The sequence below is a fragment of the Puma concolor genome, chromosome C2 (genome assembly GCF_028749965.1).
Source record: "Puma concolor isolate L17-30 chromosome C2, mPumCon1.1.hap2, whole genome shotgun sequence".
NCBI classification, from domain to species: domain Eukaryota; kingdom Metazoa; phylum Chordata; class Mammalia; order Carnivora; family Felidae; genus Puma; species Puma concolor.
In genome coordinates this window covers 15,870,697-16,159,054 of record NC_141675.1, presented here as the reverse complement: position 1 = coordinate 16,159,054, position 288,358 = coordinate 15,870,697, and the positions used below count along the sequence as shown (strand labels likewise).

General features: G+C 42.1%; 1 protein-coding gene, 1 long non-coding RNA gene and 1 pseudogene across 6 annotated transcripts; 2 read left to right on the top strand and 1 right to left on the bottom strand.

The window, feature by feature from the left end:
* Positions 1-40,664: 40,664 nt before the first annotated feature.
* On the bottom strand, positions 40,665-47,484 carry LOC112850047 (inosine-5'-monophosphate dehydrogenase 2-like; annotated as a pseudogene).
* A 46,037-nt stretch (positions 47,485-93,521) lies between these two features.
* On the top strand, positions 93,522-156,469 carry LOC147577113 (uncharacterized). The gene is made up of 5 exons (XR_015255748.1): positions 93,522-93,586; positions 141,012-141,211; positions 143,504-143,647; positions 143,818-143,970; positions 156,090-156,469. It is a non-coding gene; the product is annotated as an uncharacterized LOC147577113 (long non-coding RNA).
* A 1,386-nt stretch (positions 156,470-157,855) lies between these two features.
* Positions 157,856-250,588, top strand: LRRC3B (leucine rich repeat containing 3B). 5 transcript variants are annotated; one of them, XM_086674179.1, is made up of 3 exons: positions 158,914-159,494; positions 192,073-192,112; positions 249,333-250,588. In XM_086674179.1, the coding sequence occupies exon 3, from the start codon at positions 249,497-249,499 to the stop codon at positions 250,274-250,276; it is 780 nt and encodes a 259-aa protein (XP_086530305.1). In that variant the 5' UTR covers positions 158,914-159,494; positions 192,073-192,112; positions 249,333-249,496; the 3' UTR covers positions 250,277-250,588. The 5 variants fall into 5 exon arrangements, with proteins under 5 accessions (XP_086530307.1, XP_086530305.1, XP_086530304.1 ...); XM_086674181.1 differs by lacking the exons at positions 158,914-159,494; positions 192,073-192,112 and adding an exon at positions 157,856-157,971; XM_086674178.1 differs by lacking the exon at positions 192,073-192,112.
* The last annotated feature ends 37,770 nt before the right edge of the window (positions 250,589-288,358 follow it).

The following is a 288,358-nucleotide window of genomic DNA, read 5'->3' as shown; positions in this document are numbered from 1 at the left end:
CACTTTTATAATGAACGTTATTAAAATGATGATGTAGACATGTATTCAATTATATGGAAACGTGATACATCAATCTTCAAAAGAATATTACAAGTGTTTCATGTAAAACTCAGTTGTTATTCATATATATGTCATGTCCTAAGAAAAAATCAGGAAATATTTATATGAAGATATTAACGTGGGGTATTTGAGAGTAGTAGGATTTGTGTGTATATGTATAAATTATGCTTTGTTCATCAGTATTTTCTAATTTGTCTGCAACAAGTACGTATTGCTTGTATGATCAATATAATAATAAAGAGAAGATAGATAGAATAATTATGGGTAACTCACCATAGCATTGAGTCCTCTTAGAAAACCCATTTCAGGAAGAACAGAAGTTTATTTATAGTGGATGAATTAGATCAGCTGTTTTTCTGTTCCTGTTTTCTCATAATCCTATCCTGTGAAACTGCCCCACCAGCCTCAGGGTGGTTGGCTTTGTGGAATAGAGCATTCCCTGGTGACCATGTTCTTACCGGGCTCTGTAAAACGCACTGGACTACAATACCTACTAAACTTTGAAGGTCATGGATTGCTTCCTGTTACCTAGCGCAAACTGGCTTTGTGTTCACGTGTTACCTTTTTGCTTTGCTTCTGATTTGAGTCTTGAGGGAAAGTCTTCAAACCAGCTTTAGAAAGAGAAGCTTGCTGTCATTTGTGAATGCAGTTAATTAGAATAACATTTGCTTTTAAGTATTCAATATTTGGCACGGTTATCAGACCTAAAGGTTATGTTGTTCTATCAGATAAGCTGGGCTCCCAGGGATGTCTGTTGTCTCCCCAGACTGGTGCTGGCTACATATAGGAATCCGAGGTGGATAGGAATAATTGCCTTAGATATTAAATCTGCACGTTATAACGAAGAAGCTTATTTAAGCCTTTCAATGGCATTATTGGCAGATGGATTTTCTCTGTATGGACAACTTGCTCATTGCTCGATAAATTTCTTCGAAAGTGGAAGAGAGAAAGGTTGATTCCCTGGAGCACACTGGGAGCTTTAACAGGTCGAGGTAGCTGTTTCAGAGGGGAAGCCGGTTTGGGCAAAGGCCACTTGATTACTGACAGGGCCTAACATGCATTCATTCCTAAGTGGCTGGCAATTAAACTGCCCAATTAAGAGAAACATCTTTGTGGAGAGCATTAAACACCAGCCCTATCCCACTTTCAACAATCAGCTGAATCTATCTAACTGAACCACTCAAAGCATCATATATGTCTATGCTGGGAAATAGCTTTCCTCCTCACTTCAAGGATTTGCTGATGAAAATGCCTGATGTAACAATGACCAAAGTTCTGGCCCACTCTGTGCCATGCGTCATGTGGAAATGGGGTGGGAAGCTATGATTTTAATCTGTAATCATCTGCTTTGGAGGGGGAAAAAGGATGCAAAAAGTATATGTTTGGTAGGAGCTTGGGAGAAAGGGGAGAGGAAGCCAATGTGGGAACAGTGCGTTCTGCCTCAGGCTGCATTTCTAAGTTGTTTCTCCCCCGAGGAACTAGCATGTATTGACAATTTCACTCAGAAACTGTAGTTCATTGTAAGAGATGAATGATGCATGAATAACATCAGCAATAATGCTCAGTGGGGCCCAGGTTCACGAATAGTTTTGAAAGAAAACGCTGGTTGCTTTGAAAGTTTCATTCGTCACGTTCTGGAAGAAGAATCTTGGTGTCCTGGGTACATTTCTGCTTCAAATCTTTGGCTGAAATATATAAAAAATTACAAATTTTAAAAATAAAATCGATCAGGGGCGTCTGGGTGGCTTAGTCGGTTGAGAGCGTCCGACCTCGGCTCAGGATATGATCTCACGGTTCGTGAGTTCGAGCCCCTCATTGGGCTTGCTGCTGTCAGCGCAGAGCCTGCTTTGGATCTTCTGTCCCTCTCTGTCTCTGCTCCTCCCCCGCTGGCGCTCTCTCTCTCAAAAATAAATAAACATTTAAAAATAATTAATTAATTAATTAATTCCATTAATAAACAAATTAAAACAAGTCGATAAACTATTTCCCATTTTCTCATGAATTCAATTAAAAATGAACTACTAGTGGGGCACCTGGGTGGCTCAGTCGGTTAAGCGTCAGACTTCAGCTCAGGTCATGATCTCGCAGTTTGTGGGTTCGAGGCCCGCGGTGGACTGTGTGCTGACAGCTGGGAGCCCGGAGCCTGCTTTGGATTCTGTGTCTCCTTCTCTCTGTCCCTGCCTTGTCTCTGTCTCTCTATTTATCTCTCTCTCTCAAAAACAAATAAACATTAAAAAAATGTTTTAAAAAGTGAACTACTAGCTTGAGAATTTGCTTCCAGCCCCTTTGACAGATGTCAGGTTTCTCTGAGGCCGAAGGTGCCAGATTTGGATGCTCTTCTACTTGGTCAGTCACACACTAGTTACACTGGGCTTCTACTCTTTATTGTGGGCCCCTCCAGGTTGGAAGTTTGAAAGCTTGATATCTGCTTCTGTTCAGCCAAATGTGTATTGAAGCTGCTATGTTCTGTAGATCGTAGAAAATGATCCAAACCTTAGTCTCCCTGCTCAAGGCAGTTACAGGCAGATTGGAATCTGTTTCCATCCACAGATGCATACATAAAAATAGAAGTAATAGTTTAGGAGAAAAAAAAAAAAACAGCAGGTCATTTAAGAGAAAATCCCAGAGAGCGTATAGTTAGTGGTAAATAAGTGATGCCATTAATTTGTGCTTGAAGTTCTGAGGAAAGAGAAAACACTGGTCAGAGCAGTTTCCTGAAGGATTTGAGAATGGAAATAGAAATATTAACAATTCATCCTCACCCTCAGTCTTTACCTTCCTGGGGGTTGAATGGCACCTGCCCCAGGCACTTCTGAGGTTGGAAGGAGCTCATCCATTTCAGTGGTTGATATCAGAATGCAAGAATGCAAGAAACAGAGAGAACTCAGGTAACCTCATGACATATTTCAGCTGCTGGTCAGTGGAGGAGTGGAATGTTCCTGGGGACCAAGGAGCAGTCTCATGGCTCAGGGCACTCTGGTGCTCCCTGCTTAGCATGATTTAGCTTCCCACTGAGTGTTTTTGTTTTAAAGTTTCTTTATTGATTTTGAGAGAGAGAGAAGGTGGGGGGGGGTGGAATGCAAGCTGGGGATGGGCAGAGAAAGAATCCAAAGCAGGCTCTGCACTGCCAGTGTGGAGCCAGATGCGGGACTCGAACCCACGAGCCCTGCAATCATGACCTGAGCTGGAATCAGGAGTCAGATACTTAACTGACTGAGCCACCCAGGTGCCTCTGGTTTTTTGTTTGTTTGTTTGGTTGGTTGGTTGTTTTTTTTTTAATCTATTTACTTTGCTGCTACTTGAAGTCTTTTCTCTTCTCTCCTCTTCACCCATTATTTCAGTTATTGACTCGTGGAATTTTTCCGACTACTTCTCTCCTCTCCAGGAGAGAAGAGTTGATTGGTTACTACTTGGTTATCTATTGCTGTGTATCAAACTATCTTTAAAACCAGAACTATGTTATTCACTTGTGGTTGTGTGGGTCAGGACTTCACACGGGGTCTGTAGAGATGGCCCTTGTGTTCTCCCTGATGTCCATGGGAATGGGGAGGTGCTTCTTCAATGCAAGTGATGTCTGAGATAGGACAGTTCCCTAGGTTGGGGCTGGCGGGGGACAGCCTGGGGTCCTAGTCCTGTCTGTAGGGACCCATTTCTCCCCTGTTGGCTGAGTTCTTCATTTCTCCTCAAGCAGCCTCAGGATCTCTCTCTTCCTGTGGGTTCTCTCTCCTTGTCCAGTAGGGCATCTGGACTTATGTGGTGCTTCAGTGGCACAGAGAGCAAAGGCTGATGCTGCTGTCCGAGATAAACAAAGCTGGACATTAAAGTGGTGAGGACAGATTTATTCAGTCGTCACTGCTGCAGAAGCGAAGAGAGTCCGGCATGGACTGAACTCAACCTCACCAGAGCAAAGGCAGGAGACTTTGGAGGCTGGGGTGTGCTAGAGGAAAGGCGCTGAAGGGTGAACGCCGGTTAGTCTGTGTGACTGAGTTCATGTGTGTTCTAACTGGCACTTATCCAGAGGAGAAGCAGAATTTTTGTATCTTTGCAACCAGAGGCGGTGCTGGAAGTTGAAGCAAGGGATCGACTGAAATTAGGCCCTTATCGTTCCCCAGAAACTAGGAGCAAGAACAACAGTAATCTCCCTGAATGTTGGCTCTCAGGTTCTTGAGGAAATATTCTGGACAGTAGATTTACATCTCAAAAGGCAGAGAAAGGATTTATACTAAGACAAGGTTCCCAGGCCTACCTGTCTATCACCAGGTTTTGGCTGGAACAGACAGTAAACTCTCCTGACAGTGTTGAACTTTCTGGCGTGTTTTTTTTTTTTTTTTAAAGTTTATCTATTTCGAGAAAGTATGCAAGCAGGGGAGGGGCGGATGGAGAGGGGGGAAAGAGGATCCCAAGCAGCCTCTGTGCTATCAGCACGGAGCCCGATGCAGAGCTCAAACCCACGAAGAGTGAGGTCATGACTTGAGCTGGAATCATGAGTTGCTGCTTAACCTATCAAGCCACCCAGGCACCCCTCAGGTTGGCATTCTATGACTTTATGCTGCGAGAAGCCATGTTATCATTTGGGCACGTCTTACAGTGCAGGGGTCTGGATGGGCCCGCTAAGTGCTCAGAAGTTTGTAGTTCTCGCTGCCCGGCATTCTTAAGCCCTAGACCCAGAATTCCAAAGCTTCATTTCTACTGCCTTCTGTTGATTAAAGCAAGTCAACGGGCCCAGCCCAGATTCAAAGGGAGGGTATTGCGCAAGAGCGAAGGCTGAGAGGCATTGTTTATTGGGTCCACAATTGTGACTGGCACACTGTGACAGTTACATTTGTCACTACCAAGTGGGGGCCACTCTTGAGGGGCAGAGTACCCATTCTAGGCCACCAGCCAACTCATAGGCAACTGCCTCTCTCTTAGGCAGAAATCTGGTTCTGACTCCACTCAACTATGGCAAAGGTGGCTGGAATTGCCACCAGGAAATCCACATTAACATGAAAATCTACACCGAAAGCAATCCTCCTGGCAGCTTTTTTCAGATAGGTGTTCTTTGCAGAGCAGGTGTTCAGGATTTCCTGAGACTCCTTGGTATGACAATGAGTCATTGCCTGGCAGTCAGCTCTGATTTGGGTTTCAGAGGATACTTAGGTGTTACGCCCCAGAGTTTCAGAGGAAATGGACTACTGCAAATTATTATTATTTTTTAGTATGGCCAGGTTTTTTGTTGTGGTTGTGCTTATTGCTGCTGGATTTCACAGCTTCGGGGAGACAGCAGAAAAGAAATACTGGCAGGGCCTCAGAATCCCACTCCTATGACTCCTTCCAACTCGGGTCCATTTTATTGGCATATAATGGAAGTGATGCATATTGATAAGCCTATTCGTGTTAATCCAATGTAACGTGGAGGCCACTTGAGGTCAGATATACAGTATATATATTCTAGGGCTACATTCTCAGTGCTTTTTCCACGGTAGCTCACCTGAAGGCTGACGTCTATACTCACACTCTACACAATTCCAGTATGCTGATTGTAACCACAACCTTTTCCCCCAACAAAAGGTATTTTAGAATGCCAATGTGAGAGATTATGATTATCAGAGGAATAACCCTAATTCTGCTCTAATTTATGGATTCTACAAATTCAAAAAATCATTTGTTACCCGAGGCACTGCAACGCTGGAGACACAGACTGTAGAACAGTTAAAAGGGCAGACTCCAGGGTCAGTTCTGTGCTTGATTGCCTGTTTCTGTCATGTAAGACAGTCTTTCCAACTTTGGTGTGCAGAGACATGCCCTGGGAATGCTGTTCTGCGGCAGAGTCATATTCAGTAGAGGTAGGGCGGGGCCTGAGAGTCTGTCCGGAGGATGCTGGTCCAGAGATCTGGCGGCTCCCTCCTAATGAATTAGAATGCAGCCAGAGCGAAGGGATGTCACTATAGAGCTTAGGTTATAAAAGACTGTGACCTCTGTCTTGCCCACAGTCTCTTGTTTTCTTTCTTTCTATGAGCCTTCATCCTAGGGAAAGCAAAGTGCTGTGTTATGAGGAGCTCTCAGGAGAGGCCTAAATCCTGCTGACAGTGACATGAACATACTTGGAAGGTTCTCCTCCCTGAGCAGAACCTTGACCGACTGTGGTCTCTGCTGACATGTTGATTAGAGATTTGTAGGAGATCCAAGCCAGAGGACCCGGTTAGGATGTACCCAGATTCCTGATCCTCCAGTAACTGTGAGATAATGTATGCTTGTTTTTTGAAACCATTAAATTTTGGAGTCATTTGTGTTGCAGAAATACATAACTAATGCACATGCTATCATACATATGCTGTCTCTTCCACTCATTCAGCAAACACTTATTGACTGTCTAGGAATTTGCTAGGTGCTGGGAAACAGTGGAGATAAAACAGATGTGACTCCAGCCTAATGTCCTGGTGGAAGAGGCCAACTTAAACAGGAACTTACTCATAATTTATAATTTAATGGAAAAAATATTTAAAAATTAGACAAGCTGCATTAAGTGCTTGGGAAAACACTGAAGGGAAAGGCTGAGATGTGAAAATTATAGTGATGACAGTGGAGGCGAAGGAAATGGGAAGTCAGCTGCCGAGCCAGAGCCAGAGGGGGCCTCTCGAGGAGAAGATTCTGAGGCAAAGACGGGAGGGATGGGCAGCAGATGACCACGAGGAGACCGCACTGGAAAAGGAGGCAAGACTGGGGCACACGAGGTGTTACAGGCCGTGTGGAAGGGCTCTGATGTTACTCTAACTACAGTGAAAATGCCTTTGAAGAGTTTGAAGCAGGGGGGCAACGTAGCAAAATGTGTGCTTTGACGAGATGACCCCTACTGCTGCATGCAGGACTGATCAGATGGGGCAAGAGGGCAGGTGGGGAGACCATCAGGGGGCTGTTTGAGTTTTCCAGGCCAAAGGTGTCAGTGACATGCACTAGGCTACTGAAAGTGAGATGAAATGCTGTGAGTGAGTTTAATATATACAACCCCCTCCCCACCCTGCTCTCACACCCACCCATCCAGACCTGCAGCTGCCCACAAATTATATTAGAGATTTTCTCTTCCAGAAAACCATCCCAGATACGCCAGACTGGCTAAGCCACTATGCAGAGCTGCCTCAGCATTTAATAAAAACTTAATAATAAAAATATCTAAAATATGCTTAGAGAGTTTTTTATAGTAGATACTTCTTTGTTAGATTGTCAACTCTTTTCAGGGGCAGAAAGAGAATTCAGTTTTCATTTTTATCATTGTAGCCCTATGCTAGGCACATAGTATTCAACAGATATTTAACAGACTAATTCGAGACATTCTCTATCCCTCATTGTTTTGAGACCAGGGATGGCTTCACCCTTCACATGGAAACGTGCTTCTTTCTATCAGAAGATAATTTAAATATTTGTCCACTGCTGAATCTTGGAGGCTCTGTGTTGATATTTTTCTTTGGTTGTCTTTATTTCCCAGTTTCTCTTTATTGAAACATACATAGAATCACAACCATGAGAATTAACAATTTTATTGATATTCTCTGTAACTATTCATAAGCAAGCAGGACAGGATTAAACAGCTTGAAGGCAAAACTTAATTTTGCTCAAGAACACTATGTATCTGTTTATTGGACCCCATGCAGAGGGTTGTGATAGGAAAAACATGTGAGAGAAAAAAATATTCTCTATCTCTCTTTCTCCCCTCCTCTGAACACTTCTTTTAGATTTTCCCTTCTCTCTTTACAGGCCCCTCTATGGAAATGCCTGTGTCATTTATGTCCCTGACAAAGCAACGCTTTTACTTGATTAAGTGCACCACCCAGAGTAGGGCTATCAAGACACCAAACATGTTAGAAAATTGGCAAAACCCTGGCATCACGTTTCTGGATGATTGCTAACTCTTAATTTAGACCCCAGAGAATACCGACTGGGTTATTATACCTGTGAATTTGTTGTGTACCTAATGTCAGCGAGAGTTGAGTATTCTCACCTCAGTTACTTAGATTTCTCATGTGAAAGTATAATGTTGCTTACAAACTTCCATTGTGATAAAAGAGTTATTAACGTAAGAATTTACCAAGAGTTGGAGAAAGTTGAAATGGACTGTCCGTCAACAGTTCCTAATGTGGTAGCAGAAAAAAAAAAAAAGGTGTCTTAAATGCTTAGCGTTGGATATCATTAACACTTTCACAAAATTCTATGGTATAGAAAGTTTTGATACTAAACTGTGCCTCGTACAGAGTTCTAATGCATTGTATTGACCACGAGTACTTCTTTTTTTTAAGTTCATTTATTTTGAGAGAGAGAGACAGAGAGGGAGCATAAGTGGGGTAGAAGCAGAGAGAGAGAAAGAGAGGGAAAGAAAGAATCCCAAGCAGGCTCCCGCACTATCAGTGTGGAGCCAGATGCAGGGCTTGATCTCACAAATAGTGAGATCATGATCTCAGTCGAAATCAAGAATCTGACACTTAACCGACTAACCCTCCCAGGCTCCCTGGCCACCAGTACTTTTATGACAGTAGATTGTGCATTCAGACGTCTCACTGTTAAACATAAGTAATTTCTAGTATGCTTATTTCCAGTTGTTTTGCTGGCTTTAGCTTATCTTTTCACAATGCCACTCCGATATGTTAAAAATCACTAGTTTCATTTGAAAGAATAAATAGTCAACTTGTTTGGCCATGTCAACAGTAAGAACAGAAAGGTGAAAAGACTCCAGAAAATTTCGACATTTCCATCTTTCCATTTATATTCCATTTTGAATAGCCAAAGGGTTCTAACTTGCAACTTTCAAAACAAAAATCTGGACAGAGGCTTACTATATAATGCATTTCACTGGTCAGGTAATTTTTTTGTTCTTCATTATTAATCCATGAAAAGAAAAATGTGAAACAACTGAAAATATATCACAATGAATTTTGCTCTTATCAGTTATTCATAGCAGAGTGGCAGAGTGGGGGAGGAGACATAAAGTGTGACTAGAGGCATGGATATATTTTCAAGATATTTTTTAAGGCTAATGCAAAAAGATGTAGGACAGGGGGACCTGGGTGGTTCAGTCAGTTAAGTGTCCGACTTCAGCTCAGGTCATGATCTCATGGTTCATGAGTTCAAGCCCCACACTGGGCAGGCTCTCTACTGTTAGCATAGAGCTCGCTTCAGATCTTCTGTCTCCCTCTCTCTCTGCCCTTTCCCCACTCTAGCATGCAACTCGATCATTCTCTCAAAAATAAATAAATGTTAAAAAAAAAGATATAAGACATATTTTGGTCATTTGCTATCAAGGAATCTTAAAGACTGATAAGCCCTTCAACGAGGATTATTTGATCATGGTCTGCAGGGAGGGAACCTATAACATGTCTCTACCTGTTCTACACCCCTGAAGACGTCAGGGGCAAGGCCATCTCCCAAATTTGACATAGAGACCAAGAAATTCTCCTGTAATTGCTGGGTGTCGAGGCAATTTCTCAACATCTGGAAGTATAATCATTTTACTCTAGCTGTTGCTCTGCTCTCAAGTTAACTGTATTTCATTCACCATTAAACTTTCTCTCAAATCCTTAGAGGAAAGCAGTTTAATAAACTCTCCACAGGAAGTTGCTTATGAGTGAAACAAGAAGAACAGTAAATATCATTTGCTGAATCTGAACAATGGTCCATAAGGTATCACTGATTATCAGAGTTTTATTTTTAAGCTTCAGCTAAAGAAATAAAGCTTAAAGGGCCTTTATAGCATGTTCAAAGTTATAGTTAGTAAATGAGAACATTAGGATGTGAAACCAAATCATGTGACTCAGAAGGCCATGTTTACATGACCACCATTCTAAGGTATTTTCAGGATAAAAAAAATACTTGAGGTATGGACAGTTCAATGAACAGAGATGATCTCTAATAAAAAAAAAATTCCAGACATTGTGGTAGATGGATGTGGAGAGATTGTTGCGAACTGATAGCTTGAGAGTATTTAAAATCACAGTATAAAGATAATTGCTGCCTGTTTAAATGTAATTTTAGAAACATACAATGGAATGGAAGAGCCAAGTTCAGCAACTTTGGCCTCTTTTTCTCACATCATTCTTCCCTTATCACCATTGCCCAACCTCTGCAGTGGAATCTGGACCAGTGATCAGTTTTCTTTTGCTCAAACAATTATATATATATTTTAAATTGAACTAGATGCCAAGATTTTAAAATGTGTTCATTATGTATACAAATGATGATTTCCAATTTATTAAAAAAATTGGGAAACCTGGCAATGTTGGGCTTGCATTTCCTCATGTCAACAAGGAGTCAGAGCTGAGTAATGGCTAGGTCCTATGGATGGGGCCTATGTTCTTTTCATTTTCTCACCATCCTTGCTCAGCCTGCTACCCTCATTTATGCTACATGTCTTCCAGGGCCTCTGAGTGTAACCTGCACAGGTCTCCGCAGCTCCTTAGCTGCTGTAGGCATTTGAGACCCCCGATCTTTCCACCCCTGATATATATCTAATGTGAGTTCGGTCTGTAGGCAGGCAGGGACTTGTCTCAGGTGACAGTTCTGCATTTCAGTGGTCATTTACTGAATGCTTAGAGCGTTGGTTCTCAGACTTTACTGTGCATCAAAATCACCTGGAGGGCTTGTTAAAACACAGATTTCTGGGCCCCAGCTCCAGAACTTCTGATTCAGTAGGTCTGGGAAGAGCGCAGGAGTTTGTGTGTTCAATGCAGTCCCAGCTGATGCTGATACTGCTGATCCTGGGACAATAGTTTGTGAACAGTGCTGTAGGGAAAATATTTTTACGGTTGTGGACTGGATCATGATAAAATAAATACTCTGTCTTCTACCACCTTTTTTTTTATAATTTTTTTTTAACATTTATTTATTTTTGAGACAGAGAGCGAGCATGAACGGGGGAGGGGCAGAGAGAGAGGGAGACACAGAATCGGAAGCAGGCTCCAGGCTCTGAGCCATCAACCCAGAGCCCAACGCGGGGCTCGAACTCATGGACCGCGAGATCGTGACCTGAGCTGAAGTCGGACGCTTAACCGACTGAGCCACCCAGGCGCCCCTCCCACCTTTTGTTCTTTCCTATGTAACTTGCTTCCTGATCTTTCTTAAAATGGTATGTCTTATTTTCACCAAAATAAAATATTTCTTCTTCTTTTATTTTCCTGGAATTTCCCCCGCCCTTCAAGATTCTTCCAGCTGGATTGAGAATTAAATGGGCATGAGACAGGGTTAATAGTCATCCACCTGGAATGACTTAAAGACAGGAGGATGATCTTGATGACACAAGACATCCTTCCTACCTTACTTTTATGATGTATTTATTTCTTCTTTTATGATATCTTTCCATGTCCCAGATCATGGTGACCATAAACTTGTGGCTGCAGTCCAGATGCCCCCTGAACTGCTTCCAATCCCAGTCAGATTTAAAAACTAGGGGCTTTTCCATTTCCAACAGATCACATTCCAAGTCCATATCTTCTACTAATCTATTTATACTACACAGATGGCTGGAATCATCCAGAAGAATCACACTTTGAAATCTGGAGAAAGTGAATGTACAGCAAGAAAAATAATTTGGCTTTTTTTTCTCCCCCTGGCCATTTTCCACTGTGTGTATATTTTCCCATATCTCCTTTCATATTCTTTAAGCTACTTTAGGGGCCAAAGATGGGCCATACCCCAAAATTGCCACTTTGGTTGGCACATTTATTATTTTGAATAAAAATTACTTAAAAACAGCCAGTGCAAAAAGACTCCTCTGACCCCCTGCCCTTTGTCTCCAGAAAGCAGGAAATCAATCTCCCATGTGAATGGTACCCTCCCTGTACTAGGAGGTAAAAAGACACTCTTATCACTAGAGATAGGAAATTGAGAGCCGAGAAGGATATATAAACAACCCTTGTTACTTTTATGAATTTACTGTCCCAGCCCAAGTTCTCTTTAGAATTCCTTCCTAATTGAAGTTTCTGAACATAAGTTTTCTTTGTCCTGTCAATTCTTCAACAAGTTTATTATCTCTCTATAAAAAAAACTGCCTGCCTTGGCCATTTCTTTAGGTCTCAATTTCATTATTGGACCTCCATGCATGCATAATTAAACTTTGTTTTATTTTTCTCCCTATTGATCTCTTTCATGCCAATGTAATTCTTAAACCAGATGGAAGAATCTTGAGAGGTAGAGAAAAACTTCTCCTCCCCAACTCGACTTTTTCTCAATATGTAACTAATTCCCCAAACTCTCTTTCAGTAAATTACAGTATATGCCATATGCCTTCAAATCTTTCTCAGTTCATCTCAAATAAAGGGTGGAAAGATAACAGTACTGAGAGTCATTGAGGAAAAGTAAGCCTGGTGTGGAATGGCGTCCACAATAAGCAGTGGACAGAATTCTGTGTAGCCAGAATCATGAATGTTGATTTCCTGTTTTCCACCTTGCACAAAGGCTGTAAATACTTTCCTCCCGCAATGACCTTTCAAGCCTTTATTACATTTAATAGGTGATAGAGGAGGAGGAGGAGGAAGAATAAGAAGGACAAGGAGAAAAAGAAGAAGAAGAGGTGGTGGTGGAGGAGGAGGAGGAAGAGGAAGAAGGGGAACAAAAGGAGGAGGAGGAGGAGGAGGAGGAGGAGGAGGAAAGGAGAACCATGGAGTCATAGCTGTTAAGGGCTTCATTTCACAGGAATACTTAATGAGATGAAGTCAATGACCAATATAAGGAAAGTGTGCCAACACTAGGATTTTCTGAGGTAGCAGATATTTTTGACAAACAATATGCCTTTAGTTGTAGTGTATAAGACACAGCAGGGGTTCTTGGTCTAGAAAAGATGGGAAACGAAGTGTAAGTATGTGTTAAATAAACAGAAACATAGAACAAAGGAGATGTTATTTATTAGGCACCAACCTTGTACCAGGTTCCATATAAATCATAGAATTATAGTCCATCAAAGTAACTTCAATTTCTATTTAATTGTACAGGTGTACATTCTTGGAAGAAAACCCATTATGTAAACATGAAATTTTATGAAGCAGAGAATTTGGGTTTTGATTGTTCATTTTGAAAAATGATTCTGAGTACAAAAATATTCCTATAAATAGAGGGTTAAGTGTATTGCATTTCAATTTTTATTTATAGATCATTAGTTATTTGACTAAGAGGTGGAACACGACAGAGACTTGAAGCTAAAATCACTAATATTTCAAAATGAAGATAAAGAATATTGGGAATCACGGAGTAAGTTTCTGATGACTCATGATTTAGGTTTTAATGGTTGATTAATGCACAGCTTTTCAGATATACCTTACCATGGGGTAAGGCAAAGTATACCTAGAATTTGAGAATAATGAGCCATTTAATGTTTTATTTTCCAGTGGACAATAGAGGAATAAAGCTTTTCTTATTTATTTATTTATTTATTTATTTATTTATTTATTTATTTATAATTTATATCCAAGTTAGTTAGCATATAATGCAACAATGATTTCAGGAGTAGATTCCTTAGTGCCCCTTACCCAGTTAGCCCATTCTCCCTCCCACAGCCCCTCCAGTAACCTTCTGTTTCTTCTCCATAGTTAAGAGTCTCTTCTGTTTTGTCCCCCTCCCTGTTTTTATATTATTTTTGTTTCCCTAAGGAATAAAGTTTTTCTGTAAGTTTTTTTCCTAAGTGCTGTTCCATCACTTACTAAACATAGGATCTACTTTTAGTAATATGTACTTACATATTGGGACATCATTAGCTTCATTTTACTTATGTTAGAAAAAGGATCAGAATGTCTGCTCTTCCTTTCTCACTGCCTTTGTTTGAAAAAAGAACAAGATATATCAAGGATTTGGAGTCAAGATAGGAAAAGTCTTCTAATAAGACCTGAATGGTCTTGGTAATGGTTTTCTCGTAACAAGGTTCCAATAATAAGAATTTAGGGTTGGGAGGAGGGTGACTGGATAAATGATTTCTGCTTAAAGGCTTCTTTCTTGCCTTTCATACAGTGAAGCAATTACCCAAGAAAATGCTGGGATGATTTTAAGGATCATCCAGATACTCAGTCTTCTTTTAGGTCATCACCTGGTTATAATGGTTCTCCCAAGATAGAAACATGGGCATATGAAGATGGAAAGGAACAAAATGAATTGGTGACCCATACACCTCTGGGTATGAGTTTGCAAAACTACTTCAAAGTCACTTCTTACTGGGAGATGTTTCTTACTTTTCCTTCCTCCTCCTTGTCCTCCTTGTCCTCCTCATCCTCCTTTTCCTTCTTCTCTCCCCCTGTCTCTCTCTCTCTCTCATCTCTTTAGACAAAACTCTGTGAGGAAATGCAATGATTCCTTAAGAACCCATTCGTATCTCTAAACTTTTGGTCATTAATACAGTTAGTACTGTGATGAGCCCAAAGGCACAAAGCGCAAAAGTGTTTCACAAGATGTAACAAATGAATCTTCTTTCAAGGTACCAGGAATGTGTGTGCGCGCGCGCGCGCGCAACATTATCAACTTGAATTACTTAACAAAAATTTCTGAAAAAAGGCATCATACTCTTCTAAAATTTATTACTTTATTTTTTTAAAGTTTATTTTGAGAGAGAGAGAGCACACAGTGGAGGGACAGAGAGAGGAAAGGACAGAAGATCCTGCTATCAGCACAGAGCCCAATGTGAGGCTCAAACTCACAAAGTGTAAGATCATGACCTGAGTTGAAATCAAGGGTTGGACTCTTAACCAACGGAGCCACTCAGGTGTGTCCCAAAATTTATTACTTTAAAAAATATGTGGCAACATAAAATGAACTATGTTTTCAAAAAGGCAATGACTGAAAAAGTCCTATTTCTCCAATAATTAGTACAGATCAATGAACTATGGTTCACATGATAGTCTTCTGGAAAGAACAGCTGGATTTTTGGGTCTTTGTCTAAAAATCACTGGCCAATAACCTTGAATTTATTCTCATTTGATAGTGCCCAAGGATGGTAATAATGCTCCCTTTGTTTGTTCAGTAAATGCTTTACCTTAGGAGGGCTTAAACTTAAGTAGGGCAATGATTGAGAGATGAATATAATATCAATACTTAAAACAATTCTATTTACACAGTAGGTTTGCTTAAAAGCTTTATAATTATTGTCCTGCTTTGGGTATGTTTTGTCTATGTAGAAGATTCTTTTACACTTAAGATAATAACTTATTATACTACATTTATAAATTTGATATATTACATTTATTCAAATTTCTTAACTGCTTATGTTTTGCTTATTAAAGTCATAGGTTTTTTCTTTCAGAAATTTGAAGTGTTTGAGAAAATAGGATATAGTAAGCTATAAACATAGTTTGAGATATATAAGGAAATCTGTTCAGCTACGTGAGTAAATGGGATTAATTGTTCCTAAACAAGACTTCTTAAGATCTTAATTCTTTAAGAATTAAGAAATAATTTGATCATTAATAAAACACAAGTGGAAGTGTAATTACTCTCACATAAAATTGCTAGATTTTTAAATGAAATCAGATTTTTAAGCTGACACTGAAGACCAAAGGAAGATTGTTTTGAAATGTATTATTATATTGTTTGATTCTACATTAAAGAGAACTGACCGCAAATAGATATTTGTGCTCTTACCCACTCCTCCCAGTGATTAAAGACCTTCGCTGACAATTCATAGGGGAGATGCAAAGGGAGAAAGGTATTTTGATGAATTTCAAATATTCAAGGTTTATTCAGCACATTTATTGAAGGCTTATGTGTTAGGCACTGTGCTAGGTGCTAGTATAAAGAGCTTAGAACAGTACTTGACATGAGGACATGCCCAGTAACTACTGGTTATTATTATGCATAGAAGCCATCTTTGTGTCCCCAGTCCCTAGCATACTAGTATTATGTATATATTTAGACGTGTGTATGTCTCTCTATGTTTATGTCTATCTCTTTCTATCATCAAGAAGAGAAAGAAAAGGGAATATGAAAACTAGTAGAGATTTAAGGTGCTCCTTTGTTAATTTGCAATAGACACACACATGTGTACACATACACGCACACACAAACACACGTGCAAATCTGGTGTGAACCTCAAAATACTCAGATAGTGACCAGTTCTTTGGAGTGAAATCTGAAAACAAATCTCTTCTGAAATTAGAGTGTAAAAATTGGAAAGGCCAGCTACTTTGCCTTACTCTGACGAACTTTTTGACAGATAAGAAAACGGAGCTCCTGGGAGATGATGTGACTTGCTCAACATCCATATCAACGACAAACAAAACCATCCACTAGATAATTGGGGACGGACGGATTTTAATTAGTAATAACTGTTGCAGTAGGGAGGGAATCCACCATGAACCGAACTCAGTCTCTATTTATTTGGCTGTGACTGGGCATTTTATAGGAAGAATGAGAAGGTGGGAGGGGGCAAGCTGGGGGACACAGCAGAGTCAGGGAAGTGAGGTAATGTACACAGGGGGTTAATCAGTGTAAATGTGATTAGGTCAGCTGCCTGCTAGTCATCAATAATCCATAATAGGATTCCGTCCTCCCACAGAGGCTGGGACACAGAGGCGCCATCCTCAGGTATTGGCTGAAACAAACAATACATTTGTTTTGGTGGCCTTGAGTTTTTCTCAGTAAGCGCTCTAAGGTGGGGTGGGGGGTGGTATGGATAGGGATACCTTAGGGATGTAGTCTTGAACTGTTAGAAACTAGGTTGGTGTTTTGTTCAAGTCTTTACAGGCCAAGGTGGAGGCCTAGTTGAGAAGAGGGCTCAGAGAAAATTGGCTAAGGGTTTGGTTCATGAAAGGATCTTTGTCACCCCTCAGTGAATTTTCTAGTTGTTAGATTTCTGCTGTATTGTAGCCACATTCTGGTAACGATGACTGTACAAGAGACCACTGAAAAGATTTTACCTCAAAAACAAAAACAGACAACAGAGGCTTCTTTCATCTTTGTTCAATCGTAGGACCCAGCTTCACAGCTGTGGAGCTCCAGTCCAGCTGGCAAGTTGAAGGGTGTGTCTTGTGTTCAGGAGAGCTGGCCGCTTGCATTCCAGCCAAGTCCTCTGAATTTAGTATGAAGCCCATCATGTCTATAAATAATGTCCCCACACTCAATAGGTACATTCCATTCCTGCTATTGTTTCTACTCCAACCCATATTGCCCATGTCCTGTTGAAGTGTACTGTGTTCTCTTTTGAAACAATGAGAACATCAACCTCTAATAAATGCCACGCTCTCTTGTTATTACCGCACTGTCACATTCAGCATCTGAAATAGAACCAAGAAGCATACACTGAAATATCAGGCTTGTTCACTATTGTATTTGTCAGTCCCTAAGTTATTGGAGCTTAAAGCATCCTAATTTTCTTCGTAACCTAGTCTAGGTCTACTTTTTGAAGGCATTAACATTTTTTGGAATATATTTTAATATTCAGTCATCATTAACTGTTGCATATGATGACTCCGCAAGTTCATCATCCATTAAATGAAACAAGGCTTCTATTTATTGCCCCCAATGCAACTTCATCAGATTCAGAGTGGTGACCCTTTTAATGCACAGATAGTTTCCTCATCCTTTTTCCAAAAGATGGTCTATCTTTAGATCTGTTTCAAATTGCTTCCTTTGCCTGTAGTGAATCCCCGTCCACATTCGCCTGAGTCTAATTGGCGTTACAAAATAGCAGGCAGCATTCTTACAGAGTTTAGATCACTCTCTTAGATGTGCCTCTATTATTTCTATTTAAGCTGCATTGTTTTCCTTCTTGGGAGATGCTTTGAAAAGTTTAAAACTCTTCCCCCCCTGTAATTTCGGCTCAATTTGTCAGAATACTGAATAAGATGCATGAAGGTGAATGCGCTTTTTTCTTTGTTTCTTTTCTTTTTAAAAACATATGTTCTGCTTCTCCTCTCATTTGTACAGCGTTTCTGCCCTGAGTGAGATGAGTGGTGGGCATAAGCCTTTGTGTTCATCTATCCCTGCATTTTGTTATTCTCTTCTAGTTCAGTTACGACTCGTTTACTTTCCGTTTTCTTTTCCTTGACTCCAGTAAAATGTAAATGTCACTACCTTGTTCTTGTATTTTTCTCAGCGTGGCCCTTCCACGTCGGTTGGTGGCTTTCTAATCCGCAAATGGGCTGTTGGGTGAACATCTGGAGAGAGGAATAAAGGGTTAGCTGATTACAGTTATAAATAGCCTCTTTGTGTTCAGAGTTCCATAAAATCTGGTTTAAAACTTTATCAGTTGTTTTAGTCCTAAAACCGCAACTCTTGTGTTTAACTCAGAGGTAATGTTGTCATCCCTAATTTTATTTATAAGACAACAATTTGATGAATCTGATGTGTTTGTAGTAGGGATGTGGACTCTGGACTATAGTAGCAGAGTACCCATGAAAAATAGGACGGGCTCGTGGCTCTGTCTGTCTAAGGAAAAACCCATAATGGCCATTTTAGGATCTGAACTTGAGAGCCATTAATATTACTGTAAAAACCTCTGGACCCCGTTGTGGAATGGGGACGTAAAAATGAGATGAGAGACATTAGAGTCTTCTTTAGAGAATCCAATGCGGAAATAATAATGAGGATAGAGAGGTCAGCCTATCAAGTACATGTGATTTATGTAACTTTGTTTCAAAATATGTGTTCTAGAAAAGTGCCTTATGACTACCTATGAATCAGAGCTGCTAAAGGAAATGGGTGATGGGTAAATCTACACATTCTGTGCAAATTAGATTTGTAAAAGATTAGCTTTGAAAAAAAGAGTTGAAATTCAGTGAACTGGCCAAGTGGGAAAAAAATCTTTCCTGGTGAAGAATAGTCAGAGGGAATTGATGCTAGCCAAACCTGGAGCACTTGTTGCCATAACATATGTCTCATTCCTGTTCTGGACCATGAGAGGGAATTGATATAAGGCACTGAGTATGGAAGAATATTCCCAAGGTCTTATGAGGTATTAGCATTAAGCTGTCGTAAGGAACATCTCTTCTTTAAAGTAATGCTGGGGCGCCTGGGTGGCTCAGTCAGTTAAGTGTCTGACTATTGATTTTGGCTCTGGTCATGTTCTCATCAGCATGAGATCAAACGCCACGTAGTAGGACTCCTCGCTTTCAGCTTGGGGTTCTCTCTCTCCTCTCTCTCTCTGCCCCTCCCCCTGCTCATGTATGCACGTGCTGTCTCTCTCTCAAAATAAATATTTAAAAAATAAAAATAAAAAATAAAGTAATGCTACCTAATGGCTTGTTATTGGCACCAACCATGTTAAAGCATTTCTGTTACACGTTGATACTAGCTTGGGCTTACTTAATACTTTATGGTTTATAGTGCACCTTCACATACTTCATCTCCTTGGTGTCTTACACAGTGGTCGACAGGAAAGGCCGTTGCCATGTGACAGATAAAAAATCTGAAGCTTGTATAGGTTATGTGAGTTCCCATGGTCATATGGTGGATATGGGCCAGTGCTTTATTAAAATCTTCGGCTCTGATTCCTCATTCAGCTGGCTTTCCACCAGCATCCCTTTCTTAAAATAGTAGTTACTGTGGAAAGACTTAAACTCAAGGACCAAAATATGGAGAAAGAACCACATTTCATAATTATGAGGTTCCTAAATAAATGCTTTATTTCTTTAAATCAGAATTTGGCAAACTGTGGTTTTATGGACCAAATGTAGCCCTCTCCCTATTTTTAAAATGCAGTTTTATTGGAACACAGCTACACCCATTCATTTATGAAGTGTCAATGGCTGTTTTTGAGCTATGATAGCAGAGGTAAGTAGTTGCAATAGAGACCATATGGCCTGCAAAGACGAAAATATCTACAATCTGACTCTACAGAAGAAATTTCTCAGCCCCTGCTCTAAATCACTATCTAAATAGTGTATCATCCCTTCAGGCACATGATATCCATTAATATTTACATTTAAGGAAGAGTTCTTCAAACTTTTACACTAGAGTTTATAGGAAAATCATTTTCTCACTTAATTACTGAATCTTTGTGGCTTCAGTTCCAGAAAATGTTGTGTGACTTACGGTTACACTGATACCAAGTAACTTCTAGCAACCAGCCTTCAAAACTCACACTGATAAAATAATGTCAAAGATCACAAGAGTACGATTAATAGAATTGGAATCAAACATGAGGAACCTATCATTTACTGAATAACTAGAAATTATAGGATGATTTTTCCTTATGCATTTTCATACCAGATATGTAAGGGAATAGAGGCAGCTACCCCTGGCCTGCCATCATGTGGAGCCCCTGATCAGTAGGCTGCTTCTGTGGGATTCTGTCTTCCTGCTCTGTCTAAATTGGACAGTCTTTTGGAGATCAGAGACCAAGGGAAATTTTTATGATCATATCTGATTATTGTGAAAATTTTGTCATAAAGTGCTCATGCCTCAGTGCATTGACTCTTTTAATGTGCATATTGACAGTTTTTAGCTCCTTGAGGACAATGACTATTTCATATTTTTATGTTCTGTGGTGACATCTGCTTAGAGACCAATAGTCTAGACAGTTTTCTGTGAACAGGCTTAGGGAGCCACATTAACTTAGAATGTTCTGATGAAAACATTCTGTTCTTTGCTTGGTCTGTCAATTTGCATTGGCAGCCAAGAATTTCCCACTTTAAAACAAGAGTTCATTTTTTTTTTCAACTTAAAAAAAAAGGCAAAACAGATAAACAAACAAACAAACAAAAACAGTGCCCAAGCACTTTGGTATGTTGCTTAATTCAGAACTGTGAAAATGCTAGTGTATTCAGATCAGTCTCTGCATTTTTATGTTAGAAGATAGACCTTCTGCCCCAAAGGCAGTCTGCGGAGCTTTAACAGATAGGATCCTGATATATGAATTGGATCCAGGGAGGCAACGTGATGAGGAGGCCAAGTTGGCCTCCTGTGTTCTTTGCCTCCTCTTTCTGTATCTGTTTGCTCTCTTTCAATAGCTTTCCCTGCCAGTGCCATCCCCAGCTGCACAGAGCTTTTGTGCTGTGCACATTCTTTCTTCGCCAGTGCAGACCTGATCTGGAAATCTTAATAAAAACACAATGTTAGTTTAATATAAATTAATTTTCTAAGAAATGTCTAAACAAAATAATAATTAACACATCTTTTGTAAAATAAAACAAATGGACATAACACAAAACTGAATACTAAGTTGTGAATTATTAAGGATGTATTTTTAGCAACTGTTCATTAGCCAATGGGGGAAATAGTTAGGGGATGAGCATTTCTGGTCTCTTAAATCACATGACCATAGTGACTTCTTATGCACGAATGTAATCTTGAGAATCATTGGACTGGGGCAATGGATGGGAAGATATAAGGAGCCAAATAGAGTTGACTGAAATGCACCAGAGCCTTGAGTCTAGGTTATAACAATGGGTGTGATTGGTAAAAACTCCTTCGCAGCAAAGTTCGATTTACCTGCACCTTAAAACTAGAGGACAGCGCTGAGTCTTAACACCAGGGGAGCCGACAGACAAGGCATTTTCCAAGTATGCTGCGCCATTTCCAGTTACCAGGTGGATTGTAAATTCTAAGTAGGTAGGCTATGTCTTAGCATCTCAAGTTCTATTCAGATAAGAGGAGATGGACATACAGCAAGTCAGAAAATAAGAGGTTCACAGGTGTGAGCTAGAGTTGAGTCTGGCTAACTCAGATGGATCTACCACAAGGGTATGATATAGCCATGATCGCAGATCCTAGAGTGATGCTCTAATTTAATTCATTCAGTTTAGGGTAGATAGATGAGGGTTGGCAGGTGCTGACTGGCAACGAGGAAAACAACAGGGGGTGGTGGTGAAGGACAAGAGTGTGTCCATATTACTTTAAATGAGTTAAAGAGATGGTTCTTCAAAAACGTGTAATGGTAATGCATGCACCTTGGTAGATTTTTTTAAAATACAAATGAGTATGAAAGCATTAACTATAGCCCGTAACTTCACCATCCTGGGGGAATGGCTGTTTATAGTGTAATGCCTAGCTGCCTATTACTTTCTACTTTCCACGTACTTCAGTAAATCTGTGTGAATTTGTGGGTCGGTGTTGTGCATTTTTTCGTTTGTTTTTCTGATCTCTTAAAAAGGACATTATTATCTCCCATCAATTAACACAATGTGTCTGTCTGACTTAGTAAGGGTGATCCTGCTGCTTATGTTAGTCTGATATAATGTTCTTCTGATGCTATTTCAACTGGCTTTGGACTTTCTCATTGGCAGCCGCTATTCATTATACAATGGGGACTGCTTGATGCAGGAGGGCCTCATCATAGGCATAAAAAGGAAGATATGGAAGATACGATCCAGTTACTTTTGCTGCACAATAAATCATCCAAAACCTTAATAACGTAAAAGACCCCTTTATTATGCTCATGGATTCTATAGGTCAGGAATTTGGACAAGGCCCAGGAGAGAGGATGTGCCTTCGCTCCGGGACACCCGGGGCTTCAAATGGGGAAGCGAACATTTGGGGTGACTCGACAGCTGGGCCTAGGATCTGCTATAGGCATCTTGACTCACCAGTCTGGCGCTTGTGCTCTGATGACTTGGAAATGCTTGACTCAGTAGAGGCTGCTAACCAGAGCACATGCACAGGGTTTTCTCATGTGACATGGGCATCTCCGCAGCCTGGCAGCCTCAGGGTAGTTGGACTTCAAAACAGAGGCTCGGGGTTCCAAAGTTCATGTCCCTGCAAACAAAGCACAAGCTGCATTGCCTTATTTGACCCAGCCTCAGAAGTCACATAGCATCACTTTTGCTATACTTGACTGGTGGAGAGAATCACAAGGCGGCCCAGATTGAAGGGGGAAAGGACAGAGCCTCTATTTTTTTCATGGAAGCAGTATCTAAGATTTTGTCCCTGAACCCACAGTCTCCAGCTCCTCCAATCTTAGTTGGGACAATGGAAAAGCAAATCGAGTCTCCCAGATGAACTACAAGTTAAGGAAACTCCCCAGGATGTTTTTGTCCATTTTGTGTGATTTTTTTTTGTTACTAAGCTAAAATTGTCTTAAATAATTCAGATATTATAATATGGAGTAAAAGAGACAGAATATTTTCCCTAATGCCGTGGCCAAGAGGAACCTAAGACTCTAGAGATTAGATTATGACCTAGAATGGGTAAGAACAGAAACCTTTCTTGCTAACTCACTTTCTGCCCAGAAAAACGCTGCTTACAAAGAGGCTGAGGTGTGCCAGAAGGAGAATCAGGGCTGTAGAAAGAGGTTGGCATGTGGGCAAGTTAAGGGGACTGCAAGAGTATGAAGTCGAGGGGTACCTGGAGCAGCTCAGTCAATTAAGCGTCTGGCTCTTGATTTTGGCTCAGGTCATGATCTCATGGTCGTGAGATGGAGCCCTGTGTCCGTGCCCAGTGCAGAGTCTGCTTAAGAGTCTCTCTCCCTCTGCCCCTGCCTCCCCCCAAAAAGAGTATGACGTAGAGTAATCCACTGGGAGCAATACACACATTTGCTCATATCACTGGGGCAACTAACTCATCCCTACCTGAAATGGCCCCAAAGAAAACTGCAACTTGCCTTCTTGTCAGTTATTATGTTAATGAGAAATTCAGACTGCTGGGCCTTGACTCTTGCAGTTTCTGGTAGCCACGGTAACATTTTTTGTGTGTTTGTTTGCCAGAATAGCATACCGCTCTGAAGCATAAATCTGCAATTAATCCTCCAAAACAACTCGTGATGATGTACTGTTTGGCATTATAAACTTCTGTTTTTTTCCAGGTGCCAAATATATAGAGCTCTTAAAATGCCCCAGGCATTCAAAATGCCACTTTGGAATATTTCCTTTCCAGTTGGGTTTTTGTTTTTTCCATCATCTTTCTAAAATGGAGAAAAGGAGATGAAGAAAGGTAAAGGAAATAATTCTGACAGCTAGAATAGAAACCCACTTAATTTTTAAAATATCTTGTAGTGCTCTTGTTAGTGATTTTTTTTTTTTTTTTACATAAAGTTTCCATGGCAGTTTTTACTCTGCTGTCAGGTAATTGAGGACTGTAAGAATACTTGGTATGCCACTGGAAATTGATGACCAAACTTCCCCAGAGGAAGCCCCCTTGTTGAGTTCCAACATGTGGGTTCCACGTTGGCAAAGAACCGTCCATAACTGGCCAACATCAGTGTTTGGAAAGAAAACCAGTTGGCTCCGATTATACCTTTGCTTGAGATTGAAGTCAATGAATGCTTACTGAGCACTTATGGAAGGTACAGGGCTGAGGCCATTTCACATCGGGAATTATTTGGGCTTCTGACTTAGCAGAAGCAGAGGTTCGTTTTGGATATAAACATTCTTAAGACACTTGAGAGTCATCTTTACTGGGGACAATTAAAAGAGCAAATAAAAATTAATTACAGGTGAACAAATAGCACACTCTACATCAAGGGTGGAGGAGAAGGAAGGACATGGCTGATTAATCACCATTCAGGTGGATGCTCCTGTTGTATCAGGGGAAATGTTCAGAATTATAAGACCACCAGCAAGGTTACTCTTTAAGTAGTTGAGTATGCAGCGCCAAAGAAAATAGATATTAAGTATACTTGTCTGTATCACACACACACACACAATCATAATCATTTGGCCTGGTCTAGTTTGTCAATAGCCAACATTTATCTCCCTGGATCAGGTTACCACAGCCTTGTTTGGAGGCCTCTCTGGCCTTGTTGCAAGAGCATGCTGGGAACACAAGTATGAGGCCCAGGAAATACCTGCCATCTTGATTTCCAAAGGCCATCAATTTCATGATGGTTGTTTGGGAATGAAGACTGGGAAGAAGAGGGGCACCTGGGTAGCTCACTTGGTTAAGTGTCCAACTCTTAATTTCAGCTCAGGTCATGATCTCATGGTTCCTGGGATGGAGCCCCACATAGAGCTCTGTACTGACAGCACAGAGTCTGCTTGGGATTCTCTGTCTCTGCCCCTCCCCTGCTCATGCTCTCTCTCTCAAAATAAATAAATAAACTTTTAAAAAAACAGATTGGGAAGAAGTGATTGTTTCTTTAGGTTTTCTTTACCTCCTCCCATGATAAGCAACTGCCATGTGCCAAAGAATGTGGTAGGTGATCTAACATGCATTTATCATTTAGTCTATCCCATACACAGGTATGGAGAAAACCGAGGCTCAGATACATGCACAAATCCTTAAGGTCACACAGCCAGTGTAGCAAAGCTGATTTTGGGGTCAAGGAATTCTAACTCCAAGTCCCATGCTCGTCAAAGCAGTGTGTCTGCCCAGAATCACCTTCTTGATTTCCATTAGTCTGTTGGAATCCTACACACCAGCTTAAATGTCATCTCCTCTCAGAGGCCTTTTTGTTCTCATCTAGCCTATGTTGATTTTGCCTCCTACATTCATATAGATTTGGGTCTATCCATCTTATTCATTGCATTTTAACCCTACATGTGTTGCCTGCTTTCTTTTTTTAAATTTGTGTTTTTTGGGAAAAAAAAAACCCTAAAATATTCAGGTAAGTTTAGAGAATAATGTAAAACATACCAGTGTACCAAACACTCAGAGTTGACTATGATTTACTTTCTATAGTACTCTTAAAAAAATAAATAAAGGACCAGCCATAATAAAGTCGAAGACCCTCTGTGCCCAAACTCTGGTCCTACTCCACTCTGCCCATTCTCAGAAACATTCATTACCATGAACTTGATATATGTTTTTCTAGCTCATGCTTTTATACTTTTACTTCATATATATTTCTTCATAAATAATACATGGCAGAGTGTGTGTTTTTTAAGTTTACATAAATGTCCTCTCATTATGTATTTTCTGTAATTTGCTTTCTTTTAACTTAACATTATCTTCTTGAGATATAACTACATAGTTGATTTCTCTTAACTGATAGTATCCTATCTTATGAATGTAAAATACTTCATTTATCTAATTCCCTGGTGATACTCATTGAGATGGTTTTGAATATTTGGTTGCATAGAGCATTCTTGCACATGTTCTCTTATTCTAATGTGTGAACATTTCTTTAGAGTATATGCCTAAAAATGGAATTACTGGGATGTGGGGTATGGCGTTTTCCATATTACTAGATCCTGCCAAGTTGCCCTTTAAAGTAGTTGTACCCATTTTTACTTCCTCCAGCAGTACAATGTGAGAGTGTTCATTTCCCCACATTCTAGCCAGTACTTGGTATTGCCTAATGTCAGCTATATTTTAATGGGATACTTATTTCCACAGTCAGTTGACAGTCTTTTTTTTTTTTTTTTCAACGTTTATTTATTTTTGGGACAGAGAGAGACAGAGCATGAACGGGTGAGGGGCAGAGAGAGAGGGAGACACAGAATTGGAAACAGGCTCCAGGCTCTGAGCCATCAGCCCAGAGCCCGACGTGGGGCTCGAACTCACGGACCGCGAGATCGTGACCTGGCTGAAGTCGGACGCTTAACCGACTGCGCCACCCAGGCGCCCCCAGTTGCCAGTCTTTTAAGGGAAGCATGCTTAATTTATGTTTTTTGGTGTCCTTAGGGTCCTACAGGTGGCTAATCTATATTGCTCTTAACACTTATAGATTAACCAAACAGCCTACTGTGTTCATTGCCAAAAGGCTCCCTGTGGTCTTTTGACGTATGTAGGCAACATCCATCTCTCTTTGAGTAGAATTGTTCATACTGTTTCAGAGTACCTTAAAGGAGACAATATAAAAAACCCACAGAATAACATGTGAATTCTTTCCTTTTGAGACAGAAATGAGATAACCCATATGCTATTATAATGAAATTAAGAACATTTAATCATCAGAACTAATTAGTTAAAAGTTGAGCTGATGTATACAAGGAACTTGTTAGGGACGCCTCTTCATTTAGAACAGCTGTAGCTGATGATATTAACCTAGAGGCAGTTTCCCTGCTTCTATCCCATCTCACCCAATAGGGAATTATCCATTTTTAATTGTTACGTCTCTTGTATATCCAGGTTCCCCTTCTGAACTGAATCTTCCCCATCGGTATGTAACAATACTCATGCCTTAGCCATATTCTAAAAAATTTTCCTTCAAATTTCCACCCAGCTTCCACACGTCTTTCCCTTATGCTCATTATCAAACTTCTCTAAGTCAAATCTGACTTCTCAGTGTGCTCCATTCTGGCTGGGATTCCCATTGGTCTTAAACTACCTCTTACTAGTGACTTAGTACTGCTCAATCCAATGGACATCTTTGCAGTCAACATCTTACCTGATCTCTACAACATCCTACTTGTTGACTATGGAAACCTTGGCTTCAATTGGCTCCTGGCCACCCCCTCAGTCTCATCTTCTAGTCAGCCAAATGTTGGAGTTTCATAAGACTGCCTAGACTCTCTTTTCATTTCACTTTATAGCATTGTTCCTAGATTAACTTGTCCAAGTTCACAATTTCAAACAACAAAATGCAGATCTCCAGCCAAGATTTCTCAGAACACTGTAGAGTGATCTACTGAAACTACTTGTATATCTTAAAGACGCCTCTAATACAACATGCTTTAAATGAAACTCCTTCTCCTCCATACCTGTTCTGCCTCTTTGTTTCTTCTATGAGTGATGGTGTCACCATCCATTTGGGATTGCAAGCCAGTAAGCTATAAGTTGGACTTGCCTCCTCTTTCTTCCCAGACCCTTACCATATCCATTCTACCCTGTTGATGTTACCTCCTTTGTATTGTTTGCATCTTCCACCTCTCTCCAGGTCCCCAACCCTGACCTTTGTGAATCTTTCACCAACCATCACAAAGCCTTCCAATTTTTAGAACATGCTATTTTCCTCTACTTGAGTTGAATTAATTTCCTATTGTTGCCATAAAAAATATGACAAACTTAATAGCCTAAAAGAACACAAATTTATTATCTTACTGTCTGGGCTTCATTAGTCCTAAAATCAGTGTTGGCAAGGCTGCATTCCTTCTGGAGGCTATGGGGGAGAATTTATTTCCTGGCCTTTTCTAACTTCTAGAGACCATTTGCCTTCCTTAGCCTATTCCTTGCCAGTTCTTGCTTGCCTCATCACATCTCTTTCATAAACTCTGCCCATTCTACCTCCCTCTTATAAAGAGGCTTGATGATGATATTGGGTCCACCTGAATGATACAGGATATACACCGATCTCAAGATCCTTGACATAATTACATCTGCAAAGTCCCATTGCCCTATATGGCAACATATTGACAGTTTCCAAGGATTAAGATATAGACATATTTTGGGGCAATTGTTCTGTCGCCCACAGCAATCTTCTTCCTCTCCCCTTCCCTCTTCCTCAATTTAACTCCCATTGAGCCTTCAGATAGTAGCACAGATGTCTCACTCTAAACCCTTCTTTCTGAGAGTCAAGTTTATCTGTTAGAACTGTGAACACTCTATGATCAAAGTCTATTCACTCCACTAATCAGTAGGTTCTATTAAAGCAGGAACAGTGTTGGTTTTGCTCGCTGATTTGTCTCCACACCCAGTGGAGTGCTTAGCACAAATATGTCTTGAGTGATTGAATGGAAAGATAAGTAACAATGAGTCTTAGGTCAGGTTCCCTGGAAAATAGACCATAAGATGGAGAGATCAGCATGCAAGTTAATTGATATGTTCCCTTCGACTAGTACCTATGAGAGAGTGAAGGTTCAACACTGGCTGTTATGTGGTAGCAATAAAGGCTCTCCTAATCCCATGGACCACTGCAGCAGGGATGGCCTTTGAGAGCTGTCTTGATTCAAAGGACCGGGGCTGGGCCTTGGTACCCGCTGAATAAACTAGTCATTTGATGTGAGCTGCCTCTCTGAAAGGAAGGCAACTTTGAGTGAGGCTGGGGAAGACATGGGTGAGGCAATTCTCTTTGGCCAAGGGCAACTTGTGGAGAGGAACTCCATTGTACCATCAGCAACCCAGACTCACAGCAGCTGGGGAATTAGTGCCTCAGTCCTGCCTGGAGGGCCATGTGACATACAAGTGTCCACTCAGCAAACAGCCCTTTTTCTTTGGGTTGACAAGGAGTTCCATACATGGGCTGCGAGTAAGGGACAGATTTTCGGTTTCCTTATCTTCTGGAGATGTGCTGTGGTTTCAGAATTTATAATTGATTCTGCAGTTTGCATTTGATTTGTTATAAGACACAAACTTTTTTCTTTTGACTTGAGATAAATAATTAGGTATTTCAAAAAATATCCTTTTTTAAAAATTAAAATAATTGAATTATATTTGGAAAAAAAGTATTTTATTTGCTCAGAAAGTAATGCAGAAATGACAGAACATTTCTTCTATGTTAAGATCTCCAGATTTTCACTTTTTTCCCCCTCAAGTACACTTAGAACCCTCTTATCAGGATAAATAATAAATGACATTATTTCAACTAGGGCAGTACTGACAGTTACTAAGTAGAGAGTTACTTATTTCTGAAACTTTAGCTCATCATAAATTGGAATTTTATTGTACTTCCTACAGTTTATTTTTAATAATTGACTCTAGGAAATGTTATTCCTTCAGTAAAATTATTTCAGAGTCAAATTAAAACACTCAATGACATTAAAATATCTGGTGAAAATGATAAAAAGTGAAACTTAAAAAAAGAGGAGCCTTTCCCTTAAGAATAATTAATTCAACACATAAGTTAGACAACAGATTTAGGAATGAAATGTCTCTTTTTTCCCAAGGGAGAGAGAAGGGATGGGGAAAATAATAAGATGTATTATTGCTTGATCAAAAATTAGGATCTATAAAAAGACATAAAACCAAAGTAGATAAAAGGTATCCTGAGACCATAGAATAGAAAGAAATATGGAATGCCTTTGCAGATATAAGCATTAAAACTATTTCTTGGGATATGGTAGATTTAGAAGTAAAGGTGCATATTGAATAAAAGGTTATTATACCAACCGGTGAACTGATAACTAAGAACATGTGGAAGTTTAGGATCTAATTTAGGATAATTAGCATACTATAAAAAAGCTCTTGTATGTAGACATGTGTCAAATGAGAGAGAAATGGTAATTGTGTAGAGGCAGAAAAATGTGATGTTGATTCAAAATCAATTAATCTCAAATGTGAAAGTCACCCATCTCAAGAAACTCACTTTGGTTAAACATTTATTGAGTGAGTATTACAGTGTTTTGGTCATTCTGCTAGGCAGATGGAGACGTGACCCAGCAAAGCCAATCAGAGTCCATTACATTCCATTCTAGTACTTTTGTTGCAACAAAAGATGAAAGATAAGCATTTCCATACTTATGAGACTCCAGTCTTTTAATTCGAATATCATATGACACAGGACCACATTTTGTATTGTAAACTTGGGAAACTGAAAATGTTAACTTACATGTGAGTACATGACCACGTTTGTAAATAAAACACAAGATTTAAATTTGTCTTTGCTTCCTAAACAATGACTGAAATATATAAATGATCACAGTCACTAAGTAGTAGATAAAATTGGCCATTTCAATTAACTTGAAACTTTGTGCTTTTTTTTCTGTTGTATCTGAATAAACGTTCTAGACACACCTAGAGTTTTTCCCTAATTATGATATTTTCTTGGGATATATTTTAACAAATATAACTAGTGGATCAAACAATAGGGCATGTGAAGGCATTTAATAAATACTTAATAAATACTAACTTACTAACTTGCTTTCCAAAAGACTCTGTTAATACCATATATAGCTACTAGGAAAATATAAGAGTCTCATATTGTCTTTCTGGCCATAAAGTGGGTATGGTGTGTGTATGTGTGTGAGTGTGTGTGTGTGTCTGTGTGTATCTGTAAATCTAGTTAATCTGAGAGACAAAAATGGTATGTCATTTAAAATTGCATTCCTTAGACTATTAACGAGTTGAAAATGTCTACAATAAAAGGTCTACAATGGTTCTCAGCGAATCCTCTTAAGTCACAGACATCACATAGTGATCTCACCTTAGCCACCATCTTCCTCACTTAACCAATGGCCATTTTATTTACCTTGGAGGCCAGGTCATTGAAAAAGGAGGATGTGATCATATCTCTTCTTCACCTCCTCCACTCATTTCTTTTTGTGGTTTAAATCTGGATCTGTATAGTTATATCTCTACTTCTTTGGGCTGCCCCATACCTATTTCTTTCTATTCTTTTTTTTTTAATGTTTACTTATTTTTGAGAGAGAAAGAGAACGCATGAGAATGAGAATGAGCACGAGTGGGGGAGGCACAGAGAGAGAGGGAGACACAGAATCCGAAGCAGGCTCCAGGCTTTGAGCTGTCAGCACAGAGCCCGACATGGGATGCAAACTCGTGAACCACGAGATCATGACCTGAGCTGAAGATGGACCCTCAACTGACTGAGCCACCCAGGTGCCCCTCCTTTCTATTCTTCAAATCAAAGTTTTGTTAGATAGATTTCAGGACTATAACATTTACTTTCACAAAGATGTTTGTTTTTCTTGAGGCACATGAAAGCTTGTGTCAGTTTTTGGCATTGTACTTCTTTGTGATTCAAACTTCACTCTAATTGGGGTGTACTCTATAAATATGATTTGAGTTTATGACAGTTACTTTTTATCATTTAATTAATCCAGAAATTTCTTTTCTACTTTTTTCTGTCCTTTCAGTTTTTAGAGACATAGAATAAAACTATCATTGATCAAAACTCCATCAGCTTTAACTAGAAATTTTCAAGTATTTTCTTAACTAACCTAATATGGCTATCTTATTTTTATAACTTAAAAATGATAAAAATGATTTTAAAATTTAAAAAGTCATATTCTAATCACTACTTATGACTTGAGGCTTATTTATGGGATAAATCATTGTTCCAGTTTATTGAAATTTAGATAAAACTTAATTTATGATTACAGCTTGAAATCTGGGAAATAAACAGAATTAAATTCCCAAGGTTTACTGAACTTTGTGAAAAGTTTCCAAAGCTCATTAGAAATGTTACAGAGAATTATTTTTGAATAAAGACTGAAAAGGCATTCTATAAATGTCTGCGTAAAAGGGTAGGAAGGGTAATTAATTAAGATTTTTCTTCATTAAAAATAGAATAAAATCGCAATGGAAAGTTATGACAAGAATAACTAAAATATTTTCACCTAGTAGATCATTGTTTGGGAAATTATTTTCCACTGAAAAGGTGGTTAGAAATAGAATAAAGAACTGCCATAAAAACACGTCTCTTTCACTTGGTTGTAGTGGTATTAAATCATTTCTATTCCAATGCAAATTACGTCTTGCAAAACTTGAATGGATGTATCCTTCCTTCATGCAGTTCTTAACATAGTAGCTATTTTTATTTTATTATTATTTTTTACAATCCCAATCTAGGCAGAGAATAACACAAAGAGCTTCTTTTGATCTCAATATTTAGGAGTAAATTTGGAAGCCAAATTAGTTATACATTTTTCGGTGATTTTCTCTCCAAAAAGCAGTTTATTCACACACATGCTCTGAAAAACAGTGACCTGTCGAGTAATGCCATTTCTCTATACTCCAGTCCATTAAGATGAGAGTTTTCTCAGGAGAGAACATCGTTGCTAGTAGACTTAATATTGGCAGAAAGAGCATGAGAGACACATGTTTGGGGGTCATCGGAAGAAAGTATTTTCCTGTCTCTGCTGGGAGAACAGAAAGTATGAGCCTCAGAAAGTGAGCACGTCTTCTTTTCTTTTGCTGCTGCCTGAATATTTGCCGTTGTGAGATTGTAAAGGTTTGGAGAGGCGGTGTATGCTCTATCCTTCTTGGGCTCTTTTTCTTCTCTTTTCTTTTTTTAAGGAAACTAGTAAGTCAACTCAGGAAGGAATCTGTCAAGATATGAAAAAAGGATGAAATTGATTGATTCTGAGGAAAACGAATTAGATGCATTATTTGCACTTCAACATATTCCATGAAATGCGACTACATCTGTTTCTAAACACCCCTTAAACTGCAAAGCATTTGAAGGTCGGAAGAATGAAAATAGTAACCGAATAGGTGATAGACACATCTAGAAATTGGCCTTTCAGAGGGCTCTACACAAAGCCAAAGGGTGGCTACTTAGAAGAATTTCATACTGTTTTTATAAACTTCATTGTGTGCTATTCTGAAATGAAAAACATTTTTTATCAACTAAAAATCACTGAGTATCACATAAGTGACATCATATATGGATGACAGGTTCTCATCAATACAATAAAATATGATCAACACAAGCAGTGAAATACATATACGTTCTTTCATTTTTAATTCTGAACATACTTTAAAACCTTGTATTGCCTCTAAATTATACTAATATTTTACTATATTGATAAGGTTAAATCAGGATTCCTATCTTCCAGAATGTTAGTTAAATGAAACATTTAATGTGTAAGCATACAGAATTAAATGTTGACTCTAGTCTTAACAAACATTGATTTAATAGCCTTATTTTAGAGATGTGGAAACTGAAACCCAGATATGATACTTTCTCATTCTCCTATCAACCAGACTTCTGTGTTACTCACTATGTTGTATTGTCTTTCGTGACAATCCATCGATGTGGGAATGGTATTGGAGATAATTGGTTAAAATGATGAAGGAAAACAAGACTTTACTGAATTAGTTAATGGACATGAAAACATTTTTTTAAATGTTTATTTATTTATTTTGAAAGAGAGACCAAAAGCTCGAGCAATGGGGGAGGGGGGGTGGGAGGGGCAGAGAGAGAGGGAAAGAAAATCCCAAGCAGACTCTGCACAATCAGCATGGAGCCCAGCTTGGGGCTCAAACTCACAAACTGTGAGAAATTAACCTGAGCCAAAATCAAGAGTCAGACGCTTATCCAACTGAGCCACCCAGGTGCCCCTAAATATTGGGAATCTTAATCTTTATCACCCTATCTGTTGATTAAAGGAAGTTTTCGGGGAGGGGATAGGGAAGAGTTCTGTGTGCTTCAGATCTCACCCCTAAGTGACTACTTATTAAAAAATTAAAATAAAAGTATAATCAATATTTCCCAATCAATATTTCAGGTAGAGTATTTTCTTACTCAGTGACATGTGAGAAAAGGTAATAGATTATTGTACTAATTCAGAAAAACAAACTGAAAAGACAGATTTGAAGACAGGGGAGCAAAGATGAGAAAATGAACTTTTTTTTTTTGGAGCTTTCTAGATGCAAGTAATGTGGGCAAATAAGTTCAAGCTGTATCTCTTTAAGGCACAACGTTTTTGGTACAACATCCTCAGGGCCCAAGGTCCCAAAGATCACTAGGTTATTGAAAACTCCTCTGACTCAGGATCTGTTATCACAAACCCAGTGGAACAAGAAGAGAAACCTATGTGTACTAAGCATGTGCTTCATGACCAATCACTATAGACTTTCACATCTATTACCTCTTTTAATGCTTAAATGGCCCTGTGTAGGGATATTTCCAATCCCTTTTAGAAGCACACAAATTGTTTTTCAGAGAGGTTAAGTAGCTTGTCCAAGGTCACACAACTAGTAAGTACTGAGGTCAGGGTTTGAACATACATCTGTCTGACTCAGACTCTCTTACATCCTCTGTCTTACTGCAAGATCTTTCTGCCTCCTTTGATCTCCTTAGGCTGCTTTCACACATTCAGGCACGTGTACAGGAGAGCAAACCAGGGGTTCCTCTGTCCAGTAAGGTTTGGGGTCTGTTTGGGGTCATGGGACCAGAGGAGAAAGAGTGTCTCAGGGCACATACTTTTCTATCTCAAACCCTCTGGTGTCTAAGGAAGTTGCTTTTCAGAATCATCCCATAGCTTCAAGGAATTCCAAAGAACTTGAGGACAGATGGTGTGAAATAGATAATGGGCTACCAAGTATGTGGTGTTTGGGTTCTCCCCTATCATAAGCTACACCTTATTGAAGACAGATTGTGAATGTATATAAATAATATATTCATAAGAGTATGTAGTTGAATTGTACGCCCCTCACAATTCCTGTGTTTCAGTCCTAACCCCCAATACCTCAGAATGTGCCTTTATTTGAAAAAGGGTCATTGCAGATGTAATGAATTAAATTAATATGAGGTCATTAGGGTCAACCCTAATCCAGTATAACTGGGGTCCTTATAAAAAGGGGAAACTTGGCCATAGAGACAAACACACAGAGAGAATGTCATATGAAGACAAAGGTAAGGATGCTTCGCTACGCCAAGGAATGCTAAAGATTGCCAGAAAACCTGTGTGTGTGTGTGTGTGTGTGTGTGTGTGTGTGTGTGTGTGTGTGTGTGTGATTTACATCTTTTTTCTGATCAGTTTTAGTTTCAACTGGAAAGTTTCAGATCGTCTGGGACACCACCTCATCCCACAGCCTGATTACTATAATGCTTTTTACAATTCTCATGATAAGTGTTTCTTAACATTTTATCATCTTTCCTGGATCCCAGTGAAATAGTCAGCAAATACAATATGAATTAAGGCACCTTTTATAGTTTGGGCTATCATCAGGGTGTATACTGTATATTATAGTTGAGTGCTAAGAACTTGAGCAAGAGTGAAAGTGAGCAAGTGGGCAGGGTGGGGGGGGGTACTCTATGTGATCCAGAAAGAGGACACATCAGTTTTGTCACTGACCAGGTCAATGCTTCATGAAGAATAATGTGCTCTGTGTGAGCAGACACTTATTGCTTTCATCAGGAGAAAGACTGGCTTCCCTCTGGGTGCTGGAAATGATAAATAATCTTAGACAGGGTAGGCTGTTTATTACACACTGTTACATTCACAAAGCACTTGGTCAACTCTTCTGGAACAACATCATTGGACCAGCTGTCCATTCTGGTCTTCAAAAGTTTTTTGACACAGGAGGGCATTCTGTTGGCAAAGTCATGAGTGACGCAGTTCATATAGCAGCCTAACATTCAGAATCGGACAGGGGGTCTCCTAGAGAATGTGGTCCTTTCTTACCTCAGTTTCTCAGATCCTCAAGTAGGAATTAGCAATCATATCATTGTGGAGTAGAAAGTTCTGACCCCTTTACAGACCCACAGGTGGGCATCAGATGGAAGTCTGTGCTTCCTCATATTATGTCCAAAATATTTTCTTTATGTGTATGTGTACATTTTAATAGTGAGACTCCATAGCTTTCAATGGAATCTCCAAAGGTTCTATGCCCTTTTTGCCCCCACAAAAAATAACACATAGGCAAGTAAAATTGAATTCTCCAAACATGTGAACCATTGGCCTTATTTTTCTTTTTGCTAATGGGCATCACAGACAAGGTGCAAAAGATACATTTTTGTGAACACCATTTTAAAAAATGTTTATTTATTTATTTTGAGAGAGAGAGAGAGAGAGAGAGAGAGAGAGAGAGAGAGAGAGTAGCATGAGTGGGGTGAGGGGCAGAGAGAGAGGAGAAAGAGAATCTCAAGTAGGCTCCATACTGACAATGGGGCTGGATCTCATGAGCTGTGAGATCATGACCTGAGCCAAAATCAAGGTTGGACGTTTAACTGACTGCGACAGCCAGGCACCCCGTGAACACCATTTTGAAAAGCACTAGAGATCCCAGGTGTTGTGTGTACAATGTGCTATCCTAGGAGAGAAAACTGTTCCTTGTTACAGAAATAGGATAGCATCCATAAGTGGCAGGACCATGCAGTGAGTGTGCTACTATTCTGGCCAAACGACGTTAATCACTAAGTTCATCAAGAATCCAAATCTGTTACAAGTTGTCATGTGTCAATTCAACTTTGTTCATGCCTATATTCCAGAACTTCCGTATCTAACAGAAAGTAGACGTGATTCTCAGCCATTGTCATTAGGTACCTACAAATCAGTGTCTTGTTGGAATCCATCTAGGTTTTACACTGGGAGCTGGAGTTGCAATTGTTAATATAACTACCCACAGTTGACTAGAGTCATCAAAACTGTGAGTATTCTTTTTCTTTTTCTTTCTTTTTTGCCCATTCTGCATTGACTTGTTTTATTATTGATTGTTGAGGTTCTTTACATATTCTGAATATAAGCCTCTTATCAGATATGAATTTCAAAATATGTATTGCAGTCTGTGCTTCGTCCTTTTTTTAAATTTAATTTATTTTTTTAATTTATGTCCAAGTCAGTTAGCATATAGTGCAACAATGATTTCAGGAGTAGATTCCTTAATGCCCTTTACCCATTTAGCCCATCCCCCCTCCCACACCCCCTCCAGTAACCCTCTGTTTGTTCTCCATATTGAAGAGTCTCTTATGTTTTGTTCCCCTCCCTGTTTTAAATGATTTTTGCTTCACTTCCCATATGTTCATCTGTTTTGCATCTTAAATCCTCATATGAGTGAAGTTATATGATATTTGCCTTTCTCTGATTGACCGATTTTACTTAGCATAATACCCTCTAGTTCCATCCACGTAGTTGCAAATGGCAAGATTTCATTCTTTTTGATTGATGAGTAATATTCCATTGTATATATATACCACATCTTCTTTATCCATTCATCCATCGATGGGCATTTGGGCTCTTTCCATACTTTACCTATTGTTGATAGTGCTGCTAGAAACATTGGGGTGCATGTGTCCCTTCAAAACAGCACACCTGTATCCCTGGATAAATACCTAGTAGTGCAGTTGCTGGGTCGTAGGATAGTTCTATTTTTAATTTTTTGAGGAACCTCCATACTGTTTTCCAGAGTGGCTGCACAAGTTTGCATTGCAATCAGCAGTGCAAAAGAGATCCTCTTTCTCCACATCCTCGCCAACATCTGTTGTTGCCTGAGTTGTTAATGTTAGCCATTCTGACAGGTGTAGGGTGGTATCTCATTGTGGTTTTGATTTGTATTTCCCTGATGATGAGAGTGATGTTGAGCATTTTTTCATGTGTCGGTTGGCCGTCTGGATGTCTTCCTTGGAGAAGTGTCTATTCATGTCTTTTGCCCATTTCTTCACTGGATTATTTGTTTTTTAGGTGTTGAGTTTGATATTATTTGTTTTTTAGGTGTTGAGTTTGATAAGTTCTTTATAGATTTTGGATGCTAAACCTTTATCTGGTATGTCACTTGCATATATCTTCTCCCATTCTGTCAGTTGCCTTTTAGTTTTGCTGATTGTTTCCCTTAAAACTGTGAGTATTCTTTGAAGAAATATGAGACAAAAACATTTTGGGGTAACTATCTTATCTTATTGATAACAGACCCTGAGATACAGGGTCAAAATTGTTTACTAAAGTTTTTGTTTGTTTGTTTTGTTTGTTTTTTTGAAGTTGCTAAGGAAAGGACCAAATATAACTCCTTCAGGGTGGAGTTAGATTTTGTCCAGCTTGGGGGAAAAGGGTCAAGTTAGACTTTGGTATGATCCAGCCTAACACTTCTATGAATAATTTTATGTTGATACCTCTTTTGAGTTAGTTTGGGTGTTTTAAGAATTTAAAAAAAGACGTATTTAAAAACATGAATAAAATTCAACACAAATGAAAACTGGAGAAAGTCTTATTTTCAGAGATGGCAAAGAAAGGGATTAATATCCTAAATATATAATTAACTCAAGAGTAAATATGAAAAATTTTACCACACTTAAGTGTGCAATAAGACAGTTCACAAAAGAATAAATACAGTTGAATAATAAATATATGAAAAAATTAATTTTACTAAAAATTAAAGAAATTCAAAATAGTTACTTCAATGCCATGATATTTAAAAGTTAAAGGTAGTAATACTAAGTATTACAAAAGATTTGGAGAAATGGTGCTCTCATAAGTGGCATCAATGGGTAATCTGTCAATAAATCATAAAAGCTTTAAAATGTATGTACCTTTTGAGGAAGAAATTACATTCACAAAAATGTAACCTAAGGAACTGATTAGGAATTTAGTGAAAAAGATATTCTTTACAATAATATTTATAATAACAAATAGTTACAAATCTCTTCAATCTCGAAATATGAGGATTGTTTAGTTGTGATACTATCAAATAATAGAATATTATTATTTTAGAGATTTTTAAAATAAAGATTATTATTTAAAAGACTTTAAAGATTTAAATGTGGGATTACATTTATAGCATACGCAGATGTTTTTGCTATTTCAAGAAATAGAAAACAGATATAAATATAAAATATGATCCTGTTTTTCCACAAATACGTCTCTCTTTGTATCTATCTACAAAATGGGGAAAAATCTAAAAGGGTATATACCAAATGTTAACAGTGGCTATTTCAAAATAACAGAAATATGAGTTATATCTATATTCAGTTTTTCTTCTGTGTGTTCAATTTTTTCTATAATGAGCATCCATTGTTTGTAAAACAGAAGTAAAAATGAATTTTAGGAATGTTGTGTGTATTTTCTTTCATTCTTTTAATGTTGACAAACTATTTAGAGAAGTACTGGGTACGACCATTTAAGTATATTTATGTTGAAGAGAAGAAATACTGAGGTGTTTTCTGATCCTCAACACCATGGAAAGAGAGTTTGATCATTTATAATCAAGCAGAATATATAAGTCAAATTGCAGGAATTTTGTTGAGTAATATGAACATTAAATAAAACTTACTCAGCAAATTGGGAATAACAAAGGAGCCAAACTGAGAAAGTCAGATTTTCCAAGTGCTTCTGGAAGGTGATTTAATGTATATCAGGCTAGTTTCATCAAATAGAAAAGTGTTTTATGGCATATTGTTCCCCCTTTCAGATTAGATTTCTCCCTTACTCGTCATCTTATCCATTGTTATGTGACCAGTTGAACCCTTATATGAAGTAACTAGGCACAGAATTACTACTGTAGCCAAAAAGCAGACAGGACAAAAGTTTTACTTAACCATAGCAACAAGATAAAAACCTCTTCTAATTGTCATAGATTTAAAACCTGCTGCAGAATTTGCTGGGTTGGTATTAGCTGACCTTTAAATAGTTCCATGTAGACTTACCTGAAGTCTGTTGGAAGTATTTTCTTCATAGCAGCCACGTAGCTTTGAAGGGGAAGAAAGGCTTTGATCAATAAGAAGCTTGACAAGTATGGTTTTAAAGGATCCTGACTACTCCAAGTTGTTCAAAGAAAGGTTATTTAGAGTAATCCCAATCCTGCCAAAATTTCAGAGGGTCTCAGGAAAGAATAGCCGTCCAAAAAAGCTTCTTTTCTTGTTTGCCCCTCACCTGATATATCGAAGCAAGATTCTATATGCAGACTGCCGGAGAGTTCTAGGGTTTCCACATCTTACTCTTGGAAACAAATAATAAATTAAGCCTGCGTGGAAGACAGAAATAAGAAAAGGCCTGATAATACCTTACTCAGCTTTTAATCAGTAAAACTAGGATTTTTTCAATAGACAGATAAAATCCTCCCTTAGAAATTTCTATGAAACACTTACTGGATGTCAGGTGTTTGGTTTTTTTTTTTTTTCTGTTTATTCTCCATGCCATTAAAATTCAGCAAAAGTTATTTGACAAAACCATAATTATATTAAAATAAGTTAATATTTAAAACCAACATTTACTATGGTCTTATAACAACTTTGTTTTAGAAAATAGGAAGGCAATAAAGATTATCCATCGTCTTCCTGTCCAGAGGTGATAACTTTCAATTTTGTATATATTCTAATCTATATGCCCTTATATACATAACAACAGTTTTGAAAATTTGTATACTTCCTTGTAACTATATTTTCTAACTTTTAAATCAAAGCTATGAATATTTAAACATATGCTGAAATATTCTTTGAGAGAAAAAGAAAGCTACATAGTATTTCTTTTTTTTTTTTTTTCAAACTTGTATTGAAAAACCAAGAGGATATGCTATGTCCTTTTTCAGAAGAGTCTCTTATACAAGTGGAGGCTATGGACACCACCTTCTCCCTAAGCTGAGGACATTCTGTTCTCAAACTTGAGTTGCCCAGGATACATCATGGCTCAGACTCGGGTCAAACTGTTGGCACCAGTGTCCTCTCAGGAGTGCTGGATGCCAATGATAAGGTAGGGGAGAAATTTTGTGGTGGACCCTTTGTCCTGAACAGCCTCAGACACCCCTTGGGCACCTTGATTTTGTCAGCTTCATTGAAATATCGCTTATGGCTGCTGAGATGCTCATCCATGGCATCAAGAGAACCCATACCACAATATTTCTTTAGCCGGAATCCATCGGAGAAGAAGTACTCAGCAGGGGCCTCGGTGGTGGCAGCCAGGAGAGAGCCCATCATGACTGTGGAAGCCCCAAGGGCCAAGGCTTTGGCAATATGGCCCACACTTTAGATTCTTCTATCAGCAATGACAGGAACACCAACACACCATGCATATTCTGACACCTTGTACATCGTCTTTGCTTGGGACCACCCACAGCCCAGAACTTCCTGTGTGATGCATATGGAGCCACTGCCCATGCCCATCCACAGGGCATCTATGCCAGCATCAATGAGGTTCTTGGCCTGCATAGCCATGACCACATTGCCTCCAATAACTTGGAGACTGGCGTATTTCCTTTCATGTACTCGATCATGTTGATCTGGAAGATGGAGTTTTCCTGAGAAGAGTCCAAATCCACTAAGTCCACAGCATCCTGGTTTAGCAAGCTCAGCTTATACTTGTCATCTTCGTGAATGCCAGTGGCTGCTCCACATAGCAGCTACTTTTTGGCATCTTTGGAGGCCAGTAGGTGATCCCAGTTCTTCTTCAGGTCTGTCTGGGCAATGATAGCTACTAGTTCACCATCTTCATTTACAATAGGTAACTTTCTCTTCTTACTGTGCTGCAGAATTTTATTTGCTTCCTTCAGTGTGATGCCTGCAGGAGCTACCACCAAGTATTCCTTCTTCATCATGATCTCTTCCCAAAGCCAGTCATGTTCTTCCTCCTTGAGAAGATCACTGCCCACCAAGCAACTCCCCATCCAGCCCATGTGTTGGTGGTTGGGATACCAGAGAAGCCATGCTGGGCTTTGGCTTCAAACACATCCCACATTCTGTCCTCAGGGCTGAGGTCACAGGGTCCATGATGAATCCCTGCTCGTCTTTCTTCACTTTCTGAAGTTTGTTGACTTGGAAATCAAGTGTACAATTGTGGTGGATGAAGCCAATACCACCTGTAAGTCCTATTGTTATGGCCGTGCTAGCCTCTGTGAGTGTGTTCATGGGTAAGGAAACCAGTAGGGTCTTCAGAGTGATTTTTTTTTTTATTTTAAAGATTTTTTTTAAATTTAATTTTATTTTTAAGTAAACTTTACACCCAATGTGGGGCTCAAACTCACAACCCCAAGATCAAGAGTTGTACACTCTACTGACAGAGCCAGCCATCCAGGTGCTCCCAGAATGAGGTTTTTGATCAGAGCAGAAGTCCTGCCTACCTGGTCTGCAGTGAAGTCAGTGTGCCCAGCAAGAAGGAGAAAGTCCTTGTGGGTGAGGCCATCCCCACAGTTGAACAGCTGCTCTTCCGTGAGCCTACTGTCTGGGACGTAAGATGCGCCCTGCTAATCAGGCAGTGGGCCACGGCCAGTGTGCAGCAAAGCCATGTGTGTCTGAGGACCTGGCTGCAGGGCGGTGTTTCTTAATTTATGCAAATTCTCAGTTCTACAAATATGTGAAGGAGAAATCAGTGACATAGACAGTATGAGATACAGTGGTTAGTAAGATAGAGTCTCTGATCTCAGTCAGCTTGTATTCTAGTAGTGAAAGGGCCAGAGAGGAGTAAACGGAAATGAAGATGCCTACCATGAGGCACTGTAAGAAGAGAGAAAATCCATGTTCACGGAGTGTCAAGGGATGAGAAAGCGCCTCTGATTTGGAGGGTGCTAAGGGGGTGATGTAATGGTCAGTATGATGACAGAATGCTTCTTACACATGTTGTTATGGTCAAGTTCAAATGAGTTAACACCTATTAACTGCCTGGAATAGTGCCTATCATGTACTAAGTGCTCCTAAGGCTCCAATATTATTAGTTCTGTTGTTATTGTCAATCCTGTAATTATGTGACAACTGAAAGAAACCACTGGCTACAATGCCATTTCTTTGAACTCTTCCAACTTCAACCCCAAATTCAACAGGCCATGCTTTTCTGTAGCAAATGGGCCTCAAGAAACTCAGCTACTGTGTCCATTGACATCAAGAAGTCAAGTTGGCTGTCATCCATTAGGCACCGGTTAACATTTCGCCTCCAATTTTCATTTGCCTAAAATGATCCAAGGAGCCATAAACTTGAAGAGAGTATTTAATTACTTCAATAAAATAGGCCCATGGTCCTCCATGCTGGTTTAATAACTGCATTTTCATGCTTTTAGAATCACTTACAATATGCATTTTAAACCAGTGACACTTATTTCCTTTTATTATTGTTCCCACTCTGTTAATATGTGTTTATCTTATTTCAGTCTCTGTAGCCTTGAAACAAGTGCTTATTAATCAGAAGCCATTTAAATGCTGATATGCCATGTTCTACATTAAGGAAACTAAAAGAGCACCAAGCAGGAAAGTACACATAGGTGCTTCCCCTCTTAATTAAAAGCTGCTTTGTACATATAACTCCTTTCCTGGCATTTTATGTGGAGGTATTCAAATTAGATTCAATGAGGATAGGGTAATTATAAACATAACTAAAGCTTCATAAGGGTCCTATTTTAGGGACTTGACTCAGTGATAGACGACAAGTGAATATATCATGGCTGGGTGACCACAAATGGACTCCTGCAAATTTGTAGGACGAAATCTCTGTGTTTCTCAGGATTTGGAGTGCTAAGGACCCCAAGCACGATCACAACCTTGGAAAACGTCTCCAGGCCATTGTCTCGATTGGCTTTCAGACTTCCTGCAGGCTTTGATGTGCATCTTGGAGATGCACTGTTCATGATCCAACATAAATTCTAAAAACTGCAGTAGATCATGAAGTTAGTGGTAGGGGAAAGGAGCTTCCTGAAGGGGCTGAAACCATCCCCTACCAAGACAAAAATGCGGGAAACAGACCGACAAGAGCTTTTAAATAGTAATGTAAGTTGCCCTGATCTCTAGATAACACATTTGTTTGACAATAAAAATCCTGGCTACAAGACAAGGAGTCTAGTCATTCTACCATAAGACCCCCCTGGGCCAAATACTTCCATTTCCTTAGCTAGTCTTTTTCATGGCGTACCCCAAAAGGTGTGCTTCTAGAGAACACCCTAGGAGGCAGACCCTGCATAAGTCTTAGAAGTAGCTTCAGGTAGGGACGCTTGGGTGGCTCAGTTGGTTGGGCATCCGACTTCGACTCAGGTCATGATCTCGTGGTTCGTGGGTTCAAGCCCCACATTGGGCTCTGTGCTGACAGCTCAGAGCCTGGAACCTGCTTCAGATTCTGTGTCTCCTCTCTCTCTCTGCACCTCCTCTGCTTGTCCTCTGTCTCTCTCTCAAGAATAAATAAACATGAAAAAAAAAAAGTAGCTTCAGTAAATCCACCCCTTACACACACACACACACACACACACACACACACACACACACACACACAGAACATGAGCACAAGCTGTGAGCATCTTGCTAGGTTCTTTGCCGGGCTGAAGCAAATTGGGATGGTAGTGGGCAGCTTAGAGGGAGTGTGAGCATGCCAAGAATTCCTACAGCATCCTAACACAAATCTTCATATTGTTAAAACAGTAGGAGAAGGAAGAATAGACATCTTCTGGTAGAGCTTTCTATTTTAAAAAGCAATTCAGACAGGAAAGGTCACCTGTTCTAAGATGCACAATATTAGTGCCTGAAATGGAAGTTGAACTCAGTTTTCCTCATTTTTTGGTCCTGTATATTTCCCTCATATTAGGCTGATTAAAAAACAAATATTACTCAAAGTAGATTCCCCTGAAAATAGCATTCTTCACTTCTCAATAACTGTCCTCACAGTAAATACCCTCCCTAATGAGAAAGGAACTATAGAAACTTGCAATAAAAACGGACTAGACGGGGCACCTGGGTGGCTCAGTCGGTTAAGCGTCCGACTTCGGCTCAGGTCATGATCTAGCGGTCCGTGAATTCAAGCCCCGCGTCGGGCTCTGTGCAGACAGCTCAGAGCCTGGAGCCTGTTTCAGATTCTGTGTCTCCCTCTCTCTCTGCCCCTTCCCTGCTCATGCTCTGTCTCTCTCTCTGTCTCAGAAATAAATAAACGTTAAAAAAAAATTTAAAAAAAAAACGGACTAGATAAAATGGGAGTACCAGGATCTACTTTAGGAAAATCAGATGCCCATTCTTTATGAGGTCTATGAAGAAGGTACATTTCACTGAACAGAGATGGTGTTCACGGTCAGACCCTTAATGGGGGATCAATAAACAATGCACAACAATGCTGCCTTTGCCTCTTTCTTACTGTAAAAATTTCCTTTGTGCCCATACTAATAGAAATTAAATGTTATATGACCAAATCCAAAAGTAAACAAGGGCTTAGAAAGAATTTTCTTCTATCAGTAAGGGGTCAATGATTGTACTCCATTTCTGGCTGATATACTCAGCAAATACTCCAACCATCATACCTTTGGTATGGTTTAAACATTGATTGTTTTTAAAGATAGTTCAAGAGGGGCACCTGGGTGGCTGAATTGGTTAAGTATCCGACTTCAGCTCAGGTCATGATCTCACGGTCTATGAGCTTAAGCCCCGCGTCAGGCTCTGAGCTGTCAGCACAGCTTCGATTCTGCTTCGATTTCTGTGTCTGCTTCGGATTCTGTGTCTCCCTCTCTGCCTGCCCCTCCCCTGCCCGCACTTTCTCTCAAAATAAATAAGCCTTAAAAAAAAGATAATTCAAGAAATTCAACAAAATTCAATGCCAAGACATCCAGTAAATCAGTTGCTAGTGAGCCCCATAAATAAGGAATACTCAAAAGAGTTTAGGCAGTTTGCTACTCTGGAGTCTGGTTTGTTTTCTAGACCTTACACCTGTTTAAATATCATGTTTGTTCCCCAGATTTAGAGAGTGTATTATGGTGCTAGGCCCACCAAGATAGCTTAACTACCTAAAAAAATTCAGCAGCATGGATTTGAGGTCATGAACATTAAAATAGCAGGAAGTAGCTTTCTATAAAGTTCAGAATCATAGCAACAAATTTTTCTCTCACATCTTATCAAGTCCCAGGCACCTGCCCATGAAATTGGCAGCAGAAAGATTTTCTGTGCTGCAAATTACAGGTTTCTCGTCATCTTGCCAACTTGCTTTGTCTCCACAACCTGGCAAAATGTGGCTATTGGCAGGAAAATGAATATTTGAAAATGATTACAGCATATAGAGATTTTTGGTTCTATAATGTCTAATTGAGTAATATAAATAACTGTTTTAGCACTAGGGGTATATTTGCTTTCTACTTTATAATAGATGACATGCTCTGTAATTTGAGCCCTTGGGCACTAGTCCCTCAAAGAAAGCATTAGAACAAGGTCCTCAATGAACATTATCTGTAACAAGGATAATTTATCAAAATATTAATGACATCTGTACTTTGGAATTCCATGGTCATAGCCTTCCCTCCAGCTAACCTGAGACCTCCCACTGCCTGCTGCTATAGAGGAATTGGACAGAAAACCAGAATTTTCTAAATATCTTGACCATTTATAAAACCAGATTTTCCATCAAGTGTAAAGAAAGTACCCAGCCATCTATGGCAGCTGTGCCATTGGCTTGTTGCCTACGGTAAGAGAATACGGCAAATAGGAAATCAGAAAGCCAAGTCCAGTTATTCTGGTTTGAAAGGTTTGTTAAAGAATGAAAGGCTGTAGGGAAGCAAGATAGGGAGTGGGAAATATAAGCAGCCCAAAGAGACACCAGGGTGTTAGATGAAGGAAACATCCGAAACGGGGCTGTTTTTTAAAATTCACGTTAGGGATTCCAGAAGATAACAGTCTCATAAGCGGTCATCAAGCCACATCAAGATGAAGTTAAAAACAGTGAAACCGGGGCGCCTGGGTGGCGCAGTCGGTTAAGCGTCCGACTTCAGCCAGGTCACGATCTCGCAGTCCGTGAGTTCGAGCCCCGCGTCAGGCTCTGGGCTGATGGCTCGGAGCCTGGAGCCTGTTTCCGATTCTGTGTCTCCCTCTCTCTCTGCCCCTCCCCCGTTCATGCTCTGTCTCTCTCTGTCCCAAAAATATAAATAAATGTTGAAAAAAAAAAATTTAAAAAAAAAAAAAAAACAAAAAAACAGTGAAACCGAAGCTTTCCTGAGCTTGGCTTAGCTCTCCTGTGGCCAGTGCTTCTCAAAGGATGACAGCAGCAGCAGCATCACCTGGGAACGCGTTAGAGATGCAAATTCTTGGACCTCACCCTAGACCTGCTGCGTCAGGAACTCTGAGGGTGGGGCCCAGAAGCCTGTGTTCTGACAAGTCCTCCAGAAATTTCTTGAGGACCACCATCCTATGGCCTGATTGGAGCGTCAGGATTTCCACAGGTCCCCCAAGGCAGACAGTGAAGCTGAAGTCAAGTGTCTCTGCCTTAGGGCCTCCCCAGCTGAGAGTCAAGGGACCTGTAGTGTAGCGCACGTAGGCCAAGGGCTGGATGGAGAATGCGCAGGTGTTCAGAGACCTTTGTGACACCAATTAGAACAGAACCTAGACCCAGCTGAGAGAGATCAACGCACCTACTTTAGGTGCAAATAGCAATAGCTCGGACATCACACAAGCTACCAGACAAAGGGCATCTCCTCAGAAAGATACCTGAACTACAATGCGAGAGCTGCTCCACTCTCCAACTGTAAAGTCCCACTGGAGACACCTCTCCCATGTCACTCCCCAGATACACAATAGACCATCTTGGAAAAAGGCAATGGAATGGTGAGGAAAGACAAAAGTATATGGCCATCTTGTCTGAAAGACAGTCTTTCCAAAAAGACCGTTTAGAATGTTCAGAGACCTGATTAAGTGTCCAACTTAGAAGGACCGAATGTTTATACTGCAAGGAAACTGTTGAATCGTAAAAATCTGTGACTTCATTAATTGGCAGGTCTGAGTTGTTCCCATTTCTCTGGGGAATAATAGGGCTTATAAGGAAGCTTGGGCCAGTGTTAGAGAATAAGTAAACTGTATGCCTGAAAGCAAGATGCATAAATTTGTAACTATGCTATGCACTTTTGCAGCTTTGTAGTACAATGCTTGCTTTTTGGTACTCAGAATGCTTTCTGGAAATCAAAATATTTCAGTATAGAAAGGACAGAATGAAATAATTTTAAAAAGGGATCTTAAAATTGTGAGGACTGCTCGTGACATTTTTATAGTTTGCCCTTGGCAAATTCTCCTCCATCCTCCCTCTCTTATAGATAAACCATCAGCAGCTTTGCCAACAGAAGCCTGACTCAGAGCCCTCAGGTGGAGGGAGTTTGGCAACATTAGAATGGTGGGCAGATTGGGAAGGGTCAGGTAGGAATTCCCTATTTGGAGACTCAATTAAGCAGAATGAATATGATGGGCCTAAAATAAATGAATATACAATAAAACAATGGGCAAGAAAACAATAGATTTCTTTGTTACTGGGATTAGTTAGAATGCACTGGGTTTTTCAATTACTTCAATGTCAAGAACGTGATCTTGGAAAATCACACCAATGTACCTTAACTGAAAAGTATTAAAAGCTCTTTAGAAATGTTTCCAGGCAGTATGTTTAAATATTTATGAACAATTTCTATAAATGACTGCTGGCCAGTTATAATAATTAGGTGTATTCAGATGATACAATAATCTTCCCTACTCTTGAAAATGTGCTGACTTTGTAATACTTACCCTGAAATGGCCTCTGCTCAGTGTGCTGACCTGTTTGGTTTTTTTTTTTTTTTCTTCTTCTTCTTGCTGGAAAGATTGGGTTTTGTTTTTAGTTAAATTAAAAAAAATTTTTTTAGTTGAAGTATAACTCGTACATAAATTAAATTCACAAATTTAAATGCGTAGCTCAGTAAATGTTTACATATGTGCACGCCCATCTGAACTCCACCCAGGTTGAGATATTTCTAGGCCTCCAGGAGGTCCTTTGTCCTCTTCTAAGGGAATAACTCCACCCTATGCCACCTATTGTTCTGATTTCTATTACAGTTGATGACTTTTTTCTTTTTCTGAACTGAGGTAAATGGAATCAAATAGTAGTGATGTTTTCATGACTGGGTTCCTTCACTCAAAATCATGTCTTGATGATTCATCTACATTGTTGCATTTGACACCAGCCTATCTTTTTTCCTTGCCGTGTGGTATCCCACTGTAGAAGTATACCATAATTTTCTTTTGATGGACATTGGGTCATTCCTAGTTAACTCTTATTAATGAAACTTCCATGAGCATTCTTGTATAGTTCTTTCAATGAACATAAGCATATGTTTCTCTTGGGAATAGACCCAGGAGTGAAGCTACTGGGTCAAAGGATATAGGTTTATTTAGCTTTAGTGGCCACTGCCAGATATTAAAAATGATCGTACTGATTTATGTTCTTATACAAAAGGCTGGCTTTAAAAAAATTTTTTTTAACATTTATTTGTTTTTGAGAGGCACAGAGAGATAGAACACAGCAGGGGAGGAGCAGAGAGAGGGAGACACAGGCTCCAGGCTCTGAGTCTCCAAAGCAGGCTCCAGGCTCTGAGCTGTCAGCACAGAACCTGACACAGGGCTCGAACTCACGGACCATGAGATCATGACCTGAGCTGAAGTCAGCCACTCAGCTGACTGAGCCACCCAGGCACCCCTAAAAGGCTGGCTTTTTAAATGAGAGAACATGCATTGTATTTCAAGAGGCCTTTCTCAACACTGGCTTCCATGAGATGGTCTGTCTATAGTTACTTAGGCAGGGCATAAATGCTCTAGAGAGGAAAGAGCACTTCTCACTTGTCTGATTCATTTTCAAATTCAATTTTATACATATATATATATACACACATACACATACACACACACACACACACACACACACACACACACATCACGGAAAGGTCGCGGCTCATACAGGAAGCAATTTAGTATATAAGGCAAGCTTACTTCTCAGAGCTCCCTTAACCCTATATAATACTTTTCTCTTTGAACCTTTATTTTTTTCATTTTGAAAAGTATATATGGAAAATGGGGGAGGCTATGCATGTGTTGGGGTGAGAGGTATATGGGAAATCCCTATACCTTCCCCTCAATTTAGCTGTGAACGTAAAAAAAAAATAAATAAACTAAAAAAAGAAAACCCATATGGACTCACTGCAGAAAATTCAGAAAACACGGGAAAATGCACACGAGAGGATAAAGACCCATACTCTGACGGGCTTTTCTCATTATATGCTTCCAGAACCTATTTACGCATGGGAGAGTTCTAGCTGTATGAAAATCATTTCTTTACAAAGGTTTTGCAACTTGTGTTTCTGTTTTTTGTTTGCTTATTTTGGATTATTTAACTGTATTCATAGACACCTTCACGCATCAATAATTATAAATATGCATCATGCTTAATGGCAGCAGGGGATTTTATTGTACATAAATGCCCTAGTTGATTTAACCAGTCCCCTATTGGTGGGTGTTTATATTCACGCTTTCTCTTTTAAAAACAATGATGCAGTAAGCATCTTTATGTACATATCTTGTGCACATGTTAAATTATTTTCCTTAGGATAAATTCCCAGAGTTTAATTCATAAGTTAAAAGTGATTCATATCTTCAATTTTGATATAGATTAACAAAATGCCTTCCCAAATGCTGTGTCAAGATACTTCTCTAGCAGCATATGAGTGCAATTCCCAAACTCCCAAATAGCAGGCTGCAGCATTCTTTTTTTTTTTTTAAGTTTATTTATTTTTGAGAGAGAGAGGAGGGAGGGGCAGAGAGGCAGAGGAAGAGAGAGAATCCCAAGTAGGCTCTGTGCTGTCAGCACAGAGCCCCATATGGCCTCGAACCCACAAATGATAAGATCATGACCTGATCCAAAATCAAGAATCATATGCTTAACCAACTGAGCCACATAGGTGCCCCTGCAGCATTCTTTTTAATCACAATTTTATTGGCCTTAAATAATGCCCATTTTTATTAATATTTACTTAACTACAAACAAAATTTAACATAGTTCCATAATTCTTTTTTTAAAGAATTTTTTTAAGTTTATTTATTTTGAGAGAGAGACAGAGAGCGTGAGCAGGACATGGGGATAGAGAGAGGGAGAGAGAGAGAATTCCAAGCAGGTTCTGTGCTGTCAGCATGGAGCCTGATGCGCGTCTCAAACCCACCAACTGTGAGATCATGGCCTGAGCCAAAACCAACAGTCGGATGCTTAATGGACTGAGCCACCCAGGTGCCCCACAATAGTTACATAATTCTGTTCACCACTTGAAGCTGTCCCTTTGTAAATTACTTGTTTGTTTCATTAGTCCATATTAATTTTGCTATGTAAAAATTTTTGTATGTAGAAAATCGATTAACATGTCTGTCACCTTTGTTTTAAATACTTTCCTTTTTATTTTTAGCAAGTTGGTATTTTCATTATTCAGGTCTTTATATTCTTTCTTCAAATGTTGGATTTTTTTCACATATTCTTCACAATTCTTATTATACTCAATCCTAATATATTTTGCATCATTGCTGCTAATTTGAATTGAATTATTTTGTTGATCGTTATTACTTTATTCATTATGGTATACATTAATTATTTATTAAAATATTGATTATTAATATATATAAAAGTGATTGATATTAATATTTCTGTTGTTAGCACTCTCCCTAATAGTTATTTTTAATTCACATACATATTCCAGTTGATTCTCTTGGTTTTTTCAGCCAGATAATCAAGTTGTATGCAAATTACGATAATTTTCTTAGTTTTGATATTTATAGCTTTTGTTTCTTCTAATGGAACAATGGGACACCTCTACAGTGTTAGAAAATCATAGTGAAAAAGGAAATCTCTGCCTTTTTAACTGAATTTATTTCACTAATCTTAATGCTGGCATTAGATTTATGATGTTTTTCTAAAAAAATCATATTAGGAGTATCTTATTTCTTCTGATTTTATAAAAAAACTTTTTGTCAGAAATAGGCAATAACTTTTATCAAAAACATATAAACATGTCTTGAGATGGTCATATCAGTCTTCAAGTAAGTGGTAAGGTGATTTGTATTAATAAGACTGAATTGCACTTGCATTCAAAGTATAAACTCTACTTTCTCATGGAGCATTTTTCTTTTTATATACACTGGGATTGATTTGCTACTGTTTGGTTGAATATTTTAGACTTTATATTTATAAGAAAGATTATAGGTCTATATAGTTTGGGGTTTTTTTTGTTTTGTTTTGTTTTTTTGCTTGGTAATCCTCTTAGGTTTTTCAATTGGAGTTATGCTAGCTTGGTAAAATAAATATGGTAGCATCCATTCTTTTCTTTATTCTGTGAAGTATTTTCAATGGCAAATGCCATTTCGATTTTCTCCCCAAATACCTATATTATAGATTTTTATATGCCAGGTACTGTGCTGGATATTGGAGATATATGCATAAGTAATAAAAAATACGATGGCTTTTTGAGAACACATTATAGTGGAATATGTTCCTTGAAAGTTTGAAAGAATTAGCCTGACTGCATTTTGGGGGAGTGGAGGAGAGCACATGCAGCTTTTGGCCAATTTTCTTATTTCTTCCATTTTGTTGGATATATTCCAGTTTTCCTTTGGCATCCATATTTCCTTGGAAAATTATTCCTCTCAAGGAGAGTTTGGTGTTTTCCTTTACTAGATTAGTCTTCTCCATCTATGGTTATATCTCAGCTCCTAATTTGTATGTTTTCAGCTTTCTCTCTTTTTCTTACCTTTGAATTCAAGTGATGTTAGTGTATGTGTGGGTGTATAATATAATATAAAGCAAGGAACAAATTATCCTCCTATCACCACATAGTCTGTTTTGTCACATTATCAAGAATTTGCCAACTCTGCAAGGGAATACATTGAAGATAATGTGTTTTCTAAAGATCCCTGTGCTGAGGGACCTTGAGCAAAGAACTCAGTTCTTGAGAAGAATGCGAATTTCTTAAGACCAAGAGCCACATTTCTGGAATCTGCCCCAGGACCTGGGACAGTGACTCTTATGTGGCAGGCTTTCAATAACAATTTGTTGAATTGAGTTCTTTGCTGAAGGGCAAAGAGCTTGTTGAGATGATTTCTTGAGGTACATTACAGGTTTAGAAGCTATAATATTAGAACAATTACAGTGATGAGAAAGAAAGTACTGTTAAAGAGTTAAAGACATCATGGAAATATATAGACCAGGTGGGTTTTCCTTCTTATGAATCATCCAGCAACATTATCACTCACTCTTAAATTGATCACTTACTAACTACATCGTTGGAAAAATATTGAATTCTTTTATTCTGAACGTTATAAAGCCAGTTCTTTTAGCCCTCACTTTATAAGGGAAAAATGAAAGAGTTTAACCATGTGACCACAAATAAATAAGTTGTTTCATGCTCACTTTTAAATTAATGAATTTTGTGGTGTACTTTTTTGTTAGCTGGTTTTTCTAAAACCCGGCCTACAGTGGGTATACAGGAGGTAATTCACATGATTTTGAAAAAGAGATAAAGGAAAAAAGATCTTACACTTCAATACAGTCACAGTTCCCTATTAAGTATTAACTTGAGAGTGAACTTGACAAGTTATGAAAGTAAAACATATCTCTGTATTATTTTCTCTTACCAACACACTGATCCGTGACTGTCTTAGTGTTTTTGTTTTCCCTTGTGGAACATTTTCTTCCACAAGAAGGTTTTATTTCCAAGAGGAATGCTTAGTGGCTTTATTTTAGAATTTTCATTTACTTTAGCCACAAATGGTAAATATTTTCTTCCACAATCACCCACAGTGATAACTGTGTATCATCAACACTAGATTTGGGGCAAGCTGGGCCACATCTAATTCTCAGGTAAACAGTCTCTCACTGAAAATTCTGTGGAGATATAATTATATTGAAAAACTACTATTATATTCTTGTAAGGAGTACTGGTCATATTAGGTAATATTTCTTTTTTTTAATGTTTATTTCTTTTTTTAGTGTTTATTTACTTTTGAAGGAGAGAGAGAGAGACAGAGTGTGAGTGGGGGAGGTGCAGAGAAAGAGGGAGACACAGAATCCGAAGCAGGCTCCAGGCTCCGGGCTGTCAGAACAGAGCCCAATGCGGGGCTCGAATCCACAAACCACAAGATCATGACCTGAGCTGAAGTCAGACGCTCAACCGACTGAGCCACCCAGGCATCCGTTAATGTTTATTTTGGACAGAGAGAGAGAGAGAGAGAGAGAGAGCAGGGGAAGGGCAGAGAGAGAGAGGGAGACAAATAATCTGAAGCAGGCTCCAGGCTCTGAGCTGTCAGCACAGAGCCCGACGCAGGGCTTGAACCCACGAGTTAGGTAATATTCCCTAAGCCTATAGATTTTTGAAGGATCTTACTGGTTTGCTATATAGGCAAGTTTGAAAAACAATATCATCCAATTTAAACTTACTGAACTCTCATATTTAATTTTTAAAATTATTGTTCTTTTGATGAATTCTGTTAATAGAGACTGTCACAGTGAAAGGACTTCTGCTTTAGACCCAAGCCCACTTTACCTTTTAAGATGGCAGGGTGATTGGTGAGCAACCTACTATTGTTTTCATCTAGATATTTCTCTCTCTGAAACGAAGTCAGTTTTCCCTTTGAAATAAAATAAATGCCTATGATTATCTACATGTCTTAATTTGATTAAACACAATAAAGTCATTCCGCAGAACCTTTTCTAAAGTCCCTTCTGGCAAACGGGGATAAAGAAGAGCATACACTGACTGAGCTCCAGGCAAAAGTGATCATAATGTTACAGGGGAAAGGAGATCATGACTTGAGGTAAGGAACTCATTTGTGATAGCCAACCCATTACCTCACTTCTAATAGGATGGATTCCCAAATGGATTTTTTTTTTTACAGTGAAAACCCACTTCAGTTCTCAGTATCCCATCCTGAAAAGAAAGGGAGAGGAATGTAATACCTAAGGTTTCTTCCAATTCAGACAGACAGTCGGTGATGCATTAATTTGTTGTTGTTGTTGTTGTTGTTGTTTGAATGCTCATAACTGGTGTTCTTAGTTGGAGTTATTGGGGAAAGAAAGGTAAACTGTAGCCTGAATGACAAGGATATTTGAGGCAAAGAGCACGAGGTTGATGGTGCAGTAGATATGTATCATCCTTCAGCGAGGTTTTGGGCTCTTGCCTTGGTTCAGAATTGATGGGAAGAAATATTTATGGATGGCAGTAAACTGAAGAAGCATAAATCAGAAAAAGCTAGTGGACTCCTGATTGTCATTATGTGGAGAAGCATGAAAGGCACTTTAAGTCTGAGGTCTTCCACTCGCTTTCTTTAAATGACAATGCTCTCTGATAGACTTCAGTGATTTTCCTGAATACTGGGGCAAGCAGAATTGTTCATGTGGAATATTATCGCAGAAACCTCCGTCTGAAGCCCCGAGGCTTCCCCCTTTTCCAACTAATCCCCGTTATGACAGCACTTTGGCATGAAAGTGAGTTTTCCATTTCGCTGCTTGCTAAATTGAAGCTATTTGATAAATGGCATGCGTGCCACACAATGGTGTATACCAACGCTGTGATGTTTGACAGAGAGCAATTTCAAAGCTTTTGCTTTTGCATTTCATACACTTACAATCCAAGTTACCTTGGGAAGTGGCTGGGGTGTCATGGCATATGCACGCCAACACAAGCTTGAGTGTACATGTCAGATGGGAAAGACGCCTAAGTTCGTATTCTAGTTGCAGACAAAATGAGACAAAGAGGACCCCAATTGTGGATTCATCCGCCACGTGATATCAAACTTCACCATGCACTTCGAATTTGGAAATTTTATCAGAAATTAATCTTGCATGCTTTTCAAAAATAGGACGGGTTTTAAGCATCACCCTGACACCTTTTGTAAAATAACGACGGTGTGTATGATAGACAGTTTATACTTTGATCTTGCTTGACTGTTATCTTTCAAAAAATGTAGCTGTTGAAGATCATCAGCTTTGAAAAACGCTGTCAAATTATGTGAGTTTCCACGTTGTGCAATCACATCGTTTTCTTACATTTTTGGTGTATCACTTGTCAAATTTAACCTTCCCTAGTACCTTAGTAAGAGAAAAATACCTAGTTAACTCTTGAAAAAAATTATATTAGGTAAAAGATGATGGAAACCCATAAGTAACGGCTAATTGTCAGTCTCGGTCGCCAAGTCCGTAACGTTGTGTTCATGGGATTTTGCTCGCAAATTGAAAGCGACTGTATCATGTTTTCTTTTCTGTGACTCTTTCCCAATTCAAACAATAAAGAGAACACCAAAAAAGAAAAAAAAATGTGGTGAGGTTAACAGGAAATGCACACACACACACACACACACACACACACACACACACCCCAATTCAGGAATTTGTGGGAACTCCATGTTAAAGTAAAGAATCATTCTTTGTGTTCCAGACACAAAATAAGGTAATTTCTTCTGCTGTGTGAATTCTGAGAACACTATTGAATTGGTGGGAAACAGGAAAGCTACTGACCATGATGGAGAACATTAGGAAGGCCTCTACACCTCTGACATTTTTCTCATCCAATGTGGAAGGGATCTCATGTTGTGAAAAGGAAAGTGCGTGGACCCTGATGCAAAATGCATCTGTGCCCAAAACTACCTCTGCCACTCGAGGGCTGTGTCCTCCCGACTAAACTGCTTTGAGTTTCCTGAACTTCCATTTCCTCCTGTGTAAAATTGCCAAGCGTCTACCCAGTAGATGGAGTTGTTAAGATTAAAACTGATAAGATGTAAATGTTGTGCCAGATTTAGCGAGTCCTCAGTAAATATGATTCCTTTTCTGTATTTTCCAACTACTACTTATAGAAATTCTGCCGACAGAAGTTTTGAAGCCCTGAAAGGTACCTGAAGTCTTCCACTATCAAAAGCTCCTGAAAGGGACAAGGAGTTAACCGTGAAGAAACTTATTCTTCCTTTTTGGCAGCGTGATAGATGATACTTAAATGGGTGGTTTCATGGCAGGAATGAAACCAAGATAACCCTAGCAGCATCTATGGGCCATTTGTTAATAATTTTTCATTATTAAAAAGATACATGTTGGGGTACCTGGGTGGCTCTGTTGGTTAAGCGTCTGACTCTGGCCTAGGCCATGATCTTGCTGTTCCTGAGTTTGAGCCCCGCATCGGGCTCTGTGCTGACAGCTCAGAGCCTGGAGCCTGCTTTGGATTCTGTGTCTCCCCCTGTCTCTGCCCCTCCCCCACTCACCCTCTGTCCCTCTCTCTCCAAAATAAATAAACACTAAAAAAAGATACGTGTTAATTTTAGGAAAAGATATCAAAGTAGAAAGAATTTTGTTTTTCCCTTCAGTTTCATGGTCCAAAGACCCACTTCGGCACTTTCTTTATCATGCCATTGGTTTGGTATCTCTTCATTTACATTTTTTCCTGGGAATTATTTATCATTTTTGGAAGTGAGCTCCAAATATAAATAAGATTATTCCCCCTTGGCATACAAGACTTGGGCTCGAATATAAATGTTGTGTGAATAATAGAATGTTAAACCATTGCTCTCCTGAGCTTTGTTTATACTTTGGTTTTCATGCTTATAAAAGATATGAAACTATTGAACAGTTAGACATATTTATCATTAACCTAAGTGTTGGTCCTGCCAGTCACCGAGTATTATCAATAATCAGACTGCAGTATTGCAGAAAGCCAGCATTGCTACCATTAAAGGACCTGTAACTCTTTACAAAGTGGCCTTTAAGGGGCACCTGGGTGGCTCAGTTGGTTAAGCATCCATCTTTGACTGAGGTCATGATCTCACGGCTCGTGAGTTCAAGCCCCTCATCAGGCTCTGTGCTGACAGCTCAGAGCCTGGAGCCTGCTTCGGATTCTGTGTCTTTGTCTCTCTCTCTGTCCCTCCCCAGCTCGGGCTCTGTCTCTCTCTCTTTCTCAAAAATAAATAAACATTAAATTTTTTTTAAAAGTGGCCTTTAAGTACAGTTTATAGAGAGTTTACAAGGTGGTTATAGTGTTCCATCAAACCTCAAGTTAAATTTTGGAAAGAAGTTCTAAAATTGTTAATGTCATCCAGGATTGAGTTATTTTCAGTTTGAATCTTAATTGTTGACTTAGCCTAACCAGCATAAACAATACCATAATTAAACAATAACTCTTTGCATAGTGATTTTGGGGAAATCTATGGATTGCAGATAAATTCCTTCCTGGTCCCTCCCTATGGAACCAAAACGAAAGAGGGAGCAACATGAGTTATATCTTCAGTGGGTTTTTGTTCCTTTTACAGAACAGCCGCACCTGTGTGATTTTGAAAAACTGTCCATTCTCATATGGACCATAGCATTTCTTACTCGTCTCTTCACATTTTTATTAATAACATTTGGTTTTTACATATACGTGCAATTTTTATAGCTCGTTTACTTTCTCTGATGGAAAAGCAGTGTGAGCTTATTGTAGATTATGTGGAAAATACAGATTATGCAGATTTTAAGGAGGTAATCTCAGCACCAGATGTAACAGCTATCATTATGTTAAAATGTTTCCTTTCCTACATTTTTTGCTTTTAGCTTTTGTTCCCATTTGTTTTTACATAGTTGAGTTTATATTAATATACAGCCGTATAATAAGGTATTGTCACTTTGTCCTTGAACACCGATATTTCTCCATCTATTGAAAATGCCTTGAAAACATTATTTTCATTGATGCATATCATAGTATATACATGTATTTAAACATGCTTTTTAAAAAAAAATTAGACTATTTATTCCATTCCTTATCGTCCTATTTTTTTTAACATTGTAAGTAGTATGGCAATAAGCATATGTGCATAAACCTTTTTCCTGAGTTTCAAATTTCTCCCATTTTAATATATTTCTCACAATTACTCAGCTAATGAGCATAGGTATTTTAAGATACATTGGATTATACTTGGTCACTCTCCTGTGAGCATTTTGCAGCCATCTTTTTTTTTTATTGCCTGGCTGTTTTTGAGACCGGTGGTGTTCCTCTACCCCTTCCTCCGGTAAAGCATCCTTGAATGGATTCAGTGACTTCACCATCAGTTTTCTTGGTTTTTCAATAAAGGGCTAGTGAAGTTCGGAAAGAGCAGGAGGCACATTTGGACATGATATACCCAGAATAGAGAGATAAAAATTAAACATTTAAAAAAAAGGTAAATGAAGTTGTTGATTTCTCACTTAAAAACAGCACCTCATTTGAATCATAAAATAGAATTTTCTAATACTCCAAGGGAATTCTGGTAGTAGGAAAAAACACGTTTAGCTTTTTTTTTTTTTTAAAGTTTATGTATTTATTTGGAAAGAAAGCAGGGGAGGGCAGAGAGAGAGGGAGAAAGAATCTCAAGCAGGTTCCTCACTGTCAATGCAGAGCCTGATGTGGGGCCAGAACTCACAAACCATGAGATGATGGTTTCGACCTGAGCCGAAGTCAACACTTAACCAACTGAGACACCCAGGCACCCCACCCCCCCACACACAAAAAAACCACCACGCTTCAAAGGTCCTTTTAGAACTCTTTTTCATTCCCTCCCCCAAAATCAGATGTGTTTTTGCTTTCATGTTTCTACTTGTGGCCCGAGTTTGTTCATTTTCGTTGCTGTATAGTATTCTATTCTATGAATATACCACAGCTTATTTATCCATTCTATTATTGGTGGACTTTGGAGTTATTAGGAATTGTGCTGCTGTGAACATTTTTGTATATGTCTTTTGGTGAATATATATATATATATATATATATATATATATATATATATATACACATATATATATATGTATATGTATATGTATGTATATGGGGGGAAGCGTATATATTGAAGTCTAACTATTGGATCTTAAGAGATGCATAAATTTGGCTTGAGTAGCTACTTCCAAACACTTGGCAAAGAAGTTGTACCAGTTCTACACACTTCTGCCAACAATGTGTGAAAGTTTCAGTTGTTCTGCATATTCACCAGCCTCTGCTGTTTACCTGTCTTGTAATTTTACCCATCCTGTTGGGTATGTTATGATATTGTACTGTGATTTTATTTTATTTTTTAATTTTTAAATGTTTGTTTGTTTTTGAGAAGAGAGAGAGAGACAGATATGAGCAGGGGGAGGGCAGAGAGACAGGGAGACACAGAATCCGAAGCAGGCTCCAGGCTCTGACCTGTGAGCACAGAGCCCTACACGGGGCTTGAACTCACGAAACATAGATCATGACCTGAGCAGAAGTTGGATGCTGAACCAACTGAGCCACCCAGGCACCCCAATATTGTACCGCGATTTTAACTTGTACTTTCTTAGTGATCAACGAAATGTTTCACCATTACATATATTTACTGGATGCTTGGAAATCTTTTGTAATACGGCTATTGACATCTTTTGATTTTTTTTTTTTTTAGGTATTTAACATTTTCTTACAGATTTGTTGAGGCTTTTTATATACTCCAGAAACAAGTCTTCTTTTGGATATATGTATTGCAGGTATCTTACCTCATGCTGTGTATTGTTCTTCTATATTCATCATGGTGTCTTTTGATAAATAGAAGTTCATCATTTTAATATTGCAACAATTATCAATTTTCCTTCATAGTTAATACTTTTTGTGTCTTAAGAGACCTTTGCTCACCCCAAGTGCATAAAAACATTCTTCTGTGTTTCCTTTTAACAGTTTGTTGTCTCACTTTTTATTTTAAGATCTTCAGTACATGTGGATTTTTAAAGTGATGTGAAGTAGGGGTCCAATTTATGTGTTGCCTGTGATATCTGATTGACCCAGTGATACTCACTGCACTTCACTATCACCTTTTTCATTTACCAACTGACCATATATATGGCAGACCTGAGGTGTAGATGAGCACTCTGGCCACAAGGTAGAAGATAGAGTGGGAGAGGGAACAAGAATGGAAATTGGGAGACCAGCGAGGTGGTTTCTTTAATAGTATAGGGAAAGGGGCGCCTGGGTGGCTTAGTCTGTTGAGTGTCTGACTCTTGATATTAGCTCAAGTCATGATCTCACAGTTCATGAGTTCAAGCCCCGTGCGGGGCTCTGTGCTAACAGTGTGGCGTCTGCTTGGGATTCTCTCTCTCCCTCTCTTCTGCCCCTCCCCCCAACTCTCTCTCTCTCTCTCTCTCTCTCTCTCTCTCTCTCAGAATAAATAAGTAAACTTTAAAAACAATAGTACAGGTAAAAAATGGTGGCGGCTTGAGTGAGGAAGGTAGCAACAGGGATGCCAAGGAATAGGTTAATTTGACATATGTTTTCAAAGTTGATACATAAGTATCAAATGTAGAGTGACACAGAGGGAGGAGTGTGAAAAGGATGGCGATAAAAAATGACTTTCATGTTTCTGGCTGAAACTTCAAGCTAATGATAATGCCATTCATTGAAATGAAAGAAAAGTTTGATTTGCGAGATTTTACAGTGATTTTTCAAGAAATGATATCTTCCAGACTAGAGGGTTCTTGCACCGCACCAGTAATTGATAAAATTATGACCCTTTCATAGTAACCTAAATAAACTCAAGAGAGCATTGAAATGGTTAAATCAAGAACTATTAAACTTATCATTTGTTTTCAAGGATGGTAAAAAAAAAAGAAAGACAAAAATTATTATTATTTGGAAGTAGAAGCCACTTTGTGTACTAGATAGGGATACAATGAGCAAAGACTTCAGACCAAGGACAAACATCAGCTACAGCACAGCTCCGACTCACAAATTCTTTGTGTGTTCGGAAAGCACAGTTCGAAGTCTCTTGGAGTGATGTAATTACAAACTGAAGCATATCCTTCTTCTTCTATGTCAACTGAACCCTGGAGAACTACTCTCCCAAAGTACCCTGCTGCATGTCTCAAGGTCTGCGGAGGCTTTTACATCCATGCTTGAACCAGGGATTATTATACCAATTCGTTTCCCAGGGGTGTTCTGTGAGGTGAAAAGAACACTTAGAAATGGTAGGCTGAGAGTAATAATAATATTAATAATTGATGCGTCTGCCGTTCATTTAATCTTTGAATCCCACAGCTGAGTTGTCATATCGTATTATCTAAATTTCAAACAGACAACCTTCACACTGATTAGCACATCAAGGTAAAGATGGAACTTGGAAAAAGCTGAGGGGGTTTATTATTCAGTGCCGTGTTCTACAGCAGAACTTCACAGGCCGGCTGAGATTGGGTTCCAGGTGTTCAGATTGGGTTTCCAGCAGCTTTGGGACAGCCAGGTATGGCTTTTCAGGCCGATTATCTCACATCCCGAGATGTGGGGTGGAGCAGTGTCTAATGGCAGACCCCACGGTTCTGCAGCACTGAACGTCAGTGACCTTCTGGCACCTGCTGCTTTGCCTTCACGTACAGACGCCCTCGAGGAGATGACCCGCCAATAGCAAGGCACGCTGCTCTCCAGGGACAAGAGGTCTGTCGTGTGGTTGAATGAGTTCTTCTTTCAGGCCTTCAGGGAGAGCAGGAGGCATTCCAATACCAGGGGGTCTGGAGCAAGTGGGGGGGATGAGCAGAAAAACCTGGATGAGGGATTCTGATGGGCTCCCTGGATCTCTGTCGTTGATTCTTCTATCAGTTTGTTTTGATGAATGTGCTTAGTGCAGTCCAAGCTAGCTGCCAAGTGACTGCCTTAATAATGTGTGCATTTAGAAGGTCATCATCTTCATATACTTGATAAAAGAGTTTTGATCAGAGGCTAAAACCATTTGCATCATCACAACAAAATGACATTACATTTTGTAATGAAAGAAAATGGGGTGTTTGAGTGTTTCAATATACCGTCAACTGTTGTCAACTTTGGATGGTTGAAAATGTTTTAATTTTCCTATCATTTATGCAAACAGATTTTGTCTTCAATGTAAACTCAAGAGTTTAAGGAGATTATCAATAGGAAATATTGATAAAAATTGCATATTATTCATTTTTGTCGTAAAATTTGATGGGAAAACTATGTTCATATATGCTGTTATGAGTGAGTTATGTCCCTTAAGAATATATGTTGAAGAGTGGACCCAAGGAACTGGGGCAGTCGCTGTGGCCACCAACCGTGGCTACCAGCTCAAGTGACTATCCTTGCCTTCACAGAGTAAGCCACAGCTCCCAGAGTGCTACCGGGGTGCATCTCCAGCCTATGAGCCTTTAGTCATCCCAGTATCAGTCCTTGTCATGATTAAAATGTGAGCAAAGATAAGGTTTGGCTGTCTGTTCCAAGGATTTTTGAGAATTGATAAATACTCATTTGTCTAGGCTTCGGGCAATCATAATAAATGTCCACCTAAACACCCCCCTTCTGGGAAAAAGAGCCACACATGGAACATTGAATCTATGCAACAGGGAGGTGATTCAACATGGAGAAAGATCTTAGCCTGCTTTTGATTTGACATGAAAAGTAAATGGTCAGTGTCCTGGGAACTGGAGTTAGGTGGGGGAATTCTTTTCACTTTGTCCCTTCACTTTTTCTTCAGTTATAATATTCAAGGGCTTATTCACTCATTAATCGAGCAATTAACAGTTATTTTATATTATCACCTACTTCCAAGGTTTTCTTCTATTTCCTGATCTCAGAGGGAGTCTTCTTTTCAGTCACTTGGACATTCTTCCGATGAGTCAGTTCATGGCTCACCTTCTCTATCAGGTTTTCTTGTTCCTGTTCCCAACCCACAGAAGGCCCGTGGAACAAAACCAAATGGAAGCTACTTGCAATTCCATTACTGAGCAGACAGGTCCTACTGCATAACAATATTGTCCAAATGGCCCTGCTCTCCACCATCTTTGCTTCCGGCTCTCTCATTGGCCCCCTCCCACCAAAGCTGCTCTGGACTGTCCTGATGCCCAAGCCACTAGATACTTTTTCCTCAGCCTTTAAATATTAGGCGGATATTCCAATAGAAGGCTTTTAATGTTACTTTTGAAGTTCTGAGTTTCTGAGAAAACTTACAGTTAGTGGCCCTATTTCACGTAGAAGACAAAACCCAGCCAGCATAATTTGCTCCATCTTTCCTTTTCGTTAGCCCATCCTAGATTCACCTATCTCTGCATCCCTCCTTTTAGCTCACCCAGACACTGGGAAGAGGAAGATTAGCTCTTTCACTTTTGTAAAACGAATCCTTCTGGTGATCTGAATTGCACCCCATCCCACCTCCTCAAGGATCAGGCCTTGACTCAACTCATTCTTTTCTAGCACCTTCTCTCTGTGTGGCCCCTGCCCGTTTGCCTGCAGTCACCTACAGTTCTCCCCCACATAAGAAACACACATTCCTTGTCTTGGAATGCAAACTCTGAACATATCTACCCTGTTTGCTTGTTGCTTTCCCACTTGGCTCACCCACCCACGACCATCATTGCAGAAACTACTTGTTAGAAGAACACCAGAATCACCTTCTAGTCAAATCCAATAATGTCTTGTTTCTTCTTGTTCCTCATTTTCCATGATCTATTGGATTTGACAGACTTTTGTTGATATCGTAGTAAGTAAAGCAGATGTTAACAGTCCTTGGATAATTTGAACAGGGAAAAAAAATAACAGATGAAACATGAGAAGTATCCTCCCATGGACTTTAGTAGGTTAATTAACTACCCTGACTACTCTTGGCATATATGAAAGGCCAGGTAGGCAATCAGTGTTCTACTATTTGCAGCAATGTGGGATTATGCTCTTGTTTTTGGAAGAGGGAGCCAATATTTGTATTGTTGTATCAAATTGGGTACCCTACCACAGCACCCTAATGTCATAGAGGGTGACGTCAACGTTGTTCATTTCCTTCTTAAAACCTCTGCTCCCTAGTTACTGAGACTCTAGGTCTCAACCACCTCTCTGGCAGTTTCTCTTGTGTGTGGTCATGTCTCTGACCCTTTTAGTTTGCCATTGAGTTTGGCTTCATGCTTGAAGGCCTTCCAGCTCTCATGTGCAGAAAGAATTGACCAGCAGTTTAGGTCACCATAAAGTCTGGAATTCCAAGAAAATAAATCGTTGGCATTGGGAGTGTCCAAGGAAGAGACACTGGCACTATATTTTCTTTAGCTAGATGCCTGCTGCGTTGCAGGACCTGTAGGCCCACATCGGTGTTGCTATCAAACCGAGAGCTGGGAAACATGAAGAACCTTATAGAACAAAATGACAAAATACATGTTTTCTATCACTCATCCTCCCGAAAGTCCCGCTGAAATAATAAAAGAAATATAAAACTATAAATCAGTCATTAGTAGCACTAAAAAATAAGAAAGAGACTCTCAACAGATTCAAACCCTCAGAGTATTTTTTCTTCAGCTCAAAGCCATAATATAGATTCTCCATGTAAAAAGAGAGATCTACCTGGGGAGAGAGCCAGGGAAATTTGAAAAAGCAAAGCCCGAGCTTTGCCCCCAGGTAACTTCTAGCTCTATGACAAAATAGAACCTTCTCACCCTGAAGGAAGACTGGCTTCTTCTCACTTTCTCCACCGCTACCACCCTGGTCAAAGTCAACTTCCTCCCTGGTCTGAATTTGCAGTTACCTCCTAATCAGTGTCCCCACTTCAATTCATGTTCTTCTAAATTCTGTTCTCCACAGAGCAGCCAGTGAGTCTATTAAACCATGAATCGAGTCACGTCACTCATTTGCTCAAAACCTCACACAGAGTAGATTCCAAAGGTGTGAATCCACAGTGACCCCCAAGTGACCTTCCACAGTGACCCCCAAGACCATGTGCAATCTCATGCCGAACCAGCCGATGGACCGTGTGGTTTTTCACAGAGGGAAAATAGCCGTCCCCTCCGAGCGTTGGTGGAGGTGAAGAGAAGGCAGAGATTGGAGGACTGACAAGAGCAGGATTAAAATAATCGAGTCTAGACTATAAATTGAATTGGGAGAAAGCACACAGGGGTAGTGAGCTGAAGGGATATGGAGTTGCTGGAAATGATGACATGAGTCGGGATGATACCGTGCAGCCCTGATGAAGTGAGGAGTGGTGAGCGGTGGGGAAATGGTAGCTCTGAGCAGAGGTGGCTGGAGTCACGGCAGGAGGAAGTCAGAGTGGGAGGGGCTCAGGCTTGTCCAAGGGCATGGAGGAGTAAGTGTCTGGAAGCATCACCTTGGAAGAGGAGGGGAGGGCCCCGACTCCAGTATGACTGACACATGAATTTGGAAAGGGGATTCAAAGGAGAAGCATCAAAAGGAAGCCGTGTCTTCAGGGGTTATCCTACTTCCTTGAAAGTAAGGCATTGGAGGGGCTGTTTGAGAAGTGATTGAAGAAACAGAGGATGTTTTTGTGGAACATTAACTATAGCACATGAGATAAAGGACTCTGGAAAGACAGATATATTAAGTGAAAAAACAAGTTTTAGAAAAGTGTATATGATGCCACACTATTTTATGTAAATATAAATATATGCCAAACCCTGTATCAAAATGTGGAAGGATGCCAACACCAAAGCCTTTCGATGGATTTCAGGAAGTTTTCATGGTCAACAGTATGTATTTCTGTATTGGTTTTACTCGTAGCAGCTATCATGTATTAAACTTTATGATCAGAGTAAACAAAACAGAATTAACAACAATAACAACAAAACTTGCCTGAGCAAATCAGTTAAATATGATCGTGCCTCTAACAAGGGCAGGAATGTCATAGAATTGTCACAGAGTTTTACGGAGCAGGTGCTAAGAGAGTTATATTTCTAGGGGCACGCTTGTGTTGTGACTTAAATGTTTGTGATCAAGTTATTCCGTGGGAGTAGGTAAAGTTCAAAGCAGTGATTTTTTTTTTTTATTTTGAGAGAGAGAGAGAGAGAGAGAGAGAGAGAGAGAGAGAGAATGAGAATGAGTGGGGGAGAGGCAGAGAGAGAGAGAGGGAGAGAGAGAGAGAATTCCAAGCAGGCTCTGAGCTGTTAGCACAGAGCCCAATGCTGGGCTCAATCCTATGAGCTGTGAGATCATGACTGGAGCTGAAATTAAGAAGGGTGATGACATCAGTGAACTTTCTGGAATGTCAATTTATCAGTTAAATGACAGTGTTCTGTAATTAGAGAGTTCTGGACTCAAATCTTGGCTCCCTCTCTTACTAGCTTTGTGACTATGGATGTCACTTAACTTTTCTGAGCTACAATTTCCTCATCTGTAAGATGGAGTTAGTAACACACATCTATAAATTTGTCTTAAAAATTGAATAAGGGTGTAAGTTCCCAGTACAATGCCTGGTTTAGAGCTAGTCCCCAACAAATTGAGCCTGTTATTAGCTCTTCGTACATGAATTAAATCTGAAAATATCTTCTATATGTCAATTCTTTGTAAATTGTGTTACATATGCAAAAATTTGACAAAAGTAGAAAAATAAAGCCACAATATGCAAAAAGTTTGTCAAAAAAAATCATCGATCCACCTCATTGATCTCTATTCCCTGAAATTAAAGAGATCTGAAGCTTTACCAAAACATTATGAAATTTGATAAATGTTATTGCAAATACTAATGTTGGTGTTTACTAAAAGAAACTTTACCTCTTTATAACTTTTCTTGAACACATACTCTGTGTCATAAAATTTCTTTCTCAAGAATTTCAAAATGAAACAACACGCGTTTTCAAACGTCTCATTTCTACTCAAGAGATTTTTCCTCAAAACTAGAGGTCATAATTTATTGTTTATGATCCGAGAGAAATTAGGAATATTTCAGAACTTTCAGGGCTAGAAGAATTAAATTATGCCCTGAAATCTTCAAATATTTCAAAGGTGGAAACTCGCTCTGCAGATGAGGAAACAAATTCTGAAGAAAATATATCATGACGATTTAGGCAGACCATTTTTCTACTTCCCCATAAGAATGCACACAGTTCTTTATTACTGAACAGTACTGAATATCACTGCATTTAAATTTATGCTTTCAAAAGAATGGTCATAGCAAAATTCAGTTTTGGAATTACTGCTGCAATGGAAGAAGCTATTACACAAAGGAAATATTTTACAGACAGACAACCCAAATATAAACCCCAAACTGCAATTTTACATAGATGATGTAAAACTCTTATTTTTTTAAAAAGCCACTTTTATTTTTCATCCTTTAAAACTTTTTAAAAATGTTTATTTATCTATTTTTGAGAGAGAGAGAGGAAGATAGAGAATCCCAAGCAGGCTCCACACCATCAGCACAGAGCCTGACATGGAGCTTGAACTCATGAACGCTGAGATCATGACCTGAGCCAAAATCAAGAGTCAGATGCTTAATGACTCAGCCACCCAGGCCCACCCCTCTGCCTTTTTTTTTTTTTTTTTTTTTTGGTGATCATCTCTAGTATTTACTGATTCTTATTCAATACGGTTTTGGGCAAAAACAAACAACTTATAGCTGTCTGTTGATATTACTTTGACTTGGCCAATCACTACATCAAGCATAAAGTGCTAATTTCTTTTTATATGCCACCTGTTTCTTAAACAATGCCATAGGGAAGGACAGACATAGATTTTATGCGCTTATCTGTTGAGCAGAAATTTGCCGAAAATATTCATGGAAACTGGACATTTTGTCACATTAGTTAAAAAAAATAAAGGGGGAGATAAATATGAGGCAAAAACAAGATAAACGTTAATAGTCTATTATAGAAGCTACTTGCATTCTAGAGTTATCTTACATAGCAAAAAGGTTTTCTCTTGATTTTTCAGTTAAAATCAGTTGATATTGCCTGAACGCTCTACTGGCTCCAAGGCTCAGCAAGAAAAAGTCCAGTGATTAATTAGTAATGTCTGTCACTGGTACAGATGACAAAGTGGAAACACGTGTGTGGAGACAGATTCGCCCAGAGATTCTCAAAGCGTGATCTCTGGTGAAGCAACAGCACCTGGATATTTGCTAGAAATATAAATTATCAAGTCCTGCCCACTCATACTGAACCAGCAACTGTGGGGGGTGGGGCCCAGCAATCTTTTTATAAGCCCTCCAGGCAACTTAAATTTATAAGCTAGGGTTGAAAACCTCTGGGTTGGAATAATGCCAGTCATCAAACTACCTAAATTTATAGAACAATCCTAAACAGCAATTGCTTGTGTGTTTCTTAGCAGACATTCCTCATTTTATTTGCCATTAAAAAAATTTCATTTCAGGGGCGCCTGGGTGGTTTAGTCGGTTGTGCCTTCAACTCTTGATTATGGCTCAGGCCATGATCCTAGGGTCATGGGATCGAGCCCTGCATTGGTCTCTGTAGAGTGTGGAGCCTACTTGGGATTCTCTCTCTCTCTCTCTCTCTCTCTCTCTCTCTCTCTCTCTCTCTGTCTCTCTCTCTGTTCCTCCCCAGCTCACATGCATGCTCTCTCTCTCACTCTTTCTCTAAAATTAAAAAACAATTCATTTTATTGCCTTTCACTTTCCCCATGCCATCTTATTACTTAAATTCTAGTTTTTTTAAGTATTTTTTTAGTTTATTTATTTATTTTGAGAGAGACAGAGACAGTGTGAGTGGGGTGGGGGGCAGAGAGAGAATCCCAAGGAGGCTCTGTGCACAGAGCCTGACTCCGGGCTTGAACTCACAAAACCGTGAGACCATGACCTGAGCCAAAGCCAAGAGTCAGATGCTTAATGGACTGAGCCACCCATGCACCCCGCTTAAATTTTGATCTAAGGCAATTTTAGAATAGAATATATTATGCTAGAATTTGACAACAGTGCCCTGGAGAAGTGTGCTATTTTAGGCTGATAGATGTACTTTATAATAAATTCCAAACAAAGGATAGTTTGCAAAAAAGAAATGTTATTGGAAACTACAGAAACTACCAGGAGTCAGGGGATTATAAAAACAAAGGAAGATCCTGAGATTAGAAGTGAATCAGTAGGAAAGGGTTTCAAAGCAAACCCAGAAAGCAGTTCTGGGTTTTCTGGGTTACATCATAACGCAGTCCCCCAAACTTAAGTACCTTAAGCAGCAACTGTTTTGCATGCTCATGATTCTATGGGCAGAAATTGGGACAGAGCACAGCAGGAACGGTTTATCCTTGTTCTGCGTGATATATGCTGGGGTTGGAATATCGAGTATTGTTCCCTGATACATATAACTGGACCCCCAGCCAAGACAGCTTGGCAAGCTGGGACCTCTTCAAGTATCATGATCTCTAGCAGGGGTGAGGGCCACCAAGCGGGAGAAGACAAAACTGCTACTTACAGAACAGGACCCAAAGTGGGTCCAGTAGCAATCTCCCTATATTCTATTCCAGTTCAAGGGGTGAAAGAAATGAACTTCATATTCGGATGAGGGAAGTGAAAAAGAACGTACTGCCATCTTTAATTCAGTACGCCAACAGTTAAATTCTGTCTTCTGAAAGATCTTAGTATTTTGAAAAAAGAAAGTAGAACTTATTTTACAGAAATTGTTTTATTGCCATATTTCAGGCAATCTATACAGTGAAACTTCAAGGATAATATAATTGGGTCTTTCTCATCTTCAAAGTCCCATGACCTAGTCCTGTGTCTGGCCCAATGTCAGAATTTAATAAATGGATGTTGAGAGAATGAATACATTTTGTAAATAAGGTGTAACAGTGTAGGCTAGGTTATATTGTTGTAACAACCCTAAATCTTACATCCCAGTCTGTCTTGGGTGTGTTAAAGCTCTGCTCTACGTTGTCAACCATTCTGGAACCCAGACTGAAGAGACATATACTCTTTGGACATGGTGGGTTGTGTGGAAGAGGGAAAAGAGAATATGGTAGAAACTCTGTGGCTCCTCACACTTCAACTGGAAATGGCATGCGTCTCTACTGCTCACGTTTCTTTGGCCAAGGCAATTCAGTGACTATGCTTGGCATCAATAAAGCATCTTCCACAGGGAGAAACCATGAATATTTCGAGTAATAACATAAGCCCTCATGAAAAAGGTGTCTGTGGTAATAGTACATTATTACTGATTTTGTCTTTTCATTTTTTTTTATAAAACTTTTCAATGTCCATTTATTTTTGAGAGACAGAGACATGGCACGAGTTGGGGAGGGGCAGAGAGAGAGGGAGACGTAGAATCCGAAACAGGCTCCAGGCTCTGAGCTGTCAGCACGGAGCCCAACGCGGGGCTCAGACTCATGAGTTGCAAGATCATGACCTGAGCCGAAGTCCGACGCTCAGCCGACTGGGCCACCCGGTCACCCCTCTTTTTATTTCCTGAACAATCACAAGATTGCAGAAGTGGTGTCTTTGATGAGGGTTATTCGCATATAGTTTTCATATGGTATTATTCCAGATGCTCTTTCAAAAGAATTAATTAAGCGTGGTTCCTTCCTTGAGAAAGGAACACGTAACCCCCGCAGAACGAGTCTGTTGAGCGAGGTGTCTGGAACAGAGCACCAAGTTGCTAAATTCTTCCTGAAGGAACTCTTCAATCTTTTTGTTGAAGTGCATAGAAAATAGAAAATATGTATTACGTCCAATTCAATAATATGGCTGGCATTGACAGCTGCTTCCCGAAACTCAACTGGTTTGAGGGGACGGACAGGTCTGCAACCGGACTATAAACAAGTTGATTTTATTTTCCAGTCGGCTTTGTGCAGTTCTGGCTTCTAGGATTTCCAGCTTAGCTGTGAATGAAGCCCACGGAAGCCCTGAAGAAATATCCCCCATGCCAGTCAGTGGCTTCGGAAGGAGTGGGGACTGCTGAGGCACGTCGCACGCAATTACCTGAACTTTGCTGAGGCATACCGTGCTCCGTTTTTAAATCCGTGAAGTAAGCCACTATTTGGGGATTTATCTACATGCAGTATTTCTCACCTACACGTTTGAAAAAGAATCGGACTGGCTTCAAAAAATATTTTCAAAGGATTAGATAGCAATGCTTCGGGTAACCCGGAAACGGGGGATATCATTAGTAAATTCCATTCCTTGCAAGAGCGATTTACATTCTTTTTCATTTTCTGCCTTTGGCCCAAAAGGCCACAACGCCCAGAAAGGAAATAGTCTCTCTAATTGCAGATGCCTGTGCCCATCACTTGGCTGCCTGTGTTGCTCTCAAAGGGGGGGGGAAGCAGTTCTGCCAGCCAGGGAAGCGATTACGGCTCTGAAGTTGGTTGGCAGGTTAGTTTACAGATTAACATTTTGTGGATGCATATTTATGGTCTAGAATCCCAAGTACTTACTTTATAATAGGATGTGTGAGAGAGAGATGATAAAGTGGCATGACCCGGCACATCATCCCCATGGCAACTGTATCACAAAGAAAAGTTACCGCCGGTGCAAAGGCAAGATGCTTTTCTCCTTGATGCAAAATATTGCCTTCGAAATCTGTAAACTGGGAAGGGGCTCAGAAGAGCTATTTCTCCCTCCAGCTCTTTGTCTTGGTAGCTTTCTTTTCTCTTTTCTTCTTACCTTCTCACCCTCTCTCCGCTTAGCCAAGGAAAAGGGGCGTCTCTTTATCTAAGTTTTCTCATCATTCCTGAACGTAAACCAGCATGAACACACAATTTTTCAACGTTTATTTATTTTTTGGGGGACAGAGAGAGACAGAGCATGAACGGGGGAGGGGCAGAGAGAGAGGGAGACACAGAATCGGAAACAGGCTCCAGGCTCTGAGCCATCAGCCCAGAGCCCGACGCGGGGCTCGAACTCACGGACCGCAAGATCGTGACCTGGCTGAAGTCGGACGCTCAACCGACTGCGCCACCCAGGCGCCCCATGAACACACAATTTTTGATGAAGCAGTTTGTCAGAGAGCAAGAAGGCCACCCCAGAACCCTGCGGATATCCTAAATGTTTTGGGTTTTTGTTTCCTCCTTGGTGTCCTGCTCCTCCAAATAATGTGCTCTGACTAAACACACAGAGGTGTTTACCTAACAGTTCACATTCGTCATTTGTCCAGGCAAATTGTTTGGAGTCCTAGAGGGGGAAGCTACCATTCATATTGATGAACACATATGATGTGGTCCATCGCATGTACCCAGAATGTGGATGGACGAGCCTGATGTTATGATTAGCAGGTGTTGTTTCCCCTCCCCAGTACAAAAGACAAATTTCTTGTCCCCTGGATAACATTGCAAATGATTTCTATGTGGAGAGAGTGCCAGTTTCCCTAAATCAAAGGCCAGGTGTTTCCCCTAAACTTGACCTAACTCTTCCATTAAGTACTAAATGGTTATTTCACTTCTACGTGCTTGAAAGTACCCCCTAATTTCAGATGATGCTTTAAATCTGTGACCTTTGTCTGTATTGGAGGAGGGGAGAAGGCAAAGTTCCTTTGCTATTGTAACTGTATAAATGCAATTATATATGTGACTGTATGCATATATAGGCACTTATGTCAGTATTTGTTGATGATGACCACCAGAAATCTGCTCTTTTCTCTTTGATAAATGCACACTAACAATCAGACAATAATAATGAATTTGCAACATCGCCAAGCACTAAATATTAGGCCAGAAATGGCAGATCGGTGGTACGTCTGTTTGCACATCTCTGAATTCATCATGGACATTGCTAGCCAGTTTATCGTTTTCTCTTACTGAGCACAGACATAGCCTCAGAGTTCTTAATTCAGCTCCCCAACCAGCCACTGCCAATTGATTAGAGCTGACCTGAAGCACGTAGCATTGACTTGTAAAATCTATTTCCTATTCCTAAATAAGGGAATGCATTAACTTAAAAAGGCAGCATAGCATTAAATCAAATGCCTGTCAAAAATGGAACCCAGCTGACACAAATTCAGTTGCATAAACGAAGTCCAAGCCTTTATTACTAGATACAAATTCAGCAATGAATAGAGATGATTCCCACAAGACATGGAAACAGTGTAAATATACATCGATGGATGATTGGATAGATGTAGTGCGATGTACAATGGAGTATTATTTGGCCGTAAAAAAAGAAAGAGATCTTTCCATTTGCAACAACAAGGATAAACCGTGAGAACATTCTGTAAGTGAGATAAGTCAGACAGGGAAAGACAAAAGGCTGAATGATTTGACTCATAGGTAAAATCGAAAAAGGCCAAACTCCTAGAAATGGAGAATTGATTGGAAGTTGCCAAGGGCCGCGGTGTGGTTGGGGGGAGGATGAGAAGATGTTGGTCTAAGGGTACAAACTTCCAGTTATAAGAGGAATAAGCTCTGGGGATCTAAGATACAGTATGGCAAACAGAGTTCCCAATACTGTCTTGTATACTTGAAAATTGGCAAGAGAGGAGATCTTAACTGTTCTCCCCATAACAACAACAAAACTGTAATTACGTGAGGTGAAGGATGTGTTAAGTGGTAATTATTCCACGACATATACATGTAGCAAATAATCACACTGTGTGAGTTTAAGGTATACAGTGTGATATATCAATTGTGTCTCAATAAAGTTGGAGGAGAAAAGAAAGGTCAGGGTACTGATTGGGAATAAATGGGATCCTGATAATTAGAATAGGAGCATGTAGGAAGATCTTTATAAACCTTGGGATCTTCAACCCCCAAATTATTCTGAGTCTTTTTAGGCAGCAGAAGTATCCCTTCCATCTTATCTGAGGAACTCAACCCTCCTTTGTCTGAAGAATCTATAATGGCCTCTCCTTGTAAGGCACTCCTTCTCCTTCTCAAGAGCAACTCTCATGACCCTCTTTGCTTTCAGATATACAATTAGATTTATGTCCCAGCAAGAACGAGGTACAAAGGACGAGGTACAGAAAGTTACCTGTGAGGAAGTCAATATGCACCTAAGAACTACAGGGTTTTTAAAATCAAGATAGACATAAACCTGGAGAATGTTTGTAGGAATGGGATTATAGTGGAAGGGATATAAAATTGAATCAGGCTCAATTTATTATTATGGGCCCACTAAGCAAAGATTCTGGGTTCATTATTTGGGCTCAAAAGGCTAGGGATGGCTCTAACATTTTGGGGGAGTGATTCTCTAAAATGTGGATCCAGTGGTGGTCTGTGCTAAATAAAGTTAGAATGCCAGAACTGCTTTGGTATGCTGTAGGGGAAAATATCCAAAGACAAGGTAATTGGAATGTGAGTGTGGATACATCTTGTAAGATCTGATCACTCATTTTTGGAGGGCCTGGATGATAATGATTTTCTCACGTGACTGTGAGGAATAAATTTGTGAGTATTCCTTGAAAAGTTATTTGGTGACTCTTCTCTGTAGGTCATAAATTACGGTAGGAACCACTCTATCTAACCAGAATCCCTAAATGCAATGGGAATGATGGGATCCTGGGATGTCAAGGGTAAAGTAAAGGCACTAATCACTAAGGACAAGGTGGGTGTGGTTATCATAATGGTAGTGATGTAGTAGCCAAAGTACTACAATGGTAATGGTAGCCAAAGTAGTAATCAGAATATTCTGACTCACAGATCCCTATGTTGTTGGCCAGCTGATCGCGATGTTCCTAGAAAAGAAATTGATGGGGGGGGGGGGGGGGACCCGGGTGGCTCAGTCGGTGGAGTGTCCAACTTTGGCTCAGGTCACGATCTCACGGTGAGTTCAAGCCCCGCGTCCAGCTCTGTGCTGACAGCTCAGAGCCTGGAGCCTGCTTTGGATTCTGTCTCCCTCTCTCTCTGCCCCTCCTCCGCTCATGCTCTGTTCTGTCTCTCAAAAATGAATAAACATTAAAAAAATTTTTTTTAAAGAAAAGCGATGGGACAGCTCAAAAGGGTAGGGTTGTAAGAACATTCTATTATATGCAGAATTTTGAGCAGTGTGTCCAGCTTTTATTCATCTTGCTTGGGAGGAGAAATGGCCAGATGTATGAGTCTGTATCAATTCATAGGCTGTGGCTAATGGGTTGGCTCACTGGCCAGGGACTTAGAAGGAACACAATTAGAAAGTTGGTCCCAAGGAAGTCTGAGGAAGAGATATACGGATAGGCTGTGGAGGTAGGCATAGGACATGAAGATATTTGTGTACAATTTGAATGCTTCTGAAAGGGTCACCTCAGCAGAGGAGGATATTAATAATCAAGTGGAGAAGATGACCCATTCTATGGACACCAGTCAGCCCTTCCCCCCCAGCAACCTCTGCCATTGTCCAACGGGCTCATGAGCAAAGTCGCCCTGGTGGAAGAAATGCATGCTGTGTATAGGCTCAGCCACATAGGCTAATCATAGTCAACTTTATACGTCCCTCAGTATTTAAATTGCAGAATACCCAAAGAGAATGAGACTGAACGTCACCTAACAACTTTGCATTTTCTTCCCGGAGAATGGTTTGCAGGATTTTAGCTGTTTGCAGAACATTTGTATCATGTCTGGCAGACATGTGTTTATTGTCTTTACTTGGGGATTTAAGCAGGGTCTAAGAACACCGGGGGGGGGGGGGGGGGCGGCGCCTGGGTGGCTCAGTCGGTTAGGCGACCGACTTTGGCTCAAGTCATGATCTCTTGGTTTGTGAGTTCGAGCCCGGCATCGGGCTCTGTGCTGACAGCCCAGAGCCCGGAGCCTGCTTCAGATTCGGTGTCCCCCACTCTCTCTACCCCTCCCCTGCTCACATTTTGTGTCGCTCTGTCTTCCAATAGTAAATAAACGTTAAAAAAAAAAAAAAGAACACATGTGTAGGTGCCAAATTGCTAAGGGGGATAGCTTAGCACCGTGATAGCTTTTTCCACATGTAAACTTGCAAAGGTGATAGTTTCCAACGATTCAACTGAATTATTATTTAGATGTCACTCTGAAGAGATTATGCAAATGAAACTAGAGACCCTAATCAGTCGGCTGTAAGTAAGGGAGATGATCCTGGATGATCTTGGTAGCCCTTCAAAGTTACACCGAGGCTTCCTGGGAGAAAGAGAATGACAGCAGAGACACAAATAGAGAGACACCTGTGGATATTTGGCTCATGCCTTTGGGTTCCAGTCTGGCTGTGAACTTCTTTTCCTGAATGCCTGCATCAGAGTCGTTTGGACTTTCAGACTTCCTTAGCCAGTCCCCACGATGGCATAAACCAATTCCTTGTAATAAGTAAATATTAAAAATATACATATACGTGGGGCCTCCCCTCTACTTACAAGATGGCATGCCATCTGATTCATGAATCATTTAATAAAGCCAATTAGATTATATACATGATAATCATGTATATACGTGTGTGTGTGTGTGTGTGTGTGTGTGTGTGTGTGTGTGTGTGTGTGTGTGTATGCTACCAGTTCTTCTTCTCTGGTTAAATCCTGACCGACACATGTGCTTTGCAGAGTCCCAATTCTGGCATCACAGAGCAGCATTCAGAAGAGTAGGTCTGAAGCAAAGAGACAATATGGTAATAACCAGCCCATGGTGCTTTACTCAAGACGGGCAGATAGTTGCTCTATGACCAGAAATGAGAACGGGCGTGGAGGTGTGTGTGTGTGCAGGGCTTCCCCCCCTCAAGAGTCTGGAGGAGAAAGGCCCATCTGGGCGGCTGAAACAGAAGTCCCTCAGCCCAGCCTTCAAGGAGCTGCAGAAGTGACTGAGGGAGGCTGGCCTGGGAGAGAGCGTGCTCCATGGCCGAAAGGCCATGGGGTGGGCAGCTGACCAACAGCAGGCCAGCATTTCCAGGATGGAAATTATCATCACCCAGGGGAGCAGAGAGACTTTTTTCTCTGTCCTTGTTCAGAGAGAGCCGTAGGGAGATAGCCCTGTGCTGGAGGGATGGGCTCCTTGGCCTTGCAGAGTCCCCCAGGGCAAGCGGTGCCCCACGACCTCTTACTTCTGTCTGTCATGCTGCTGCTGCTGGCAGGGATGGGACGTGTGGTGACAGCCTCTAGGTCAGCTTTCACGGCCAAAGCTCTTCATAAAAGTAGCTCATCTGAGTCCCAGCCTTACTGGCAGCAACCCTGCAAGAAGAACCATCCCAAAGTAGCACAGGAAACCCGGGTGAAAAAGAAAGAAGTAGGGGAATATTCTGGGATGGCACCATGACTCTAGTATATTCCAGGACTCCCAGAATTATCATAGTCTTATCTGGTTAATCTTGGTATTTTATAAAAAACAAAACACAAAACCAAAACAAAACCACAAAGAGTCTCCACTGCAGTACCTACAAAGCACAGACAGGTAACGCAGGTGCAGAGAGTAGATCAGGTGTGGCCTCTGACACTCCAGGAGACAGGTGGTCCCTCGGAAGGAGCCAACTTCACACAGCTCTCGTTTCCTGATGCCAACGGGGAGCTTGGCCCACTGTTCCCAATCTTCTGGGTTCTTTTAGAGAAGCCAAAAAAAAAAAAAATCCAGATTTTGATGAGACATCTTCCAAGTTTTCAATGTACGGCAATTTTTTTCAAGCACTATGTAGGTCAAAGAAAATACATCTGTGTCCTCCTGTTTGCAACTCCGCTCTAATCGTTAGTGAAATTGGAGATAAAGTAGGATTAGCTTAATCTCATTTCCTTTCCTTTCCTTCTCCTCTTCCCCGAGGCTTGTGCCCTCCGAGCCTGTGTGCTATGTAATCCGTCGGTACTTTGTTTCTCCATCTAAGAGCACAGACTGGCCACCTCAAACCATATTACCAAGTAATTGAAAGGAGAAATAGTCCTTCTCAATTTAACAGCTGTGAAAACTCAGGCAAGAAACCACACCGGCTAACAGTGAGACCTGGCACACTGGTTTAAAAGGAGCTAGTGATAAATTCAAATGGAACTTGAAGGTTTACAAAGTATTTCTTGTCTATTTTTTGTGGCTTGTGTTTTGTTCTCAGCCGTATGGTCTGTCCCCCAACAACACCCAGCATCGTGCGGATTGAAATCAACTGTTAAGGGATGCACTCAGACAACTCCTGAAAGCAATTACCTGAAAGTGCTTATTTTGATGTGGCTTCACTGAACGCTAATTAGCAGCCGGTTTACTGAGGGTAGCTGTCCGTTCTCTCTTTTGTCTATGCAACGTGCTGGCTAACCTCCACATTACCAACTTTATCCTCTATGCAGTTAGCACCTTCCCAGATTCTTTCTGCAACTGGATCCTGAATCTATCTGTGGGTTGTAGTGATGCCAAAGGAAAAAAATTAAAGTAATTTTAAGTGGAACCCTCTCAGAGTAGTTAAGTAACAGTCAAGTTACCTGTTATGGGGTTTAGGGCAGGTCATCACCAAATATGCCACTTTGGCATATTGATTATTTTGAATTAAAGTTAATTAAGAAACCACAGATGCAAGGATACACTGACTTTCCTTTGTCCCCCTGAAAACAGGAAATACATTTTCCATGTGAAAGTTACCTTCCCTGTACCAGGAGAAAGATCCCCACCACCAGAGATCAGGAATTTTAGGGATGAGAAGGCTGCGTAAACAAAACTTCACTTCTTCACTAATTTATTGCCTTAAGCCCAAACCTCTTCCACAGATTTGTTGTTTCTTCATCTAAAAGGTATAAAAGCTGCCTTCTTGGGTCATTTCTTTGAGTCTCGTGTCTCTATGAGTTCCTGTAATACAAGATGAAATTTATTTTCCTCCTGTTAATCTGTCTCACACCAATTTAATTATTAGACCATCCAAAGAACCTGAAAGGGAAGAATGGAAAAGTTCTCCTCTTGTACACCTGCTTCCAAAATATTCTTCTCTCCCAGCATGAATTTGAATATTGGCAGATGTTTGGAGGGGGTAAGCTATTTCAGACCAAGGAGCGTACAGAATAAATTTACCTCAGGAAATGCTGGCAATAGAGAATAGTTCAAGATGGATTTTCTAAAATGCACGGTGAATGAAAATGTCTTGTTTTGGTTTTGTGCCTGAATGTTTCCCCACAACTGAAATTGAACACAAAGGATTTTAAAAAGAAATCTGAACACTTCTCTGTGGGAGATTTTAAAAATGGATCCTTGGCTTTTAGTAAGGAGGAATTAAACACACAGTGCAAGGCTAAAGGTGCAAATTTTACAAGGTAATGAAATTCAAATCCAAGGAGATAAAGTCAAGAAAATGATATCCTCTTTCACCTCTACTAATGCATGAATACCTTGATTATAAGTATCAGTAAATATTTTTCACGAATTATTTTCAAATTATGTTTCTAAGGATGTTGATACTAACAACATTTATAAAATACGACAAGCATTAGGCTTGTCACGAAGGCAAAATAAAACAAAAAAAGAAGATAATGTATCCAGCGAATTCACACAGAAACCATACTCTTCAGGGAAAGAGAGATTTGGGATCTCCAGAAACTTCTGAGTAGTTATGGATTCCCATGTACCAGATATTAGCTGTTTGGTTTTTTTTTTTCACTTTGTCTTTCTGTTTCAGATTATGTTCAGAGGCTGTCCAAACAGGCTATGTTCAAACACAATATCCAGATCATCTGCTGGTTTTCACAAGTTGCTTGGCCAGCAGAATGGGACCCGCTGCCTCTGCGTTTGGAGATCAGCGTCCACACATCTGCAATGCACCACAGCCGGTCCCTTATTAAACCTTCAGTATTCTGAGTGGTTCCCATCGGAGTCCCCTGAAGCTCAGGCTGCTTAAGACATAAGTAAATGAGAAGCAGCATGAATTTTCTTCGTGGGGATGGGAAAGTCAGAAAATTTGAAGCTTGTTCTCTTTCTGTCCACTAATTCACTATACTGCTTTTATTCTTGAATATCTGTCTTTCTGAACCTGTGGGGGAGGTTTAGCATGGATCACCTTGTGGAGAATAAAGCACCTTGTGTACACAGTCAAAAGCTGCGCTGTCTGTGCTCCCCAGAGCCTGCGTCTGGACCTCCTCAGCCCCTTGTTCCTTCATGATACCCAGAAGGGGCAAGTGAGGGCCTGCCCAGCAAGAGCACAAACGAGGCAGTAAACAGGTGTTGGAGGGAGCCATGCATGGGGCATTGCCTCCTGCTTCCTTCCTCCTCACTTCAGAAACCAACAACACAGGAAAGCAGTGAGCCCCAGCCTGAGCCTGAAGAAGCCCGGCAGCTCTACATTTTGTTCTTCTGGATCCTAGGCTATCCTGTTGGAGGGAGAATGACCATGTGGAGGAGAATCAAGGCACCTTGTTAACAGCTAAGACCAAAGCCAGGGCATGTGAGTGAGGCCATCTTGGCTCTACTAACCTCAGTGATGCCCGGTCAGCATCTGTGTTTTAAGCATCCTGAGGTTAACTGAGAGGAACCTTCTCCTCTAAGCTCTGAGCCCACCTTCTCAAACCACAGAATCATAAGCAACAAAATGATGTTGTCTCAGTTCCAAACTGAGTTTGGAATGATTTGTTATCAGCAGAAGCTGACACATGAAGATAATGGCATTTTCCCAAATTACTAAGGCCTTTTAAAAATCAAACCGAATAGTAAATATTAGAAGCCCCTTTAAACTTATAAGTGGTTTAAGCTGAAGAGAATTAGTAGTAGTATAACTAATACTTTATATTACACTAGTTTAAGATGTCAAGAATTTGTATATAAAATACTGGCACCCTGAACAGTACTGAGGGCAGGGAAGGAGAAGGAAACAAGGAGATGAGGTGCATGCTTTAATGATTATAATAGTAGCTGTTATTTTTTGACTATATGCTAAGTGACAGGCACTGTGCTGGTCAATTCACAAGGCCCCAGGGAGGTCCACTACAGTGACCCCATTTTACAATGAGAAAACTGACTCTAGAGTGAGCACAACACTGAGCTTCGTGCAACAAATAAACGGATGAGTCAGAATTATCCACTTATCTGAAGCCAAAGCTCTTTTCAATGTTGAACGTTGACCATGTTTTTCTGCAACTCCTTCACAAGTGCTTAGTGACACAGCCTCAATTCTGTCGAATCCTTTTGGAAAACGCTACTCAAAGGCCAGATTCAAGGCACGAGGAAAGAGACTCCATTTCTTGGAGGAAAGACTGGTGTGTGTGTGTGTGTGTGTACAGGGATGGGTGGAACTATTGGCGGTTATCTCTACAAGACAATCTTACACCCTGTTTTACACAGGAGGAGACTGAGGCCAAAAGAAGTTGGGCCACTTATTTAATGTCACATAGTCAGTATAAAGCAGAGCTAGAATGAAGATCCAGCTGTGAAAGTCCAAGTTCAAGTGGTAGATAATTGTACAGATATTTTGCAGTCAAAGAGAACAGTCCATCCTGAATAGTCCAGCTGGGGAGGGATTTAGACACTTAGAGAGATCCGCCATATTTTATTGGTTGACAGTGTTGGAAGGGAAAGTGACAGCATTACCCCTCAACAGTGGGCAGTGTTGCAGTGTTTAAAAGATGACAACACACAGGATTTGGAATAGTAGGTCATGACCCCTGACTCCTGGATTCTGAACAGCACAGCGGCGTGGAAAAGCTCCATCATTGCCAATGTCATTCCAGGGAAGGATTCCATTTAAATAATGTATGTTCTGGCTCCCAGGAATGGACAGTAGTGTTTTACTCATCTATATTTAGAATAGGAATTGTTTCTCAAGGTTTTACACTGTGTTATAATTATTCTATGTGCTGAAAAGAAAATAAGCTTAAAATGTGCTGGGATACAGAATAATATGAGTTCACAGAATATTAGTTTTGTCATCAAGGAGCATTACTCGAATTCTTTATATTACTTTATTTCAAACAGACCAATTATTCCCACTGAAAAAGCAAGTGACCAGAGGAATAAGAGAGGGGGGTCCTTAGCTTTATGGTCAGGAGATTTCAACAGCAGCCAGATGATCCAGGCCAAAGAGATACAGTAGCCAAAGAGATTTTGAGTGGGCACCACAGAATAATCGAGAAGTCATTCTGAGTGCTGGTATTACGACTACCCTGTCACATATGTCAGTATTAGCCAGTGGGCCATCCCAGGATGCCACTATGGTCACTTCGTTTGAAATTAGGTGTGGACATAACAGAAAAGCCCAGTTCCTTCAACTTTAGAAAATTATATTTCCTCTCCTTCCAAATCACTCCTGGCTAAACAGTTATGCTTCTAAAACAGAAGTATGGTTAAATCAGCTATGTATGGGCGAAAGAGCTGCTGTTGCTTTCTTTGGCTCACAACCCCCAGCCACCAAGCTAGCATACTCAGGTGTGTCCTATATGAGTGGGTGTCACTAAAGATGGGTGGAGGGTCAGGGATCCTCTCCCAGCCAGCCAGGGCTGCTGCTGCATTTCTACCGAACCAGCTCATGGAAGGGAAGGTCATGATGTAAGATTGGATCTCAGGACGTCATCGAATGAACAGGAAAGCTCAGCTGACCACTGTAGCTCAGTGTGTGATAGGGACCAGTCTTACAGTACTTTTTCCTTGGCTCCCATCATCAAAAGTAGAGACTGACCGTTTGTGTAGAAAAGTTCCATTCTCTGTTCCCTCTGCACACTGATATCAACTAAAAGAAAGCTCCCCGTGTCTTCCTTTAGTCTCTCAACTCTACCCACAGAATGCTTCTGTACTTCTAACTTGTGGGATTTTTTTTTCCCATACCCAATTCTCTAATTCTCTACAGACACCAGCTGGGTCCTACTATTCAAGTCTGACTCTATCCACCTGGAGTTAGTGTCAGATCCTACAGGTTAAGGTTGAGGGCTCAGTCCTACGAGACTGTCCTGCCCCCACACATAGACACCAATCTTAAGTAGCGGGTCCACAGGTTACCCAGAATTTCCATCTGACTTGACTACAAATCAGGAGTTTCCACAGTCTCTTCCTCACTTTCATTATTTTGCCAGAGTGACTCCCAGAACTGGGGAAAACAGTTTACTCACTAGATTACTGGCTTATTATAAAAAGATACAACTCAGGAACATTCAGGTGTTAGAGATGCCAAAAGAAAGATATGTGGGAAAGGGTGTGGGCTACGTGCTTTCTCCAACTTCGCCACCCTCCCAACCCTTTCTCATCTTCACCAACTAGGAAGCACCAAACCCCTTTGAGTAGGAGTTTTTGGAGGATTCATTACATAGGCCTCGTTGATTATACCACTGGGTGTTGGTGATTGAGCCCAGTCTCCAGCCCTTCTCCCTGAGCCTGGAGGTCTGGAGCGCAGACCTTTACCCTTGACGGTAAAGGGATGGTGTATGGAGGGTAAAGGTTGAAAGTTCCAACCCTCTAATTACTTGGTTGGTTCCCCTGGTAACCTAGCCCCCAGGGTTACCTGAGGTTGAACCAGGAGCCCTCAGCCATCAATCATCTCATTTGTATACAAAAAGAGACTTAGCACCCTGAAAATCCCAAGGGTTTTAGGAGCTCTGTGCCAGGAAAGGTGGGGTGCAGAGAACAACTATTTATTTCTAATTAGCAATCCTCTCAATAGTGCATCAACTCTAAAGCTGCCCCATCAAAAGCTGAGGCTTAACTTCCGTGTGGATTAATTACTCCTCAGATTGTTCCATTAAATGAAGGGTATGCCCACTTGCTCAACTGCCTTACTTTTCCTTTGGAAATAGGCTGATAACTACAGCTTTCTGCAACTTAACATTTGTCCATAAACAGGGACAGTGTCTCTTAATGCTTAATGCTAAATTGCTATTCTAAAATCTTGGATATTTTCAGCTATATAGTACTCACTTCCTATTTTTGCCCCCAAGGTCAATGATTGTGTAAGGAACCCTGTACACACACTTCAAACCAACCGTACCCAGAAGTGTGTCCCCGAGGCCCTGAGATCAGGGCCAGGTGCTGTGTCCTAGTGGTCAATCTCAGACTAGGACAGGGCATCGGTGGCTCGGCGTCGTCATGTGTGGAGTTTTTAGAGGCTGGCCCAGAAGGCAGCTTCCTCAGGGAGGAAACATATCCTCCTAACAAAGCTCCCCTTTGTTGAACATTTTCTAGGAGCCATTCTGCCATGCACTTTGCATACATAATTTTAGTTCATCTTTACAACTTCAGAGAATGGTGCCATCCCCATTGAACAGACAAAGACACTGAAGCTTACTGAGTCTGAGACACTTATTTTCTATCAAAAAGCTAACAAGTAGAGGAACTGTGATCTAAATCCGGTTATGTCGAATCCCACAGCATTGACCTGTATCATAACGATAATACAACAAAACAAGAACAACAACAACAACAACAACAAAACGGATATTCAGTAGACCCCCCAAACCAGTGTTGAAAGAGCTGAGGATAGGAGGGAGAACCCATCATAGTCCCCCCCACCCCATCCCCTCCCCCCCACCCCCCTTCCCTAAGAAGGCTTAGGGACACAGTTTGGGAGTTAATAAGTCTCAGCAGAACCCACTAGGGCAAAGCAACCCTCCCTGCCAGGAGAGGGCACAGGAGATGTGCGGACAGCTTCTTCTACTGAAGTCTAGATGTTCTCCATCTCCCTTAGAGCCCTGCCACAATTAATCTTTGCTTGAACCCCCCAATCTTCAGTAACCATGAAAAAAATTCAATATATTCTTAGATCCCAGCATCCCACTTCAGCAACCATCAAAAGAAAAACAAAGTGGGAGTTTCTTGCACCATCATACATTTTTGTATTTATATGAATAAAACTTCATAAGATACACAAAACTTCTGAAAGTAGAGATCGTCGTTGCATTCTTGGAGAAGAGACACTTCACACGATAATTTTGATAAATAATATGTATTCAGCACTTCCATGTGAGGGACTGTGCTAAGTGCCTTAGATTATGTCATGTATTCCTTTGTAAACCCGATGGAGTTACGGCTCAGCCTGAGAAGCTGAAGTTTAGTGTTGGAGCTAAATCTGATGCTGTCACAGAACGCAAAAGGCTTTCCGCTTCGGGTGCATCAGCCAAGAGACCAGACCAAGTGTTTTGCTTTAAGCAAATGGCTTTTGATTACTCATGGCAAGTAAGGAGACAGGAAAATCATTCTCAGGGCTTTGAGAACCAACACAAACTTCAGGGTTGCTTTACACGGTCAGCCAGCAACCTTGTGGTCAGTTTTTCTTATAGTCGGAAGCAGCCGCCGGAACTTCGCAAAACCTGTATAATCATTTAAGCATGACCTAAAAGGCATTTGTTTTCCCCTGCAATTGCCCTGAAACTTTACAATTTTCTTTGTTCCCAGACATCTGCTCTCTTGAGTAGCTTCGGTGGGCTTCCCAGGAACAGGGCAGTTCTTGAGGACTCCTAAAGTTGAAAAATGAACAAGCCGGGAGCAGTTTGTTTGAATTTCTCGCTGTAGTCCTTGCTGACTTTATCCCTAACGAGCGATTCTAATAGCCATCTTTGTATTAGCACTTAAGCTATATTCCTAGTAATGACGTGTATCTCCTTTAGCCTTGGAAGTTGTTGTTTGTATGTTGCTATATATGTCTATATTAATGGCTCTCAGATATAAGGCTGATCTAAATGTAATGTAGAAATGTAAGTTACTCACCCTCAAAGCATGGCCTGTTTAGGGGCCAAGGTCAGGCTATCCTAAAGTGTGCCACTTTGGCATATTGGCTATTTTAAATAAAAGTTACTTAAGAGACAGCTTGTGTAAGGAGGGCCTCAGATCCTCCTCTGTCCCCTAAGACCAAGGAATAAATCTCCCATGTGAAAGCCAACATCCCTGTACTAGGAGGTAAAGAAACATCCATAATACCAGAGACAGGAAATTTAGAACCAAGGAGGCTATATAAACAACCCTGTCACTTTTTGCTACCACAGACCAAATTCTGTTTAGAATTGCTTACTAATTAAAACTCCCAAACACAAGTTTTCTTTGTCCTGTCAATTGTTCACAAGTTTATTGTCTCTTTATCTGAAAAGTATAAAAACTGCGTGCTTTGGTCATTTTTTTTCTGTTTCAATTTCATTGTTGGGCCTCCTTGCACATATAATAAAACTTTTCTCCTGCTGTTTAATTTAATTCTTAGTCCAACTGGAAGACCTTGAAGGGCAGAGGAAAAACTTTTCCTTCCCCTCACCTGGCTACTTCTCCCTTACTGTATTTCCTTCCTTACCAATGGAACTCCGTGTGCCTATAAATCACATGGGTATTTTGTGAAAATGCAGATTCTGATTCAGCAGATCTGGGGTGCAGCCTGAGAGTCTGAATTTCTAATAAGCTCCCAAGTGCTGGCTTCGGGGTCATGTTGTGTGTAGCAAGGATCTCCGGTGTTGCTTCCCAGATTGAGACTCACAGTGTCGAATGAATTCTGGGTGTCCCTGAAGGCATCGCTGCCTTAGCTAGCTGGGCGGGTCCTGAGATGTTGTACCTCACACCTCATCAAGACATGGAGTTGGGGCTGAGAAGGCAGCACTGTCTGCAGGTACTTGTTCCCAGCTGAGGAAAGGGGAGATGTAACTGTCCCCACTCTCCTGGGGCAGCTACAGGTTCGAGCTCACGTTTTAGAATGTTTACATCAATCCCCGGCCCCGGGGCTTATTTGTGTTCTAGTGAGCTGGTGATTAAGTGCTATTGTAAGATTAAGAGTTCACAGCTGCAAGGCTGGTGTTGGTAAATAAAAAATGCCTTATTTTTGTTTTTAGCTTTCCTGGAGGCCAGATGGAGACCAGGTGCTTTACCTTAATGTGAGTGACAGCACAGTTCTGCTCAGTGAATGCTCAGCAAGGAATGACTGCCGGCTTGCCTCGCGTACACAACTGATGGGCTTTGTAAGTTATCCTTGCACTGAATTTGTTTCACGTAAGTATCATTTTCCCAATGACTTTCACCATGACTTCGGATTAAATTTATATTGTTTTGTATTACTGAGTAATGAGCCTGAGCTTATTTTTACTCTTTTTGAGTAATTGAGCAAGCTGTCACCACCTTCCTTGAGAAAATATGTACTCAAGAGGATCAGCGACACAGTATTGCATACATGCAAGCACGCACCGAGCACAGAGCTCTTGGAGAGTTTCCTCACCTGCCAAATGGCAGATTCCTTCCACCTTTATGCATCTGTGATATTATGATTCTTGAGTAACGATTCCTAAACTTTCTTGTACCTAATTTACTTGGAGGTCCTGTTATGCAGATCCTGATTAGTAGGTCTGGGTTAAGACCCAAGATACTGCATTTCTAAGAAGCTTCCAGGTGATGACAGTGATGTTGGTGCATGAACCAAAGCTCTACTAAATAACTTTAATGCTCCGTCTCGCATCAAGGAGCTGACGGTTTCTTTATGCAAGCAAAGATATATACACTTAGGAGGGTTCGTATTTAAAGAAACGTCAATGTACCTTTGAACATTATTTTAAAAAAATCTAACCATAAAGCATTTGTCTACTTTTATGTGTCAAGTTTACCACTGTGCACTTATTATTTTTGGCTAATTTTTTTAATTAAAAACTGACAATTCCAATTGCTGGAAAAGATGTGGAGGAATAAGAGCTCTCGTTCAGTGTTGATGGTACAGCCATTTTGGGAGATAGTTTAGCAGTTTGTTATAATGCTAAACGTGATCTTACTGTATGACTCAGAAATCACCCTCCTAAGTATTTGATAATTTGAAAACTCATACACATATGCAATGTGCATGCAGTGTTTATAGTAACCTTATAATGACTAGAAACTGGAAGCAACCAATGTGTTCTTCAATATGTGAATCTATAAAGAAACTCTGGTGTATCTTTACAATGGAAAACGATTCAACAATAAAAAGCAATGATCTATCTAAACCTCACAATGCATAGGTAATGTTAAACGTGTTACTAAGTTAAAGAAACCAGTCTGAAAAAAAGTGAAATACTATATTGTTATAATAATGTGACATTTTAACAAAAGCAAAACTAAGATGAAGTAAACGTATCAGTAATTGCCAGGGTTCTGGGTGGGAAAAGAATTGCATATGTGTAGCACAAGGAAATTTTTTTAGGCAAATAAAACTGTTTATCATATTACAATTGTAGATACATGCCACTATGCTTTTGCCAACATCCATAGAACTTTATGGCACAAAGAGTGAACATTGATATATGAAATGAACGGTGATCATTTAGGAGGTTGAGGGAACCAATTATGGAATGCAGAAAGTTTACAGAAGAATCTGAATAAAGACGATGAGGGGCAAATGTGCTGAACTAAGTCACTCTGGAAACGAGTAGAGACGGTTAAGATTAAAGGCAAAGTGGACTGTATGTAAATGCTGTCCTCTCGTTGATGAAGTTGTTTCCCATGTCTGTACGGGCTAAAAATTACGAAACTGCTATACATGTATACTGGAACTGACGAAATAAATTAATATCAGCTTGTAGGAGCCAGGTTTCTCACTGTTGGAGTGGCAGTTTACAGATAAGCAGGGGAATAAGGTCAAAATGATCCAAGTAGTAATTAATTAGAGTTTCAGGCATCAGTATGAATTCATGTTTAGGTTAATGCAGATAGAGACATTTTCATATAGAAACATTTACAAATACACGTATATGCAGATTGGTATTTACAAATATACTTTCTTGCCTTGTCAGCTGAAAAGACCCGAAGCAACAAGACCAATGCCATTCACCAATAAAGGGAACCAGGTCTCCTTGGAAAATGGCTGATTCTAGGACCGAGACAGCTAATACACAACATGGCCTAGAGAATCTTGTAGTGTCAGCAAGCAAGGAAGTGCTAAGACAACAACAATAAAAACCTCCAACTATAGGGAGGTATGTCAAAGGGTCACAGGAGCCAACTGAAGGAAGTTTCAGTTGCCAAACCTGGAACAATTTGAGCAAATACATAAAGCTCTATTTGATCATAATGTACAGTATAATATAAATATCCATGCTTTCATTAAACTTGCAAAATCAAGTATGGTCATTGTAGGGCTGACTTTGATAGACAATTTGCCCTCATATTGAACTCCTATCTTTACAGTCTCTATTCAGTAGGTATTGGTCCTCCAGAGACTGATGCCTGTTGAACATAGACTTGGCTAATCTATTGGCCAGTCACTCTAGAAGCTGGCTAAGCCAACGGTACTAAACTTCCTGGATGTGGGGGATAATTATGTGACAGGATCTAATTCAGTGGATCCTTGCTGTTATAGGTTGCCATCAGTCTTGGGCAGGTGTTCTCACCGAAGCACAGGATACAGGATATTACGGCTTATCCTTTGAAAGTAAGGGTACATGATTATGTAAAACTAATATGCATGATTTCCCCCCAGCTCCCTATAACCCTTCCTTGCTTCTGTCTAGAAATGCCAATGCTTAAATGAGAAATTTAAACCAAGCAAATGAAACTCTTTGAGGGAAACATCCTTTTTCTTTATGGTGGTGCGCTGAGATCTCCTTAATGTAATAGCTTAAGGAATCAGAAGTAGTAAATCAGATGTTTTTACCACCGCCGAGACATATTTTTTTTAACTCCCCATGAATCTCAAGCTAATTTACAAGCTTTGATTGGTTCCGACCTTAAATGAAGCTCAGGTAGGTCAGGTGAATACTCTCACTGGTCCAATTTACTTCCATTACATGCAGGCTACATCCTTCTATTTCGAAAGTGTGTTGATGATGTTTTGTCACTAATGACTGGCCTGTCTGGAGTCTCTGAGGACAACAATGGCTTTTAAAGGGGGTTGTAATTGTTAGACTGTGCCAGTGCTCCTTGTGATCTTGTGATCCTTGTTGTGCACAGCAGTTACCTAATACCCCCAAGGCCCCTAGAGAATTAAACTAAAGCTTTCCGGTGCCATCTGGTATATAATATTTTTAAAAGGAAAAAAATGAACAAAACCTCTGGTATGAAGCTGCAATGTAATTACAGTTTAACCTAAGGAAGGAAGAAATAGGAGCGATAATGTAATCAATAACAAATACATAATAAATGTCTTTGTATACAAAACTCTGCCGGTGAAAGGGACATGTGGCTCTAGCAAAATAGAGTCTCTGACCTCAGTGAACTCACAATCTAGTGGGAAAAACAGATGCATAAAAGCAAACTATTACACAATGAGGAAAGACGCTCAATTGTGTTTAGATGAAAGGGACTAGGGATAAAGCTAAAGAAGAGGGACTGATTCTTTTGGGATGAAAGATGGAACAGAGAAAGTATTGCCAAGGAGATAATACTAAATTTGGTTCTGAAAGATGAGTAGAAATTTTCTGAAAGAAAAGACCAGGGAAGGATATTCTAGGCAGATAGAAGAGAAAAATCACAGATTTGGCACTGTAAATATGCTTATGTGTTGGGGGAAAGTTGGATAATACCATAGAGCAAGAGCAGTTCTAGTCAAAGTATAGTCCGTGGACCAACAACATCAGCATCGACATCTGGGAACTTAATAGAAATGCTTATCAGATCCTAATCCAGACTGCCTGGATGAAAATTTCTGGAAGTAGGACCCTGCGTTCTGGGTTTTCCCTCACATCTCTGAGTGATTCTGACACAAGTTTGAGAAGTACTGAACTATAGCACCAACTGATTTTGGAGACCAACTATAATAAAGGGAAGCAAGATAGATTGTAGGAGGGACCAGATCTTGATGAGTCATTGTCCTTAATTAAGCATAACTGAGGCAACTGAAAATATAGTGAATGGAATAAATGCTAGGTTTTACAAGAAAAACACGTTATCCCAAAATAAACATAATCTTGGGTTATGAACATCGCAATGAGGTTCTAAGAACCAAGAACAAACTAGATGTGTCCACTTCCAAAGACCCGAACAGAGCAAGCCCAAGTTAAATATCAAGAGAGAGAGAAATTGTAAAGAGGACTGAATGTCCATCCTGAAAAATTGTGTGGAAGAGATGTGAGTTGAAATGAAAGTACAGTTCACCTTTTCTTGGCCAAGTTCTTTCAAGTATCTCTTTCATTCAACATGTGTTGAACACCTACCATGCGCTAAGTATTTTGACACACACTGGGGACATAAGCCAAGTGAGACTCATCTCTCCCTCAGGCAGATTAGAATGTATTCCATAATGGTCACTGCCATTTATGGAGTCCTTACAAAGTGGTAATCACCATCTAACATTATAGAGAATCTTAACCTGTAAGCAACAATAAGTAACTTACACAAGTTTGTCTGCTTATAAAGCTCACGTTCCTTTTTTAATACCATATTATCTCTTTGCATAAAGTCAGAGGAAATTCATTGGTATTAGTAATGATACTGCTAAATGTATCTCCAGACTGAATAGATCAAAAGCATTGTACTATAAATAGGCCAAGGCCTTTGATGATGGACCTGCCATGTATTTCTGCCAGATTTTAAGTTCATCTTTGCCTCTTCTGGATTTGACTGTCTTATTTGTCTTCTTGTTTGGGTAGCTTGGTTGACCTTCTGCACCATTTTTGGTCTTGATGATTCCTGGGTTGCTCCCATGGTTATGAGTAGTATACTCTGCTCTTCTCTAAAACCTTATTTTGGCATCTTCAATTCCCATCCCCCTGCTTACTTTACCTCCCCCCAGATCATTGTGACGTTTAGACAATAGGTGGCCAAGTTTGAAAAATCAGACCGGAGGTCACAGGCAATCCAACAAATTCAAAGTGACCAAGTAGTCAGTACCACCATATTGGAAAAAATACTGGAGAATATGCTGCAAACCTACTAATTGTCAGAATGTGGCCAGTTTTGATTAGGTTCATTACATCACGATGGGACACGCTAAGAAAAGGCTTGGGTCTAGATTCATCCACTGGCACGGGGCAGGTACTGGGGAGAAGAACCAGCGTCAGAATATGAGAGGCAGTCCCACTGAATGACAGAATGGAGCCATAAAGGGATAGGAGCACGTGGCAGGTGATGAGTCCAGCAGTGATAGGGAGTCCGACATGCAGTATTGGAGTGTCCCAAAAGAAAAGTCAGAATTGTAGGCATTCACTCAACGTCAGGGTCTGTGCAGTTGATTAAAATAAAAGAAGGAATCTGATCCTCAGTGAACAAAGTACGGAATGAGTTCTAAAGTATGGAATAGTTATGATGGCAGTGCTTAGTGCTAGGGGAACATGAAACCAGAACACATATCTAGAGGTAAGTGTTGAACATCACCAGGTGGACAACTGGGACCGAGGCCAATTTCCAGGTAGAAAGGCCATGAGCTAATATACAGAGATAGTCTAAACATTTGATGGGAACATCTGGCAGAAGTTGGAGATGTGCCCACTGATAGAGTCTCTAAGGTGCCTGGCATCTCTACCCTTGCATAACCATTTTTAATCACCTCTCTTTCCAAGAGGGAGACAGAGATGCTATAGAGAAAGGGCAACTAGAGCTGGTTAATAATGGTGCAAGAACAGGCAATTTGCCTGTCTCTAAATCTGACGTATTTATTCATTCAGAAATGTATTTATTAGTATGTGCATGAACATACATATTTATTTGGAAAAAGATATTATTTTAATCCACTTAATTGACTTTTTTCTAGTTCCCTATCTGTGTTAGGTGCAAGTCATGTGGGGTTAGTAACTTCCCTGGCCTCGTTTAATCAATGTTTGCTCTCCTGAGCAAACATGCCTTGCCCCAGACCACACTGTAGGGATGACCTGGGATTGACGTGGGAGTGAAGTTCTCTTGCATCTCTCAGTGCAGCCGGCCGAACGAGGCTGAGGAGGTGGCTCCAGTTAACATCACATGGAGCAGAAAAACCACCCAACTGGGACCTGCCTGAAATCCTGACCCACAAAGTTATGAAAAACAGTGCATTGCTGTTTTAAGCCCCTAAGCTTTGGATTGATTTGCTACACAGTCCCCGCTCTACCCCATTAGTCTCAGTCAGAGTACACTCTTGCTTGGGGCCAGAAGGAGGAGCCACCTTGTATAGTGTTGGGGAAAAAGCATTCTAGGAAGGACGAGTACAAATCTTGGAAGCAGAGCAAGGTTTGAAGTGTTCACAGAACTGGAGACCAGAGCATAAGGAGTGAGAAGAAGGTTGAGGTGAAGGGGGAGCAGGAAGCAGGAGTGGATCCCACAGGGCCTTGTAGACTGTGATAAAGGGTTTGGAGTTTCTTGTGTGAGCAGTTGGAAGTCATTGATTGGACTGTGTGTTAAAGATGAACTGGTTTATTTTAAATGAGCAGTGGTGGGGCAGGCACCGAGGCTGACAGAGCACTTAGGAACCGTTGCGGTGGACCAGGTAAGACATGATGGTTGGTTGAACTAAGATGCTGGCTGTGGTCTTGGAGAGAAGTGAACAGATTGGAGATACATTTTGAAGGTAAAATGGTTAGAATTTAGTGATTGATTTGAGGAGGTCGTGAAAAAAATAATCAAGAATAACTCTTGAATTTGGGGTTTGAGCTACCAGGGAGTGCAATTTAATAAATGAAGCAAAGCAGGGTGGAAGGAGGCTTGGGGTGAGGACTGTAGGAAATTATCAAGGGCTCTGGTTTTAGTCATAATAAATTTCAAACAAGTATTGCAAAACCTGGCAGAATGTCAAGGAAGTGGTGAAAGGAAAGATTTGGACTGGATTCTTGGGATTGGATAAGATCTCTTGGGGGAGAGTATTGACAGGGTAATAGGGTGCTGGCTAAACCCTGAGACAAGTTGATTCAAAAAGGTTGAGGTGGCACAGAAGAGCCTGCATAGAACAGTGGGAAGGGACAGCTTCTGAGGGAGAGGAAAATTAGGAGGCTAAATGTAGAGTATTTCAAGACAGAAGGAAGAATGGACTGTGTTGGGTGCTGCTGAGAATCATATAAGACGATGGAGAAGACGTTCATTTGATTTGGCAACATGGAGGATGTCCATACTATTGACAGGAACAGTTTCCTTAGACTGAGGGGGAAGAAGACAGATTTTATTTAACTCAAGAAATTGTGGTATGAAAGGAGAGAAAGGGACTGATGACTACGGAGAAAGGTGGGGTAAAGGAAGGATATTGTGGTTGTTCCTGGTATTACATGTTTGTTTATCAAAGTAGTTACATTCTTATTTTGAAAAATTTAATAGTATTAATAAACTTAACTTAAAAAAAAAAAAACAAAAAACAACCCAGTAGTGCCCTGATCCCGCCCAAGAGGCAGCCACTTTGAATTCTTTTGGTTGTATTTTCTCGTTGCCTTAAATTTCTAAATAATACACGTGTATTACTATTTCTCAATGTGTTGATACATTTTCTCTGGACCTAGTGCTATAAAAGATTTAAGTTTTTTTTCTTTTCCTTTAATGACATATGTTAGAGCAGATGTAGGCAAACTTTTTCTGTTAAAGCACCATATATTTTAGGCTGTGTGGGTCACTTGGTCTCAGTTGGGACTGTTAAACTCTCCTGTTGTGCATGAAAGTGAACACAGCCAATACATAAATGAATGAGCATGGATGAGTTTCAAAAACCCTTTATTTACCAAAAGAGGTGCATGGGCCGGCGTCAGTTCACGGGCTAGAGTTTGCCACCTCCTCTTTAGAGTATGATTGTACGCTTACAGTACTGATCCAGGAGCAGGGAGGAGATGGATAATGCAGATCCTAACTAGGCTTCGAAACGTAAAGGCAGCATACCGCTTCATATGATGTCAGAGCTCTCTCCAGTCTTCAAATATCCCCACGTCTTTAGCACTGTGGCAGGGAAACAGGAGCTCTCTGGTTTCCTCAAGATGAGTGCAAGATTAATGTAGACGTTCCTGCCCCACTGGGCGTGGGGCTTAGTAACATACCGTGTTTCCGTAGAACTAATTTCTCCATTTGACGAACGCAACAGGTGAACTCGGCTGTGTATGTGGCTATATTTGTAGACCCTGTCCTTCTCTCACCCAGGCTCAGAAATTAGAGTCGATCACATAGTTAATTAATGTCTGTAAAACCAAAAAGGACACAGGAAGTCCCTCAGGAAACCCCGGCTAAACAAAGATGATAAATCAGGTTCCCTGGACTCCCATCTATGAGCTATGATTATTTCCTAGAAATGGTTCTGGTTTCCCATGTCTCTTATACCCAGTGGTTCAAGAATAGGGTATTGGCCTTGACAAAATGAATAAGCTGTAACGGCCTTAAATATAGTCACTGTTAAAAAATCCATGCTTCCTCTGAATGTGGTACTTTTGGTGGCCTTACTTGTTCCTTTTGCTATAACACAGCAGGGATATGATGGGAGCCCCACATCCCTGGGAGCTCCCATATCCCAGGGATATGATGGGAGCAGTGAAATTGATGGTTCAAGGCTAACTGGTGCCAGTCAAATGTCCACTTTCCAAGCACGGGGGGGAATCTGGCTTGTTGGTCGATGTATTTTATAGTTTCATTTACAGAATGTACAAATATGCTTATTTAATTAAAAATGATCCAGGCTTAGCCAAAGAAAACATATTTTTCCCCCGACCAAAATGTCCTCTTCCGAGTCTCTAAAAATCAAGTGATAGTTTGTTTAAAAAACAGAGAACATCTGTTTTATTTCGAGATACTGTACTGTCAAATATAGAGCATAGGCCCTCGTGCTGATTCATCTATGATATTTGTGTCTGCGATGGTGTGTGGAAACTTGAAAATTAATCTAATTAGTTCAATTTAACAAGTCCTTCCTGCTTGCTAACCTTTAAAGAAATTCCCATTTAAAAAACTTACTTATTTCAGTTCAAGTTAGTTAACATACAGTGTAGGATTGGTTTCAGGAGTAGAACCCAGTGATTCGTCACTTACATATGACACCCAGTGCTCATCCCAACAAGTGCCCTCCTTAGTGCCCATCACCCTTTAACCCATCCCCCCACTCACCTCCCCTCCAGCAACCCTCGGTTTGTTCTCTATATTGAAGAGGCTCTTATGGTTTGTCTCCCTCTCCGTTTTTATCTTCTTTTTCCTTCCCTTCCCCTATGTTCATCTGTTGTGTTTCTTAAGTTCCACAGGTGAATGAAATCATATGATATTTGTCTTTCTCTGATCGACCTATTTTGCTTAGCATAATATCCCCATTTTTTTTTTTTTTAAGAAAAGTCACCATCCAGGGACTGGAAGAGTTGGTTGGATTTGGGATTTTCACATCAGCCAGCAACACATGTAGGCACAGATATCTGCAATATGACAACAGCCCTCTTTGTTGTAGTTATGGTGGTGAGAATGGCCGAAGTTACAAATTTAACTCGTACTGGTATTTATCCTGGATGCGCAGGGATTTTCTCGAAAGCAACAGCGCTTTGGGTCTCCAATTGATTGGTGGAGTTTCTGGGGATGAGGCTGATCATGGCATGATGAACTAACAGCAGAATTAAGTTAAACTGATGGGCACTGGAGCCCCGTGGAGAAAAGACAGAAAAGGTGCTGAGAGCAGCCAGGCTGGCGTATTGTCCCAAGCACCCATGCGTTAGAGCTATGTAGTTCTGGCTGTGGTGGGCATTTGTCCAAATGCTCACCTCAGAACACCAGCCCACTGCCTGCTCTGAACCAAGGAAACTGGCCCTTCAGAGAGAACATCAAGTTTACACAGCTCAGTGCTCTCAGCAAATGATGTTTTAATGGTGTCAAGATGGGGGAACGGATTTGGCCGAAAGCACCAATTACTTTCCATTAGACAGAAAGAACATCCCAGCAGTGGAATCTCCTAACCTCTGCATTGCCCCCCAATCTCACTTCCTCAGTGCTCCTCACAACGTCTGGCCCCACGTATCGTCCATTCCCCCCTCTTAGATCTAGGTTTGCTGCTACTCCACAGCCAGCACTTTTGCACAGGCCAGTCCTTGATTAGCTGCCACCCCAGTGGTGCTCTTTCTGTTCTCTGCACCTACTAGACATGCGGGTCCAGCAGCCGGAAGCAAGTTCTGTGAGGAATAGCCACAAGTTCTGGCCATGGAAAGTCCAAGGAAGCCAGAGAGGGCACACGACCTGTCAAATACTTATCTGAGAGGGTCTGGAGATTCTCCGAGCACTGACACAGTCCTCCTTAAAGCGTTAGGCAAAAGACGCAAAAGACACAAAACCTCCAGAACTCCAATTTGTGAAGCCCTCCACTGTGTGTGAGGCACTGTTCTAAGTACTGACCCATTTTATCCTGTTGGATCTCTACCTAAGCATGAACATTACTGTTTCCTCATGTTATAGATGAGGAAAGCTAGGATCAAAGAAATTAACTTGCTCAATGCCAAACGATCCTAGGTCACAAAGCTGGAATTTGAATCCAGGTTTTATTTATTCTACCATCCATGCTCGTAAGCATCAGTATGCCTTCTTCTCAAACCATTCTCGCATTGCTCAAGATTTTCCAAGCATCGTAGGAAATTTGGCACGCCCTGGCCTTTGCTTGGTGGGCCTTCTCTTAAAATCCTCCCTCTTATGTCTATGTGCTGGTAACCTTCTCTTCTTTGCCACAGCCCTCCCTCCAATGTCAAGTGTGCCCTGATAGTATTTCAATCAGTCTGCACCAGTTTTATGCTTCTGCAACTGTATATCATCCCAATGTGCACAACTCTTCCACATTGTGACCTATATTTTTCCTCATGTTAGATCATACACTTCTTGAGGCCAGGGTCCATGCCTCGTTCATCTTTGTACTCCTGGCAATGAACATGCACCTAGGTAGCAAAGTGCTAAATTAAATGAGCCCGTGTATAGTAAGATGTATCAGCACCCTTCCAGTTGTGTGGCAATCAGAGGGTCAAGCAAATGTTCCATTCCCACTGGAGACGGACATGTGTTTCACTTGGGGTTATTGACAAAGGCTCTGTGGAAAGTTTGACATTTGACGGTGGTTTTGGTGGTGAGAGGAGGGGAGTGGGAAGATTTTTCAAGTGGAATTGGCAGAGTGAGTAAATTGCTAGAAAATGTAAAACATTAGAGGGGCGCCTGGGTGGCTCAGTCGGGCGGGTATCCAACTCCGGCTCAGGTCATGATCTCATGGTTTGTGAGTTCTTCGAGCCCCGCATCGGGTGCTGTGCTGACAGCTCGGAGCCTGGAGTCTGCTTCCGATTCTGTGTCTCATTCTCTCTCTTCCCCTACCCCACTTGTGCTCAGTTTCTCTCTGTCTCTCAAAAATAAATAAATGTAAAAAGAAAAAAAGAAAACGCCAAACATGAGAAGAAGAGATCTTCTATGTGTCTGAACTATAGGAGTGTGTGGAAACAGACCAGGAAAGTGAACATGTTTCAGATCACAGGGAGTTTTGGATGCTCTGCTAAATGGGATATTTTTTATTTTTTAGACAGTGAAGAGACCCTGAAAGATGCTATTTTTTTTAATGAGTGAATGAATAATAAGTTTTTGTAATAGTACCTGACACATAACAAGTTCACAATAAAGGTTGACTAACATTACTGTTATGATCTTGAGCAAGAAAATGTAAGTACTAGTGACTTTATGAATGATGTGAGGTGAATGGGCAGACTGAGTGGGAGATTGGCTAGAATGCCTATATCAATAGCTATAGGCGAACTCATGTTGGTAGTAGACAACAATGGAGGCAGCTGCTACATCCTCATAGGAAGGAAAACACCCACCACAATTTGAGAATTGCCAGTTGAGCAGAGGAAACAAAGGATGAGGCCAGAGAGCGTGGCCAGCACCATGGACTAGGTTCCCCCAGCCCTAACACGGGCCTGCATGCGTGAAGCTGTGCACTTACCACTTGATTAGTGTTTCGTTCATTCTTCACGCACTTGACTTAGGCTTGAGGATGGATTCCACCAGAGCTGACTTTGAACTAATCCTTTTAGAATCCAGGGGAGTGGGGGCGCCTGGGTGACTCTGTCGGTTAAGCGTCTGACTTCAGCTCAGGTCATCATCTCGAGACTCATGGGTTCGAGCCCTGCGTTGGGCTCTGTGCTGACAGCTCAGAGCCTGGAGCCTGCTTGGGCTTCTAATGTCTCCCTCTCTCTCTGCCCCTCCCCCACGCACACTCTGTCTCTCTCCCTCAAGAGTAAATAAACATTAAAAAAAAAAAAAAAAATCCAGGGGAGTGTAATCAGAGGCATACCATCTGTCTCATCATCAAGAAAACTTTCTCAACCTGCTAGGGAACTAAAGGACCTGAAGAGCAATTCTGTCAATAACAGCTCCCCACTCTCAACTCCCACAAGCCTCATTCTCGATCCCCCAACCTAAGCCCAGCCTCTGTTCCCCCATGGCCAAACTTCTATCCCTCACCTCTTCACCTCCATTCCAGTTTCAGTGTAGGAAGCCAAAGTAGGCTCCATCAAACTGGAAAACCTGAGTCCTATGCATTGTGCTTTGCCTAAGAACACTCTTCCCCTGCAGAAGTGATGCTTCTCAGAAGCTTACCAGTATCTTTCTTTCCCCTTTACAGTAGGCTTTGAATTTCTCACGCTCACTGGTTTGGGAGGGAATGACTTCATCCTCTTTTCCAAGTATGGACCATGATTGATTTTACCTAATCCTCCTATTCCATCACCTCCTGCAGGTGTTGGTTCAGGGATGAGCACATGATCCAGGCCAATCAGGGGCAACTCTTTTTCTTTTCAGTAGCCTCAAATCAAAGAAAACTGTAGCCCTCTGAATGCCCACAGCCACTGCATGACAACATGAGGAAAGTGATCATTGATGAAGAAGCCTTTAAGGAAAAGAGAATTTGGGTGCTTCGTCCATTGCTTAAGTGCTGGACGAGGCCAGGCTTAAAGCCCTTTTTACCATCTCCAGTTATGAGAAACATTAAAGCAAAATAGACAAGGTAACCATCCTCTATCAGTTTAGATACAGGGTTTTGGGGTTTTTTTTTTTTTTTTTGGTTAGTGGCAACCCCAAACTAACACACCCTGTGATCTTCCTTTGCCTCAACTGCTGGTTCAGATCACCGAAAGTATACTGTTATCTACTCAGCCCTTCCTTACAGCATGAACACACACAGTTGTGACAAGGAAGACATGTTTACAGGCAGCTGGGGCATAGAAAGTTGTGAGTAGGTTACAAATACCGTACAACAACATTATCCTACACAGTTGGCGATAGTGACAATCCTGAGTCATCAACTGCTTTACGGTTAAAGAACAGACAATTTTCTCTTCACATGGAGTAAAACTCAAATGTTTTCTTAACTACATATAAAATATTTTTCGATTTTTATTGGAAAGTTCTTCTACAATAACGCCGTTTGACATATTTCTCTGGCATATACTTACACAATGTATAACCAATAAACAACTAGGTTAGCCACGAAGTTTTGTTGATCCGTCTACCCAATCATGTGACAAGCTCATGTTCGATAGACAAATACAACTGTATTGTCCAGGGGCTGTATTCAAACTTTGTATTCATCTACCTTCAATTTTAAAGAGCTGAGGTTGGGGCGCCTGGGTGGCTCTGTTGGTTGGGCTTCCGACTTCAGCTCAGGTCATGATCTCTCGGTCCGTGAGTTCGAGCCCCGCATCGGGCTCTGTGCTGACAGCTCAGAGCCTGGAGCCTGTTTCGGATTCTGTGTCTCCCTCTCTCTCTGTGACCTTCCCCCATTCATGCTCTGTCTCTCTCTGTCTCAAAAATGAATAAATGTAAAAAAAAAATTAAAAAAAAATAAATAAAGAGCTGAGGTTATTCCAAAATTTTGCTTTCTGCTTTACTAGCCATTAAAAACAAAGAAGTAGATAAAGAAATCAACTTTAAACTTATTTTGGAGAAATAATTCACAAAGAGGCCCAGAAATCCTTGTAAGGTGTGGATCCATCCAGCACCGCAATACTGATGACAGGCTAATTTGCCAATATTAACGCGATTTAATTAGATTAAACCTAATAGATGCACTTCCTGAAGAGCGATGATTTCCGGACCAACTTCAGAATGCACAGAATATCCATTTAATCCCTATTTTGATGCAGAAATACTCAACTACACATAAGAAACACTCACCATGACTGAACCCACCAAAAAAATGACAGATTGCAAGAATCCGCTCCTGATTAGGGGTCTGAGAGGGTTATTATATTTAACATTATCTAAGTAGAACCTCTTGGTGAAGTAAAAATATATTTCCACATCAACCAGCAAAATTTTGTACCAGGAAGTCTAACAAAAGCAGCCTAGTTTAGGAGCTAAGACATGGGTTTTTAACCTTTTTTTTTGAGGTATAGACCTCTCACCATTGGGTCACATCAGTGGATCTCTTCTCGGAATGTTTTTAAATTCATAAAATAAAGCACATAGAATCACCAAGGAAACGAATTCTATTGAAAGATAGTCATCCCAACATTTAAAAATTATGATGGGATTATGTTTTCTTCTTTATTCATGAATTAAATAATAAGATCTAGCAGTGGGTCTGAAAATTACTATAATTTCAAAGTGATAATGAGCATAAACAGTATCTCATGAGGTTTGTGAAAACTCTGATTTGAGAATGTGAAAATGTGTGTTTTCAGTTGTATCAAGGTTGCAGGTACTGCCAGTACAACTGTGGGCTGTTATCTGTGTTCACAATGTAACAGAATGACTTTGTAGCGGGGAGTGGTCTTTGCGCCAAGTGGCCCGTATTGGCTTCTCAAAGGATACGGCTTCTACTATCATAGATGTGGTTTCCCAGACCATCTTAATTATCACCTACTCCTCATGGGAGTGTAAATTGATGTAAGCACTTTGCAAAACCGTTTGACTTTATCTAACTCAAGTTGCACGATTTCTGTCCTAGCTTGGGCGGCCATAACGAAATACAATATACTGGGTGCCTTAAACAACAGAAATCTGTTTCTCACAATTCTGGAACCTGGGAGTCCAAGATCAGTGTGCTTGCATGGTTGGGTCTGGTGTGGGCCTCTTCCTGGTTTACAGACGATCGTCTTCTTATTGTGCTCTCACCTGGTGAAGAGACTGAGAAAGAGGGAGGGTGAGAGGCGGAAAGAGGGAGGGAGGAGTGTTAAGTACGAGCTTTCTGGCATCTCTCCCTATAAAGACATTAATCTCCTCTCACGATGATGAGAGTCCCATCCTCATGACTTCATCTAAACCTGATTGCCTCTCAAAAGTACCGTCTCCAGTTACCATCACATTGGGGGTTAGGGCTTCAACATGAATTCGAAAGTGGGGGCAGGATTCATTTCGTAGCAATTGTATTGCTAAGGTCCAGTGATATTTAAAGTCTTCATCCTCTGATTATTTAGGGTGCCGGTAGAGACTCCGAAGCTTGCCCTCCCCTCCACTTCTCTGGAATATAGCTACCGTACTGGGAATATACCCACTGGGAAGATTACTACATGCAGGTTCTATGTTGGGGAAGATATCTTGGATATGTATGGCTTGGTTATAACAACAGCAACAACACGATAATAATAGCAATCATAACACACGTAATGTGCGCTATATGCCAAGCCCTGTTCTAAGCAGTTTATAATAATAATTCATTTGATCCTTTGAGGTAAAAGTGAAAAAGTACGCCCATTGTACATCTGACAAAACTGGGGCACAAAGATGTTACGTGACTTGCTCAAGGCCTCACAGCCAGTGGTGACTGAGACAGGATCCCTACTCCTAACTAGTACACACTATTGCCTTTGCCAAGGTGCTGATGAATGGACAGGTTAATCCCGATGAGGAATGAATGTGGATTCTGGGAACAGATCTGTGTTCAAATCCCAGCTTCACTGCTTTGTGAGCATGGTGGCATACAGCAATTATTTTTTCTCCGTGGTATTTAATTGTCTCTAATATTGAGAACAAAATAACTACTCACTTAGTTTGAGTTCCCTTGAAAGCAGAGCCCAGATAAGGACTTGAGTGTAGGTGCTTTATCTGGAAGATAATCCAGGAAGCAGCAAGGAAGGAGTGGGGTGAGTAAAACAAAGAACGAGGGAAAGGCAGCAGGGTATGTTGTTAAGTTTGTACTGGGGTCGGTGAGAGCCTGACTCTTCCATGGCCTCCTGGGACAACTCCTGAGAGCATGCCTCTCGGAATTGCTCACCTGAAGGACATGGGACTGGAGCATTTATCTGTCGGTTCTTGGTCTGTTTTGGCTGAGGGTTGCGCTGCAGCGTTAGCTTCCCTGCCCTTTGAGGCCTCGCTTGCGATGCTGGGTGAGAGCAGCCTCCTTGGCCTCAGAGAAACCCCTGAGCTGGAATGCAGTGTGTGCCGAGGTAGGAGATGGCAATGGAAATGAATCTAAACTGGGCCCACGATGCCCATGGCAGCAGCAACTGAAATAGAAGGGAAGTCAAGGAGATATGCCACTGGGGACCAACCAGCTACACCCGTTTTTTCCAGATTTGATTAAGATTCGAGATGATACCTCCAAGCATCTGGCAGAGTGTCTAACTATAAAGGACAAAGGCTACCGCCTTCCATTCTCAAGGAAACCCATGTTAATTAGCCTATCGCTGCAATTGCCTCTTCTACTGCTACCGATTGCATTGTGTGTGTTTTTTAATGTTTATGTATTTATTTTGAGAGAGGGAACACAGGGGAGGGGCAGAGAGAGAGAGGGAGAGAGAGTCGGAAGTAGCCCCCGTGATGTTAGCTCAGAGCCCAACACGGGGCTCACACCCATGAACTGTGAGATCGTGACCTGAGCTGAAACCAAGAGTCAGACACTCAACTGACTGAGCCATCCAGGTGCCCCCACTATTGATTACATTGTGATTGAACAATTGAAAAAAAAGATGAGCTTCGATCTGTAACTCATACCCCATAAAAATTCAAAATTCATTGTAAATCTAAATATAAAACCCCAAACTATAATAGTCAGATAAAAACATAGAAGAAATTGAGCGTTAGCAAATGAAAGAACTTCTGCTTTTTGTAAGTCACTATGAAAAGAACGAGAAGACAAACCACATCGGGGTGGAAATATGTGCAACTCAGATACTTATAAAGGACTTGTATTCAGAATATGTAAGTAACTCAAAACGCAGTAATAAGAAAACCAGCAATAAAACAATAGGCAGAAGATCTGAGTAGACACATTACCAAAGAAGGTGCATAGATGGCAAATGAGCCCGTGAAAATATACTGAATGTCTTAGCCCTTAAGAACATGCAAATTGAACCCACAAAGAGATACTGCTACATAGCCCACTTACAGTAAAACCACTGACCACACCAAGCGTTGGTAATGATGTGGAACATCTGGAACTCTCATACGCTGCTGGTGAGAATGAAAAATGGTACAACTGCTTTGGAAAACAATTTGGCAGTTTCTTAAGAAGTTAAATATACGCATACCATATGTCCCAGTCATTCCTCTTTTATGCCAGATAAGTGAACTTATACATCCATACAAAGACTTGTATATCAATATTCAGAACAGCTTTATTTGCAATTGCCAGAAATTGAAGTGTCCATCAGGAGATGAACAGATAAGCAATTTGTGTTGTATTAACGCATTGGAAAATATTCAGCCCTAAAAAAAAGGATAAATTATTGACACATGCAACAACATGAATTAACCTTAAAATAATTGTACTGAGTTTAAAAAGCCAGATCAGTGGCGCCTGGTTGGCTCAGTCGGTTGAGCGTCCAATTTTGGCTCAGGTCATGATCTTGAGGTTCATGAGTTCGAGGCTCTGTGCTGACAGCTCAGAGCCTGGAGCCTGCTTTGGGTTCTGTGTCTCCCTCTCTCTCAAAAATAAATAAACATGAATATTTTTTAAAAAAATCCAGGGGCGCCTGGGTGGCGCAGTCGGTTAAGCGTCCGACTTCAGCCAGGTCACGATCTCGCGGTCCGTGAGTTCGAGCCCCGCGTCGGGCTCTGGGCTGATGGCTCAGAGCCTGGAGCCTGTTTCCGATTCTGTGTCTGCCTCTCTCTCTGCCCCTCCCCCGTTCATGCTCTGTCTCTCTCTGTCCCAAAAATAAATAAACGTTGAAAAAAAAATTTAAAAAAAAAAAAAAAATCCAGACCAAACAAGAGTACATACTATACGAGTCTATTTTTATGCAGTTATCTAAATGCAAAGTAACCTACAGCAATAGAAAGCAGATCATTGGCAGCCTGGGAGTGGAGGGGTGGGAGAGGGATTACAGAAGGGCTTGAGGAAACTTTTGGTGGTGAAGGATCTATTCACTATCTTGATTGTGATGGTGGCTTCACAGGTGCATCCATCTGTGAAAATTGATCAAACTGTACAATCGAAACATATGCAATTTATTGTGTGTCAATTAAAGCCATCACAAATATCATCATGATGAAAATTCCCCTGATTAAGGATGGGGAAATTGCGAGTGCAGCCTCTCTCCCCCAGGCATGGCAGCTCTCAGATGTAGGTTCTACACGACCATGTATTTTATCTGTTCGCAAGGTCGTGGTTAATCTATTCTCTCCAGATTTCTTTTAAAAGCAATGTCATTAAAGACTCTTTAGCTCTGAATCTGTACACGTGTTTATATTTGTGCGTTTGCCATTGCATTGGGATTAACGCTCTAAAGGTCTCATCTTTGTGGTCATTAATCCCAGGTCCAGATGGCACTGTGTCTGGAGGGAGATTAAATTTCATCATCTGTCTTTAGAAAACTGGACAAATGCCTCTACTTGGAGGTGCTGTGTGCCTCACTGGAAAGAAGTGTGCTCACCAGGAAGCTCACTCTTAAAGAGGAATCTACATTTTTAAAATAAAGCAAACACCCAATTTGTGGCAGCTGTTTTACATGGCCCCATATCATATCCCACCATGACCCCAGAGTAGCCATGGTGGAAGGCGCCATGCACCGGCCACTGAAAACATCCCCCCTTCTGGCTCACTTGTTTTTCTGTCTCTGGGTTTTCTCTAGATGCTAGGAAGCCCTCTCAGCCAGTGACCAAGCACCCAGGCTAGAACTGAGCAGGATTTAATGCCCTGTGGGCAACCCTCAATTAATGAAATTGGAATACATGCTACCTATGCTCTGTAGTGCTTCAGAGAGGCACATTCTAGGCAATGCCTCAGGGGTAACCTGGGCATGAACCTCATTGCGTAGTGGTGAACAGCTAAGTTATGCATTTTGACTGCCTCTGATAAGTTCTCTTTTCCCTCTTCTCAGTTCCTCATTCTTGCTTCTGGGAATGACCTCCCAAATAGAGTCAACTTCATCTTAGACCTTGTCTCAAGTTCTGGTTCTCATCATTATCACATCAGCATCTGCACTTTGTGTGCACAAGTTCAACATCTAGCTTCTAGGTTGATCTATAACGCAAGCTGAGCAAAGAGTTTTGGTAGTGAAGTGATGAAAACCTTGATGCCTAAAAAATTGTTGGTATTTTTTCCTTTAATGTCTCAATCCTTCGTAAGTAAAATTGTGACATTTTAGCCACAGGTTAAAAATAGCATGACTTGAGCAAGGAGAATGCGGAAATATTTATATTTAAAATCAGGATCGGTTCTATAAGAGGAACTCCAACCAAGTTGGGACCTTGGGCTCACTATCATTTGGCAATCAATGCCATAGATACACTGACAGCATTATCTGCTTAGAAATCACATTGCAGTGCCCCCAAACGGCATAGTGACATTAGAATCCTCACTACATACTACTGTGTCTGTTTCTGCCCCATGCAAGGGCTCTCTGTTCTGCTCAGATTATTCTTGCTGTCATAAGATACATCTCAAAAACTAAAATGTAGATGCCAAGTGTTAGTCTAATCTATTATTCAGGATAGAAAACATTGCTGTCATAATACATTATGATGAACATTAATTATCCTTGACAAAAATGGGCCCATAGAAGGACATTAAACAATGCTACTTCCCTTGGTGCCTAAATGAACCCATTTACTTGACTGATGAAAAAATTGTTATCCCCCAACAGGATGAGAGTTATCTTTGTCAGCTATCACTACCTAACTGATAGTTCAGATGGAAAGTAAACGTCACCCAGCATGATTAGATCATTATGGTGTGTGGCATTTAATTTATAAATATTCCAAGATTTTGCTTATTTAAAAAATATCCTAAGGAAAGTTACACGAACATACATGAAATAAGAGTTCAGCTGGGAAAGTTGAACAAAGTAAAAAGTGATTATGTCATTTGAGTCCTGGGGTGTCCTCTAGAATTCCTCTGTTTCCTGACATGGGAAAATTTGTGACGTGCTTGCTAAGAAGTAAAACTTTGTATCCAGTCATGTTTCAAGGCTAAGTATTTCAGGAGTACCTGCCCCGGTTCTGAGAGTGTGATCCTGAGACATTAGTCCTGCCTTTCACGCGTGTCCTAAAAGAAAGCAAAGCACAGTGGTTAAGAGGTAGAGTTTTGAAGTAATGCATGGATTCAACTCCAGGCTCTTCCAGTATAGAATCTTAGGCAAATGACGTAAGTGTCAGAGCTCAATGTTTTTAGATCTAAAATAGGATTTCTAATGCCTCCCTGACAGGGAAATTGGGAGAATTAAGTGGATTAAAGTCTGCACCATTTTTTTAAAAGTTTATTTAGTTTTGAGAGAGACAGACACACACACACACAGAGAGAGACAGAGTGTGAGTGGGGGAGGGACAGAGAGAGAGGGAGACACAGAATCGGAAGCAGGCTCCAGGCTCAGAGCTGTCAGCACAGAGCCCGATGCGGGGCTCAAACCCCTGAACCGTGAGATCATGACCTGAGCTGAAGTCAGATGCTTAACCGACTGAGTCACCCAGGCGCCCCAAAGTCTGCAACATTCTTAAAAAGTAACTGGCAAATAGTGAAATTCAAAAATTCAGCTGCTGGCATAAAAGAGTGGCCATTTGTAGATCGCCTGTTATAGGTGAATTATGTTCTACCCTTCTCCCAACCCCCCAAATTCATGTACCGAAGCCTTAACCTCAGGAACCTCAGAATGTGAATGCATTTGGAGACCGGCTCTGTGAAGCGGTAATTAAACTAAAAAGAGGCTGTTAGAGTGAGCTGTGGCCCAATGTGACTGATGTTTTTGTAAGTGATCAGGACATGGACACGGAAGGAAAACCATGTGAAGACACGGGGAGAAAGCAGTCATCTGCCAACAGAGAGAGAGGCCTCAGAAACCGACCCTTCTAAACCTTCATCTTGGACTTCTAGCCACCAGACCTGAGAGACAGTACATTTCTGTTGCTAAGTCCCCTAGTCGGTGTTATTTGGCTGTAGTGGGCGGAGCAAACGAAAACACTGCTCAATGACGACAAGCAAGTATAGACCGAGACAAATAAATGAAATGATTGCATTGGACAGCAGGAAGCAAAAGAAAGCGATCCTTGGGAAAAGGGGATAGAACGGCTGAGCCCGCTTGTCACCCTGGCTTTCTGCCCAGGGGCAGAAATAGATGATGCCGCTGAGGAAGGGGAAACAGAAGCAGAGCCCAGGGGTCGAAGTTCAGGAGATGGTGATCAAAGTTCAGGGGAGTTGACATGGATAGAAGTTGTCTGAGCAGAGTACCAGAGGGAAGGGATCTGTGTAGAGAAAAGAACTCCTCAAATTTGCAGCAGGGGCCCCTCAAGTCTCTGGCTGAAGACAAAATGGTGAACATGTAGGGGAAAATTTCATGCGCCAGAACAACTACTAGAAAAAGAACAAATTTCAAGCAAAGAACAGTTACTAGGCAACTGCAAACTGAGCAATTTCCAGCGCTGGCCAGCCAGAGAGATGAGATCTCAGTGAAGGTTCAGGGCATTTAGTAGAGACACCAAGAGGATCCAATGTTAATAATAGGGGTAAAATAGCCCTAGAGAGAGGTTTCCCTAACGAATCACTAAAAACAGAGGCGCCCGGGTGGCTCACTCGGTTAAGAGTCTGACTTCGGCTCAGGTCATGACCTCACGGTTCGTGAGTTTGAGCCCCACATCGGGCTCCGGGCTGACAGCTCAGAGCCTGGAGCCTGCTTCCGATTCTGTGTCTCCCTCTCTCTCTGCCACTCCCCCACTCACGCTCTGTCTCTCTCTCTCTCTCTCTCTCTCAAAAGTAAATAAACATTTAAAAAAAAGATATCATTAAAAACAAACATCAATGGGGCGCCTGGGTGGCGCAGTCGGTTAAGCGTCCGACTTCAGCCAGGTCACGATCTCGCGGTCCGTGAGTTCGAGCCCCGCGTCGGGCTCTGGGCTGATGGCTCAGAGCCTGGAGCCTGTTTCCGATTCTGTGTCTCCCTCTCTCTCTGCCCCTCCCCCGTTCATGCTCTGTCTCTCTCTGTCCCAAAAAAAATAAATAAACGTTGAAAAAAAAAATTTAAAAAAACAAACAAACAAACAAACAAACATCAAATAATCAGACTGCTCTCTAAGTAACTTTATTTTCTAAGTGGCAGGGGTGGGAGTTTGGGGGGAGGGGGGCGGGTAGGAATCTCAGAAAAAGATGGGGGGCAGGAAATGGACAAACAGAAAAAAAATAGTAAAATGGTAGATATAAACCCTAATTGTCTACTCTTTGTGTTCATATTTATACAGATATCAGTACAAATTATCTAAACAGTCCAAATAAAAGCAGAGATTATCATATAGTGTTAGAAAACAAAACCCAAATATAGTTTCTATATAAAGCATTTTAACTATATTCACACAAGTAAAAATTGCAAGTAGAAAGTATATATCTTACAAACACAAAGTCTAAAAAAAGGAAAGGCTATATTAGTATCATAGAAAGTAGACTCCTAGATAAGGAATATTATCGGAGACTAAGTGGTACATTTTATACTAATATCTAGGTTAGTCGATAATATTGTGCCAAGATTAATGTCTTTTGATAAATGTATCACGGATGTAAGTTGTTAGCATTGAAGGAAAATAGGTGAAGAATAATGAGTAATACTTAATATAATCTTTGCAACTTTTCTGTAAATCTAAAACTGTTTTAGAAAAAATGTAGATGTATCCAGCTTGAAAAGGGAGATGAAAAGACTATCTTTAGTCACAGATTGACGTGACTGATTTTGAAGGAAATCTTTTTTTTTTTTTAATTTTTTTTTTCAACGTTTATTTATTTTTTTTGGGACAGAGAGAGACAGAGCATGAATGGGGGAGGGGCAGAGAGAGAGGGAGACACAGAACGGGAAACAGGCTCCAGGCTCTGAGCCATCAGCCCAGAGCCCGACGCGGGGCTCGAACTCACAGACTGCAAGATCGTGACCTGGCTGAAGTCGGACGCTTAACCGACTGCGCCACCCAGGCGCCCCTGAAATCTTAAAAGGTTCACAAAAAAAATAAGTTATGAGAAGCAATATGTGAGTTTAGCAAGTTTGTAGGATCAAGAAAAATATACTAAACTTAAGATATACTGGCAACGAACAAGCTGGCGTTGAAATTTTAAAATACCATTCACAATAGCAGCACCACGTAAAATACTTAGGGATAAATTTGATAAAAGGCATACAGTGTTGAACACTACCCAACGTTGCTGGAAGAAGGTAGAGACGGGTCGAAATAAATGGAGAGACAGATCTTGTTCATGGGTTGGAAGACTTGGTAGACTAAGATGACCTTTCTTCTCAAATTTATGTAGAGATTCACTGCAGTACCACACACAACTCCGGTAGAGTTTCTCGTGGGAATTGACAAGCTGCCTCACTCAATATGCAGTTGACAATACAAAGGACCGGGGCGCCTAGGTGGCTCAGTCGGTTAAGCGTCCGACTTCGGCTCAGGTCGTGATCTCACGGTCTGTGGGTTCCAGCCCCGCGTCGGGCTCTGTGCTGACAGCTCAGAGCCTGGAGCCTGTTTCAGATTCTGTGTCTCCCTCTTTCTCTGACCCTCCCCTGTTCATGCTCTCTTTCTGTCTCAAAAATAAATAAATGTTTAAAAAAAATAAAAAAAAAAAAGAAAATACAAAGGACCTAGATTAGCTAAAACAGCTTTGAAAAAACAAAAAAAAAAAAAAAAAAAAAGAAAAGAAAAACAAAGAGAGGCTGGCCTGTATGATTTCAAAATGTATGACATCGCTACAGCAATCAAGACAGTATAATATTGGCATGAATATTGACCAAAAAATCAATAGAACAAAATATGAAGCCCCAAAGTAGACTTACACATATATATGGCCTATTGATTTTTGACCAATGTGCAAAGGCAATTCAGAGGAGGAGAAAACTATGTTGTTCAACAAATGGTACCTGAACAATTTAATATGCAAAAATACAAAAACAAAAACTAATATCCAAAAATGCAAAAAGCCTTGGTTCATACTTTAAACCATGCCCCCCAAATAATTCAAATACATGATAAGCTAAATGTAAAACCTCAAACTATAGAACTTATTAAAACAAACCAACCAACCACCGGAAAACTCTCTGTGACTTTATGTTAGGAAAGATTTCTTATATGCATCCAAATCACAATCCATAAGATAAATCATTTATAAAGTAGATTTTATCAAATTTAATAAATCTCTCTCTGAAAGACATTCTTAGGGAATTAAAGGCACGTATCTGCAAATCACCTATTAAAGGACTTTTAACCAGAATATATAAAGAACCCTCAAAACAAAGCAATAAGAAAACAAAACACCCAATCAAAACATGAGCAAAAATTTAAAGGCATCATATGGCAAATAAGTTCCCCAAAGGGGTTTACCATCATTAGTTGTTAGAGAAATACAAATTAAAACAGCAGTGTAATACCACTAATACCTATTAGCGTGTCTAAAATTAAAAAAAAACTGGACCATATTAAGTCTTGATAAAAATATGGAGCAACTGGAACTTCCATATATTCCTGATGAGAAGGCAAAATGGCACAATGGCCTTGGACAACAGTTTGGTAATTTCTTAACATGTTAAATGTACACCCATCACATGAGCTAGCCATTCTTCTAGGATTTTGCCCAGGCGAACCGATGGCACATTTACACAAAGCCTTGTTCACAAATGTGCATAGCAGTCTCATTTGTAATAGTAAAAAATTGAAGACACCCCAGAACAGCTGAAAAGAAAAAAAAATTGTGTTATATCTGTAGAATGGAATGTTACTGTGCAAGAAACAAAAATGAAAACAAAACAAAACAAAATAAAAACCAAAAAGCTGTTTCTTTGGGAAAAAGAGAGGAAAACAAAAAAAGATGAATCTCAAAATAACTGTGTTAAGTGAAAGAAACCAGACCATGAACATATATAGTATATGATCCTCTTTACGTAATATTCTGGAAAATGTAAACTAATCCGTAATGCTAAAGTAACTCAGTGGTTACTTAGCATTAAGGGTTAGTGGGGAGGGGCAGGAGGAAGAATTACAAAAGAAGGCTTTGAGCGAGAAAGACAACTTCATTATATTCCTGGGGGTCATGTTTTCCCCAGTGTATACGTATGTCAAACTATCAAATTGTATACTTTAAATATTTTTCGTTAGTACGTGTCAAATATGCCTTTAGAAAGCTGTAAAAATGATGCATAAAAGTATTAGCATATTAGCAAACTGTTAAAATGTTTGATTAGCTGGTACTTATTGATGTTTATCAAATTATGCATACCACCTAAAACCACGCACGTTAATAAGTGGCTACATGCCATTTGTATCATCCAAAACCAATCAGTAGTTAGATTGAAAAAAGGCAGGATTCTTGAGCTCAATTCTAGTATTACATTTCCTAACGTAGGGAATGAAAGAAATACATACATTGTGGGAATGGGGGGAGATTCGATTTCTAGAGAGACAAGTTTTCTTTATGGCTTCCCCATTAACTCTGTATTCAGAGAGGAGAAATTTGTCTGGGAAAATTAACATCAGAGCCTCCAAATCCTCTGATCTGACTGTGCTCTTGAGTTTTTGGAGTATTGCACTTGGGTCTGATGATTATGATCATCATTCTCATCCAAATAAAGGGCATTAAGTGCTTGTGTGTGTGGAATAGATACTGAACAGAGAGCATGTTTAGCCCTGTACATGATTATCTCCATCTTCTGTGATTTACTGTTTCTGAGAACATGTCCAGTCAAAATTGGGAAGTCTTGTCAATAACAAACAAACAAACAACATCGCTCAACCACTGTGGCAGTGACCTTTTTTCCTGGCGCCTTTAGGTTAAGGTAGGACATCAGTTTTGAGACAGTTTTGCTGGCTTTTGACAAAATGATGTGTTTATGTGCATTTGATTAGAGAGCCTGTCTTCACTTTAACATTTTTCTTTTTTGCTCAGCCTTTTAGCTCAATGTTCAAATTGTTTTTCCAGTCAGCTTTGTGTTTTCTGTGAATATTGAGACCGGTAGCTGATAAACCGGAGGCAAACCCAAGGATTTTTAGGAAATTTGTAGCTATAGATGGAACACCTGGAATGCTGGGACCATGTATCTCTGGTGCCTAGCTCGTTTCCTGGCTTATGGTGAACACTTCATGAATGAGTGAATAAATGAATGGATGAATGGATGAGCAAAACCAATAAGAAAATATATTGATTCTTCAGGAAAATATATTTCTACTCGTGAGATATGTATGTGTATATACATTTATATATTATATTATATTATATCATATTATATTATATTATATTATATTATATTATATTATATTATGTTAGTGGTTATTATATAAATTATATTTATAAATAATAAGTATAATATATATAATATATATAAATTATATTATTATTGTATTAATGTGTGTTTATATATGGGCGGTTTACCATATGTATTAGTTATCTATTGCTGCATAAAAATGTACCCTCAAACTTAGCAGCTTAAAACAACATTATCTCACACAGTTTCTGTGGGTCAGGAATTCAATAATGGCATAAGTGAATTGTATGGCTTGGGAATGCTTATCAAATATATATGCAAGATGTCAGCCAGAGCTGTCATCTTTAAAGCTGGGACTAAAGGATCCATTTCCAAAATAGCTCACTCACATAGATGTGAGTAATTCTAGTTATTAGTAGGAGGCCTCAGTTCCTCACCATGTTGGCCCCTCCATTCAGCTTCATGAGTTCCCTATGACATGGCATCTGGTTTCTCCCAAGAGTGAGTGAAAACGAGACAACAAGATAGAGGCTACAGTGATTTTTATGACCTAGTGTTATAAGTGGCACTCCATCATTTCTGCGATGTCTTATTTGCTGCCTAGGGCAGCTCTGTTTAGTGTTTTACAGACTATAAAAAGGCACAAAATAGCATAAGGGAAGAGTCCTTGGAGGCTACCCTAGAGTCAGATGACCACATCATTCTTTGGATTCTTCAGAGTATTTCCCCCAGCTATTATAGCATTAACATAAAAATACTCCTTGAACTTTGTAAAAAAAAAAAAAAAAAAAAAAAAACAACAACAACAAAAAAAACACCATGGCTCATTATCACCATGATTTCGTGCCCTTCAGTACATGGCCAATACAAGGAACCAATACATTTTATTTGAAGGATAAGAGTCTAAATCGGGTGATGTGACCAACAATTAAGTAATCCCTGTGGCCTGGGAAGTGACCTGATCTGGGTTGCCTGAACTAGTCACTGTGATAAAGGAAATGGGGTTAACTGATTGGGTTAGTCTTACTAATGTCCATATCTGGTTGAGTGTGGGATCACCTTATCCACAAGACAGACACCTGAATGTCAACCAGTGCCCTGTTAGAAAGTGGGAATTAGGGGATAGACATTAACCAGGCAACAAATGAATGTCCACCACTCTCTATCTTGGAGTCTTAGTTAATGACCTTGGTTTTGGAATGGAAAGAAAAAATCAAGATCTCATTCCAGAAGGGCACATGGACTTTCCTTCCAAAGTTCCACCGTCTTAAGGTTACTCAGGTCCAATCCCTCTTACTATGTATTTCTTCATCCCAAACTTCAGATTCTTTAGAGAGCAACTCTGGTTGATACAACTTGCATCAGATGTCCAGTCACAATGACAAAAGGGCAGGATCAACTTCATTCCTACCTGCTGAAGCCATTCTTAGAAAAGGCAGCTCCTTGGTTGTTGGAGAGACAACTCCAGCACACTTAGGGCCAGGAAATTAATTATGCCCTGATTGGATTCACCTTTAGCCTCAAGGCTGTATTAACAACATTAGAAGCCCTGAGCTCTGGTTACCATGGCTCTCCAATCACCACGTATGATTCAAAATGAAAACAATTCTAACCATAATATCAATGAAAAGTCAGTAAAATTGTGTTATTTCCCTTGATCATAGTTGCAATACTTTTTTTCTGAAAGTTGTTTTTTTTTTTTTTTTTAAGCATTGTTAGTGCCCTAAGCCCTCAATTAGTGTTCTTTAGTGATCCAACATGGACCACTCTTATGAACTTTACTACAGAATTCAGAATCAAAATCAATGAACACAGCAAATAAATCAGGCAGCAGTAGGCAGGTGCAGGAAATGCAAGAGTGTAGTCTCATTTTCTGTCATTATTAAAGGGGACTATAGCAGACCCTGGCAAAGCCCACTCTATAATCTTGGTAGAGCCCGCTGTTCCATATAGCCCAAGGGCTTCCTACCGCCCTGCCAGCAACTCTGTGTCTATGGTGGAGGCTTCCTCTGGCTACAGAAGTTTACTCCACCTAAGCAGTGTCCCCAGGAGTTAATTCCCCTAGAACAATCCTCAGCAATGAGGGATGTGATCAAGGGTAAATACCTCTCCTGTGAAGTTGAAATATTCAACATCATCTTCCAAAGCCTCCCAAAAGGACGGAGTCTCAGGGGACCATGGTGGTTTCTTCCCATCTCTGCCTCCTTCCTCCTTTGTCTTTCCAGCGCTCCTAAGGATCATCTTCCAAATACAAATCATTATCTCGGGATTTTGTGGGAACCCCATCAAAGACAGGCAGATCCTAGCATGAGGCCATAACCAAGGGAGTGCTGAGGCCTGACCACTCCAAAGCATAATAGGGTTCGATTTCCTAGATGAATTGGTAAACTCAGTTGGGGATGCAACCATACAGATACAGAAGTTAGACTTTCTCTCAGTTCACTGGTGTGATGAGTGTTTTAGAGTTCAGCTTCTCTTAACTAAGTACACGTGACTAATAATTCAATGCCAGAAGTTCACTAGAGAACCTTCTAGTAAGACTGAGTTTGTTCCAGGAATCAGTATGCTTTTCCCTTCTGTCAGTTGTACTTTCATCGGGGTGCCTGAAACTCAATAAAATAATCAGCAATGTGTCAGGTCGGCACTGATATAGGGCAAAAGGAAATGGATGTTCGCAGAGCTAGCTATCCAGGCCGTGGTGAGGCCTGATAAACCCCCTCTGCCCCACACTAGAGGCACCCCTGGCTGATGGCCAGAATTCCTGTCACCCCCAGGTTTAGGAACTCTCTCTGAAACAATGGTAGACTGTCAAGTTGGCACATTGGAACCAGTTTTCTATCCACATTACCCCTTTCAGCTAAAACATTCCTTCTCCGGATGGAACAAGCAATCTATAGCCATGCCCTGGGACACAGTGTCCCCTTTGTTTTCACTCCTAGAGGACAACCTTTTTTCCACGTACTGAGTGGACCCCTCATTATCTTCCACTAACTATTCTTTTCTAAAATTTCTGTTATTTTTGATTTTTTTTTTTTAATTTTATTTTAGAGAGAGGGAGAAAGAACATGAGCTGGGGAGAGGGGCAGAGGAAGAGAGAAAGAGAATCTTAAGCAGGCTCCACACTCAACACAGAGCCCAACTTGGGGCTTGATCCCATGACCCTGGGATCATGACCAAAGCCAAAATCAAGAGTGAGATGCTCAACAGACTGAGCCACCCAGGCGCCCTGCACAAGCCATTCTTTTAACATTCTTTATACTTTACTCTCTTCTAAAAACGGCTTAAGGTAGCTCACAATAATGCATAAAATAACACATGAGAATACAAATTTTTTAGAAAGGTGATGAAAGTCTAGGGAAAATCTAGGAAAGCGTCACAAAACGAAGTTAGGAATGATACCAAAATCAATATAGCAGCCCATTTTAATTCTAAGTTTAATTCTAATACCATTTAATTCTAATACCACAAGGGAGTCAGTCTACAAACCTAAGCTCACTAGTGGGAGCCCCAGTATTCACAGCCCCCAGACACCCGTGCTTGTCCTCTGTCTGGGACGCAAGGTCTTTTGCTCGTCCACACAAGAGCCTCCATCAAATTCATAGGAGCATGCATCCAAAGGGCTTGCAAACTTTTGTGCCACCTCAAATCAAAACGGCAGTAGGCAAAGCCGTTTTTCTCACCTTCCCCACTCCCCTCCTGCCAACAAGAAACAGAGGCAGAGAGGTGCCGGGAAAACAGACTTCAGGCTCTCCTGTGTATTTTCAAAGGCCTCCACCTCTGACAAATAGTAGCTGAAGCCCTATGCCATTTGAAACGAATTCAGCTGAAAATTACGAATGGCTTTGCTGTTATTCAAACTCAAGCAGGTGCCAGCACCTCCTTCCCTCCCCACCACCCCTGCCCCATTTATTTTTGACAATTTCCAGAGTTTTTCTCTTTGATTTCCTTATAATGCAATTCACTAAGAAGGAGAACAGAGAGGTTTTCAAGGGGAATTGGAAGCTTGACAGACTAGGGCCATTGAAACTGTTTTAATTAAGTCCTCAATTCTTCTGTAGAACATACACACCAGCCACAATAACAAAGAAACAAGAAAAGGGCCTTGGCTTTACTCTCAGCAAAATAGATACAACGAAGTAACACCATTCTGCCCAATAGAAATCTTCCTTTATTTCTCAGGCTGTGCTTATATTGGGCACATCCAGGGTATTTTTTGGTTCTGTGGCCCACCACAGAACTGTCCAGGAAGCAGCCTCTTCTCATCTCCGGGGTATGAGGTCTTTGTAGGCTGAATGCTATCTCCGGCTTTCCTTTGTTGTTAGAAAACTGTGTGTCAGAGAGGCATAGGACTCTTACCCTGCAGGACAAGCCAAAAGCTTCCTGGGTCCATCTGATTTCTGCCACACAATCTGCTCATGGGATGCAGTCACCTATAGGAGCTACTCTTTGACATTTACCCTTAACCACTGTTCTGGTCAAGTAGCAGTTACTAAAACTGTATTTAATCTCTGAAGTTAAAAAAAAAAGTAGGAAAGTGATTTTTTTTCTGAATGATTTATTTGTTTAAAAAAATTTTAAGTGTCTTTATTTATTCTGAGAGAGACAGAGAGAGTGGGGAAGGGGTAGAGAGAGAAGGAGACAGAGAATCCCGAGCAGACTCCACACTGCCAGGGCAGAGCCCACTGTGGGGCTCGAACCCACGAGACCGCGAGGTCATGACTTGAGCCGAAACCAAGAGTTGGAGGCTCAACCAACTGAGCCACCCAGGTGCCCCTGAGTGATTTATTTTAAGATGTCAACGCCATTCTGAGGGGTTTTGATACATAGAAAGGTATTTCTTTAATAAGGTTCAGTATTCTTCATAATTCTCAGTATCCTACATCTGTTCAATTGTGGTGAGGCCAGTGCATACTGCATAAGACTAATTTGAGAATTAAAAGAGGAAATAAATGCACAGTAAGTGCTCAGTCATGTTTATTAGTAGCATTTTCTTGCCTTTATAATGATCATATATCGAGCACATAGTCTGTGTCATGTACTATAATAAATACTTTTTTGGTACAATTATCTGTTATTTCCCCGAAGAGCCCCGAAGAATAGTTTCTGTGAAATTTGCCTTTATCTGATTATAGAGTAATATATACTCTTTGTAGAAAACTTTAAAAATGAAGAAAAGTGTACATAAGAAATTATCTATTTTCCTACTACCCAGAATAAGCACTCTTAATCTTTTAGTATGTTTTGCCCCAATTATTTATCCTTATGCATAAAGTGGATGTACTTTATACAAGTGGACTCATCGTGCAAATAAATGTGACTTCCTGTATTCATTTATTTTTTTTTAAATTTTTTAATGTTTATTTATCTTTGAGAGGCAGAGAGAGACAGAGAACCAGCAGGGGAGGAACAGAGAGAGAGAGAGAGAGACACAGAATCCAAAGCAGGCTCCAGGCTCTGAGCTGTCAGCACAGAGCCCGACGCAGGGCTCGAACCCACGAACTGCGAGATCATGACCTGAGCTGAAGTCAGTTGCTTAACCGACTGAGCCACCCAGGTGCCCCTGTATTCATTTAATTTGATAGCAGGAGCTTTGTCCCAGGACATTTAATATTTTTGAATAACAGTGGTTATTGTATGTGCCATCAAAAGAATGCATAATAACTTACTTGATACTCTGCAAGGTAGTGTTGTTGCCCCCAGTTCGCAGCTGGAGGAATTGAAGCTAGGAAAGTTGAGTGATGTGCTGAAGCAGGATAGTTTATGGGGACCAGACCCAGGATTCAAAACCAAGTCTGTCTGGCTGCAAAGCAGAGGCTTGGTGCCCCCCTCTGTATGGCCTTGTTCTCCCCTCGAGGTCACCAACAGACGTTCTGCACATGCCCGTGGCTTCCGTGGCTTCCGGTAGATCTGTCTTGGAGGTGCTCTCTGGCCAGAAGGAGTGGGCTTAGCTACGTAGGGGAGCAAACATATTACAGTGTCTTAAGTGGGGCTCCTGTAACAAAAGACAGATTTACAAGAGAAAAACAAGTTTGTCAACATGTGTATCGCACATGTAACACGCAGGAGAACCCGGGCATGAGTGACACAGAGGTGGCTTAGAACTCTGGGTTACACAGTATCTTCAACAAAGAACAATAAATTTTGCAGGAAAATGACAGGACAAAAGAAAGTGGTTTTTTGGCTTCCAAGGATGGCAAAGTTGTGGGAAAGTAACTATATAGAAAGAAACTAATGGAGTCAGGTTTATTTGTAGATTCCTCTGGTGCCATCTCCTGTAAAACAGAATTTACATCCTGCCTTTAGGCAGAAAAGGAGAAAGGCAGAGGGAGCTTTTCTTCTGATTTTGCTGCTTATTAATTGCTTTCGGCTCAAAATAAGTTTTTGTCAAAGAAGTATATTTCAGGGTGACATATTCTGGTTTCCTGCAGCTACTGCGTGTCACAGCCTGGAAACATCAGGAGTTAAGGCCCCAGGAACAACCCTCCAGGGTAGGATGGGAGTTAGTGACTGAGTACCTGTGCTTCATCACCCCAGTGGGTCATTCTGAGGAGTGCTGGACATAGTCCTTCAGAGGATCCCCTATGGGACCGGGCCCATGTTGCCCACAGGGTCCTGCCCATGTGTGCATCCTCTATTGCTGTCCTTTCCTCCCTGGGTTCCTTCCCCGCTCCCTCGCTGTGCTTTCCAGATAAATCACATGGATAAAAACCCTTGCTTTAGTGCCACCTTCTGTGAACTACCCAAACGAGGACAATCTCAGATGCACCCACATTCTGTGTCACTCAGAGCCCAGCCAAATGCTCCTTCGTCTGCCTTAGCATTATGCTAACCGAGAACTCTCTTCATGGTCATCATACAATTTACAACAGTGAAAAATTTCGTGCCTTTAAGGCTTAAACTGTTAGAAAGTTCTTTCATATGCTATTCCATTTTTTTAGTGTTAGCCTTCATAGAAAACCTACTAGATGAACAAGTCAGATCTAGTTTGGTCCATTTTAAAGATGAAGTGAAATGGTCCCAGATGGGTTAGTTATATTACTCAGAGTTCCAAAGAGAAATAATGATTATTTTGTACGTTTCCTGTTGAATCCCATTACATACAGATTCTCTGCTAAATACTCCTAGACTACTCCATATTTCACAGTCTGGAACAAAAAAGACCTACGATTGATGGATAATTGGAGAAAAGGTAATAATTGGTTCATTAAAAATAAGATGCTTAAAATCCTCCGTACTATTAAGTTTTAATGTTTTCCCATGAATTCACTGAATTAGTAACACAGTTTAAATAACAGTGAGTTTAACCTTATCTGCAACAAGGGATGAATAAAATATGAAAAGTGAAAGGTCAGTTCTAAAAGGCAACTGTCTCACCCTTTTTCTGTACATATTTTTTCTGTCTGACAAAATGTTCTGTTACAGCTAATTGGTCAGCATAAGCAAATCTACAAAAGGAACTTCATGCTGTGTGGAAGATTTTGAACTGATGGCACAAGACGGAGTTGTTTTGGGCAAAAGTCTGAGATTTCAATCTCAATCAAACCACGTAGGAGGCATTTACACATATAAATAACTACACAAGCATATTTCTCATGCACAGACCTCACTAATGTATCTCTTCTCTCAAGGCTCTTCCACAGACTCTGCAGCCCTGTGCTCCTTTGTCCTTCTGTCTTCAATCTTACAGAAGCCATCATTCTGCTCTCCCTTATTCAGACCCTAACCTCTTATCCTCAACCACCAACTGGGAGTTTTTATTCAGATGTCCTAGAATGGCTTCGAACCCAATGTCTTTACAAGCCAACTTTTTGGATCCTTTCCAGCATCACTGTTTATATCCATACTCGCGTTTACCTTAGAAACCTTGCATCTGAGCTCATTCTTCTTCACTGTTCTCCATTCCCGAAGACTAATTCTTATCATTTTTCCATTTAAAATGGGATCCCATGGCCACAAAGTCATGTGAAGACACCTTCCTGAGTGTTCCACCAGCCCATCCCCTCTCTCTGCTGGCACCACGGCTCACAGTGCCAGTGGGGTATTCCTCAGGACCAAATCCCCCCATGGCTCTCTTTACCAAGTGTAATTTCCTCTGTCAGATTCCCACGATGCTTTCTAATATCTCCCCATTTGGGTCCAAATCTATTCTTTGTTATTCTGCTATGTGTACTTTCTATTTTGGTCAGTGTCTAAAATCTGAGAGATCACTGCTCTTTCAAGTCACAATTTGTTTGTCACTGGTTTATAGGTGCACAAAATAGATGTTCTCTGAAGACAGGGTTTAGCTCCTACTCTCTGTTCACAAACGTGCCTGGTACACTGTTAAGCACAGTAGAAGCTCAGCAGTTGTTCACTGACTTATTATATTCAATAGATTGGTGTGCCTGAGTGGCTCAGTGAGTTAAACATCCAACTCTTCCTTTTGGCTTAGGTTATGACCTCACTGTCGTGAGATCCAGCCCTGCGTCATGCTCTGCACTGGGTTTGGAGCCTGCCTAAGATTCTCTCTCACTCTCTCTCTCTCTCTCTCTCTCTCTCTCTCTGTTTCTCTCTTCCTCCCTCCCCCTGTTCCCCTCCCCACTCATGTTCTCTCTCTCTTAAAATCAATCAATCAATCAATCAATCAATCAATCAAATAAAAGCTAGATCATCATTTTTGAGAATAACACATGCCTCAAGGCACATAGGCTAAGAGGGATCCTTGTAGCTCACTCCCCAGGCAGAAATACATTGCCCAGGCCAAAGGTATGGCAACCATAGGGCACAAAGTCCAGGCTGGTCTGGGTTGACACAAGATCTAGTGGGTTAGTTTCCCAGTCTTTGCTCACACCTGAGTTGTCTTCATCAGATGTTGCTAGTAGGACCTTGAAGAAGAGAGGGAAACTCACTGTTTTCTCTAGGGAATGGAGTGTTCCTTGAATTTGACCACTTAGAAGCAAAATCTCAACACTAGGGGTGAGTTTGATTTCCAAGTCAGTCGTTCCCGACCCTGGCTATTCATCATAGTCACGGAGTTGCTTTCAAAAATACTGATGCCTGGGCCCAAACTACCACAGATAATGATTTGTAGCTGAGGAGTGGGGCTCAGCCATGTGCATTAAAAAAAAAAAAAAAATCTCCCCAGGGAATTCTTATGAATATCCAGGGTTGGAAACCATTATTTTAGATGTAACAATATGGGGTATATGTACGTTTCACTTCCTTTCTGTCTTAGGAATCTCTGATTTGGCTGAATAATCAAGTACTATGTCAAAGAAGGTACTTCTGAGTTAGAAAAACATGACTTGGTGGATGGAGAAAGAATGTGTTCTGTAGCCCATGTCATTAATTTTGATCCTCTGACATAGCAGACCATAATACAGCTATATATTTAAGCTACTCTCCTTCTAAAAGTTAAAGGAAATAGACCTGCTGGCTGACATTGACCTTATGGATTCTGAATGGTCACAGTTTGCAAAACCTATTGCTTCCCATCTCAGAGTCAAGAAGTATTTTTAAATCCAATTAGGAACAACTTCTTCAATCTCTTCAAGTAGCTTCAAATAGGAAATTTGTCAACAAGGGCAAATTGAAAGGAGTCCACTTAAAGGAAATTGACATATTTATAATGAGGGAAGGAGAAATCATCACTTTCTGAAAATAGCGAACTCCATAGTTTGCCTACATAATTCCTGGAAGCTTTGTTCCTTCCACCTGTGTTCCCTTCCGTTTTCCTATTCAGATACTACGTTTGAGTGGCCTGTACAATGTCAGATCACATCACTAGTCCACTCACTCACACAAAGTTACGCGGAAATATTTGGATCCTCCACTGACAGCCTTTATGCATTCTGCCACTACCTTTAGTGTGTTTCCAATTTAAAGCATCACCAAAGGAGAAGTTTTCGTTTTGAAATAGGTGTGATCATTCTTAGAAATAGGAGAAGGTGTTTGTTTTGGAACTTAATGGACTCCATGGCCGGACTTGAAAGTAGACAGCCAGTGACACTCTTGGGAGTGTCTTTTATAGACCACTCTTACCCAATCAATGGAACTTTAGAGCCTTGGTGTCTGTTGATTTAAGGTAGCCTCGTAGGAGGGAAAAGATGTATTTGCTACTTCAAAATAAAGCCCCATGGATCTGAAACTCGGCAGAAGATATTTATTCCTTTGGATTAATTTCTTGCTAAATGTTAGACAGTTAACTTATTCACGGTCATTTACACCATAGCGTGAGCTGATTCATTAGCCACTTTCTGCTGTGACTGCCGGCTGATGTTTTCATTTGGATCAGGGAGAATAAGACGGATAGTCTCATTTCCGGGATAGAGCAAATTGATGTGAAGACCACTGGCCCCTCAAGGACAGGGCAAGAATTCCACTGTTGGAATTAAAGGGGTCTGTCTGAGCAGTGAAGTGTGGGGAAGCCTGGGGTCAAGGAAATTCTTCTTCCAACAGCTCTAAGACATGATCTGAGACACAAATGCATTCACTTAGCTTCTAACTTTCTTCTTTTATTTAATTTTATTTATTTTGAAAGAGAGAGTGGTGGGGGGTGGGAAGGGCAGAGAGAGGAGAGAGAGAATCCCAAGCAAGCTTCATGCTGTCAGCACAGAGCTCGATGTGGGGCTCAATCCCACTAACTGTGAGATCATGATCTGAGCAGAAACCAAGAGTGGGACACTTAACTGACTGAGCCACCCAGGCACCTGCCCCTGATTTTCTCTACCCCACCTAGTCACCAAGTGGAAAAAGAAAATTTGTGAAATCCCAGAAACCACGCCTGGATTTGGGGGATTCTCTGGGTGACTTTTGAACGTCTTTTTGCCCCCATGCTTGATTTTCCTTTTAACTAGTTCTCAACTGTATAATAGTAGTGGAATGGGGAGAGCAACATGTAGAGTGGTTTGTCGTCAGCCTGACCCCTACCTTGGATAGTCCTAGGTAGTATAATGGGTTTAGACAATAAACTCTTCTGACCGGGGGCTTCCTGAAGTTCTGAGTACCTAGAAGTCAGCTGGAAGAATCTGGGAACCTGGAAGGAGATGATGGACAAGTTCAGAAAAGAGAAGTGGGAACATCGTCGGAAGAATTCTCTTTCACCGTGGTGCCATCAAATTCCCTGTTGCCCAAGCTGATCCCTTGCGGGGGGGGGGGGGGTGGGGGGTGCACCTTAGGCTCTTTCTTTGCCTAGTCAGTCAACAAGCACGGTCCAGGCTCCGTGTATATCTTGTCAGTGGCTTCTCTCCTCCCTGGCCCCACAGCATTTCTCCCTCAGACCTTCACTACCTCTCACCTGGGCTGTGGTTGTTTCCTTCTCCCAGCCACCAGTCTCAGCCCCCATAAATCCATAGCCCTCAATATCACCAGAAAGGTGTTCCAAAAGGGTAACTTTGCTTCCCTAAAACCATTAAGAGATGTTCCCATCACCCCAAGATGGCTCCCCTACTTGTGGGACCTTTGCCACTGACAGCTCTCAGGATGCTTTTAGAAACTCATGGTGACAGCATTACCTGATCTCAAATTCCACAGCACCAAACGCATTCCCTTCCCAGCTTCCTCTCCATCTTTCTAAGTGAAAAGTTTGCCATATGTGCTTGATGGTTTTCACACTCCTCGAAAACCTACTGATTTCCCTTTTTAGCCAAGAGACAGTAGGCTCAGAGCCTTTGCAGGCAAAAGTATCTAGCAAGGGTTTATGAAAGTAATTTGTTTTTACTTCACTCGTTTCACCATTATGTTTACAGCAAAAGACATGGATTATTATTTACAATAGTAATAGAGTTTTCTTAGATGGCAGGTTTAGTTAAGTTAAAAAGAACGGGTTGGGGCACCTGGGTGGCTCAGTCGGTGGAACGTCCAGCTCTGCTCAGGTCACGATGTCGCAGTCTGTGAGTTCGAGCCCCGCGTCGGGCTCTGTGCTGACGGCTCGAAGCCTGGAACCTGCTTCGGATTCTGTGTGTGTGTGTGTCTCTCTCTGCCCCTCCCCCGCTCACGCTCTGTCTCTCTCTCTCTCTCTCTCTCTGTCAAAAATAAATAAACATTTTTAAAAAATTAAAAATAAAAATAAATACAAAGAACGGGTAAATTAAGGAAAACATTAAGAGGTTAAGTGAGAGATATTGCATTATTTAGGTCTGGCAAAAATTGTGCAGGTGACACTGGCTGAAGTTTGGAAAACACTGACCCCACGGGACCTAATCCCTGCTGCTTAACGTGCTGCTCAAGGCCACCACTGTCTGTTCCCATCTCACTTTCCAGTTGCCCTGAGTACCAGCTTGTCCTGGCCTCGCTGTCATCCTGTGGGCTGCGTGGAGTCCTGCCCTCCTGTCAGTCGCTGGGCCATGGCTGGCATGGGTGCACCGGCCACCTTTCCTTACCTGGCAATGACTCCCACTGTTTCTGAGTCTCAGCTCAGTGTTCTGCCCCTCCAAGTAGTTCTCCTCTCCTGCTCTCTGCCCACTCCTGTCCACGGGGATGGCTGGCCTTTCTGGATTCATTTATTCACCATCTGTTGTAGGGCAGACCCTCTACCCTTGCCCGGCTGCCAGGAGACATGCAGTCCAGTGGGGCTGAGACCCCCCCCATCCCCTGTAAAGGGATGAGGTGATTGCGACATAGTGCAGTAATTAACAATGTTTGCAGTAGCTAATATTCACTGAGTGCTTTTTATGGGCCAGACATTCCACTTACATATAGTATCCTAAGTATCGTTCGCCATAATAGTATGACAAAGGAAATACTATTAATATCACCATTTTACAGATGAGGAAGCTGAGGCGTTAAGAGATTGAATAACTTTCTCAAGACTACAGAACCACAAACAGAGGGTAACTAGCCATGCCAGGGGGCAGTGGCGAGGGATACATTTGGCTCTGTGCTCTTGTTCCAGACACATCTAAACATAAATGCACCTGCTTTGTCACCATGTCTAACATTTGGACACAGAGGGACGTGAAGGTGATGAGAGACCTTGTCTAAAGCAGGACCGAAACTCTTCTTTCTTCTGCCTGGTCCCTGGGAGGAAGCCTCTACTGTACTTGCGGGGGACCTAACAGGGCAGGGCACAAAGTAGTGTCCAAGGGGATACCTTAGGGGTCCTGATGTTAGAAGCACATTACATTTCCCTCAGATTCTTTAACGACTCTGTTAACTCTCCTGCAGTCCCAAAGCTCAAGGCTTTAAAATAGCAGCGTGTTGGGACCCCTGGGTGTCTCAGTCGGTTGAGCATCGATTTCAGCTCAGGTCATGATCTCACAGCTTGTGGTTTGAGCCCCACATCGAGCTCTGTGCTGACAGCTCAGAGCCTGGAGCCTGCTTCAGATTTTGTGTCTCCCTCTCTCTCTGTCCCTCCTCCACTTGCACTCTGTCTCTCAAAAATAAATAAACATTAAAAAATTTTTTTTTAATTTAAAATAGCAGTGTGTTTTCATGCACATTATTTCACTTCTGCTCACATCTACCCTGTGAGGTACACTTTCTTAGCCCTATTTTACAGTTAAGAAAATGGAGGTTTGAGCAAGTTGAGCACTTTGTCCAAGGTCACAGAACAGCTTAGTGCTAAGAGCTGGGGTATGAATCTGAACTGTTGGTTATAACTTTATTGTTTTTTTTTTGATGATGATACCATATCTACTCTCGTAGTGAATAGTCAGAATTTTGTTGTTTTGGATTCACAGTACCTCTGAAAATGACATGCTAGCTTCCTGGGGATGATTTCTAGTCAAGGATCATTTGGGAGAGAATAGGATCATTAAAAACAAATCCTAGGCTCGTTATCTCCGTGAACCACAATTTGGAAAGACACGGGCTCTTTGTGGAATGGTTGTATCCAGACTGGCGTCTCTGCAATTGTTAGTATTGCCCACAGGAGCCAGAAGAGGTTACTTCCTGGCATAGCCCTCTGCTTCATGATCCATCAGGCTAGGGTCTAAGGTTCAGCTCCTTACAGGTTTCTCTTCTGCTTCTCCATTCACATCATCAAGTCCAATCCAGACAGCTGGGTCCCTTGCAGTGTCTAGAGGTCGTGCCACTGTCTTCAGACAGTGATGCAGAAACTGGGCATCAACCATGGGCAGGAGGCTGCTGGGGCAGAATGCTGCCTCCCTGTGGTGCCTGGTAGGACACAGGAGACAGCGTCTCCCTCCATTTCCCCTGCCCACAACCTCACTCTAAACAAGAGCTTGCGTTTTTATTAGGTTGAGGGAACAAATGACCCTCTTTGAACTTGACCCTAGCCCGCTTTGTGTGCACCACATGCCCAAGTGTCAGCCACACTGGATTCCTCCCCGTATCCCTGGGAAGTCCGTAACCCTCATGCCATCATAACCTTCACATTTCTTGGCTTAGAATGACCTACTCCATCTTTCTCACATGTGCAACCCCACCCACGTCTGATACTCAAACCAAATAGTCTCTGGGGAAATCCTCACTATGTCCGCCTCTACTCTTCTCTGAAATTCTAGAATGCCTTAGTTCTGACACCACATATCACAGAGGTTACAAGCACTTGCTTTAGCGTCAGACAGATCTAGGCTCACAACCCAGTTCTTCCAATTACTGATAATAACATTGGGGAAGTTATTGACTGCTCTGCATCTGTCTTTACTCACTCTAAAATGGGAATGATAGCATCTGCTTCCTCAGGAGGCTGGTTTGAAGCTAAACACGGAATGCTACGTATATAACATGGTACCACAATGTCGACACAATACCATAACAATTAGTTTTACTTCTCGTGCTACAAATAAGGGTTCCCACTCCAGATTTCGTAGAGCAGGTACTAGGGTACAAGCCATACATTGATTGCAGCCTTCGTTTCCCCAGTGGGTCCCGTCTCTGGGCCAACGAAAGCGAGAGAGTGGGGAAGGGGAGAAACAATGAGGACACGGAAATTGAAAGCAGCACACGTTTTTTATTTGCCATTGTCCACCCGGTAGGAGGCTGCCGGAGACGCAACCAAGCACTTGGGCCCCTCCTTCTTGCAGTCAGTTAAGCCAGAACCTCGGGGGGGGGGGGGGGGCACGGGGGGGGTGGGGGGGCCAGGGGGCACGGGGGGTGGCGGGGAGAGATCAGGACAATAGATTCCACCTCAAGGCCTCTGATCCTGTGAAGATCTGAGATGCCTGGCTCTTGCCTCTGCTTCTTGCCAAAAAGTTTGCAACTCTGGCTTTTTCCCGTGGATAGCCATAAAGACTCCTCACCTCGTCTTTAGGAATGCTCTCAAAACCAGCATCTTGGCCTTTCCCTTTCATGGGTCTTGATTTTGATTCCCATGACCCAGCAGTATCACTGGGAAGCATTCTAGTGGAAAAGTTTACTACTGCCTCTCTCTGTACATAGAAATAAGTAATGCCTACATAGAACTTGGTACTTATTTGGGCTTGGTACTCTTGGCACTTATTTGGGCTTGGTACTCTTTTGAACACCTTGCAGACATTAACTCATCTGTTTAATTCTTATGATGATCATAGGGAGTAATCTCTAATATCATCCTTGTTTTTATGGGTAAGGAAACTGAGGCACCAAGAGAGTCACTTACCTAAGGTTCCACAACTAGCAAGTGGCAGGAGTGGGATCCAAACCAAAGCCCAATATTGTCACCTCTAAGCCACACCCCCTTAACGGACAGACAGTTGGAAAATCAGTTATACAAGTCAGTTGTGCATTATATGCAGATTACATTATATGCATCTAAAGAATGATGTTAGCTCTTTGAGACTCAGCGGCAGTAACACTTCCCCTTAGAAACTTCTCCATCCTCTCTCCCAAATGGAATGAGGTGCCTCCTTTCTTCTTTCTTTCCTGATTATTCTGGATCCACCTGAACCCTGACCCTCCAGGAGACTGTAGGCTCTGGAGAACAGACGCCTTATTTTACTTATCTTTGCCACCCCGGTGTCTGTCTGACCCAGCAGTATTTGGTCAGTGAATGAATAAGTGATTGAGGATACGTCTGTCTCCTAAATCTGTGAGAATCAATCGATAATATTCTACTTCTGGAAAGCAGGGCCTGTACTCCATATATTTTAATATTCCCCCCAATGCTTACATCTCATAACAAAGGCTATCTACATGCTAGTTGAAAGAGTGAACGAATAACCAACTCTTTTCTAGGACCCCCCGACAAAGTCTGCCCCTTCCTCTGCTCTCACTCTCTCTTGCCCGATGGTTTAGCCCCCACAGGCTTAATTTGTGTAGCTTATTCGTGTTTAAAAATGAAGGTGACACTCTACTATCTTAGAAACACTCTCCACTCCAACTGCTATTTTTAAAAGGGGCAAGTTCAGTTGCGGTTGCAGCTCTATGCAAGGAGTGGCAGGAGTTTATCATCTGTTGGTGCTGTGGAATATAGCCAACATTTATGGCTCATTTCTCCCTTTCTCTCCCCATCAGCTTTTCTTAGTTTCTGAGCTAGATTATGTCCTGCCATGTTATGAGAAAAACAGCAGCAAATCTGATGGGGACTCTGTGTCCGGGAAGACTGGAAAAGTAAGCCCCTTCCCCTTCCCTCACCCCCTTTCTTTCTGTTTCTTATTAAAAAACAATGCGTGTGTGCATGTCCTGAGAAGCGTTAACTACCCTCAACGTATCATGTCCAGTGTTTTGAAGGCACTGATGAAAGATGAAAAAATAATGATTTATTTATGCAGTCCTTCTCCCAACCTTTTTCCCGGTCTCTATGTTAAGGAGAAGATGCCTAGAAAGACCTCCCCCTACATCTTCCATGCTGAAGTGTAGCTGGTAGGGAGACCATGAGCCAAGGGGGCTGTGGAGTCCTTTGCGAGCGATAACTCAAAACTCTGCTAGACAGTTATGTCCAGCCTCCAAGGTGGCCCATATTAGTCCCTGTCTCCTGGAAGATACACACTTGTATGGTGCCCTCGACATTCTCCTAGGGTTGGTCTCTGTGACCAGTTGCATTTTATGAGAAAAATAATGACATGTCACTTCTGAGATTAGGTTAGATACCTCCTAGGACATGTATCTGGGTATCATTCCCTCTCGGTCATTCACTCTGGGGATGCCAGCTGTCATATTGTAAGCAGCCCTGTGTGCAGGCCTACGTGGTGAGGAACTGATGCTTCTTGAGGACATCCATGGGAAAAGTTTGGATCTTCTAATCCAACAAAGCCCTGGGATGACTTCACCCCCAAGCAACGTCTTGACTGCAGCATTAAGACAGACCTCAACCAGAACCACTCATCTGAGATGCTCCCTGAGTCTTGACACTCAGACACCGAGTGAGATCATGAGTGTTTGTTATTTTAAATTGCTAAGGTTTGGGGTAATTTGTTGGGCAGAAATAATTAATTGGTATAGCTTTACAGTTAGATCAGGGAATTGAAATCAAACCACCCGGGATTGGCTTTGCCACTTTCTAGCTGTGTGACCTCTGTGGGTTCCTACCCTTCTGAGCCCCTGGTTTCTCATGTAAAAACGTCAACTTCATTTCATGATTCCTGCCTCATAGAGATGGGATTAAATGGCAAAAAATAAAAGCGGTTGGAGAAAACATATTTACCAATGAGGATCCAATGAGCAGTACAGATAAGATGGGTGGGGGGGGGTAAAAATGTTGGCTGTCTGGTGGTCCAGAAGGGGCCCATGGCCTGTCTCATTTGCACATTTCATTAAGTTTTATTTTAATTCCAGTACAGTTAGCATACAGTGTTCTGTTAGTTTCAGGTGCACAATACGGTAATTCAACAATTCTATACATTATTCAGTGCTCACCGTGGGAAGTGTGCTTCTAATCCCTATCACCTATTTCACCCATCTCCCTCTGCTGACCATCAGTATTTTTCTCTATAGTTAAGTGCCTATTTCTTGGCTTCTCTCCCCCCGCCCCACACTTTTCTTTACTCGCTTGTTTTGTTTCTTAAAGTCCACATATGAGTGACATCGTATGGATCTGTTCCTTCTCTGCCTGACTTATTCCACTAAACATCTTACTCTCTAGCCCCACCCATGTGGTTGCCAATTGGCATATTAATATAAATCCCCACAGAGAGATTTTTGGCTTGCCGGAAGGACCTGGAAATATTTTGCGTGATGGTTTGTACCTTGGTGGGATGTCCCTCATAGGTAGACTCAAACAGCATCTTCTCCCCTTGGAAGACATTGTGTTATAGATTTTTAAGACTTCCTATTTTCCTGCTACCTCAACAGATCCACAAACAAACAGGCAGGAAGCATTTGACCCACGTGACCAGGTGCACCAGCGTGGTAAGGCTAGCCCCTGCCAAAGCTCCCCCTTTGGCCCTCTCCTGGTTGTGACCAGTGACCACACCAGTGAAATTCCTCACCTCTCTTGCTTGTTGTGCACCACACCCCGACCTCCAGTAAAGGCACTTGCCCAGAGGTCCTCGCTCTCTCTCGGCTCCCCACCTGCTCGGCGGAGCCTGTTCCCTGCACCCTCCTCCCGTGTGGCCCCTGCGCGGCCCGCCTCGCCTCTCTCTTCTATGACTCGTGAGCATAACAGATCTCTTTCGTGCTCGTACGCCTCTCTGGTGTTATTTTGTGTCTGCACCCGACTGATCATCAAACCCTATGTTAAGCAACATAATCATTCTTTAAAATAAGATGGTGTATCCTCAAGGAAATGCCTATTAGAGATGAAGAAATGGTTTCCCGTTTTACAGGTAGAAATACTGAAACTCAGAGCATTGACCCCCTTTGCCACGGGCCCCTGGCTAGACATGCTTGGGATTGGAAACACGTCTTGCTCTCTACCTCCGAGTCTCTCACCTCATCTCCGAGCAGCAAGAACACGTCCCAGGGCAGCTGAGACACATCCAATCCCTTCGTGTTGCTCTACTGGAAGGAATGGGACTATGGAGCTGAGCGTAGCACTTGAATCCTGATACATGTTAAGTAAAATCCAGGCCAGACGTGTTGCCTGGGAATTCTGCCCAGTGCTCGGCTTCTTGCTCTCCACGTACAAGGCAGTGTATGTGGAGCTCTAGCCGTGACGAACACCCTAAGTCTAACTGACCCTCAGGCGATCCAGACGCAGTCTTTGGCCAACGTGGGGCCAGCTCCATCATTCCGGGCTCGCTACTGACCTCCCGATGCCTCCCTCTGTGCCGTTGGGGACCCTGCGGGCCTCCTCTGTGATGGCAGAGGAGGCTGCTGAACCCATCCTGGTTCTACAGCACTGGGGACGCTGCTGACTATCTCCTGTCAGAAGCAGCTGCCTAGAAAGCATGGCTTCCCTATGCAGACAGTGCAGTAGCCCCCACTTTTCTCGAAAGTTCGCGTTATACCACTTCGCTTTTAGAAAAGACCAACGTTAGTACCTGTTTTTTGCCAACAAAAGAAATCTGGAAAGGGTTTTTGCTTTTATGAGAAAAAGGCAGGAAGTGCAAGCAACATTCAGCATTTGTTTGGCAGTGAGCCGCGATGGATGCGGCACGTACCCCAAGCAGCGGCAGTGGCCCCGCCAGTTCCTTCCCCGGGGCACGACGGCACCTTAGCGTCAGGCCACCATAGCTTTGAACTGCGTCTCTGAGCATCTGTGCTTTCTGTCGATTTATCTCGTGCATCCATTAGCAAGATGTGTCCTCAGGTATCAGAAAAGCCTAAGAGGTTATTTGGGGGGAATCTGGAATGCTCACAAACTGTTCCATATAAATTAATGGCAGTTGTTTCGCTTTGTGCCATTTGGGCTTCTGAAAGGGTTCACAGGTCCCTTCTACTTTTGGATGGCAGGAGAAGCCTGGACTGGGCAGGACTTGCCAGCCGGACACTCCCCCTCCGCATGGCGAATGTTCCCGCATGATTACAGCCCTAATGGGAGCTTGAGCGTCTGCAAAATTAGCAGGCTTTGCAGATGATTCTATCGAGCTGCCAGTTCATGGAAACTTTCTGGGCTACTTTCTCAGGTTTCCTGAACTGGGATTCCAGATAAGAGAAACTATGGGACGGCAAGTAGCTTATGTAGATGACGAAAATGATTTCCTCAGCTCCCTGAGGGTCCCTGGTTCGTTCTGAAAATTAAACTGACGAAGATCGATTAGCAAAAAACATATCCATGTCCTTGAATTTTACATGCACACGAGAAACTTCACAAGAGAATGAAGACCCAAAGCAACCAGAGCAGAAAGCTTTTATACTTTTTTAGACAACTGGACAATGAACTTGTGAGGAATTGGCAAGACAGAGTTGTTTGGGCCAGGGGTAGTAAATGGTGAAGAAGTAACCAGAAAGAGAAGAGTGAGTTTCACAAGGTTTGTGCAGATTTCCCAGCCCTTAATTCTCCATCTCTGATGGTAAGAGTGTCTCCCTCCCTCCAGGTTCAGGTCGGGTACCCTTCACATGGGGGATTTATCTCATGCTCTCAGAGATGAAGGGCGAAGCGTTGGGGGGTCACAGTGACCTTTTTGCTCCTGTCATTTTTAAAAAAAGAAAATCCTTCGGCTTAATACTTAATATGCTGAGGTGTCATATTTGGGGGTAGCATGTCCTGAACCTCTTAATATACAATAGCATGTTTGGAATGGAGGCCAAGCAAGGTCACTTCTCTTTTTGCTGGACTGAGACACATTCCGCTTCTTCCAAAGGGCCACAGTCATGGAGTGCAAGAGTATGTAGTGAGGTTGGTCTGGCCACCAGGGCAGTGCTTACCAAAGTGTGCTCCTTGGAACCCCACATGTCCTACTGCCCTGAGTTATTCCTTCATGGTCTGTACTCTCATTTCTCCAAGGCTTGACCCAGATGTAACCTTCTCAGAGAGATCTTTCCTAACCACAATATCTAAAAATGCAACAATCCATCCAATACTTCCTCTATCTCTCCTTGCTTTCTTTTTCCCCTTAGGACTTACCACCCTCTAACAAACTGTTTACTTATTTTGTTTACACTAGGATGTGTGGCAATAAATTCTGTTTGTTTCATTTACCCTGTGTCCTCAGAGCCTACAATACAGTCTGGCACCTCATATGTACTCCATAAATATTTATTGCATTCGTTAATATTGGCAACATTAAAAGAAGAGACACACACCCTGCTTTGCAATAATGCAATATCCCTAGTATGTTATAGCATTTTAATATTTGCAAAATCTTTCCTATGCCTTGCCCCAGTATGATCCTCACCTTAGGCTGACAGAGCCAGCACTATTATCCTCATCTTGGGAAAGGTCAGGCTCAGAGTGGTAAAGCCATTTCCATAAATTCACACAGCCGAGAAGTGCCATAGCCCCACCTTGAACCAGGCATCCCACTACAATGTGTTTGATTCTTTAGTGCTGTCTTCTTACTGATGTGGCTACTGATTTAGGGGCGACTTAGAGACGAATTCTGAAAACTGAAGGCTTTGATGTTCTCTCAAAGCCCAAACTTTATTCTTTTTCCCCTTGTTTTGGAAGAACAATACATTCATCAAACGCCAACTGTTCGAGTAGGATCAAGGATCAGAAACTTGTAAGAAGCAAATTCTTGTGAAGCAGTTTCACATTTTGGAAAGCATCCAGGTGAAAGCTGGGGTAGCTTCAGGCTACATGGTGGCTTGGGGGTTCCCTCCTCCCATACCTCATTAGGTTCACATCTTTCTCAGCGCCAAGACTGTGGAATGGAATGAGGCAGAGTACTACCGGATGGGGCTCCAGGTGAAATGTCCAGGCCTGTGCCTCCAGAGAATCAAGTGGAAGACTGAATGCATGCAGGGACCTCCAGGAGGATTTTTGTTAATTGGCCAAGGAAGTGCACTGGCCCCAGACAGACATGGGTTCTGATCTCAGCCTTGTCACTTGCCATCTGTGTGACCTTCGGCAGGTTGACTAAGCTCTCTGAGCCTAGGTTCCTTGTGTGAAAATGTGACCAGGCCGCCTGACCTGGTGCTCTACTAACCAGTCATGTGTCCTGGGCAAGATAATTATTGAAATTTGAAGTGGGATTTATGAGCAAACGGCTAAGAATTATCGAGACATCTTTGGTGCAAAAGGGTGATTTTATTAAAGCACAGGGGCAGCACCCGTGGGCAGGAAGAGCTGTTTTGGGTTGTGAGGAGCGACTGATTATATACTTTTAAGTTTGTGGAGGGAGGAAAGGTATAGACAATGTAGGTATCCAAGGAATTTCTGGATGCCAAAAAACAGAGTCTCACAGGACCCTGAGGATTTAGCTATTGTCAAGATAAGGTTGCTTTTAGTTTTTAAGGAAATGTAAACATGAAGGCATTAAGGCAGCCATAAACTTCTTGATGAGTGTTCCACACTACAGGTCTCTGGCATCTATCAGTGGGCTGCAGGCTCTAAGGGAATTTAATTTAAACTACATGTTTCTTGCCTTTGTTTCCCTCATCATAATCAATGTTTTATGCCTTGCTTTCCTCATCTATAAATGAGGGTGATATCAACACCCAGACCAGTATGGTGAGGTGAGAATGATATGAGGTAATATGTGGAAAGCACTTAGAGAAATGAATAATGATTGCTAGTAGTACATTATCACACTCGGTTGTTTATCAGCGTCCGGTGTGTGTTGTCGTGTGCCGGCCTCCCCCAGAGGCAGATCCTCTGGCAAGTGTGTGGCACTGGCACCTCCCTCAGGGAGGTGGTCTTAGGAGGTACTGTGGGGACCCAGGAAGTGGGAGAGGGAAGGAAAGGCAGCTCTCAAAGTGCGTGTTAGTGGTCGGGTCACTGCCGTGGGCATTGGAGACTCAAGCCTGTGGGGACCTTGGGGAGATAGGGTGAGACATACCTGAAAGCTGTGTCGCCCTCGGCATGTGGGACTGGCCGCCATCTTTTAGTGCTTGAGGGCTGCTTCAGGAGCATTAATTCTGTGTCAGCCCTGAGTTGAGTCCAGTCTGTAGCAGAGCACTCCTATGGCTGGAAAAGTCCAGCGTTGGGCAGAGCGTGGAAGGAATTTGTGGTGAGCACTCTCCATGAGTGCCGAGGGGGTAAAGAATGTGGATACAAAAGCAAGTGTCAGGCAGAGAACCGGGCTCCCGTTAAGTTTTCAATAAAAGCTTCCCTCTACCCTTAACGAGTTTCCTGGCCGAGGTAGATTCCCTTGGAAGACGTGAGAAGAGCTTGAGGGCAAGCAGTTTATCTGGCAGAAGGTACCAGAAAGCAAGGACGGGCCAAGTGGGGAAGTGAGGCAGCCAGTAGAGGGCGCTTTCTCAATCAGGGCCCGGCTGTGAAAAACTTGCCCTTCTGGGAACTCTGGAGACAGTGCAGGGCACCTCAGAATTATCTCTGCACAGGGGTTCAGATGCCGGGTGGTGTTTATCTACCAAGCCCCTGTCAGGCGCGGTGTCTGCTTCTCTCTCCAGTGTGAGGAAGCAACGTTGCCAATATGTCTCTTCGCTGTCATATTTCACTGCCTGGTTACTAATTATTATAGCTCTGGCTTACCAAAGTTAGGAATTAGAGGATAATGATTTTCTTTTAAGTTTTATTTATTTATTTTGAAAGAGACAGCGTGAGCAGGCGCACAAGCGGGGCAGGGACAGAGAGAGGGGGAGAGAGAGAATCCCAAGAAGGCTTTATCCTCAGCTTGAAGCCCAACTAGGAGCTGGATCCCAGGACCGTGAGATCATGACCTGAGCCGAAATCATAACCTGCTGAGCCCCCCGGGCACCCTGAGGATGATGCATTTGGTCAGTATTTAGCCACATATCTCCAGTTGTTTCAGAAAGTAATTTGAGCAAGTTCTGGAAAAGGGCAGTGCTCTTGGGCCGTACTACCAGAGACTTGTTTTCCAGAGCCTGTCTGCCCCTACACTGACACCTGTGTGACCCACACAGAGTGTTCCCCAGGCTCTCGGGGTGAACAACCTGTCCTCTGTAGGTCTCTCCCACATGTGCTGTTGTAAACATCATCCATGGGGCAAGCACACGTCAGAGACTAGAAGTCCAGTTGCTGATGTCAAACACATTTTCAGGAATGCTGGAGTTGAGCCTCAACTGAGAAGGACTCCAGTGAGTGAAAACTGGGGCTGACATTTCTGGTGAGCTCAGCATAAAACTGGTGGAAGCAAGATATAGGGGCTGCTCTCAGGCTGGGGCACACTCACTGGGGTGGGCGTGGGCAGCTCACAAGGTCAGCTCAACACCGTTATCCTCTGGAAACGCGTTGTCATAGGATGGTCCTGGCTCACCTGGCTTGGAGAGAGCTAGGAGTGACGTCGTCTTCTCAGCATTTACTCTTCCTTCTAAAAGTGCGAATAAATCACAAAGATAATAATATTTCCTGTTCCTAGATACTCTTTTTCTACCCCTGGACCTTGCGCTCAAGTCAGTCCAGTTTGGAGGCAACTTACAAAGAGTCACAGCACATCCCCACCACTGTGGTTTGGCCTGTGCCTTCCTCCACCAGGAATGCCTTATCCCCAGAGAATGTTACACCTTAGTCTACCTCCTAATGGTGGAAATGAAAATGAATGAGTGGACGTGGACTTCACTTGGAAGTCCACTGAGCAGTACCTGCCGACCCCTCCCCGCCACCCAGTCCATCAGCGATCCGTGTAGTATCCCATTCCCTCCCTCCTCATCCATAGGGCAGCCGCAGTGGGTGACCTGCCCTTTCAAAACCCTCCCTCTTATGGCCACACCCAACACTGGATGGTTCTAAAGGAGAACGTATCCCTCATAACTGCCTCTCAAGACACTTCCCATCCTTCAGGACCAATCAAATCCTATCATCTCCCCCAAAGGCTTCCCAAATCCTCCACCAGAATCTCTCTTTGCCTATATTCCCTTTGCATTTTATACATAGCCATCATGACAATCTGCTCTAAATTAAAGATATTAATACGATGTTCTTCCAGCCTAGGTGGTAACATTCAACTGAGTATCCATCCTGATGCTGCTTTGGATGCAGTAGTCACTAAATAAATGTCACTTCCTTTGCACTGAGTTCAAATGAATGACAAAAAGGGTAAAAGCCCAGCTTTACAGCTTGGGGAGACACTCCCAGCACGATGCTGTCCTGATGGTGACAATAATGACGATACCAGTGACGTTAACGGCTAGAATAATGGTATCGATCAGAACTGCCGTTCGCTGAGCACATATCATAATGATGGTATACCGGACAGTCTGCTAAATGCTTCATCCTCACATCAATCCTGTGACACAAGACTTATTATCATTCCCATTTTCTAGATGAGGAAGCTGAGGGGGTAGAAAGGTTAAGTAAGTTACTCAAGCTCATACAGATAGCAGGGCAAAGTAAGGACTGAAATTCGAGGCCCTTGCTCTTAGAAAGCCTTGCTCCAAGGAAGATCACTATGATGGTTACACAGAATACACAGAAGATCAGGTGTAGGGAGATGGGAATGGAAGAAAAAAAAAAGACTCTTGTGAGAGTTCTGGCAAGAGATGAAAAGATGTAAGTGTGAACAAGTACACAATGGAAACAGAAGATGAATTTGAGACATATCTATCGGGTAACACCGACAGCAGTTGATGCCTAGTTGAATGTAGTGAGTGAGACAGAAGTCGCTGAAGATCACGTCAAAGTTTTTGTTCAAGGCAGTTGGATAGATGTTGATGGCGTCAGCAGGTTTATGGAGAAAGCAAGACTTGGTGAAGAAAAACAGTTGGACGCCTTAGGGTAGGACGTGTTGGCGCTGAGGTGCCTGCGAGACATCTGACTTTGTTCCAGTGATAGTAATAGATTAAGGAGCAATTTGAGCGAAACAAGAATTTTGTGTTTGCTCATGTGTGATTTCATCCACGAGAAGCACTCGGCGAATGCAGAAAACCATACCCAGCTGAACCGAGCCACAAAGGGATCCCCGCCCCCCCCCCCCCCCCCCACACACACACACGCCTCGCACATCTACCAGCTACCTTGGGCTGAATCGCATGTGTCCAGAGTTCCACCTGTCCACGTCTAGTGTTACAACTTTCTGAATCATCTCATGACCCTCCTTCTACCACTTCACAATCACTCACAAAGTGTGATGGTTCCAAAGCATCTTTCTCCAGGCAAACGTCAGGTGTTTTTCAATATTTATTGTAGCATTTGTGCTATTGTGTGTGTATTGCTTAACCATTTAACATGTATAAATTGTGACACTGCATGAATTAGGTCGGCATCATTTTCTATGTGTTTTTGACACATATGTGATGAAGTTTTTGACTATTGTTCTCCTAATTCCATTTTTGCCCATAAGCCTTGTTATTTTTATTATATAATTTTGCACAATGTTGCAAAACAGGATCCTTAATCAGAGATTGGCAAACTATGGCCCCTGGGCCAAATCTGGACCATTGCTTTTGTGTGTGTGTGTGTGTGTGTGTGTGTGTGTGTGTGTGTGTATGTATAACATTACTGGAACAGAGCCATGTCAGTTTGTTTATTTACTATCTGTGGCTGCTTTTTCTAAAATTTTTTTAACGTTTATTTATTTTTGAGAGACAGAGCATGAGCAGAGGAGGGGCAGAGAGAGAGGGAGACACAATCCGAAGCAGGCTCCAGGCTCTGAGCTGTCAGCACAGAGCCCGTTGCAGGGTTCAAACCCACAAACCTCAAGATCATGACCTGAGCTGAAGTTGGATGCTTAATCGACTGAGCCACCCAGGCGCCCCATGGCTGCTTTTGAACTACAGTGGCAGAACTGACTCTCTGTGACTGAGACCCACCCCATGGCCCACACAGCCTAATACATTTACTATCTGGCCCTTTAAAAACAAATTCTACTGGTGTCTGCCCTAGCTCAAAAGGAACGTGGAGGGTAGCAATGAAGGGGTCTAACCAAGTTTAGGAGAGTAAAGTGAAGTGTTCCAGTCCAAGGACAAGGTCAAGATCACTGATTCAATATTGAAACATTTGCAGGAGGATGAAGAAACTCAGAGTGATCAGTGCTATACCCACAATAGACAAGCTAAACATGGGGAAAATATTTTTCAAACAATGTGATATTAATTGCTTCAAAAAAACCATCAAGATATTCATCATGGGAAAAATTAGTACTTTCTTGGGGCCTCCTAATTTCATAGTGTTTATTATTTTAATTTGAATTGCATATGGTTTGTGGCAGCAACCCTTCCATGCTTAGGGCCTCGAAGTTCTTAACTTAAGGAAGAAGGGTGCCTGCGGGACTGACTTGAGAGACAGGTCAACAAAGGGCTGGCAACTTATTGTGGACGCCCTTCTTGCCGTATTCCCCTGGCCTTGTTGATGCTGACCTGGCTCTTCCACTTTCCAACAGACCTCTTCAGTGTAAATTCCAGAGCCACCATTTGCTGTTATTTTGGGGAAATCACGTCATCTTTCTCTTCTCCTACTTCTCAGCTACGAATTGAGCAGACACGCTAGTATCTATTTAGTAGATAATCCACAAAATGTTCTTAGAATACTATCTGGTATACATTCAAGCATCGAGAAAAGGTTATTATTTTCTTTAATGTTTATTTATTTTGAAGGAGAGAGAGACAGAGTGTGATTGGGGAGGCGCAGAGAGAGAGACACCCACAGAATCCACAGCAGGCTCCAGGCTCTGAGCTGTCAGCACAGAGCCCAACGCGGAGCTCAGAGTCGCAAACCACAAGATCACGACTTGAGCCGAAGTCAGATGCTTAACCCAATGAGCCATCCAGGCGCCCCCCAGAAAAGGTTAGTTATGGTAAGTGCCTATTTAAATCTCCAATATGCTTTCGCCAAAGAATATTCAATAAAAACTGAACGGGACAAGTGGGAATGACATCTTTTCCAATTAGTTTTTCCTCTACCGACCTCAGATCTTTGGAGCGCAACCATACTCTGTGTCCTAATTTGTACAAAGTGTTCCTTCCTTCACTTTTCACGCGAGAATGCAGAGCACTTTTGGAAGTATTTTACTCCGGAAGTGGGGGGACGAGAACTAAACACACATACTGACCAGTGTGGCGGGTTCCAGGCCACACTGCTGTGCTTCATTGAAATCATTATAGCAGGTCCCGTAAGCCAGGTATTTTTCTCCCTTCACGTATGATTAAACCAAGATTTACGATAACTTTTTAAAAAAGCTAGCTCAAGACACATAGTCTATGGCCCTCCTGTGATTCCAAAGGTTATTATCCCGTGTCTCTTTGGCTTTCCCAGTGGTTCTCCCAGGGGGAGGGGTGGGGAGGGCAATTTTGCCCCTAGGACACATTTGGCCTTGTGCGGTCTGGAGGGGGATCAGTGGTGCCACTGACTTCTCTAGTAGGTAGAGGCCGGGATGCTGGTAGACATCCTAAAAGGCACCGAACAACCCCAAATGATCTGTCCCCACACGTAAATAGTGCTAAGATTGAGAACCCTGGACTAGACCATGCTGCTTCGGAGGTGTTTTTGTCGGTTTAAGGAAAATAAGTGAAAAGAAAATATATGCAAATAACGTCTCTAAAGGACTTGCTGCAGTGGTTTCAGTTGATTATTACTCAACGTTGCTGATAAAATGAATTCCTGTTTTAAATCCTGAAGTTCAACGTTTTCACATCTCTTCTTAACCTCTTCCACTGTTGTCTGAGACTCATTAATATGGCTGTTTGTAAAATGCTTGGAACATTTCAAGGAGAAAAGGAGATGTTTGTTATTCGGCATTGCAAATACCGTGTCCACATTGCCCTACGTTAGCAGAGTTCCCTCCGAAGGGAACTCAAGATGCCAGACATGATTCTCAAGGCCACTATGAATTATGCTGTGCCAGGCAGTGATACTTGGAGAAGTGCTTTTGGGTTGTTGTTTTTTTTTAAACTGTGATTCATGTCTCTTTTGGACTCTGGCAGACATAAAGCAAATGCTCTTGGTGTCTCATCTAAATCTCCCTCGTGGGATAGGGGCACCCCACTCTCAGCCTCTGTGATTGTTGGCTGGCCAGGGTGCACAGCTGCCCCCAGGGGGCTCATGCCCCACCCTGTTGAGCACTCCAAGGCCCAAGACTGACCGACAAAGGGTTATGAAAATCGGGTCCCCTTGCCTCAGGAGGATCAACTCCTTGGTACACTTCGTATTCCACATCTGCCCAGGGGATCAGACTGAAGCTAAATTCCAGCCAAAAATGACATCCTTGCTTAGATTTCTTCCCCTAATTTGTCTGGCTTCCTATATTGCCCTTCTCCTGAGAGGAGCACCCAATAAATCACTTACACAGAAATACCCACTGGGGCTCTGGGCCTATGGAACATGACCCAAAACACACGGGGTCAGCAAATTCAAATGGTGATGAGTATTGTAGGTACTTCTCCTATAACATCCTCCTTGCTTTGCTACATTCCTGTTCTTTAGCCTGGGTGCTGACAGAGACACGGGGGGCTAGTCAGAGCTCAGAAACTGATCAGAGAGAGGAAGCCGAGTTCTGCCTACCAATCAAAGGACTGTCTCTCCAAACTCCTCCTTCTCCCTAAGGGGAGCATTTGTTTCTTGGCCGGAAACTAGGCTTCAGGGCAATCGCAGTTTTGTCTGACACCCAGCTCCCATCAAAATTAGTGGGGAGGGATTCCTACTTCACCATTCCTGTTGAATTCATACATTTAAGATCATCAGCACAAAATAGCCCATGAATCTTTGCATCCCTTAATAAGGCTATCAACGATATCTTATGTGAATAGGTCTTTTTTCTTCCGTGATTCCTGAAGTTCTTGAGAAATAGCTCGACCTATTTATACCAGTCAGTCCACAAAGACAGATTATGGTGACCAAATAGTTAAAATAACAGTTAAGACAGCTTCCTAAGTATAATTTTCCGAGCAGTCCTTGGTGAATGCAGGCTTGTTTTTTTTCCCCAGTAATGTTAGGTTTTTAAAAATATATACAGCCATCAAATTAAGGGGAAATGTATGATTTTTCTCTCTATTCTGATCACACATTCCTAGAGGGATAGTTTTTGGCTAAGTAAAGACATACATTCATTTATTCATTTCTCAGATGTTGTCTAATGCCTTCTGTGTGCCAGGTGCTGTTCTAGGCACTTGAAGATACAAAGAGGAGCAAAACAGACAAACACTCCTGCCCTCTTGGACCTCACTTGCTAAAGGGGAGACAGAGAGGAAACAGAAGAGACTGAAAATTATACATCGTACAGTGGTGTCGGACGTTGGTAAGTGAAAGGAAGAAACATCGATTAGAATAACTCCTCACCTTAGTGAGGAGGATGCTAAGTTAGATATGATTATGATGTGATGTTTCTCTGATCAGATGACAATTTAGTGGAGACCTGAATGAAGCAAGGGAACAAGACCTATGGATATGTTGGGCGGTGTTTTTCAGGCAGGGAGCAGCTAGTGACAGATCCCTGAGAATGGAACACACCTGGAAGTTTCGAGCAATGGCAAGTGCGCTGGCTAGAGCACCGAGAGTGACCTGTCGAGCAGGTGAGGCAGTGAGGCCACAGGATCTTACCAGAGGCGCTCAACAGTTTGGGTGAGTCAGTTCTTCACAGCCCTCCTGTTATGGGGCAATACGTTTCCTCCGCCCCCAGGTGCTAAAGGCTAGTAGCTCCCCACTTACTAGGACAAGCCAACATACGTCCCTACTTATTTCCAGTAGCACACTGGGCTATGTATGGAATTAGTCCCAGTGGAGACTAAGCTTTAGGACAAGAAGTGACACCATCAGGTTTGCTTTGTTAAGGTTACTGTGACTGCCGAGCAGAAAGCAGATTGAACAGGTGGAAGGTTGAAGATAAATCATTGAGAACGCTGTTGAAGTGGACCCGGGGAAAGAGAATGGTGGCAGGTCTGGGAGGTATCAGTGGAGGTGGCCCAAAGCAGTTGCTTTGGGAATATTGTTTGAAAGAGGAGCTGGCAGGATGGGCTGGTGTTGGAAGTAAGATGGGTGAAAGAGGAGAAGTTATGGAAAAGTCGAAGGTTTTCTGTTGTCATTTCTGTTCCCGTTTTGCTTATAAAGAAGTATTAGAAGTAATGTAGCTAGCTATCTTATCTTCTGGTCATTTCTGTGTTTGCGTGCGTGTGTGTGTGTGTGTGTGTGTGTGTGCAAGCCTTATTATTTAAATGATACTTGCACCCCTGGGTTTCTTAGCCTCATCACTACTATGCTGGGGAGCCATTTTGTGCGTTATAGGATGTGTACTAGGATTCCTGTGCCCGATTCACTAGATGTGAGTAGTACTTTCTTCCTAGTGTGAAACCAAAAAATGTATCCAAACCTTATTCAGTGTCTATCAGGGGGGCAAAATTACCACCAGTTGAGTACCACTGGTCTAAAAGACGTAATGAGGCTGTGGTCCTAGCTCTGCCTCTAATTGAGTGACCTTGGGCAAGCCACTAACTGCTCAGGGCTCTGTTTCTTGCTGTGCATTTATCAGAAGTATGAGTAAGATGTCTGTTAACCCAAATTGGTAAGTCTATAAATTGGTTAACCAACTCCTTTCTGGGGAATTAACTTCCACTCAATTTCAAATGAACAGTGTCTCAAAAAATCTTATTAATATAAACATAAAATTAGTTTTTCTTCTGGGAGTGAAAAAATGCCCCCAACAATTATAAGACTGATTTTCTCAATCTAGGCCATAATTTCAACAGGCAAAATTTGCTAATAAGCATTCCCAGATTCTGAAATAGCTTCTGCAATTTTCCTATTTGCAAAGTCAATTGGGGACTTAAAACCACAGCTGTCCATGTGTGGTTTTCTGTGGGCCTTATTGGGCAATTTGGTCCAATAAAGTTTAGCTTTCAGTGGACAATGTTGAATTATGGCAGGCACTGCTAGGGATTATTTTGCTACATCACGTCCTCCCCTCCTTTGCCCAATTAGGGCTGTCAGTAAATAAATGAAATTGTTGGAACAGATGGAAAAATTTAGTACGACCTCTTCTAAATGATCTCATACAACCTCCGTGAATTTTGTGAAACTATTTCCCTTAAATAAGTATATGGTTTTTCTTATCCACCCTAAAATTTGGGATTGAGGAGTGTCCATAATCAAACAGATGGCACTCATTTGCACCAACAGGCTGGGATAGGCTCACCTCTTACCTTTAACTGGTATGGAGTTGGGACCAGATCCTAAGCCTCTTTGCCTTAGGTCTTGGGTTTTGCTCACTACACCTACAGTGACTGCCGTTTTGCCAGATATTGAGGGGGGAGGCCAGCATGCCGATATGCTGTGGGCTGTGAAGGTGTGTTTACAAAATCATGGAAAAACCAGAAAGTCAAACCACATGGCTCTCTATTTGTTGTATGTGTTGTGAGAAGGCTAAAATCTATTCCCCGTGTGCGTCCTCTGTTTGGGTGACCTATATGCAGAGTTTCTACTTTATAGAATCTATGGATGCTTTTTATTAAATGAAAAAGATAAATCAATTTTCTATATTTATCCCTGCCTTCTAGCTTCTCTAAGCTTGGCCACCGCCAGAGCCTTTTAAGGAAAGCAGAGTCAGCTAAATGTGCCTGCCTCTTTCTGGCTTTTCCTGATTTCTAGATGGCCAGGAATTTCTTTCCTGGCCACATTCAGTGGTCAACGTTCGATGCTAAATGGTGGATTAATTTATGGCATTGATTACTATAAATTAATCAGCATATGGAAAAAGTGGTCCCCAGAGGGCTGCATCTGGTGACTTGGACAGGGCCAACCCTGGGATGACTTCCATTATTCCAATGACAATAAGGCAATTAAGCTTTAGAAAGATGGCAAGGATGTGGCCCACCATGAGGAAAAAACCAGATTTATGGAGCATTTTGCCTCTGAAGAGCTCTGTTGAGCACGGCTCTACCTGGAAAAATGGTTGAATAAGAAAACAAAATACATTTATAGCCCGAGGCAGATCATGAGCATACCTCTGAGTCCATTTTGTCTATCTACTGGAGGTTCTAAAATTCTCATTGGCAAGAAGAATTACAAAGAAATGATTACTCCCTTTATTCTTTCATTCAATAAATATTTGAATATTTGCTTTCACGGAGTTTAATGCTGGGCAGAAGGGTGAGTAGAAAGGCCAGTAGGATATAGGGCCTTCTCTTAAGGAATTTATGACGTTGTATCGATCAGACTGCCACAGATAGTTCTAACTCTACTACGTATATATGACAAAATAAAAGGCATGCCGTGGCAGAGAGGTGGTCAAGTATTGTGGAATAACAGGAGAAAACACAATTACTTCTAGTTATAGGGGGAGCTGTATGTAATGATGTATTAATTAGGATGCTTCAAGGAAAGTAACACAATACTCAATGAAAAGGAGCTTAAACTGACACTGGGGATCTGGTTAAAATGCAGATTCTGATTCAGGTTTTCTGGGCTAGTGTCCAAGATTCTGTGGTTACAGCAGAATTCTCTGGTTATAACAGGTTCCAGTTTATATTGAGAGACTTGGTCCACTGACCACCCTTTGAGTAGCAAGAACTTTTAAAACTAGGCTTTGTATTATTTCATATAACAGAAGTTTGGAGACATGTGGTTTCAGGGTGGGTTTAAAAAGCTCAAATGACATCAGTAAAGAACCAGGTTCTTTCCATTCTTCTTCTCTGATCCTTGACATAATGGCTTCTGTCTTCACACTTTTCTCTCATGGTCTCAGGATGGTTGCCACAGTTCTAGGCATCACACACAGGCATGACAAAGGGCATGATCAGTAGAAGAAGAGGGATATTTCTCCTCTTGTTATTCTTTTTTTATAGGGAAAAAGGCCTTCACTAAAAAATTCCTGGCACCAAGCTTCCCCTTAGTTTCCAGTGACTGCAGTCATGTGTGATGTTAATCCTTCACTGCAAAGTCTGCTGGGAAAGCAGGTTTTCAGCTCCTACAGTGAGTTATGGGCTCTGTTGTAAGAACGGTGGGGAGGAAAAGTTGGTTGGGCAGCCAACTGCACTTGTCACAGTGGGGCTGGGGTTCTGTTGGCCATAGAAATCTTGATGGGCTAGGGACACCCCACTGAGTTAGCACGTGGAAGGGGAAATTGGAGTCCATCATATAATGTGTCACTTAGATAGCATTAGATGACTTAACTTAGACCTTAGAATTGTCTCCTTCTAGAGGCACATGTCTCCCCATCCACCCTTCTATTGTCTTGATTCTAAACACTGATATTTCTCACCTTGAATATTGTCCTGGAGTCCTAAATGCTCTCCCTATCCCCACCCTTCTACACCTCCCATCCATGCTGCATACAGCATCAGACTCCTAGCCTGCAAATGTGACTGTGATATACTTTGTTCAAAACTCTTTAGTGGTTCCTGATAAAATATTAACTCCGTAATACAGTCTTCAAGTTTCGTTATAATTTCCTGTCTGCTACTTGTTTGTCCTGCTTCACCTCCCAACACTACCCACTAAAAGTCAGACTTCAGTGCTACAGAGAATAAGAGAATGATTTTGCTGGGACCTGTGATTAAATTCTATAGGTATAAAACCATCTGCTTAAGAATTCCTTTCAATATCTCCACAGATCATGAGAAATGATTACTAGGATTCCCCTGTTATGGAACATGTACATTTTCTAATCCACCCCCTATGCTAGATGCTTGATTATCATGGCCATCCTCAAATATGCCAGGAGGCTTTAATGGTGAGAACTCCAGGGGCCTTTCATTCACTGAGGGAGGGGGAGTCATTTGGAGCCAAAGTTCTGATTTCCTTAATATTACCCTTAGTTTGCTTTCCTTTCCGTGATTTATTAAATTTTACCCAAGACTTGAGGACTTTCTGGCTTATTTGACTTTTTGGTATGCGTGATTTATTATTATTAATATCTCTGCCCATCCTCTCATTATTTTTATCACTCTCCCAGATGTAAGTCATAGGCTGCTTACTTTCCCTTCCTGTCCTGCACCTCCCCCAAATCAAACACGGAGGCTGTCGTATCTTAGGTGCTTAGAAAATGCTCTTTCCTTTCTCATCCTAAGACATTTATTGAGCACCTTTTGTCTGGTATGGTGCTAGGGAGTTGAAGATCCAACACATGGTCTCAGCCTTTAGATGGTCACACTTGAGTTCACCATGCAAATGCTAGTTTGATTATAGCCATATGGCAGTATGTAGGGAGCATTGGAAATGGGAAGGAAATCGTCCTTAGTGAGTTAGGAAAGGTGATTTGGGGAGGATGTTGGTGAGAGACACCTAAAAGGTAAGGAGAACTTGGGGGTATCCTTTCTGGGAAGTATCCCAGTAAGCAGCACAAGAGTGCAGTGAATTTGGGGGAACCATGAACAGCTAAACTTGGCTAGACCCTAGAAGAAGAGGAAATCACAGAGGGGGAGGCTAGTGAAGTAGACAGACAGATTATAATGAGACTTATAGGGCTGTGTGATAAAGTTCTGGTTTTATTACGAACCACTGAAGAATTCTAAACAAGGCATGTGACCAACACATTGCAGACTAGGGAATCGCTCCTGCTGCTGGGCTGAGAGCAGAGTTGAGGACAGTTAGACCTTTTCGGAGGGTCATAGAGTACCCAGGTGAGCTATGATAATGTTCTGAATCAAGCCAGCAGTGGAGGGGCGTTGACAGAGTGGTGTGGATCATTAGCAAGATATTGAGGGGGTAAACTTAGTTCTATTTGGTGATGCATAGGGAGGCTAAGGGTGACTATGTGGTGAGTAGAGAGAAGAATAGGACTTTGAGCTTCTTTTACGCCCCTTCGCGCCCCTCGCTGAAATTGTTGCACGACTCCTTATGTCCAAAGGTGCGTGCCAGATACACCCAACAACCTATAAATGTAACTCAATCTTAATTCCTGGTACAACTCGCTAGCAGTGCCTCTCGCCGTGTAACTCTTGAGGAATTGAGTACTGTGGCTCCAAGAACTTTGGCCATGTGCGAATATTGCACCTTTCCTCTCGGGTATGATCTCTATTTTTATTGAACAACTGTCAGTAGGCCACGCAGCATTGCCAACAACACACTGAAAATAGAATGAAAGCAATTACCTCAGCAAAGATTAACGCAGAAAGTAAAATTGCACTTATGTAATACTCCTTTTCCAGGCACTGAGACCAGCCTTCCGTTGGTTTGTCTGTATCTGTTTCAGAACGGTAACAGAATGACACCATCCCTGTCCATGCTGGAGGGATCCATTTTCTCCATAATCCCCTCTTCCTGTGATCTCTAAATCTGTTCTCAGAGCAGACTCCAGAAGAGGGCTGCTCCCCAGGGATGATTTCCCATCAAGATGCTACAAACAGATGAGAGATAATATTAGCTAACAACATATCAGCACTCCTCTGGTGTTTGGCAACTACTTGTCAGTAAGCTTCAAGAAGATGCTTGTGTTTTGGAGAATGTCAGTCCTAAGAGGAACTAAGAGTTGCAGAAGAGATGATTTAGGCCAATTCACAAGCCTGGGGAAATAAATGGCTTGCCTGAAGCTTCCTTTGTCCCTTGAATTTAAAGAAAGGATTGAAACCCCAGCCTCTACTCCAACAAGGGCATTTCCCCCACGCCCTTGGCTTCTTACAATGAAACAGGGACCATAGGGAAAGCTTCCTTGTCAAATCCCTAACACCCCCAGTGGGTGGAGAAAACCTTAATACAAAAGAAGAAAATCAACCCCATAATTAGATACAGAACTGACTCCAGACCAGCTAGCAGAAATACTGTGCCGGCTTCCATAAGTGCTACAGAAGGAGGAAAGGAAAGTCTGCATCAGCAACTTGAGGCTTACATGTGGGTCTGATGGAACGATCCCATTTCACAAAGCACAAACAATAACAAAAATAGCTATGATGGGAGGCAAAAAGAAACAAGAACAACTAATTGCTAAGGAGGGCCACTTTGGCATCAATTGTTAATGTCACCCAGCTTCACCCCCCCCTCCCCCCCCGCCAAACCCCACCACCAAATCTCTGGCATTACAGACTGAGTTGGCTCGTTATACCTATTAAGTTGTACTGTTATAAATGTTAGCCTCTGACCAAACCTTGTCAAAGCAAATCTCACATCTGAAAAGTAACAGGGAGACAGGATGGTAATGGAGATCGTGGGGGGAAACAGGATGCCTGAGACGCACTGATGATTCTGCCTTATGCACCTAGGTCCCCATGTTAGTTAGTTAGAAAGAGAGAGAGGTTATCTGCCAGACATAGTAAGTGTTATATACACTATCTCAATTGATAGTGTATAATTCTTATAACCACTTTACGAGATGAATATTGTAGTATTGTTCTCCCTTAAGGTAGGGAAACTGAGTCAGAGAAGTTTTGACCCTTCCCAAGCTCAGACCTTCCCAAGTTTAGACCCAAGTTTAAAAACTGTTTATTTTAGGGGCGCCTGGGTGGCGCAGTCGGTTAAGCGTCCGACTTCAGCCAGGTCACGATCTCGCGGTTCGTGAGTTCGAGCCCCGCATCAGGCTCTGGGCTGATGGCTCAGGGCCTGGAGCCTGTTTCCGATTCTGTGTCTCCCTCTCTCTCTGCCCCTCCCCCGTTCATGCTCTGTCTCTCTCTGTCCCAAAAATAAATAAGAAACGTTGAAAAAATTTATAAAAAAAATAAATAAATAAAAATAAATAAATAAAAAATAAAAACTGTTTATTTTAAAGTAGGTTTACATTTGCAAAAGAATTGCCAAGATAGTACAGACCAGCCATTCCCGTACACCTTTTACCCAGCCTCTTCTAATGTTAACATCTTGCATCACAAAAAAAAAAAAAAAAAATTAAAAAAAAAAAAAAACAAAACATCTTGCATCACAATGTGGACCTAACTTCAAGAGCTTTGTTCCGATGCAATTCACATACTATATAGTTGACCTATTTAAAGTGTACCTTTCAATGGTTTTTAGTATATTAAGAGATATGGATAACTCTAGTCATGTTTAGAATATTTTTATCACCTCAAAAAGAAACCCCACACCCTTCAGCTATCTCCTCCCTTCCCCACTCCCCTCCACACGCCCAAGCCCTAAGCAACGGCAAATCTATTTTATGCCTCTGCAGAAATCCTAGGCATTGCATATAAATAGAATAATATTAATGTGTGATATTTTGTGACTGTATTGTTTTACTTACCATCACATTTTCAAGATCCAGCTATGCTATAACAGGTCTCAATATTTCATGCCTTTTAATGGCCAAATAATATTCCATAAACATATTTTGTCTATCCATTAATCAGTTGATGCTTATTTGGGTTGTTTCCACATTTGGCTTTTATGAACCATGTGAATATTGCTGATAAAGCTGTTTGGAGAGCATGATTTTAGATCTGTAAGGATCTGGTGAGTGTCCTAATACATCACTCCTGAAACGAACTGACTTATCCATCCAGTTGCTAACTGAAGACCTTCCCACGAAGGCAAGCCTTTAAGCCCACAGCAGAGGGTAGTCCAAACATGCATGTCCTATGAACTTGCCCTCTTCAAAAGAGTTGAAGTAATAGATAATGTTCAGTTTCTTCTTTCAAACTCATCGATCAGGTAATCTGACAGTCTCCCTTCAGGATGAGGATAAAGGGGCCAGAGATATGACTTAGCTCCTTAGCTCAGGTGAGCCCAGAAGCAGAACCTTGAGATAAAGGCAAGAGTTTGAGTAGTTTGTTTGGAAGGTTCTGGGAGAGGTGAAGGGAAGTGAGACATGGAAGGAAAGGAAACCAATAAAGGGTATACTTTTAAGCAAATTAGCGTTGTGGGTAATTGGGGCACAGTCACATCGAGGACCTCTTGGAGACAGTGTGGAACATGCCTTGGAGTCAAACCAAAAGAGAAGGAAGGTGTAGGGTATTTATCCATCAACTCCCATCAGTCTTGGGGGTAAGGAGTAAGTCCTCTAACTCTTCCAGGGAAAGACCAGGGGAACAAGAAGAGAGCTTCCATCCTGAAAATGAGACTTTCTGAGTAGATATTGACTGATGAGTACTGGATGCAGCCCTATAGACCTGCACTTACTCGTCTGTAGAGTGAGGACTAATTCTGTGTTCACTAAATCCTTGATCATTAGAGCTGGAGTTATATATGAAGCAATATTCCAGTCCAGCCTTGTCCCCTTTTAGTTTATTGCTCCGGAAGAGATCCCTGCCCTGTATGTTAATATGTGAATGTGGTATGTTAGAGAGAGCACACGTTTTGGAGACTGATGCTCCTGGGTTCAAATCCTGACCCCCACCATATAGAATCTACGTGCAAACTGTTTGAACAAACTGTCTCATCTTAGAACAAGTTCTCGGAATCCATAGTCGTTTCCCACCCACAACCTCCGCTCCAAGGTCAGGTAATAAACTAAATGACATGTTTGTTGACACTGAGCACAGTGGCTGATTTGTAGTATGGATTCAATAAGGAGTCATTTTCCATATTTCGAGTAGGACTAAGGAAGATATGCAACAAATAAATGCATTCATTCATTCCACAAATATTTATTAAATAATGTGCAGAATTATCTAGCATGTGCAGAATTCTATTGTAGTCATCAGTGAACAGTGGTAAAGAATCCAGATTTCTCCCTCATGAAGCCTACATTCCAGTAAGTCAAAAACACTGGGACCCTGCTTTTACATGTCAGATCCTATTTTTATTATCTGGAAAAATATGGTTCAATTTATATTAGTCACCGGGCTTTTAACTTCTCAAACTATAAGCCTCATATCGAAGTGTCCCCAAGCGCACTCTCTCCAACCCTTAATCAAACATATTCTGAGAAGCATTTCTCAAATCTTTTTTTGATGTTGCATTAGTTGGACTTTTTTTTTTTTTTTTTGGTCCCAAGAGACAGAAACTAAATGTGAACTAGTTTAAGCAAAAAGGTGATTTCTTGAAAAAAGAGGATGAATGAAAGCAGGGGAGAGCAGAGACATGGCTGGACTTCCAAATAGCTTGAACCAGGGACTCAGACCCTACAGGGAATCACTCTGCCTCTCACATTTATCCCTGTGTGGAAGTTTTGTCACTCACAGTATAGTGTGGCTTTCTCTGCATGGCAGATATCATGCCTGCTCATGGCTCCTATGAGTTACACCTTGCGATGTTAGTCATCAGAAAGATGAGCCCGGTCTTCCCAGTTTTCTTGTCCAAAATTCCCAAGAAGAGAATCTGATATTTCCACCTAGGGATAGGAATTCTCTATTGGATCTCTCAGCTACAAGACATTTCCCACAATAATTATATGGCTAGGGAACTAAGAGTGCAATCCTAGAATCCCATAGGTACCCATATGACCTGTCAAGACACGGAACCCCAAGAAGGCTGATTCTCATATCCTGGGCACCTTTCTGGCAGAAAACATGTATAATAGCGGTTCTGAGAGCTGGAGAAATGAACAAACAATAGAGCCAGAAGAGGCCACATCTTATTCAGTCCACACAAGGTGTCCATTAGTAGAAATGAGCCAACAATACATTACTTCCTGCAAATTTGTTGAGTATATTCAAAACAAACACATTAAAATGGATTATTCACCATTTATGTGTCAGGGAAGTAATAATAATGTCTTTATTGCACATATTAATGTTCTTGAGTGCTTCCAAAGTACTGTGGAACTTCAAAACATTTTCCAGTTTCAGAGAATTAATTAGCTCCCCTGTGGAGCAGCTCACGAGCAATATTGCCATTTTAGAGATAGAATGATTGAATTGGAAAGGCAAGGGGTGTTGAATTATTCATCTTTTCAATAAGCATGTATAAGCACCCACTCCTTGCATGGCTCGACTGACAGTTGTGGGGGCATAAATTGATTGGAATAAAGTCTCTGCTCTCAAGGAACTTTAGTCCCCTATGATAAGTCTACTAGGAGAGGTGAACTTGTCAACAGCTAGCCTGAATAGGAGTCTACATAAAGCCAAGGTAAGATGGATAAACATGAGAAGATAAAAGAAGCTGACAGAGCTGGAAAGAGAGTTAAATGGCAGAGGCCCATGAAAAAACCATGATAGGGAATTTGGTCTTCACTATGTGGACCAGTCATTAAATACACACACACACACACACACACACACACACACACACACACACACACAAATTACAATGCATTTATACATGGCCAATCCTCTAATTTCTTTATTTTTAATCAATAGTAAACCTATTTCTCCCATCTCCCCCAACCTCTGCCTCTGGCAACCACCAATATGTTCATTGTATTGAAGAGTTTTGTTTTTTGTTTTTTTTTTGGTGTTTTGTTTTGTTTTGGTTTGGTTTAGATTCCACATAGAAGTGAAATCACACAGTATTTGTCTCTCTCTCTCTCCGGTTTCTTTCACTTAGCATAATGCCCTCAAGGTCCATTCATGTTATTACAAAGGCAGGATTTCCTTCGTTTTTATGGCTGAATAATATTCCATAGTGTCATTTTGTGTGTGTGTGTGTGTGTGTGTGTGTGTGTGTGTGTGTGTGTATTTTTCATTACCCATTCATCCATCAATAGACACTTAGGTTGTTTCCATGTCTTGGCTATTGTAAATAATGCTGCAATGAACATGAGGGTGCAGACATATTTTTGAGATGGTGATTCTGTTTTCTTTGGATAAATACCCAGAAGTGGAATTGCTGGATCATATAATAGTTCTATTTTTAATTTTTTGAGGAATCTCCATATTGTTTCCCATGGTGGGTGCACTACTTTGCATTCCAAATGATCTCAGTAAATGGAAGAAAAACTGATCCATGCACCCAAGTCTTCCAAATGATGAGCTAGATTCACGAGTGTACATTGCCCAGTGACTTCTGGGTTAAAACTTGCAATGCCATTCGAAGACTAGATTGTATAATGGGCACCACTGGGTTAAAACTTGCAATGCCATTCGAAGACTAGATTGTTTGTATAATGTTCAGATTTTCATTATCCAGGCAAGGTCCGATTCCTATAGGGTTCTCTTTGTAAACCCAAATGGCATAAATTGAGGAAATCTATGAGGAACGATGGAGATATGGGAAAGATGCACATGGAAACGCCCATATGGAGAGAAACTGAGGTCTGAGCCTCAGCTCCTGTCGAACGCCAAGAGCCAGCACACGCTGCCAGGCATGTGATGGAACCATTTGGGAAGTGAATCCTCTACTTCTGATTCCAGTGGCCCTAAGCTGACACTGAGTGGGCCAGAAGTGAGCCTTCCTCCCCGAGCCCTGTCCAAATTCCAGATTCAGGCTAATAAAAGATTGTTGTTATTTTAAGCCAAGAAGTTCTGGGGTGATTTGTTATGAAGAGTACTTAACTGGAACACGTTCCACAAAGGATTCATGATATTAACATCTTCTTGCCTTGATTCCATTCATTTAAGTCACCCCAACTATTTAGATTTCAGAAAATCAACTCAAGGGCTCGGAAAAATGCATTTCCATTTCTCTGGAGAGTTCCAAATGGAAAATGCAATTAAAATTTCAAGAGGTTTCCTTTAGTTGCAAAATCACTGGAATATATTGATTTTAAAACAGTTGCTTACCCCTATTTCTAAAGAGAGTTAAACTGAAAACACCAGTAAGTAATGTAATGTTTGTAATATACACAATAAGTTTTACAAAAGCTCCCCCTCTGGGCCAGAGGGGCTGCTGCTGTGATGTGAAGGTCATTGAATGAAGTGGCCCTTCAGTGCTAGGCTTCCTTCTTAATTCACTAATCAAGTTACAAATATAGCTTCTGATACCTCCTCTCTTCTCTTTTTTTATAGGTTGTCAAGACAAGTCAGGGGCAGCAACCAATCAGCTCCTCGTATTAAACAGCATATTTTGCTGAGCTGGATTTGACTCCTGGTTGCTACAAAACAAATCTAAGTTTATATCAGAGGTGACAAACTCCATGCCCTGTCATTTATCCTTTTTATAGCATGGGCGACACCAATGGTCAGCAAGTCTTGTTGATGAGCATGTGAATCAAGTACAGCAGAAAGCATCCCAAGTCTAGAGGTTTCCTCTGTCAATAGGTAGAAATTGTTTGTTTTAATTAAAAGAGAACTAATTTAAAAACAAATTCCTCTGCTTTTGATTACCCTATATATTTTAAAAGATACTTGTAATCCCTGTATGAACAGGGATAACCACTGTTAATACTGGAGTATACATTACTCTAGACACGAGCCTAAACATATGTATATATTCACATTTATACATGCAATGATTGCCAAGAGAAAAACATATTGAGATTTTTACTGTGTAGTAGGCACTTATTTGTGAAATAAGTGTTTTGCAAATTTCAATGAAAACAGAAGACTATGAGGTAATTAACATCAACCAATTATACCTTTAAGGAATTGGAAGTTCAAGTCTAAGATTTCTACATAGCTATCAAGTAGAAATGTATAGCTCCAAACCTACATCTGTTGACTCCAGATATTAATTTTTATTATTGTGTCTCTCATCTTGTGCATCTGATTTTTTTGCATCTAAAATTATAATTATCATTTATAACAATACTCACTTAACTCATTTACAACCACAGTTTAATGTCTGACCAGTATCCATTTATAGATTTAAAAACATTTCACTATTCCAGTCTTGTTAGAAATTTCAATTTGGTTTTGTTTATTTTCAATTTTCCACTAGTGTAAACAACACTGCAATGAATATCCTTGTATATAAATCTTACTGTATATCCATTATTTATTCCTAATGATGAATTTCTAGAAGTATAGTCTTAGGGACAAGGACCTCCAAAAAGTTTATGCTTTCAAGAGTAACATCATATTTCCCTTCAGAAAAGTTACACCAAATTACATACCTGCCATCCATAAGTCCTAAGACTTCATTTAAAAAACAAAAACAAAATAAATAAACAGAACTTAAACCACAAAAAAACCACAACCTTTCCAATCACAGTTTCATCTTAGAAATAGAAGATATCTTAGCAATCATGTTTTCTAATCTCCTACACATTATGGACCTTTTCCTTAGCACATCCCCAATCTAGGTGGTATCCATTCTACAATGCATAGGAAGTGGGGATAGAAAATAGAGAACAATTTTAAATATCCCTAAACTACATAGCACTTTTTTTTTTTTTTTTACCTCTCAGCAATGAAGTACTCTTCAAACTATTCTAAAATGCATCTACAATAAGAGAGCCTCATTGGAAATGAGGACACCTTGGCAGTCTTTCAACATACTTGACACAGGTCATGAAATAATAAAGAATTTTTTGGTCATTCTCTGCCTGGAATGGGTTTGCTTTAGGTGTGGGCAACTGAGTACATATCACTTGCTCTATGCAGTTGCCCAACAACTTGGTTTCCCTTGCTTATGGGAATTCAGCAAACAGACGTAGGCTGGTCAGTGGGAAAAGAAAAGTGTCCAGAAACAAAAAATGAATTAAATACTTTTACATTTCTAGGTCAGAGGAGCTGGGAGTAGAACTATGTGTGCCCTCCCCTTCCCCAAACCCTCCCAAATTTCATCATCCAAGTTCCCTTAATTCTAGAACACACTGGGATTTAGCAGTGTTTAAAGGAGAAAACGACTTTCAACAGGCTAAGCTTTCCTTGAGTACCCACTAGACACAAAACAAGTCTGGATGTTGCAGTGGTATCCTAAAAAAGAAGAAAAAAGGAGGTAATACAGGTGAGTGATGCAATAGAAAACGATGAAAAAAATCTATACCTTTGTGAATTCTGCAAGTGATTGGCAAATTTGACTGCGATAGCAAAGAGAAGAGGAAAAGTAATTCTGCCTGGAGTGAGGGGTGAGGGCTGGGGTGGAAACAGGGCTGTAAAAGAAGGTGGTATTTGTAGATGCTGGGAAGGCTGGTTCCTCTGGCCCCAATTGCTTGTTTCTTGATTCATTTATTTATTTAGGTGCAGATGTGCTAAATAATTTAAATCATGAACTGAGAACCACTAAAACCAGTAATTTGTGTTAATCTTAGCAAACACACATGAACACACGCACATACACTTTCTTAAGGTCTATATATACTCTGCACGCCGTTTGTTGTTGTTGTTTTTGTTGTTTTGTTTTGGTTTGGTTTGGTTTTGGCTGTAGAAAGTCATCCCTGCAACGGGAAGGCAAATTGAATTCTAACACCTTCTTCTGCTTTGGGAAACTGGACTAGTAGGGGGTGGGGGATCAGGGCCCAGGACTCATGGCCAAAACTTTGTGCTTCAGGAACCGCAGGGGATCATTCTGATATTGGAACATAGAGCCTTCGGGGAATAGCTCACTTTATCCCTCTTACCCCGGAACAGCCTACTACATACAGCACTTGGCACCCAGTAGGCCATCATTTGTCGAAGAGCTGTTAGGCATCCGCCTTTTCCCCATTAGAGGACAATCAACCCATCACCACATTATGCTTCTTATTCTTATTCTTATGCCGGTTTTATTCAGCTCGGATCTCAGTAGTTAGATAAACAGGAGAAAGAATGGGGCCGTAGCTTCCAGAGAGAGGAGCTCTGCACCGGCGGGGTGCGAGGAAGGCAGGCGAGGGAGGCGGAGGGAGCCCATACTCCCACCTCGGCGCCTCTCCTCCCGCAGCAAACGCTCAGCCCCCGCCCTCTCTCTCCGTTCCGGACCCTCCACCCGGCTGGCGAGAGGGCAGCGCGGGAGAGGCGGTGGCAGGGCTCTGACTGTCACGTTCGTTCCCTGCTGCTTTTCCCGTCCCCAGCCTCCTCGCCCCTCCTCCCTCATCCTCAGCCGGGGTTTGGAGGCGATTCCCCTCTAGTGACTGAGACGATCGCATCTGGGCGAGCGGCGCTTCGCCTCCCTCGCGTCTTTGTCTCCTCCTCCTGCAAGGCTCCGGGGCCGGGCGCAGGGTCTGCAGCAGCCGCCGCAGAAGCGGGAGCCAAGCGGTGCTCCGCACGGCCGCCCGGAGCCGCACCCTCGCTCGGTGGAGGCGCCGGAGGACGCCGGCCAGCCACGCACAGCCGGCGTCCCGCGCTCCTGCCGCCGCGCACTAACGCCGCCGCCGCGGCGGGGAACGAGCCCTCCCGGCCGGCCGGGTCCGGGGTGGGCAGCCCGGCTGGCAGCGGGGTGGGAAGAGCGGGCGCTGCAGCTCTGGCAGCTCACACCCCCAGGCATACGCATCCAACGCCTCTTCCCTGCGCCACGAGGATGGAGCAGCCACCCCGGCCCGGGACTGGCGCAAGGTAAGGTGCAGCCGCCTGTTGCTTTTCGCAAAGCGCGGTGTCGTCCCTCTACCCGGGTGCCCTAGGCCGTCCCTTCCCGTAACAAGTAGAGGGGAACTGTCACCCCAGGTCAGAGCCACGTCCAAAGCTCCGGTCCCCTTGGCGCAGACCCTGGGAGAGACCCCTCCTGGCGGGGGGAAGTCGACCCCCTGCTCGCTTGCAGCCAGCTGCTGTGCAATAGTCTGCAAAGTTTTGTGCCCCCCCCCTCCCCGCGCGGTGCTCACCCCGTGCCGTGCAAGTTGCAGGTCTAGTTCTCGCGTGCGCCCTTCCCCCAGCCCTCCCCCACTACCACCCCTGACGTTTGCATCTGCCCATTTCTCTTTCGGTGTTCTTGCTAGTCGACTTTTCACTCCCTGCAGCTCCCGCTAGAGAGGCGAGGGTTTGGGACTCAGCAGTGCTCATCCTGCTCGTGAGGGTGGGATAGGAGCAGAGATAATGCAATAGGAGGGGTGGGACATGGGAGGAGGCTGCGGCCACCCTTGGGGCTCAGTCTAGCACGGTCCATCCTTGCGTATGCCACCCCGAACTCGGTAATGAAACCCTTGGAGTGGCTTGCGGCTGTGTGCCGCGGGAACAGCAAGTGCAGATCCGGGTGGGTGAAGTAAGTCATTTGGGGAGAGAAATGTTCCCGGAGGGGTGGGGGTGGGGGTCTCGGGTAGATCTGGTTGACAGGGTACCAAAGGGCTCCGCTTTTAAAGTGGGCGAGGGGCCAGTCCAAGCCGTCACCTGACACGGAGGAAAAAGGATTTGAGTCCGGAGAGCTCTGGCCCGGGTGTGTAAATAGAGATGGGGGGAGGGGCTGGGCACCTGGGAAGGCGCAGAGAGGCAGAATGGAGCCCTGGAATGCCAGAGCCCGGGGGGGAGGGGGGTGGACGGGTGAGGAGGGGTACTTGGGAAGGCCAGCTTCTGGGTGCCTGGAACGGGGCGATCTTCCTCTCCAGGAGAAACAAACCTCCAGGCGAGATTGTGAATGCGTTGGCGTCTCAGGCGGCGACCGAGTGGTCAGATCATGGACCAGGGATGCTTTTCCTGGCTCTAAGAGGACCAGAGTCCTCTCCTTTCCCCGGCACCCGCTTCTACACCCTTCCACCTCCGCAGCCGAGTCCGTAGACCCACGCCCACCTTCCCTGCCGGGCGCTCTGGAGTCAAGGAGGTCTGCACAGCCGCAGGGTGGGAAGGGGATTCCTGGCCCCCAGGAGAGGCGTGTGTGCCGGGCGGGGGGGGGGGGGCGGGGAGTCCCCAGAGCCAGAAGAGTAGACAGGGGTTCGAACCGGTTGGAGGAGAGCGCAGGGGCGGAGGCTGCAGTGGGAAGCCACCTTTCCGTTCAACACCCCCCCCCCCCCCGCCCTTCCGCAAATCGCACCTGGGCGGAGCGAGGGAGTGGGGGAGCCCCACGCTGTGCCCGCAGGCTCTGGAGCCAAGAGCCAGAGGGCGTGCGGGAAACGCAGGGCGAGGGGGTGTGGGCATCCGATGAGGGGAGACTTGGCTTCCAGGCCGGGGCCCCGGGCAGAGGTGGGTCTTTCCACGTTTGGGCCCCTCGGTAGGTCCTTGTGGTTGTTGCAGCCGCCTTAACGGATGCGGGAAGGCGAGGCTCTCTCCTCCTTTGCCCCCCAGCAATCTCGAATGGAAGACCATTTGCGGGAGGGGGTCTAGACTGCTGTTGCAGAGAAGGGGCGCCCCCCCCCCCGGGCTCCATTTCTCCAGGTGGGCCACCAAAGGCCTGGAAGCACCTCGTTTAACCCTTCTCTCTCTGAGGAGGTGCACGCCCCTCTCCAAGCAGCACCTTGGAGAGTCCAGTGCCGGGTTTCCACTGGCCCATCGAAGAATTTGGAGGTTGCGTGGGGTCCCGAGCTGTTTGAAACCCTCTGGCCCTCCTTGCCCAGGCCTCCCACGTGCAGGCTTTTCGGGGCACAGCCGCCTCTGCGGTTGCCCTGTTATAATAAGTCTGCTGCTCTCCCGTAACCAGCTGGGAGAAAGCAGAGCTCAGCGCAGTCTCCTTTTCTGGGCCCCACGCCTTGGCCAGACCCTTCCGGAAGAGACGTCGACTTGCCAGGGCTCCGGGGGAGGAATCCTGAGGTCGCTCACTCCCACCCTGGGGCACCCCTGGAGCAGCGAGCTCCAGTCTCCCCGCGGCCGGCTTCAGAGCCCCGAGGAGCGGGACCGGGGATTCCCTCAGCGCTGACTCCCCGCGGCTCCTGAGCACAAAGGCCACACCCTCACAGGCCAGGCATCGCAGGGGACAGAGCGTTGGCTTCTGCCGAATTACCTGGATACCTGAGGTAGGATCCCAGACTGAAGTCCCTCACCCCGCGAGAACTACCCCAGGGCCAATTTCTTTCCGGATGCCTATTACCTGGGTTTGTGCTCGGGCCACTTCCCTCTGCATGGAGAAACAGGTTGGAACATGTCCCTGGGGAACTCTTGAAGGAAGACTTCAATTGCACACCAAAGTGTCCCCGCCCGCCCTCCCCCCACCCCCACCCCCACCCCCGCGTTGCTGAGATATCCTGGGGAGACAGGTAGTAATAATAATCTGCGCCAGTGTTTATTGAGCTCTTACTCTGTGCCAGGCACTATTCTTGATATGTTGCGTGAACTATTAGTTTTACTCCTCACAACAACCCTGGAGGACAGTTATTTTTCCCCCCATTTTATGGGTGAGGAAACTAAACCATGGAGAACTTAAGTTATGTGTTCATTGTCATCCAGCCAGCAAGTGGGGAAGCTGGTTAATCTTGTGGGGAGAGAACACTGGGTGTGTCCCAAGCTCCCTGACCCTGTTTGGTACTAAAGACCTTTTGTCCACAAGGAAGTATGGGTGAGGTCTCCCAGCCCTTTACTCCAAACCCCGCAGGCATACTGTGGGAGCGCCAGTTCTTGCCTGTATCACGTGGGAGGCTGATGGGGCATGTCCCCTCTCTCAGAGTCTGTTGGGGTACATCTTGGTAGAATGGGATCCTGGTGCTGAAAGCAAATTTAGGCAACTGGCTGCTGGCAATGGACTTCTTTTCTGAACCTTTTGGCAGACCTTCCCATTTAAAATATGAAGAGCAGTGGAGAGGGGGGAATCCAAACGTGAACAGAGATCTATAGTCACAAACCGTAGAAACTGTGTTTTGCCAGTGTCTTTCTACTGGTTGAACCACAGAATATTAGAGCTAAAGGGATCTCAGATATCACTGCCCCCAATCCAGAAGCAGGGAGGAGATTCAGTGATATGTTCAAGGCCACTCTGTGTGTTCCTAACATAACCAGTACTGGAACCACTGTCCTCTGACTCTTGGCCAAAATAAGCCATGTTGATGCATAAATGGATTATGGCCACTGCTGTTTTTCAGCATCTTAAAATTAATTCGGGAACAACTTATTAAAAGAAAGTTCATTTTTCTAATTCTTCATAACTGCCTCAGTCAGCATAACCAGAAAAAAAATAACTATCATATAACGGATACACCATCACAAATGTGTCTCATTTGCAAAAAAATTGCAACCAAATACTTATAAGCCTTCAAATCAACAGCGTTTAAGTAACCATGCAAACCCTTAGGTGATGTTAAATAAAAATGAATGGATTCCCAATCATTGTAGCAGTCTTTTTGTCAGGAGGAGTAGCTCTGTCTGGCCTCACTCCCAAGTATTTGGGAAAATAAGAGAAATCATAGTAGATCAGAGGGGAAAATTCTTTTGAATACAATGAAGTGATTTGGTATGATTTCTGAATTTCTGACCGTTGGGTCACACTTTAGGCTTTTGCAAATCTGAGGCAAAACAATATTGTTCTAGCGGACATACCTGAGGCTCAGAGAGGGGGGAAATAGCCCTTTGCCACTTTGTTACCCACAGAGACCTTATAACAAAGGGACCTTCTTCAGCAGCCTCGGGATGCCATATAGCCCTAGCCATTCTTATAGGACAGAATTTTGGTTTCTAAGAACATCCCATGTCTTTTCTCTGTAGCTACTGGCATCAGGAGGTCCTGCCCCTGGAGACAAATCAAGAAAAAGTCAGCCGGAGTAAACAGAGAGGAGGATTGGGAAAAACCTGTTTCTTAGAGCCACACTGAGGGGTGAGAGTTACAGGCAGACAGACAGATGGTGGAAGCTTGGTGCCTTTTATGTAGCCTGGGGTAGGATTTGCATCCCTGATGTTGTGAGAAGCCAGGACAGAAGCCCTCAGGCAGTAACTAGGGGTGGAGGAGGGAAAGGTGAAGGTGAGGGATCACTGCTGTCAAGAACCTGGGGTGGGGATAGATGGAGGTCGGCTGATAAAGGGCTTTGGGGTGACAGGAATGACCATGGAGAGCCTGAACTGAGAGATGCTGTTCTTTCCCCTTCCCCGCCTCCCCACCACCTCAGTTTGCCTTCTGTGTTGGGTTGACCGGTCCGAATCCCAGAATCCCCTGTTGTCTCGAGGGGAGCACTCACATTTTTAGAGAATTTATTAGAAATGAATATTATTTTATGCAAGTCAGAAAACGAAATATGCATAGCTGTCCCAATCTTCAGGGGAAACCATGAAAATTCACATTAAAGTGGAGATGCTGGTCTAGTGAGATCACAGCAGTGTTAGAGGAGAAAAGATGTATCATTGAAATCAGGTATGACAAAATCCAAAAGAAATGGTCTCTCTTTTAGGAAGCACGGGAAGAAGAATCCTTTTTGATCTGGGCAGATATCCTGGTTCCCAATTTGTAGCTTTTCAGGGATGATAGGAGACTTAGCTGGAGCCTCATCCTGTTTATGTGGTTGGCATCCCTTCTACCTGGTTTACTGTGGCTTTTATGTGGTGTAGTGTTAAAGGGCCCACACGGCACTTCTGCTGGGACAATTCTTTGCACGTGTATCTACCTTAAATCATATAAACTGATATCAGTTTGTTGGCAGAAGAGAAACTGTTAAACAGCATGTGCTGGGGAAAAGAGTATGAAAAAAAAAAAAAACAAAAACCGAAGCCTTTTTGTTCAGAACACAATGAATAAACGCATTTATGCAAGACATAGCATGAATTAAAATTCTCAGTTTGGGTGAGATATTTGAAAATAAAAACATAATCAAGGACCGGAGCATCTGAACTTGACCTACTTTGAGTAACAAGAGAAGCCGTATAATAAGCTTCTGTGGAGTTTGAAGAAGACGTTGGAGGGGGAAAAGGTTCACTAAGTAGAACCTGAGAAGTTTTACCCTTGTGTATTTTATTTTAAACAAATATATACTATCTTAATTTACACTTAAGTTTGAATATTCCATAAGATCAATAAATCTAATATTTTATCTGCAGGTTGTGACTTTGGAGAGCTTTATTCTACAAGTGGTTGGGAACCATGATGGCAGCTTTTATATCTGACATACTAGTATATAATTGTATATCCCTTATAAAAGCCCAGTGAATTAATACATTGTAACATGGCGTATGAAATTTTATGTGAGAATGAAGTCTGCAGTCTTCTCAAGAGCTAACAGCCTTGGAACATGCTATTTTCCCAAAGGGGATGGGTTGTTGGCAAGGGCAGTATAATTCATTTAAAATAAATAAATGAACAAGTGTTGAAAAAGAACCACCCGGATAAAAATGGATTTTTTTCTTTAAGAGGATCAATGAACAGATCAGTGAAGTTTATAAAATTTGTGGTTTCAATTTATCCCAAGTTCTCTGAGCTGCTTCATATGTTAACAACTCTCCAATGTAAGCGTCACTACACTTTCAGATAGTTTTCTAAAAAGAATTGTGCCTTTCCTTAGAATTAAATTGGAAACAGAGGTGCCTGGGTGGCTCAGTCGGTTAAGCGTCTGACTCTTGGTTTCAGTTCAGCTCATGATCTCACGTTCGTGGGATCGAGCCCCACGGAGCCTGCTTGGGGTTCTCTCTCTCCCTCTCTCTCTGCCCCTCCTCTGCATGTGCTCTCTCTCTCTCAAAATAAATAAACATTGTTTTAGAAGAAGAAGTAAAATAGAAACATTAAAAAAAAATAAAAGATTGTGCATCATTCTCGAACACAGAATAACCCTCGACAAAATGAAGCATGTCTTCAAATGCAGATTCGTTTCCTTTTTTCTCTTTCTTCTCTTTATTTCTTCCCTTTTGTTCTTTCTTCCTTTCATTTTTTAGGCCATTGATACACGTTTTCAGTCTACATGTAAGCCTTCAATACCTTGCCGGGAGAGTTGGCTATTTCAGGACAAATGTTTCCCCTGGTGAGGGCAGGGAGGAGGCGCAGTGCACTTGGATGTTTGTCCAGAGCGAAAGCACACAGGTCATGAAGGCACACTGGCTTTCCCTCTAGTCTAACCTCTTCACTTCTGATTTAGAACAGCAGTGCTGGTAAAGGCCTGCTTACAGACGGCTCCCCCTGTTAGCAGTGACTAAGCAGTATACTTCTCTTTTGCTACTCTGGGAATTTATGCACTGAGAAGAATCCTGGTCTAGTCTGCTGACCTTCCCTAGACATCTGGTCAGCAGGGATTATCAAGCAGGAGTGTTTCCCATCTTCCTACAAATTATATTTAAGCTTGCGTTGGCAAAGGCAGGTACCCTTCTCCCATGGAATGTTTGGTTGTCATTTATTCAGGTGGTCAGTCTGTTTTTTGGTGGCTCCTTAGAAACGTGTCATCTAGACAAAATAAATGCCCTTCCCCAGTGCAAGGTGGACTCTAGGCGCTTGGTGCCCGAAGCATCTGCTGCAGAACCCAGGAAGGAGGGAGGACTGACAGCCAGCTGGGTCAGGGGGGTGAAGAGAGAGGAAACAGGATACAGCAAGGAGAGAAAGGGGGTGAGAGAGGTAGGCCAGGAAAGAAAACAGACCACCTGAAGGAAGAAAACCCAGCTCTGTGCACAGAAACACTAAATGAGATTCGATAGTATGCCAAACATGAGGGCTAAGATTTAAAAGGCATAAAAATAAGAAGATACAGAAAGCTAATGGGGATGATAAAGGGCTGAAGAAGTGTACAAGGAAAAATAACGTACCCAAATAATTCCTCAAGGTGTAGGTCAAAGGAAAGGCAGGCTGGCTGCTCAGCCAGAGGGCCTGGTCTCATACCCACATTCCCCTGTCCCCTGTTCATGTGGCTTCTCTACCACCAGGCCAATCAATGGCTCTTCATCTCATTGATGCCTGTGGCCCTTTGGCAGTCCTCCAAACTTAGGAGCCCGCAGAATGACGTGTTTAAAATGCTTCAAATGCAACGCAGAAGATTATAACACTAGATACACACACGCGCGCACACACACGCACACCATTGTAAGCTCCTAATGTATGTGTAACAACAAGATCTGGTGGGACAGATGGCCACCATCTCTCCTAAGTAGGGATCTGCAACGGGGCTGCTTTGAGACACCTGCAGCAGCTGTGTTCGGACACGAAAAAGTCTGCTTTCTGTCAGTGGCAAAGTCTTTGGTGCTTCTACTACATGGCAGACCGTAAAGGCAGTATTGTAGCCTGCCTTTATGATGGAATGAAATACTAAATTGTAGTGCAGTGTTCATAAACAAAGTTGTGACTCTTTCCCTGTTCAAGTTTATGGATCACTTGCATTCTGTTGATAAATGCCCTAGAGGTCTGCGACCCCAAAAACCTTGGACCCTTGTTCGGTGTCTGCAGCTAACGCGGTAGGAGTACATCGGAACAGACTTGGGCAGATTATAACAGGGTCCTCCCAGCTTCTTTTATCTCTCTGGGATCTTCTCTCTCTCCGTCTCTCTCTCTGGACCAATTTTCACTTTTCCGGCTCCAGGAACTGGCCTTACCTGCCCTATTCCTAGGGGTCACGGTTGTAGACAATGACGGGCGTTGGCAAATAAAAATCACTGTTAGCTGAAAGAGACTCACATGTCAGGGGCACAGGCAGGCTGTGGGATTTTCTAGTAAGAACTAGAAAACAGGCAGCAGCATCTGGCTCCTGGCTGGGTGAAGATTGGCCTGTATCTCAGTCCCCGATGGCTGGCTGCCTTGGCTACGTGCCCTGTCGCCTTGGCTGGTCACCTGAAGTGTGCATTTCAGCTGAAAGTTTTAAGTTCCCCTCCAACACTTTTTTCCCCAAAGCAGAGCTGCTATAATGGCTTTTAAAGGTTCACTTCCTTTCCCTGTCCATTTCCTGCTTATCAGGAAATGGCCTCAGTGCAGGCCAGGTAGATGGAGACCCAGGGGGAAAGGTCTGGGTCTGGAGAACTGAATTCTTAAACTGATGAATAAGGCCATGAGTGATAGAAAGGAGACTGTGGTCATAGGAGTGTTTTCCAGACAGATGGCTCATACTGTCCTGTGTTACGGGAGGATGCCAGGATGTCCCCGATCGTGGAGATCACCATGTTTCTGTCTGTTCTATTTGGTGAAGTAGAACCTGCTTAACAGAAAAAGTTCTCCTAAGAAAGCCTTTGACTTTGCAGGAGGGAAGCAACATCTCAGAAAACATCCTGCTTATATGCAGGAAGAGTATTTGGGCACGAGGCAACCTCATTCTACATCAAACTTCGGCCTTAATCAGCATGATGTCTTTGGGCTGGTTAAGTTGACTGCCCTCTGCTCTACTTCCCCAGTAAACTGGAGGCTTTCTAGAGCCCCTTCCAGCTCTGTGGTCTCTAATGTCAAGGATGTGTCCGGCTTTGCTTTACTGATAATACTCCGTACGATGGCTTTCCTGTTCAGCTCATTCAAGCTCACTTCTTTGCTTAGGCCCTCCAGCCCTGACGTACCAGAGGACCAGTAATGATGGGCAGAGACTCCCCAGTCCCGAGGGTCTGTTGACCCCCAGAGCACTTCCAGGAGCCCAGAATAAGAGGATGGTGGTGGTCGGCAGAGGGATTGATAGAGGGAACGACAGCTGACAGGTAAAAAGGGATAGAGTAGGCAAAGGGCAGAACCATTGGTAAGTTTCCTTACAGCAGTAACTGTCACTCAGGAAAGTTGCAGGAAAGATGAAGGAGGGGTTCCTGAAGGTTTGACTGTGTGCCTGTCTTCATAACTGTATGATGTGTCACTTGCTACTAAAAACTTCCAGGTTACTCCTTGTTGTTGTATTGAGGATGATCCTCAGTAGGGTTTCATAGTTCCTTCCTCACCTGGTCCTGCCTGTCTCTTCCTCTGTCGCCTTCCTAGGTACATCCTGCACTCTGGTGTATCTGAGCTGACGTGTTAGTACCAGGTAGTGCCACCAACTCGTCCCATTTCCTCTTTCCAACTCTGCATTCAGTGATACCACGTTGAGAGCTCAAAATCCTCCACAGTAGGATTATCGGCACCACAGAAAGTCACAGACACTGCGAAGCAGGGCTTTTTTGATGCAGAGAATCTGTTGCTACATTTTACCAGCATACGACACTGCCCTGGCCCCACCAGGGACCTTGTGGTTGCCGCCACGGAACGTGCCTTTTCCTGTTTCTTTTTTTTTTTTTTTTTTTTAATTTTTTTTTCAACGTTTTTTATTTATTTTTGGGACAGAGAGAAACAGAGCATGAACGGGGGAGGGGCAGAGAGAGAGGGAGACACAGAATCAGAAACAGGCTCCAGGCTCTGAGCCATCAGCCCAGAGCCCGACGCGGGGCTCGAACTCACGGACCGCGAGATCGTGACCTGGCTGAAGTCGGACGCTTAACCGACTGCGCCACCCAGGCGCCCCGCCTTTTCCTGTTTCTAACAGTTCACCTGACTGGGTCTCCCTCCTTTCCTCTCTTTTTCCTTTCTTCCGTCTCTCCCTTCCTTCTGTCTTTTCATCTACCCATCTATCCAGAGGTAGCCAGACTCGGTTCTAATTCCCCTTCTGCAACTGAATAGCAGAGTGAGTGACTCCGAGAATATTCCCTAACCTTTAATGTGCCTAAATATCCTCAGACATCCGTTTTCTCTAGGTGAGATGAATGTAAGGATAGAGTTGTGAGGCTTACATGAGTTAATATGTATTAGGTGCTTTGAACCGCGTCTGGTACATGATAAGCACTACTTAATTCTTTGTTTTTAGTACGGATCAAAACATAGCTGATTGCTTACTATGTGCCCAACACTGAATATGCACACATGAAAAGACGTTTAATAAAATAAACACAAAAAGGGAGGCCTCGGTGGCTCAGTCAGTTAAGCATCCGACTTTGGCTCAGGACATCATCTCACCATTCGTGGGTTCAAGCCCTGCATCGGGCTCAGTGCTGACAGCTCAGAGCCTGGAGCCTGCTTTGGACTCTGTGTCTCCCTCTCTCTCTGCCAGTCCCCAGCTCGCACTCTGTCTCTGTGTCTCTCAAAAATAAACATTTAAAAAATTTTTAAATAAATAAAATAAACACAAAAAATATTCAAGAACAGAGGCTGGTTCGTTCTTCCAGGGATACCAAGAACTGACTTTTTGGAGCCAAGGGCACGTGAACTGGATCCTGAAAGACTGATCACATACACATACCAAACTGGCAAGACAGGCAGAGACGTCCCAGGAAGACAGAAGTCATGTGAGCACAGGCGTGGAAGTGGGAACAGCCTGAGCTGTTAGGGTTTTGTGTAGCTGAGCATGAGACCGTGGAAGGAGAGAGTCTTTGACCCTGTTTGGGTTCTGGGTTATCCATGGGAAAGTGGGCTACAGTGTCCTCTTAGCTCTGTTCTTCGGTTGCCCTGTGTGAGGACAGATCTGAGCTTTTTTTCCCCCCAGAAGTCAGAAATCCAGGTTTTTATGTGAAACCTCCTGATTTTTGATGGTTGGACCAGCTCAATTAAAAACAGAACAAAACAAAATACAAAACACATCCGCAGGCTACGTCCAGCCTCCTGCAGAAGAATGGACTTCTAGATTCCCAAGCCCATGTAAAGATGATAACATCTGCCCTTGGAATTCCTGATTTTGAATAGGATTCTGCCATTAGCTGTGTGACCAGAGGTGAGAGTCCCTTCAACTTTCTGAGCCCGGGGTTTCTGCTAAATGGCTATCATATTTCTTGTCCTACATCAGTGGCTGTGAGGAGCCTCTAGTACTATGGAAATAAAAGCCCTTGCAATGAACGAGAGATGCCTTAGAATTATTCCCAGACCCTGTGTGCTGTGGCAGAACCATCCATCCAGCACAGCCCGATTTAGGTCACCCAACGATACCCGCTTTTTCAATTTTAACACTAGATGAGGGAAGAGACATGTAGGAGTGTCTGTTTCCCCTTCGTTCTGTTAGAAACAGGAAGGAGCTTGACCTTCAGTTTTGGAAGCCTGGATGTCAGAGATCCAGCTAAAAGTTCTCGATTGCTTCTGCATGGACCGAGGACCAGGGCGAAAGGTGCATTCAGCCTCTGTGACGTGTGCTGATTATTTCTTTGAGGTGGCAGAGGATGGTCTGAAAGGAGGAAGTCCGCTGCCCTAAGTTTTAGAGTCAAAACCTGCATCGGGATTTCTGTAATTTCTCCTCTTTGATCCCTTTGCATGCCAGGCTGGCTTTGATCATCCAGGCTTTTAAGGAAATGATCAAACCTCGAAGAGTCAAATGACGTCTAGTGGAGGGGCTGAGCTTGGTGGGTGTTGCCTTTAATGTATTGGGGGGTGGGGTGTGAATACCCACCTACCCTACTTCCTCAGGTCCCGAGAAAAGTGCTCTGTGATTGCAGTTTTGTGAAAACCTCACAATAACGCATTGACTCTTGCTGTTATTCTGAGTTTGTGTTATTGTTATTTGTTTTGCTGTACTGCCTGATTGAACTTGATCACGAGAACTTCAAAGAGGGAGGCAGGCCTTGGAGTAAGGATACTGGATTTTAAAAAGCATATCATTTCTGAATTTCGACCTCACTGCGGAGATCTTATCAGTTCTGCTTTAGATGCTGACCTGAGAGCCTCAGAGCCTGTTTTACTTTCTTCCAAACCCTAAACCACCTGCGTCCTTAGGACTGGGGGGGTCTGGTGCTCCTGTGGCTCTCATCCTCTGTTGGTGTCTAAGGCCCTCAGCCCTAACCACTACAGAAAGCCAAATGGCAGAGGAGCCAAAGTCCCACTCTTCTGAGATGGATTTGAAAGACTTAGGTCTATTGAATTAACATGACGGATGAAATAGCACATTTGATATTAAAGAGGTATTGAAGCCCTAACCCCTAATGTGATGACGTTCGGAGATGGGGCCTTGGGGAGGTAACTAGGTGATGAGGGTGGGCCCCTCATTACGGGATTAGCACCCTGATAAGAAGAGATATTAGAGAGTTTACATCCTCTCTTTCCAACCACACCCACTCAAGAACAGTCACGCGAGGATACAGCAAGGACGTGGCCATCTGCAACCCAAGGAGAGATCCCTCATAAGACATTGGCCATGCTGGCACCTTGGCTTTGGTATTTGGTTATGGCAGCCCGAGATGACTGATACAGGAGGTGACCGTAGGTTAGTCTGGGCACCCAGCCACCTTGTGAAACGTTCCTTTGAGCAGAGATGGGCCTGTGTTGGTACCAGTGTATGTGATGTTCACCACCAGCCTGGCACATAGTAGGCATTCACTCACAACTTGTCGAACGAATGAACACTAATGAATGAAGTGACAACCATCCACCTTATAAACAAATATTTGGAAAACCATTCAAGTATGGGGGATTTTCTGCAGGCACGGTTTGAGATGAAGGAAAAGTAAATTCTTTTAGAAGATACTGTGTGTGGGGGGGGTGTGTGTATGTGTATGTATATACCAAGCTGTTAACAGCCTGCACTTTTTTACTAGCCCACCCCACGGAGACATAATGATAGTAAAATAAATACAGTCAGCATGCTTTCCTATTTACCCAGCATGCAAGCAAGTGACTATTTCCAAGCATTTGCAATTTCATCAAGGTCTCCTAGAACCATTCTCCATAAAGAGATGCTGAGTTGGACTGCTGACCTACCAAAATGTAATTATCTGAAATTTAGTAAAAGGAGAAAGAAAAGTCATTTCTTCATAAGAGAATCACAGAACCTCTCAGTATGGGAACTTCTGAAGTTCCTTTGGACTTTAAATCCCTAGTGGGCACGTTGCCAGGGAAGGATGTGGTTTTTTTTTCTAACAAAATGGTGGCTTTAGGGTTCTTTCTTGTTCCTCTGAGAAATCCCTCAGACACTGTGACGTGTTTGCTTCATGGCTTTTGCCATTTGAGAATGGAGAAGCTATTTCCTCAAGATGCTATTCATCTTTATTCATATCTGAGTGCAGATGAGTTCAGAACATGTGGGTGTGGGATTTGAAGAGTGAAGTGCTTAGGTAACAGTTGGGGTGCCAGTTCTGTAATGAAGAAAATGTATTGACAATATTAAATTGTGGGCTGAATCTGGCTTTTGGTGTTACAAAAAAAAAAAGAAAGAAAGAAAGAAAAAGAACAAAATTTTCAAAAGCGGCAGCATTGTTTTGATGCCAGGGCGTTTCTAAATGTTGGGACAACAAGTGCCTAGAAATACCGGTCTTCAGTGTGCGTCACTTTCTTTCTGCCCTGCCTGGTCTTACCCTTCTAAGCCCAGCGTAGCTTTTTTTTAAAACTGGAATGTGTTGCAGTGTTTCTAAATATACATTCATGTTGTACTTAACTGAGGGAAATAGATTCAGTAATAACAGGCAAGGTTTTAATTCACTTTTCATATTGCAGGTGGAAGAGCCAAGTGGTTTCTAGAAAAACTGATCGTAACTTATTGAGTCACTAGGAAGTTACTGTTTGCTTCCCAAGCTCTAAAACCTCCACATCATCATCAGCTTCTCAGGTTTAACAGGTGAAAATGTGCACCATTACACGTCTCTCTTATTTTTTAAATGTAAAATTAACATTTTAAATTTGTTGAGATTGAGTCTAGAAATATTTTAAATGTAAAAATTAATGTACATAAAATTACAAAAACAGCACCACCCCCACCACCTACAAAACGCCCTGATTCTCAGGGATTCTGGGAATCTCTGTCACACTGAACTTACAATATTATGCATGACCTATATCACTGCCTACTCCATCATCAGTGTTTTAAAAAAATCACTTTAAATAACACACTTGGATAGTTAGCTTTACCATCAGATGTGTTTGAACTTGCCTGGTCTGGATTTGTAGTCCACAGACCTGTCATATTCCAAAAGCCAGTGCTAACTTATGAAGAAGTAAACCTTCTCATTTAAGCTGTCTGGCTTTGCAGAACTATAACAAATAATTTAAGTGGTTGACTTCTTTCTATTTATCCACGAAGAATAAACAAATGTCGACAGGGGCAGCCATTAAGCAGCCTCGACGCCTGGATCACTGGGTGAGAAGATGCACCCTTTCCCTTTTGTGGCTGAATGACTACCAGGTGAGAAGTTGACCAGTAATCCCTTCCCTACGTTAGAAGGGGCTGTGGTCAGGAGGAATTAACTATCCTGATTTTAAAGTTGTGATATTCGTAAATGATATTTCAGGACTTAATTTTTTTTTTATATATTTTAGAGAGAGAGAGAGAGAGAGAGTAGGAGTTGGGGGAGAGGGGCAGATGGGAAGAGACTCTTAAGCAGGCTCCACGTTCAGCGTGGATCCCGAGGAGGGGCTATTTCCCGCAACCCTGGGATCGTGACCTGGGCCTAAATCAAGAGTCAGGTGCTCAATCGACTGAGCCACCCAGGTGGTCCTATTTCAGGATTTCTAAACAACTGTGCTGCCATGTAAAAAAAAAGAAAAAAAAAAAAAGCTGTGATTTTTTTTTTTTTTTTTGGTGATGTCACAGGTACTAATTAACAGTAGTATAATCTGTTGCTTGTCTTTAAAATTAAAGAAAATGCCAGATTCCAGTTGTTGATGAGTGGGGGAAAAAAATCAGAAAAGACCTCCCAGAGTTGTGGATCCCCTGCATTGTAACCATGGCCTCAGTGGGGGACCATGGAGCCCAAAAACCTCTGTCTCAAGGTGCGAGTCAATGCCTGATAATGTGGGAAATAACAATGAAAGCAGTTTTCAGACACATGAAACCCACAGAAGGGGTTAGAAAAAAATGTCACTGTCTGGTAATGTATTTATTTATTTAAAAAAAAAATTTTTTTTTAAACATTTATTTATTTTTGAGACAGAGAGAGACAGAGCATGAACGGGGGAGGGTCAGAGAGAGAGGGAGACACAGAATCCGAAACAGGCTCCAGGCTCTGAGCTGTCAGCACAGAGCCCGACGCGGGGCTCGAACTCACGGACTGCGAGATCATGCCCTGAGCTGAAGTCGGCCGCTTAACTGACTGAGCCACCCAGGTGCCCCTGGTAATGTATTTAACAAACATGCCAGAATTTGACCTAAAGAGTGTGGTTGGTTTAGTGACTAGTCTCTTTGGAGAGAGATGCTGTTGCCTGTATTCAATAGACATTTGGGGTCTTTGAGAGCCAGGGGTATATTGTTGTGAATAGTCTTGTCTGTTAATTCTTAAACTGTTTAGGGTTGGGTCTGGTGTTTTGAAATAAGCCCAAGTCATTTGAAGTAAGGCTGCTGAATCTAGAGGGTTATCAGGTGTGCACACCAGCTTGGGACTTGAAAATTCTAAGTCTTCTTTTTAGAAGGGACTCATCAGCTCTCCTGGAATCTGATCCATTGTGATGGAGGCAAAGATGGAGAAAAGATTTGAGTTTCCAAAATGATAATATCCTTGGAATCAGCCTTCAGTCCTCTGGGGTGACTAATTCATAGAGGAACAGCCATTTCCCTCTATAAACTAATGTTCCAAGATGGTTTCAAAATATTTAATAACATTCAGTAGTCACATTCTATATAGTCTTGAATGGAACTGCGCTCTTCGGTAGAAATATAATGCTAGCTACTTAAGGAATTTAAAATTTTCCAGTAGCCACATTAAACATGTAAAAAGAGGGGCGCCTGAGTGGCTCAGTGGGTTAAGCGTCCGACTTTGGCTCAGGTCATGATCTCACGGTTCGTGAGTTGGAGCCCTGCATCGGGCTCTCTGCTGACAACTCAGAGCCTGGAGCCTGCTTCGGATTCTGTGTCTCCCCCTCTCTCTCTCTCTCTGCCCATCCACTGCTCATGCTCTGTCTCTCTCTGTCTCTCAAAACTAAAGTGTTAAACAAAGAAATTTTAAACATGTAAAAAGAAAAAAGGTGAAATTAAGTTTAATAATTTTTTTTTTACTTAACTCAGTGTATCCAAAATTATCCTTTTCACATATAATCAAGTTAAAATTTATTGATTTTTTTTCCATACCAAATCTATGAAATCTGGTGTGTATTTTATACTCATAGCCCATTGCCCTTTGGACGCGGAGTTTTCATCAGAAACACTTGACCTGTGTTCAGATTTCAAAAAACTGTTGAGAAAGCAAATCCCCATAACCACGTTGCTTCAAATATGCCTGAGTGTTTTCCGGTGACTGGAGTATTAGGTTTTAAGTTTAATCACAAATAAAATTAAACATTTAGCTCCTCAGTCACATGAGCCACATTTCAAGTGCTCTGTAGCCACTGTAACTAGTGGTTACCTCATTGGGTGGTGAATGCTCTCGATTATACGGGGGAACAATGGGAGTGGGATCCATAGGCACAGTGTGGACATTTAAACTCTGGAAAACTTGGGAGATTCTTGTCCTTCCAGTGTTTTGGCCTTTCTATGAAACAGTTCTTTTTGTTAATCCAGTGTTTTTCCAAAAGCTCCCCATCTTCTCCTTCGAATCCATTTATATGCGCCCCCCCCACCCCCCGCCCCCGCAAAGGGCCTTTCTTTGTGGGTATTTACCATTTACATCCAGGGGCCCCATATGGCCTCTGCTTCATAGATGGAAGGTTCAGGGATGAGTAGAGATGATTAGACAAAGGCCAGAATTAATACCCCTGCTCCAGGTTCTTATGACTAAGCACTTAAAACACAGGAGCAAAGTTTCCTGACTGTAAGCCCCACTGGACGCACCTCTGATTCTGATTCTGGAGAGCTGGGGTGGGGCTCAGGAAATTGCATTTTCGTCAAGTCTTCTTTGTTGTACCTACCTCCCCGCCCCAGGTGATTTGGCACAGCCTAATCTACTAACTACTACCCCTCACCCCACTATGTTCTTTTTGCCAGTGGTCCATAAAATGTGTTCTGTACCCTATGTCTTGTTGAACTGAAGAGTTCTGGGCCCTGCCCCAAACCAGCTAAGTCAGAACAGCTGAAACTGTGGAGCTGAGAATCTTCATTTTAACAAGCCCCTTAAGTAATTCTTGTGCCTAGTGACTTTAAAAAGCACTGCTCTGTGCAGACCCCTCCCAAGTTGGACAGACAGAATTCTTTGATCCCACTCTTTCTCGTTCATTCTCTTTCCCCATGTCTGATGTTTAGAAACCCCCTGTCCCGTTTATTCCACTTCCCCTGTGTTCAAGTCATTTAACAAATATGCATTTGTTCCAGGGATTGGGGATACAAAGATATAGATTGTGAGATTCTGTCTCTGACCTCTGAGAGCTTGCAGACACAGGAGGGAGGGATAGATCTATGGACAACTGAGCTCATAAAGCATCACAGGTGGAGTGCTACATGTATGTTCTGGGTGCAGGGAGATCACGGAGAAAAGAGTCATACTTACCTGGGCTGTGAGTTGATGAGAATGGTTTGAAAGGGGCTTTAGAGACCCTGGATGGGTTGAGGGAAAGATAAAATTGGTTGGCCTGATAGAGAGAGGAAGGGAAGGGCACCTGGAGACCCTAGTATGAATGAGGTGAACAGGGAAACAGAGCTATCGTGAATGAAGGATTTACCGTATGAAGGATCCCAAACAGTTTTCGTTTAGGTGGGCAATATTATCCCTAATTTCCATTAGAAAATAAGGCTGAGAAATTTTAAAAAATGATTGCTGGTTCATTAAAATAACAATAACAAACCCATTACCTATTAACGTAAAGAACACATGTTTATGAAAACTTATTTTCCAGAACAAAAATTCAGTGAGAAGAGTGACATCCTTTTATGTTTCTGCACGTCTCTAATACCCGACTTAAGACAAGACTGTGATTCTCAGATCTGCTTCTGGATTCACTCTGTTCCGATGGCCCATGTCAGAAAACCTTTGGAAAACTCCACGGTACACTCATGATAGAATAAGTGTAGAAAAGGCAAATCGCATCTTCAATATTATATCTGTATTGTTATGGAAATAGTCTATATCATGTTCACAGTCAAATCATGTCTACAGAATCATGGAAATAGTCTCATTTTCACGTAAGGGTCTCAGGGACCCCAGGAGTCCCTGGGCCAAACTTTGAGAGCCATTGATGTAGAGGGTGGCTTGGTAGGCAGGCAGTAGGCAGGGATACCAGGGGGGAGACCTTGTAACAGTGTAGGGGAGGAACATGAGGGCCTGCACCAAGGTGTATCAGTAGGGAAGGAGGAGAGAGAATGGAGGGGACAAGTTCTAGGGAGACAGATGCCACAGAACTCAGTAACCAATCAGCTGTTGGGATGAAAGAGAGGGGAGAGCCCCTGAGAGCGTCCTGGGCCATGGATAGCTGGGCGTCTACGAGCTGCCGGTACAGGTGTGGGGGGTTCTCCAACCCATGCCGGAGCTCCCCAGGCCTTCTGCTCCACGTGGCTTTGACCTGAGGTGTAAAGGAGGTGGGAGGTCTAGCCCTAAAATAATTTTATGGAGGTCCAAATGCTGAGTTTTTATAGTGTGATTATACCCTGGCAAGAATTAGGATGGGTAGAGTTACTAGAAGCATTTTCGTATGGGCTGGCCGGGGCTGCATGGTTCACAGAGCAAGGGACACAGGGAAAGATGATTGTTTGGTGAGCAGCGAAAATGACAATGGTGAGGTTCAGAGAATGAACCTCTGCCCCTTGCCTTAGGGGCTGAACACATTTGTGGTTGAAAGAGCATTTAGGAGGGATTCAGGAAGCCAGAATGTGGTTTTGCATGTATGTGTGTTTATGTGTGTGTGTGTGTGTGTGTGTGTGTGTGTGTATAAATATGGCTTTATATGTGTAATGGTACATATATGGTTTTATACATCAAAAACTGTATAGGCTCAGGCCTCAGCATGGGGTGTGGAATGAACTGTTCTCAGGGATCTGAGATTGTAGATGAAGTTTCTGGTTTGCCACCAACGAGCAGTGTGACCCTGGACAACCCACCCAGCGTCTCCGGGCCTCTGTCTCTTTCTGGCAAATGTAGAGGGGATGAAACCTCGGGAATTCTGTGATCCATATGCATATTTTATAGGCCACAAAGTGTTCTTCTGGAGGACACAGTGATTCCTTCCATCAGTGTCAGAGTTTGCCCGAGTAGCATTTTCCTGAGCCTGTTTTCAATCTTGCCTGTTGAGGGCCTGGGAAATGAATAGACAAGCAATCAATCTGGCGTCAGGGGACTGGAGATAGCAGCTGTGCCTCTCAGGAAATGCAGGCCTTGTCATTTGTTTAGATGTTGTCCCTGACTTGGCCTGACAACCTGGGCACCTTCTTGTTTCCTTAGTTCTTGAGAAGGCCTTTTATGCCAGCTCAGTCTACACAGACACGCGCGCGTGTGTGCCCACGGCAGGGCGACCCTACTGTACTCAGTGTTTCCCCCAGAACCCCACTGTGTTATGGGAGATGGTTTTAGACGTGCACAGATTTGTTTTCAGTATTTTTGTATACCGGATAGGTGTTAGAAAAATAGAGCAAGCCCAGCAGAACCGTTGTTATGGATATTATTTCTTAGGATAACAGTTTCAATAAGTTGAATTAAAATAAATGATTGCATCAATGCTAATGTAAGTAGAACTTGGGTGTAACAAAATTCTTGAAGATCATATGTGAGTGACTAATGTGTGGGAAGCACTAACCTGATTGCGTTGAGGAGGATTTTAACAAATTGAGGAGACTTGTTTCTCAGGCAAGACCTGATGCCTATGTCAGAAGTGTTCTTATCCTTCATTGATTCGCTATTTCAGCCTAAAAATTTCTTTTGGGAACCAGAGGTATTTCATATCTACTTTACATTGGTCATGTCAGGTACTTAGAATGATAGACTTCACCCTAGATATAATTAGAGGAAACAATCAGGTCAATTAAAATGGAAGGAAATTCCCTAAGAAGCTGGCCCAGGACACTACAAAAATGTCAGTGTCATACAGGGCCAAAAAGAAACAAACAAACACGGCTGGGGAACCATTCTAGATTAAAGGAGACTCAAGAAAGATGACAACTAAATATAATGTGTGATACGTGATTGGACCCTGGGTCGAAAATAAGAAGTTATCAAGGACATTTGGGCATGTTTAAGGGATGTGAAAACCAACTGCTTATTAGGGAACCGTAGAGTTATAAATTTTACATTTTCTGAGTGTGGTAATTGTAGTAGAGGCGACTGTTCTTGGTCTAATGAGATTCCTGATGAAGTATTCAGGGATGAAGTACATCAATGTGTCTGCCACAAACTCTCAATTCAAGCCAAATATACACGTACACTCACATGTTCACCTAATGCCCATACATACAAGTACGTAGCTACGCGTACCACATAGCACGCACACGTGTGCATACACGCAGATGCACGTGCCCACATTCACACATGCATACTGACATGTACAAGAAGAGGGAAAGCAAATGTGACAGAATATCTAACAGTCGCTCTGTCTGTAGTGTCCATCGTGCAATTCTCCCACCCTTTCTGAAGGCCGAGACCTCGAAATTTGGCAAAAGAAAAAGGCACGGAAAAATATTAGACTTTTTGAGGTAGAGAAGTCTGAGATAATGCGAGATTTTCATCGTGTAGATCAGGAAGCAGGTGTTGAGGAGTTGGGTAACCTTTTCTTTGAGCTTACTCAGGGGCATGCTTACTTTGGTGCGGAGAACCCAAATTGCCCTGCCGCTCTTGCACACCTAAGATTCCCTCTGGCAACTGACTGTTAGACATAGAATGAGTCTCCGGTCAGCAGACAGTTCATGATGAGCGCCTAGATTCTAGCTTGCATAGGCTTCACTGTTAACAGCTGATGAAACAATACTCTTGCACACAGAATAGCCTCTGCTCTTGTCTAATGAGATTTTTGTGAAGTCAGAAGTCTTTCAGTTAAGATTTATTGAGTACCCACTGTGCTCCGGGCATTGTTCCTAGGGGCTGGTGGAGGGTGGTTAAAATTCTCCTTCTCAGGGAGGTTATGTTCTGGGATGGGAGGGATAGAATAGCCGGGCAAGTAATGAAAACTAATTGGGCGATTCCAGAAATTGTTTTGTCTTGTAAAGAAAAAGAAAATTCTGAGGGTAACATGGCGGAGAGTGATGAGGCAGGGTAAGATAGGATGGTCGTGGAAGGTTTCTCTGAAGAGATGGCCCATCGTTAAGATCACAAGGAAGAGTATTTTATTTTATTTTTTTTTTAATTTTTTTTTTAACATTTATTTATTTTTGGGACAGAGAGAGACAGAGCATGAACGGGGGAGGGGCAGAGAGAGAGGGAGACACAGAATGGGAAACAGGCTCCAGGCTCTGAGCCATCAGCCCAGAGCCCGACGCGGGGCTCGAACTCACGGACCGCGAGATCGTGACCTGGCTGAAGTCGGACGCTTAACCGACTGCGCCACCCAGGCGCCCCAAGAGTATTTTATTTTACACGTCTGTACTGCTTATTCCCAGTTCTCCCAGCCTTTGAGTTTGATGTCAAGGTCAAGCGTCTTCTGAAGCCTGACTGTTCTGTTGGGCTACCACGGGTCTGTGTTTCTAGTTTTGGTTCATGCCAGTTGACCAGAATGGAGCCAACACTCGCATGTGTTCTTGTGTCCTCGTTCTCTCGTTGCTAAATGCAGATGTCTGGGCATTTTCATCTGTGTGGTGGACTTTTGAAAAAGTTTAATCCAAGAGCCACAGAAAGCCCATCATTTGCTTGTACTGATACATGGTGATGAAAGTGAGTTATTGTCCCCAAATAATGCTGCAGGAAGCCTTCCAGCCAGCAATTTTCAATAATGCCACATTGCCACCCCTCTGAATTACTATCTTCTTTTGCTAATTCGATATGACAGGTTTCTAAAGCAATTTGAGCTCATGTAAAAGCAGTGTCAGAGAGAGTATTCAAACTTGCTTAGAGAAGGAACTTGTACTGCATTCTTCCCGCAACGCCAATCCAGAGCCATTTGGATTCATTTCCTAGAGGCATTAAATATGCTTTACTTCTTTTCCCGTCACCTTTTTAGTTTCATCTGATAACTATATTCTATCTTCAGTGCTTGAATTTGCCTCAGAGTGTAGAGACAGTCAGCTGATTCTTTAGACCAGAGGCCACCAAAGATAGGAAACGAAGACAATGTTGCTTCGCGTTTAGAGAAATTGCAACTTTTAAAATTCAGGCTGAAATTATGTCCCTCATAAGCAAACGCTCACGACATAGGCCAGCAGGTAAAAAGGCTCCTGTGTGGGATTCAGAATATCATTTTTCCTTCTCTTTCCCGCTTCCACCTGGGTGAACCAAAGCTGGCCTTCCCGATGGCAGGGTGTGAGCCGGGCAACGCGGCATAGCACGAGACACACAGGATTTGGAGTCAGAGAATCTGGTTTGGGTCCCAGCCCCACCACTTATGGCTGAACTTGGCTCCAAGTCTGGCCCACAGTAAACACTCGACAAATATGAGCCCCGTCTCCTCCTCCTCCCCCATCTTATTTCTTTACGCATGGTCTTGTACTTCCAAGCAGGAAGGCCCTTTCCACCTTCCCAGCCCATCTCTTTTCCCACTCTCTCCAAAGCCCCCATCAGTCATGCTGGCCTTCTTGCAGTTTGTAGGACATGCCAAGCAGGTCCCTGCTTCAGAGTGGCTGAACGTGGGGCGCCGGGGTCAACTTCAGCTCAGGTCGTGATCTCAAGGTTCGTGAGTTCGAACCCCTCCGGTCCTCTCTCTCCCTCCCCCCAGCCTCTCAAAACCAAAGTTGCTGAACGCGCCCTTCCTTCTGTTTGACATGCCTCTCCCTCAGATCACCCTTTGCTTGCCACTTACCCCTTGCCGTTCTCAGTTTGAGTGTCACCCTCAAGAACAGCCTCCCCATCTCTGACATACTGCCCCGATGGATTTTCTTCATGGCGTCTCTCACTGTCTTAAGTTATCTCAATGATTCATTTGTGTTTGCCCTTTATTATCTGTCTCTCCCTCCCAGCCCGGAGCTCCGTGGGAGCAGAGGCCTTGACTCCAGTGGGTGTACCAACAACACCTGTAACACACACTGGTTACTCAGCACATTATTTATTGTACGGAAGTTACCGGGAACTCCCTGAGAGATGGGACAGCGTCACAGGGCTATTCTGAAGGTCAGATGGTTCGGGTTTCTGAGAGTCCTTTGGAAATTAAATCACATCACGCAGATGACGCTTAGTATTATGAAGAATTCCCAACCTCATCCATGAACCACCCCTTCTCAGTGCCTCCGCCTGAAGTATCCTTTTCACATTCGTACAGCATTTTCTGTAGAGATTGGGTGTTTGTGACACACGATTTCACTCCTGATACACTTCCCCGGCACGAGTTTCACATGAAACCTAGAGGAATTTGAAACAGAGGAAAACAGTTCCTGCTTGGAAATTGGTGGCCAGCAACCAGTTTACAGGTGTAAGCTTCAGTCCTCTAGAGGGCACAGAGCATGCAGCAAACAATGGCCAGCATCAGAGGGAGACTGTATTAAGAATTCAAGTTACACACGGCTTCCCTGTGCCAAGTTTGGCGTAAAGGATATGGCATCATATGCCTGGTTTGGGGGAGGCACGAATAAATGCAGAGGTTTCAGCTCGGAGGCAGGCACAATGGTGCAGCGGCCCTTCTTTGTTCCTCGCGTTCTTTCAAGACAGCAGCACAGTGATGAAGGAGAACAGTGTTGATAATGAGCTGCTGAGTACATCTTGCCCGTGTATGGTATAAGCCTTTTTTTTTTTTCTTCATCTACCTACCTTTGTGGAAAATTTTCAACCTTTACTATTTATAACCTTTTCAGGCTTCAATCAAGATGTAGTATGTTGGCTTTGAAAGAGCTTGATTTAAATTATGGAGGGAAAGGAAGGGGTTTCAGAAATCTCCATCCATTATTCATGATGTTTAGAAAGATGTGTTTTTGCAAGTGTGAAAATCATCCTGATAGAGACTGAATCAAGGAGCGAACGATGTTGATTTCGCAGTGAAAACCCCTCACTCGCTGCCACCTTGTAGACGCAGTCCGCAGGGATGCTTGCCTTTTCCCCTCCCCGTTCTCCCTCCAGTTCCCCAGGCAGTTCAAAGGGCTTCTTTAAGTTTCGGTGGAAATTGAAGCCTCCGGTTTAAAAAACTGAAACCAAATCTTGAAAAATGTTGGGAAAAATCACTTCACCCGTAGCTCTCAAAATGGATGTTCGCCCTGTTTCTCAAAGTGCAAGGATTTTGGTAAACTAAGTCAGAAAAGGAGACTGAATATCCAGTCTGTTTTCTCCTCCCCCCCCCCCCCCCCCCCACCCCGGAAGATCCAAATCCTGCCCTCACCTCCTAGGATGTGGAGTCTTTTTCTCCCAAGAGAAACACACATAAATGCTCAGATCTACTGGAAAAAAAAAAAAAAAACGTATATAGCACAAGGGCTTTGTTATTTGATGCAAAATATTTCAATTATACTGTTTTTAATTTGAGTGATTTGAAGAATGCATGGTTGCAACACATCCATATTTATAATATGGATGAGACCTTAAAATCAGCAAATTATTGCCGATAAAGACGAATACACTGGCTGTCTAGACTCCCTTAAACTTGCATCTCTCCCTTGAGACAACTCACAAATGAGAGTGAAGCCTTTTTCTTTTTTGGAGCGCTGAAGATTTCTTGTAGGCAGCGTTATTTAAAGAGGAGAGGTGGGGCACCTGGGTGGCTCAGTTGGTTAAGCATCCAGCTTTTGATGTTGGCTCAGGTCGTGATCTCTTGGTTATAAGGATACATTTTTATTCTTTGTTTTAGGGTTTACAATTGAAGCCACTTGCGTTTCCAAGAAAAGAATTAGAAATAGAAGGTAGATCTTAATTTCTAAAAGATGCTCAGGGTTTCATATTCTATTGTCTGACTTAAGGTCAGCTGTCCCAGGTAGGACCAACCACCAGACAGAATTTTATTGGACCTTCATGTAAGTGATTCTTTTTTTTTTTTTTAACTTATTTTTGAGGATGGAAAGCTTCTACTGGTTTTTGTGGAGAAACCAGCAGTTGAACTCTAGCATTCAAAGAGAAGTCTTTGTCCCTCTGACTTTTCTGTACTGTTTCTTTGGGAATCTAGCTCAGAATCTTTAGCTTAGAATACTATGTCAGCAGATACAAGAGCATTTTACTAGATGCCCGTTGTGTGACTGTCTTCCCCAGTCTCCTACTTCACATTCCCCAAGTTAAAAATTAGCCCAGCCTCTGAGTTTTAATTTTGTGATGTTTGATCCTTTGTCTAATGTCACCCATTCCATTATATTTGAAGGAGAACTTCTTCAAATTCTTTTATCACTTTATGCCTGTATCCACATTTGCTTCTCTTTACCCCCTTCCTTTACCCCAGTCCTTCATATGACTTCATATTTTCCTAAAATACCACTTTGATTTAGTTACCCCCTTGCTTAAAGCATTTGGTGACACTCAGCTGCCAGTAAAGTCAAACCCCTTAACCCGGCTTTCAAGGCCACCTATGGCCCCATTCTACTTCTCCTAATAGATTTCATGGTGCATCTCCATGCTCCTGTTGGACATCATCCAAACTGTTGCTTGACTGTTTAACACACTCTGCATTTTCTACACCCCTGAGGTCGTCTCCACTGAAGATTTTCTCTTCTCCTCTTCCTTTTACTCATCCAATGCCATTGCATCCTTTTGAGACCTGTGTCAAACACTAATGCAGACATTTGCCTTGACCACCCCTGATTAAAGTAATCTCTCCTTTTTAATAAGATTCTATCTCTTGAATTTATTTGCACTATGGGTTGTTTGTTTGTTTTTTGCCTTTTGCCTTTTATAATCTGTGCCCAAGCTATGTCTTAAGTTCCAAGACTGTGTCTCATAACTTTGTGAACCCCTAGCTTGCCCTCTCACACATGATAGATATTCGGTCAGTATCTGTTATTTGCTATCAAGAATGAGGTTATGCTCTTTCTCATAAACATGAAGGTTGGGTGGCTCCATTTCTATGCTCATCAAACAAGCTTTGTTTGTCATATCACTTTACTTCTGAGGGATGAGCTGTCGTATTCCGGGACCTGAAAGGCCCGTGAAGAATACTCGATGGCATCACACCAGATCTGGAAGTGAGGAGAGTGGGGACACTCAGCTCATCCCATCAGTGGCTTGTCTAGGGTGGGACAGGGGGAGTAGCACACCCTGTGGGCAGGCAATAAGCAGGTACACAGAGGATTTAAACCTGTCATAAACCTGCTGAGTGGTTCTTCTTATTATCACCAAACACTAGCACATCTAAACAACGTCAGTGCTAAAATACTCTTTCCTCCCCAAAATATATGTTGCTGTGGTTACTGTTAAATTTTAATAATGTATGTAAACTACAGGGGCGCCTGCATGGCTCATTCGGTTGAGCATCTGACTTCGGCTCAGGTCATGATATCACAGTTTGTGAGTTTGAGCGCCTCATTGGTCTCGCTCCTGTCTGTGCAGAGCCTGCTTTAGATCCTCTGTCCCCCTTTCTCTCTGCCCCTCCCCTGCTTGTCCTCTCTCTCTCTCTCTCTAAAATAACAAAATAAACATTAAACAAATAATATATGTAAACTCCAGATTAGCACATTATTATTATTATCTAATAAATGCTGAATTATGCACGGGCGTTAATTTGGAGAGATCCCAATATGCCGCATGGCCCACACGACCTCAGGTGTCCACTTACCACAAGGGATCCTTCCTTCCCTTGTTTCAGGCACAGCTTGTGCCCCCAGCCCCTGTGGGATCATGTATTCTTGCATTTAATTAGTAGATTTGGAATTAGCAGTGGAGGATGATGATTGTAAAAATGAATAGATCTTGAGTCTCATTAATTCTTTCATCCTCTGTGACCACTTGTGGTTTTTGTTTGTTAGTTTTTAACAATCGGATACTTCAAAGTACAGGGTTTTGTTTGATGAATGCATATTTTAGTTTGTACATGAAATAAATATATTTGTCCCATTTCATGATCATCACCACAAATCATTTTTTTTTTTCACGTAGAGAAGGGGTGTGATAAAAATGACTTAGCCCAAAAGTCATATATACTAAGAATTCTTATGTATCAGATGCATTTGTTTTACTGAAGGACAGTCTCCTAGGAGGTCCCCATGGAAGGCTCTACTCAATGTCACCTTATTAGAGAAGTTCCACTGATCAACCACCTACAGTCTGCAGTCATTGCCCTGCCTCCACTCTCTATTCCCACTCCAGTTTGTTTATCTCCAGAGCACTGATATATTGTGTGTGTGTGTGTGTGTGTGTGTGTCCTCTGCTACTTTCAAGTTCCACAGGGCCAGGAAATTTGCTTTATCAGTGTTGTATCCTAGACACCTGTACGATAGTCTGACATACAGTCAAGGCTCAGTAAATATTGGTGAATGAACGAATGAATGAATGAAGTGTCATAATACGTCCTACAGAGACCTTTCCTTTATGTTCTCTCCAGAGCTTATCTGAGTAGGGAGAATGAGCAGACTTTCACATGGGTCATAGATATAGTGCTTTTTTTTTTTTTTTTTTTTTTTACCTTAACTGGAAGTTGATGGAAAATTGCCCCCAACTTTTCTACCCATTGTTCAACCCTGTAGGCCTAACTCAGGAGATGGATGGGTAATCAGCAGTTAACATATATTGAAAATTTACCGTGTTAGGCCATTTAATATGTATTATCTCAATGAATTCTCAAAAAAAAATAAGGCAATTTTAGAAATGAGACCAGTATCAGTGTGATCAGCTGGATCTGCCCTGTCCCCGGGACCAAGGAGGAAGGACAGCTGGGCCCTGGGAGGCACAGCCCAGCCCTTCATGGGGTCTTCTCCATTTCTCAGTCTCCACTGCTTTGGCATCGGCTCCTGCCAGCATATGCTGCTGGGAAGTGTTAGATGTCACCGCACAGCTGTGAAGTGGGGTGGAAGCCAGAAGCGGAGGGAATAGCACAGAAGAGCTAGGGAACTAAATGCAGGGCTTCAGAAGGTTAGGAGAACCACGTCAGCTCGAACCCTGCAAGAGTGAAAGAGATGGTCTTCAGGGAAAAGGATGCGTAGAAATCCGGGAGTTCATAGAGTCAACTGCACACAAGGAAGGGGCCCGTTTCCTGTGTCCGTGCACTAAGAATGCCTCCACAATGATATTCATTCTGTCAATTACCCACCCCTCAACCCCACTTTTCCCCCAAACCATTCATAGATGCTTTAGGGACTTGAAGGCAGCTTTTTAAAAAGTGTATATTTTTTTAATTACAAGTTTAAATTTCTGCTCTAAAACCCTGCCATAACAAAGTTATAACAACACTGCAGGAAATAAACAGAGCATCTCCTGAAATTTCACCATGCTAAAAAATATTTTTGAGTTTTTCTGGGCTCCTCCCTTTCTAGTTCTTGTCCATCTGCATGCATATTTTTATTTTGGCAGAAGCCTGTATCTGGAATGTGCTGGAATCTGTTTCTGGAGGGAGTTGTGGCTTCCACTGCCACCAGTGCAGGGCATGGCCAGGGTCAAGGAGGAGATTGAAGGGATGACAGCATCCCTTGTAGATTCACACATAGGGAGAGGTCACCCCAAAAGCAGAGGCTGAGCTTGTGAGATTAAAAAAAATGAGATTGGGGCTCCTGGGTGGCTCAGTCGGTTAAGCGTCCGACTTCGGCTTAGGTCATGATCTCACGGCTGGTGGGTTCAAGCCCTGCATCAGGCTCTGTGCTCACAGCTCAGGGAATAGAGTAAGGAAAAGAGAGCAAAAGTGCCTAAAAGAGTGGATTAAAAAAAAAAAAATAGAACAGACATAGGTGGGAAAGGGGAAAATGGGGTAGGAAGAAGTTATTAGAGGGAATGAATGAAAGGAAAATGACTTACAGCTCCCTGACATTCAGTTTGGCCAATTTGTGTTAGGCACAGCCTACATCGGGGCAGTTTCTCCATGAAATCTAGAATTTCTGTCATTTTTCTTCAGGCAGAGTAACAAATATGGTGGAAAGACTGATTTGAAATATTCTCAAAGATGGGCTTGGATATACATGTGAGTTCATTGGTCTGTCATTAATAATGACAGAAATTGGTCTGTCATTAATAATGTTTTAGGAGAAACTGACATGCCATTTCTCACTGATTTAAGCCTCTGGGAGGATGAGAGAGGTGGAGTATAAAACGAAACATGTAAACCGTCAGAAAGAAGAACTCACCGAGACGAAAGCTGATGGTGTCCCTTAAGCAACAGTAAGATAACCTGAGTCTCGCAGAGATTTTGAGAACTCTTGACCATGCTGGGTGTATTAGGCCTTTAAATGAATCTGATTACTGCTCAGGGCCAGGTATTAGATTTTACTATGAATTATAAGGTTACTCATATAAAGTCACTCTGAACTGTGTTTTTGAGAACAGACTGTGCCCATGTGTGTGTCAAGAAATAGTTATGCCCGGCCATACTGAAAGACGCCATCTTGAAAACAGCAGTTCATCTCATGGGTGGCGTTTGGTTTATTAAGAGGCAAATTACGTTCGTGTGGATATTGGAGAAGAAGTTTATAGTGTCCATACTTGGTGGCACCAGATGGCTATTTTTTCGATGTCTAATTAAGAACCTAAAATAGCCTACACGATACATTTCCTAGATGCAGAAGCCATCCACAGCCTGGCTGAATTGTGATGCCTTCCTGTTCCTGGTGGTCTGTTTCTAATAACCTGCACAATAATGTTATAGAAGCAGACTGAAAATCCATCAGAAATGTAGGTGTCCTGGAACGAGACCAGGGTAGCCTTATCTTTTAGCAAGCCAAGGCCCAGATCCGTTCCGAATGCTGAACCAGATGCTTGAGTCTTTTCCCACTGACATCCATCTGTACCAAGGGAGACAAACTTAAGAAGTTCACTGTCCAACAGCAGAGGCCTAGAGAGGATTGTAAGTATCTATAGCAATGGTTCTCAAGCTTCACTACATGCCAGAGTCTCCTGGGAGCTTCTAAAATCCGCCAAGTTCCAGGCTATGTTCTGTACACATTAAATCAGAATTTCTAAGGCTGGGGCTGAATGATCAGTAGTTTAACATATCTTCCAGGTGGTTCTGATACACAACTATAGATTAGTACAAGAAATGCTGATGGGAAAATAGCGAAGGCTTCCTTGGCAGGCGGTAAGGAGGGTGTTCCCGGCAGTGGGAACAGCATAAGCAAACACAGAGATAAGAAAGCATGTAGTGGGACAGTGCAAACTTGGTTGCTTTTTTGTGGTTAGTTTTTATTTTTTGCTTTTGTTTTTGTTTGGTTTTGGCTATGGTGTGGAGGCGTAAAGGAACAGCGGGAGAAAATATCATGGAGTATCGTGATATGCTATTAAGGGGGTTTGACTACCAGGCTGATGAAATCTTACGTGTAGTTTCCGAGGCAAAGGTAACTATTAGAGAGAAAAGGTGTTTGTTTGTTTGTTTTTTCATTCATTTTTGGATGCTTTATTGTATAGCCTCACCCCAAACGCCAGTTTTTGCCCTCGAGAACCACAAGCACCTTTTTAAAAATTTATTTTATTTTTAGAGGGAAAGAGAGCGGGCAAGCAGGTGAGAGGGGCAGAGGGAGAGAGAGAAGCTCACGCAGGCTCCATGCTCCGCGCAGAGCCCGACGCGGGGCTCAGTCCCATGACCCTGAGATCGTGACCTGAGCCGAAATCAAGAATGGGACACTCAACCGACTGAGCACCACTCGGGTGCCCTGAGAACCACAAGCACTTTAAAGATATCATATAGGGGCGCCTGGGTGGCGCAGTCGGTTAAGCGTCCGACTTCAGCCAGGTCACGATCTCGCGGTCCGTGAGTTCGAGCCCCGCGTCAGGCTCTGGGCTGATGGCTCAGAGCCTGGAGCCTGTTTCCGATTCTGTGTCTCCCTCTCTCTCTGCCCCTCCCCCGTTCATGCTCTGTCTCTCTCTGTCCCAAAAATAAATAAAACGTTGAAAAAAAAATTTTTTTAAAAAGATATCATATAAATGTTTCTTATAATATCCCTTTGATGTTGGGGTCGGATAAAAGAACCCTGCTTTATGGGTGACAAAATTGAGGTGATTCTCCAACACGTTTCCTAAACCATTGACAGATGGCATCTGGGTTACAAGCCTTCCGGTGGCTGGCAGAATTAATTTTTGTTGACAAAATGGCACCATTTTGTTATATCTTAGCATCCCCTCAACTATGGCAAAGGAGAGCAGAAGACTTTCTTTTCTTTCTCCGAGTCCTGCCCGGGCACCTTGTCTCCTGTGTATTTGTCTGTGGACCCAATGCCTTCCTGATGACAGTGAGGTACGAGGCGGGGGGGGGGGGGGGGGGGGGGGGTAAGGCTGCAACTTGAGTGAGGACACGGAGGTAGACGTGAAGTTTTCATTCAAAACTTGAGTTGTACGTGCACATGCCATCCAGGGGGCCATTTTAGAGAGAAAAGAAAACTGCAAGAAGCAAACCTTAAAAAAAAAAAAAAAATGTTGCTCCACATTCAATAAAACTGAGAAAAATCACATTGTCCTTGGTAAAAGCAGCTGCCACTTCTTCCAGAAGGCCTTTGAAGAAGGGCTGCCACCTCGGTGTCATGAGAGGCGGTGCACCGTGGAGCACGAGCCCGGGCAAATGCAGCTTGCTTTCCGGCCACTGTGTTTCAGCTGAGAAAGAAACAAAAGGGCACACTTCCGGACACATTCATCTCCAAAAGGCTGCTTCCTAAAACTGCTCACTGTGCATGTTAAAGAGGCTCCCGGCGGCCTCTCCGACTCCTCTTTGCAGATGTTTTATTTTTGTTTGTTTGTTTGTTTGTGTTTAATGAACAAAGCCCCGGTGTATACAAAGTGTGTACGGGAAAGCAGAAACTCTAACTCTGCATCACATTTGGAGGCTCGTGTGGCCTTTAAGTGACGTCTCCCAACTTTAGTCATTAGCTGGCATCTTCGTGATTTTTGCGCACAATTTCCTAATACTTTTCTTTAAATGGACTTACTTTACTTAGATTATCTACAAAGAATACATATGTATGTGGATCTCCATCCATACTTACACAACTCCCTTAATGGAAAACTAGTAGCACTTTTCATGAATGGAAGCTTAACCTTAGGAACTAAGACAGAACTAAAGGACTAAAACAAAGGCATTTCTTGATAGATACTCTCACCCACCGAGGAGTCCGACTTCGAGGCCCGGCCTCTTGGTGAAAAGGGAAGGTTTGCAAGGGGTGTGAAAGACAGAACGGCACCAAGCAGGGCAGTGGCCATGAGTCTGGAGAAGATGGAATGGAAATGAGACCGCTCAGAGGCAGACGCACCGGTCTTTGGCCAGTGGCCCCCGTTGGCTCTGCATGAGGGTGATGGGCATTTTGTCAGTGTTGCCCCCAGAGAATGCAGCTCCAGTCTGCCTGCCGTGTGTCAGCTCGAATGCCAAAATACCTACAAGGGATGTGGCTGAGAAAGATGGTAAAGATCAGGACAGCGAATCTTTGAGAGTTCCTTCAGATCTAATCATCCCCTTTTATTTTGCTTGCAGAAAAGGCAGCTCCTGATGGTTTGATAATCCCAGGAAGAATGTACTTGCTCTCGGTGTGTATGAACCTAACTGGTAACACACACTGTAACTAAATACAGTTGGATTTAGTGATTGTTGTCTTTAAAACACAATACCAAATAAGAGAATCATGAGAATTTGGAGTGTCACGAAATTTGAAAATAGTGTGCTGCCTGGCTGTAGTTGTATGTGGGCACATTTTATTTTGGTGAGGGGCTGATTAGATATGAAGCCGAGAGAACACCGTGGTGTCCATATATGTGTCTGTGTTTTGTATTCACGAAGCACTATGGTAAATGGAAACTTTCCAAAGTAGTTTCGAAACTGCTGGGCAAAGAAAGTAATGAGGGAAATAAGCCTGCAGTCACAGAGCAAACATTACGACCCTATCTTTAAAGCCAGTGACCAATGGAGAAGGAAATGTAATTCTTACTAACCCTCTGGAGTTCTCTTAAAGCCTTTGAGACACATAATAATGTCCTTATCTTGAGTTACATGCTGCTTTGTTTATGTAGACTATTAGTAAAATCCAATCTGGAGCCTGCTACAATTGCATGACTAAGGCCTTCTGCTGATAAATAGATCTTACTCGACAGGTAGGACTAGGATTATGAGTAAAACCCAGTAGTGCTGGAGACAAACCCGCTTCTGTTCATGTCACTGATTCATCTGCCCTGTTTGCATCGACAGCACCTAACCTGCATCTTTTTCGTTGTCAAGTAACTGTCCTCTGCGGCTGTCTCCTCCTTGGAATGCCAAGTTGAAGGAGAGCTCACGTCTCTGATTTTCTATTACCAATTGCCCGTATTACCTTCAGCCACCATTCTAGTTGTGTTGTGGTGACAGAAAAGCCCACGGTGCACATGCTAAAGATCACTAATGCCTGCTGGTTACTAGACGTCCTTTACGGGCCAGGGCCTGTGCCATGCCTGTCACATACATTGTGACGTGGCTTAACGTTCACCAGAACATTACTCTTGTTTATCATCACCTTTTTATAGATGAGGAAACCAAGACTCCGAAACTAAGGGACCAGCCGGAGTTTGCGTAGCTGAGGAATGACGGAGCTAGACTCCAGACTGAGGTCTGTTCACAGAGTTAATCTCATCTGCTTCTCTACACTGCCTCCAGTTGGCTCAATGACTTACGAGCACAGTGAACAATCACCACAGGGAGGGATTTGACAGTCTCTGTGAAACAGAGCAAGACTCACGTCGCTGCTGCTGTTACCCCAAATGAGCTGGCAGGCAGGGAGGCTGGTTGTGTATCATAGCCAGGATCCTCTAACTACTTAAACAAATTGACCCAATCATGTCATGACTCAACACAACAAAAGTTTTATTTCTTTTTTTTTAATTTTTTAATGTTTCTTTATTTTTGACAGAGAGAGAGAGAGAGAGAGAGAGAAAGAGAGAGAGACAGTGAGGGAGGGGCAGAGAGAGAGAGAGAGGGAGACACAGAATCTGAAACAGGCTCCAGGCTGTCAGCATAGAGCCCAACGTGGGGCTTAAACCCACGGACTGTGAGATCATGACCTGGGCCGAAGTCGGACGCTTGACTGACCGAACCACCCAGGTGCCCCCAAAAGTTTTATTTCTTAGTCAAATAGTTTCCGGGGCAGTTTGAAGTTGATGGTAAGGTGGGAGGGAGAGGTGACTTTGCTCCATGTAGCCATTCAGGGACCTCAGCTGTCCGCGGCTCTGTTATCACCATGCGTGGCTTCCATGGTTGTCGTTGTTTGCCATTGCAGTCAGCCAGGAGCAAAGAGGTTTAGAGGAATGTACATGGTATACTTTCATAGGCCAGGCCTTACAAGAGGTGTATGTTCCTTGCACACCCATTCCATTGGCCAGAATTCAGTCACACGGATACCCTAATGTCAGGGAAGCCTGTGAAATATCGTCAAGCTAGGTTTCCAAGAAGAGGAGGAAATGAATTGTCCCGAATACTCACATCAGGGGAGCAGAGGAAAGCTTCCCCAGTCTAGGAACCCAGACATTTCCTGACGACCCATTACTAATAGCCACTTGGCAAGTTTCTCATTTGAAAATCAGAATCAATCGCCCTTGCAGCTTTTCCACTCCACAGGGTAATTTAAGATCAAAATTAAGGTGAAATAAGGTATGTGCGTATGCTTTGTATGCAACTTAACAAGGAATAATAGGCAAAGACCTAGACTGAGATATGGAATCCAAGTTCACATTCTTTTTTCTGCCACTTCCTAGCTATGTAAGCATGACTCACTCATTTGAGCTGTGAGCTGCAAGGCCTTTTCTGTTAAGTTAGGAGGAAAAGCACCTCCTTACCTTCTTTGTAGGCTTCCCGAACATATACAAATGAATCGGCTATGAAAAAGTGTTGGAGAAACCATTCAATGTCAAGGAGATAATTAAAGCATTTAACGTTTTGTCTTTTGGTATCATCGGGGACTTTTGCTTAAGGGCCTATTACCTGGGGAGTTGCTTTCTGAACCCCATGCTCCGTGCTTTGCCCTTCCCCCCTGGCTGAAGTAGAGCCTTTACGCGTGAAAATGTTTTTTTTTCTAAAGATTGAAATAGATGTTCACTCTCAACACACACCGTAACTATAGGCTCCTGAGCGAACACCCTGCATCACCTCCATGTTTGGAATCCTCACCAGGTATTCATACGTTCCAGGTATGCAGTTGCTGTCCAACTGTTGCTTACTGAATTACTTTCAAGTTTAATTTTTTTCAAGTTATTTATTTACTTATTTATTTTGAGGGAGACAGAGACAGCATGAGAAAGGGAGGGGGAGAGAGAGAGGGAGAGAAAGAGAGAATCCCAAGCAGGCCCCACCCTGTCAGCACAGAGCCTGACGCGGGGCTCGAACTCACAAAATCATGAGGTCATGACCAGAGCTGAAACTCAGAGTTGGACGCTTAACCGACTGAGACACCGAGGCACCCTTGAGTTACCTTCAATTTTAAAATATACTTGCTGGCCAAAGACAGAGTGACTAGGGGGCTGGTACAAGAGTAGTTCGTGACTGACTCCCCTGGGATGTAACGGGGGGCTCATTCAGGTCCCATTTCTCTCTTTGAGGGTGTCTTATCCTAAGTGATCACATTCCAACTTTCTTATTTGCTAAATCATTTTTCTGAATTGATGGTGTTAGTCACTTAAACAGACTCAGACTTTCTTTCCTACATTGAGTATTGCCAAAATCAGAGTGATTCATTACGTTATTTTCCTTTTCCAATTCTTTTTTCTTGTTGGAATCTCTTGAAACGTCTTAATTCCAGCCACCGAGTTCATTCTGTGAGAGGTTGCTTTCTGAGCTGAGTCTCGAAGAGGTTGCCTGGCCTTTCATTCATTCCTGGGCTCACCCAGCTATGAGTTGTGAAAGTGGGATGACTCACTCTTTTGTTGTTCTGGGTTGTTGCAGGTGAGGCCGCATCTGCTTTTTCAAGCTTTCATAAGTAAATAACAAGGGACATTAGAGAAAATCTGGGAGATTGGCTGCCTTTAGTTCTAGAATGGTTGCTGAGGTGGATCGTAGTACTGACTATCAAATTTAGGCTAATCTTGACTTTACCTGCCCACTGAACAGCTACCAAAGTGTCATGCCTTGAGTGGGCCCTCCAGTAAGAGAGACAATTGCAAACAAAGGTCCTGCAGAGAGGTAGCCCTGTGCTTCTCAGACTTTCACGTGCACGGGAACGAGCTGGGATCATCGTTTTTTTTTTTTTGTTTTTTATTTTCAAGCTTATTTATTTATTTTGAGAGAGAAAGAGAGAGCACATGGGGGTGGAGGTGGGGGGCAGAGAGAGAGAAGAAACAGAATCCCGAGCAGGCTCCATGTTGTCAGCACAGAGCCCAACACGGGGCTCGATCTGATCTCACGAACCACGAGATCATGACCTGAGACGAAACCAAGAGTCGGATGCTTCACCAACAGAGCCCCTCGCCTGGGATCGCCTTACGCTGCAGATTCTGATGCAGTGGGTGTGAAATGGGGCCTGGGATTTGGCATTTCTAGAAAGCTCCCCAGGAATGCTGCTGGTTGAGCTACCACATTTTGAGGAGCGTGGGGGAGTTGATGAGGCTGAGACCATTCTTACCAAGCCTTTTTTTTTTTTTTTTTTGGATGGGGGGCAGTGAAGGGGAAGGAATGAACATTTATGGAGCATTTTCACTGACCAGCTGCAAGCTAGGAACACCCCATAGCATCTCATTAATATTTAATGCATACAACTATTATTATCTGTTTCTTAAACCTCTGTCAAATTAAGTTATGATAATTCCAAAAGCAAACTCCAAGCGTCAGCTTTTTCAAAGTATGTTGCTCATGTAGCACATTTCATTAGCCCATACAATATGGTTATTTCCTCTGAATGTATTAAAATTTAAAGGGAATAATGGGCATTCATCAGAAATAGCAAATGACAATGAGCTCTCCAAGGAATTTTTTTCTCCAACACTCAATTTCTGGGAGTTGAAATTTAGGGTGATTAAAAGATGGCCAAACCGGTAGGTGCTGCAAGGCCTCGTTCTTTATACAAAATATTTTCAGATGATGTGGTCTCTGTGATAAGGAGTAATAACCAGGCTGCGATTGTGAAAGTAGCTAAAAAAATTGCAATCAGGAGGCAAGTGGGATCTTTTACGTTTTTTTAATCTACAGTATTTTATAAAGTGCCCCTTCTGGGTCCAAACGAGTTTGTGCAATTCAGGCCACTCCAGTGCTAAGGTTGCATCTACACGGACGGTGAACAGGAAGATAACAGATCCCATTCCATCTGAGCGGTGCTATGAGCTGACTGCAACCGATTACCCAACAGAAGGGATGGTGAACTATGAGAGCAGGGGTGAATATCGGGATCATAGAAAATTAGGGATCTGGCTTGGGATCAGATGCTAACTTGCTAATGATTTTGCATAGTACATTGGGAGTTTGGAGATACCCAGATATAAATATTGGAGGCATACCTTCATAAGTACATTTTTATGTCTAAAAGGGGAGGTGGGGCCAAATATCTGTACATAGTTAATGATAACAGCCACAAGTATAGTGCTCACGGGGTCCAGGCGCTTTGCTCATATTAACTCATTTTATCCTCACAACAGTCCTGTCCTTGTCTCCTTTTTATAGATAAAGAAATTGAGTCACAGAGAGATTAAGCACATTCTCCAGTTCAACAGAGCTCAGATTTTGAATCTGAGCAGGCTGGCTGCCGAGCGTACTCTCTCATCATGCTCGTCCTGGGCTCACATACACCAAGGATGTGGGGGTTCAAGTTCAGATTCTGCCATTTGCATCTGTCCTTTGAGAAGTCCTCTAGTCTCTCTGTGTCAGTTTCATCACCTGTGAAATGAGCCCAGTGCTGTCCTGCAACCTCTCGGGATTCTTGGGACGTTGAGATCAGATAATGCACTGAAATTATATACATTATATACTGCTGTATAGACAGATTCAAAGGTCAGATGGACACATTCAGTTATCATTGGTATATATTTTAAATAGCATCGGGTAAAGACCCAACTTATGTTTCCTGAGTCTCTATTTTTATATTTTTGCTGCTTCCTCAGAAAGAACTAGTTTTGCCTGGACACTTAAACAGAAAACAACAAAAAAAAGTCTTTTTGGATTTGCTTTCTTTAGGTTTTCTGAAAATAGAATGTTCTGCAGAGGCTAAAAACCAGTAGAAGCCCCATCAGCTGATTTCATTCATTCCTATTTTGTGAAATATTCCCTACAGGTTCTTCTCTGAAGTGTTAGCCCATCTGGATTGAAATGATTCTCTGAGGCCTCTAGCATTTAGCTCTTCATTTGGAAAGGTGTTTTGTGATGAAATCCATTTCACCAGAGATTTTTGCACTCAGACTCAGCCCGTGATTTTTCTTGTTGCCTTGTCTCGCGCCAGCATATTTCTCATTCTGCAAAAGCCGTCACTTAGAGTTTTAACGTTCCAGCTGCACCCATTTCTGTCCCTCTAAGTTTTAGTGAGAGGTAAGATAGGACTTGGGTCATAATTGTATTACTGCATCTCTCCTCTGCCCAAGAATTCAGGGGACTTGAGAATATGAATTGGCAGGAGGAAAGATCACAGGGGCTTTGCTTGTTTGCTGGGGCCAGGATTTCGATGTCTCTGGTTCCTGGATGAGTGTGATGGAGGTGCCTCCTGATCATTAAACTATACAAATTATGATTAGAGATTAATTTTTTCTTTGTTTTTTGTTTGTTTGTTTGCTTGTTTCGGTCAGAAAGTCAGGGAATTGAAGCAAGTGAATTTTAAACCAGAATGTTATTCTATTTCATTCAATTTCTCCAGATAAGAATTGTTTCCTTTTGGGCAGCAGCTCATGCCAAGTCTTTCAGAGTAAATGTTAGTGTTAGATACGATTAGCTCTCTTAAATAAATTAGCAAATTTGAAACAGAACAAATTCACAGAGTGAATTTTATGTGTGCAAGGAGGTAACATTTTGAAGCTGATTTCATCAAAGGAGAGCCATCAGACAACGACATCATCGTTTTCCTGTAAGTGTAGCTTCTAAGATAGGGTTCATTTAGATTTCAGAAGTGGCCCGTAGTTCCTGAACTCCAGTAGTTACTATGTGTATGTGTGCTCCCGAACATGGCTTGCTTTCTCTGGTATTGTTTTAGAGCAAACAGTGACAAAGAAAGACGGTCTGTGAGGACTATTGGCTTCCAAGCTATCTAGGTATGTATTTCTGGAGTCAAAAAATACAGACAGTGTAGGATATGGTCAAAGATATAGGGCTTGAGGTCAGAGAGCACCCAGTTTAGATCCTGCTTTTTTCCTTTCCTAGCTGCATGGCCCTGAGTGAGTTAACTCATCTTGCCTAAGCCTCCGCCTCCCCCTTATGTGGAGTGGTAATAGTTTCCACCTCAGGGGTTGTGGTGGCGACCACACTAATGTGTTGTGTGGAATATCATGTATTTCTTTAAAAAATGATAAAACTTGTGAAGACAAGTTTTGAGATAATTTTATCTTTGACTTACTATTAATCCATGTGGGACCCTAATGGCTGCGATAACTTGTGTTAGACATTTGAACGATTTCAAAAACACCCTGAATGAATTAGGAATGCCTTTCAAACCAGTCCATAGAAATGCCATCCCAGAAATATGTGCATCTTTAAGAGAAACCCCTTCATTTCAGCTCAGGTCATGATCTCACGGTTCATGGGTTCAAGCCCCTCATTGGGCTCTGTGCTGGCAGCTCAGAGGATGAAGAAATGCCACTCAAAATCTCAATCCCCAACCCAAAGATTGTTAATATTTTGGGGGTTTTTTAATGACTTTAGGTGTTTGTTGTTAGTTGCAATCATACTGTACAGGTAATTTTATATCCTCCCTTTTCATTATGCATGTTAAAAAACATTATTATTACAATGTCTTTATAAAGATCATTTTAATGACTGTGTACCATCATATTGAATGGCTGTGTTGTCAGTTTTCAGGCCAAGTTTGTAGAGTAAAACACATGCTTTCCCAGTTCTTAGCTGTCATACTGATGTTGCAGCATTTGTGACAATGGTCACATGTCTCCCGCACATGCCAAATATGTCAAGTCATTAGAGTTGGAAGTTGGTTCGTGCAACTGCCATCAATTTCTCCCACTGTATTTCCTGATGTTTTGTAGAGTCCCCCAGCTCAAGATCAAAGACCAAGTCAGTCTCTGACATCGCCATGTCTTTTAAAGGCTGGAAGGTCAGGAAGGTACAGAAAGGTCTGGAATGGATAGGGGTCACTCATCTTGCTCAGATAACCGTGTTCTCAGGGTTATAGGTTCTGAACTCTGTGACCCCTCAGAGCCTTCTAGTAATTACCCAAGGCTCCTGAGGCTCCTTTGAGAAATGCTGCTGTCCTTAACCTATCACCCCAGCATTCCCTTATCTATCCCAGAAAACCAATCACATTAACTTCACCTTTAAAGGAATATGCATTTCAGATCTTTTCGTCAAAGCCCTTCTTTATCCTTCCCTTGAGTTAGATAATTTAAGTCATTTCTTCTAACTGTTAAAGCTACCCTGCCTTATCTTTTTTCTCCCTTGATCATTATAGTTAATTCAATTCATTACTGTCCTTAAACTCTCTGCCATACCCTACCTGTGCTTCACATTTGGGGATTTAGAGAGTTTAATAAAAGAACAATATTCTTGTTTGTTAGGACTGATACTCTTCTGATCCGCATGGTACCAGCACACCAGTCATTGAAATAGTGACATGCATTAGTACTGAGTAATAAATAGTTTCTACCACTATGTCCCCTTAAAAGGCCCCCCTTCACCCCTAACTTTCTCCTACTGTTCTGGCAACCCCAGACCCTCCTCTGAAATCTCTGTGCCATGCAGCTTCTCAATTCTGCTGTAGCTGCTGTTTCCTGCTTGCCTTAAGACAGACAGATAGACAGATATCTCCGCTCTATTCAAATTGGGATTGGGGTCTTTGCCTATAAATTTCTTGGAAAGAAGGCAGCTATTTTGGTTGTACGAATATCAGTTGATTCCCACCATTGCCTCTTGCTCTCCCCGACCCAGTCGCTTCTTTAAAGGAGGTCTATTCTCAGATTGATGGTGGGATGATGAGGCCAATTGACATCGCCATTATTTTCAGGGAAACCTGACACTGGTCTTTCCTATTGCTATTTCTCCTCATTTTGGATACCAAGGAGTTGAAGTCAAAGAGAGCAGAAAGGAAGGAGAGATGTGAATACGTGCATGTGTATTACTCAGGGGGCCTTTCTAAGAGCTCGAACACTTGGACAGAAGGGGTGCCAAGGTCTTGTGCTGGCTTTGCCATTCGGTCACTTTTGCTCCCAGTGCATCGTGTGCAAGAGGATGGAGCTAGACTGGGTTGTATTGTGGGCACCAGTAAACCCTCCTCCAAGTCATTTCTACAAATTCCTCCCTTTATGCAGGTGGCAAGCTCTGGCTTTGAGAAAAGAGGCACATTTAATGGTAATATTTATGCACCAGAGTTAGGTGCTGTGCTTGCTCCTGTCCAAATAGTAATTCGAGGGTTTCATTTTGCAGGTTGCCTTGCTGACCGCTTACAGTGACTACGTATTTGCTCCCTGCACCCCAACACAAACATCTTTACTTCACTGTTCGTTCTCTAGTAAACTTGTACATGGCTCTACGTCTGATTCTCTCAAGGCTTAGAATTTTATTAATTACTGACGAAATACTGGATAATTTCATAAACTTTCCATTTAAGTAATCATGCCTAAATTGCATTTAACTGAAAGGGCCTGTGTATTAATTGTGCCTGGTGTTTTTGTTGATTAGGCAATTCTGTATCTGTGCTAATCAGAGCCGCCTTGTGTCTGTCGGCACCAATGAAGTTTTCCGTCAACTGTGTTGATGTAGAATATTAGTTGTGTCTTGCTTTCCTAAGGTGGGGGAGCAGTTCTCAGCAGGACTGTTTTAGTCCTCATTCTGAACTGACAAAATGGAAATGATTAGGACTCTAAGTTAATTGCATCACTTAAGCCAGAAACCTGGATTTGTCCTTGCCTCGTTCTTCCCTGTCATTCAGTACATTTATACAGTCAAACTCTTGTCACTTTCACCCCCCTAAATATTTCGTGTGTTAACAGATCCTCCTCTAGCTCGGGCCCCTGGTATGTCTTGCCTGAACTATCCCTGGAGTCTTTGACTTGGTCTGCCTGATGGTAGGATCATCCCTCTTAATTCAGCCAGAAGGATCTTCCTATGCACTTCTGACAGAGTTACTCTCATGCTTAAGAGCCATCAGCAGATACAGAAAAAGGCCATGCTACTTTACAGGGCACGGACGTGTCTTCCTGTGCTTCCAATGCTTTCATATTTTTTTCAGCTTCATCACCTGCCCCTTTCCAATTTGAACTTGACACCACACAAACACCAAATTATGACTTTTTTCTCTGTTGCTCGCTTTCGTGTTTTGGTCCATGGTTTGGGCTGGAATATTTTGTTCACTTTCCCTATCCTGACTCGCTAAACCTCATCCGCACTTGAGCAGCTAGCTTGGCTTATTGCCCCTTTCAGGAATTTGGGGGGAAATGTTTTCCTAGCACTGTTGAGAATTTCACTATTGTTATACTGACAATATCTATTCTTGTGTCTGCTTCCCACCACTATTGCCGCTAGCCCTAAGTTCTCTAAGGGCAGAAAGACTCCTATTTTTCGTGTTGTCCCCATTCTGTAATACGGTGCCCGGAGTCTAGTAACAACTGATAATGTAATGCTGGGTCACCAGGCTATAACCAACGAAGGTGGATTTTTTTTTTTTTCACTGAAGGACGTATTTTTTGTGTAGTTCCCTAGGAGCAGATGCTGAGCTGAAGGCTCATGTGAAAATGATTTATTAGGTACTGGTCCCAGGAAAAAGTAGTAAAGGAGTAGGGCAGTGAGGCAGGGATATAAAGGTAAAGAGGTCAAGTATGGGCTGCTCTCAGGAGAGTCCCACAGAAGGTAATTTTGGCTCAGTTCTACAAGAGAGTTCTGGAGACAGTTTAGGTCCCACCTGTGATTTGTCCCCACCAGAAGTGGGGCACCTGGGGTTTCGATACACTCACGTCTATCAACATTGGCCAGGTACTGCCTCTCCCCCCAAAAATAAAGTCCCAGTCACTTGACTTTCTATGTATATAAGTCAGTGGAGCTCAAAACTGCTCACGTGTCAGAGTCACCTAAAGGGCTTGTTAAAATACAGATTGTTGAGCCCTACCCCTAGAGTTGCTGATTCGGTGGGTCTGCAGTTGGGCTCAAGAATTTGCAGTTTCAACAAGTTCCCAGGTGGTGCTGATGTTTCTGATTTGCAGACCGTATTTTGAGAAGCACTGGTTTAAGCAAAGCAAGTTACAGCAGCGTGAGGGTCATCCTACAATAAGGGCGTGGATATATAGGCTGCTAGCAACGAAGACATACCAGAATCATCAAGGGATCCAAGGGAATAAGGATATTGCTTCAACAGCATCTCCTTTCAGGGATTGAGCCCAGACTAATGCCCAAGACGATTTGAGCTGTCCGGGGCAGAGGGCTGCTGGCCCCATTTGTACTCGAAGGCCAGATCCCAATTTGAAGGACGACTTATGTGAGTACTTAACTTCTAAATCAAATTTCACTTTGCGGTAATTGACGATCACACTTTCACTAAACTATTTCTTCTTCTTATCGTTGGTTCTCTTCTTGTCCTCATTAAGTTCTGCCAAAAGTACTTCCTGGAAGCACCATTGGATGTTGTCTTGCTGATATGTTTTTCTTCCCAGCTGACTTCTTTGTATGTTCTCTTTTATCTTAATGTACCAAAACAAACTTCAAAATGTCATTATCTAATCAGAAAAGAGTAGAGTGTAGTAATATAGAAAAGAGTTGAGGCAACAAACTAAAAATATAGTGTAAGAAAAAAGTGTAGCATTAAGAAATAAACAACCAGACAGTAAAATAGGCTAACTCAACAAGAAAGGACCTAGAATTAAACAAAAACAAAAATTAGAGCTTAGTTTGTGGATTTTCTAGATGCTCTTTGGAAATAAGTGAGGAATCTTGGCAATTGTGAGAATTTTGGTCAAACCTTAGGTATGATTTTATTTTACTCAAAGAGGATTTCCTTCCACAGTTTTTATCCTGGGCTGTTAGAAAAAGTTCATGGAGCTCCCAGAGGCATCTGATGTTCACAAGAGTAGCTCATGATGTAGTGGAAAATCTATCTAACCTGGTGCTTTGAAATAAATATGCGAGAGCTAAAAGTTTAGTGTTGTAATTAAATCTGACATCATGCTAGAATCTTTGCAAAGGTGATAAGTCACTCAAGAATCATGAAATGGTTCTTTCACTATACTCCTCGTTCATTACTTTAAGTCAACTTAATAGAAACATAATGAGAAGCTACTCTGTGTAAAGGGAAGAGACGGAACCACAGAGAAGGAGGACTTTTGCCCTTAGAAAGCTTACTGTCAGCATGCCTTTGTGAGAGCACTTAGTATGATCTGAATCTGAAATTTAGTCATATGTGGAAAACTTAGAAAGACCAGAAAAATGACTTCATGGAAGAAAGAAGTGTAAGAGGAAAAGCTGATGACAAATAGTTAATTGATGGTGAAGAAAAGGACAAAAAAACCCATAACCATCTTCAAATTTGTGCAAGTTCATAATAAGAGAATAGATTGTTCAGTTATGCCATGACAGAAGTACACATCAAAGAATTTGTCTGATAATGAAGTGGTTGATAAGGATTTTATGAAGGGTTTACTTGGAAGGAAGGATATTATCACTTGCTGGATCCCTTCTACAAGTCCATGGTTTTATAACCTATTAACACAACAAATCTACCAAAGATATTACCATTTTTTAAATAACATTTAAAAATTTTATTTACAAAAAAAGTAAAGCTAGAACAGAGAGTTCTTTGTATGCCCTCAGTCACTTTCCCCTATTGTTTACATCTTATGTTAGTCTGCTTTGTCACAATGAAAACTCTTAATATCGGCACATCACTATCAACCAAACTCCAGACTTTAGTTGGATGTCACCACAGTGCTTTTCTTTTCCAGGATCCAATTCAGTATCCAAACTACCCTTATCATCTCCTCTGGTCCATGACAGTTTCTCAATCTTCCTTGTCTTTCGTGATCTTGGCAGTTTTGCAGAGTACTGGTTAGGTATTTGTAGAATTGAAATTGCTATTTTTAATAGACATTTATCAACTGTAACACTTTCATCAAAGATAGAGATTTCGGCTGAAAAGAGAGGTATCAGTACGAACTTTTGCCAGCAACAACATTGAAACTAAGAATGAACTGTTTTGTACCAATGCCTGGGCTCCTTGAATTCTAGAAATGTTGCCTCTGTGATTTTGTTTTCACTGTTTCTAAAGGCCCCCTTTTGAGAGAAAGAAACAAGCCTTAGGTTACACCAGAATATCCATTCCCATGACCCTTCAGCCTCTGGGAGATTTGATGAGGATGCTAACCTTCTGAGTGAATTCTTAAGGATCACTAACACTTGATATTCACTACTGCACATAGTACCTAACTTAAGTTTATTAAGTGTTCTAATTCTGCATTCTGTTAAAATGTCTGCTTGTCATACAAAACTTCATATAGCCTTCAAGATAAGGTTTGGCTGCAAGTACAGAGATTTGAAAAAAAAAAACAACAAAAAACAAAACAAAGCCCAGTAAATATAGCGACTTAAAGAAGGCACACATTTATTATCTTCTCACCTAGAAACAATTCAGAGTAGGCAATACAGAACTGGAATCAAAGCTAAAGAAATTATTCACTCAGGGATATAACCCCCCCTTCAGCTCACTATTCTATCATCCCGAGAGTGTGGCCTGATTCTTCTGGTCCCAAAAGGCTGGTAAAACTATTCATCACATCCACATTGCATGTAGTAGGATGGAGCAAGAAAAGGGTGTGCCTTCTCCCTTATAAGAAGATTTCTGGAAGTACAGCACAACACTCTCTCTTCATATCTTCTTGCCCAAAACTTAGTCACATGAACAGTCCTAAATACAAGGGAGGCTGGGTATATGATTTTTATTGTGGGTGGTCATGTACCTAGCAAAAATTGAGTGTCTCTTACCAAAGAAGAAGGTGATACTGGGAGTTGGGAGATAAATAGTGGTCTCCACCACAGTTAGCAATGTTGTATGATCCCTCCTGCAGATGCAGACACAGATCGTTGGGTTACTAACAATTTTCAGTGCACCATCAATGGTTGAGTCTTTTGACTCAACATTGCTTTGGACCTATCATTAATTGTTGCATAAACAGTGTTTTGGACCTATCATTTTCAAATAACTAGACGATGGAGACATATCTGGGTTGCAGTTAAATCCTAAAGAAAATGGATTTGCTGTCTTTATAATCTATCTTGGGAATGCATAGAATAGGGGAGCTCTCTTTTTCCCTCCATAAGTAAATTGGAGAGCTTTTGTTCCAGAGGATGTGTCCTGGGAAATAACTAGACTCTTTGAAGAACTAGTAAGCAAGATGGCTTTGAAATGCCATGACAGAGCCAAAGTTGGTTACTCAACATCATGGTTAAGCATTAAGCTAGAGAGGTTAGGGGGAGGCAGTATCAGAAAGCTTTGAAGGCTGTGCAATTTTCCTCCAAGTCAAACAGAAGCAGAACAGGATTTCTTTTGTGCTGAAGATGTAGTTGTTCTTGCCAGAAACCTGGTTTTTTGGGATACGTCATGGTTGTAGAATGCACATTTACATTCTCATAGTTTCCCACATTGCTTTGCAGGAATGGGTCCTCAGGAAAGAGTAGAAGCAGCTATTAGGGACATTTTCCAAGAATCTGGGTGTTTAACTTTACAGTGAACTGCTAGGTAGGGCCTTCCTGATAATCGTGGCATGGGGACCTTTTGTTAAGTTTTGTTTGGCTTTTTTGTTGTTTGTTTTTACTACAAAGGGAATAAATAATTACTGTTGAAAATTTGGAAAATACAGAAAACCAAATAAACCTCCCTAAACTATTCTAGCCAGCAATGAATACTGTTACCATTTTAGTGTTTGATACTCTGGCTCTTTTTCAATGCAGATAGACTGCAAATTTTTGCAGGATAACGTGCTGGAATGCCTTCTAAAAGCCTATTTTTAGTTCATGGAGTCTTTAGTAGAAGAGAAAGGGCTTAGTAGTTCCCATCTGGCAGCTGAAGAATCCTGGGGAGCCACGAATTACTTATAAGGGTCCTCAAATCTGCACGCTTATCAAACATTATCAATAGATTGAACAAATTAATATGTCACACACACACACACACACACACACACGTTCGACCATAGGGTAAACATACAAAGATGCTATTCATTGAGATTAATAAATGCAAATTCATTCAAAAGCACTACTGAATTTAGAGTAGCTTGCTGTCGGTTATTTTTTCAGTCAATGAATATTAAATAAGTTCAACTATCTTATAGTAGTCCCCCGATGTACTGATGTTCCAAAGGGGTCCCTGTGTTTGTGATGAGGGATGACTGACTTATGGAGCCATCACTGTTTCTACCATATCATACTTCAGTCCATGCCAACCACATGCTTCCAGAATACCTCCTTTGCCTTCACTCTTCTTACTTTGCTCCTTTCAATGAGAAGCAGCGAATTGCTCACATAGTTTGGAAGGTCCTTCTTCCACAGTTACATTAATAAACCTGATTGCTTACTATTCTTTCAAAAAGTCGAGTCATTTCCCAGAACACATCCTCTGGAACAAAGGCTCTCCAATTCACTTATGGAGGGAAAAAGAGAGCTCCCCTATTCTATGCATTCCCAAGATAGATTATAAAGACAGCAAATCCATTTTCTTTAGGATTTAACTGCAACCCAGATATGTCTCCATCGTCTAGTTATTTGAAAATGATAGGTCCAAAACACTGTTTATGCAACACTTAATGATAGGTCCAAAGCCATGTTGAGTCAAAAGACTCAACCATTGATGGTACACTGAAAATTTTTAGTGACCCAACATTTGTAAAATAAGGAGATGACTTTTGCCATTTTACCCTTGATAACCCCAAGAGTCATGAACCTTCTTTCACTAATTGCTTAATTCCTATTCTTTAAGATTTACTCTTAGTGAAATCTGCCCTATTTGAAGAGAGCAACCCAGTAATTTGGAAAATAAAGATTTCCTATTTGCCATTCTGAAGAAAACACTATTTCACACTTCATTACTTTTCTTTCCCCAAAGTTGAATCTGACTTAAAGCTATACAGTCTCTAGCAAAAGGTGATTTCTTGGATTTTCCATGAGTAGGATGTGCTCACAGATGCCCCTTCCAAGCTCATTAGTTTCGCTTAGTGTTGTTCGTTTGGGTTCCGTTCTGTTACTTGGGGGTGCTCACCCCAGGAGAAGAATCAAGTCCTCCTCATCCACTCTAGCACATTCCAAATATAATCACATTCCCTGAGCTTCATAAAATGCTCTTTCTTCCTCTCCACCCTGCTTAGCCTTCTCCTTTTAGGTGATTAGAATTAATACTCTGTCCTTTCTATACCTGATGGAGTTTTGCCATCAGCTTAGCACCTCATTCTCATCATTTATCTCCTTTGTCCTGTTTGTTTTTATCCTATGGGTGCTGTTAATTAGTCTGTTTCTTTCATCACTGGAGAAGTGAGGGTGTTTAGGAAAGGAGGTACATTTCCTGGTGGATGCTCTGTTCTAAAGAGAAATCACTTCATCACTTCGACTTTCACAAGTGAGAGATGCGAAGCAGTTTTATAGAATATGGAGAGACATGTTAGTACTGTGTTTCCCAAAATAACTGAAGGGATTTAGTTCGCAGTCCTGTGCCCTCCCTTCTACCCCATTTTTTGATAGAAGGTCATGGTGAACTATCCAGGGGAATGTCGTCATATTAGTATTCTGAAGGCTCGAATTCTTGTTCACTGCTCCACTTAGATCCTTGGGCAAATTATTTCTTCTTCCTGAGTTTTAAGCTATCAAATAAAGCTCATGATATTCCAGGATTGTCTGGGAATCTCAAGAAATACCACAAGTGCTATAAAAATATCAGGAATCAAAAGTTTTATTAACAAAGCTGAAGGCACAGTCATTAGTTTCTTATTTGTTTCCTTATTATTCAAAGAGATAACAAGCTTGGATATTGAATTCCCAAGCCTACTAATGTATCACCTTGAGCAAGTTACTTGACCTCTTTGTGTCTCAGTTTCCCCAAGCATAAAATAGAGATAATCATAGCTACTACCTCATTAGATTAGGCAAATAGAAAGCAATAATTCACATAAAGAGCTCAGTGTGGTACTTGGAGCATAATAAAAGTTGAGTAACCATTAATGTCTTTATCAGCACATATAAAGAACTAGCAAGGAGAATTCTGGCATTTCAATCCTTTCAGGCTATGTTCATTGCATCCTATGGCAGGTGCATCATAGTGGAATCTGCATTGGGAGAAGTGAACATAGTCCTTTTCTCGTGTATCTTACGAAAAGAATGTCTATATTTAAAGGATCAAAACTAGCCCCATTTTACCGATAGAGGAAACTGAAGTTCAGGGACATGAAGCAGATTATTTTAACCAGGACCACATTCTAGGTGTTCAAATTCTGTCCTAGAGTTCCTTCTTCTGTATTTGCAAACTTGAGCTTGACATCCTTCCCTAACAGAAAACTCTCCCAGAAAGGACAAGATCTAAACGTTGTGGATTTTATTTTATTTTTTTCAACGTTTATTTATTTTTGGGACAGAGAGAGACAGAGCATGAACAGGGGAGGGGCAGAGAGAGGGGGAGACACAGAATCGGAAACAGGCTCCAGGCTCTGAGCCATCAGCCCAGAGCCTGACGCAGGGCTCGAACTCACGGACTGCGAGATCGTGACCTGGCTGAAGTCGGACGCTTAACTGACTGCGCCACCCAGGCGCCCCAAACGTTGTGGATTTTAAACACAAGATCTGTTTTGTTGCTAGAAAATTGGAAAGCCCCTACAGTAACAATGGTTCATTGTGAAACTCATTTTATAGACTTTTCAAACATATGGTGTTCTGGGCACACCCCTTCCCCCCAGCTCTAGGTTTCAACCACTTGAAATAAATTGCTATCCAGTAATTGAGATGTTCATCCCCTGAAAACACCCTGCTGTCTGGGTAAACAACTGTGTCACTCTGCATATATTTTTTGGATTTATAAGAAAAATATTGAATATAAAAAGATATAATACATACATACACATTGATATGGCAATGCCAGTCTTTTTAAATGGAACCCTTAAATTTAAAATTGAGTACATTTTTTGGAAGACAAAATACATTTTGAAGAGAATAATCTCGATTTGTTAAAAGGCAGAGCCAAAGACATATCAAGAAAGAGGGAACACAGCTTTTAATGATATGCTATCCTAGCAATCACAGTCAGCAATTTTGAAGGAGAGAGGTGGTGATAAGTTGGTTGCAACACGCCATGCAGTTCTCAGCCTGATTTCTTAGTATTTTCATTGTTCAATTGCTGGGTCAGTTCTTAACTGTTTGATAAAAGTTAGTTGTGATTACAGGTATATGGAAATATCTTCCCACAATGTTCAGCTAATCGTAAACAATTAAAAAAGAAGAAGAAGACGCTTCACTTGGGTGGTTACCCTGGGAAGGTCACCTGCCTTTTGAAAAAGAACGTTAGATTTAGCGTGCATTTACTGGACTGGCAGTTCATACTGAGTCCCTGCTCCCAACCTCCAACCCGGTCAGGCTGTTGGTATTCACATTTTTATCGTTAGACATAAAATCTCAAATTGGTTATCCAGTTTCCATCAGAGACTGAAACCTCAGCCTCAAATCTGGGGCTCAAATTACAGTAGCAGCTACTCTAGTAACTACTTAAGATTTTTGCACTCACCATATTTGATAGTCCCTCCTTGTCTCTGAAATCAATCCATTTTGAATAGAATGCATCCGGGTCTTTTTTGAACATCTTAATTCAGAAACAACTTCATAGCGTACCTTTTGTAGGGGCCACTTTTTGGAAGGTTAACGATACTTGTTATCATCTTTCACCAAGGCGACTACACCACATGACTGTGAGTTAGAGCAAGGCTGCCCATGATATAAGAATGCTGGATGGCAGACTAGGTTTACTCACTGTTCTAAAGTCCCACACCACACCCAACTTCATAGCATTTGAGATTCCAGTTCTGGCCTCGGCGAATGTAAACGTTGCCTCATAAAGTGAATCTTAGAGATCGCACTTGCATAGCCCCAAAGAAGGTCCGTTGCAGTGGTGAGCAGTATTTTCTGCACAAATGTCAAACCAAGAAAAATTAAAGTGTTCATAGATTGCTTTCTTTTTTTCTTGGTACAAATCATAATCCTTAAAAAAATGGGAACATGAAGTATCTAAAACTTAGCTTCTGCAGTCTTTTATTTCTCTTATGCTAAGGTTTTCATTTCAAGCAGTAACTGTACTGCTGTGTCTTTAGATACACTTTGTGCGAGATGAAAACCCAACGATATTCAAGAGGTTATTGCAAACTATGTAGATAGTGGAGAAAAAAAATGGCACCACAGTTGAGCCACGGTACTATGAAAATGTGTTCTATTAAGGTTTTCTCAGCTGTGTAGGGAGAATTTTAAGGACATTTAGTAAATGGGACAGTGCAATGGGGCCTGTGGATTGGATACAGACACTTACCAGTGAGTCCTTGCCTGTTCCACATCTATTCCCAGCCTACAAACAGGACAGAATTCCAGGGGAGCTGTTCTCTGGCACAGGATGGAGTAAAAGCTGTCCTCTCTATCTTGCTTCCTCTCTGGCTACTTTGCCCTCTACTGTGTCTATGTCATGTAAGAAGATACCGGCGTAGGTAGTTAGATACCATATGGGTGGGAACTTAGGTCGTTTTCTTAAAATAAAATAGAGACATCTCAAGTGTTCTAGAAGATGACCCCTGGATTGTGCACCACATTGGAAAGCTGGCAAGCTACAGGAGACCCAATCTTTGGGCCTCGTGCAGATTGTAAATAACAAATAATAATAAAGCAATAGCAAAGAAATAAATAGGTTTGTTGATGATGAGGTTTGGGGCTAAGTCAATTCAATGATTTAATAGTAGTCATTTAAACATTTAAACCTCCTGAATTTTTGAAGCAAGCACACTCTGCAGTTTACAAGAGAGGTTTATGTTGGGTTAGTTTGTGGATTCATGATGTGGCACTCTCAGAAATGTGGCTGTGACTTTCATCATCTCCCAAAGTTAATTAATAGAGATCTTTCTGAAGTCTGTGGGAGGTTGTGCTATCCAGTTCAACAGGTTAATTATGAATATTTGGTAACTATATTTTGTCATATTGTCATAGGACAAAAGCAAACACATTTACTCGTGAAGGCGAAAAATATTAAGGTGAAATTAAATGGACTGAAATAAAATGTAGGCTCTTGACTAATTTAGCCAGATCAAAATAACAAAAGTAAAATGTTGGAATTATGTAAATGTGGCAGCACTTGACTTCTATTCCTGTTTTCTTATTTAAAAAAAGATGAGGTGCCTGGCTGGCTCAGTCAGTAGAGCATGCGACTCAGTCTTGGGATTGTGAGTTTGAGCCCCACATTGGGTGTGGTGATGACTTAAAAAAGAAAAAGAAGGATAGGATGCTGTTTAAAATTTCCAAATGAATTATATATTTAAAAACAAGATTTCTCAAAGAATAAAAGCATTTTATTAGTTACACAGAAATGGTTGCTATTAAAATGTAGGTTCTCTGTGGAAGCAGGGCCCGTGTTCTTTTTTTAATCCCTAGAACCTAATGCTGGGGTTGTCAGTCATTAAATAATATAGTTGACCCTTGAACAAGATGGGTTTGAACTGCATGGGTCCACTTATACATGGGCTTTTTTTTTTTCAATAAATACCATACAGTACTGTAGATGTACTTTTTCTTACGATTTTCTTACCATTTTTTCCTCTAGCTTACTTTACCATAAGAATAAAGTATATAATACATAAAACATACAAAATATGTCTTAATCAACTGTTTATATTTTCAGTGGGGGTTGTGGTCAACAGTAGGCTATTCATAAAGTTTTTGAAGAGTCCAAGTTATACACAGATTTTCAACTGTGGGGGCGGGAGAGGGTTGGTACCCTTAGCCCCTGTGTTGTTCAAGGGTCACCTGTAATAATAAATAGTTTTAGATGATTAAATGGTTTATAAGCTACCTACGAGACCTCATAACCTCAAAGTCCCACAAGTACGTCAAACGAGCTTTTCTAGAAAGGAGCTCAAACTTGACCAGTCCTTATGTGCTTCAACCCACAACCTACTCGTCTCATTTTCTTCCTCAGTGAAGAGAAAAGGGTTTGACCTGAGTGTCAACATGCTTCAAGTTCTGTCCATCAGGATTGTCCGTCAAAGAGCATGAGCTTATAAATATAATCTAAAATGGATTTAGCATCATTTTATATTGGGCTATTGTGTTGACATTCAATGACTTGATCTGAAATAATTGTAAACACCCTGGGGTATCGCAAGCAGAAAGACCAAGAAATCCTTCTCTTAATGTTTTCTAGTCTTTAAAAAAAATTTTTTTTAATGTTGATTTGTTTTTGAGACAGAGACAGAGACAGAGATAGAGCATGGGTGGGGGAGAGGCAGAGAGAGACAGGGAGACACAGAATCCCAAGCAGCCTCCAGGCTCTGAGCTGTCAGCACGGAGCCCGGTGCAGGGCTCGAACTCCAGAACCATGAGATCATGACCTGAGCTGAAGTCGGACACTTAACCGACTGAGCCACCCAGGCACCCCTGTCGTCTAGTCTTTGATATATGTTTTCTCTGTACTTTAGTAGAGTGTCTTCCCTATGGAGTCCTTCCCCACCTAATTTCTGTTGCATATAAGAAGATACCTGTGTAGGTAGATAGATGCCATACAGGTAGGGACTTAACGTTATTTTCTTAAAATAAAATGGAGACATTCAAGTATAGCATGTAAATAAAGCCAGTGATTCTTAAAATCAGATCTGTAACACAAGTGCCTGTGATACCCCAATAAGATGATTTGCAAGTGGCAGGGTTCTGAATCAGGCCCAGGCCGTCAGCTCTGGGTCTCAGCAGAGGCTCTAGGTGCTGCAGTCCCCTTCCTACAGCACCTGCTACCTTCAGCCAGATGCACACCCTGCCAACGACCCACTGTCCTCCTAGAGCTCCAGGGAGAGTGAGAGGCAGAAAAGAAGCCAGTGGCATAGAAACAGTTGATTCCCCACTTCTTTCAGTTGGCCTAGAATATTCTAAGCTATGTGAAGAAGCCCTAGTGAGTGTTATTTCCATTTTTATCAAATAGCATGTGAAACTGGGAGGTTTGGTAATATTGACAGAAATGAAGTTAATTTTTTTTTTAATTTTTTTTCAACTTTTTTATTTATTTTTGGGACAGAGAGAGACAGAGCATGAACGGGGGAGGGGCAGAGAGAGAGGGAGACACAGAATCGGAAACAGGCTCCAGGCTCCGAGCCATCAGCCCAGAGCCTGACGCGGGGCTCGAACTCACGGACCGCGAGATCGTGACCTGGCTGAAGTCGGACGCTTAACCGACTGCGCCACCCAGGCGCCCCGAAATGAAGTTAATTGAAATAACTGTTTTTCCTTGCATTGGTGAATATATATATGTATATATGTATGTATATAATATATATACACATATATGTACACACACTCAGATTGACAAACTGTGTCAATTATTAATATATATAAAGCATAGTTAAAGGAAAATTGTTTTCATTTTTCTAATTTTAGATTTGAAAAAATAATTTTATACATATGTATTTATTTATTTATTATTTTTTTAATATATATTTTTTAACATTTATTCATTTTTGAGAGACAGAGTGCGAACAGGGGAGCGACAGAGAGCGGTGGGGAGACACAGAATCCGAAGCAGGCTCCAGGCTCTGAGCTGTCCGCCCAGAGCCTGACGTGGGGCTCAAACCCACGAACTGTGAGATCATGACCTGAGCTAAAGTCGGACTCTCAACTGACTGAGCCACCCAGGTGCCCCCAAAAATATAATTATATTTTTAAAAATAGAGTGGTGCAAATGGTTTAATGGTTGTTTCTTAGGAAAGACTAGCTCTTATTCTAAAATGTTTTACTTTCTGTTTTGGTGGTGGCCATGTTACTTTTATGAAATAATGGTGGTAGCTGACACAATAAAATGTGACCGTACTATATCAGTCCTTGGTTTATTTCATCTTCAAATTTTGCACGTCCATGAACACTGGTGTGGAAGCTTGGTTTTGGAGGATGGGAGTCTAGGCTTCCCTGCAGTCTCTGACTGGATGGGCATGGAGATTGGAGATGTTTGTGCTTCCGAGTTGCAGCATAAAGTTGACTTGGGTGAGGTGTCACGGTGGAATAAAAAGGGCGCGCTAGTCTTGGGGTCAGAGAGCAGGCTTCACAGTCTCGCTCCATCACTGACTGGTCGTGAAGATGAGTCATTAACCTCATCTGCAAAATGAAGATAAAAACCGTGTCTGTCTTCCCCGCAGGGATGTTGAACAATCAAAGAAAAGAAATGTGCATGAAGCACTTTGAAAATTGTACAGTACTATGCAGAAATAAGTCATTAATTATATAAGGAAGCCATAGTTTCCTCTGTTGAGGGAGTGGGGATGTGTATAGGTTGATTTCGAGAATATTTAACCACCAGTGCTATGTGCTGCAGAGATTGCACTTCCGATAGGCTTCCACGTGAGGGCAAATATGAGGGAGGTTTGGCTAGTGATGGGCTATGATCACAATGGTGGGTGGTGGTTGGAGTTAGGTAATGGACCTGTCATGGAGCTAGCACTGCTGTCTGTCAGGAGACAGGCTCGTCCACCATGGTCCTGACCCACTCTGGAGGGGCTAGGGGTTTGTATGTAAAGAAGGGATCGTCTGTGTGAGTCAGAGCAGATTGACTAGGGGGCCAGTTGGCTGAGGGACACTGGAAGCACCTCTGTGCTAATGCTATAAAAGTGTGAAGGTTATTTAGAGCATGTGAGGACAATAACGCTGTAATTCCAAAGAAACACAGGTACACATGTCATGCATTCTCACTGCCAGCCAAAATTGAGCTACCAATATGGCCAGATTAGAATTTTGAAAAGTTGTTTTAGATACATACAAAAGCACAAGAGAGGGCTTCTTGGTGAAACCTGTGAACATCTGGCAGAAGTAGAGATTGTTGGTCAGTGTTGGTGTCTAAGGAACCAGATTTTGCACCTAACCCTCAAAGCCATATGCTAATCATGATCAGTGTTCTTGATGCTTATTCTGGAAGAAAGGTTGGAAAAGCACCACAGTCAAGATTCACCAAAATCGTAGATTCATAGAACCAGAGATAAAAGTGACTTCGAAGGTCGTCCAATACGCAATTCACATTCTATTGAGGGTTATTATAAAAGTCTTTGAGAGTAAGGGGGGGAAGACGAGCTTCCTAAGAGGAATGGTTATGAATTTCCTTCTTAAGTCTGCCTATGAGAGAAATGTGTGTTTTCCATGGTTTCCCATTAGAAACAAAGTGAAATCTGGAATTCTCTAAAAACCTCAGATCTTGAAGGAATATTTGGGTGGACTTCCTGTTGGCAATGTGTCTGTTATCCTATAGCAAATCCAAATAGATATGGTGAGAAAAGATCAATACTGCATAGCATAGGATTATTTGCTTCAGGTAGCCAAAATACGAGCAATCAGAACCATTTATTCAATCATTCACTCAGTTTTTGACTCAGTCATTAAATATTTGAACAAGGGGGTACAAACCCTTAGAGATGGACAATCTGTGGCATTGTAGATGCTTCTTTAGAAGAGGTGATGGCTGGTGGCCTTGGTGTGAACACAACAGCTGGAGTAATCTTCCCTTTCCTCCTCTCCCTTCCCTCCCCTCCCCTTCCCTGTTTATGTATTCATTTTGAGAGAGAGAGCCCAATAGGGGAGGGGCAAAGGGGGGGGGGAGAGAATCCCAAGCAGGCTCCACGCTGTCAGTGCAGAGCCCCATGTGGGGCTTGATCTCACAAACCGTGAGATCATGACCTGAGCCAAAGTCAACAGTCAGACACTTAACTGAGCCACCCAGGTGCCCCCGGAGTAATCTTTTCAATATATAAATCAGACACTCTTGCTTCTCTACTCACAGTCTTCCAGTGGCTTGTCATTGTGCATAAATTAAAATCCAACCCCCTCCCCCCACTATGGTCTTTGAAGACCTGCTGACCTCTAGCCCCTGCTGACCTCTCCAAACCTATTTCTGCCACTGTACCACCTCACTTCAGCCAAGCTAGACTTTTCACTCTTCCTCAAAGAAGTTGCAGATGTCTCAGGGTCTTGGCACATGCTGTTCCTTCTGCCTGGAACACTGTTCCCCAACTACCTTCAGAGTGATTTCCTCACTCAGTTCTCTGCTCAACAGGTACCTCCTTGGAGAGGCATCCCCCAACCCCTGTCTGAAACAGCACCATCCCACCACAACAGGCTTTTCTTGTCCTACTTTGTTATGACTCATAGCTACTCCCTGACATTAAATGGTTTCTTTATGTGTTTGCCTCCTGTCCATCTCACTCCTCCTCCTCGTCCTCCTCCTCCACCCTCCTCCCTCCCAAGCTTTGTTTGGGCAGGGACCTGGTCTGCTGCGTGCACTGCCGTACCCTCAACGCAGCGGGGGACAGTGCCTAGCACAGAGGAGGCTTCTAAGAAAATATTTGTTGAGTGGCCAGATGAACGAATGAAAGCGAGTGATGCGGGATTGGAGGTGGGGAGAAAGCAAAGAAACGCCACATTCAGGGGAGAAGGGATCCCTGAGCTTCATTTCCTCCATGGGTCACTACCTTTGCCATGCTCACTTGCTTTCCCCCTTCAGCCTGCAGAGGAGGCTGAGGCCGAGCGAATCCAACCTTCAAATGCGAGAAAATCACCTGGACCTTGTGAAAGTGCAGCTCATTATGTAGGAGGTCTGGGGTGGGACCTGAGATTCTGCATTTCGAAGAATCTCGAAGGTGCCGCCATTACTGCTGCTCCGTGGGCCAGGGGAGGACAAGCGTAACAAAGCTGCCTGCCACACCGGGGCCCTTCCCCCCCCTCCTGGCCCCACCCACCCCGTTCCCTACCTGTGGGCCTCAGGTGGGTGGGGCCTTGAGCGAAAGGCAAAAGGGAAAACCTGAGGAAGTTGCCAATGGAATCGGCTTCTCCCCCAGGGCCCTTAAGGTAAATTCCCTCTGAATGAGTCCTCCTGAGGATCTAATTCCATGAGATTTTTGATTTTTTTTTAAAAATTATTAAAGGCCAAGGAAACTATAAAATGACAAAACCCAGACTACCTGAAATTCTGGGATTTACATTTTCTTGACTTTATTTACAAAAATAAACCGTGTTTTCCCAGGGGTCGTTTTGAATTTCAAGGAGGGGGAAAAAAGCTCTTTTGCTTGTCCTAGGACCTCCTCGTCCCTTAAAAGTTATGTAATTTTGGGGGGCATGCCTGGGTGGCTCAGTCAGTTAAGCTTCTGACTCTTGGTTTCCGCTCAGGTCATGATCTTGTGTGGTTTGTGGGTTTGAGCCCCCCATGGGGGTCCTTCCTCTCTCTCTCCCCCTCTCACTCTCTTTCTCGGTGAAAAATAATCAAATAAACACTTTTTTTTTTCAAGTTCTGTAATTTCAATTTCCGTGTGTCTCATCCTGACTGAAGAGTCAAAGTAACATAAGAGCTTTTTATTTGGGTGGATCTTTAATGCATTTTGATATCAACTTATAAAGAGTTATTTATCCTTTTCACTCTGTTTCTACTGATAAGTGGAAATGATACCCACTGTGACAGTCTGGTTAGACATTTGGTGCAGTGCTAGCGTGACTGGATAATTTCTCGAAAAGCTCAGAGTCCTGGGGTAGCCAGTGAGGTGTGCTGGTGGGTAATCCCCTCTAGGAAATGATGATTATGTGCTAGATAGTGTTAAGGATCCTAGGTCTGTAGTGTTAAACATTCTGTATTGATAGTCCTCCCGAAGATTTTCCTGCCAGAACAAGAAAGTAGCTTCTCTCTGCATTTCATTTATAATTAACAGGTAAAGATTAAGGAAGATGCACTAGAGACCATATGGTTTTGCTTTCATTTGAAAATACATTCACAGAAATTTAGACAGGTTAAGTCATCCTCCCAGAATCACACTGCCGAGCCTGGACTCAAATTCTTTCTTCTTCCCCGTGGCACCTGTTGTCGCTCAGATTTAGACACAGGAACTCATGGTCAGACAACCAGGCGGTGCCCATCTCGCTTACGTGGTGTCTGGAGTCCTTGTGAAGGCGGAGGCTCACTCTGTTGTCTTTATTTCTGCATCCACGGCTCCTTAGTCAGTGCCTGGCACATAGTAGGCCCTCAGTAAATAGCTGTTGAGTGAATGAATGTCATTACCATCTGCCAAAGTGAGCATTTAATTTTCTGGAGAATAGTCTGGACTCCCAGGACGCAGGGACTTCTGTGCTAACAAGAGAGTGGATATCACATTCTGTCCCTCCAGGAGGGTTTTACAGCCTCCTCGTCCCCTCCAGAGGTTTATTCTCTTCTTCACCCCCAACTCAAGAGGCACAAAGTCATGCCTGGCATCCTTATCCTGGACTCCTTACTTGAAATTTCCAGCCCTTCCTTGACCACTCCCTCTCCCAAACCAGATATGCAAGAAAGAAGCAAGGCCCAGCCCAGAGGCATACTTTATGAATAATTTAAAAACTGGAATTTAGAAACCAGACATCAGTTTACTACCTACCCATCACAATCCAGCATAAAAGTCCATAACTTGTATAACTTGCATTACTAGATTAGTACAAGTAGCAACCATGTTATATTGGGCAGGCTACAAAGATCCATTTCATTGCACATTATTTTTTTATTCTGAGAGAGGGGTATTCTGAGCACTCCCTTTGCAAAAGTATCAGAGGTTACTTGGCCAGTATGAGATTCTCTTCCATTTCACCTGCAGGCTTGGATCACCTACCTTTACTACTCTACCTAAGAGTCAGATTGAGAATTAGTAGAATGAGACTGTGGAAGTAGATAAGCCAATCCGGAAGTAGGAATAATCAATGTCCCCATTTAATTAGATGAGGAAACCGAGGTACAGAAAGGATAAGGTAACTTGCTGAAAATTATAGATGATAACTAGCAGATTCAAGGGTAGGATGACAACTTTGTTTTTATGGAAGAAATGTCAAATGTACTCGATACTTAGGCCTATGTTTTTTCCTTTTTTTATTGAGAAAGGAATGCACAGAGCTTTAGTATTCACTGAAATTGATGGGAGATCCTTGGAAAAATTTCCATTAAAAAGCTGAATCTCCTGTTTCTTGCCATATCAAAGATTTTCCTTTTTATATTAATCCAAACAGATCAATAAATTGTGGTTACTGTCCCAAAGTTCCAAGAACTTTCCCAAGGGAAAAAAAATTACATGCATAAATTCTCTTGAAGTTCCTATGTTTAAGAATTGTACTAAGTTGTACTTTTTAAATATATGCCTTGTTAATCTACTTAGGAGTTGACTATTCCTTCTTTCACACATGGAATAAAAGGAGATTCTGCTAGGATTTCTCTGGATGAGGTCTAATGCCATGCACAGAGACTGCAAATTTCCCAATGCCTACGAAATAGGATTTTGTATCCTATCCATTTGCTGGAGGATCATTCCAGAAATGTCACATATAAGGCACTTCTGAAGTTTCTCTGTCACCCCAAATCACAAACATGCAGTTCCTACCCTATAGCCCAGCACTGCTCAAAACAACTGACTTCTCAGACCTTTAAACAGAAGGCAGAGAGCCTATGGGTAATATGCAGAGATTGTTTGGGCATTGGGATTGGTAGAGGCAACTGTAGCTGGTTTCCCCTCTTCGGCTCAACATCTTTTGTTTCACTGTGGTTTAAAGAATCAAAATATAGTTCAGCTCAGAGAGGGGACTTACCTTGGTGTATCTTAAAACACAGATTTCCAAATATTTCAGACAAGTATCCTAATCCAGAAAGATGGCTTTATCGTTCCTATTTCATTAGAAATCATCAAATTTTCTTTTGGAAGCTAAAACCCAAAGGCACCATTAGACAGAGAAAGGAAAAATGACTCTTTTGTTCCCCCAAATGTATTTTTTTGTCACTTACATACTACCCAAGACAGTTTAAATACGGTGGTCTGGGTCAGGCTTTTAAAACAATAGCTGTTGAGGGAGCAAGAAAGCAGTTAGGGAAAGGTTGGAAAGTGAAATAATTAATATATGGTTTCTGTTCTCATTGGCATTTACTTGTCCTTTTGTTGTTGTTGTTGTTCTTTTGTGTTCATGGAAGGTTGTTTAGATTTAGGTAATCTAACATCAATCCTTTGGGATCCCACTAAGCTGTGTTAACACAATGATAGGTGTTGATTTTGTGGTTTATGAGAGGGTAATATTGAATACATAGTTGTAACAGGGAACATATTTGAAAACTGAAGCTGAATTAAATATATTTATGAGAACATATTTGTAGCACACGAAACTCTTTCTCACAGCCCAGTAGGGAGGAATAGATACAAACCCCATCAGTTCTGCCCACCAAGAGATGATATTCCATAATGTTTATGAGCTCAGGCTCTTGAGTTGGCAGATCTGGGTCAAAATCCAGGCTGTGTACCTGACTCAAGCAAGCTTCTCTGAGCCTTGATTTCCTCATCTATAAAAGGAGCTACAGTTGCTCACACATTTCTGGGTAGCTCTGCGTGTGAAATAAAATGATACGATGTGTATAAAGCATATAGTCCAAAGTAAAGGCTAAATAAATGTCAGCCACTACAGTTATAATCATCATTCTTATCACCATACGATCATTAATGTCAATCACTGTCTGGCACGAGATTAGCAACCAGATGGTTTGATGAACTTGGTATGAGTAAAAGTGTTTCTGAAATGGGCAAAGCCTCTTTTGAGTTGAAAACTTACAAACACAAAATACTTCACGTAATAAATGTGTTTACCAGATTTAGCCATTAACCAGATCCATTTTATGGTACAGCCGAGTCATACGGTGAACCCCAAGCCCTTCCTACTCAGGACTTGGCAAAGATTGTGTAGCTGGCATCTCCTCTCTGTCCAGCCCATTTTTTTCACACTTACTTTGTTCTCCTGACACGTTGCCCAGGATTGAGACCCCTCTACACATAATGTGTGTCCCATTATTGCCACCTCTCCCTCGCAGACTCTCAAGTTCACTCGCCCTTTCTCTTTGTGCCACACCTGCCGTGCACACACACATGATCAGCTGAAGAAGAGAACTTCTTTGGTTGCTCTCTTGTCACCTGGTGTACCGCGTAACAACATTTCCTTTTGTTTTTGTTCTTGGTGGGAAGAGCTATTTATTTACCCCCAGGAAGTCCTGTCATGGAGACGGGAAAATGTGTTTCCTGGCTGTGTGCCACTGGAAAGACCATCCCCCGTCTAGAGAAAAATTAAACATTCCTTTTGGTAGTGACGTTGTTCACTTTAAAGCATCATTAGACATCCATGCAGTCCCGCACATCAAGGCTCTCACACCAGGGCCATTATTACCCCAGTGGGATGGTGTGTCCCCTTCCCCTTGTGCGTTGTATGTGGCATTCACCCACAGAACATTAGCATCAAAAGATTGCTGTTTTTCCTTCCTCTACATCAATTAGCTCTGTATTTCCTATTTCACTTTTCCATGGTGTTTACCCAAAACAATGCAACATCTGAGATTTCCTAATTTACACCCTGTGTTTCTCTGCACAGGCATTCTGCAGCTTGTGTTAAGAATGACACACAAAAACAATTCTGTGTGCATTTTTTTTTATATACCAGTTAAACCCAAGCAACTCACTTCTGAGGTCTTTTGTATTCTAGTCATGCTTAGTTACCAGGCATGCGGGAACTTCAGAAGCACCTTCTGGAAATAGGAGGAGATTAGGAAAGGTCAGGATCTAGGAAAGGGAAGCTAATGAAGATATGGGCCTTCCCTCACCCCATCTGGGAAGGGGACAGCCGTTCTGATCATAACTCTAGAGGCCTGGTAAAAACTGGCATCCTCTAGAGGATGCATCGACACCCAGCTGGAATCCCCACATTGAAGAGGGACTTGGCAGGAATATGCAGGGAGTTGGATTTCAAGGAGCAGAGAAGTTGATGGCAGGGCCCCACCAGGTGTTCTATGCTGCAGGTCAGGAATTTTCAAAGGCCTGATCCAACACGGAAGGGCAGAGACTAGGTGGATCCGAGAGTGACTGAGACTCTACACTATTGAAGCGGTGAAACGAATCCCACATTCCATCCCTGAAATACTGCCCACTCAAAGCAGGACAACTTCCACCAGTCTGCTAACCCAGAAGTTATCCATTCTTCTGAGTCAAGAGGGCAGGCTCGCTAGATTTCCACTTTGTATCCCCTTGTATTTTCTTCTCTCTCTCTTTTTTTTTAGTTTATTTATTTTGAGAGAGAGAGAGACTGAGAGAGCAGGGGAGGGGCAGAGAGCGAGGGAGACAGAGTCCCAAGCAGGCTCCACCCTGTCAGCGCAGAGCCTGATGCGGGGCTCAGACTCATGAACCATGAGATCATGGCCTGGACCAAAATCAAGAGTCACCCACTTAACCAACTGAGCCACCCGGGCACCCCGGGCTTTGCGTTTTCTGACGGCAGCAAAGGAACCAAAGGTGAAAGCCATTTGCGTGGAACTGGCCAGTCCAGCTGCTTCCCATGCAATCAAGTCAGAGTCTCAGTCTACGTGGCATTGAACAACGGACCATGCAGTGTTAGGAACTGGGCAGGTTGTAGCAAAATCTTGATAATGTCCTGGCCTTGATGATGGTGTAAGCTCCATCCGTGCTCTACACTTTTCTCTCTCTCCTCTGACAATTTCTGGTCCTTCGCTCCAGCTCTCTTGCTGACTTCCTGTAAACATATCCAATGAGTTCAGAATGAACCTGATACTCACTGGGCATTCAGAACTCTGAGTTTTGCTCTGAGCTCTCTGTCCCCACACACTGGAAGGGATATTTGCGGATGTTGAAGTATACTTTTTTACCTTCTCGACGCTGCTAAAGTTGGTCTTCCTTCCCGAAATGATACTGCCCCTCACTCTCTGCCAGTCACACTGCTTCCCATCTTACTAGTACCTGAACCTCAATTTCTTTGTCTGTGGAAGGACGGTAAAAGCAACTGTAATCATCCCCAGATCTCAGTGGCATAAAGGGACAACAGCCTCTTTTTCATTCACACCACATAACATGGGTCAGGGAGGGGATCTGCTTTTCCTAGTTATTCACTGACCCAGGAAGATGGAGACGGAGGTAGGGGAGCCTAAGTTCTGCCCAGAATTCACTAGCCAAAGTGATCACATGGCACAGCTAACCTCAAAGAGGGAGGAGAAGTGCAATCCTACCACCTTCCAGAAGGAGCACTGAGAATTTTGTGAGGCCCTGAAATGGCAGCCCAGCCTCTGTAAAGCACATGATAAACCCATACAGATGGCACTATACTTCCTCTTGGCAAGGTCCACCTTCAGTTTGGTGATGAGAAAGAGATTTTAAATTAACCCCTCTATGTTCTTTATTTGCACAGGCATGATAAAAGAAAGCCCAACATGGCGGTCAACATAGATTCTGCATTGGTGCAAATCCTGGCTTAATGACTTACTCGCTCTGTGACCTTGGGCAAATTAGTTAACTTGTCTGTTTTTCAACTCCTCCACCTGGAAATAGGGACAAGAGTTGTAAATTCCCCAGAAGGTGGTTAGGCATGTTAAGTGAGCTGAGAATTGTGAAATTATCAGGTGTACCTGAGGCCATATAAGTATTTGCTGAGTCAAATGGAATTATACCACCACCACACACTGTTATGCAACTGGCCTTTTTTGTTGTTGTTGTTAATAATGTAGACTTTATGTGTGTGGGTGTGTGCATGTGTATGTATGTGTGTATCCACCTTGTTTTTAAAACTGGTTACGTATTATTTTATTTTATGGTTTTTTGTTTTTGTTTTTGTTTTTGTTTTTTTTTTGCTGTATCTTAATTTTCTCGGGCAGTTCCTCCAGTGATGAAAAATTCCTATAAGACAATTCAGGAAAACCTTGGTTTCATGAATCTCCATTTGTTGAGCTGTTCCCTGTTTTATTCCTCTCAGATGTAGGGTCTAAAGGCTGTGTCTAATACCATTCAATGGGGAAGTGTGTTCGGATCTATCAATAATTTAGTCCAAAGGAAAACCCAGGTGGTTCAGTCTGTTAAGTGTCTGACCCTTGATTTCGGCTCAGGTCACGATCTCAAGGTCTGTGGGTTCGAGCCCCGTGTGGGGTTGAACGGTGCTGAGCTGATGTTGCAGAGGATGCTGCTGACGGTGCAGAGCTTGCTTGGGATCTCTCTCTCTCCCTCTCACTCTGTCTCTCAACGATAGATAAATAAACTTAAAAATGTTTTTTAAATTTTTTAATGTTTATTCGTTTTTGAGAGAGAGAGAGACAAAATGAATAAACATCTCTCTCTCTGCTCTCTCAAAAATAAATAAATATTAAAATATATACATTTAAGTCATTTTTATTTTATTTATTTATTTTTAAATTTTTAACATTTTTATTTACTTTTGAGAGAGCGAGAGAGACAGAGCGTGAGCGGGGGAGAAATAGAGAGAAAGAGGGAGACACAGAATCAGAAGCAGGCTCCAGACTCTGAGCTGTCAGCACAGAGCCCAACGCGGCGCTCGAACTCACGAACCGTGAGACCATGACCTGAGCCGAAGTTGGACGCTCAACTGACTGAGCTACCTAGGCGCCCCTAAACTTAAAAATTTTTAAATAGTAATAATTTAGTCCAAACTCTCTGTTATGATCTTACCTGATGGCAAGCATTCTCTGTGACTGTATTGCCAATAATTCCCCCAAATGAAAGTTATCATGTTCTTAGGCTTAGCCAAAAAACACCACAAAAAACAGGTTATATTCCCATTGTTGGACTCAGTTATGGTATAGGATTCACACAGACTCCGCCTCTTGCCTTGCTCAGGTAAACTCATGCTGTGCCCTTCCCTGGTCTCCCCAGTGCTTGGACCTGTTACGGGTGCCATACCACTATCTTGAATGATGTAGTTGTGACGTCTTCATGCTCAATATTCTATTTTTTGTCTCTTTGTTCTAGTCCCGTTTGGTTCATTCATGGTCTTGTTCTCTCCTCCATCCCCTATCTCTCCAACCTGTCTCTCTTTGATGTGTTTCATAACTTTTCTTCCTGTATATGCCAGCATCGTACATAAAAGTAAATCTTTCGCTCAGAGAAAGTGATAAGCTATACATCCCAGGCAGGATAAGGAAAAAGTAGTGACCATTGCATGTTGAGCTTCCAGGGTAGAAGACTCTGGAAATGGGATTCTATATGTGAGAGGTTCGTTAAGAAGTACCTTTGGTGGGGGGAGCGCCTGGGTGGCTCCATCACTTGAGCGTCTGACTCTTGATTTTGGCTCAGGTCACCATCCCAGGGTCATGGGATTGAGTCCCACGTCTGACTCCACGCTGGGCTTGCTTAAGGTTCTCTCTCTCCCTCTCTCTGCCCATCCCCCTTGCTCATATGGGCATTCTCTCTCTCTTTCTGAAAAAAAAAAAAAAAAAAAAGTACCCTTGGAATCAACATTTGTGGGCGGGATGGGATGGACTGGAGAGAGAAGTTGAGCTGTTATGCATACCCAACGACAACCTCAGGCAATCCCTCAGGCAGCTCTGAGTCCCCTTGCCCCGCTGTATCTCTCCAGTGGCCCTTCGGAACTGCCCCAGGTTGGGCTGAGCAGGCCAGGCCTTTATCCTCCTACATCGGTCAGTCGTTGGATGTAGGCTGTCCCTGGAGGGCAGAGCCACCCTCTGCCACACAGAGACAAGCCCCGAAGAAGCTGACAGCGGAAAGTTCTCTGCCCCCAGCACTCCCAGCAGCTGGAACAAGCCCTTCATTAGAGGGGCATTTGGATGGCGGATCACAGCATCCACCACAGAGCAGGACAGGACCATGGTAACCACAGGCCTCCTCCTTCCTGTTCCATAAGCTCAGAGAGGAGGGCACCTCCTTCTGCAACACAGTTCCATCCACTCCCTGCCCGCCTATTTGTGTCAGGGGGAGTGGGCTTAAAGGATTACTGTGTTTTTCTTCCCTTTCATTATCCTTTAAGGTTTTGATACGGCCCTTGCTTGTTTCTGCCTCTGCCGTCCTTGGAAGCAGCTCTCAAGAATACTTTCTCATTTTCTTTTTGCTGCTATGACCATCAGTGCATCCTCTGCATTATAATTGCTCTAAATACGGTCTCAGCATCCCTTTCCCTCCAGTGCTGAGGGAATAAGATGCTTCCAAACACGAGTTTGTTTAATAAAATTTGGGCTACTCTGCATGGCACGCTGCCACCGAGCATATAATTCCTTTCCCTTTTATTCGAAGAAGCGACTGATGGAGCCTGCTTCCCCCCTCCTTTCTTCTTTCATCCCACAGATCATTTCCATACAGCCCACTCGATATTGCCTGGCAGCACGAGGGACAAGAATAGCAGGGAGCTTTGAAACCCACAGAACTGCAGCCTCCTCCCCCTTTGTGTACTTGTGAGCTGAGCTGCTAACAAGTGGCAGGATGGATTCATTTGAATTTCATCTGCCTTCATTTCCCCTGCCTTCCCTCTGGTGCTCGTGGTAATGAGCAGTGAAAATGACCGGGGGCCCAGGAGGCACATGGAAGTGGGGGAGAACCCAGGGCTTGAGAGAGTCCATACCTTGAACACTCAAGAATTAACCTCGGTCCCTTCCCCTCGCCCCGCTGTATCTCATGTGGCCGCTGAACAGAGCCCACTGAATGCGGAGCCGCTCCACAAGTGGCCTCTGGAAAGATTTCTGTCCGATTCTTCTTTTGTTGATGCGACAAAGGCAGCTCATCGAAGCTTTCCTCTTGGTCATCTCAGGACAAAGCTCGGGTATCCACAAGTGCGCTTGGGAAGACATAACATGGACTTTATACGATCATAGGTTGATAGAAAAGGGATGAACCTTCAAAACTCTGTCCACGGCCCTTTCCAGACACCCGGGCGTCTGTCCTTCTCTGGTCAGCAGATCAGAGTAATGCTTGCCTGCGGAGGAGAACAGGGAGCAAAAAATAGTACTTGCCGCTTCTCTGTGCCGGTGGGGAAAAGACCAGCTTAGTCGGGGACTATTTGTCAGCACCAGTGAAGTATAATGACCGTTCCCATCCACCCCCGTAATTACTGCCTGGAACATATTTTTCAACCACTCCCTCTTAGTTCTGGCTTTAGCAGGGCAAGAATGGCCTCTGCCATATACAGGCATACTTTGGAGATATGGTGGGTTCAATTCCAGACCACTGCAATGAAGCGGGTTGAATAAATTTTTTGGTTTCCCACTGCATGCAAAAGTTATGTTTACACTACGTTGTAGTCTATTAAGTGTGCAATAGCATTTTGTCTAAAAAACAATGTGCATGCCTTAATTAAAAAGTACTTCATGGCTAGGATGCCTGGGTGACTCAGTAGGTTAAGCCTCTGACTTCAGCTCAGGTCATGATCTCACAGATCATGGGTTTGAGCCCCACATCGGGCTCTGTGCTGACAGCTTGGAGCCTGGAGCCTGCTTTGGATTCTGTGTCTGCCTCTGTCCCTGCCCCTGTCCCATTCAAGCTCTGTCTCTGTCTCAAAAATAAATAAATGTTAAAAAAAATTTTTTTAATACTTTATCGCTAAAAAATGCTAACCATTATCTGAACTTTCAGTGAGTTGTAATCACGTGTCACCGTTCACCACAACGAATGTGAGAATGATGAAAAAGTTTGAAATATGGTGAGAATGACCAAAATGTGACACAGAGGCACGAGGTGAGCAAATGCTGTTGGAAAAATGGCACCAATGGATTTTCTTGATTCAGGACAGCCACAAACCTTCAATTTGTATAAAAAAACAAAACAAAACAAAACCCAGCAATATCTGTGAAGTACAACAGAGTGAAGTGCAATAAAACAAGATATGCCTGTATAATTGTTAGCTGGCTCGATCAGATCTACCTGGATCCCCAAGATGACAAGGATCTAATACCTGGATACTAGAAGAATCCGCGTGTCATGTGACCAAGGCCTCCGCTTCTCCATCCTTGGAGGAGTGCCATCTGTTTCTGCAGCTGCACAGAACTTGGTGGCCACAGCTCTACCACGTTTTCCTGGACTCCTCAGAGTTCTCAGCAGCTGCACACAAGCAGGATGTGTAGACTCTTCCGATGCCCCATCTCCCTTAGGGAGCTTCCCTTCTGGAGCTGAGGCAAAGTAGAGGCAAAGAGGGAAATGCTGTACATTAGTACAGTCAGTACAGTCAGTCTCTTTCTGCCATTCACACCGCAGAAATATTTTACCTTCGTGTTTTGACTATGTGTTTCTGAAAATCATGGGCCAGGCCAGCGTCACGGGCCCAGTGACCAGGATCCATCCCTACGTGGTAAACAATGGCGAGCCCTCCCAGAGCCTGACCTCCTGTGACCATGGGCATCTCTGGGTGACTTGTGGGGAGCAGAAGTGTCGTCCTCCTTTATCTGGCTAGGTGTCAGATTTCATGAATTGGATGCTGCCTCCCCCATGTCCCCAGTGTCAGCAGCTCTGCTTTTATTCTGAACCCAGTTGCATAAGAAGCAGCTCATAATTAGGGGCTCCTTCCCTCCTCTTCCATTTCCACGTGGACTGCCACAGTGACGAGAGGTGGAAAAGTCTGCACTGGTGAGGGGAGGGTGGCTCATCCCCGGGACCCCAGCCCCTACCCTGTCAGGGTTAGGTTTCTTCTGAGAAGCTTCCGTGTGTTGTCAGTCATCCGGCCCTTCACTGAGCAAACACGTCCTGAGCACCTCCTGTGTCTTTGTCCCTAACGTGGCTCTGGGGATGCCTACAGCCGAGACATTCAGGTGGTCCAGAGGCCCACCACACATGGGAGTTTGGCTCTGCTCTGTCTAGCTCTTCCCTCTGTGACTTTAAGAATTGCTGAAGTGGAAAGAGAGAAAAGGAAAAGAGTGCCAGGGGTCGGGGGTGAATGGGCTGTGTGCTCATGCTTAGACCAAGTTTACTGCATCAGGGGATCAGGGACACCAGACCAGCCTCACCACCCTTCCTGTTATCATATCCTGAGGCTCCGTGCAAGGCAAAAAGCAACAGGTTGGGTATAAACAATACCTTCTCACCTAACCAAACATTTTTTGAGCCAAACATGTATAAGCAGTAGCTATTCGGTCATGATTCCTGAAACCATCCTATAGGCAATGATTTGTGATTGCATGTTAATATTGGGATGACCTTTTTTTTTTTTTTTAATTGTGCAAGCATTTAGAGGAGACAAGATAGGATTTCAGATGATCTTTTTTTCTGTGAAAATGGCTGTCTCTCTTCTGGTTGACTTTTTCTTAGCTTCACCTGGACTGACCTTACCTTTTTTACTTATCATAACCTGGCTGATTGGTTCACTGAGATAAGAGTAAATGCTAGGATGGAGAATACCAATTCAATTTTATTTAAACTGGCATATTATGTCTGAGCAAGGAGATAGGGGAAGCCTTACTACATCCTGCAGACAATTAAATGACTTTGGAAAGTCTGATTTGCTTTGTTGTTGACAGGAGCTAAGTCTCTGGGTAGCTGTTGATTTTTCCGGGTGACTCCCAAAGGACAATCAAGCCAACTCAGGGCTACGCATTTCTCTATGGAACTTCAGTGAACTACACAGCATGGAAAAGAAAAACCATAGATCTCTGTTCTGATTTTCTTTTTTTTTTTTTTCTTTTCTTTTTTATTGTGGAGTTTTGTTTTGTTTTTTTACTATGAAAAGAAGATTTTTTACATTTGATAGAAGCTTACGTTTAACTGAAAAGATAAAGGGCTCAGGTGGAGAACAGGAAACAGTAAGACCATTTCTAGACTAGATACAACCCATTGATCTAAAAAGGGCTGCCTCTTTCATGCATTTGCATAATTAGGTAAATAGTAGGCAACCTGTCCCATGATCCTCTTGTTAAAATTAAACTGCCATCCATCGTATCCAGGCAAGTTCTTTGTACTACTTTATTGTTCTACAAATACTGGTTTGTTTCTCTGTTCTGTCTTCTTCTTTAGGGAGGACTTAAGGGTTGTTGTTGTTGTTGTTGTTGTTTGAAAAATACACTTCACAGGGTAAAATAAATGAAGAAATTTCTATCTTACATGATCCCCAGGTGGTCACTGAGGAGATGAAATTTGAAAGTGTACATTAGAGAGCTTAGCAGAATGAAGAACCTAAATCTGAAATCAAGGGCAAATTTACGTGAAGATTGGAATGATTTATCTACCACTTAGTTTCTGCTAACAGATTGGAGGGGTAGCAATTCTATGTGCTTTGATAAAACAGCAGTTCTGGAAAGGAGAAACTGTGAGGTTCTAGAAGGAAGGGTAATCTGAGTGCAAATAAATTCTCTGTTCACCTTTCATTGAAATCAGAGTTCAGGTGTTAGCCTCAGGTCATCCGCCTAGGTCATTCGGTGAAAATGTCTATGAGGTCCCAGGTCTGGGCAGGCCTGTTAATGGATAAATGGCCAAAATGAAATTGGAGGAAGTGGACCCTCAGGGTTCTACCCTTCAGGACTGTGTAATGGAGAGTGGGTTCCATTTGGTGGAAACCTTTTGCAGACAAAACAACAGGGAAGAGCCTCAGAGTGTCTACATGCTCGCTATAGCTCCTGAATTAATAAAATGTTACCTATTTCAGTTCTGTTTCATCGCGATTGCTAAGACATGACATTTCAATTCTTCACTGACTCTCTAGAAACTTCGCTCTCTTTTAGTTGTCTCTTTGATGTTTGCCTCTGTGTTTGCAGGATAGCTTCTGAGAGCCTGCGAGATCCAGCAAGCCCAAGGGTGGCTACTCACATATGCCCAGAACTACCACACGGGCTCTGTTTCCAGGAGGATGTTTCAAACAAAAATCACTCGCAAAGAGAAATGACTAACATTTCTTGTGTACTATGTGCCATGTAGGTACGTTGTCTAAATGATATCACTTAATCCTTATACGAAAGAAGCAGTAAATGCTTCTGTAATCCTCACTTACAGGTGAGGAAACTGAGGCAAGGCAAAGTTATGGAAGGAACTGGGACTCAGACGGAGCCCTTGCTCCTAACCCCTGGGCTGCACTGGTAGAGCCCTGACTCCATGCTGGCACTGCTCTTGGCACGAGGAATATGCAAGCAAACAATATTAAAGTGTCTCATTCAGATTTGACCTAGGAACTGGATGGATGTCTTCCATCTATGTATCAGTTTTTCTGGGCTACTTGGAGGTTACCGTAACAATTTTGAATATTATTGACAGTCATAGTCAGCAAATATATAGTTTGGTTTCCATTGATAATGTAACTGCTGGTGTCCTTTAGCACTGAACAGTTATAACATTCTTGAATGAGGTCTCTGTGATTCTTGTATGAAGAAGCATGTTCTTCTATTGGTAGTATATATGCATGAAACAAATGTCAAACAGGTGTCGTAAGAAAGAGAAACATATTAACTTTTTAAATTGTTAAAATAGTCACGTGTATCAGGTGGATTTTGCTACATCACAAGCACACCCCACACCCAGGGTCATTTTTGTCATTCGCAAATTCATGGGTAGCTGGATAGTTTTTCTGGTCTGGACTGGGCTCACTTACGAATCTGTGGTCAGCTACAGGTTGGAGAGTTGTATCTGACGATCTGGGTTGGCCTTTCTCGCATGTTGGAAGTGTGGCCAGCTCTAGGCTAGAGTGACCCAGGTGGGCCAGGCGGCCCCTCCTTCGTATGACTGCTTATCATCCGGCAGGCTAGGCAAGGATTATGGTGGCTTGCGGTGGGGAGGGTTCCCACAGCAAAAGCAAGAGCATGGATGGCCTCTTGGAGAGGTGTAGGCTTGAAACTGGCATAATGTCACTTCTGCCTCGTCTGTAGTCAAAAGGACTTCCAAAGCCAGCCTAGATTCAAGGGAGGGAGAAATGGACCCCATGTCTTCATGGAAGGAACTCCAGGTTACCTTGAAAAAGGACAGGGATGTTACAGGGTGGGGAGTGATGGAAACTGTTTGAAAATAAGCTACGACAGCACGTGAAATGAAGTATTATGCTCACTGTATAGACGGAAAAAATTGAGGCCCAGTATTACGTAGCATGCCCGAAAAACAAACTGACGACTAGTAACTTACTAGCACTGATTAGTAACTAGTAAGTGGTTGAATGACAAACTTAGGCAAACTTAGGCAGTTCTAACTCCAAAGTCCTTCGAAACCCCCACTCTGTAAGGTTTTCAAGGTCTTTGGGGGTCATGTTATTAAATGATCTCGTCGAAAATGAAAGTGGTGCCTGAGGAAAAAGATATAGGAGAGAATAAAATTCAAAGATAATAATAACCCATTTTTCATTTACTTATAGGCATGACTAGTTTTAATCAAGGGGCATTTCTTTATTAAATAAAACCACCCTAGATAGCTATGGATAGTTTTTTCATCTCCCCCTGTAATAGGCATCAGTTGGCAGTGGCTCTTTCCCTATATTATACAGCCTGAGAGGGATCAAGTACAAATAGAATTCGCCTTTGCAAAACTTGTGACCATATATGACTAGTGATTATAACGGAGGGAGAATGAAATGTCCTTTAATTAATTTGAATTTAGCCAATGCATTCTGTGGGTGTTTATGCTATAAAAATAATGGGGTATGGGGAGGCCTTTGGCAGGGGGACCAAGTATTGGGGAAATTATGAGGTAATCGGTTACTTTGCTATGTAAGTTCTCAGAACCTTTAACAGGCTGGCGCCCATGGTGGAGCTCAAAGAGGGTATTTCTCCGACTTATGTGACTCCAGAATATTCATATGGTAGAAATCTCAGATACCTAGTATTCCGCAGAACCCTTGGGAAATCTGAACTGGATTCTTTCTCGTCCCTTTGAAGGTCAATAGTATTTGTCAAGCCTCTGCTTTGAGACAGACACTGTCAGGACCAGGCATTATCAGAAACCCATGAAATAGGCGATGTTGTTTTTTTTATTTATAGTGGAAGAAACTGAGAAGCTGGTGCCATAACTGGGAGTTAAACCTGGTTTTATCTAACATCAAGCCTATAATGTTTCCTGTACACTCTCCTGGGATTCAGAAAGTTTAAATGACTGCCCGTGGTGACTCAGCCGCTCAGAAGAGACACTATGTTTCACATTTTTGTAATCCCTATAGCTCCTGACAGAAAAGAGATGATCTGTCAATGCCTCCTGGCCAACCCCTTTATTACCTTCTTATCGGTATGATCATGCTCATGGCAAAAAAAATTGCAAGACTAGGAAAGGGTATAAGATAAAAAGTGAAGATTCTTCGCCATTTTTCTAGCTCCAGAACGTTCCCCTAGAGGGTAAGACTATCATTTTTTATTGTTCTCCTGTAGCTTTTTAATTACGTGTGTGTGTGTGTGTGTGTAGATCTTTCTATTTTGTTTTACACAGGTGGAATCGTACATGTACCTTTTTCACTGAATATATGTTTGACATCTTTTTTTAAAATCAGGATTTATAGATTGCTTCTTTCTTTTGTATTTATGAACCATATTTAATCAATTTTTGTGACGGACTTTTAAGGTATTTATAGTTGTATTTTTAATTCCTTTTTTATTTAAAAAATTTTTTTTTAATCTTTATTTATTTTTGATAGAGAGACAGAGCTGAGTGGGGGAACGGCAGAGAGAGAGGGAGACATAGAATCTGAAGCAGGCTCCAGGCTCTGAGCTGTCAGCACAGAGCCCGATGCGGGGCTCAAACCCACGAACCATGAGATCATGACCTGAGCCGAAGTCAGATGCTTAACCAACTGAGCCACAAAGGCACCTCTAATTCCTTCTTTTTTTAAAAAAAATTCTGCTGTAGCAAACAGTGTCTCAGTGAAAAAACAATCTTATACCTATATCTTTGCGCGGTTACATGTTTAATGGAAAACAAAAAGCAAAAACAATGCAGAACATCATTTTCCCCGGTGACCTCTCTTAGGAAAAATAGTGGACCATTGCCAAGGAAGTGTTAATGAGCTGTAAATAAACATTTCTTTAAATACAAATTTTGGACCAAATACAGTATTCTATTTGTTTGGTCAGCTCTGTTCTGACCAGAGGGCAAATGGACTGAGCCAGTGGTCCTATCCAATGCCACTCTGACTAAGGTCCACAATGACTAAAACCGGGAGAGGGTGACTCAGACTCTGGAAGCTGTTACCTGCCCTGTGGAACAACATTACATATTTTGGTTTTGACGCTATGGACACATACTCAATACAAAGTGGACAGATGTAACCAACGCTTTGTCATTTAAAGACTTGCCCATAATTTTATGCAATTGGCCCTTTCAGTGATGGAAACAGTGAACAGAATTCAGATGCAGAGTTGGACTTGAGTAAATTTCACCTCTAGGAATTTATCATAAGGCAATGATCCAAGAGGAAAATGTATCACCCTGAAACATGTATTTCAATTGCATATTATTTATGATAAATTACTAGCAAAAATGGGAGAAAATCAAAATATCTAGCAAAAGAATAACGTTTGAGGGGATCTAATGTATAACTGGGGCATTGTGCTGGTATTAAAATGATGAAGAACATGACAATTTAAAATCTTAAAAAAAACAAAATTGTCACCTATGCTAACATGGCAATTATAAAATTGCGTGGAAGGATAAGATACTTAATTTGTTAGATGTTTGAATTCTAGGTAGTCTATTTCATTTAGAAAACATATCTGGTGTATAATATTATTTGTAAATTCAATAAGTTACTAGTTCACAGAAGATAATTTGTATGGATGTTGAGGAAGACTGTGAGGTTGTTTTTAGTGTTTATTTATTTATTTTTTTTTTAATTTTTTTTTTTTCAACGTTTATTTATTTTTGGGACAGAGAGAGACAGAGCATGAACGGGGGAGGGGCAGAGAGAGAGGGAGACACAGAATCGGAAACAGGCTCCAGGCTCTGAGCCATCAGCCCAGAGCCCGACGCGGGGCTCGAACTCACGGACCGCGAGATCGTGACCTGGCTGAAGTCAGACGCTCAACCGACTGCGCCACCCAGGCGCCCCAGTGTTTATTTATTTTTGAAAGAGAGAGAGTATGCACAAGCAGGGGAAGGGCAGAGAGAGAGGAGAGAGAGAGAATCCTAAGCAGGATCCGCTCCATCAACACAGAGACTGACGCAGGGCTCGAACTCACAAACTGTGAGATCATGACGTGAGCCAAAATCTAGAGTTGGATGCTTACCTGACTGAGCCACGCAGGTGCCCCATGAAGAATGTGAGTTTTGAACAAAAGTCTGTTTTTTGTCTCAAAGTGCCTTTGAAAAGGCATAGTATAGATCTGGCTAGGCTGTCTCCTCACTTTGAAGGATGTTGCCTATTAGCAAGATGACCACGTGTCTCATTTTTCTGGGACAGTTGTTGCTTGACCCTGTTGTCCCAGTACAATTGTTCCCAGCACTGCTTTTCACTGTCGGAGGTGACTTGGTTTGTCTGATTAAGTCTGTGGACCCCTGCACTATAAGGGGCATGCTAACCTTCCTGTTCTGTCATATTTTCTATCCCATCCCTGTTTTAATCCCGCATCTCTAGTAAATATCCGACATGAGAATTTAGCTTTCTGTGGTTTAGGAAGCCTTTCACAGAGCAATGACTTCACATTCCACCTACAGCCAGAGCAGAGTTTGCGTACGTCATTAGTGCAGTTGTAAAGATCTTGCCCGTTATGTCGTGTGGTCGTCCTTTCACAGAATCTTTTTAAAACTATGAAATTTGAGGGGCGCCTGGGTGGCTCAGTTGGTTAAGTGTCTGTCTTTGGCTCAGGTCATGATCTGATGGCTTGTGAGTTCGAGCCCCACATCAGGCTCTGTGCTGACAGCTCAGGGCCTGGAACCTGCTTTGGATTCTGTGTCTCCCTCTCTCTCTGCTCCTCTCCTGCTCACACACACACACACACACTCTCAAAAATAAATAAATACTAAAAAAATTTTTAATCATGAAATTTGAAAGTTTCTCTCTGCTTGCCAGTCATTTTTCACTACATTAGATAGCAATCATTTTGTAATTTGACATTTTTGTCTTCTTCCTTTGGCAGGAAACTCAGAGCTAAGCCAGGTATTTAGTTGTAGCAAAAGTCCTTTATCCAGTGTGATGGAGAGTCAGATAGAATGGACTGTGGGTTCTATTCTTCACTTACTGTGGTGCTAGTTTCCTAGGGCTGCTATCACTAATTACCACAAACTTTGTGGCTTAAAACAACACACATCTGTTCTATAGTTGTGGAAGCCAGAAGTTTGAAGTCAGTTTTGCTGGACCAGAATCAGTTTGTCAGCTGGGCCCACGTCCTCCAGAGGCTCTAAGGGAGCATCTGTTTCTTGCTGCTTCCGGCTTCTGGGGGCTGCCATGTTGCCCGTAGCCACATCACCGCAATTTCTACGTCGGGAGTCCTAGTGCCTTCTTGTTTCCCACGTCAATTACACCTTTGCCTCCTTCTTATAAGGACATTTATAATTACATTTAGGGTTCACCCAGATAATCCAGGATGATCCCTCCATCTCAAGATCCCTAACTTAATCATATCTGCAAAGTCTCTTTTTCCATAAAAGGTAACATGCATGGGTTCCAGGGGTTAGGACCTAGGTATTGGGTGGGGGCGGGGGAGGGGCATTTTTCAGCCTCCTACAATCTACCTTCTGGTCCCAAAGATTCACATTCATCCCCCATGCAAAACATATCCATCTTATCCCAACATTGCCGAGGTCTCAGCCCATTATGGCATCAATTCAAAAAATCCAAAATTTCATCTGAGGATCATCAGCTCAAAAGTCCCAGATCTTATCATCCAGATTATCCAAAGCGGATATGAGGAGACTCTGGGCATGATCCATCCTGGGGCAAAATTCCTCTTTGTCTCAAAGTAAAGTTTTTGCACATAGTACGTGTCCAAGAAATGTCAGCCACTATCGGAGTTACTCCCTTTATTGCATTAAGGGTACATCACTCTGGTCCTCCATTGTCCTAGCAGAGAGAAGACAAAGTGTAAGATGATGATGGTAATGATAGTAACAATAATCGTAGTGGTAGAGTGAGTAATAGTAAACTCTCATGGACAGTTTCTCATGTAACAGAAGCTTTTCTAAGTGTTTTATATGTATCGCCTCAGTGAATCCTCATGAAATCCCTTGGATAGAACTTATTAATACCCCCATGTTTAACTGTGGGGAAGAGAGGATACATAATTAGTAAATGGCTAAGCCATGATCTCCATGCTGCCCAATTAAAACCAGGTCCACGCTGCACATGTGACGTCTGTCCGTGTGCTGGGACTTTGGTAGTCCTGGCATAAAAGAAATACAATTTTCTTTTCTTAAGTTTATTTGTTTATTTTGAGAGAGGTGGGGGGAGAAAAAGGGGGGGGGGGATGAGCAGGAGAGGGGCAGAGAGAGAAGGAGAGAAAGAAAATCCCAAGTAGGCTCTGCACTGTCGGTGTGGAACCTAGCATGGGGCTCGAACCCATGAACTGCAAGATCGTGACCTGAGTTGAAACCAAGAGTCAGGTGCTTAACCAGCTGAGCCACTCAGGTGCCTCCACAAGATACAGTTTAAAGAAGTCCTTCTCATTTCACCTTCGGTTTCTATTCAGTGTCACTATGAGGAGATAGGCCACATTCAAATGAGTATTCCTAAAACTCTCTTCCTTCATCAGGAAGGGATTTCTTTTTCTCTTGAAGTTCTTTCCGTTGCTGTTGTTTATTTTTTAAGCCTAGAACCTCCCCTCCACATGTTCCTTTGAGAAACGTGAAACTTTCAGACAAGATGGAAAATTCGTACAATGAATACTTTTAGGTGATCACTTTCCATTTACTAGTTCTTTTTTTTTTTTATTTTTTTTTTTTTTATTTTTTTATTTTTTTTTTTTTTCAACTTTTATTTATTTTTGGGACAGAGAGAGACAGAGCATGAACGGGGGAGGGGCAGAGAGAGAGGGAGACACAGAATCGGAAACAGGCTCCAGGCTCTGAGCCATCAGCCCAGAGCCCGACGCGGGGCTCGAACTCACGGACCGCGAGATCGTGACCTGGCTGAAGTCGGACGCTTAACCGACTGCGCCACCCAGGCGCCCCCCATTTACTAGTTCTTAATCTTTTTCCCCTTTGTCTCTCTCTTTCCACATAAAAATATAGTTTTGTTTTTCCTGGGTATTTTGCATACCCTTTGCAGTTGTCATGACACTTTACCCCAAAACACTTCAGTATGTACCTCTTAGGAACAAGGATTCTCTCCTTCCTCCTCAAATCATGAAAAGCCCAAGAAATTTATATTTGATTCAATAATAACTAATATAGGTTGTAATCAGAGTTTTCCCTCATTGTTCCAATAATGCACTTTGCTAGCATATTTTTTTTTTTTTATGGCCAGAAGTCAGTCTTTTGCATTGCTGTTGGTTATCACATCTTTTTTCTTTAATCGGGAAGAGTTCTGCAGACTGCTTTGGGTTTTTTGTGTGTTTGTTTTGTTTTGTTTTGTTTCCCTTCAGTCACCCTTTGAAGAGTCCTGATCAGTCACATTGCAAAGTGCCTCAAGTTTCAGATCGGTCAAATCCTTTCCTCATGATTAGATTCAGGTTAAATATGGTTTGAAATGAAGACTATCATAGGTTATGTGAGAATCGCATCCTAGTTGGTTGTGCTTAAGAAAAAGACACATAAGGCTCTGAAAAAAGAATGATCTGATATTCGAGCGAAACAGCCAAATACTGAAACCCACAATACAGCATAATCTTTAAGTGGCCATTGATGGCTTCTGAAGCGCATTTCACATATATTTATTTCAGTTTATCCTCATAACTATGAGACCAGGGAGGTGAATATTATTCATTATAGGTCTATGATAAATAAAGCTTAGAAGTGTGTGTGATTTGCTAAATTCCTGGAATTCATTCCTCAGAAGCTAGGGTTTGAATCCAGTTTCTAGACCTTGGTTTGGATCTCAATCCTGTACTTTCCCCACCAAATCAATGAATAAGGTTAAACAAAACAAGTGTTTAAAAAAAAAATGATAACAGTCACTCAGCCTACTCAGAAATTCGACTGAATTCAACATAAGCTAGTGTGCTCTAAAAGCAGCTTTCAGGTTGCCTCAGGACCCTCTTGAGTTTTAGGGAGCCTACATTTATGTAGATTATGTGTTAAGAGCTTGCAAAGCTCTCACTGTTAAATGTCGTAGGCACTTGCTGAGAAATAATAATAGAGAAGCAGAAAGAAACTGAGATAGATGGGTTCCCACTCAATCTCCCTATAAACTTGCAGCATGTTGAATAATAAATACAGATGTAAGCAAAGACATAGTCTTATCTTTATTCTGTGTTTAGTCCCAGAGAGAGATAGATACTATGTCAAAAAAAAAAAAGTGGATTTTGTTTATGTATTTCTTTGTTTTTCAAGCAGGTTTATGGGTGGGAAGAATTTTTACATCTACTCCGGAGATCTATGCGCATTAGATCATGTAGAAAGGAGGCAATGTATTCATAAGAGTCGTTTGTCCCCCAGTAAGTTCAGGGTTTGTTTAAAGAATTATTTTGTGAAATAGGTTTCAAAAGAAGAAAAGCAGTGCCTAAAATGACTGAGATCTGGGACAGATGGACATCATGTCGTTTTGATAAAAGTTTTGTATGAGTAGCTCTTAGAAGATTTTTTGCGGGAAAAGGAGTTTCTCTTCTCGTTATTGACCTTCCCAAAGTCTGTGGAAAGTAGTCAACAGAGGACTGATTTGGCATTTGAAACTGAGTACTTGTGTTTGCAGACCCTCTATATCTAAATGTGGCCAGTAGAAGGATTCTATAAATCACTGAGTGTTGAATGGGATCTACCCTGTGGGACACCTACGATCCAAATTTTGTCCTTCTGCTAACCAGCGTGTGACTTTAAGCCATTTCCATTCGGTGCATTCCTCTACTGTGCTAAAGTAGGACCAATGATGTTTATCATGTTTCCCTAAAAAGGCTGCTTAGAGATAATTAAATAAGAGCATATCCATGGACTTGCCCCGCAGGCATCTAATGTAATGTAGTTCACAAACGTAAGGCAAATGTGTCATGTTAGAACTTTCAGTTTAGAGGTGTAAGGGAGGAAATTTTTTCCTCCACATCCCTAGGTTTGTTTGGCTGGTCTGTTAATTAAATTGACATAAAACAGGTTAACAGAAAAAAACTTTAATTATGGAGCAGGAGCCCCACAAAGACAATGAGAGGCTTCCTGACAGGCAGTTGAGGTGTGCTTGCCATTCTGAGTTAACGGGAAGGGGGTAGGGATCTGAGGCTTCAAAGGGGAGGAAGCCAACTCACAGAACGATGGGAAGACCAAATGGTTAGTAAACAAATGTCTGTGGTGCCATGCAGAGACAATGGGACGCAGAAAGGAATCTGAACCAACAGGCTCTGCAAACCTCCAGCCATCCTCTAGCCCATCCTGGTCTTCCCGAACTGGGCCCTCTGTCTGAATTTTTCCAGGCAGTTAAGGGGGAGGTGCCAAGCTCTTCCTGAGTCTTTTGGGACTTGATGTCTTCAGTTCAAAGTAGTCATCATGCCAGAGCGGTGCTCTCTGGGGAGACTTGTTCTGAACCCCTTCAGAAGCATGTGTCACCTTTTCTCCCTCCCTCTTGCTATCTCGCTAGTCTTCTTTTTCAGCAACGCTTCCCCCAGTGCTCAGGGTTGTCCTGAGGATTTTGCAAGGCGACATATGTGTATCCAGAATAGAAGGCAACTTGCTTTCTGTTTTCGCCACTCCTTTAATCTCTATTCTGTGCAAGTGACCATCTTCCTCTAGTCCCTGAACGAAACACATCAGTCAGCCCCGTGATTCTGTGCCAATCTCAGGTAATGGATTGTCCTACCATTACCTTAAGTCACAAAGTCAATTGACTTAAGCCAAAGTAAAAGTTGAATATGATTATGTAAGCGTCTAATTCAAGAGATTAGCCAATACACTGAATTTCATCTAATATTCAACTATTCCCCTCTCTTCTTTGTTTCAGGCATAAAGGAAAGGGAAAGAAGGTATGGTGGGTAGCTCGGTTTCTTCTCTCTGCCCTTTCACCCCACCCCAGCCATCAGCATAACTGGGCTTCAGCTGCTCTCCTCAGAGGCTCATTGGAAGGTAGAATGAGATGGGCTTGGTGCTTGTTTCTGGAGCTCTTTTGTGCCCCCTACCCACCTGTATGATGCCCCGAAATATGACTCCCCTGGTCCCTGTGGTGGATATATTCCAGATGGCTACATTCCCCAAATCCAAACATCTGCCCTTCAGTTTCTTGTTGCTCAGATGCCTCGGCCCTACCAGGGAATCCTATGGGACCATGAGAAAGGACCCAAGATACTTTTCACTGGGGAGTTCCTTCCCTCAGGTGGCCATATCTGACCGATAGGGAGTAGTTTTCTATCCCTTGTCTGACAGCTCTGGGAGTGCAGGCTCACCCCAACATCAAAACGTTACCCAACTCTACCACCAATCAATGGCCAACCTTGTGCTAGGACATTCTGCACCTCCACCCCAGCTCCAGGAATCCTATTAATAACTCTCTCCTCTCTTTGGGGAGGTGATAAGATAGATGCCTCTTGACACCTTTTTCCCTCAAAGTGGACAAGGAGATGTTAGACTCACAGAACATGTCACCCAACCTTCACATGGCACCTTGAGCCCTCACTTTGGAATTCTATATCCATTTAACTAGGAACCTAATCAGAACTTCAGTTTCACCATCCATTACTCATGTTAGATGAGTTCATCACTTAATAAATACCTGGCATGTAATAAATGCCAAGTGAACAGTAGCTGTTTTATGATGAAATGAGGATGGATCCTAATTCATTTCAATAAATATTTATTAAACTCTTACTATGGGCGATGCAAGAATATAAAAATGAGTAAGACATTGACCCCTACCCTCTGAAAGCTCATGGTCTGGTAGCAAAAATAAACCGATATCCTCAATTGTAAAAGCAAGAATTCTGAGATTTCAGGCACTTCCTGACTTAACCTGTTATGACATATTGGGCCTGCAAGCAGATTAAACTCCTTCTAAATATAATGATCCTCAGTTCCTCCTGTATTTGTTGGCCTTATTAGTTCATATCCTTAACTAAATGATGATAGTTGCTTGTTATAAACCAGCCGAATGATTCCTGGGCCAGATCTTCATCGTCAGATTTGAAACCAGGAAAGCGAATCCAAGCTGTAGAGGGTTGGGATGACCTCTGATAAATCTCACGCTTATGGAAGGAAGTGCTCTTCATCATCAGCTTTCTAACTGTGGATCTCTGTTTCCTGAGCTCAGGTTTCTGTGTCTGTGTGAGTAAGTGTGGTGGGACATAGGATTGGAAAAGGAGGGTTGCCATGAACAACAGGGGCTCGTGAAAGCTTTTTGGCCAGTGGAAATTCATGGTCAAAGTGTTACTTGCACCTGACATTGGAAGGAGAACAGAAGCTGCACACAGGCAGGCCGGGAAGGAGGCTTTGGCTTCCTTTTGGTGCAAGAGGATAGTGTTTTGAACAGGAGAGAGAAAAAGGGGACACAAAGCATAAGAGAGCGGGCAGGGAGAATGAAAATGGAAACGGTTCCCAAGAAATCAGGAGGGAAGAATAGGTGGTTTATGGTAGAAGGTAGTTGGGTGAGGATAAAGGGTGAAAGTGATTTTACTTTTAAGGATGCCCATTGTGAAGCCCAGGTGGAATCTTTTGGTGAGAGGTGGTTGCCAGTGGAAATGCAAAACGAAAGTTCATGGCAGAGCTCAATGCTAAAGATGCGAAATAAGGTGTCATATCTGTGAACGTCATCTCAAAATTATCTATATAGTTCATTCACCTGAATTATTCAGATCCCAACTGTTCCTCATTTTTTGGTCAGGAATTCTACACATTGATGTTTTATGCAACCAATACTTAGTTTATAGAAAACTTGAGCATGTGAAGAAATCCCTATATAATTTCTATAATAAGTTATAAAGCTAACTTTGGAAATATTACATTGAAAATATCACATACTGTAGTCTTTGCGGAAGTAAATGAAAACTACCCAAATGAGAACAAGCAGAGGCCATTTTCCCCAAGCTTTCTATAGCAAGGGAGCCAGCCCCGATCCCTCGCATTCGGCAGAGACTCACGGGGAGGCAGGGAGTGTAAAAGCTTTATCGTGGGACAAATGAAAGGCTTCAGATGTGCCCTGATTGGTGGCTCTTGGCATGAGGAATCTGGAAGCAGGCTAACTAGACCCAGAACCTCGTTATGTGGTTGCTTAGGGGAGCAGATTTGGCTCTCCCTGGTTAACCCTAAATTGGAAGCAGGAGGGAAAATGAGGGAAGCTGGCAGTTACTGATCTGGCTGAGTTGGGACAATTGCTATAGAGGCTGCAGTTTGGCTTCCTGGGCTGGTTTAAGCAGGTTGTGAGTTGAAGTTCTGTTTTGATATGTGGTCTCAGCATTGTCCCTTTGCGTATTCAGTCTCTCAGGTTGAAACACGTTCAGCTTTTTAAACTTTATCGTCTTGTTATTGACCCAACCCTCTTGGCCGCCATTGTCCAACTGTTTCATGGTGCTCGAAAGTTGTCTTCTGAGGCGTTATGTTCAGATTGTTTTTTTCAGTTAAGTTCTGGTCCTTTTGCACTAATTTTTTTTTAATTTTATGTAAACAAAAACACCTTTGTATCATAAAAAGTTAAATCCACTAGAAGGGTATGAAATAAAAAGACCACTGCTTTTCTCCCCATCAGCCCCTTGAGTTCTGCTCCTCAGTTAACCACTATTAATAGTTTCATATACATTTCCTTCCATACAGATCCTTTCAGAAACGAACTATGCATTTGCAAACATATGTTATATACCTATAGCTGCACATTCGTGTCCTCTTTTTAAAACTTTACACAAACAGGATGAGACTATAAACCCCTTTTTCCTAGCTGCTTTTTGAGGTCATCTTTGGAGATCTTTACATCAGTACAAGTCAGTCTAACTTGTTCTCATGTTTTAAAATCTGAATAGATATTCCTACATTGCTTGTACAAAAAGGGTGTCCCAAGTATCCCTTCATCAAGGGTTTGAGAGTGCTTTGTTTTTTACACTTACACTGACCCTAGTTTTCCTAATTTTAACCAAGATGTTAGGTACTTTCACTTGAATTTATTCTTGTGTCAGTGAGATCAAGGATCTTTTCATAGGGTTTTTTTGGTCATTCGTATATATTGTTTTTCTGTCCTATTTTTCTGTTGGATCAGTTTCTTATCCCTTGGTAAGAATGTCTTGTATATTAAAGAAATCAACCCTTTGTTTTAGCATCTGCCCTTTCATTTTGTGTATGGTCTTACTTTTGCCCTATGGAAGTTTTAATTTTAAGTACTTAAACTTATGAGGTTTTTTTCTTTTTTCATTAATTTGAAAATTAATGAACCCACCCACCCAACCCACCCCCCCACCCTGAATCAAAGGGCCTTCCTGGGTTGCTGTATTGTGCTCTTTAATCAAATCCTTATTGGTAGCAGTGTTGCATGGAAAGAAATTGGGAGAAATCGGTCTGGTATTTCTTCTTGCATTGGTGTGCTCACTGATCTTAGAAGAGTTAATGAAAGCTTTGGGTTTGAAGCCCTGAGTGTCCCTGGGTATCTATCCCCTAATGATGAGAAGAAAGGAACAGGAAGCAAGATAGAGTTGTTAATCAACCACTGAAAGATCTGTCTTCTCAGGCAGTTTGCTAAATACACTTTTTTTTTTCTTCTGGAAACAACATTTGATAGTTACTACCCAATCCGGGCATTAATTGTTGGACCTTGGAGACCCATGTGATGGGGAAATGTGGGCAAGGCATGGGTCCAGGGATAAAATGGCCCCTTTTGGGAGCACAGCTCATACCTAAATACCACATTCCAAAAATACAGTAGCTTCCTGACTGCCCCAGACATATTTAAAGGGAATGAAGATAGGGTAGTATGATGAGTTGAGAAATGCAGAGGGGAGTCAAGAGGTAGAGAAGGCACTGTTTGATTTGCTCTGTCCCTTTATTGGATCTTGTTCCTTATCAGGAGGACAGGCAGTGATGCTGCTTCTATTCTTGCCATCACCAGTGTGACCCGAGCCCTTCTCTGGTGTTCTACATACTCCTCCTGAAGTTAGAAAGGAGACACTCTATTTTTTCTAGCAGGATATTGTGTTTGCTGCTTCGCATATTTGGGTAGACCTGACTGGAAATAGAGCAGGAGGGAGTTTTAAGTTTTTGAGCTGCTCCTTAGCTTTATACTCTGCTGGGTGGTAGCTGATGTCAGAAGCATACCTATGTTTTTCACTGTGAGGCACACCTCCCATGTCTTTCTTTTCCAAGAACCTCTTTTGACCTCTCCAGCAATTTAAGACAATGTCAAGCTGGTTTTGGAAAATAGTAATTCGGCATATTAGAGTGGAGAGGCCGTTCTTCCATCTTCCCTGCTGAAGATGACCTTGACTCAATAACTCTGGCCCCTGCTGTCTGCTTCCTAGACATCCAAGGGCTCAATTCTCTACTGCTTGCATCTCTTGTCACTTTGTCCTGGCTGAGCATGGGAGCACTAGAGGCTGAGTCATAGCAGCCAAGTAATCTAGCCAGTCCCAGAGCTTTTGTTTCCCTTTCCTCCAACATGACAGGAAGAAAATGAAATAGTTTGAGCCCAGCATCTCTGAATGCAAGAGATACTCTGTATTTGTATTCCTAATAGGCATTCTATTCAGTGTATAGGTGGACCATTTCAAGGTTTCAAGGTGAAACCATTTCATTGGATTCCATCTCAAGAGGTATTTCATTCTGTTGTTGAAAACTCAAGATGTGTTCTCATCATTTCTTGTCTGTTACCATGACCATTGGGCCGATCATCCTGGAGAAACCAAGATTAAGTCTCAAGAAGCCTACCGGAAAAGCTCCATTCTTCCTTTCATCAGCTAGGAGCCTGCGCTCATGATTTTTCCAAAGACCACCATGTTGACATGTAAAACCAATAGACATTGGAAGAGCCAATATTTATATTAAAATAAAAATAATTATCTTAGGGAAGAAAAAGTAAAGCTATATGCTTCAATATGTTATTCGATCATTCATACAATAGATGTTTGTATAGCCCTTACTACATGTCAAGCACTATGCTAGCATTTGGGAACGTATCTGGGATAATAGCAGTAACCGTAGCTAACAAGTATGGAGCTCTTACTACCTATTAGACATTGGGCTAAATGCTTTATGTGGATTATCCCATATAATTCTCAAATCAACTTTGTAACTGTGTTCTTTTATCATTTCTATTCAAAGATAAGGAAAATAAGGCTTAGAGAGGTTAAATAACTTGCCCAGGAACACATTGCTAATAAGGATTAAAGCTGGGATACACGCCAGTGTACTTTTTAATTGCACTTTGCACTTTTTAATTGTTTGCTGTTGTTTCCGCATGAGGCGGAAACAAGCCCCTGCCCTCATGGAACTTACGGTCTAACTTGGTGAACACTTTTCTTCAGGTAGACTCTTAATCAGTCTCTGGAGAGATGTGGAGGGTCTGCCAGAGAAGCCTTCCCGCCTTTCAGCAGGATTTAGGCTGGTTGCACAGCCTCAGTTGATGGGAGTTGGTTGATCGCATAGACTTTTTTCATGTTCTCTAATCACGTTCATGTCCCCCATCTCCTGTGTCCTTCTCATGCCTTCCTCCTAACATCCTTTATCTTATCCTTCTGCCACCCTCCTTTCTCTCTGAATGCCCTCCCCTCCACACCTGCTTATTTTTTCCTCTCTCCCATCTAGACAATCACTAGAGTCCCAAATGTCGTGCAATGCAGTTTTCAAGGAAAACATGGAAGGGAGGGAAACTCACTGCAAATGAAATGAGCTATTGATGGATGCCCCAGTAAGCCTAGAGGGCCTTCTTTAGCATTCTCTGGCATTTAAGGGACTCAGGATTCCAAAAGCACATCCACTCCATTCTGCTAGTGCTAATCTCATTTTTTCCATGATTAACAACCCCATTCATTATGTTTTCAGCTCACATTAATCTTCTCTTCTGTGAGTTTGGTAACATTTGGAGTCATTTCCCCCTGTATTTATCCATCTGGGATCTTTAGAAAAGATAAGTTTGCAGAGACTCATTTGTTGCTCATGCAGAAAGTCATTTATTACTCACTGTGGTAAGAGGAAGGAATATTCCCCTTGTTTCTCACATCCTGAGAGAGGACACTCTGAAATCAGACATCGAGCTCCATGGGGTACTGAATTTGGGGTTGAGCTTCGACATAACAGCATCAGAAGTCACAACAAGCAATGCTTCCTTGATCCCAACTGTCTTTATAGAGCAGATAATGTTGGGAGAGCATTGTAGGGGTAGTAGAGAGTGTTAGGAGATTAATAAGTCAGAATAAAGCCTTTGGCATGAGTCCTGTCTCTGCCACCTATGAGCTATAACCTTGGGCGAATCACATAATCTCTCCAAAATCCACTTGCTTCCTCTGTGAACTGGTCCCAAAGATGCCTGTCCTCTCTATATGAGAAAAGAGTTTGGAGGGTTCACTTAATATTCTCATTTCTGTTCCTGAGTAAGCTTGTATCCTTACTTATATTACTTAATATTAAAATATTAATTACATTTCAGAAGCCCCTTCCAACAATATTATATATATACAGTAAAACCTTGGTTTTCAAGCATAATTCATTCTGGAAACATACATGTAATCCAAAGCACTGTATATCAAAGTGAATTTCAAGAACCGTTGCCTCCGTTGTGATCATGTGACATTCGGTGTCATTTACCACTGGTATTGCAAGACATCACTCGTTTATCAAGTTAAAATTTATTAGAGATGTTTGTTCATCTTGCAGAACACTCGGAGAGCAAGTCACTTGCAATCCAAGGTTTTACAATGTATTTATTATATATGTAATTTATTATATATATATAATTTATCATGTATATGTATATATATACATTTCAGCAATAATATATACATATAATGATTGGAAAGAAAAAAGTAAGCTATTGGGAAAGTCTTAGAGGCTAATATTTTTTAGTCCTTATCTTATATTTTAAAAAGTCTTGGAGGTGTGTGTCATATTTGAAGACCTATTGGGGACGGGATAGGTTGTTTAGAAAACAGAGAGAATCAGGGAGACAACCCTTTTGGGGATTCTGTTCTATCAGTCCCTAGCAACATTTTGTTGTAAAGGTTGGAATGCATTTATTCATTTCTTAATTCAAGCAAGATGTTTCTTTAGAGAAAATATTCCAATTGAGCATCCATTCAGGAGCCATGACAATTATTGCTATCTATGGTCATTAACCATGAAATATCAGTGTTATTTCTCATTGCTGCTCAAGAGGAGGTCTAAACTGCATTCATGCATCTGCAACTGTAGAAAGGAGGAAAGGCATAATTAAATTTTATTGCTATATAATTTAGAAGGGGTTTAGGATGTTGAGAGGACTAGTAGAGATGACAGAATTCTAGGCTGTTTGCTGTAATTCTGCACAACTAAAAACAAGGCAGCATGATTCGGAAATGTCATTTATTGACAGACCTTTCCCCAAGCACCTGGGATTTGAGCAGGAGACTCCCATTATGTAGACATCTCCCAGTGGTATCAATGGAAATTACCTCTCCTGCCCACATAGAATGCCAGACGCCTGAGAGCACTTTTAATTGCTCTCTCTGCAAAAAAAAAGCTAATTGTCTCTGCTTCCCTTTCCTTTAGGTACCCAAGCAAGGACAGGAATAATGAAGAGACACATGTGTTAGCTGCAACCTTTTGAAATAAGCAAGAAGGAAATCAGCAGTGTGGACAAGGCTGGAACCGTTGCCACGCTTGCTTGTCGGAGTGAATGAGGAATGGGCTTGTGATTATGCTGACATTCCAGCATGAATCTGGTAGACCTGTGGTTAACCCGTTCCCTCTCCATGTGTCTCCTCCTACAAAGTTTTGTTCTTATGATACTGTGCTTTCATTCAGCCAGTATGTGTCCCAAGGGCTGTCTCTGTTCTTCCTCTGGGGGTTTAAATGTCACCTGTAGCAATGCAAATCTCAAGGAAATACCTAGAGATCTTCCTCCTGAAACAGTCTTATTGTATCTGGACTCCAATCAGATCACATCTATCCCCAATGAGATTTTTAAGGACCTCCATCAACTAAGAGTTCTCAACTTGTCCAAAAACGGCATTGAGTTTATCGATGAGCATGCTTTCAAAGGAGTAGCGGAAACTTTGCAGACTCTGGACTTGTCTGACAACCGGATTCAAAGCGTGCACAAAAATGCCTTCAATAACCTGAAGGCCAGGGCCAGAATCGCCAACAACCCCTGGCACTGCGACTGTACTCTCCAGCAAGTTCTGAGGAGCATGGCATCCAACCACGAGACAGCCCACAATGTGATCTGTAAGACTTCTGTGTTGGATGAGCACGCCGGGAGACCATTCCTCAATGCTGCCAATGATGCTGACCTTTGTAACCTCCCCAAAAAGACTACCGATTATGCCATGCTGGTCACCATGTTTGGCTGGTTCACCATGGTGATCTCATATGTGGTGTATTACGTGAGGCAAAATCAGGAGGATGCCCGGAGACACCTTGAATACTTGAAATCCCTGCCCAGCAGGCAGAAGAAAGCAGATGAGCCCGATGACATTAGCACTGTGGTATAGTGTCCGAACAGACTGGCACCAAGAAAGAAATTCGTTTGCAGTTGCAATAGAATAAGTGGTTTACTTTTCCCATCCGTTGTAAACATCTAAAACTTTGTATCTCCCTTTCTTTTGAATTATGCCACTGTCGAGCTTTTAACAAACATGACAACATAACAGATAATTTTAGTTTAGGTGTCCCACCCCTTAATTGTACCCCCAGTGGTATATTCCTGAGTAAGCTACTATCTGGACATAAGTTAGATCCATCTCACTATTTAATAATGAAATTTATTTTTTTAATTTAAAACCAAATAAAAGCTTAACTTTGAACCATGGAAAACAGAGTGACTTATTGGTCCAGAAAACAGTACAGTCATTCCGTTGCTTTCAAGAGAAATCGACAACCCTTACGAGCCTAAAGAATTATCATAATGAAAGATGTGTTATTAAGTCCTACTGGACATGGGGAAGCCATAGCTGAATGATCGAGCAAGGAAAGTGTCTGTCAGACTTTAAAATACTGAGCCTTAGCAAACCTGAGTGATAATACACAGTCCGGCATCCTGCAGAGGCTTCCGCTGGGATGCCGCTAGATGTTCGCTATCTAAAAGTTGGTGTGTTTAGCTGTTATATTAATTATATTATATATTATATTATATTATATTATATCTAGCTAAACACACTGCTTTTACTCTATGCCAGATACATGGACAAGAAAAGGACAGCACATATTCTGTCCTGAAGATCACCTTTTGGTGGGCAGGTGTATGTGACAAACATAGAAATAGCTATGCTGAAAAGGAAAGTCCTAACTGTAATATAGCATCAACAGTGTGCGAGGCATTTTTATACTATCATTAAGTCTCTAAACCTTCACTGCAAAAGGAGAACGTAACAACTGCCCCATTTACATAAGAGGAAACGGAGGTGAAAGAAGGCCAACGAAGTGCCAGGTAGAAAGTATTAGAACTTGACTTTGAACCAAGTGTTCCTCTTTCCAAAGGCTGAGACATTCTCATTATGTTCCTACTGGGTTGGTTTGGAGAGGTATGATTTACATGCCAGAAAATTGGCCATGTTAAGGGTACAGTTCCATAAGTTTTGACAAATGTATGTACCAGTATATCAAGATATTGTGTCCCTGAAACTGTTCTGAGATAGGAGAAAGCTAATTCAGTTCTTGGAGCAGGGAATTGTGGGTTTGGTTTTTGGTTTTCGTTTTGGTTTTAAGGTGCCATTACAGATAACCCTTGGAACTTGGGTGGGATCTCATCAGATGGTGATACAGGCAAGGAAGGTCGATGAAGCAGGGGGAGAAAAGCGGTAAAAATGCAGGGTGGTATTTGGGATGAAGGAATCTGTGTCGGGGAGAAGTGCAAGACAAAGCTGGAGCCCTATCATGGATCTCAATTCTGGGCTCCGGAGTAAGAATGACTAATAGAATTTATGGAGCACTTACAACGCACCAAGTACTTTCTTTGGGTTGTATTAATTAGTCCTTGTAATTACCCTATGAGATAGTCTTTTGTGAATGAGGTATCACAGACACAAGAGTGTAAGTAATTAATTCAGAAAACTAGGCCTTATAAGAAGTACAGCAGATTCTGAAATCCAGTCAATTTTAGAACCCACGGGCCTCTTAACCAATGTACTGCATTGCTTAACGTTCACTTTACTGTTGAAGTTGCTGGTTCCCCAGACCAAGAGGCTTGCAGATTCCCAAGTGATGCTCTCATTAACACAGTAATGAGCAACAATGGCTTTTTGTGGGGCTTAAGTAGGAAGGTTGGATCCTTTGCAATTTTGACCCACAGAGCCTTCTCCAACCCACATTAGGTTAACTTTGGGCCTCCAGGAATCACATTTCTGCCCTTGGAAAGCACCACAGTTCCTGTCCATATCAGTAGTCTCTTAAGAGGTTCCTGACATGGGTCATGAGGGTCAGCCGCTCTGATACCTGTAGTAGAGCATTCAGAACAATGTGGCAAGGCCATACTGGCACATACCCCGGGGCAATGGGATTGTCACACCCGTCCTAGCCTTACTAAAAAAAAAAAAAAAAATGCAAGACCTAGTCCACAAGTCTGAGATGTGAAATTCAGAATATGGGCCCCAGTACTTCTGCATCCCAGTGAGAAAGAAGCCAGACTGTCTGCTTTTGCTAACTGGGTTTGAACGCCTTCCAGAGGAACTGGAGCTTTGCTGAAGATTTAACGCCCCCTGGAGGACAACATGATAATATATCTCTGTAAGTACTACCACAGAGAGATGCCTAACTGAATGCACCTTCCCCCCACCCCACGCCAACTAAAGAATAGGAAAGTCCAGCCATTGCAAAGGATAAGCCTTAAAACATTAATTGCGTTTATTCAAGTGGGTGAGTCACATTCATTTTAGAAAAGCTTTCACAAATCACAGAATCCACTTCAGGTTGCCTCTTCCAAAATAGCCTTTTCATATTTCTTGCTAATAAGAGTTTATTTTCCTAATGGCCAATTGCATTGGTCAAGTGTGAGTACATATAAAAAAAAAAAATCTCTGAAGAGTGTTGCAGCACAGTGACAGGCTGGTTCAGATGTGGCAACACTGAATTCCCACATGTGGGTTTGTAGTTCTCTGTGTATACAGAGTTAAGAGGTGCACCCTAGGTTAATAATCATTCCCCTGCCTAGATTCTGTGTATAGATTTTCAGCTAACAGGCTATAAGTGTGAGTGCTTTAAAACAACAACTTTAAGTTAGGTTTCTGTGATTGGAGTAGTTAAGCCACTGGAGGAGAAAATTAATTCTTTAAAAAACAAAAACAGGGGAGCCTGGGTGGCTCAGTCGGTTAAGCGTCTGACTTCGGCTAGGTCATGATCTCGCAGTTCGTGAGTTCAAGCCCTGCGTCGGGCTCTGTGCTGACAGCTCAGAGCCTGGAGCCCGTTTCAGATTCTGTGTCTCCCTCTCTCTCTCTGACCCTCCCCCGTTCATGCTCTGTCTCTCTCTGTCTCAAAAATAAATAAAAGTTAAAAAAAATTTTTTTTTAAATAAAAACAAAAACAAAAACAACACCAGGTACCAGGCTATCAGGCCCCTTCGTGACCGGAACTGGAAGGAAACACACTTCCCATCAGCTTGTAGGGATGTTACACCCCACTGGGCCAACAGTGAAGGAGGCCAGTGAGTGGCTTCTTGAGGCCCGTGGCTGGCTGTACAGGAAAAGCCCTGAAATGCATGCGTCAGTTTCAATCCCAGCATGCTAAAGTTTCTGGACTCTCATAAATGTATATACACAAGGAGAGCTACCTCTTTTAGAACTGTAGGGTTTTTGAAATGCACTATCATCTTATCATCTGAGGCACATACACACCATCTTGCTTTTTAAATATTTTAATTGACAGCTTCTGTGCTCAACCCTCTCCTTTGCTATCACTCACCCGACCTCAACCTTTGCAGTTCAAAAGTACCTGGGAAGTTGTGTCTAATCATTGACAATGTGCTTATCTCTGAAGCAAGGCAAATCATAAAACGTGCCAGCCCAACTGGAACATTTTTAAGGAAAGTGATAAAAAAGTTATGTAACGGAAGATTTAACTTTCAAGAACACTTTGGCAAATTGTAATGCACTGGTATACAAATTCTGCCAGGTACGCGTTGTTCTTTTTTACGTCCTTCGATGATTACCCACAATAATTCATGTTCTGACATCAACAAGCATAAGGCAGTCTGAGATGTGGGTAGGTTTTCCTTACTGGCTCGAGACTTTCAATTCATTCAGTAAGTTTTCTCATCTATCTGGCACAGCTAGAGAATGGAAAATTCTGCCTAATGAAATGTTCAAGTTACTAGAAATAGGCAAACTCCTAGAATTTCAGGGCTGGGAGAGTTCTGGAGATGATCTCACCCACTGATTTGACAGGTGCTGAAATGGAAACCCTTCAGACATGGACATTAGCATGCATGTGTCCATACTCTTCACCCAGTGTCCTTCACAGGGCACCAAGTGCCTCTCCTGATGAACCATCCCCCAGTCTTCAAAGAAACAAAACAATGTAACAATATACACCACGAAGATGCCCCAGCAATCAGTAGCAGTTTCTCTGAGGAGTCAGAAGGCAGTCACGGCTCCTACATTGTCACAGAGTTGTAATGAAGAGTATCTGTGATTCTAAAAAGCTTCTTGTTCCCCCAAGATAGACGGAGGTCATCAATTTTCCTTTCACAAACAACCCCCAGATAACATGCTCAACACTATGCATGATCTGGCTTCCCAGGGGAGAGATGGAGAAAATGATCTTGATGCAGCTTCCTGGGGAGGGAGGGTTGATGAGCATTTGTTTCCTTGAGTTGCTGCCTAAACCCTGTGTGGTCAAATACAGCCTTGCTGGCAGAGGTGGGGGGGAGTGGGGAGTCACCGCCTTTAACCCTATGGTCTCCAATTCCAGAGCTCTTGTCAGTCTGGCTTCCAATGTGATGTCACTGATTCATCAAGTTGGCTGGTCTGACCCCGATAGAGCAAACCAAAGGCAAAATCTTTAACCACACATGTGTAAATGCCCTCCCCAACCCTTTTCCAAATCCAAATCTAAATAGAAACTTAGGGAAAAGAAAGACCTGGATTCCTCATCCCACATTTGCCCATAGATGGATGGTCCCAAATGCCCCAAGTGAATAAGCAGGGGACACCCCTTAAGGTCTAAGACTCTAATGCCAACTCAGGGAAATTATGATCTTGCGACTATAAGACGTATAGATATACAGTCCCATAGTATCATGGGTGGGAGACAGTAAAAGAAAACCCACCTCTGTTTATGGCTCTAACTTATTTAACATAGAACCAGAAGCTAGTGTGAATTAAGAAGTGTGTGTGTGTGTGTGTGTGTGTGTGTGTGTGTGTGTGTGTGTGTGTGTTGTGCACATTGTGGTAATACAGTGGGGAATTGGCCCCTAAAAACACCAGGAAAAGAGATAGTGAGATCACCGAAAACAAAATATTTCGGTTATCTGGTCTAGGGATGGCCTAAATTTGGGATTTCCAGCGAAATTATTAGATGTATTTTCAAGGCTATCCCCAAGTTCAGAGAAAACATTTATGCTTGTCACTAATGGCAACTGAGTTAATCAGGTTGGGGAGCTGTGTGCTTTCTTTGGCTGACAAATGTTTTGCATTTTGCTCACTATTTTCAAAAACAAATCAATGCATTTACTTTCTTTGCCTGTAGACATACGAGCATCCGACTGACAAAAGTTTGCCGAATCTGACCTTAAAAACCAGGCCTGAAATGAATACATTGTAGGTCTCCCTGGGGTTGGGACTGAAATTCTATTTTTTTTTTTCCTTTTATATTTCATGTACTTTTTTCTTCAGAGAAGGGTTTGCAAAATGGAAGGCAATTTAAAATCTGGCTGTTGGTCTGAAGATTAACAAGCCATCTGTTGAGCTAATGGCATTGATTGTTGAATAGATTTTAAAATAAAATGGCCCACAGGGAGTGGGATGGGGCTAATTTACACAGATCCAGCTTCCTTGGGCTTGTCCACATTCCTTCTGGAAGGAAGATATATGAAAGACGCTCTCAAAGTTTTTCATCCTCACAGACTGTCTTGCCAGTTCCCTGACTCTCTGTGGAGCAAGCTGCACTGACAAGAGAAGAATGTAAAATGAAGAACGAAGGAGAAAAACCAGGGAGAGCGCTACCTGGAGGAAGGCTCTGGGGGAACAAACACGACTGACCTAAACTGACATTGTCCGCACGTTACCACGGACAAGACCTTCTATCTTCCCATTGAAACATGAACTGAGGAATCCCTGTGTATAAGTCACAGATGAAGAACCTTTTATCCTACAAAAGAACCTTTTGTTCAATAGTTCTCCCTTCCTTAACAGCACTTATCATTTACTTGGCAGAGTACGAGGCTCTGTTTCTACCTTCCCTGGTTCTTACAACATCCCTGCCCAGTAGATATTATCATTGTTCCCATTTTACAGATGAGGAAACTAGGGCTCGGAATGTATTCTGCCCAAGTTCCCACAGCGAGCGTGCCAGAGTGGAGCCAGGTGTAGCTCTCCTCCACGTCCTTTGCTCTACCTAAGCTGCACTGCCTAGTTATGCTTCACCCTGTAGTTACATGAAGTCTTGTCTTAAGTCCCGTGGTAATAAATGAAGAGAGGGCAAGTCAATTTTCTTAATTTGCACAGGAGAGAAATGAGGTTAGCTGACGCAGCCAGTGGGCCGGGCCTGGTGTTCGGGGACTGCAGTGGTCCATTCCCATTTTACACCCATCCCTCTGTGCCCGGCTCTGAGGCCCCACGTATACATAAAGTAAACCATGCTGTTGCACAGGGAAGATGCGAATATAGCTCTGGGTCGTGGGGTTGATGAATGACCCTTGGTCACTTGTTCCCAGGAGGGTCGTGAGGGTTAGGGACACCAGGGAATTGCCATCTGCTGGGAGCAGCCCTCAACCCACGACCGCCAGGCACTTCGTGTATAAACACCCAGCTCCTTCACTCTCAGAAGCATGTGTCCTACTCTGTGTTACTGTTACCCCAGCAGGACGAAGCTGTGCTAGACCACTGGGCTAATGGTCTTGGTGAGGCGCTACTTTCGCTGCCTTTCCTCCGTTGTCTCGTTTCTCCACTACCCTATCTGTGCTTCCTTCACCTCCCGCATAAACACTTTGCATTCAAATCCTTGTCTCACTGACTGCTTGTCGGAAAAACCTAAACTAAGATCCCTGAATACCCCCCATCAATGCTTTGCAAACCTGACTAATGATCAAACAGATTGGCCCAGCCTTTGCACAATGTAAATACTTACGCACTCAGACCAGCTGAACTGGAAACCTTGAGGGTTGGGCTCTGGCCTCTGAATGTTTTGATGGTTCCTCTCTTCCTGAGAGATCTAGGGTGGCCAGTCAGGGTAGTAACTCTGACCTAGAGGACATTCTGCACTAGAAATTTCTTCTCAGACATTGTGCTTTGCTGCCATAAAAAAGTGAACAGCTATCCCCTCATGGAGAATGAATGTCATGTGAATCCTTCATAAAATTTCCCTTGTTTGCCTCCCGTGCCAGACAATTAAGAGGGAAAAAAAGTCTACACTTCTAATTTAGTAACCATATCTGATCTCATAGTCCATCTAGCTACAGTTTAGTTTTCTCTACTTTGGGCCTGGGTCACATGTAAGTAATTAGCTATTCTGATTGTTTTAAATGTATCATATGCATGTTTCTATTTTACTATAAGTATTCTTTTTTTTTTAATTTTTTTAATGTTTATTTATTTTCAGAGAGAGAGAGAGAGAGAGAGAGACAGAGTGTGAGTAGGGGAGGGGCAGAGAGAGAGGGAGACACAGAAGCCGAAGAGCCTCCAGGCTCTGAGCTGTCAGCACAGATCCTGATGTGCGGCTCGAACCCAGGAGCTGTGAGATCATGACCTGAGTCAGACGCTCAACCGACTGAGCCACCCAGGCGCCCCTATAAGTATTCTTTAAGACCCCTCAAACCCTTCATGTAATGAAACAGGGAACACATTTATGTTTATTTTCTGCCTTTTACATTCCCCTCAAATTTATAGATTGTTTCTGACTCATTTCCTATTCAGTACTGCTTAATTTCTGATTTTTTTTATCATGTGTTTCCCTTCGCTTTTATGTGCCCAAAATATTTGATATCCAGTCATCCTTTGCTATGAACCTATGCCTAATCAACAAGATTCAGGATCTAACACAAGTTCAAGGCCCAGAATCTCACAACCCCTCAATGGCCTCTGGCTCATGTGATCCCCTCAACCACCATGGAAAGAGGGAGGTAGAGTATATAATAGCATCATTTTCCAAATGTGGGAATTGAGACCCAGAAATGCTAAATGACTGCCCAAGAAGGTAATAAGTGAAAGAGTTCAGACTTACAAGAAGTTCTCTTGACACTAAAGTTCGTGCTCTATCCATTTCTCACTTTGGAGGCATGAACAGTTTTGGGGAGGCCTCAGGTAATTATAAGGAGAAGGGTAATTATCTGGTGCCACAGGACACTTGTTTTTTGGGATAAAAAAAATCTCATATTCATCTCTATTCAAAGTTGGCAGATGATATTGTCATTGTTGCTGATGTTATAAAACCACCAGCAATATTTTAGTCCTTCATTGGGTTTCTTTCTCCATTTATTCTTTTCAATGGACGCCACATGCTATCGCATGAATTGTGCCCCCTCAGACGTTGTATGTTGAAGTCCTAATCTCAATATCTCAGAATGTGACTGTACTTGGACATGGGGATTTTAGAGAAATGATTAAGTTAAAATGAGGTCTTGAGGATGGGCCCTCATCCAACCTGACTGGTGTCCTTATAAGGAGACAAGAATAGGACACATAGAGACACATCAGAGATGCATGTGCCCACAGGAAAGGCCATGTGAGGACACGGCAAGAAGGTGGCCCTCTGCAGGCCACGGAGAGAGGCCTCAGAAGAAACCAAACCTGCTGGCACCTTGATCTTAGACTTCCAGAACTGAGAGAAAATAAATATACATTGTTTAAGGTACCCAGTCTGTGGTATTTTGTTATAGCAGCCCTAGTAGACTAATACGTTTTATTAACCCTTGATTTCTAGGGAGTATTTTGGAAGGTTTTCTTAGGAGGCAATGTAAGAAAATTTTAGAAAATGCAACTAATTAATCAATGCCATCCCGTATCCAGATCTTTCTGTGTTGCCCTTAGTTTTCAGAGACAATTTTGCTTTTGAAAGGGATCTGCCTCTTTGCTCTGGAAATGCTCCGTACTGAAGAGTAAGCATAATAACTCTGAGAAATGAGGACTTTCATGCAGATATATGAGAACAAAAGAGACAAAATGAATAAATGATCAGATAGTGCTTCATTTCCAGATAACGAAGACTATTTTAAAGGGGAAAATGGTCATAGGTAATAAACCATCTTAACTGGAAGAATGATATAATTATCTGTGAGCCCTATATTTAATTACAGCCAAATCCCTACTCCACCCCCTGCCCCAGCTTCATTAGGAAATTTTTTTTCAGAGCAAAAAAATCTCAACTATTCCTTTACGATAGTTGTCCGTAAGAGCAGGGGCTGAAAAATGGGAGGCTTTATCCATTCCTTGCCAGCAATTTCTCAGTAGAGGAGATCAGTTTACAATCCAACGATCACTTCTCTGGTTAGGGGCTCTGAAAACTTTGACCAACGTGGCAGACGAGGACCTTTGCCTCTCGCCTTTCAAAGAGCAATAAAAACATTGTAATTGGCATTGGCTTGTCATTTAGCAGCTGCTGCACACAGCTGGCTCCCCTCAGCTAGCAGAGACCATGGTTCAGCTAGTAAGAGACTCAAAAGACTTCTGTAGGCAAGAAACTTAGAAGCCAACGACGGTGGGAAGCCTATTAGAACACAGTTCCTCACACCACAGATTCAGCTACTGTGAGAGCCTACAGCGCAGAGGGGCCCGATTAACCCAGTGTTTTAATTGGCCTTGTAGTGTGGTTAGAAAAAAAAAAAAAGGACTCGTTTTACTTTGTTTGCACGATGAAAATAACCATAATGTTTAAAAACCTGAGAATACAGAATCATGTAGAAAATGAGAGTAATTTAAAGAACACAAAGAAATGTATAAACCACTCCAAATCTCAGCACTCAGAAGTAACGGCTCTTCACATTTTGAACTTTCTTCTGGACATCTCTCTCTGTACATACACATACAAAATTTTATATAAAAGGGACATCCAATGCACATTCTTCAGACACCATGGCTCATGGTTTTCCCCTACAGTAATGCCCAGGCCAAGCCCCTTAATGCTAACATAGCCCTTCTTGACCAATCTTGTCCAGTTTTCCAGCATGATCTCTTGCCTCCACCCCTCGAATCTGTTACGTTCCTGCCTCTCCCATCATGAATTCCTGGAAACTGCCTCTGCCTCTCATGCGACTCCTTGAAGAGTTCACAGCTGCTACGAGAGCGCGATCAGCCTTCCATTTCTGGAAGCTAAGTAGCAGATGTGGTCAGCAGGAATTGCCTGGAACCACAGGATGATCAGAGATGAGAAACCCAGGTATTTGTGGCACTAAATTCAGATTTAAAACAAAAGCTATTCTCCTGGGCAGGAATTGTGGCAGTGGAGACAGAAAGCAGATGGATCCAAGGACACGTTTGGGAGAGGCATTCGGGTATGAGGTAAATGCTGCCATCCTCTTCCTCTTCTTCCACCTCCTCCTCCTCCTCTTTCCCTCCTCCTCCTCATCCTCCTCATCCTCACCACCACCAGGGTAGTTGCTATTGCTATATTTGGGCTCCATCCCTAGTGTTTAATGATTACACCAGACAATAACGGGATCAAGGAAAGTACATGGAATCACTGAAGCTTCAAAAAACCAGCCTAATTGTTGTAGCCAGGAGACATGGTTTCACTGTTGAGCTCAACCTCATGTAGCCCAAAATAGGTCAGATTTCAGCTGCATCACAGATTAAATGATCATCCATCTTTTCCTCTGGTTGTCAGAAAAGGATAAAGTTCATTTTATTTGAAGACCTCTTTTAATAAAGGCTTTAAATCAAACACTGCGAATGCTTACCACCTTGCAGGGAAATGACTCAGCTCATGTTAATGCAGTTTATTAAATTTCTGGTCTAATCCTTGACCTGAGAATCATAATCACCTGGAATCTCTGCCTTCTAGCTCCTGCCACATCTCCACGGAACTGTCCTTTGGGAGGCCTGGGAAGTCTCTGCGCTTTTATTCAGGAGATTAGGGTGTGAGATGTTTGTACCTTGAGCTCATAAAAGGAGATGTTCTCAAAGAGTGGATGGAAACAACTGGAATATATGCTTTCCCCTTGCCACTCAAAGGTCACATCATGGAGTTCAAAAGGCCAATCAAAAATGTTACATTATAAAGGATCAATGTCTAGTTGTCAAAACTAAGAGGAAGTATACTGTGTTTAAAAACTCAGTATGATAAAATACTCTCTGGGATCCTTTTGTGTTGCAGAAATTTAACACATAATGCCACAAAATAATGAAAACAACCATTTCAGCTGATAACATGTATTAAGCAAGCATTGTGTGCCAGGTGTCACGCTTAGCACTTTTCATGACTTTCTCGCTCGGTTACTCTTCAGAGCAACCTTCTAAAGAAGATACTGTTACGCTTCACATTGTACAGATGAGTAAACTGGACGATGAATTCACATGAGCTCATGCCTTCAGGAAGGTCAGGTCCTCATACAACAGGAAGGTCAGTGCCCCCAATCCCACACCAGAGAACACACAGCTAAGCGGTAGCCTCCCCATGTTGCTCTATACCAGGAGGACACGGTCCACAGTTTCATCATCATGATAGTTAACTCTTGGGTTAATTCACTTAAGCCCAAGAACATTATGGATCATTATTATCCTCATGCTATAAGAATGTACACCGAAAAGAACCTTCAGTGACTGATCAGGGTCCCCGAGTTAGTAAGGGAGAACAGGGACCATGAACTCAGTTTTCCGACACACAGAGGACTGCTGCAGTGAACCTCCTGGCGGTCAGCATCCCCTATCCTATTCCAAGTCTTCAGTGCTGTCACGCCTGGTTGTTAGCTACCAAATAACATGGGGAGGTGAAGCTAGCCATCTTTCAAAATAAGGGACGCTGGATTTCATCAAAGTTAATCATTTGTATGTCTTAGCCAAGCTGACTTTCTTTAATCACTCTTAGTCATCATATGTAATAGACTATACAATTTAATACCTACATGAATGTCTGTTTTTCACCCATCTTACGGTATACTGCCAGTGCTGAGAAGCTACCAACCGTGTTAAGAGTTAACAGCCACAGTCAAGGTAAAGGGTCTTAGCTAAGACAATAAATTGTAATGTATTCCATTATGGGTAGATGCTGAGTCTAATTCATGAATGTTCCAATTTTGTTCTTCTCTATGACAGGTTGGGTGCTTTAACCATAACATACACTCTTCTCTTTGGGAAAGTATGCAGTAAATTATTCTTAAGCATGACTTTTTTTTTCCCCCTAAACATGATAGATGTCTCCAAAACACAATTTTGTGATTCATCTGAAAAAAATCAGAAGTAAGAAAAATAGGAGCTTTGGGGATGAAGTAATCTTACGTGATTTTAGTCCTTTTTTTTTTTTTTTCCTCCGAGGGTTTTAGCCCTGCCTCAATTAAATGACATTTCTTTATTTATTGATTTATTTTGAGAGAGAGAATGGAGGAGAGAATGAGCAGGGGAGGGACAGAGAGACAGGGAGACAGGGGTTCCAAAGTGGGCTCTGTGCTGACAGCAGAGAGCCCAATGAGGGGCTCAAGCTCACCAACTGCGAGATCATGACCTGAGCTAAAGTCAGACGCTTAACCGACTGCACCACCCAAGTACCCCTAAATGACATTTTGAAGTGCCTTTGTATAAATTATATGAATTAGAAGGTGCAATTTCAAAAGCCAGTAGGAGGAAAACAAGTACTCCCGTAATAGATTGGGCCATGCCCCCATCACATCTTATCTAGTCCCAAGTGACTTGCAGGACCTCTTTCTGGGCAGAAGTAGCAGTGCGCCGATTCAGAGCCTATGCCTCAAAGAGGCATCGAATGCTTCCGCTCATCTTCTTACGCCTCTGCTACTCGCCATGACAAAAGCATATCTCAGCCATTGGGCTAAGGCGCATGATAGGCCCATGAAACAAGCTCCCTGAACTTCCCAAAATAGATCATCTGGTTGGTTGAAGCAGGGTCACCCCTGCTGACTTCCAGAACCTTGAGCAAGAAAAATAAAAATGTTTCCTCTTTGTCTCAGTCCGTGTGGGCTGCTATAACAAAAAGACCACAGACTGGTTGGCTTAAACAACAAACATTTATTTCTTGTAGCTCTGGAGTCTGGGAAGTCTAAGATCGAGGTGCCAACAGATGGGGTGTCTGGTAAGAGCCCACTTCCTGGTTCATAGATGGCCATCTTCTGGTTGTGCATAGCAGAGAGCAGAAAGAAGCACATTCTCTCAGGATTCGTATAAAAGTACCAACCCTGTCCACGAGGACTTTCCATCATGATCTCATCCAATCTTAATTAGCTCCCCAAAGCCCTATCTCCCACTACCATCACACTGGGGGGTAGACCTTCCAACATATGGATTTTAAGGGGACACAATTCATTCCATAACACTCCTTTGATTCATTAAGATGTTTAGTTTCTTTGGTATACAGTATGATGCAGCCATAGCTGACCACTACAATCCATAGGAAATACCCTTAAAGTACACCTAAAGGTAAAGGGATGAGCAAAAAGTGCCCTCAAGGATTCTGCCTACTGCTGTAAGTGAATGGCCCCCAACATCAATGGGGAGAAATAGATCAGTGTTACTGCATTTTAAGCCTGGAAGGCATGCTTTATTTTAAGAGGAAATGCACTCTATGTGTGACGTGCATAGAAACAAATCCACATCCTTCCTTTGCAAAATTTCTCTGGGCAAATCCTTCATCAATACCAAAATCCCACCTTCATGTGTCCATCTGATTCTCACACAAAAGCCAATGACGGTAGGCATGACTATCAGGAAACGTTTTGCTTATTTCCCGAAAACATAGTATGTAAGATTGATTAGAACCGCGGCAAATCAGGCATCTACGTTTTATTCTAAACTGTCTCCTTGAGATGGGCCTGAACAAGTCATAAAACTCAAAGGACATGTAACCCATGGGGAATGGATTGTGTTGAGGTTTTGCAAGATAATTAGCACTTCGCTTGAGGACCAAGGTGCTCACTGTCCCCAAGGGCTTCCCATCAGCGGAGCTGCAGCTCATTGAGAAGAGAAGTATGTGACAGGAGAATCAAGAATTTCCACCTCACTTTCCTATTCACATCCTGGTGTCAAAATTCATTGTTAATTGGAAGTATGGCCTCTTAGGATTTGCAAAGTGTCCCTCGGAAGCTGAGTCACTGTCACTGCGTATGTCACAGCTGTAGAGTGAGCTAGAACCAGCTTCGAATCCTGAATTTTCCATTTCCTGGGAGTCACCCCCGGTGACTTAAATAGTAAGAACTTCAGGTTCTTGGACTATAAAGTGAGAAATCATAATAACTATCTACTGGGCTTATTAGAAGGGTGAAATGAGATCTATTGTGTCAAGATATCTAGACATAAGACCTAAGATTAAGGCTCAATATTGCTTGCTGCTTTGACATCTGGTGAAACGGGGAGGGACATGAATGGCCCAAGTGCCAGCTCTTCTTTCCACCACTCCACTCGCATGGGCAAGATCACCTAGCCAAATAACACTTCTTATCACAGGGACAGGACACAGTTCTTGCTTACCCTAAACAGTGAGCTACAGTTTCCTGCCAGCCCACAGAATTATTCAAGCAACCCATCACTTCCTCCCATGGGAATCAGGGGCACCTCACTTGCTTGATATTTAAAACCTGCCTCTGACGATCCCTTGTTTTTCACTCTGTCCCTAAGCACAACATTGTGTAACCTTGCATGGCATGCAGTGTTCTCCTCCCCTGGGTGTGAGGATATGTGATTAATAAGCAGCTGTCAACTTTGTCTGTTCAGTGTTGACTGTTTTGTGTTTGGCCATCCCTATAGCACAGGAATCTCTCTCTTAACAATGTAGTGAAGAGACCATCAAAACAAATACCTAACACACTGCAAATAACAAATGGTAGATGATGTAGTTAATTTTCAAGAAAAATAAACCTTAACGTTGCTCTCCAGCCTTTTAGGAACCTTTTTAAAGTAGTTTTTCCTCGAAGGAGAGCGGTGGCCATCCTCTGTCTTTTGTTACCCAGAGCTGACGTTTGGATACGGAAACCAAGGGAGAGGAGTGAGGATCAGGGCTGGGAAGAAACCAAGGGGTCTTTGGCCTATATGATTCCTGCTCCATGTGGCCCATATAAGAAAGCAAAAGGAATGAAAAGTTAGGCTTCATAGTCACTATGATCCTCTCAACATGTCTAAGGGGTCTGGCCCCATGGTGAACTCAGGGGATGATCCACAGACATGTCAGAGTCGTTGGCTGTGTCTCAGCCTCCTGGGAGATGACTGTCACTGCTTCCTAAGAGTTCAACCATTATACTAGAGAAGATGTAGTGATATTCCCTGCTGCCTTCATAGCCCTTGGTGTGAGGCTTCACATTTATTTTTTTTTAGTTTATTTACTTATTTTTGAGAGAGACAGAGAGAGCCAGTGGGGGAGGGGCAGAGAGAGGGAGACAGAATCCCAAGTAGGCTCTGCACTTTCGGCACAGAGCCCCATAGGGGGCTCAATCCGTGAGATCATGACCCAAGCGGAAACCAAGAGTCAGATGCTTAACTGCCTGAGTCACCCAGGCGCCCCGCTGTGATGACTCACATTTAAAGGGCTTGCAACAAACATGCGTTGAATGAATTATTGATTCAATGAATGCTAAAGTCAGATGAATTCACTGTGCACCGAGCACATAGTAAGAGTGTAAGGATTATAAAATATGGTCCCTAGGCTTACAGAGACTGCAGTATATTTGAGGAGACAAAACCCGGAATCAAAGAGCAAGGAGGAACTCCATGTGGGAAGGAGGAGCTGTTGATGGCTCGGTGAGGAAGGTGGGAAGCTGAGCTCAGTAGACAATAAGGAGTCAAGTCAACTGGGAGTGGAGCTGGATGAACAGAAGCCCATGCTTTCCTTCCGTGTTTCTTGCAACTTATTTTTCAGAAGGAAGAGCAAAAATGTGGATGAATAGGGACGTGTTATCCTGCAGGAAATGCTCGCGAGCTTTGAAAACAAATGGTCATGCTCCAAGTATACCAATTAAATCAAAGGATTGCTTGTGAAAAGAGAGGGCAGTGTTATCCCACTTAGCTTTCTATCGAAGGGCAACATCATCAGCTTTGCACATTCTCATCTGTGAAATGTAGTGTACTCGGTGTGATACTAAAATATCGTTGATACAGTGGAAAAGAAGCCCTACCTCAGGATAAACTCGACAAGTGTCAGTTTTCCCTTGATGTTCTTTTTCATCATGTGCAAACTAAAAAGGGAGCCATGGTGTAACGAAGACTTGACAAAGCAATGTTGAGGTGACAAATGTCTGAGACACAGAAGTTGAAATGTGACATAAAATACGATCACTAAAAGAAAATAATGGTACCTTTCAAACGGGAAAAAAAAAAAAAATCCCATTATAGAAATAGGAAACCAGGAGTCGTGCTTTTAGAAAAAGACTTAAAGCCAAATTCTTTCTCTCCTACTCTGGGGGTGTGGTTCCATGTCAAAATATTAGAATCAGAAGTTGAAATATAGTCTTAAAAGCCTGGATTAATGGACAAATCACATTAGCAACCTAATAAGATTCGTTAACCTTCAGAATAAAATATGTTTTTACATTTTGAGAAACTGTCCTAACTCCATTGAAGATAGGAAAGATACAAGCCACTTACTGATATTTTTAAAATGTTTTATGGCTGATACAAATAGCTTCTGTGTACCAATTTTTAATACACACACACACACACGCGCGCGTGCGCGTGCACTCATACACTGTTCTCTAATTTTATTTTGAAACAGAGGCTTCATTTTTAAACCAAACTGACAATGTTATCTGTTTATGTCCAATGAATTTGCCTCAATATCTCACAATTTCCAAAAAGTCTGAAGTGTATAATTCCTCTCTTTAGCTAGAAACTTGAGATGACTAACATTGTGTGGCACTGACTGAGCCTTTTCAGGGTTTAGGGATTTGTGATTTGGATTTAGAAAGTCTCATTGTCATGGAAATGTGAGATGCTTTTTTTTATATATAACTCAGGGAAAGTGGTGAATGCTTTCTTAGTCATTATAAGGCCAAGCTATTAGTTTGTAAGGAAGAAAGTCAAAGTTAAATTAATATGAGGAATAGCTTTTCTCAAGTTGTCCAGACTTGAGAATCCAGGAAGGAAATTCAAATTTGCAGTATTGTGACGGGATTGAATTTAGATATTCCTATAGAGAACCATCCACTGCTTGAAATAAAACATTCTCTCTTCCCAACTTCCCCACCCTGAGCGCCTGGGAGGTAGGCTCAGCCCCCCTCACTGTGGGAGCCTTGGATGCCAAGACCAGAGCAATGGCAGTTAGAGGATAAAAAACATTGTCAACCAATTTTCGAGAATGTAAACTGTACAGGACATTAGGAGCGACAGACGGAGACTAAGATTGATCATATTCTTGGCAAATCTGTTGGTTCCCAAAAGAAAAAAAAAAAGGACAGTGGAGACACTTGAATGAAAAAGTGTGAAGGGGGAACACTTTAGGAAGTGGGAAGAAAACAAAAACAAACAATTAACAGGAAGGTCCATCGCTGGTAGGTATTTATTACCTGTTTCATGTATATTACCTACAACTGGCTACAGGGTGGGTGGCCGTGCACCCATCTCCCTACCTCAGCTCTCTACTCCTTCAGTTCCCTCAGCCCCTTCAGTTGAGGAATTTTTAAGCCCTCTTTGGGATCCACTGAGTAGAGAAGATATTCCCTTCCTTCCTGATCACCAGTGGGCAGAAACAGCACCCTCAATTCCAGCACTAGGTAGGGAGAAGCTTCTATTTGAGACCAACTACCCGGTGGAAAACACAGAAAGATTGATTTCTTCCAACCTGCCAACATCTCTTCCCACAAATCATAGCTAGAGGACCAATCTGGGGGCAGGAGGAAGGGAGGGGGAAGGAGTTTCTTCTGCGGTTAACAGTTATGTTTTCAGTTACAGAACTGACCGTCAGTGTGAAAAAGCAAATAGAGAAAAATCAAAGTAGGCCTGGTGTGTAGGATGACCAGCAAGTCAAATAGCGAATAGAAAACCCCGCCCAAGCAGCCAGTGCCTTGCGTCAGGCCCCAGGAGCCTGAAACCCAGAGAATGGGTGCTCACCTTACTCCAAATGGAGAAAAGTCTCCGTAGCAGGTCTGCCTTGGCACCTGCGGGCAATCCCACAGGGAATGGAAGTGGGTAAATGGGAGGAAGGGAAGAGGGGCTAAGACAAAACGTCGTGGGCTCGGTGGCCTTTAGAATCTAGCTCAGGGAGTCCTGATCTCGGCTGCAGGATTAGAATGGCCTGGGGGAACTTTAGAAGTCCTGATGTTCATGCATCTTGATGGGTGGATGCAGTTAACTCAGCATCTTGATGGGTGAGACCCAGGCGTCAGTCCAGGTGATTCCAGTGTGAACCCACCACCGTGAATCACATCTCTGGTGCATTTTCACATCAGGAAGCTCCCAGGTAGCACAGATTCAATTCCTCAGAAGCTTGAGAGTTTGGGGCAGCCCCTGTAGCAACAAGCAGACCTACAGAAACTATGCCACTGATGGCAATGGTCTTCAAACTGAGACACATGTCAGAACCACCTGGGGAATTGTTTTTTTAAATGCCACCACCCAGGTCACAGATCAGACTGATTCAATCAGAATTGTATAGGGGAGGAATACAGGCATCAGTATTTTTTTTTTTAAGTTTCTTGGGTTATTACAAGTCCCACTCCTATAGCTCCATTGCTTCCCACAGTCTACTATGCAGAGAAATCACCTGTGGATGCTGATAAAATGAAGATTCAGACTCAGCAGGTCTGGGCGATGGCCCATGATTCTGTGTTTCTAACAAGCTCCCAGGTAATGTTGATGATGCCGGCCCACGGAGGACACTCAAGAGAAGCAAGGCTCTAGTCTATTTTCTTGTCAGAAAGCCACCAGGGGGCATGTGTACTAGTCAGCAACTGTCTAGTCAGAAAAAGGGAGAAGCGCCTTTTTCTCCCACCAATGATGAGAGACAAACAAAAACAAAATCTCACCATTGCATAATATATACATTACCAGATCATTACGTCGCACACGTTGTTGTTACAAAATTATGTGTCAGTTAAAGCTCAATAAAACTGGGGGCAAATCGTGTCCCCTCTCAATACCACACACTTGCATAATCAGGTCTAAAGCCCCTGCTTGCAAGAGCTGCAAGGTGCCACAATTTTGTGGCCGGTGGGTCCCTGCATTTAGGTCCCACTTGTGCTAGTTATTCTGTGGTCAATAGAGCAACTTTTTTCTTTTTAAATGACCGTGCAGGCTCTTAGCAATGAGTTTGGAAATCATCTTTAAGAAGGTATTCGTGGGGTGCCTGGGTGGCTTAGTCAGTTAAGTGTCTCACTCTTGGCTTTGGCTCCCGTCATGATCTCACGGTTTGTGAGTTCGAGCCCCATGTGTGGCTCAGTGCTGCTGGTGCAGAGCCTGCTTGGGATTCTCTCTCTCTCCCTCTCTCTCTGCCCCTCTTCTGCTGTCTCTTTCTCTCTCAAAATAAATGAACTTAAAAAAAAATAGGTGTTTGTAAGTGCACACCGGAAACAGAAGGGAAGGGCAAGATCCTCAAGAGTGGAGATGTGGCCGATAAAACAGAAATTCAAAGTCAATTCATGGTCCTCTAGCTGTCAAATCTTCCCAGGAACACATTCCAGGCCATGTTCTCCTTCCTTCAATAGAACTATGTGAACAGGGACACCATAGAATAGCTAGTCCACACTTGCCCAGCCAATAAAAGGGGTTAAAGGATTTGGATCCAAAAGACACATAGTACATAGGACCCAATCTAAAATTATAAACTCTAATACAATACCTAGAATATTCCACACCTGAGGTCCAAGAAATCACTTGCACAAGTGTAGGGTGGGGAGATTTGATATAACAGGAATAATAAATGTAAAAGATGTACATATAATAGCTGAATGCAAGAGTGTATTAAGTCAATATGGCAATGTTGCGGCCACTTATTCATAATATTATTTAAAAAACCTAGGTCTAGTACAGCACTAGACTCTATGCATGCAGAAAATCAGACAGGGTGTCTGGCCTTAAGGAATTTACAATCTAGCAGTGAGGAAGTTATAACTAATGCAACCAGCTGCAAAATGAAATATAGAGTCTAGAGCCAAAGCCAGATTTGTCCACCTCTTCTTCACTGGTCGATTTTCATCTGGAGCATGTTCATCTCTGGGACAAAGATTTTAAGAGAAACACTGACAAAACACAGATCTTTAGGAGGCTGCCATTAGAACAAATCTACAAATAAGGTTAAATTTGGAAAAGAGGGGAGCCCGGGGGAAGCTGTGCTATGGTTTTCAAATACAGGAAGTGTTTATTCAGGAGTGGGTTGGAACTACTTTTGTAGGACTCTGGAAAGGTGGCCCAGGGCCACTGGGTGTCACTTCGTCAGAGGCAGGTCTGGCTTGGAAAAGGGCGGCCCCACAGGGGAATACATTGTTCAGAAAAGACCACACCGCACATGTTTTGAGCGTCCACTCCCCCTAGTGAGTCCCCCACCTGCCGGGGGCCGTCAAGCTGGTGCTGGATGACACTTTTTTGGGAAGGATATAGGGAGGATCATGGCTATGGGTAGGGAGCACAGGATGATGCTCAGGAGAAAAGTACAATTTCTTTTAATGTTTATTTATTTTTGACAGAGAGAGAGAGAGAGAGAGAGAGGCAAAGAGCGAGGGAGACAGAATCTGAAACAGGCTCCAGGCTCCGAGCTGTCAGCACACAGCCCAGTGCGGGGCTCGAACCCACGAACCGCGAGATCATGACCTGAGCCGAAGACGTTCGCTTAACCGACTGAGCCACCCAGGCGCCCCAGGAGAAAAGAACAATTATAAGGTGCCCTCAGGTTTCTTAGACCATCTTCTGGCTATAAAGCTACACATCTAAAAAGAAGCAGGGTCTGAGTGTGCTCTAAGTCTCACCTAGAGAGTGGGGTACAATTGATAGGAGTCTCCAAGAGCCTTGAGAGTAAAATGTCCCGGGGGACAGCTACAATAACTGACAGGAGGAGACTGCAATGGTTGAGGAATGACAAGTAAAACTGAAGAAAAAAATGGGGCTGAGAAATAAAATATAGAAGGCAAAATAAAGCCTTGGAAACGTGGTGGGTCCCCCCTGGGTCAGCTGACTGGAAGATGGCGGTGTGTGGAAGATGGTTCCGGTGAAAAGACATTGGAATAGACTGTGAAATATCCTGGGGTTTCACAGGCACCTCTAAATGCTGTCATCTGTGTGAAGCCACCCAATGATTCTGGAAAATCAGACACACGGCCCTAGCCCAGACCCGGTGGGCCTCATTGCCATGAAATGGGGACTAGGAGCCTTTCCTGCTCTCCCTCCAGTGGAATGGGGAGGGCACAGCTTGTGGAAATTCGCCCCTTTAGTTCATGACAGGCCTGGTGAATCTCACCAGATAACCAGAGCTGAAATTCCCCCACCCAGCGGGCTCCAGAGTGGACGAGAATTGGTGCCGGCCCGGATGAGGAGGGAGAGCCAAGTTTTCTCAGATTTCTAAAACATCTTGTCTTATAAATAGCATCTTTGCTAACTCAAAAGGGAAAGGATTTTAAACTTTAACGTCCTTCTTGTCATTTTTATACTTCACTCATTCCACGAAAGTGAAGCCCAGGTTCGGCTTCCTAATGATTTCCTATTTCATTTTATTTCTCATTATTATTACATGTGCGTTTCTAGCGATGCTAAGGACCATTCGTAAAAAATTACTTTCCTTAAAATCGCTGTCCTTTGATTCTGGAAACAGTCCCATTTGTACTAAGAATTATTAGTGAACCCTTCACCCATCTGCCAGCCTTTAAAAAAAAAATTCTTACTGAAGCCCAGATTTGAGTTCAAGTCATTGAATTTTTCTCCTTTAAATCACCAGTCAACAAATTCTACTTGAATTCTACGTTCTAGGATTTGGGCTTAAACAGCAGGTTTAAAAAAAAAACTCAGGCTAGAAGAAGAAACCATTCCTTGGCTCAGCAAGTTGATCTGGCTAATCCAACTGCAAATCCTCTTGTTAGGGGCAGATTTGCAAAACCTCAATCAACACAAAGGGAACCTTTCATAAAAGCTTTTCTCTGACACATAATGTTTTGCTGCCTTCTTCTCAAAACGCAGGTCTTTCCATCAAGATGCCTAACACACTACATGATTTAAAGTCTTTTTATCCTGCTTAAAAGTGTTGCTGCATTAAAAAGAAGATCAAGGAATAGTAGCCATCACAGTAATAGCATGTGCACACAATCTGAAAGTTTGTTTTATGCCTATAATTGCCTATCTTACCCTATTACTTCCCTTCTGTGTGCTTTTCATTATCTTTTTCTATTTTCAGCCTCTCTCTGTGGTCTCTCTTTTATCAGCCTCTCCTTCCTTTTTCCCTTTTGCTTCTCTGTGCAGAGCCACCCTAGCACATATACCATATGAAACTTCTAGAGAAATATGTTGTGTGTGTGTGTGTGTGTGTGTGTGTGTGTGTGTGTGTTTTCTGAATTTTCAAAGAGACAGCTTCTTTTCATGCAATCCCGTCTCCCTTGCAATGGAATGTGGCATTTGGGTTATAGGATGCTTCAAGACTTCTCAGCTTCTTTGGACCTGGAGATGAAGGGGGGAAATGGAAACTGGTGACTGCGGGGGGGGGGATTTTTCTATTTTTATCTGCAAAACTTCTAGTCAATGGCCCAGCTTGTAGATGATTTTTATCATTTTAAAAGTGTAGGGTGGTGGGGGACAAAGATTGATCTACTTTCTCTTGAAAGGAAAATACCTACAACAATTGTCATAATCTTGTAGAAATAATGCCCTCTTAAGGACAAATGGCTTTCAGTTGAGAGGTTTTTGGAATTCTACAGCATTCTTCTGAGAGAATGAGTAGGTGGCCAAAGGATGGAGTTTGTTATAACTCAACTAGAGGTTGTCCACCAGGCAACATAAGTGGTCAGCTCCAGAAAGATCCATGGCAATGGAATTTGTCCCTTGTAGTCAACTTCCCCCAAAACTATAGCTCGATTCAGGGTCAAGTTACAGCCAATCTCCCTCTATGCCGAACCATGTTGAAAGGAATTATTCTTGTCAGTTAAATATGTTTCACTGGCTTAGTCTAAATGCTACACATTAATTTTACAGCAGCACTTACCACATAGTATTGTAAGTATCACCTATGCTTTTTCTTTCTCCTTCAAATAGTTGTTCATTATTTGAAGTCAAAGACTATGTCATGTTTATCTATGTGACCCCATTCCCATTATTAGGGGACATGAACGTGAGTTAGGCTTTTTTTTTTAATGTAGCAAGTGGTGAAAAATGCAATTCAAATTGGCATAAACAATAAAAGAAGTTTGCATAATCTAGACATAAGTGTAGCTGCAGGTGAAGCTTGATTCAGAAGCAAGAAAGAGTTCTTCAAGTACCTAGTTTCTTTCTGTCTGTTCACTCTGCCTTTACTGGTTAAGTTTAAATTCCAATTATGGTATAGAAAGAGTGCAATAATTCTATACCTCCTACCCTAACATAGAGCATTCTGAAAAGGAGAGAATGTTTCTTGGGAAAGAGAAAAAAACATTTGTATCCAGAAGCCCCAGGAATGATCTTCTTCCCTGTTTCAGTCACTTGCCCATCTGTGAACAAATACATTATGAGCAGTGGTCTGGGATATGCCGTAGGGCTTAAGCCAATCTTTCTGGAATTTGGTATGACCAAATTTATCCAAATTACATTCCTCAGGATTTGAAAGAAGTGAATTCCAAAGGAAAACTAATGTAAGTATAGTAGACAAAAGGAGCAATGAAAGCTTTAGGGAAAAACTAAAAAAAAAAAAAAAAAAAAAAAAATTCTCTGTAGCACCTAAGAAGGATTTGTTGAACAATTAAATACTTTTTCTAGTTAAGAATATTCTTTCTTAAAGTATTAGCAACAACATAAACTTTACCAAAAACAAACCTGCAAATTATTGAAGTGATGTTTAAAAACAACCAAAGCCTTCTTGGTCATCAATGTGACTGATTGCACTTTGCAGGTATAAAAACACAGTTTTCCACTGGAGGTTTGTGCTTGCTTCCATTCTAGATAAACATACTGGTTTCAAAAAGCTTAAACACCAAAAAAGAAACAGGGGAAAAATGTATGAAAAGTACCCAAAAATGTATGCAAACACAAGCTGGACTCTTTATTAGAAAGCTTGGATCCCAAAATATGTAAAAATTATTCACTAGGCTATGAGATTTTCTTTCCTGGACCCATGTCCTGTGGTGCCAGAGGAAAGATGACCAGTTCCTTTATGGTACGTAATTGAAAGAAGATTGGAAAGGGTCTCAGTGCCTTGACATAAATACCTTGAAACCTGTGCCTATTGGTTGAAAATCCTGTCATAGTGGACAAAGGTGTTCCAAAGAGACAACGCTTACAAAGCAAACATCTTTGGGAGAAAGACCAAAACATACCTTCCCTCCAGAAGGCATGTCCATAGTCAGATATGTTCCTGAATGATAGAAGGAAACTTTGCAAGAGAGAATAATTGTATCCTGGTCCCAGTGGAAGTGATGCTAAATTCACTGGTCCAGCCACTTCAAGACGTTGTTCCTTCCTTTCTCCTCACGAATCCCTATTAATCCTATAAAACCTACTCTTATTCTTATGTCCTCAGTGCTAACCTCAGAGTCTGGCTCAAACCAGGCTGGGAATAAATGTGTATTTTAAAAATGAATAAATATTTGTTGAGGGGATACTTACTGGGACTCATTCTATTGTGAAGGAATAAAGAGGACAGCGTTCACATAAATCCAAACTGGAGCGGCCCCCCGGTGGCAGCGAAATTTGCTATGATGGTCTTAGGTCCATATCAGGAGCAATTGCTTGAAGACACCCAAAGCCTTGTAAAGCAAGACCCTCCACACCTTGCAAAATCTGTCCCCGACGTAGAGTCCATAGGTGGGATATGGTCTCCAATATATGAAGAAGGAGCAGTTACCTTCTGGTGGCTTCTTAAAATAGAACCTTATTTATTTTTTTTATTATTTATTTTTAATTTTTTTAATGTTTATTTATTTTTGAGAGAGAGAGACAGAGACAGAGCACAAGTGGGGGAGGGGCAGAGAGAGAGGGAGACACAGAATCTGAAGCAGGCTCCAGGCTCCGAGCTGTCAGCCCAGAGCCTGACGTGGGGCTCGGACTCACAGAGTGTGAGATCATGACCTGAGCTGAAGTCGGACGCTCAACCGACGGAGCCACCCAGGCGCCCCTAGAAGCTTATTTAAAATTTGAATTGTATCAACACCTCAAGGGTTTAAAACACCAAGGAAAACTTTTTTTTCCTTTTTGCACCCAGAATTATGGGTAAAATGTTAGTATTAAAGGGTTAAAACTCTCAAAATAGTGTTGACAGAAAATATATACAACCACAGACGAATAACAAATGGAAAATATTAGCCAGGATTCTTGTTGGAACTAACTGCCCTATATTGAGTGTATCAACATTCATCATACATGTCATGGTGCTTTTGGAAGTGGGGGAGGTAGAAAGACAGTAGAAATAAAAAGGTATGTTACACTGACTTCACTTTAAAATTATCTTTTTAAATAGGGTCGCCTGCGTGTCTCGATCGGTTAAGAGCCTGACCCTTGCTTTTGGCTCAGGTCATGATCTCATGGTTGTGGGATTGAACCCCGCGTTGGGCTTTGTGCTAATGGTGTGTGAAGACTGCTTGGGATTCTCTCTCTCCCTCTCTCCCTAGCCCTCCCCTGCTTGCTGATTCTCTCTCTCTGACTCTCAAAATAAATAAAAATTTTTAAAAATATTTTTAAATAATACTTTGTATATTTAAATTCACGTGTTAGGTAAAGGAGGAGAGATGAAGTACTCATGTTTTGGCTTTCATTCATTCTTTTATTCGTTTGTATCATTTTTCATTTCAGAAATGAGTCTAAAGCAGCTTAAAAACACTTAAACAATATAGAAAGGTAATGTTTTACCTGTTTAATAATTTGCTTTGGGGGTAAATCACTGCATAGAAATGACTGAGTGAGGTCACTGACTATCACTAAAGAGTGATCTTTCCTGACGATAAATAGGGGAGAGATAGGGTAAACATTGTACATCAAATAAAATGAAGCTAAAATTTGGGTCCATTGTTTAAAAAGGCAGTTTCTTGTGTTTTCTATCCAGTGTACCATCCCATTACTTAAAGCTAAGCACAGCAGTGCACTCCATTATCTCCTGGAAAGGGAAGCTCATAGATGATAAGAGGGTAAGTAGGATATATGGAGGTTGAATGGGCCACACATTCAGCAGGGAGGTTCATGAGTTGGGTATTGTGAGATGGTCCCTCCTTCTCCTAGGATTCTATAAGATTCTACTAAGCATAGTTGTCTTCCTCCAAGAAGCTTTGAGGATAGGCAGAGGATAGAGGTGAACAAGCTAGAATTCAGCAGTGTCTAAATTGAACAGAGCAGGTCAAAGTGCAGGGACCAGAAGGAATTGTGACTGGAAATCTGCAGACATTTCAAGCAGAGCCGCATTTTTCAAAATCTCTGATGGAAGAAAGGTCCCAAGTGATATCTGGGTTCTATATGGCTGCAGAATCAACAGTAAGCCACCCTCTGCTCTCCTTCCCTGGTTCCATATTTTCCCCACTCATATCTAGTTCTTTATCACCATTCCTTCTGGTCACTGATAGGAGGTGTTCTTCTAAAAAACTACTATGTGATCCTTTCCATATGGACTTCCTTCATGGTTTCTCTACACTAGACTCAACTGAAGCTAACACCTACACAAGCCTTAAGTTATACGACAGAATTCTTGCACTGCTTAAAAATGATTGACTTTTCTCTCCCAGGGAGAAAATTTTGTGATTCTGTTACATTGTTTTAGCTAGATGCCTATGTCTCATCACTATTTCTAAGTTCTGCCTGAAGGTCTTGGATTGAGATTTCAGTAAACTCCATTTTTCAGTCCTTGTTGAAGGAGATACACCACTAGATGGAGTGAACAATGGGACAAGAGCCCCAGAGGAAATGGAAGAGCCCAACACATTTCAGACCACGTAAGTCCTCTTTCAAACCAGCAGAAATGATTGCAGCCTCAGGAATTGTTGTTTCAAAAAACCCAGAATTCTTGCTCCCCCAATATGGAGTAGTTTCTTTATATTAATGACAAATTGTGTCATCAAATACACTATACCCAACTGGGTCTCTTAAAGTGCTGGCCCAGGACACTGCCAACCAAAGCGTCGAGGGGACATCATGTGGTGATGACAGCCCTTTAAGTAAACAGACATGATGGCAAGGAGTCAAGATCCAGCTACGTTAGGACATATTGCTTCTCAATCAAATTTAGCTGCAAACCCTTAGGCATTTGGGAAGTAACGTGAAGAGCATAATACAAGCAAGACCAGGAATCAGAGGATCTGGGTCCTACTTACAACTACTAATTAGCAGTGTGGACCCAGACAAATCATTGCCTTCTTTGTCAGTTCCTTCAGTGAAACCAAGAGACAAGGGCCTATCATTCTGGAGGCTTCTCCATTAATGGAGGTCATGGATTGTGTGTGCATAAGTCCTGTCTTCTTCTTTTGGTTTAGGAAATAAAGTTGAATTTTATTACTTTGGTTTTATATGCCCTCAACAATCCAACCCCAGCTTATATTCATGCTCTCTCCCCCAACCCCCACTTAATACACAATTTATTCTAAAGAAAGCAAATGGTAAGTACATTCATCCTGATATTCACAAAACCAGTGATGTATGTTGGTCTTCCCAGATAAGTCCCTAGCAGGAACTAGGCCTTTATTTTTTCTTCTTTGAGTGCCCAGCCTAGCCCAGAGCCTAGCATAAATTTTTAAATTTTTATTTTATTTTTTATTTTTTAAAATTTACATCCAAATTAGTTAGCATATAGTGAAATGATGATTTCAGGAGTAGATTTCTTAACACCCCCTACCCATTTAATCCCATCCCCCTTCCCACAACCCCTCCAGTAACCCTAAGTTTGTTCTTCATATTTATGAGACTCTTCTGTTTTGTCCTCCTCCCTGTTTTTATATTATTTTTGTTTCCCTTCCCTTATGTTCACCTGTTTTGTCTCTTAAAGTCCTCATATGAGTGAAGTCATATGATTTTTGTCTTTCTCTGACTAATTTCACTTAGCAAAATATCCTCCAGTTCCATCCACATAGTTGCAAATGGCAAGATTTCTTTCTTTTTGATTGCCGAGTAATACTCCATTGTATATATATATCATATCTTCTTTATCCATTCATCCATCAGTGGACATTTGGGCTCTTTCCATACTTTGGCTATTGCTGATAGTGCTGCTATAAACATGGGGGTGCATGTGTCCCTTCGAAACAGCACACCTGTATCCCGTGGATAAATGCCTAGAAGTGCAATTGCTGGGTTGTAGGGTACTTCTATTGTTAGTTTTTTGAGGAACCTCCAGACTGTTTTCCAGAGTGGCTGCACCAGCTTGCATTCCCATTAATTTTTTTAATGTTTATTTATTTTTGAGAAAGAGAGAGAGAGAGACAGAGCACAAGTGGGGGAGGGGCAGAGAGCGAGGGAGACACAGAATCCAAAGCAGGCTCCAGGTTCTGAGCTGTCAGCACAGAACCTGATGTGGGGCTCAAACCCACAGGTCATGAGATTGTGACCTGAGCTAAAGTTGGACACGTAACCGACTGAGCCACCCAGGTGCCCCAAGGCTGGCATATTAGAAGTGCTCCATAAATACTTATAAAATGAAGAAATACAATGTGCTGCTTCTCCCAGGATGAAATGGAGATGCTAAAAGGTTGAAAGTTCTGACTTTCAAGTTCTAGTAGCTGGCAAGAACATCTGTGAAGGCTGGGGAGTCTGCTGGTACACTTGAAGGTCTATCTCCTAGCTGGCCATATATTCTAGGTAGTCAGCCCCAGTGCTGTGGTCATTCTGAGCTTGAATCTTTTTTTCAAGCATTTTCTGGCGCCTGGTGTGGCTTTCTCTCTGCCTCTCATTTTTCCAAGTCCTGTACCATCTGTGAAACTGTCTCCATCTACAGGCCCTTATTTGTCTTTCCTCTTCTAAAGTCCTATATCACTTAACATGTCTTGCTTTTATTCACCTCTTATTTGTTAATAATTAACATTTCACAGGTCAAAGCACAGGACGTGGGATCAGGAGCTTCAAGTTCTTGTCCTAAGTCAGCACTGACCAGCTCTGAAATTATGACTAAGTCTCTGAGCCTTCCTGGAACTAATGGGGGAATTTGATGAATCTGGGCCTCAGTTAAGTTTCAACATTTGTACTTGGTGATCGATAGGGTCTGTCTGGAGCAGGGCCCTGTAGAGATTTCTAAGGCAGTCCTTAGGATCAGAGGGGGAAGAGTCTAATTACCAGTGGTTGCTGTGGTCAGAGCAAGAATTAGACCTAGCAGTAGACATAGGAGTGACCTTTAGGAGTCTATGGGCACATGTGTCTCTCTTATGAGATCCTAATGTTACCCTTGCCTTGTACTTCTGTGAATAATCTACAGCCATCAGTTCTGTGTCCTGCACATGGTAGTTACTCTATTAAGATATTTTGGATGAATAAATGAATACTCAAACCTTGACCAATTCCGAAAGCATGCCACTTAAGTTACATCAAAACATGCTGACAGAAATACACAGACTTCTTTTTCCCTAGTATATTTTATCAAGACTTTATTTTTACCTCACTATCCTAAGACTTAAAATGTGGGTTTCAATGGAAAGAATTCCATATATCCAATGTGATGATGAAAATCTTTTAAATAGCACTAGAGGGGTATAGCCATATGCTTGATGAATTCCTTATGATTGGGCAACTAAGGTATTAGATATTTCTTTGTATTTTGTATGCAGGATTAATTTTTAATTAAAAAATTATGTTTATTTATTTATTTTGAGAGAGAGAGAGAGAGACCATGAGCAGGGGAGGGGCAGAGAGAGATGGAAAGAGAGTGAATCCCAAGCATGGGATTCGAACCCATGAACCATGAGATAATAACCTGAGCCAAAATCAAGAATCAGGTGCTTAATGGGGTGCCTGGGTGGCTCGGTCCGTTAAGTGTCCGACTTCGGCTCAGGTCATGATCTCACAGTTCATGAGTTCGAGTCCCGCATTGGGTTCTGTGCTGACAGCACAGAGCCTGGAGTCTGCTTCAGATTCTGTGTCTCCTTCTCTGTCTGCTCCTCCTCCGCTCATGCTCTGTCTCTCTCTCTCTCTCCTTCAAGAATAAATAAAAACATTAAAAAAAATTTTTTTTTAAGAATCAGGTGCTTAACTGACTGAGCCACCCTGCTGCCCCACCAGTTTTAATTTTTTAAACAACATCTTTATTGAGATATAATCCCATACCACAAAGGTTACCCTTTAAAAGGGTAGAATTCAGTGGTTTGTAATGTATTCATAGAGTTATATATCCATCACCACTATCTAAGTCTAGAACATTTCTGTCACCTCCAAAAGAAGCCCCATATTCATTAGCAGTTATCCCCACCCTAGCATACCCCATCCCCCCAGCCTCTTGTAACTGTCAACCTATATTCTGTCTCTACGGGGTTGCCCATTTTGGATATTTCATATACATGGATTTGTACACAATCATGTGATCTTTTGTGTTTGGCTTCTTTCATTGGGTATGTCTTTAAAGTTCATCCGTTTGTAGTATGTCATATATCCATACTTCATTTCTCTTTATGACTAAGAAACATTGCATTGTATGAATATACCACATTTTATGTGTCCAGTCATCAGCCAATGGGCATTTCAGTTGTTTCCATTTTTTGGCTATCATGAATAATGCTGCTAGGAACATGTACAGGTTTCATATAGACGTCTGTTGTCAATTCTCTCAGGTCTACACACAGGAGGAGAATTGGGTCAGATAAGAATGCCTTAACTTATGGAAGAACTCGCCAAATGAAGATATTGGGGGGATATACAGGTGTCATCATATTTAAATGATATTGTTCCCCAATGATAAGTTTTAGGTCATCCCTCTCCTTCTATAATCAAGCAACTTAGTGACATACATACCTGGTCAGTAGCAGGGATACTGAGGAGGAAATTGGACTTGAGCTCTGAATAGAATGAACGAGCACATATGGGAAAAGCCTCGCCCTAACTCTGTTCCCCATACACCTTGTAGTCATGGTGCCAGCTTCCAGAAATCAGTGAGGCAAGAAATGTCACCAAAGAAAACACTTATGTTAGGGAGTGGCCCCTGAGGCTGATATGCATAGCACAGGCAGATACCGACCTTTGGACGATTTAACAACTCTTCCTCTTGTTCTTCCTTTGCATTTTCTCAGAATTTTTACTCTTCTTCCTCCATCTCATAATCAAGTTATTTTTGCTAACAATCTGGAAGCAAATTTCTTAGTGGAGATCCAAACCTTTTGAGAAGACTGGTTCTGGTACAAATGCTGGGATTTATCATCAGTGGGGTATTCTGAGCTGTGTCCTCACTGTAATAACACATACTCCAGGGGATTGTTTTCAGCAAAGTGGGATAATAAATGGAAAGTGTCCAAGATGGTGCCTAGCACATAGAAGATTCTAGGGCACCTGGGTGGCTCAGTTGGCTAAGCATCTGGCTTTGGCTCAGGTCATGATCTCATGGTTCATGAGTTCCAGCCCAGCATCGGGCTTTGTGCTGCCAGCACAGAGCCCGCTTCAGGTCCTCTGTCCCCTTCTCTCTCTGTCTCTCCCACACTCACACACACACACACACACACACACACACACACACACACACACTCTCTTTCTCTCAAAAATAAAATAAACATTAAAAAAAGAAGATTCTAAGTGAGTGTTTCAGGTGCTTCCCTTTCACTTCAGTATGATGCAAATTTGAGAGGTCCAAAGCGTAATAAGCTTGTAGTCAGAAGATATGGGTTAGGGTTTTAGTTTCACTTCATGAATTTTGGACAAATCAGTGTAAGCCTGAGTTTCCCTGACTTTAAAATGCAGACAATCCTGCCTCCTTTCCCTTGCAACTGCCTACCTCCCGAGACTCTTAAGAATGTATGAAGAAGTGCTTTGTAAATGTATGAGTGTTCTATAAATGTGTATTAAGAGGATTTTTTCCCTCCATGTCCCTGACAGGTTTCAAGCTTGATTCACGTCTTCACCGGCAACAAGAGATCAGAGGAAAAAGAGCACACCCAGACTTCAAATATGTGCACTGCCACAGATTGCTATCCTCACTCACCCTATGACATATAGACGCTGTAATATTTGCAGACAAAAACTTTTCTCCTGATTTCTGAAACTTGAGATAAATGTGATGCTGTCCTGAAATGAAGGTACAATCCTCCAGTGTGGGGAACTAGACAGTCCCTAAGTTTCACAGAAATGTCACAGGGTCATTGTGGATCTGGCAGAGGTCAAGAGTACCCAGGACCCATATAATTTTTACTATCGACCTTCCATCCTGGCATATGATGCCCAAACATGCCCCTACGTATTCAGTGAATGCTTTATTTTTTAGGGGGAAAAAAAAACTTCCAAGAGGAAAGTCTAGTACTTGTAACACATACTATAGATTGCTTGGCAACAGATTCTAGCTTGCTTACCTGAACGATAGAATCTGCCAAACTAGAAGTTACACTTTAAAACTGCCAAGAAGGTAGAAATCCACAGGAGAACCAAATTTTACCGCACAGATGCAACCCCACACGTCTTAGAAGGCAGAGGAGGAAATTGAGGCAGCACCTCACTCTGGGATGACCCAACTTTTCGCAAGCAGGGGTGTGGTTTTGCTGGTCCCTAGGAAAACATTCTAAGCTCCAGGCCTTAGCATCACATTGCTGAGTGGGAGGTGGTGTGGGCAGTGATAGATCTGGTAAAGAGCTCCATGGTATGTTCTGTTCCATTTGACTGCATTTTTCTTCACTGTGTAGCATCTAGGCCTAAATCTCTGTGACCTGCTTAATACCATTTCATATCTGCTTCTTATTAATAGCTATGGCGGATTCTGTTGTCGGTAATTAACAACACTGACCAAGTATACTCCATGATGGTGCCTTTATGAGAGTGGAAAACAACCACTGGTTCAGATTTGTCCAAACATTTGGAAAAGGTAACAAGAGGTGTCATTTTTTGAAATTAGTTTTATGTAACCTCTTACTACTATGAAGTTGAGAGAGAGTTAGAGTTCTTTTTTTTTTTTTCTATGATCATAGTCAATTCAATACTATACGCATGCAAGGTTTATGTGGTTGTGAAGTTGTTTGGGGGGTATCATCTATTTTTCTTTAATAGTTTCAAATCTTTATTCTAAATCTGTTTTCTTCAAATTAGGAACAGCAGCTGCCTGCCAAAAGCTAATAAGGCTATTTTAATTAGTGTTAGGAAAACCTTCTAATTTGCAAACACAGATATTTTTAAATTATGAATTGTAAAATTAACACAGTGTTAACCATAAAGCCTTTTGGTGGCTTTATGCTGGAGGACTGTTAGCTTTTCAGGCTCAAATTCTCCAGGCACTACATTTCAATTATGGTTTGAGTCTTGGAAGAAATTTGAGAGGCAGAAACACTTGTATTTATTATAGTTAAGAGAGCCAGCCAAAGATCATCCTAACAACTGGCTATGGACTCATTCTTGTGAAAGAAAGAAGAAGTAAGAAGAAAGGCAGGAAAGAAAGAAAAAAAGAAAGGAGGAAAGGAGAGAGAGAGGGAGGAAGGAAGGAAAGAAGGAAGGAAGGAAGGAAGAAAGAAAGGAAAGGAAGGAGGGAAGAAGGAAGAAAGGAAGAAAGGAAGGGAAGAAGGAAGGGAGGAAGGAAGGGAAGGAGGGAGGAAGGAAGGAAGGAAGGGAGGAAGGAAGGAAGGGAGGAAGGAAAGGAGGGAGGAAGGAAGGAGAGAGAGAATAGAAGGAATTCTCTTATCACCCTCTAGTTTGAACCGGACACTTGTGCCATTTCTTCTAAATTAGAGTCCTGTTTACTCTTGTTTAATTTCTACACTTCAGTCCTTCTTTTAAACCTAATCATTTTTCTAGGGAAGTGTAAAAAGACGATCTTCCTGTTTATTCAGGACAATACTTGTTATGTTCTCTAGTTAATTAATTCATCTCTGTTAGAGACTACTGTTTATTTGCTACAAACTGTTTCCCCTTGTGGTTGAAAGAATAAGATTCCCTTTGCCCCCAGAGAGAACCAAGATGGGTTCATCCTAACTTCCAGAACCTGTGAATATGTGACAGCAAGTAGAAAAAGGAACTTTCCAGATATGAATAAGCTAAGGATCTTGAGATAGGAAGTTTATTCTAGATTACCTTGCTGGGCCTAATGTAATCACCAGGGTCCATATTCAAGGCAAGCAGTAGGGTCAGGGTAAGAGAAGGTGATGCAGTGACAGAAGCAAGGTCAGAGAGAGAGAGAGAGAGACAGAGAGACAGAGAGAGAGAGAGAGAGAGACTGAAGAGAATGTACTGCTGGCTTTGAATGTGGAGGAAGGTGTCATGAACTCAGGAATGCAGGTTGCCTCTAGAAGCTGGAAAAAGCCAGGGAACAGATTCTCCTCTAGAACCTCCAGAAGGAATGCAACCCTGCCAACACTTTGGTTTTAAGACTTCTGATCTCCAGAACTTATGAATAAGGTGTACCGCTTTATTCTACTAAATTTATGGCAATTTATTGGAGCAGCAATAGGACACTAATACATTCCTCTTGGGTACACAGTTGGACTACATTTCCCACCTTCCTCTGAGGATAAATGTGTCCATGTGACTGAGTTCTGGCCAATGGACTATGGCAGAAGTGAGATACATCACCTCTAGGCTAAGGAGTAAAATCCTTTCTCATAATTCTCCATGGTCTCCTTTTGTAAGATGTATGAAAATGATGCAGCAAAGAATTCTAAAATTCTATGAGAGGCTGGAGCCAGAATGTGGAAAAAGCCTGCTTCCTTGAATTTCCACATAGAAAGTAGCCCACCAAAGAACCACACTGAACTGATATATAAGCCAAAAATAAAGTTATCATGTGGTCAACCACTGAAATTTTAGGCATGTTTGCTATTCAGTGGTTATCCTACCTGACTAGCACATCATTGTTAGGGACCTTCCTTGAAAAGATGTGACTACCAATTAACCCATGAGCTGGACCTACCTGGACAATAGGAGGCTCCTCCCCACCCCCATCCTTGGGATATGAGTTCTATTTGCATTTTCTGCTCCCATAAGCTGCTGCAAGGACATAGCTTTGAGAGAAGTATGTGATATTGAGAGTATCTGGACAATATACATGAATAAACCCAGTTAAGTCCTTTTTTAAACATTTTTTTTTAATGAGAGAGAGCAAATGGGGAGGGGCAGAGAGAGAGAGACGGAGACACAGAATCTGAAACAAGATTCAGGCTCTGAGCTGTCAGTACAGAGTCCAATGCGGGGCTCGAACCCATGAGCCCCGAGATCATTACTTGAGCTGAAATCGGATGCTCAACCGACTGAGTCACCCAGGAGCCCTTTTATAAACTTTTAAAATTTGAAAGCTTAACACCAGCATTCTTCTCGAAACTAGAACAAGCAATCCTAAAATTCATATGCAACCACAAAAGGCCCCAAATAGCCAAAGTAATTTTGAAGAAGAAGACCAAAGCAGGAGGCATCACAATCCCAGACTTTAGCCTCTACTACAAAGCTGTCATCATCAAGAGAGCATGGTAATGGCACAAAAACAGACATATAGACCTATGGAATAGAATAGAAACCCCAGAACTAGACCCACAAACGTATGGCCAACTAATCTTTGATAAAGCAGAAAGAACATCCAATGGAAAAAAGACAGTCTCTTTAACAAATGGTGCTGGGAGAACTGGACAGCAACATGCAGAAGGTTGAAACTAGACCACTTTCTCACACCATTCACAAAAATAAACTCAAAATGGATAAAGGACCTGAATGTGAGACAGGAAACCATCAAAACACTAGAGGAGAAAGCAGGAAAAGACCTCTCTGACCTCAGCTGTAGCAATCTCTTACTCGACACATCCCCAAAGGCAAGGGAATTAAAAGCAAAAATGAACTACTGGGACCTTATGAAGATAAAAAGCTTCTGCACTGCAAAGGAAACAACCAACAAAACTAAAAGGCAACCAACGGAATGGGAAAAGATATTTGCAAATGACCTATCAGACAAAGGGCTAGTATCCAAAATCTATAAAGAGCTCACCAAACTCCACACTCGAAAAACAAATAACCCAGTGAAGAAATGGGCAGAAAACATGAATAGACACTTTTCTAAAGAAGACATCCGGATGGCCAACAGGCACCTGAAAAGTTGCTCAATGTCGCTCCTTATCAGGGAAATACAAATCAAAACCACACTCAGATATCACCTCACGCCAGTCAGAGTGGCCAAAATGAACAAATCAGGAGACTATAGATGCTGGCGAGGATGTGGAGAAACAGGAACCCTCTTGCACTGTTGGTGGGAATGCAAATTGGTGCAGCCATTCTGGAAAACAGTGTGGGGTTTCCTCAAAAAATTAAAAATAGACCTACCCTATGACCCAGCAATAGCACTGCTAGGAATTTACCCAAGGGATACAGGAGTACTGATGCACAGGGGCACTTGTACCCCAATGTTTATAGCAGCACTCTCAACAATAGCCAAATTATGGAAAGAGCCTAAATGTCCATCAACTGATGAATGGATAAAGAAATTGTGGTTTATATACACAATGGAATACTACGTGGCAATGAGAAAGAATGAAATATGGCCCTTTGTAGCAACGTGGATGGAACTGGAGAGTGTGATGCTAAGTGAAATAAGCCATACAGAGAAAGACAGATACCATATGTTTTCACTCTTATGTGGATCCTGAGAGACTTAACAGAAACTCATGGGGGAGGGGAAGGAAAAAAAAAAAAGAGGTTAGCGTGGGAGAGAGCCAAAGCATAAGAGACTCTTAAAAACTGAGAACTAACTGAGGGTTGATGGGGGGTGGGAGGGAGAGGAGGGTGGGTGATGGGTATTGAGGAGGGCACCTTTGGGGATGAGCACTGGGTGTTGTATGGAAACCAATTTGACAATAAACTTCATATATTGAAGAAAAAAAAAAAAAGAAAAAGAAAAAAAATAAAATTTGGCAGGTAGGTGCAGGGATCCATTTGTCTTGCTGTTACCCAAGACAAGCCTCATATGTAGATTCAATTACTCATTAAACACACCATGTACCAACTTGGTATAGTCTGTCTCTTCCTTTGGTCTTTCTCTGCCCTCCAAGTATGGGAGCTGCTTTCAGATTATACCCAGGAAGCTCCCAAGAGGGTTGTCAACCAAAATCATCCAATCAATAAATCAATCAATATTTATTAAGCACCTACACTACACTACATCATAAACATGATTCCCGTGCTCGTAATATTTACAGAATTCTCACACATCGTTCCGCTTAATGAAAAACCTCCCGATAGCTCTTATTAACGCTAAATTATGTTAAAGACCACCCATGTGGTCGTGGTAGTCACATATAAAATGTGAAAAGATGTTAGTGCCTGGGTTAATAGTAGATTAGTGACTCGCCTGGGAATAATCATAACACCTATTAATCAGGCTATGCTAACTTTATAACAAATAACTTGAAATTCTCCCTGTTTTAAGGCAATGGAGGGTTTTTTTTATTTTTGTTTTTGTTTTCCTGTCTTGAAAAGTCTACTGTGAGCTCAAGCTCTTTGGGTAACTATCATGCCAGAGTTGACTCGGGGACACATTGATTTCCCTCTTGAAGTCCCATGTTTGCTTGGGCATGTACCAATCAAAGTGGGGTGAACTAAGTGGCAGAAAGGTACGCCAGTATGCCTAATCAGCGAGGACCAAAAATCATTCCACTCACATACTATTAGCCGGAACTGGTCATTTCATTTCCTCTAGGCGCAAGGGAGCTGGGAAATGTAGTGGCTGAGAGATGATCATTTGCCATCAGTTCCCGTGGAAGGGGGAGCATAAACCACAGATTGTCGCTGAGCCATCTCTGCCACATCATCATAGGCAACCACTGTATAAAGATTTTCTCATTTAATTTTAAAGACACTCCTTCAGACATTAGTATTATTCCCCCCTAATCTACGGATGAGGAAAGGAGTCTCAGAAAGATTAACTGCTGTGCAGACACAGTGGGGGGCAAAGCCAGGATTCAAGGAAGTTTCCGGAGAACGTTATACCCTGAGAAGTTATTACAGTCTTACATAGCAAACCTAAAAAAGAAAGAAATAGACCAAAAAAAAAAAAAAAATCCAAAAAGTTGAGGTGGAACACAGCCCAGCACCTAACTTTTCTACTGTAGCGAGAGATGGTGCTTTACTTTC

Excerpts from the sequence above, each read along its gene's own strand:
- LRRC3B (XM_086674181.1), top strand. The coding sequence starts at position 249,497 with ATGAATCTGGTAGACCTGTGGTTAACCCGTTCCCTCTCCATGTGTCTC.